Here is a 202,334-nt window from a genome sequence, read left to right as displayed (position 1 = left end):
ACTGCACCTGTCCAAGACTCTTTTTTTTTTTTTTTTTTGAGACAGGGTCTTGCTTTCTGCCCCAGGGTGGAGCACAGTGGTGTGACCTCAGCTCACTGCAGCCTCAACCTCATGTGCTCAAGTGATCCTCCCACCTCAGCCTCTTGAGTAGCTGGGACTATAGGTGCACACCACCACGTCCTGCTAAGTTTTTTTTTTTTTTTTTTTTTAAAGATGGGGTTTTGCTATGCTGCCCATGGCTGGTCTTGAACCCCTGAGCTCAAGTGATCCATCATGTGCACCACTGCCCCAGGTGAACTTTTTACATAAAGTATAAGAAAACAGATTCCTCCTCTCAATGCCTACAGGAATCCCCTCTGATCTTCTAACTGGTAAAGTACTAAGTTAAAAAAACCTCTTAGCCCTCTGTCTCTCCAAGTTGGGTAGTATTAAATATATGAATCCATTTTTAGCCTGGGCAGTATGGTGAGACTCTGTCTCCATACACACACACACACACACACACACACACACACACACACGAAGCTGGATGTGGTGGCACATGCCTATAGTCCTAGCTACTCAGGAGGCTGAGGCTGGAGGATTGCTTGAGTCCAGGAGTTTAAGGTTACAGTGAGCTATGATTGTGCCACTGCACTCCAGCCTGGGAAACGCAGCAAGACCCTGTTTCTTAAACACACACACACACACAACACAATAATTTTTTAAAATCCTGAAAACTCTCAGTTAAGTCATTATTGTTATTATTATTTTAGAGATGGGGGTCTTGCTGTGTTGTCCAGGATGGTCATGAACCCCTAGGCTCAAGTGATCCTCCCACCTCAGCCTCCCAAGTAACTGGGAAGACAGGCATGCGTTACCATGTTTAGCTAAATTGTTTTTATTATGCTGTGGTTATTTAAATTTACAAATATAAAGTAGGAAAAATGTGCTTTTATTTCTAGTTCTTATACAGCTAAAAAAAACCACAACAAATTTACAAATTAAATACAAATGAAACCACAAAATGAATACTATTCAATTAAAAATATTATAGTAATTTAACGTGACAAATGATGTATTTTGCTAAAACTGTCATCCGTCGTATTGTTACTATGGTGTTGCCTGCTATAGCTCAGCTTCTTTTGTGTTCAACATGCCTATGCCACCAAGTGACTCCTGATATCTTAATTTTCTCACCATTTTTCTCTGTTACAACTACCAAATAGTGCAATCTCATGATGCATTTGGCTTTCATTTTGTGCATGAAAGTATCATTGTCATTTTAAAACCACCTCTGTTCTTTTCTCATTATCCCAGAACAATAAAAGCAGCACTAAAACACACATGTAAATGTGGGTGCTGAAATTGTGTGGCAATACTGGGTTGTAAGGTGGTCACCCAAATAATTCAGAATATGCTTATACAAATCTAAAAAATATGAAAATGAAAATAAAATTAAAACCCTAGAGAATACATTCGCAGACATAATTTGAGAAAAACTGTTCAGGTCTGCTGGTTCCCAAACTTTCATTACTATCAAAGGCTCTAGCTACTGTGCTTACTTCCAAGAACCCCATTTATTTATTTATTTATTTATTTATTTATTTATTTATTCATTCATTCATTCATTCATTCAAAGGCTCTATTGTGCTTACTTCCAAGAACCCTATTTATTTATTTATTTATTTATTTTAGAGACGGGGTCTCACTCTGCCGCCCAGATTGGAGTACAGTGGTGCGATCCTGGCTCACTGCAACCTCTGCCTCCCGGGCTCAAGCGATTCTCATGTCAGCCTCCCGAGTAGCTGGGACTACAGGCTCCCGTCACCAGCCCAGCTAATTTTTGTATTTTTTAGTGGAGACAGGGTTTCACCAAGTTGGCCAGGCTGGTCTCGAACTCCTGGACTCAAGTGATCCGCCCGCCTCGGCCTCAGAATCCCATGTTTTAAAGAAGTTTGTCTCCTACACTGCATTTATAGTTTTATTAATCAGGCACATAGAATTACCATTTCGGAGCTTGTGATCACCATATGTAGTTATCACTCCAAGCTGCTTAAATTCCAGTCTAAAACAAACAAAACATTCTAATTATTCTGTGCTACCCTGACAAGGGTAAGTGAAAACTTTCCATTCAGGTTTGTAAGAACGAGCTCCCAGACCTCCACCTCTTCCCCTTGCTGCCTCTGAGGACTCTTGGAGGTCTAGGGAGGCCAGTTTGGGTTTTCTTGCTCAAGCAAAGTAGCCACCCCACCCAATTTGGAAGGATTAAAGCTTGTCCTAGTTTTGCTTCATTGTTGTACTTCTAGCATGCTAAAAAGCTAAAAAATGGGAGGAAGAAAATACAACAGAAGGCACCATTCCAGTACCAAACTGAAAAGAAACACAAAAACAAGAGAGCAGCATGTTTTTAACAGCTTGCGTGGAAAAAATATTGACTGGGGAGTTTGGACAGCACTGTTCATTTTCTCTCACCGCCCGCGTTATTTGTCTTACGGAGCAGGAGCCAGATACCATTCTGGAGAAAGAGCCGCGGGAAGAGGTGGAGGGGTTCTGTGGAAGTTTGAGTCTGAGCGGAGAAATTAGGGCTGGAGATCCAGTGGCTCAGGGCCAGGAAGAAGTCAGGGGAGGTGCTAAAGCCTTTTTCCTCCTGGCCTCGGGCACTCTCTTTGGTCCGCCTGAGTCTTAAGAGGGCACAGCGCAGACCATTCAGGTAGGTTCCTGGCTCCTTCAGACTACAACGAGCTGGATGAATCCCTGTCCCTGTTTCTTTCGGCTGGGGAAAGGACGCAGGGGTTCCATTCGCTTTCTCAGCCCACCCGTCTTCTTGAGTTCAGACCTACAACTCCTGCAGTGGGGGTCGGAAGGGAGCCTTAATCATCGGGACAGAAACTCGGCTCCCCAACTTCGGCTAAACCCGCGTGGCGGCCTTGGTCCCTACTGCCTGGGCGCGGGGCGGGGCCTGGGCGCGGGGCGGGGCCTGGGCGCGGGGCGGGGCCTGGGCGCGGGGCGGGGCCTGGGCGCGGGGCGGGGCCTGGGCGCGGGGCGGGAGGCGGTGACCAGCAGCAGGAGGAGAAAGAACATGGCGGGCGCATCAGAGCTCGGGACCGGCCCAGGAGCAGCGGGTGGAGATGGAGATGATTCGCTATACCCGATCGCGGTTTTAATCGACGAGCTCCGCAATGAAGACGTGCAGGTACTGGACTGAGGCCGGGGAGCCGAGGCGAGACCGGCTGGTCGCGTGGTAGAGAAGGGGGAAGGCCTGCGTCGCGGTGGGGGTGGCCGGGGTACTGAATGAGTCGGACTCGTAGCAGAAACTTGAAGGGGAGGCGGGGAATGCTCCGCGAGGGGCTGTGGTGACACGCCCCGACCCTCCCGGGTACCTCTCTAGTACCCTTGCTTCGGACCCCCTGAGGCGTCCGCCCGGAGCCTTGCCCTTCCCGGGCGGTTGTCGGGGAACCCGCTTCCCGCCTGGGCGCCCCATCCGGGCCGTGAGGTGGCCGCGTCTCGTGGGCGAGGGAGCAGGAGAAGCGCGGTGCCCGGCCGAGACGGGGCTGGAGCGGCTGAGGGGCGCAGGATGCCCAGAAGCCCTTTGAAGTGCCCCTGGATCCCTTCATCTCGGCTTGGAACTGGCTCGGCTTGTTGGGTAGAAAGCGGGGGTGGCATGGCCGATTAACCTGGACGAGTAGTTGTATCCGCTCTGCGGGAACTTTTCTTTGAAACCACAGGTGTTGTATTCAACCGTTTCACCTGCTTCACCACTGCCAAAGTGCTCTCTTTTTAAAATTATCTTACTTCCTAGGTGTTGTATTGTCTTTCATTCATTTCTCTTCCGGTCCCTTCTGAGTGTTTCTCCTGGGAAATCCTCCGCCGGCTAGTGAGGCCGAGTTACACTTCTTTTTCGAAGTCCTTATGAGCTTCCTTAACAGTAAAATCTAAATGAAAGGTTATCTTCATTCTTACCCCTGTGTCATAATTTCACCTGTTAGCACCTTTTGTCTTTTGATCTAAATTCAGCCGTTTCTTTACATTGTTCTTCTTTTTACTTTCTTTTCTGAAGCTCCGACTCAACAGTATTAAGAAGTTATCAACAATTGCCCTAGCACTTGGAGTAGAAAGGACCCGAAGTGAATTGTTGCCATTTCTTACAGGTATGTGAATCTTTGTTTAAAGAAAGGCAGGGACATTCCATTTTCCAGTAGCTTTCAACACTGACTTTTTTAGAGTTTGTTACCCACATTAAAATGAGCCAGGTGTTTTTTGTGCAAAAGAAACAGAACAGAGTATATTGTTAGTTGTGGCTAGATATATTCAAACATCAACCATTTAGCTATTGGGAAAGTAATTGATACGGGAGTATGAATTTCTAATTCGTTGTGCAAAGCAGATACAGGAAGACGGTTGAGAAGAAAGAAAATGCTGTTAGGATTTTGACTGGGTCACCTTCCTGGTCGCATAGTGAATCTGTTCCTAGTTTTGTGTCAGTGTCCACCTGTGGGAGAGCTATCCATGTTGATGAGTCCTGTTGTTGTCACTTCCAGATACAATTTATGATGAAGATGAGGTACTATTAGCTCTTGCTGAGCAGCTGGGAAATTTCACTGGCCTAGTGGGAGGTCCTGACTTTGCCCACTGTCTGCTGGTGAGTATTTATAAGCTGCCTACCCTCCTTCTACAACTTTTGCAGTATAAATGATACGTTGTTTGGTGATAGACACACTGCAGCATTTTTTATGCAGATCTTTTTATGGGCAGATAGTCATAATGTTAGTCATTGAGAGAATAAGTACTGTAGGCACTTTGCACTCAACTCCTTTTTTTTTTTTTCTGTAAATAAGAGAACTTCGTCCTCCTTTTCTGCGTCTGTAGACTTATTAGTTTAGATGTAGGGAGAAAAAGGGTTTGATTGTTTTTATGGTTCCCCCGCGCGATGTTGGAAGTCTTAATTCTCACCTAGCAGCATTTTGTCTTTGTCAGTTTAACTTTTGCTTCTGACTTTGTGAGTTTGATGAATTTAGTTCAATTTAATTGACATTTATTGAGAGTCTACTTTATCAGACACATCATAGTTTACAATGTTAATGTTGAAGACCAATGTGAGGGGGCTTGGTGGCACAAGCCTGTAGTACCAGCTACTCAGGAGGCTGAGACTGGAGGATCACTTGAGCCCAGGAGTTTGAATCCAGCCTGGGCAACATAGTGAGACCCCCATCTCCTAAAAAAAAAAAAAAGCACCAAAATGAATCTAATGAGGTCACTGCCTTTATGTGTCAGCAAATAATTACTGTGCCGTCTTAAATGGAAAGATATAAGTACCCACGAAATACCCACGTAATAGAAGGGAGAAAGGGATTCACTCCGGGTGATCAGGGAAGACCTTGGGAGATGATGTCTGAACTAGGTTTTAAAGGATGACTAGGAATTCAACAGTTGGACAAGGTAGGGGTGTATGTGTCAGAGCTTTGAATACTGGGTATGTAATACTGATTCTTGTGATTTCTGTCTCTAGTTCTGACTTTTCCATGGAACTCCTGAGGTAGATTGATTAATAGATAAGTATGAATATATATATATAGAGAGAGAGAGAGTTTTTTTTCTGTCTATGTATATAGGCCTATGCTTTTTTCTACTTGTATGTCAAACAGGTATTTCAAACTTAACATACCCAAAACAAAACTTAGCTTTATCCCCCAAATACACCTCTCATTTAGTTGTTCCACTTCAGTAAATGGTATCACTATCTTCCCACTTGCACAAGCCAAAACCTAGAATGTATTCTTGAATCCTCTGTGCCTTGTTCCACACATCTAATCCATTAGTAATTCCTATAGAGTCTACGTATATTTCAAATAAGTCCACTTTCTTCCATCCCTCCTATTACCAGCCTAGTCCAGACTGTCATCTTTCCTCTAGATTGCTGTAGTAGCTTCCTAGCAATGCTTTCCACTCTTGCCTCTCACCCGACTCTTACAGTTCACATCACCCAGCAGATGGCTCACTCTCTGCTATAGCTCTTAGAAAATCCAAATTCTGTACCTTAGCTTACAAGGCGTTTTATGACCCGCCTCTGTAGGATTATCATATGCCCAGTGGTACTGCATGAGAAGAGGTCACAGTAGGCAGGGAACAGACTGCAAAAGGCCTTGATAACCTCTTCCATTCACATTGGTCATCTTTCTGTTTTTTGAACTAACCAAGCTCATTATTCCCTTAGGACCTTTGCCCTAGGTCTTCCCTCTAATGAAAAGCTCTTTCAAGCTTTCTGTGGTTGGCTCCTTGTCATTCAGGGATCAACTTCAATGCATCTCCTCAGGGAGGTTTTCCCCAACCACTCAACTGAAAATAGCCTCACAGTCATCCCTTACTACATCATCCTACTCCTTTTTTCTATAGAGTACTCATCACCATCTACTTGTTTTCTTGATTGATTGTTGTCTTACTCCATTAGAATGTAAATGCCACTAGAGTGAGGAACCTTGTCTGCTTTGTTTCTTCTGTGTCCTCAATGCTAGAATACACCAATAATAATGTATTGAAAAAATGAGTTTCAGAGGCTTGGAAGCATGAAACAGGCTGGGTTCAAAACTGCTGGAGTGTGGCTGGGTGTGGTGGCTCACACCTGTAATCCTTGCCTTGGGAGGCCAAAGCAGCAGGAGGATTGCTTGAGGCCAGGAGTTCAAGATCAGCCTGGGCAACATAGACCCCAACACTTAAAAAAAAATAGCTGGGCATGATGTCATGTGTCTGAGTCCTAGCTATTCGGGACGCTGAGGCAGAAGGACGAGGAGTCTGAGGCCGCACTGAGCCATGATTGTGCCACTGCACTTCAGCCTGGGCAACAGAGCAAGACCCTGTCTCTTAAAAAAAAAAAAAAAAAGAACTGCTGGAGTGTGAAGTGTTGAGGCTGGGTAGGCAGAGTGGTCATCAAGGGCCAGGCAGAGTTCAAATCAAGAGACCACTCATAAGCAATTCTCAGGAGCATGGCCTCATCCTGTAGTAATGATAGCTATTATCCAGTGGTACTGCACGAGAGGGGGTTACAGTAGGCAGGGGACAGATCATGAAATGCCTTGGCAAGTGAGAAACAGTATCTTTTCAATGAGTTTCTGAAATACCTTCTAGGAAAGCTGAATGCTGTCTACCTGTGTGTATCAAACAATTTTTAAAATATGTTATTAGACACACTTCTTTTCTTTAACTCATTATGCTTCTGTTTCACTCTTGGTTAGTTCTATATGTGGGTTTTATGCTTTAAAATCTGTAGCTCATGGCATGTGTAGAATCTACCTGGACTACATGCAAACTCAGTAAGGCAGAGGTTCAGAGAGCCAGCCTGTTTACACTTTTTACTAGGCCATGCCATATTCAGTTACTGCTCTTAATCCAGACCATCCACCCCGTTTGGCTTCTTTTGTTTCTAAAGCTGTAAGCAAGGTGTCCTACCATCTCTGTACTTTACCTTTTTTTTTTGAGACAAGAGCCTCACTCTGTCACCCAGGCTCAAGTACAGTGGCACAATCTCGGCTCACTGCAACCTCTGCCTCCCGGGTTCAAGTGATTCTCATGCCTCAGCCTCCTGAGTAAGCTGGGTTTACAGGCGTGTGCCACCATGTCTGGCTAATTTTTGTATTTTTTGTAGAGACACGGTTCCACCATGTTGGCCAGGCTGGTCTCGAGCTCCTGACCTCAAGTGATCTGCCCACCTCGGCCTCCCGAGGGCTGGGATTACAGGTGTGAGCCACCGTGCCTGGCCAGTCTCTGTAGTTTTCACTTGATTGTTCTGTCAGAAACTCCTTTCTGCCCTGTGGCTAATGGAAAGTTGCTGAATGTGTTCTGAAAAAAGCAATTTTGCATTCAGCATTTTATAGGTTGGATAAAAGGATGGGATGGAGATGGTGGATAAGGGTTGCTTGCACCTCTAGGAATGGTGGAATGATACTGAAAAGGCTGTGGACTCAGTGACCTGACAAGCTGTTATCCTGTATTTGTGGTGCCTAACATTGGTCATAGTTTTGTACTTACTCTTGAGGAAATATACATGATCCTGTCTGAATTTGGCTATGTATCTTTTAAACCTAGTGATTCAGCTCACAGTAATATTAATATTGTGTCAAGTCTTTTACACTGTGTCATTTGTAGACACCATCTGGGAATTGCCATCTGGGACACGAGATCTTGGCTTTTCTACAGAAGTCGTGTCTTTGGGTTGGCCGCACCATATATTATCACTGTGTGAGCTGAAAGTAACCATTTGGTATGATGCAGCTAACATTCTGGTTACGTGTACCACCTCCCTTCAGTCACTTTAAAAGGTGATTATCTGTTTCTAACCTGATTCAATAAGTTTTCTTCTCTGGTTTTCCTTTTTAATCCATTCAGCCTCCTTTGGAAAATCTGGCAACTGTGGAAGAGACTGTTGTTCGTGACAAGGCTGTGGAGTCCCTGAGACAGATCTCCCAGGAGCATACTCCTGTTGCTCTGGAAGCTTATTTTGTACCTCTGGTGAAACGCCTAGCAAGTGGGGATTGGTTCACCTCTCGCACATCTGCATGTGGTTTGTTCAGCGTTTGCTATCCCAGGGCATCAAATGCTGTTAAAGCAGAAATCAGACAGTAAGCCATGGTATTTTTTTGCCTTGTTAAAGCAGAAATCAGGCAGTAAGCTATGAGTTATTTGGGATTACTGGGGACTTGTAGCTGACAATTTACATAGTACCTTGTTACCAATGAGTGGCTGATACTAGGATAGTAGGATTTATGACATCTTTTTTTTTTTTTTTTTTTTTAAGAGATAAGGTCTTTCTCTGTTGTCTAGGCTGGAGTGTGGTGGCACAATCATAGCTCACCGCAACCTTGAACTCTTGTGCTTAAGTGATCCTCCAGCCTCAGCCTCCAAGTAGCTAGGACTACTGACATACACTACTGCGCCTGGCTAATTTTTAAAAAAAATTTCTGGCTGGATGCAGTGGCTCATGCTTGTAATCCCAGCACTTTGAGAGGCTGAGGTGGGAGGATTGCTTGAACTCAGGAGTTCAAGACCAGCTTGAGCAACATAGTGAGACCTTGTCTCTACTAAAAAGAAAAAAATTAGCTGGGCATGGTGGGACCCGCCTGTATTTCTAGCTACTCAGAAGGCTGAGGTGGGAGTTCACTTGAGCCCCCCCCAAACAACAACAAAAATATTTTTGGCATATAGATAGGGTCTTGCTATGTTGCCCAGTCTGCTTTCAATTCCTGGCCTCAAGCAGTCCTCCTACCTGGGCCTCCCAAAGTGCTTTGATTACAGGTGTGAGGCACCATGCCTGGCCTATGATGTCATTTTTTATTATCCAGTTGAATATGTTTTATTTTTGTTACTTCTATAAGTAGAAGCTTAGTCACTGATTATTGTAAGATAAAACCTCTAAAAGTCTGTCTGTGTGTATGGGGGCAGGTTTATTCAGTGTTATTTGATGGGAAATACCTTCATTGTTTTATGTTGCAGGCAATTCCGTTCCTTGTGCTCAGATGACACACCAATGGTACGACGTGCTGCTGCTTCCAAATTGGGTGAATTTGCAAAAGTTTTGGAATTAGACAGTGTGAAAAGTGAAATTGTTCCACTGTTCACTAGTCTAGCTTCAGATGAACAGGTAAACTAACTCTTAGTATTTAAGGGACACAGATATGCTCCTTTCCTCTAAATTTTCAGAATTTCTTTGGGGAGTTTTAGTTTTCTTGTTAGGATTCTTTTTACAGAATTAGTGCTGATTCTGGCCTGGTTAAAGTGTAACATGCTCATCTCAATGTTCTTATGTTTCTTTCTTAACCAGACCATGATTTCTGTCTTACATTAGCAGCTGTTAAAAGAGCGGAGAGTCAGAGAGGAAATGGGAGCCATAATTAGAAAGGAAGACCAAAGCTGCATGGAGGGTAACATACCTTTGGGAATTGCTGGCTGTATTGTAATATGAGGGAGTAATGTTTCCTGGAATTTTTGACTTTTCAGATAAATAAGCTTAGAATGTGTTAGGAAAGCTATTTGACTCTCTGCTTCTTCTATAGTAGTGTATGGGATTGCTTCACATAATCGTATTCAATTCTGAAGATCTAGATCTCTTTGGTGTAGAAATAACAATAAAACAAGCAAACATCCAAATGAAGTACTTAATTTTTCTCTGCCTTTAAGTAGTTATGTGTATTAAGTAATTCAGTCCTTATAACAGCCCCATGAGATAGCCCATTTTACACATTACAAACAAAGGCACAGAAAGTTTAAGTAACTTGCTGAAGTTTGCATAGTTAGCAGTAGTGGAGTCAGAATTTGAATCTAGGTGGTTTGGCTCCAGAATTTGTGCCCTTCACAGCTAGGCTGTCCCGCTTCTCTGTAATGGTGCTTAATAGGATCAGCTCCCAGAGTTCCTGGACTCTAGAATAGTCCTTTTGGGCTTTTAATTTGCATGTTGCCTGCCCTAAGATCGCTTCATGTGTACAGGACCACAAGCCCCAGGACACATATTAATGAGTCTCATTTTCAGATCCTAAATCTAAAGATCTAAATCCTACTTTCAAAATAATTTAAAAATTATTAGAATTTTAATTCTAATAATAAATGTACAAAATAAATGTATAACTTAATGAACTATTAGAAGGTAATACCAACTTGTTAACGATCACCTATGATAGGAGACATCACTTTGACAGCCACTATCCCAGAATCCCTCCATGGATTCCCTTTCAAACACAATCTCTCTTTCCTCCTCCACTTGCCACTCCATTTCCTTAAGAGTAACATCCTGACTTTTATGGTAAGCGCAGCCTTCGTTTTCTTTGCACTTTTTCTTTTCTTTTCTTTTTTTTTTTAAAAGGAGTCTCACTCTGTCACCAGGCTGGAGTGCAGTGGTGCAATCTCGGCTTTCTGCAACCTCTGCCTCCCGGGTTCAAGCGATTTCTCCTGCCTCAGCCTCCCAAGAAGCTAGGACTACAGGTGCATGCCACCACGCCAAGCTAACTTTTGTATTTTTAGTAGAGACGGGGTTTCACCATGTTGACCAGGATGGTCTCCATCTCTTGACCTTGTGATCTGCCCACCTTGGCCTCCCAAAGTGCTGGGATTACAGGCGTGAGCCACCGTGCCCGGCCTTCTTTGCACTTTTATTACCTAAACGTTATAGTTTAAAACAGTGCTTTACAACAGAAATATAATGTAAGCTACCTGTTGATTTTAAGTTTTCTCCTGGCCATGTTTTTATAAGTAAAAAGAAATAGGTGAAATTAACAATATTTGTATTCGACCAAAATTTTCCAAAATCTTATTATTTGAGTGTAAATAATGTGTACCAGCCACATTTCAAGTCTCAGCATGAGATGATGATGGTAATAGGGTGGTAGTGAAGATGGAAAGGATTTGGATGTCAGTTTGGAAGTGGGATCAATAGGTTAGTATTATTGGATTGGATGAGTGGGAGAGGAATCAAGATCTCCTAGATTTTTTGCTTGAGCAACTGGGTGGATGATGGTGTCATCGTTAAGATAGAGAAAATTCTGGGAAGAGGAACAGGTGTAGGAGAGAAAATGAAGTTCTGGAAGAGAAGTAATTTTTTTTTTTTTTTTTGAGATGGAGTTTCACTCCTGTCGCCCAGGCTGGAGTACAATGGCGTGATCCCAGCTCACTGCAACCCCTGCCTCCCGGGTTCAAGTGATTCTCCTGCCTCAGCTTCCTGAGTAGATGGAATTACAGGCGCCTGCCACCATGACTGGCTAATTTTTTGTATTTTCAGTACAGATGGGGTTTCACTGTGTTGGGTAGGCTGGTCTCGAACTCCTGACCTTGTGATCTGTCCGCCTTGGCCTCCCAAAGTGCTGGGATTACAGGTGTGAGCCACTGCACCAGACCAGAGAAGTAATTTTTTAACAAATATGTATTAGCTTATATTTCAGTAGTTGATTAGCAGTCCCATGATTTAGCATCATTTTCGAAATCCAAAAATATCTGTGTAGTCACTACCAAGAACTTAGTCCTGTCTTTTTTAGCCTGTGCACCTGCATACAGAGGAATGTGTGTGTCTTTGGCATATAGTCAGTTATTGTTGATATACAGTTTCTAAGATTTGTAATATTTTGGAAGTTGGAGTCACTGTTATGTCTCTCAAGTATGTGTATATGTATATACGTAACTGTTATTGTACACACTTAAAATTTTTTACCTATTTCTCCTGGGTGCTAATGTTTACATGTATTAAGATTCTACCTTATATATGTATAATATACAAATCTACAGTCTCAATTTCTAATTTCTCATTGATGTTTCTTTTTTTTCGGTGGTTTTTTTTTTTGAGTTGGAGTTTTGCTCTGTCACCCAGGCTGGAGTGCAGTGGCGCGATCTCGGCTCACTGCAGCCTCTGCCTCCTGGGTTCAAGCAATTCTGCTGCCTCAGCCACCTGAGTAGCTGGGATTACAGGCACGTGCCACCACGCCTGGCTAATTTTTGTATTGTTAGTAGAGATGGGGTTTCACCATGTTGGCCAGGCTGGTGTTGAACTCCTGACCTCAGGTGATCCGCCTGCCTCGGCCTCCCAAAGTGCTGGGATTACAGGCATGAGCCACTGTGCCTGGCCCCTCACTGATTTGTCTTAATTGTGTATTTTCCACTTGCTCAAAGGACATAGGTGTCACGTTGACATTGGCTGTTTACATTTGGAAAGTTGAGTTCATTAATCCCATACTTTTCTAATTTCTGTGTTTTTCTAGCCACAGCTTCCTCAAAGTTATTCTGTCCTTGATCTTCGACATTTAAATCCAACTGATTTTTGTTTTTGATTTCTAACTTTTAATTGTTCTGTGTATTTCTTTCCAAGTCATTATCTTATGCTGCCTACACTCCTGTTACTGCCACCCTGATCTGAGTTTTTTGAAAACTAAGCTTTCTAAGTGATTTCCTTTACTCTTACTCTTACCTTTGTCCTAATCTGTTATAAATAACTTGTACAAATATTCTTTTCATTTTTATCCCTCAACTTTCTGTTATAGTAAGGCTTTGAAGGCATCATTAAAATGTTTTTTTTTCTTTTTTACTTAATTTTAAAATTTTCATTTCCTTTATAGAAACTCTGCATTCTAGCCAAGGTAATTACTTTGCTGTTTACTCATAGTACAAAGTCATTTCTATCTTTATGACTTTGACATGCCATTCCAGGCAAAGGGAGCAGCTCTTTCTTTTTTTTTTTTTTTCCTTTTTTTTTTTTGAGACAGAGTGTCACTCTGTCGCCCAGACTGGAGTGCAGTGGCGCAGTCTCGGCTCACTGCAAGCTCCGCCTGCTGGGTTCACACCATTCGCCTGCCTCAGCCTCCCAAGTAGCTGGGACTACAGGCACCCGCCACCACGCCTGGCTAATTTTTTTTGTATTTTTAGTAGAGATGGGGTTTCACCGTGTTAGCTAGGATGGTTTCCCTCTCCTGACCTCGTGATCCGCCTGCCGCAGCCTCCCAGAGTGCTGGTATTACAGACGTGAGCCACTGGGCCCGGCCAGGAGCAGCTCTTTCAAGATGTAAATACATGGCCAGGCGCAGTGGCTCACGCTTGTAATCCCAGCACCCAGCACTTTGGGAGGCCGAGGCAGGTGGATCATTTGAGGTCAGGAGTTTGAAACCAGGCTGGCCAACGTGGTGAAACTCTGTCTATACTAAAAATACAAAAATTAGCTGGGCGTGGTGGCTCCTGCCTGTAATCCCAGCTACTCGGGAGGCTGAGGCAGGAGAATCGCTTGAGCCTGGGAGGCGGATGTTGGAATGAGCCGAGATTGTGCCACTGCACTCCAATCTGGGTGACAGAGTGAGACCCTGCCTCAAAAAAAAAAAAAAAAAAGAAAAAGATGTCAAGACGTGAAACTATATAAGGTGTGGCAGTCTTGGTGGTGTTAATTTTTTTAAACACCCGCACCACCCCACAGCAGTTCCCCATGGGTCTCAGTAAATGTCTGAATTACAGAAATTTTGTTCCTTTAGGATTCAGTGCGCCTCCTTGCTGTGGAAGCTTGTGTCAGTATTGCCCAGTTATTGTCTCAGGATGACCTTGAGACTTTGGTGATGCCTACACTTCGACAAGCAGCAGAAGATAAATCTTGGCGCGTTCGCTATATGGTGGCTGACAGATTTTCAGAGGTAAAGTGATCATTTTTAAGTACTAAGGAAATAAACCTGAAAACACATAGATTTGCTGTGGTACCCAAAGTTTCTGAATTAATTCTTTTCAATGGGAAGTGCTGTGGCAAAAATATGTACTTACAGATTGCACAATTTTGTTTTGTTCTTGTTAATTCTTTTGTTAGTATACATTAAAACCCGTTCAAATTCTTTTATAGCTCCAGAAAGCCATGGGTCCTAAAATCACCCTAAATGACCTCATCCCCGCCTTTCAGAACCTACTTAAAGACTGTGAAGCTGAAGTCCGGGCAGCTGCTGCCCACAAAGTAAAAGGTTAAGGAGTTCAATTTATGTTGGAACATGTGTCATTCATTTTGGTGCATTTTTTTTGTTAGTCAATTTTGCATGTTTTTTGTTCTAGAATGTTTTTAAAATACATAGGGATGTTTTTAGTGTGTGGAAATGTTACATTGTCACTTAAAGATAGTCTCTTTATATTTAAAACCAAGAAATCATTTTGTCTTGTTTTTGTAAAAAAAAAAAATGCCTTTCACGTTGGATTGGTGTGATACGCAATGGCATAGAGAGTTCACGAAAAGTTTATTTAGAACAAGAGCTGTTTTCCTTATTTGCTTAAACATATAATTTAATTGAAATTATTGATAAACCTGGTTAAATGTCCTCATTTGGCTCTTTGTAAATGGCCCTGTGAAAGCATTCTTTTTTTCTATTTATCTTTTAGAACTTGGTGAGAACTTGCCCATTGAAGATAGAGAGACCATAATTATGAATCAAATTCTGCCTTATATAAAGGTAAACCTGACTTTATTTTGTTTCACTCTGATTTATATGAAGGTAAACCTTAATCTCATTTTTGTTTGTTTGTTTACCTTAAAGCTCTTTGAGTTTAAAGGTTGACAGGGAATGAATGGGGAAGATGTGTTAATGTGCAACATTGTTATTCATCACTTTTTAGCCCATTGTAATTGTAAACTGCTCTTTGGTGCATAGGTTTATGTTACCTAACAAGTAGTCTGAGGAAACATTATCAACTAATCAATATTGAAATAGTGCTGTCTTTAAATTCCTTGGGGTCAGACATGGTGGTACATGCCTGTAATCCAAGCACTTTGGGACGCTGAGGTGGGAGGATTTCTTGAGCCCAGGAGTTTGAGACCAGCCTGGGCAACATAGTGAGACCCCATTGCTACAAAAAATACAAAAATTAGTTGAGCCTGGTGGCATGCACCTGTAGTACCAGCTACTTGGGAGTCTGAGGTGGGAGGATTGCTTGAGCCCAGGAGGTTGAGATGGCAGTGAGCTATGATCATGCCACTGTACTCCAGCCTAGGTGACAGGGTGAGACACTGTCTCAAAAAAAAAAATTAGGCCAGGCATGGTGGCTCACACCTGTAATCCCAGCGCTTTGAGAGGCCAAGGTAAGAGGATTGCATGAACCCAGGAGTTCAAGACCAGCCCTGGCAATGTAGTAAGAACCTGTCTCTGGAAAAAATGAAAAAAATTAGCCAGGCCTGGTGGTGCATGTCTGTAGACCCAGCTACTCTGGAGGCTGAAGTGCTTGAGCCTGGGAGGGTGAGGCTGCAGTGAGCCAAGGTCACGCCACTGCACTCCAGCCTGGGCAACAGAGCAAGACTCTGTTTCCCAGAATAATGGTATGGAAGTTTCTGTTGTCTTGTAATAAAGGCTTTTAATTTCGATTTTATTTTAGGAATTAGTATCCGATACCAATCAACATGTCAAATCGGCTCTAGCTTCTGTAATTATGGGATTGTCTACTATTTTGGGCAAAGAAAATACCATTGAACATCTTCTACCTCTTTTCTTAGCTCAGTTAAAGGATGAGGTGGGTCTTGCTTTATGTTCTGTTGCCTTTGATAGTAATTTGATTTTATTTGATTTTGGTTTAGGGTTTCATTAAAATAGAACCCCCAAAAAGAAAATGGGTAAAAAAATCATAACTTATTTTAAACCAATGACACCTGTGATTTTGGGTATGGGGTTATAGGTTCCTCAGAAAGTGGGCAAAAGTACCCATTAGAGTAAACCTAGAAATATCTGTTTATCATCTTTACCTGATTTTTGCTTTATACTCCCTGGTTTCTTTAAAGCTAATGTGTCTTTGTTTAAAAAGTTTCATTTATTTAAGTTTAAATATAGTATCAAAAATTATAATGATACCTAATATTTACTGAGTAATTACTACATGGCAAGCATGAGCCTTAGTGCTTTGCATGTATTTTTACATGCAATTCTCACAACAATCCTATGAGGTAGGTCTTATTATTATCCCTTTTTGTTTGTTTGTTTGTTTGTTTTGTTTTTTGAGACGGAGTCTTGCTCTGTCGCCCAGGCTGGAGTGCAGTGGCGCAATCTGCTCACTGCAAGCTCCGCCTCCTGAGTTGATGCCATTCTCTTGCCTCAGCCTCCTGAGTAGCTGGGACTACAGGCGCCTGCCACAGCACCCAGCTAATTTTTTGTATTTCTAGTAGAGACGGGGTTTCACTGTGGTCTCGATCTCCTGACCTCGTGATCTGCCCGTCTCGGCCTCCCAAAGTGCTGGGATTACAGGTGTGAGTCACCGCGCCCGGCCAGTTATCCCATTTTACAGATGAGAAAGCTGAGGCATAGAGGGTTAAAGTAACTTGAGCAAGGTCTTTCAACAATGACAGATCTGAAATTTGAGTGCATCTGATTTAGTTCCAGAGATTATGCTCTTTACCATCTTACGGACTTTTCTTGTAGTCTTTAGTATTACGGACTTTTAATTGAAATTTCTGATTAAGATCATTTATGTTCCTTGAGTTATTTATGTACTCACTATTATTTCTTCAAGATTATCCATTTTTTTTTCACCTGAGTCTTACCTCACCTTTTATCTTACCCTGACAGGAGACTGTTGGGCAGAGTACTTGATTTTTATATGTGGTCTTTTGGGGCTTGTGTACTTGCAGTGTCCTGAAGTTCGTTTGAATATCATCTCCAATTTGGATTGTGTAAATGAAGTGATTGGAATCCGTCAGCTCTCTCAGTCTCTCCTTCCTGCCATAGTGGAGCTGGCAGAAGATGCCAAATGGAGGGTCCGCCTGGCCATCATTGAGTATATGCCGCTGCTGGCAGGCCAGCTGGTGAGTATGTGTTGCTCCATGAACTGCAGGGTAGTGTCAGATAGTGACAATTTACCATGGCAAGTAGGAGGCCTAGTAGCCTGTATGCTTATGTTTGTTTAGATGCATGAAAGTATGGCCTTGTTCTTGTTACCTATAGGATGGTTTTTATGTTTGTTAGTGCATACATTTCTTTTCTTTTAAGATGGAGTTTCACTGTTGTTGCCCAGGCTGGAGTGCAATGATGCAATCTTGGCTCACTGCAACCTCCACTTCCTGGGTTTAAGCGATTCTCCTGTCTCAGCCTCCCAAGTAGCTGGGATTACAGGAATATACCACCACACCCAGCTAATTTTGTATTTTTAATAGAGATGGGGTTTTACCATGTTGGTCAGGCTGGTCTTGAATTCCTGACCTCAGGTGATTCACCCGCCTCAGCCTCCCAAAGTGCTGGGATTCCAGGCGTGAGCCACTGCATCTGGCCTATTAGTGCATACATTTCTAACAAAAAGGTATAGGTTGAGTATCCCTCATCTAAATACGCTTGGGACCAGCATGTTTGGGACCAGAAGTGGATTTTGGAATATTTGCATTATAAATATTTACTGGTTGAGCAGCCCAAATTCAAAAATGCAAAGTCCAGAATGCTCCAATGAGCGTTTCCTTTGAGCATCATATCAGTGCTCAAAAAGTTTTGGATTTTGGAGCATTTCACATTTTGGATTTTTGGATTTGGGATGCTTAATCTGTATTACAGAAACATATTTCACCTCATCACCACCAAAAAACAAAGCCATAGAATAATCAGTTTCTTGGTATATATAATGTAAATTTTATAATATTTAATGCCTTTGTGACTTAAGAAATGTTTAACTGAGAAGAAAAGGGATTATGGTTTTAGGGTAAGTCTGCTGTGATTTTTGCTCAAGGAAACTTCCCTGTTTGCCTTGTATTCTAAGCAAAATGTCCCTAGGTACCACTTGCCCTACATTCTGATTAAAGGGAGTTGAGGAATCACCATATAGAAAAGAAGTATTGAAAGGCCGGGCACAGTGGCTGACACCTGTAAACCCAGCACTTTGGGAGCCAGAGGCAGGCGAATCACTTGAGGCTAGGAGTTCCAGACCAGCCTGGCCAACATGGTGAAACCCCATCTCTACTAAAAATACAAAAATTAGCTGGGCACGGAGGTGCACACCTGTAATACCAGCTACTCGGGAGGCTGAGGCAGGAGAATCGCTTGAACCCAGGAGGCGAAGGCTGCAGTGAGCCAAGATTGCACTACTGCACTGCAGCCTGGGCAACAGAGTAAAACTTTGTGTCAAACAAAACAAAACAAAACAAAAACAAAAACTGAAGCTTGTAATGTTAGTATTTTGGTCAAAGTCCACATTATCACATTATCTGTTACTGTTTGAGTTTCGTGATCAGTGTTACCCTAACTAATACCATGTTAGTTAAAATTTCAAAGCTGGGTTTTATAGCCACATCGTTTCCTTTTTTTGAGTAGGTGGCCTAGACAGTTCTAAGTTTGATGTACCTTCATCCCTGTTGGTAGCACTTATTACAGAGTATTGTAATTGTCTGTTACAGTCTAGTTGGAGAGATGGGTGATCTCTTTTAGGGCAGGGACTGTATTTTATTTCCAGTCCCTACCATAGTGCCCGTCATTAATTAGGCACTTAACATTTTTTATTTTGGGGGCAGGGTCTTGCTGTTGCCCAGGCTGGTCTTGAACTCGTGGCCTCAAATGATCCTTCTGCCTCGGCCTCTTGAGTAGCTGATAATAGGCATGAGCCACTGTGTATAGCCAACATTTGTTGATTGTTGAGTATTTTTTGAGAAAGATGTGTCAGTTTACTATTGACATCGCTACAGTTTGTTTCCCCTTCCTCACTCCCACTTCCATTCCTTTCAGGTCACAACATATGGAATTTATTTTTTCTTGTCTTGAACCCCTGAATTTGTATTTTTAATTTTAGTACATTTAGTTTATGAACATGCAATTTGTGGATGTCTGTGGCATTATATGTTTTATAAAATTGAAAGTGTCCGATTCTTTGAAAAGTATACCAGAGGTATTAGTGCATGGCAAATGGGATCAGGTGAAGTTATTTTGTCATCCTTTTTGTCTGTCACTCCCAAGTGCTATGGGTCATCTTCTCTTCACTGGTGATTGTCATGGATCTACTTTTCAGAGTGGAGAGGAGCAGTGATTAACTGATTTGCTGAAGACCAAAACTATCTGGAAGGGAGGGTGCATTTTAGTACCATTTCTTTTAACCTCTGCTCCTTCTAGACCTGGAAAGTTTCCCAGGGTTGCTAGCTCTATAGAGAGCAGTGTGAAAGCAAGGCAGATGGTGTCTTTGGCTGACTTACACCTGTCTGGCAGGGGTGACATGCCTCAGTCATGAACATTTTGCTTTACAATTTTAACTTCTTGTTAGTATATATATTCTCCTTAATTTCTCTTCATATCTAAATATTTTTATATCAGATAGTCATTTTATAAAATTCTCTCAAGACTTTATGTATGACCTGGCTTGTGGACGATGTTAAGTAAGTGTAAAGTTAAACTACAAAAACTGGAAAATAGGCCAGGCGTAGTGGCTCACGCTTGTAATCCCAGCACTTTGGGAGGCCTAGGTGGGTGGATCACCTGAGGTCAGGAGTTCGAGCCCAGCCTGACCAACATGGTGAAACCCCATCTCTACTATATAAAAAATTTAGCTGGGTGTGGTGGTGGGCGCCTGTTACTTGGGAGGCTTCTTGGGAGGCTGAGGCAGGAGAATTGCTTGAACCCAGGAGGCGGAGGTTGTAGTGAGCTGACATTGCACCACTGTACTCCAGCCTGGGCGACAGAGAGAGATTCCGTCTCAACAACAACAACAACAACAACAACAACAAACTGGAAAATAAAAGTTAATTAAAACTGAAGGAAAATTCTCAACCTGAAATGAAAAAGAAATCTTGGCTGACGTAATCTAAGTGTATGCCAAAATTTGTTCATTATGATCTTTTAGTACAAAGCAATTTTGGGCCAGGTGCGGTGGCTCATGCCTGTAATCCCAGCACTTTGTGAGGCTGAGGCGGACGGATCATCTGAGTCAGGAGTTAAGAGACCAGCCTGGCCAACATGGTGAAACCCTGTCTCTACTAAAAATACAAAATTAGCTGGGCATGTGCTGCATATCTGTAATCCCAGCTACTCGAGAGGCTGAGGCAGGAGAATCACTTGAACCCGGGAGGTGGAGGTTGCAGTGAGCTGAGATTGTGCCACTGTACTCCAGCCTGGGCAATAGAGTGAGACTCCGTCTCAAAAAAAAAAAAAAGCTATTTTGTCTTATTCAATCACTATTTTCAAAGCACTGACACATTATATTACCTCTCTTTTTTTAAAATATAGAATCACCAGTCAGGAACTTCTTAGAGTTCAAAGAAGCAAGACTGTAAATGTGTAGACCCCAGAAGGGAGGCACTAGGAAAGTGTGTCACAGCATTCTCCATGTGGTGTGGAAGCCCCGGGGTTAGAGGACTGTGTAAATCTGCTCCCGGAGCCCATCCCCAGCCTGCACTGAAGTGGCCACCTGTTGACAGTCGGGAGGAACAGGGCTGGGAGAGCAAGCCATGCCTGGGCCATATGCCCTGTAGTCCTGGGCCTGCTTTATTCTCCCTCCAGGGCTTTCTCCTGTTGTCTCGAAAATACTCTCTTTAACTGGGGATATCTCTATGTCTTGAGGTCAGTTGCTTTATCCTTAAGGATTTGTCATAATAGTAACCAAAAAGGGAAGACGATTGAGATTACTGACAGGTGTTTTCCTGGGTAATTCATTTTTACAGGTAATCCAGATTTGCTTGGCAGACCATACACAGTGCATTCTTCCTGCTCTTTTGCAGTGTTGTGGCTGACTTCTGGCCACCCTGTTCTCTTTTACCTAGCAGGGCCTATGCTGGCTCACGTATGCTTTTTTTTTTGTTTATGATTTCCGTCCAATAAATAGATTTATGGTTTGTTTGTAATTCCTGTGGTGTTTCTATCTCTTTTACTTATTTATTTGGAAACAAGTTTTTTTAGCCTTCAGGTAACCTTGGTGTAATGTAAATAGACCATCTTTATTTCTGAATTTTGGCAATGTATGTTAATGGAATCTTCTGTATCTGTAGGGTGTGGAATTCTTTGATGAAAAGCTGAATTCTTTATGTATGGCTTGGCTCGTGGACCATGGTGAGTAGATAAAAACAGATTATTGAAAGCCCATATATCCATGATTTTCATATATTTCCTTTTAGAAAGGAATCTCAGTCTGACCAGATATTTTGCCTTAATATTGTAGGAATGAAGAAAGGCTCTAATTAAAGTTTAATCTTCTGAATATAAATTTGACGTTTCTACCAATTTTTTGTATCTTAGATTTTATTTTCTCCATTAAACAATTTATTTGCATTATTTTCTTACTCAATCTATTACATTATCTTCAGACCATCTCTTTTATATATCTACTTACTCCTCCCTTATCTGAAGATCCTCTTTTTGACCATCCTGTAATTGGTGTCTTCAGCAGCTATATACTAGGTTGGATAGAGATTGGAATCAGATGAAAAGCCTGGGTGGGAGAAATGGCTACTTGGCTTTTTGAGGTGACATAGAAGAGGAGATCTACAGTGAGACAGTAGAGGATTCTTAGGTGTGGGAAACACTAGCTTTGCCATAGGGATAGAGAGGGCCTGGATTTCTGGTTTGGGTGAAAGGAAGGCTTACTGCTTGTACTCTCACTGCTGCTGCTACAATGCTAGGAGAGGGTGAGCTCAGGGCAGGTCAGATAGGACAGCAGGAATGAGCAAGTGACTTCCTGGTGAGGCTTCAGGTAGAGGTATATGTGTGTATCCCCTTGTGTGCCAGGCAGCAGTGGGTGACAGATGTACCGTCTCTGCCAGATCCCAGGTCCAGACTTGACAGCTTCAGTGTTGTCTTAGACCTGTTTCGATGAGTGTGAGTGCCCCTATGGGGTCATGTGACATTGTCCTTGAGCTTTGTTTCCATGTTTTGGTGGATATAATAGATAACCTGAGTCAGTTCCACAGTATCTTTTATATACTTGATATATGTATTTAGTGTATCTCTTTGTTCATCTATGGGTGCTTATGCCTGGAAATTTGGGAGGAATGAGGATATTTGTGTCTGCTTATACGTGTGGGTGGTTTTGTTAAAGGCATATTTGCATCATATGGAGGATCATATGGTTAAGAGTGTGAAGAGGAAGGATGTGAAAAAATATGTGAAAATGTATAAGGGCTTATATATGTGGGTATTTCCAGTGTTTTCAAACTGGATTGTAGACTTCTTTATTTCTCTTTTTCTTCTCTAAAGTTATCTTATTGTGGCCTATTTATTTCTTTTTAAATAAAATTAAAATTTGGCAAATCATAGGAAAGAAATACCACTTTTAAAAAAAATGTTTATGTTATATCTGATAAATATTTGACGTTACTGGGAATGGTGCATCCTAGCAAATCATTCTGTGCTTTTTTAAATTTTATTTTACTTTAAGTTCTAGGATACATGCATAGAACATGCAAGTTTGTTATGTTACATAGATATACATGTGCCATGGTGGTTTGCTGCATCTATCAACCTGTCGTCTAGGTTTTAAGCCCCACATGCATTAGGTATTTGTTCTAATGCTCTCCCTCCCCTCGCCCCTCACCCCCTGATAGGCCTCAGTGTGTGATGTTCCCTTCCCTGTATTCATGTGTTCTGATTGTTCAACTCCCACTTATTAGTGAGAACATGTACTGTTTGGTTTTCTGTTCCCGTGTTAATTTGCTGAGAATGATGGCTTCTAGCTTCATCCATGTCCCTGCAAAGGACATGAACTCATTCCTTTTTTATGGCCGCATAGTATTCCGTGGTGTATATGTGCCACATTTTCTTTATCCAGTCTGTCATTGATGGGCATTTGGGTTGGCCTCAAGTCATTCTATGCTTTCTTTAAAAGTTGGCATTTTAGATTAAGATGGTGTTTTATTTTGAGGAATTTTTAAAGTTCTAATATTCCACAAAGAATTAAATTCCTGGCACCCTTTCTCTGTAAGATTGTCTTCTTTATGCAACTTGATTACTCCTTCCTCTTTTCGGATTTTCTCTTTCAGTTTGGGAGCAGGAGAAACCCTTGTTTATTTCACTGCAGCAGCATGCTGAAGTGGGGACTGCAAGAGTTCCATGAACCAATGAAATAACAGCTCTGAAATTGTTCTGTACTTAATCACAGGAGCTTTTTTGCTTTTGCATTTCAGATAAGTGTTATATAATGATCACTGGATCAGTTAGAGTTTTTGAAACTTTTCCCCTAGTTAGGTAACTACTAAAAGAACATTGTGAAAATTCCAGAGAAGTATAAGGAAGAAAGTATCACTCACCTATATTCCTGTGGTTGAGTAGACAGTTTTGATCAGAGGGAGGAATGTAGAAGGGAAATTTATTTATTTATTATAGGAGAAAGGAGAAGGTATCAGTTATTGAGCATAGATAGACATTCAAAGAAACCTTGCAGGTCAGCCAGGCCTTGAGAGGAGATGGGGAGAGAGAAAGAGACAGAAATAGACAAAAGAAAACAGGCAGAACTCTGGAATGGTTTGCATTCTTCTGAAAACAGTCAGAGGAACCAAGAACATAGTAGGCATCTGGCCAAGTAGAGTTCAGTGCAGTTAAGGTCTTGGTCAAGGCTATGCATGTGTGTTCCCCAGTCTCTGGTTTTTCTGGCAGTAGAGATCCCTTCCTATGGTAATGGCATTATGATAAAAATCTAAAGCGTGTTAAAAAAAATAGTAATTTGCTGAGCATGGTGGCTCATGCCTGTAATCCCAGCACTTTGGGAGGCTGAGGCGGGTGGATGACTTGAAGTTAGGAGTTCGAGACCAGCCTGGCCAACATGGTGAAACCCTGTCTCTACTAAAAACACAAAAATTAGCCAGGTGTGTTGGCGGGCGCCTGTAATCCCAGCTACTCAGGAGGCTGAGGCAGGAGAATTGCTTGAACCCAGGAGGTGGAGGTTGCAGTGAGCCGAGATCTTGCCACTGCACTCCAGCCTGAGAGACAGACTGAGGCTCTGTCTTAAAAAAAAAAAAAAATTAGAGGAGAAGACACAAATACTCTAGCTATCTCCTCTTTAGTGGGGAGGACAGGGAAGGGTTTGGGCCAAAGACAAAGACTATGGATATGAAGGGAAGGAATCTGTATTACAGTAAAACAGTTGACTTGAGTTTGCTCCTTAGTGCATCTGAGTCTTACCGAAAGGTTGCTTCTCCTGTAGACTGTCAGTTTAAGTGTTGATAATCAGTTGTATGGTCACTTGTCTATGCTGTCTTGCTTGTTCTCAACATCATTGCCCAGAAGGATCTATGAATAGAAGAAGTTGCCTATTTCTTGGTTGGAGGCTTCTATAAATTGCCTAGGACTGGGACTGTGGCTTGGATAGCTATTCCTGCCCTTCCTATCATCCCAGGAAGGTTGGGCCCACCTGAGGAGAGAAGTAGAATAAGGAATTAGTACCTACCACCCTCGATTTGTTAATCTGAGCCCAAATTTTGAGTCTTACTGGATCTGTAAAGTGAAGTAACACCAGGCTTGTTTTTGTTCAGTGCTGTATATAGCAACTAATGGTGAGAGGATTGTAGCTGAGACCTTTATTATCTAGCTTTATGTCTTTGATAAATGATCAAAGGATATAGGGAATTATTAGATGTTAAGGCAGGCACATTGATTCAAAGACATTTGACATCTTGTTTCAACCTAAGCATTTTCATGGAGAGGAAGCAAGTCAGTCTGATGTTTGTATTTGCTGTTGTATAGATGACCACAGTGGCCTCTACACCATTTCCTTGATGTCTTTCTCAGTCAACGTCGCTTCTCCGTGATGTTGCTGGAATAATCTTGCTAAAATTCCACATTGGTCATCAGGTCACAAGTTTGCTTTAAAAACCCATCACTGTTTTTCCTAATCAAATCTAAGTCTTTCATAATGCTCTGCAGTCTGGGTCCACCCTAATTGTCTAACTTAGAAGTCTCACAGGTTTCAGTTTTTTCTGTTTGTGTCCTGGATACATGTCTTTACCCTTTCTAGGAATTCCTCCCCGCTTCTCTCCACTTACACAGATCCTCCCAAATCTTCACTGCCCAGTCAAGGCTTCTTTCTGTGCCGAAGCCTTCCTAGACCTTTCCTGTTCACTCTTCTCTGCACTGCTACAACCCTCACAGCCTTTACTACACAATACCACACTTCATTCTAATTGCTCTTACACCATGTGACTTCATGGAGTGTGTTAGCTTTCATTTCTCTGATAAGAGCATATTTCTTGTGAGGGAAAGTATCTTCTGTGTTCTTTTTGTAGCACATAGTAGGCACTTGTATTTGTTAAATAATTGATGATGCATATGGTGAGCTCCTTGCATCCCTTTTCTGTGGATATGCACTCTTGGAAACTGAGTTGGAGCTGAGCATGCTTGTCATTGCAGCTTGATTACATGTGGAGTCTGATTGCAGAGAGGTTTTGCTTTTGGTCCAGATTTGATTTTCATGTAAGTAAACTAGGTTATGCTTAAAAACAATAAGCGATATGAGAACATGTTTTTGACCTCTTCTGCAGTATACGCCATCCGAGAAGCTGCCACCAACAACCTCATGAAACTAGTTCAGAAGTTTGGTACAGAGTGGGCCCAAAATACTATTGTTCCCAAAGTGTTAGTAATGGCAAATGATCCTAATTACTTGCATAGAATGACCACTTTATTCTGCATTAATGTAAGTATAACATAACTGTTATTGCTAAGCTTAGTCATTAAAGCAAAATTATTCATGACTATTTCTGAATTCTCAGTATACTGTCTTCTATTTGGAATATATGTCTTGTATTGATTAATTGGAATAGACAGGAGATGAGAGAAAATGTCAATTTTAAAATTCATGTTAAAATCTACAGTATTGGCTGGGCACGGTGGCTCATGCCTGTAATCCCAGCACTTTGGGAGGCTGAGGCGGGCAGATCACCTGAGGTCAGGAGTTTGAGACTAGCCTGGTCAACATGGCAAGACCTTGTCTCTACTAAAAATACAAAAATTAGCTGGGCATGGTGGTACATGCCTGTAGTCCCAGCTACTTGGGAGGCTGAGGCAGGAGAATCCCTTGAACCTCGGGCAGGGGGCAGAGGGTGCAGAGGTTGCAGTGAGCTGAGATCGCGCCACTACACTCCAGCTTGGGCGACAAGGCAAAACTCCGCCTGAAAAAAAAAAAAACAAAGAACAAAACTACAGTATTTTAAAAGTTCAACTTATTTGTGAATTCTGGTCTAATTCTCTGATCATTTGAATGATTCTTGTGTCCCCCACTCAGCTGCTCAAACTAGAAATATTTTCCTATTGGTCAATTATTTTCTTATTAAATATTAATTTGTTTCATTAGATTTTGGAATTTTTTAAAGTATTTTAAATGTGCCATCTTATTTATTTTTCTAGGCACTGTCTGAGGCCTGTGGTCAGGAAATAACTACTAAGCAAATGCTGCCCATCGTATTAAAAATGGCAGGAGACCAAGTAGCAAATGTTCGCTTCAATGTGGCCAAATCTCTACAAAAAATTGGACCAATTCTAGATACCAAGTAAGATTTTAGTGTTTAGTCTTGTTTTAAAAGTGTACTTTAAATTTTACCTTATAGTGGGGAGTAATTAGCTAAAATTAAGTTCAGGGATTTTCACTTTACTTAAGATCTGGGTTTGCTTAAAGAAAATAATTTAGCAACTATTTTTGAGGATGTCCACTATGACTTTTATATTTAAGCTCTGTAAATGTGTAGATCCTTGTCTGAAGCTGATTTTGCTGAGAATTTCTTTAGACATTATTTTGTGTATTTGTCAAGTTTATAAATGTCTTTAAATTTTTTTTTTTAATTTATTTATTTTTATTGATCATTCTTGGGTGTTTCTCACAGAGGGGGATTTGGCAGGGTCATAGGACAATAGTGGAGGGAGGGTCAGCAGATAAACAAGTGAACAAAGGTCTCTGGTTTTCCTATGCAGAGGACCCTGCGGCCGTAGTGTTTGTGTCCCTGGGTACTTGAGATTAGGGAGTGGTGATGACTCTTAACGAGCATGCTGCCTTCAAGCATCTGTTTAACAAAGCACATCTTGCACCACCCTTAATCCATTTAACCCTGAGTGGACACAGCACATGTTTCAGAGAGCACAGAGTTGGGGGTAAGGTCACCGATCAACAGGATCACAAGGCAGAAGAATTTTTCCTAGTACAGAACAAAATGAAAAGTCTCCCGTGTCTACCTCCCTTTACACAGACATGGCAACCATCCGATCTCTCAATCCCTTCCCCGCCTTTCCCCCGCTTCTATTCCACAAAACCGCCATTGTCATCATGGCCCATTCCCAATGAGCTGCCGGGTACACCTCCCAGACAGGGCGGTGGCCGGGCAGAGGGGCTCCTCACTTCCCAGTAGGGGCGGCCGGGCAGAGGCGCCCCTCATCTCCCGGACCGGGCGGCTGGCCGGGCGGGGGGCTGACCCCCCCACCTCCCTCAGACGGGGCGGCTGGCCAGGCAGAGGGGCTCCTCACTTCCCAGTAGGGGCAGCCGGGCAGAGGCGCCCCTCACCTCTCGGACGGGGCGGCCGGCCGGGCGGGGGGCTGACCCCCCCACCTCCCTCCCGGACAGGGCGGCTGGCCAGGCGGGGGGCTGACCCCCCCACCTCCCTCCCGGATGAGGCGGCTGGCCGGGCAGGGGGGCTGACCCCCCCACCTCCCTCCCGGACGGGGCGGCTGGCCGGGCAGAGGGGCTCCTCGCTTCCCAGTAGGGGCGGCCGGGCAGAGGCGCCCCTCACCTCCTGGACGGGGCGGCTGGCCGGGCGGGGGGCTGACCCCCCCACCTCCCTCCCGGTCGGGGCGGTTGGCCTGGCGGGGGGCTGACGCCCCCACCTCCCTCCCGGACGGGGCGGCTGGCCGGGCAGAGGAGCTCCTCACTTCCCAGTAGGGGCGGCCGGGCAGAGGCGCCCCTCACCTCCCGGACGGGGCGGCTGGCCGGGCGGGGGGCTGACCCCCCCACCTCCCTCCCGGACAGGGCGGCGGGCCAGGCGGGGGGCTGACCCCCCCCCACCTCCCTCCCAGATGGGGCGGCTGGCTGGGCGGGGGGCTGACCCCCCCACCTCCTTCCCGGACGGGGCGGCTGGCCGGGCAGAGGGGCTCCTCACTTCCCAGTAGGGGTGGCCGGGCAGAGGCGCCCCTCACCTCCCGGACGGGGCGGCTGGCCGGGCAGGGGGGCTGACCCCCCCACCTCCCTCCCGGACGGGGCGGCTGGCCGGGCAGAGGGGGTCCTCACTTCCCAGTAGGGGCGGCTGGGCAGAGGCGCCCCTCACCTCCCGGACGGGGCGGCTGGCCGGGCGGGGGGCTGACCCCCCCACCTCCCTCCCAGATGGGGCGGTTGGCCTGGCGGGGGGCTGACGCCCCCACCTCCCTCCCGGACGGGGTGGCTGGCCGGGCAGAGGGGCTCCTCACTTCCCAGTAGGGGTTGCCGGGCAGAGGCGCCCCTCACCTCCCGGACGGGGCGGCCGGCCGGGCGGGGGGCTAACCCCCCCACCTCCCTCCCGGACAGGGTGGCGGGCCAGGCGGGGGGCTGACCCCCCCACCTCCCTCCCGGATGGGGCGGCTGGCCGGGTGGGGGGCTGACCCCCCACCTCCTTCCCGGACGGGGCGGCTGGCCAGGCAGAGGGGCTCCTCACTTCCCAGTAGGGGCGGCCGGGCAGAGGCGCCCCTCACCTCCCGGACGGGGCGGCTGGCCGGGCAGGGGGCTGACCCCCCCACCTCCCTCCCGGATGGGGCGGCTGGCCGGGCAGAGGGGCTCCTCACTTCCCAGTAGGGGCGGCCAGGCAGAGGCGCCCCTCACCTCCCGGACGGGGCGGCTGGCCGGGCAGGGGACTGACCCCCCCACCTCCCTCCTGGACGGGGCGGCTGGCCGGGCGGGGGGGCTGATCCCCCCCACCTCCCTCCCGGACGGGGCGGCTGGCCGGGCGGGGGGCTGACCCCCCCACCTCCCTCCCGGACGGGGCGGCTGGCCTGGTGGGGGCTGACCCCCACCTCCCTCCTGGATGGGGTGGCTGCCGGGCAGAGACGCTCCTCACTTCCCAGACGGGGTGGCTGCCGGGCGGAGGGGCTCCTCACTTCTCATATGGGGTGGTTGCCAGGCGGAGGGTCTCCTCATTTCTCAGATGGGGCGGCTGGGCAGAGACGCTCCTCACCTCCCAGACGGGGTCGCGGCCGGGTAGAGGTGCTCCTCACTTCCCACACGGGGCGGCGGGGCAGAGGCGCTCCCCACATCTCAGACGATGGGCGGCTGGGCAGAGACGCTCCTCACTTCCTAGATGGGATGGTGGCCGGGAAGAGGCGCTCCTCACTTCCTAGATGGGATGGCGGCCGGGCAGAGACGCTCCTCACTTTCCAGACTGGGTAGCCAGGCAGAGGAGCTCCTCACGTCCCAGATGATGGGCGGCCAGGCAGAGACGCTCCTCACTTCCCAGACGGGGTGGCGGCCAGGCAGAGGCTGCAATCTCGGCACTTTGGGAGGCCAAGGCAGGCGGCATGCTTCGCCGGGTGGTCAGAGCTATTCACCCATAGTCCGTAGCCCAGAGTCGGGGCTGCTCGGCTCTCCGTCCCTGGGGGCCGGGGCCGGGCTGGAGGCGTGCGAGCCTCTCATCGCCGCCTCCCAGCGCAGCCACCCGAGCCGCCGCCGCCGCCGCCTCCCTCCATGGCTGCGGCGCCGCCACCCGACAGCTCGTCCGGCTCCAGCCGGGTCTCCGTGTCCAGTCCGCAGATGACAAAGTAGTCGGCGAAGCGACTGGGCGCCGAGCCCCCTCCGCCGCCGCCGCCACTCATGGCGCCGGGGCCGAGACGGGCCGAGCAGTGCGGAGCGGCACCGAGCCCCCGCAACCCGGGCGCCCGCCCCGACATTAAGTACTTTCACATTGTTTAGCAACCATCACCGCCATCGTCTCCGGAACCTAAATATTTTTTTACTTTAAATTTTAACAATTACCATTAACCATATACACCAAAAAGGATTTCTATGGCCCATTAGACTGTCTTTCACAGATAATACTTTTGAATGTCAGTGCTTTACAGGGAGAAGTGAAGCCAGTACTACAGAAGTTAGGTCAAGATGAAGACATGGATGTCAAATACTTTGCACAGGAAGCTATAAGTGGTATGTATTTCCTTCTTTTGCCTTGCAGCTTATGCCTTGGTTAACTGGGATTTATCTCTATTATGTGAGAGGTGTTAAGTGGGTAGGATGATAAGTATTACGGGAAACAGGGAGGGTAGTGAGTTCCTGGAATGCTGGTGTCTCTCTGATTAGAACCCTCTTGGCCCACCGTTTTCTCATAAGTGAGCAGGCTATTTTTCTTAGTTACATGTAGGACTGGGTAGGAAATACGATTCTCACTGGTAAGAATAGTTTTTCGTTTGGAATTTAACCAGTTTTTAAAGTTTCACTTCTGATTAGCCTGGCTGAGTAAAGACAGTAACCACAGTGAGAAGTTGTTAGTTTGATACGTTTGGATCATTGTTATTGTGCTTAATATTCACATAGATCGTTCATGAACTTTCTGTACCACTAACCTGATTTTGTTTGGAATTTTCCAGTTCTTGCATTGGCATAATGAGGAGCAGGAGGGAAAAGGCCTTTACTAGATTCTTGTCACAGATTTCTAGTCAATGTGTTCTTAACTGGGTGGAGAAAGAATGGAAAACCTTCAAGATCTCATCCGAGCAAATGGCAACAACTTAGAAGAAATCATTTAGTGACTTAATTCTTTCTAAAGATGAAATGGGATTGTTTTTTACTCGTCTTCCTTGTTAAATCATTATTTAAGCCGTTCTTATTGATCAATTCCTGACACTTGATTGTCTCCTAATGCTTTATCCATCACCACCTGGGCTCCTGCATCCTCACTGTGGAATCAGGCACCAGCGACATAATGTTCCAGACAAAGCCTGGAAGGATGTGGACCCAGACGTGGAGTGGAGTGATTGTCTTGACGTTTACATATATCTCTGTGTCTCTCCATCATTCCAAAGCTAAATGTACATGTTTAGAATAACTTATTTTATAAACTCTTTGGGAGACATGTTGAGATTTGACCGTAATGAAAGCCACATTTTCATGAATTATGATGGTCTGCATTAGTCTCATGTGAAAGGGGAATGTGGAAGCTCAGGGTTAATGTAGTGGTTGTTTTGGTTTTTATTTGCTCAATTTTGTCTGCAGTCATGTCATTCAGAAACCTGAAGTGTGGCTGCATCTTGCTGCTAATGTGTGATGTTGACGCCTAACTGAATTTGAACAGCTCACCACTGTGCCTACATTTAAAAATACTTCTCTCTCTTTTCTAAAAAGCTTTAACTGTAGTGCCTCCTAATAAGCAGTATGTCTGTTTCATTGTGAGATTGCAGTTCTGTATTTCGAATGAGTCTAAGAACCACAGGGATAATACTGTGCAGATTTTCTGTTCTTTACCTGGCTCTGCTTCCAGCAGTGTTGACACCTAGTCCTTGCTGCACTGTACAGTAGCTTTTCAAACTGCAGTTTTATTGCTAAGTTTTTAGTATGGGTGATATTGGAGTCTTATCATTTGAAGTGTTTGCTTTTCTACTTTTACAGTAAAACCTCATTAATTCTGAAATTTAAGATAATGAGTTAAGCTGAAGAGTTTACTGAAGCAAATTAATAGTGAGGAAGCCTATTTGAACTACTTAAACAGTATTAAAGCCCTTTTTAAAAAGCACCTATTTGGGATCATTTGAGGTCAAGAGTTCGAGATCAGCCTGACCAACATGGTGAAACCCCATCTCTACTAAAAATACAAAAAAGTTAGCTGGGCGTGGTGGCACACACCTGTAGTCCCAGCTACTCAGGAGGCTGAGGCAGGAGAATTGCTTGAACCTGGGAGGTAGAGGTTGCAGTGAGCCGAGATCGCGCCACTGCACTCTAGCCTGGGCCATAGAGCGAGACTCCATCTCAAAAAAAAACAACCATTTTTCACATAATCAAACTCACCTTGTCTCATGACTTTTGGTTAAGGGGGTTTTCCCATAGTTTATTTTTCTCTCAGTGCATCTTGCTATGAGGTTTGCTTGTTACCCTTTTGGTTTTTGAATTGTTGATTTTGTTCACAACCTCTTTTAAATCTAACAAGTCCTGTTCTGTTTAGTGAAGGCCCAAAGACTCCTCTAAGACTTTGTATATTTGTTACATAAAACCAAGTTTTACTAAATACTTTAAAATTTGTCCTACATTCGAAAAATAGAAATTGTAAATCAGAGGTTATCTGTCTGCATTTTAAACTGCCAAATTACCTTATAGTAAGTTTCTATTTTATGACTTTGGGCCAAGAATTAAGTATTTTCCTAAGCACAAATCTTTTTCTATATTCTCATTTTAATATCTTATGCTATTATTCTGTAAACATTTTAATTTTAGTTTCATGGGTCTTTATTTTTTGTTACCTGCAAGTTATGTTCTTCTTCATTGAATTTCATATTTGAGAGACATTTGTCTTCATGAAGCAGATTTGCATTGGAACCATTGCTTTACTCTGGTTGGAAATGCCATTGTTTTGGGGACAGACTTTTAAAATGCCCTTGTGTCTCCTGGTGAGGAGCCCTAAGCATTGACTTCTCTACCCTAAAACTGTTTGAGAGACGGGGAGAGGGCCCTGGCTTTCTCAAGCATGGGTCGGGGGTTCAGTGGGGCCTCTGTCTTTTGTGGTGATCCCTCAGGGGTTTCATTGTTTCCTTCTGACTTAAGCAATAGAGAGAGAATTTGTTTTGGTACTCTTCAGAGGAATTGTGCTTTGGCTCATAACTTGGCCATGTTCTCCATGAATTAGTTCTCCTATTTTTTTTTTTTTTTTAACTACCTTAAACTTAAGGGAAAAGTTCTCCTATCTTGATTTCACTGGAATATAGGCTTTAGGAGCTCTGTAAGGCTGGTATTTTTGTCTGTTTTATCTTCTACTGTATCGCCAGTGCCTGGAACAGTGTCTGGTGCACATAATAGGTGCTCAATAAAAATGTGTTCAATGGATGAATTTCTAAAATATCCTCCAATGTGTGCATGGAACACATCATCAAAAGAACCAGACTGTGTCTTATTCTCCCACTGACAGAAAGATTTTCCTGCTTTCAGGAAACAAGCTTTATGTGGCCCTTTTCTGGTCCCCTGGCTTAGACTACAGTTCTGTGTGGATTTGTCTGATTGCTTCAGACATGTAATGTTGTTTTTCATCCTTGGCAGCTTACATCAGTTGTTTGTTTGATTAGAAAAATGAAGCAGACACACACACACACACACACACACACACACACACACACAAACATATAACCTATGCCAATAAAAATGTCTCAGCAACAGTGGAATTCACCTTGGTGTTTCTCTCTGTAATTTGTGTGGGGTTTACCCCTCACAGGTTTAAGAGACCAGGTCTTGTTTCTCTCTCTCTGTGCTACCAAGAAGATGTGAACCTGAGGATGCATCTTGTTTCATAAGAAGGAAGGCAGGTGAATATGTGGTTTCTAACGAGGTCTTGTTGAAATAACGGGCTGCCCTCAGCTCACAGAAATACCACAGCTCAGCCACTGTGATGCAGAGCCCCAGGGGTCTTTGCCAGACAACTTGTCCTGACTCAACAGAGACGGCAGCCTGACCTTTGAGCTGGCTTGTCCAGGCGTTCAGGTTGCTTGCGTAGACTTCCAGGGAAGCAAGCCTGTCCTTCCTGACCCGGCGGTTAACCTGGTGCACTTTTGTTCCTTTGTTAACTGTTGTGTTGTCACTAAACTGAAAGGCTGGGGCTTGCCCTTAGATGTCACACTGGCTCTGTCCCTGTGGCGATGGCAGGGCAGGGTGGCCAAACAGGTCAGGTGCTTGTTCTGTCCTCTTGCCTTTTACTTAAATTCCTCTGACTTTTAAAAATGGTGACACTCTTATCGTAAAGCTTCTTATTTTTCTCCACTGCCTGGATATGAAACTGTAGAGGGAGAGGCCCTGTTGCCCAGTGTTCTCCTGGTTTAGCAGCTGAGGTGACTGCAGTCTGATGTGATGTAACTGTTTCCCTTTGATTCTCCAGTATTCCTGTTTCCATCCAGTTCCTTACTCTCCTCTTTCCTCTTCCCTCGCATGTCTCCCTGCAGTCCTCTGTACCTAGAATAGTCTCACTGTCCCCCGTTTGCCTCCACGAGCCTGCTGTTTCCAGGAAATTACATAACGTTCAGTTGGGATGGAAATCTTCCGGAGGACGAATAGAGTTTAATTACTCATTGCGTCGAAAAGCCAAGCCATTTCTGTCTCCAGAGTTGTTCTCTTAAACTGATATGAGTTCTGAAAGGAGCCAGGTCTTTCCTGTGGTTGGGGCTCTAGAGACCATCAGTGACCAGGATGTGGGGAACAGCCAGGTGGACACCAAAAGGCCCGATGGGGTGGCGCTTTCCAGGGCCCCGAGGGAAAGACACCTCAGCACGACCCTGGGCTGCCCCAGCTTTCTCTGCCCAGTGCCCCATATACTTGTAGGCTGCTGCTGGACACCCAACTCTGCTGGCACAACTGAGGGCATCCTGGCTGGGAAGCGCAGGTGGGCTTGGGAGGGATGTGCCCTGGTCAGGGACAGTTACAGCGCCACTGTCTGTGTCTCTAGTGGTGGCACAAAGGCTGAGGAAGCTAGATTTTCCTGTGAAGGACAGTGGAGAACCCAGTGTCCCTCGGGCTGACAAGAACCACTTCCCAAGACCCACAGTGCCTGGAGAGGACATGGGGAAGGTAAGTGCCCGGAAGCCTGGGGTCAAGTCCTGCCCTCAGGGCTGCGGGCAGCCAGGGTGGCATGGTGTGCAGGGAGCTGCCACAGGTTAGGCGGAGAAGCAGCACCTCTCACTTTGTCCCCAGGGGAAGAGTCCAATTTTAAGGGCCGGGAGTAGATGGTTAAAGCCTGTTGCTGGCTTACTTCCTTCATTCTGGGAATGCTTTCTGAGAGGTGGGTCGCCGGCCAGAGCTGTCACTCTTGTAGCTTGAGGCCCATCTCCCATCACCTCCCAGTCCAACAGCGAGGCCCATACAGAGGACACCAGTGGGGTTTGGTGAAGAATTGCTTGAAAAAGGGGCTGTTCCCACTTTCCTCACATAATATAGAGGTGACTTGCCATAATTCCTCTCAGTTATTTCCATTCAAGATAAAAATAGTTGCAAGTTTCTCTGTAACAGCTCAGATGTTCTACAAGCCCCATTGGATGCCACTCTGTGTGGAAATGGTGTGAAAAGCCCCAGTTCAGCAGTCAGTGGGTGCCAGCCACTGCCCCAGGGCCATTCATTAGGAGGGCGATTTGTGGCTTACAGATACATTCAGAAAAGGAGAGCAGCAGGGCTTGGCTGCCTCGTGCGGATGCCAGACTGCGTTTAGTTCATGGGGAAAAATCTGACATTCTCACACCCATTCTAGTAGGTTCGCTTAGTGAAAATTCAATGAAGTAACATCAAAAAGGCTGCCTTTTAAGTCACGTGGCTTTTCATTTTATGTGAACTGAAACCATGAAAATGTTTTTTGCCTTTTGTTGAGGTCCAGAATCGCAGTCACTCATCTTAGAACGTTCCTGCCTTCCTGAGGGGCTGCACACTTGTCCGTGGGCAGCTCCAGCCATTCCTGCAGTGGCCGCACAGTGGGAGGAAGGGCTGGGTGACCACTGTCCAGTTGGATTCCAGGGGTGGCCAGCCCTTGGAGTCCATGTCGTCTTCACAGAACTGGGCCTCAGGGAGGAGAGCTTGGCTGAAGGAGTGGGAGTGACAGTTACACATTTTTTAGGCCTAAACCACAGACTTCTTTGGGAAGAAAGGGGTTACGTCTTCCTACAAATTCAGAGCCAGCTGCTCATGCCATGAATGCGTGGTATGACCCGATCTGAGTGTGGATCATTGAGGCGGCCCTCCCATGGCTGACCTGCTCAGCTCTGACAGGGCCCGGGCTGCCTCCGCTAGCCGAGGAGTTACTGAGAATAAGTTGCCGTTACTCGAGCCTTGGTCACTGCAGCACTTTGTCAGGCACTTCAAATCTCATGTCATCCTCACCCACCCTAGGTGGTAGGTGCTATCATTGTTTTTTGGTCCCTCATGAATCTCCCCCAACCCCTGTCATGTTTATTTGGGAATCTTTTTTTCCAGGAAAGGAGGCCCAGTGGTGCTAGGCCTCTGAGGCTTCAGTTCATTTAACTCAGAAAAATCCCCCGCCCCATGACTCAGGGAGCCTTCCATGCATTTGTTTCACTTAAGGAAAATGACCCGAGGGTGAGATGGAAAGGGAATTGGCTGTTGCCAGGCAGAGCCCTGTGTGTCAGGGGCCAGCAGCCAAGTGAGTGATCCAGGAAGTCATCCAATTGCAACCAGAAATTGTTCTTAACCCCTCACTGTCTAGGGTGCGTAGCGGACTTGCCAATCTGTCCGAATGGGGTGAGCGTGAGCGCGTTGCTGTTGAGAGCCCCGGGAACTGTCAGTTCTCAGCCAGCCTCAGGGCCCTCAGGGAGCCATTGGACATCCCTGGGGCTGGGCCCGCCACTTGAAGAGAAAAGGGAAAGGGCGAGAGCCAGTCTCCCTTGGTGAAGGGCGCCTCCTTGGCACTCTTGAAGTCTGTGGAGGTGCCTCTGTGTTGGATGTCACGTGTCCACCCAGGCAGGATCTGCCAGGGAGCAGCGAGGGTCACCTCCCACACCCTGCTGCCCCGGGTCCGGCAGCGGCTCACTCCTAGACGGGACACAGGGTGCCCCCGCTGAAGCTGCTGACGGGGCCTTGTCAGGCAGGGGTTAACGGGATTTGTTTATTGAATCACCAAGTAGCTGTCACATGATTTTAATCAAAACACCATTTCCCTGACAACAGTGATGTCAGTCTTGTTATTGCAGGAAGGAGCAGCTGTGAGGGACATTCAGTCTCCATGCCGAGCCCAGGTTTGGAGACTAAAATCAAGTGAAGCATCCATAAATAATGGCTACAGACACTGCCTGACTGCGCCCACCCTCCTCCTCTTCCTTTTCTCTGCACACAGTCTGTCCTGTACACACACTGACCCGAGACCAGCCCCTGCGCCACGTCCCAGCTAAGACCATCTTCTGCCTTCCATGCCCCTTCTACTCTTGTTTCTGGTTTTTTTCCTGCCTGCCTTATTTTCCCCAAACTCAGAGAGTCCCTTGGGCCCTGAGGGTCTCTGACTTGTGCCTTTCGATGCGGGTCTCTTCTCTGGATTTAATCAGCACCTGCTGGTGAACCAGGCTGTTCTGGGCCTGAGGCTGGAGCCATTCTGCAGCTCAGGAACCTCGCTTGTCCTAGAGCCAGCCTCTAGCATCTAGCTGCGTGTCCTGTTCCTCCCACAGAGTTAGGCTGGCAGGGCCTTCGCGCTGCCCTGGGGGTCTCAAGGGCAGCTCTGAGGAGCTCTGCTGGGAGTGTATGAAGGGGAGGAGCTCCTTAAGGGCCAACCTCTTGGCCAGCGGATTTTGTTCTCTTGAACCCAGAAAGACTACAGGAGATGTGAGTCCAGTCAAACTGAGGACTGATGACAAAGACCAAAGCCCAGGGATGTTCAGTCCCATCCCCAGTGGCCTCCAGCTAAGGCAATTGGACCTTGAAGTCCATGGGGAAGTCAGACGTAGGCTGGTGACAGGGCACACGGGAGCAGGTCCTTAGGCTGACCTCCTGTCAGTGCCCTCTCCACTGTGGGGCCTAGGGGCCGAGCTGTCCGCACAAAAAGACTCCCCCAGGCCTTCCAAGTCTTTTCCACACTGGAGCTTGACCTAACAGTTGGAGATAAAAAAGTCCTCCTACCTGTGACATAGATTCTCAGGGATGTTCTTATGTTTGTGGTACCCATGTCTGATGCCTAGAACTCATTTCCGAAAATTCAGAAATCCTGGGGCAGAGTTCCCAGTTCTTAGCCTGGAGCAGATGCTCAGAACAGCACAACCACCCTTAAGTCAGTGAAGACAGAGCTCACAGGCAAGAAGCAGCCATTTTGTGTACCTAGTGTTGGGGCAGGCAAGAATTAAAGTAAGATAGGCAGAGTGGGACTCTGTGACAGCCCTCCAGGGGAGTGGGGGTCTTCCAGGAGTGCCAGGCCAGGCTGCATTTGCCCCTCGCAGTAAACCCTGGGGTGAAACCAGCCAGCCTGTGCTCCAAGTTACCACTGGAGACACCAGCCTTTACAATGATTTGCCTGGGTTAGTGGCAGGGCTGAGAGGGCGCCAGGGGCTGAGGCCTCTGTCAGAGGTTCTTTGCTGCCTCCCAGACTGTCCCTGCCTGGAGGGGGGCCAGGTGGTGGCTCCCGGGCTGGGTGGGAGCCGGGCCTTGCTCTCCCAGGCTTGCTCTGTGCCTAGCCCTCCTTGCCTGGCCCTCTCATCCCTGGTTCCCTTCCACTGCCTGCCTGCCCTTCAGCCCTCACTTTGCTGGCACAGGGGCGCTGCTAAGCATTTGGGCTCTGTAGCGACTGGAAGGCAGTTCTGGCGGATCCCAGACAGAAGAGACAGGCAAGGCTGTGCGCTCCGGGAGCTGTGTGTGGCGTGCTTGGAGGAAAGGGCTTGGTGGGCTTTTCCTCCATTCCATTGTGTCCCACCCCCAACTATGTGGGTGGCCCTGGGGTGACAATGAACAGTCTCCTCAGGGTCTGATTTGTCAGTCAGCCCCACTCTGGGCATCTCACTTTTGGGGAGTGAGGAGCTGGAGCCAGAACTGTCCCAGCCCACCTGAGGAGAGAGTGACTCAGTTCTCCCTTTGAGAAGCTCAATCCCTAATGCCTCATTTTCCTCTGGGCCCACAATTTTCTGAGCTTTTCTGCTCATCCAGCTTTTGGGGGCTCGGCTCCAGGGGAAGTCCGCTTCCCATGCTGCGGCTCCCTCCTGTCTCCTCCCTCCCAGACACTGCGCTGGCTCGGGGGCTCAGCCCAGCTCATGCTTTCCCTGGGCTTAGAATCTCTCTTTGCCAATTTCAGAGCAGCTCTGAGTCAGTCTGCCCTAGGAAATCCCCCCAGAAACACGGACAAAGGGAGGCAGCAGCAGGAAGGCTTGCTGGAAAGAACAGTGGCCGAGGCGCCTGGCAAGCTCTCTGCCCTGCCTGACCTTGGGTTTGGCCTGAGTGATTTGTGGGCACAGCTTCATACCTGGGGGGAGGCAGGTGTGCCAGTGGCCCCTGTGTCTGAGGGAGGGCCCAGCCCCTTCGCCTCAGTCAGGACCCACATCTGCCTCCTAAGGGTCGTTGTCCAGGATGATTCCTGTGCGATAATCCATCGCTCAAGGGCTGCTCAGCTTTTGAAGTCACGGTGGGGCTGAAATGAGAAGGGCAGAGCAGCCATGTTCTGTGCAGGTGACATTTCCTTTGTAGCCACATAGCACCCAGGATTTAGTGCACAAAGCCCAGAACTTCCTCCCATGGTGCCCACGGGCTGCTGGCAAGCAGGAGGCTCCCTGTCACCTGGATCCACCCAGGGAGGGATGAGAACCCATCAGCAGGGAGGGTCCCTCTGAGCTTTGTTTGTTTGTTTATTTGTTTTTTGAGATGAAGTCTTGCTGTGTCACTCAGGCTGGAGTGCAGTGGTGCGATCTCGGCTCACTGCAACCTCTGCCTACCAGGTTCAAGTGATTCTCCTGCCTCAGTCTCCAGAGTAGCTAGGATTACAGGCGCCCGCCACCACACCTGGCTAATTTTTGTATTTTTAGTGGAGATGGGGTTTCACCATGTTGGCCAGGCTGGTCTTGAACTCCTGACCTCAGGTGATCCACCTGCCTCTGCCTCCCAAGGTGTTGGGATTACAGGTGTGAGCCACAGCACCTGGCCAAGAACTTTTGAGAGAGCAGAGGCTGAGTCAGGGGTTCCTAACTTTGGTCCCTGGTGGGGAGGGGGCCCTCGGGGGCCCAGGAACCAACTCCTGTCCTGAAATTCTGTGTCCGAAGTTCTGGGTCTGTGTACATGCTCTTTGGGAAGAGTCCATAGCTTGCATGTCAAGGGGATCTCTGAGTCCTCGATTTAAGATCTAGTGGGGCAGAAAGCAGCTGCTCGCCAGGAACAGAACCTTGGGCCCTGTTCCCACCTGTCCTGCGTCTTGATGGAGAACTTGGGAAGTGCAGGCACTGCTGTCTGGTTCCATCCACTGGGCAGAGGCCCTGGGTTTGGGGTGCAGGCCTCCCTGCTGCTCTCCTTCCCCACCCTGCTGGAGCCTTCGACTCACAAAGGCTGCAGAACTGAAGGGTGTCCTGGGGAGTGCGGGGTTGGGGCCTGGCTGGCCACTGGTCTGTTATTTTGCCTGCGTCCTGGGGCATTGGAGTTGTTTTTGGCAACACAGAATAAGAATGATGGAGAAATCTGGTGGGAAAGGGAAAACATTGTTACTGAAATTTAGTGCTTTCCTTAAAAAAGAAATGAAACTCAGCAATACCGAAATTTTGGGTAGCCAAGGGGTAACCACCAGTTTAAGGCAGAACTGAGCTATTGTCAGCAGAGTCAGGCAGCAGTGGACGTTGGTGGAGAAGGTTCCGCTCCTTCCAGCCTCTGCCAGTGTGGGCCCTGCCGACTGCACCTTCCCACCGCTACCCAGAGACCAGCGGCTCACCCCGCAGGGAGGGAACTGTCTCTGTTCTATAGCATGGGCTCAATTGGAATGGTTTGAGTGAAACCAAATTTCAGTCGAGATCCTGCTGCCAGCAAGCTGGATATAACAGTGGCCTTTCACTCAGGGCCTGGCACTGAAACAGGTCCAGGATGCAGGAGAGCAGCTTGGCACATGGTGCCTCCAGCACCCTGAGGGCGTGGAGCTGGGCCTCAAAAGGGTGCCCCGCCTGTGTGAGGGAGTGCACTGTGTGCGCGCACGTGCAGTGTCGAGGCCTTTGGCAGACCCCAGAGAAGATGTGACATCGTGACTAAGTAGCAGTGTCTTTTGCCTGGCAGCTCGCAGCACCTCCCCTCCCATTTCCAGCCCCTGCCCTGCAGCTGCCTGTCCTCGGGGCCCCCTGCATCTGCCTCCCCTCCTCCTACCGTGGCATGAGGCCCTTGCCCAGGCTACCTGGGCTGATGCGCTTTGCCCTGGGACTCTGAGAATCAAGGAGCAGTAATTAAGCAGTGCCCAGCGGGGCCCTGTCCTTGTGCAGGCTGCGGTTAGCAGTGCTTCCGTCAGCGATCTGCAGCGGCTAACGTGTACTCGGGCGATTCGGAGCAAGGTATTATTTACCCTGCTGACGTCAATGAGAACATATTATCCACTGTCCTTTTCTGCAGCCTGAAATGAGCACCAGAACTCAGAGAACACAGCCACCTTCCGTACTCTAAAAATTCCACCCAAGGCCCGATGAGGCAAAAACCCTATCGCATTAACCTGACATTCACATCACCCGGGCTCTTAGAAAACAAGTTGTTTTTATTTTAATTCAAGAGGGTTGGAAACATAAAAACAGTACATTTTCCTTGCAGAAAATTACCCCATTTAAATTACTATTTGGTACAAAGATTATTTATTACACTGCATTTTAGGCAATTTTCTAACATTAAGTGACAAGTTATACTTTTGATTTTTTTTCACATTGGAGCTATTATGATTTGCACTCATAATACCAAAGCTACTGAACTCACCAATTTTTTTCTTAGTAATTAAAAAAAAGCACACAGAAAATATAACTACAATTAGATTAACTTTATCAAAAGTAACTCTTTCAGACCAAACATCCAGCAAAACCACCCACCTCCCTTCAGATATAAGCAAATAATCTTGCCCTTTCTACAAAGTGCAGATATCTCTGTATCCCTTTTATTTCTCAAACTGCAGTCCCCGAAGTGAAGCAAACCTTTCTCTCCACTTCTTTCCCCTTCAGAGATTTTGGTGAAGGCAGGTTTCTCTTACCACCCATGGTGGAAAGGTCTCACCACTTGAATTTCCTTGACTGAGCAAATCTTCTGCAGACAGACACCACAGAGCCAGCAGCAGCCCATTATCTGCACTGGGGAATGTGACATTATTCCATCTGGGGTCATATGTTTCCAGGATGTTGTTTTGTACTTCTATTTTTAAAGCTCCCCTCTACCCACCCACTTTGCCTCTGAAAAGACAGAGTATTAAGTCAAAGTCTGTTATTACTTTTTTAATCCTAAAAGTAATAAGCACTTCTATTTGATGGGGCTTGACTGTAAGGAAATGTTACGCCCCTCATTGAGACAAAGGCTGAGTTCATGACCGTTCCTGGGGTGGAATCTGCTGGCCTGCAGTGGTGGCCTGATGCCGTGCAATACGGCCCCTTGGCAATTGAGGAGGGGGGTGTTCTGTAGGAAACTGCTGTATTGTAACTTGGAAAAACTAGACATCTTTGAGGTGAGCCTAAACTTCTGCAGTTAACTGGACGCTGAAAGGCAGGCGGGTCTGCGGGGTTTTTGTCTCCCTCAGCCTGGTTCAGTGCACGGCCACCTGGACAGCTGCACTGTCACCTGAAGGCGGCCTCTTCCCCAAAGCCAGGTGGCTGTTGAGTGGAGAATAAGGTTGTGGGAACAATGTCACATTCACCCTGTGCTTGACCAAAATGGGGGCTTTGTTTATACAGCTGTTTGCTTATGAAAAGAGTCAGATGCTACTGAGGAAAGAGAAGGGAAAGAGAGGGCTTCTTCCAGTGCTAGAAGCCAGAGAACCAAAACCAGAAGCCAGTCAACCCAAGCGCGTGTCCCAGCTCCTTCTATCACCAGCTGTGATCTCAGAGAAGTCACAAACTTCCCAGAGCTTTGGTTTCTTCAGCTGTGAAAAATAAGGACAGTATCTCCCCAGCTAATTTCATAGAATTGTTGTGAGGGTTAGAAGAGAGTACTTGTGAAAGTGCTTGGTAAAACTAATGTACAAATATAAGCTATTGCTCCCTTGTGGGTGGGCGAGCAGAGTATCTGGGCAGAACCCATCACAGCTCTCCCTGGGTGGGTCTGCGGGCACTGCTGCCGCCTGGTTCTCTATCTGTGCCCCAGTGTGTGCCTGAGTCTGCTGATAGGTTGAAATCTGCCTGGAGAAGATGTGGACACAAGGTGGGGGTGCACGTAGGATGGCTGTCAGTCTTCTAGAATCAGCTAGGCTACCTTAATTAGGACAAAAATGGTAAAATAAGAATGGGAGAGGCTACTGGAAGGTGAGAGGCTCCACTGCTTTCGTTCACCTGCCACCAAGGGCCAGACAAGGGCTCTGACATTACAGGTGCTTCAGGCCACACTGTAGAACCTGTCAGAAGGGAGATGATAGAAACTTTAAGAAAATCTCTTTGTCCAGTTTAGAAACAGAGGCAGATGATACTGCTCTTGTCTTTTTTTTTTTTTTTTTGAGGTGGAGTCTTGCTCTGTCGCCCAGGCTGGAGTGCAGTGGCACGATCTTGGCTCACTGCAAGCTCCACCTCCCGGGTTCACGCCATTCTCCTGCCTCAGCCTCCCGAGTAGCTGGAACTACAGGCGCCCGCTACCACGCCCGGCTAATTTTTTGTATTTTTAGTAGAGACGGAGTTTCACTGTGTTAGGATGGTCTCAATCTCCTGACCTCGTGATCCGCCTGCCTTGGCCTCCCAAAGTGTTGGGATTACAGGCGTGAGCCACCGCGCCTGGCCGATACTGCTCTTGTCTTTCATACATTGCTCTGAAGATAAGTTCTATAAAAAAATTCCAGGTCGGGTGTGGTGGCTCACGCCTGTAATCCCAGTACTTTGGGAGGCCAAGGTGGGTGGGTCACCTGAGGTCAGGAGTTCAAGATCAGCCTGGACAACATGGTGAAACCCCATCTCTACTAAAAATACACAAACTAGCTGGATGCGGTAGCACACACCTGTAGTCCCAGCTACTTGGGAGGCTGAGGCAGGAGAATGGCTTGAACCCAGGAGGTGGAGGTTGCAGTGAGCTGAAATCACGCCACTGCATTCCAGCCTGGGTGACAGAGCGAGACTCTGTCTCAAAAAAAAAAAAAATTAAATAAATTCCAGAAGCAACAAAATGATCAAAGATCCCTGCCTGTACAATGACTCCAACTTACGAGCCTCCCTGTTCTCCAATTTTCACCTTTCATGTTTAGGCACAAAGAGACCGAGTGGCTCGGGTGGCTTCCCAGGAGGCAGTTAGAGGCAGCCCAGTTTAGGAGTTCGAGTGTAGCAGGTCAGCCCCGGCACCGGTGTCAGCCACTGTTCACAGGGACTGAGACTGTGAAATGACACACTGCATATTGTCTCTACAGGAGGTCGAATGGGAAAAAGTTATCTGGAGTATGAATTTTCTTTAAACCAATAGGGAGCTTAAATGTGACTGTTGATACAGGTTTTAAAATGTAATACAAACATATTTACGAACCTGGGGCTTGACTAGAGGCTGGAGGACCCCAAAAAGGAGCGCCACTCACTCACTCTGTCCTTGCATCCTCAACTGCCCGCATGTCTCCAGAGGCTGCTTAGTGCCCACACGCCTGGGACCAACTGTGACTCCAGGCTGCTGCTTGTCACCTTGCCTTAGTTTCTGGCTGATCACCTAATCACTCTGGAGCTGAGAATATCCTTCTCCCCACGTCTAACCCGTGGGCAGAATTCTGTGAGCGTTTCCCTGCCTTTAGGACTGATGACACTCAGTGTGTGGGTGGAGGTGGGGGAGTCGGTCAGTCTTATGGTGAGTCCCTTCTGCTGGAGACCGGTCCACGAGAGAGGGTAGGGGGCAGGGGAGAGGCCGATACTCCTACAGGGGGGGTCCTCCCTTGCTCCCCATCAAAATGCAGAGCACCCCATTACTCCAGCACCAGAGTTGGGAAGGGACACAAGAGGCAAGGGCTGGCTTCAGTCTTGGGCTCCTGTCTGTCCCAACCACTGACTCCAGCATACGGTTTAAACACTTGGGAGTTCTTGATATCTGAGGAAGAAAGGGCCACTGACTTTTTCTTTCCTAGGAGGCAAAAGTGGATGGAAGAGAGAAGGGGTTTGCTCAGATGGGCACGAACAGCCCCTGAGCCCCATCCCCACTCCCCTGGTGGGCCCTGATGCTCTCCCACCCAGGGATTCTCAAGGTGGATGGTATAGAGAACCATCAGCCTCCTTCTTTTCCCACGGTGACAGAGGGCAGTGCAGGCAGAGGTGGCGAGGGGGCAGCTGGGGACGGTCAGTGTCACCGGGAATGTGAAAGTGGGCCCCCTCTTCCTGTCGGGCTAACATGCTGTTTGCCTTACAGGGACCAGTGTATCAGTTGCGTGGAGATACTAGAGACACACTTGCCCAGCTGGAAATTGCAGAGCTAGTGCATTTCTCCCAAAGCACAGACTAATACCCCGGATTTAAAAAAAGAACATAAAAAATAAAGTACCACACATATTGCACTTTTTGCCGAACGAAATTTTTACCTCACGTTCATCTCACCAAAGTCTCTTCAGAGGAGCCTGGTTTACAGGGTGATGAAGCTGATGATGATACAGTAGTGTACACACTGCTAACGTGAATCAGACTGGAAAGCAAGTCAGTACTTCAGAGTAGCCCCGCAGAAAAAGAGCGATACTAAGCCTTCTTAGTGTTTTGTTTGTTAGTAGTGATGAAGAGAAAACTGCTTGGAAGCTTCCATGGGTCACTAGTTAGGGACAGAGCAGCACAGGTGATCAGACAGGGCTGAGCAAACACCTGACTGACCAACAGAACCAGTCTCCTCAGCAGCTTACCTTGCAGTCAATACAGAGGGTTATGGAATTTATTGATTTCTGCTTGAAATAAACAAGATAAGCAAATAGGAGCTTACAACACAGGTCCCAGCAGGAGGGGTCACGCTCTGCATCAGGCCGGTGTCCACGCCGCTGCCGTGTGTGACGGCTCCTGATAGGCCTGGCTGCTGTAGGGCACCTCTCGATTTCTCTCTGGGTCCTTAACCTTCCAGTAGCCTCTCTGCAGTCCCTCATCGGCTGGCCTAACCGTCCTGCCATAGCTCCCAGGTCTCCTGGGCTAAGCAGCTCATGGCATTGTTGGGGGGCAGGAGTTTATGTCGATCTGTAACTACACCATTCCTGCAGTTCTGAAATGAGTGGCCCCCATTTTCAATCTGCAGGCATTTTAATATCGCAAATATTGTAGCACTTCTGTAGTATATTTTGGGAAAACGTCTTCCTTCAGTCTAAACAAATCAAGCCCCATTTTATAACTGGCTATTTTGTAAAGACTCAAAACAGATTAGAGATCTTAATGAAATGATCTCTTAAATGAAATGATGTTCTTTATTTCACGAAATCATCAATCTTAAGCACGAGCAGGAATAAACAACTCCCAGAAGAAGCTTAATTCATTCTTCCTGGATTTTCACTGTGTGTTATTAAATCACAAAAATGACAGTCCCTACACTGCCCTTTCCCACTGACACCAAGTCCAACCGTAAGCACAGTGCCTCTGCGAAGCATCCTGGCACCCATGGTGAGCGCTGGCGACCAGGCAGTCTCTGGCCAGCAACAGGGACTGCTCAAGTTACCGACGTTGGTAGGAGCTGGGCTCGCATGGCCAGAATGGAACCCCCTAGACTTTCCACACGTCACCTGCCTGGACGCTAACTACAAAGAGGAAAGGCAACTTAAAGGTGTTTTCTAGATGCAGCATCAGTTAGTCCCTCTCTTTGTGCTTTAAGGAAGATGCTTTGTGCTTAACACATTCATCTGCTGATGGGACAAGCCATTCTAAAGGGCAGAAATGATCATCTTTAGAATTAACACTGACTTTGTAACACCTGGATGTTAACTGTCCAAATGGCAAATTATTCATCATTTCTAGGGATACAGTTAGCTAGCTGTAGCATCTAATTTTTACTTACTTTGATGACTGAATTGTAAGTGTTGGTTAAGTTTTATTAGTAATATAATGTTTGGCAGATGATCTGCTTAAATGGTTAACACATCTGTGGTTCTTTGAATATTGCTGTAATACTTGAACATTTCATTACAAGTCAAAACTTTAAGGAAATTAAGAATGCTGATTCCCACATGGTGGAAAACAAACTCTGAAGTGACTTTGGATTTAGCATTGACATAAATGGAAACTGTTGGTTTCTACAGAAAAGAAAGAATTAAAGCATGATCTGGGGGAAAGGCACCGCACTACCACTTCACATGGGACAGAAAAGTTCATTTATCATGTCCTTAAAATCTCTAAGCCCTATATGAAACTGTCCAAATATACAAAGCTCAATAAACTACTAGCAACATATAGTGTAAGGTCAAAGTAGTTATTACATCGGAAAAGAGACAACAGGTACCCTGGAGACCGACTGCCCCCAAGCCAGCAGTGTCCACGAGAAACTGCAGGAAGAGCCTGTCTTCCCTGGCCCAGGGCTGGTGCTCTTGATGCGTTCTTGAGTTTCTTGCCCCCTGCCTCCACGGTGGCGGGTCTCCTGTCAGTTCCACGTGTGACACCTCTGGAGTCCTGAGTATATTCTGACACTCGGCAACCCAGGGCACCTTCTGAAGGGGTGTGTCACCTGCTTCCGAATGGAGATGAAGGCAGTTTCTGGGGTCAGTACCAGCTGTTATTTAGTGGCCCCTGAAACACAGCTCATGCCCCACTGCTTTGTGATGACCTTGGGGGACAACTTGCATCAGCAGCTAAGAACTTAGGATTCAATGACAAAGCACAGCTTTCCTTTATTTCCTGTGCATCTGATTTCCTGATGTCTTCTTGATTTGCCTTGTAGCAATATGTGGTTGCTCAGCTTCAGTGAAAAATATATTGCCTTTTTTCCCCCATATATATGCAATAGCACACACCCTTTCTGCTTTCACCAAGGTTGCCCTTGATAATAAACGGATGTAATCCTGCATAAGACCTGGGTCTGAATGTCTTCTTAGGAACACATTTGTCAGTGCTGCCCTCGAGAGCTTGCTCCACTCGACCGAAGGGCAGGAGCCTCAGCCTACAACTGTGTTCCAGCACTTGCCACAGAAAACTTTGTGGTGGGGCAGAACCAGGAGGAAGCAACATCCACCCCAGCCAGGCCCTCTGATTCCAGTTGGGTGGCTCGATTTCTCCCCGTTAGGGATAGGGCAAGAAAATAAGCTTTAAATTTAAAAGGCTGGAATAAAAATAGGAACATACACTCTTCCTTCACCTGACCCACCTCAATTCCTGTGCTGAGACTAATTCACCAGGACATACCCATTGTGTTGTGGATCCACAGCGTCTAGCATTTCACAATCAAAGAGTCCAGGTAGCTCAGAGAGGGCTAGTGGGTCGTAGCTGGAGGGGGCCTCTTGCAGTCCTGGGCTTCTGGGACAGTCTGGCCCCGTTAGGTCGCTCTGCTGGGCTCCATCCACAGGATACTGACAGGGAGTGGGATAGTCTGGCGCAGGGGAAGCAGCGCTTGGCAGCTCACAAGTCTGATAGGAGAACTGTAAGGGGGCTGGGGCAGCTCCTGGCTGTCGTGGTGGTGGAGGGGGTGGTGGCGGTGGCGGCTGCTGCTGCTGTAGCTGCGTGGGCAGAGGAGGAGCAGCCCGGGGACCGGAAGTGGAGGGCAGGGGCTGAAGCTGCATCTCTTGGTACTGGCTGAGGAAAGGGCTGTATTGCATCTGCTCGGAGGAAGGCTCCAGGACGGGGCTCAGGGGCTGGGTCAGGCTGAACGGTGGGGCCTGCTGAGAAGGCGGTGGAGTCTCCTGGCGGGGAAGGGGCAGCTGCTGACTTGGCTGTGGGTAGGAGCTCTCTGCTATCTGCATCTGATTAAAATAGGCCTGCAGTTGAGACTGCTTCTGAAGAAAGAGTCGCTTCTGCTGGAGCCTAAATTGGTAATATCAAAGGAAATAATTTTAAATCTTCTCAAGTGATGGCAATTTTAATGTAAATGCAATACCAGTCATTAGCTTCAGTCTTCTACTTAAGTCTCTCTCATGTCAGCAAAAACAAGTGGGAATGGGAACCAATTGTGTTGGGTCTCTTAAACCTAATCTCATGTTTTGCCCCCCAGTTCTGATGATCCTTCAGTACTAACGTGAGCAGGAATGCATTTTCTCTGACTCCGAGTTTTTTCCTTTATACAATGAGAGGATGATTTCCCTTCTGGAGAGGCTAGAAGGGGAGATAATCACACCTTGGCCTCTGCAGGTGTCTGCAGTTGATGGATTGATTAGGGTAGGTCTACCTTGGCCAAGCTGCTTCTACTAGCGAGGCTGTAGGCACACATGATAGTAAGGGAGGACGGAAGGCTCCTGTGCCGCCTACCCCACCTCCATACTTTGGGCCACTGACTGTGAAAGCTTGGAGCTAGTCATACCCCAAAGAGGAAACGCTAGAAGAAAAGGAAAACAAAGTACACTGTGGGGCTGCCAGTGCCTGACAGGACCATCCTCCATGGATACTGAGATATCCTCTTAGTAATCATGCTCAGAGGGCCTGTGACACACGCAGAAAACCTATTTTCCTAGTAGTAGCGAATGTGAGAGGAAAAGGACAACACATTCAGTGTTCTCAAGGCTTCCAGAAAAGGAAGCAACTTCTTTGGCCAAAGTCCCCTTCTCACCTATGTTCCTGCAGCTGCTGCTCAAGGCTCCGCGGTGGTTCTTTGCAATAAAGCTGACAGGTGTTCTGGGCCTTTGACAGAAGGCTGGGCTTCTGTAAGAGCAGAAAAACAACATGAGCGTGACAATGTGCTGTCACCTAGGATGCAGTCATCAGATGTGCTTCTGCCTGCAGGATGAATCCAACTGCATTCTACAGAATACACACGGGGTGAAGGGACTGACATTTACTCCCTGAGACCCTGAAAGAGCATCGGGCCCGCAGGCCTGGGCCATCTCTGACCTCACCTGCTTCCTTTTTCCACTCCATTTCCAAAAGTCCACTAGGACCGTGAGGCTCATGGACATTAAAAAGCAATGAGAAAGGTGGAGTTAGATCTTGAGAGCAAAGGCCCCAGCACCCGCTGAATGAATGATTCATCCTTTACGGGATCTATGCTTTATCACTTTTTAAGATTTTTATGCACCAACATAGAAAGCCCATGTAGAAATTCTGCAGACTTAAGGTTTTCATTTTATTTGTTACTCATTAAGAGGAATACAATTAGAAAGAAAGAAGCCAGGTCTCCCGTTCCCACCCCTCAGTGGCATATCCTTTCGTGGGGCTTGAGGACAAAGCCTTTCCCACCACCAACACACAGCATAAAGCTAAATCTGAACACGTTTCTAGAAACTCCAAGTACAGAGTCAAAGCTACTTGCCTATAAGGAATCAAGCAGCTACCCTAAATAAATGCCAGGCAAAACAGGTTTCTGCTTTGCAGAAGAACAGATTCTGGATGAGCAGAGTGAGGTGGACTCGCAAGGAGAAGGACCCACCTGGAGTCTGTGCTGCAGGTACTGGGTCTCCAGGCTCTGCCGTGGGGACAGCTGGGGATGCACGCTGGCAGGGAGAGTGGAGACGCTTTCCTGCTGCTGAGAAACTTCTTCCTGAGGAGCAAGGGGTGGAAACAATTTTCAATTCCCCATGGGGAAAAACGTCTCAGTTCTTAGCTGAAGCACCTTTGCAATGTCCAAGAGGAATACCAACTCCACTGAGACTTATTAATACTCAAAGCTTTTACAGAGCCAGTAGGCTGAGGGCTCATTACTCTGCAGAACATTTATGCATGTATTATCTCTAGTTAACAATTACCTAGTCAGTACTAGAGCAAAGGCTCTTGGTGTCACCAGGAGGCCATGGCCTTCATGTGGGCCTCGAACTATAATCCTCTTGGATGCACTGAAAATAGGCTCAAAATAAAATCAGGTAAGTAGCAGTATTTATTGTATTTTTAGTATGAATAATCCACTTGTAGTATTTACTAAAGTGATACCACATCAAAAGTAGTGGTGAGAAGCTTCTCATTTGGGTGTAGTTTATTTGTGTATTTTTCATTTGGGTGTGTGTGGCAGGAGAAGGGGAGTTCAAGGGCGACTGTAAGGTCACTCATCTGTACTCTGCCCTGTGAGCCAAAAACAGCTTGAGAGTGTCCAGGCCTCTATCTGGTATTGATCACTTGGAAGCAGCGTGGATGGGTTGAACCCGTCAGTGGCAGGTGGCAGCAACAAGGCAAAGAAGCTGTGGGTTTTCCCAAACAGGCTGTTTGCTCCAGGACTGGAGAAAATCCTCTAAGTGAAAATGACCATCTTCAGGACAAACTCACACCTCATCCTCACAGAGCCATTGAGGGAAGGGCCCAAGGTACCCACCTGAGGGCAGCTGCTAGCAAGGTCCTGGAGCTGAGGAGCCGCCGGCGCCAGGTTAGGGTCTGCCTCCGGTCCTATTTGTTCATACAACAACTGCACTTTGTTCAACTCTAGAATTCCTTTGGTTCTAGCCAGATTCTGAAGATGTTGTCTAAATGCTACAATTCCTGAAAGAAAGCACCAAGACCAAACAGTTTAACTAAAATACAAGGCCTTTCAGTGACCACAGGTGACCACACCAACATGGCAAGAAACCGCTCTCCTACGACGCGAGTTTCAAAAAGCAGAGGAGGAAGTGCTCACCCTGGGTGAGGGAGGTATCTGATGCTCTGCGGCCCTCTCTGAAGCTCACTGGAGACCTGTTGTGGACCTCTCGTTTCTGGGAGCTCAGAGCCTGCATGGCTGGGTTGGTAGGTCTCAGGCTTATGAAGGGAGATGTCATGCGGGGTGAAGGCTGATTGGCTAACATGATGTCCTTAAGGGAAGGGTTGTCTTCCAGAAAGTTCAGGTCCCTCTGAACAGACCCCATATCATACTCAGAGTCCACACTGTCAAGGGAGGGGCTGTCATTCATGGAGAAAATTTTCCCTTTAAGAGAAAACAGAACAGATAAAACGAATAGCAATAGCATCTCCTTGGAACATAGGGTACAAAGCATAACCAGCTTGAGTTTTGACAGCTACCATGTCCTTAATTTCCAATCAAAACATCTTTTCAGAGCCCTTTTACTGGCCAATTTAGTCATCTTCAAGTTTAGTGGGGAAAACACTCCAGAAGTGGCATCTGTAAGATCTCAGCCAGTCCAAAAGAGCCAGAGTCCCTGATCAATCACGTGGCACCCAGATGAATCCTGGGGACTATGGGAGCCAACTCAGAGACATTTCAATTCACCTTTGATAGCTGCTGCCAGGCTGTGTCTGCTATACCTGCTGAATCTAATCCATAAAGGAATAAGCTATCGACTCAATTTTAGGTGTTGGCTGGCATCGTGACCACTTGTTGGCAATTGGAGTATGACATGATGCCATGAAGACTCAAGCTAGTGTCGCTCCTCTACCGTACCTGCCCCAGGCATCACGACCAGTTGATTGGTCACTTCTGACAGAGTGTGCCGTCTCTGCCCGCTGCGTGTGGACTGAAATGCCTCAAAGGCATGAGCGGGGTCTTCCTCGGCCTCTCCTTCTGTCTCCAGCCCTTCGTCAATGGAGGTCTCCATCATGTTGCTGGGCAGTGACTGGCATCCCTTCCGCACCAGGACAGGAGGCACAGGGTCAAGCAGACAGCCATTGACCTAAACGCCAGGGGAGAGAGGAAACTCAGTTTCTGCACTGCTGAGACAGAAAAATCCACAAAGGAAAACGTGTCAAGACTTGTGGCGAACTAGAAATTAAGTAAAATATTTAAACATGCACATATTTATTATGCATGACAACACATAGATTAGAAGTGAAGGCAAGTCAACTGCAGGACTCAGAGAGAGACAGAAGCCCATGATGACCCAAACTGGCACTGCTGCCCAGGTTTCTCTGAGTCATCATTATTACAATAAACAACTTTTTTAGTGGTTTCCAGAAGAACAGGGGTATATTAGTTTGAGGCCTACCAGTTATTTTTTTTTTTAAATAAGGGAAATGAAGAGGGGGAAGATGAGTTGTTTTTTTTTTTTTGTTTTTTTTTTTAACTACATGGCTCATTGCTAAAAAAAAAAAAAGGGGTAGTCACCAAGATTCTTCTATTTTTTCAACCATAAACATAATGGAAGGTTTTAGAAAGACTTTTATGTTCAAAATTTAAGTACCTGCCCATTTGATTTAGTCTTTAATTGGTTCTATATGCCTGGGGAATGGAAAGTAAGAATTCTATATAGACAGACTGATACCAGAAAAAGGATTGAAAAAAATTCAAATGGCAGACAGCCAAAGCCTCCCATTGTAGAATAACAAAGGGCTCACTGGCCCAAAATTCCAGCAGAGGCTAATAAGCCCCAGTGCACTGAATTTTGTCTCCTCCAGCAACATATACGTTATCGATGGTTCCTATCCCACAGGGGTGAGCGCAGCACAGCTCCCCGCAAGCACTGGCCCTTCCCATGCAGTTGCCACGCACACCGCCTAATGGCAGGCAGAACAGCATACTGGCATGGGGGTTGTGGTTGCAAGTTCTGGCTGGTAAAGGCCCCTGTGAGGAGGTAATTATTTACCTCATTACCTTAACTATTCCCCCGTGGAAATCAATCCATTTTCTCCTATGAATAGCTGCTCAGGAACAGCCAGTCATAAGACGCTGAGTTCTAAGCAGTACTTTCACCTGGAAAACACTGGGTAGAGCTACTGTTTCCTTTGGAAGCAGGAGAAGCTCATGTATGTGAGAGGTGGTGTGGGGTTTCCCTTTGCCAGACACACAGGAAACTTTCCTCTTATGGCAGCCAATCTGAAGACGCTGCGAGGCCCTTTATTTGGAGAAGGAGACTAGGGTGACTCAGATCTTTGTTTGCTGCAGGGAGGGGAAGGTTATTCCATAAAATCCATTCTGGGCTATAGCCCTCACTCGGGTAAGGTGGCTAATGCATTACAGGGTTTTAAAGCGATGAGCGGTCATTTAAGAGGAAGAGTGGTAAATGCTTCCTTTCCACACTGGCCAACCTCCCTCCCCATGGCAACAGAAAGCAAAACTCTGAAACCTGGCCAGCAACTCTTGCTCTCTCCTTGGTCCCTCCCCAGATAAACTTTCCTTTTTGACTAAACTTAATAGGTTCCTTGCAAGAAAGAATGGCTGTTTGAGAACTTACATTCATACCTCTAAGCTCCTTAACTCTCTACTAATACAATTTTCTAATACTAGCCAAGAATGGTTTAGAAATGAATAAGCCAACAGAGAAAAGAAGATCATTAATTAATTATCTATTAAGCATCCTTACACTTACGGCCTCCGTCAAAATTTTACCAGACATTTCTTATAGGATAAGCCATATAAGCAGGTTCTTTTTTTTTCTTCAATTTTTAAGTTCCAGGGTACATGTGCAGGATGTGCAGGTTTGTTACATAGGTAAACGTGTGTCATGGTGGTTTGCTGCACCTGTCAACCTATCACCTAGGTATTAAGCCCTGCATGCATCAGCTATTCTTCCTGATGCTCTCCCTCCCATTGCCCCCCCAACAGGCCCCAGTGTGTGTTATTCCCCTCCATGTGTCCATTCAACTCCTACTTATAAGTGAGAACATGTGGTGTTTGGTTTTCTGTTCAGCTGAGGATAATGGCTTCCAGCTCCATTCATGTCCTTGCAAAGGACATGATCTCATTCCTTTCTATGGATGCATGGTATTCCATGGTGTATATGTACCACATTTTCTTTATCCAGTCTATCACTGATGGGCATTTGGGTTGATTCCATGTCTTTGCTGTTGTGAATAGAGCTGCAACGAGCAGACTCGTGCATTTATCTTTATAATAGAATGATTTACATTCCTTTGGGTATATACCCAGTAATGGGATTGCTGGGTCAAATGGTATTTCTGCCTCTAGATCCTTGAGGAATTGCCACACTGTCTTCCACAATGGTTGAACTAATTTACACTCCCACTAACAGTGTAAAAGTGTTCCTTTCTCTCCGCAACCAGGCCAGTATCTGTTGTTGTTGACTTTTTAATAATTGCCATTCTGACTGGCATGAGATAGTATCTCATTGTGGTTTTGATTTGCATTTCTCTAATGATCAGTCATGTTGAGCTTTTTTTTTTTTTTTTTTTTTTTTTTTTGAGACGGAGTCTCGCTCTGTCGCCCAGGCTCTGGAGTGCAGTGGTGAGATCTCAGCTCACTGCAAGCTCTGCCTCCCAGGTTCACGCCATTCTCCTGCCTCAGCCTCCCGAGTAGCTGGAACTACAGGCACCCACCACCACGCCCGGCTAATTTTTTTTGCATTTTTAGTAGAGATGGGGTTTCACCATGTTAGCCAGGATGGTCTCGATCTCCTGACCTCGTGATCCGCCTGCCTCGGCCTCCCAAAGTGCTGGGATTACAGGCGTGAGCCACCACACCCGGCCGCTGTTGAGCTTTTTTTCATATGTTTGTTGGCTGTATGAGGTCTTCTTTTCAGAAGTGTCTGTTCTTGTCCTTTGCCCACTTTTTAATGGGGATTTTTCTTGTAAATTTGTTTAAGTTCCTTATGGACTGGATATTAGACCTTTGTCAGATGGATAGATTGCAAAAATGTTCTCTCATTCTGTGGGTTGTCTGTTCAGTGTTTCTTTTCATGCAGGTTCTTTTTTTATCCTTAATATTTTTACTGAGTCACACAAAATACCCGGCAGTACCCCTGAATTTACGGTTTTACTTAAATTGTCAGTTTATACATTTATTTTCTCATCTAGACTACAAGAGGAATTATGTCTTTTATTACAAAATATTTGCTGAGTTCGATTTTATCCTGGGACAGCTAGAAAACAATGACTTGATTTTTCATTGATCTGATTTTTCTTCTTCTTTTTTCTTTTTTTGGTGAGACAGAGTCTCACTCTGTCGCCCAGGCTGGAGCGCAGTGGTGCAATCTGGGCTCACTGCAACCTCCAACTCCCAGGTTCAAGCGATTCTCCTGCCTCAGCCTCCTCAGTAGCTGGGATTACAGGCGCACACCACCATGCCTGGCTAATTTTTGTATTTTTAGTAGAGTTGGGGTTTTGCCACGTTGGCCAGGCTGTTCTTGAACTCCTGACCTCAGGTGATCCACCCAGCCTCCCAAAGTGCTGGATTACAGGTGTAAGCCACTGCACCTGGCCAGATGTATATCCTTTTCAGACCTTGTGTGTACTACCTTTGTCATAAAAAAAGTTATTAAAAATGTAAGTAGACACGAAACACCTCCACTGTATCTGCATTTTCAGGGTTTACCCTCACAGTTCCCTTCTGCTATCCAGCTATGAAGGGGGTAATTTGGAAAATCCTTTTATTACATTTCAAATAAAAATGCTAAAAATGGGCTGGGCATGGTGGCTCATGCCTGTAATCCCAGTACTTTGGGAGGCCAAGGCGGGCAGATCACCTGAGGACAGGAGTTCGAGACCAGCCTGGCCAACATGGCAAAACCCCATCTCTACTAAAAGTACAGAACTTAGCTGGGTGTGGTGGCAGGCGCCTGTAGTCCCAGCTACTCAGGAGTCTGAGGCAGGAGAATCGCTTGAACCCGGGGGGCGGAGGTTGCAATGAGCTGAGATCGTGTCACTGCACTCCAGCCTGGGTGACAAGAGTGATACTCCATCTCAAAAAAAAAAAAAAAAAAAAAAGCTAAAAATGACTCAAGTGTGTGTGTATATGTATGTATACAAAATTCCTTATTAAAAAGAGATACTTGAAGTAGATTTATTCTACAAGGTTTATGCATCTGCCCTCCCATATGGCCCCCATGTCATCTGTGGATCTCAGTTCCTGTTTGGAACACCTGATCCAACCATTCTTACCTAGAGTTGGGCGACTATCTCAGAAAGGCAATATTTTTTTGAAACTGCAAACCAAAGTTTCCATTCAGACTCCCTAAGGGATTTTACTGACAATTTTAAGCACTGAAGATTTCTGGGAGGGAAGGAGAGCTGAAGTCTCTTTGAGATGCACAATACCTGTCCCCAGTTGAGAGGAGAAATGCAAGTATCAATACATGCAGCTATGAAGCATCAATCAGAAAACAACAAATGGGTGTTACAGTAAATGCACATGAGGCAGTCTCAATAAAAAGGGAACTGTGTCTCTGATAAGTTTTTCTGTGTGTGTGTGTGCACTTATTTATGGGCCCCAAGAAAGAGGTCTTAGGGAGGGAAGAGGGACAAGCGTTTTTGCTGACATAAATAAAACGGTCCACAAAGAAGCCCGGAGGATGTCTATGGCCTGGCTGAGTGCCAGCATGGCACTGCCAGTGTGGGTGACCAGCTCCAGCGTGGCACTGCTCTTCCTACACATGCAAATATACCATCTAGCTCCTGTCTATATCTTTTACAAAATCATTCATTTCCTGCCTGTTTTCTGGTTACAGTAACAATCACAAGCTTTAAAAATAGCTTGCCCTATATAATACAGCAGTCAGTGCCCAATCTGTGTTTTAGGCCTGATGCCCTCACAGACAAGCCTTTAGTCAACTGCATTTTAATTCTTTTGAGGGAATTACATCTTTAAAATAAATGAATGATGCTGCCTTAATTTATGTCTAAATTTCTGAGTGGGACTGTAGTAGCAACCACAGGCAGAGAAGAAAGACTGTCCCCAGGCAGTGGACTCATCCTTAGGGGCCCAGACACTAAATCCTTTCGGTCAACACTGGCTTGTGGCAGCCTCGCACTGAGCTGCCTGTTGTGGGCTACGCTTGGCTGAACTCATGGTCGGCCTTCTTGAATCTGCCCTGCCTTTAGTTCTCCATTTCTGAAAATGGCTCTCACCCTCCATCTAGGCTCAAAATCTTGTTACTAGTTTGGACTTCTCCCTAGACCTTAATATTCTATCAATTTTATCTGCACCATCTCTATCTGCCACTATTCTAGTTCAGGCCTCATCACCTCCCTCCTGGACACGTGCTCTAACCTGTCTTCCTGGTCACCAGTTTCTCCCCTGCACCGGGGCACACACAGTGATATGCAGGCTAACTTTCTGATGTGCAACATGGATCCCAGAGCTTCCTTGCTCAAATATCTTCAGCAGTTTCCTACTCCCCTAACAACTGTTCCTTCAGTTGTTTCAACTGATACCAAACCCTATCCCCATATTGAAAGCACTCGCTTAGGGAAAACATCTAAATTTCTTGGCTTGCCATTTAATGCTAACCTCCTCCATCTTTATTTCACATAGCTTCCCTGCATGTGCCCTTTTCCTCAGACCATCTGAACCCTTCTCTACGGAGATGGACTTAGGCTTCCCTAGTACTTGCTTTTTTAGTCTTGTCTCCACTGTAGACATCACTCCTCACCCCCGGTTTCCAGCCACCTGTCCTGGGTCTACCTGCCTTTCAATCCTCAGTTCTGACAGTTAAACCGGACTTTCCTGATCAAACAGCTAAAAGCAACTTCCCCTGCCTCGTTCTGATTTATACTTCCTTAAAGGACTGATCATATTTTATTTATTTATTTTTTTGAGATGCAGTCTTGCACTGTTGCCTGGGCTGGCATGCAATGGCACGATCTCGGCTCACTGCAACCTCCACCTCCTGGGTTCAAGCAATTCTCTTGCCTCAGCCTCCCAAGTAGCTGGGATTACAGGCGCCTGCAACCTCCCCAAGCTAATTTTTGTATTTTTAATAGAGACGGAGTTTCGCCATGTTGGCCACGCTGGTCTTGAACTCCTGACATCATGATCTGTCCCCCTTGGCCTCCCAAAGTGCTGCGATTACAGGCGTAAGCCACCATGCCCGGCCCATATTTTATCTTTTATCAATTTATTCAGCACCTGGCGGTGTCTTTCAGTATGTATAATGTTTCTTCTGCTAGGCTATAGTGGACTCTGGAGAGGCAGAGTTCATGTCTCACTCATCTTTTTATTATCTAAAGAGGCTAAAAAGACAGGAAACCATTATTTATTATCTATAATCTGTCCCAAACCTCACACACATTATCTCAATTAATCCTCATAATAGTCTCATAAAGTTGGTGTTCTCCTTTTATATAAGAGAAAACTGAGGTTCAAAGAGTTTTGTTACGTGGCCCAAGTTCACACTAAGAGGAGGTCTATTTTGAACACGCTCCAAGACCTGTGTTTTCTATGACACTCTACTACCCATTATTATGATCTTCTATACATCGCTTATGCTAAGTATATATAATACACATTGGAAGTTAAAGAGACATCTATGAATGAGAGAAGCTGTCATCTTCTGTATCCTAAATGCCAACTTCATTCCACATACTTTTATTTTTATTAATTTATTAATTTTTTGAGATGGAGTCTCACTCTGTCACCCAGGCTGGAGTGTGGTGCTGTGATCTCGGCTCACTGCCACCTCGGCCCCCTGGGCTCAAGCCATTCTCATGCCTCAGCCTCCTGAGTAGCTCAGATTACAGGTGTGTACCACCACGCCTGGCTAATTTTTTGTATTTTAGTAGAGATGGAGTTTCACCATGTCGCCCAAGGTGGTCTGGAACTCCTGAGCTCAGGCAATCTGCCCGCCTCGGCCTCCCAAAGTGCTGGGATTACAGGCTTGAGCCACTGTGCCTGGCCCAGCACATTAACTTTTAAACATTTCCAAATTGGACAAAAACACATGTATAACTGATCACAAAAGACGGCCCATCATTTTGTACCTGAGGTACCTATGCAGAAGAGCACCAATAGTAATCAAATAAAGCCCAATTTGGCATGAAAGTTAATTTTTTTGTTTTCAGCATTAATTTGTTAGGGAAAAAACAAACAAACAAACGAAACACTTGTGAGAGATCTGGAAACTTGAAGAGAGAAGGAATTAGTGAGGGAGAAAGACAGGGAGGACTTTTCAGAAGTCCACGAGGTCTGACAAATTACGTAATGGTCATACTGGTCATAATGATAAACACTGACAAGAGTTGAGCCTGGACACTGTTCTAAGGTTTTTCTCCACAAAAGCATCACTCCTGAGTGACTTAACGAAATGATAAAGTTCAATAAAGCCAAAGTACAACACTTGTGGACCAAACTGTAATCTCTCGCCAAACTGCCAGTTCTGAGACTCTCAAACACAGCCGTACCTTTGGAGTGTCCACACACTCTTCTTCCATGAATGCAGCTTCCGCCTGACAGCCAGATGCTGGAAATGAAAAGGCCTCCACGTTGGATGCCTGGGGGAGGAGGGCAGATCGCAGCAGCCTCATGTTCGGTGAATGCATGGTCACTGGGAGCCCCACAGTCTGTGCCTGTAAATATGGCAAGAACAGACAGTTTGGGAACATGAATACCTTCTCTATAAATACACAAAGTTCTAAGAATAAAATAATTCTTCCTGTGGCAATTAAAGAATGAATATTTATTTATTGGAAACTCCAGAAAGATTTAGTGAAATATATACATGGTGCAGGCAGTGATCTGAAGCAGACTCAGCAATTGGTTACTCTGAAAGAGGTCGTACAGGATTTCATTTCTGCCTCATGAGGGGATGCTTGACTTTCACGCAGGTGACGAGAAAGCTAGCTTTTGTGAGGAATCAAGAATGTTGCTCGTTCAATTCAACAAACATATTTGTCTCTTTCTTTAAATATAATACCCAGACAGATAAAGAATAGAAAAATCCTAGGAGCTCAAAATTAAACCAGGGACAGATATATACACACTCACAAGTAACTACAACACAAGGGACGCTGGAGTCAGTGCTGTGTCTCTGCCTGCCCTACCCGCCTTTTTGGTGTAGGTGAGATGGTAAATATTTATTGGTAAGGGTGTATGCGAAGAGGAAGAAAGAGAAGCAGCAGTCACATGGGGTGACAGGAACATCTTCCTTCCTTCAAGGAGATGCACAGCCTGGACTCAGCCTGCTGGCCCAGTGGAAGGAGAGACGCTTACTGCAAGCTACACTTACTGCAAGCTATGTTTTTGAAGTCAGCCCACTATAGAAAGCTCCTGATGGTTTGAAGTCTGTTCTCACGTCTCGTTTGTTAACTACTCTAGGGAAACAAGCATTACAAATGCTTCTTTTAAAAAATCATTTAAGGCCAGGCGTGGTGGCTCATGCCTGTAATCCCAGCACTTTGGGAGGCCGAGGCAGGCGGATCATGAGATCAGGAGATCGAGACCATCCTGGCTAACATGGTGAAACCCCGTCTCTACTAAAAATACAAAAAAAAATTAGCTGGGTATGGTGGCGGGCGCCTGTAGTCCCAGCTACTTGGGAGGCTGAGGCAGGAGAATGGTGTGAACCCGGGAGGCGGAGCTTGCAGTGAGCCGAGATCCCGCCACTGCACTCCAGCCTGGGCAACAGAGCAAGACTCCGTCTCAAAAAAAAAAAAAAAATCATTTAAAAGAGAATTTTTCCTTATGACAATTGGCAAAAATTGATTTTAAAGATGAAGCTGCTGAATGATCCTTTCATCACCATCCCTTCAAAACTACCAGAATAATTTATTAGATGTGTTTTGAATACAACAGGCACTGCACCACATCTGAGAAAACAATCATCATACTAGACTATGAAAGGCAGAAGGACAGCCTGTATTTTTCTGGCTATAGTTATTTCAAGGGATACAGGATGGTGAATTTTAAACTCAAACAAATCAAAGGGACAAAATGGTATGAGATTCTAGCTTCTCCTCTACCAAGACCTGAGTTTGATTCCTGGCTCCATCACGTACAAATTGTGTGACCTTAATCAGGTTTCCTAACCTCTCTGAAACTTATCTTCTTCAACTGTGAGAGCACAATGCCAACTTCACAGTGAAGTCAGGACTGTAAAAGGTAACATGCAATGTCCTTAACTCAGTAACATTAATTCCTCCTTTCCCCTTCTTCCTAAAGCCTTCAAATGATCACAAGAATGTAAGAATTAGTTTGCAAAATGAATGCAGTCTCGTTCTCAAATACTAACGGTTCCTAGTTAGAATCTTGGATTGATGATTTTCAAGGATGGGGGGATATGTTAGAAATATATTTTATATTTGAATATACTCTGAATATATTTTCAACATACTTTATATTTGGTATATTCCAATATTAATATCACTGGCTATACTGTATAAGATAAAGTAGCATTAGCAAAGTGTCAGAATGGTATGGATGCCCCAAAACAAATAAACAAACAAGTAAACAACTGCATACCATTCAGAGTGTGATAAAGAAATAGCTTTCCTTGTGTTGTCATTCCTCAAGCTTACATTCTGTGCCACTTCTGATGTTAAACAACTTTTTCTTTTCAAATATCAGGCTTTTAAATTATCTAGCTACTATGTAAAATTTTTATCTAGTCAATATGTAAAATTTACACTTCCCACTAAAGTATATTTGCTACATTCTTCTTACCCCCATCAATAGTTTTTCAATCAAAGGATAAAACTGAAGAATTGATTTCTACTTCCCAACTTTATTAGACTGCTCCTTCTCTATGAAGGTAGTCTGAATTATTAGGGCAATGCATGACTGGGGGTGCTATATGGAAATGAGATGCCCATGCCCTAACTACGACACACTGCTCCGTCCCTGACTCTCACTAGCTCGGACGCTTTAAATGGCCAGACGGTGCTGTGCCAGACCAAGCGTAGCACATTGTCCTTGACAGTGTTCACATCCGACCTGGACTACTACAACTGACTGTGAACTCGGTTAGAGGAATAACAGACAGGATCAAGGAATAACGCTTTTTGTTGTGACAATCACTTCCTAGGAAATATGGTGGGTTTTAGGAGTCTTGTGATCACTGAGGGGACCAAAGGAGTCTTTTTGGAACAAGAGAGGGTATAAATATACAGACAGCATGCTCAGCATTACACAGTTGATTAGCAAATATTAAATAAATAGATGGTCAATATCCCAAGGAAGCAGATATTATCAAGATATTAAGAGTGTCAATACGCAATGATTATGTCCAACAAATTGTGATCACTCTTTAGACCACATGTTTAGTGCTTTGAATCTCTTCTTTGGACTTTGTGCTCTCCAGAACCATTAAAATGAAAATAATGTTCTTTCCTATGGGAAAATCGTTGCTATTCCAATAGGCAAATACTTGTTATGACCTGAAGTGTGTCCTGCCAAAATTCACAAGTTGAGCCCCTCACCACTAATGTGGCTATATCTGGAGACAGGGCCTTGAAGAAGGTAATTAAGGTTAAATGAGGTCCTGAGGTTGGGGCCCTGATCCCACACAGCGGGTATCCTTATAAGAGGAGGGAGAGACACCAGAGATCTTTCTCTCCACACTTGCGCAGAGAAAAAAGCCAGTGAAAAGACAGCCAGCTACAAGCCAAGAAGATAGGCCTCACCAGGTAGCAACCCTCATGGCACCCTCATCCTGATTTCCAGCCTCCCGAACTGTGAGAAAATAATTTCCGTTGTTTAAGCCACTAGGTCTGCGGTATTTTGTTACGGCAGCCCTAGCAAACAGGCACAACCTGTTGTGAAAGGCAACCTCTAAACAGTAATTAAAGAATTGGAGGTGATTGTTTCATTCTTGTTTGTTTCCAGCTGATGGAAACTTGCAGTGGAAGGGCTGTTAAAAACAAGTGGTTAGGCCAGGTGTGGTGGCTCACTAATTGTGTGACCTTCATCAGGTCCTGCAATCCCGACACTTTGGGAGGTCACGGTAGGAGGATTACTTGAGCCCAGGAGTTTGAGACCAGCCTAGGCAACATTGCAAGACCCTATCTCCACAAAAAAATAAAAAAATAATTAGCTGGGCGTGGTGGCATGCACTTGTGGTCCCAGCTACTTGGGAAGCTGAGATGGGAGAATCGCCTGAGCCCAGGAGGTTGAGGCTAAAGTGAGCTGTGATTGCCACTGTCCTCTGGCCTTGGTGACACAGCGAGACCCCATCTCAAAAACAAAACCTCCCCCAAAAACCCCACCAAAATTAGTGGTTAGAATGTATGAGAAAAAAATATGACGTATTTTTTCTAAATAGTCTCAACTCAATTAGATCTAATACTTCCTGCATGTTATACAGCAAACATAAGCACTCCAAATCTAAGAGGGGAATCCCACTGTTGTCTAAATAATAATAATGAGTACTTTATTTATTTTTTTTAATGTTTTACTTTTTGGGACAGAACCTCACTGTGTCGCCCAGACTGGAATGCAGTGGTGTCATCTCGGCTCACTGCAACCTCTGTCTCCTGGGTTCAAGCGATTTTCCTGCCTCAGCCTCCCACGTAGCTGGGATTATAAGCACGCACTACCATAACCGGCTAATTTTTTTGTTTTTAGTAGAGATGGCATTTCACCATGTTGCCCAGGCTGGTCTCAAACTCCTGGGTTCAAGCAAACCACCTGCCTTGGCCTCCCAAAGCGCCGGGATTACAGGCATGAGCAACTGTGCCCTGTCATAATGGGTATTTTGTAACTAGGCTATGAACTTCTTAAGGGGAGCAACTGTTTCCAGGGTACTTCTGAAGCCACAGTGGCTAGGACTGTGCCTGGCATGTCAGTGCTCTATTTGTTTAACTAAACTCCCGGTACAGGTTAACTAACTGTATCTTGGTAGCAATCTAATGAAGTACGTATTGCTGTTCCCACTCTGTATTTAAGGGCACAGGAACTCAGAGATGCTGACTTGCCCAAAGTCACTCAGCTTGGTGTGGAACCCAAGGTCTGCATGATTCCACAGCTCACGTTATCTTTGTATTGACTGGATCATGTTGTTTCCTCAATTTTTTTGCTACTATATCAAGAAACAAGTGATTTGCCACTTCTTTTAAAAAAATTAGAACATCAAGGAATTAAAGTGAGAAGGCTTTACTAAAACTTTAGGCACATTTATATCCATAAAAACAGAAGTCTATTTTTTAACAAATTCAACACTAAAACTCAAAATGTGAAATCTCTGAGAGGAGGGGGCCTGTTGCTCAGCATCCAGAAGGCTCTCAGGCAAGCATGTGAATGAGCACTGAAGACTCCATTTGAAGTAGAAGCATTTTCAGTTACACTAAGCAGGTTCCATTGAGACTTGGGTCAATGCATAAAGTAAAAAGGACACAGAGTGCTTGGTAATTTAAAAAATTATCGAACATAAGAAGTCACGTTATGTATCTGAACCCTAAGCCAAATTAAATATAATTTGAGATATGCCGGGGAATTTGTTCATAGTCTAGACATGAAAGGATATCATGTACAATAACACATGCACGTGCTCAGGAACAACTGTTTCTATAACCCCTCACCACTCCCTCACTTGCGTAATGTTTAAGAAGAATAAAGAGACTTGGCAGGGAAAGCCTGCTGGCCCTGGGGGCTTTCCAGCTTCCTATCCTTTTGTCTAGTGGCATTTGCAAGAAGGAAAGAGTTCCACTACGTCTTACATGTTTTTCATTTTATCTCCTTCTTTCTCGGTCTTGAAAGCAATACCATTCAACTTTGAAGATTTCCAAGTGCTCAAAGATACCCTAACTCAAGTGTCTGGAACTATATGGACACATTATTTTACTTACATCTGTATCAATACTTTTTTTTTTTTTTTTTTTGAGACGGAGTCCTGCTCTGTCACCCAGGCTGGAGTGCAGTGGCGGGATCTCGGCTCACTGCAACCTCTGCCTCCCAGGTTCAAGCGATTCTCCTGCCTCAGCCTTCTGAGTAGCTGGGACTACAAGTGCTCACTGCCACACTTGGCTAATTTTTGTATTTTTAGTAGAGACGGGGTTTCACCATGTTGGCCAGGATGATCTTGATCTACTGACCTTGTGATCCACCCACCTCGGCCTCCCAAAGTGCTGGGATTACAGGTGTGAGCCACCACGCCCAGCCAATACTCTTATTTTATATATAAAGTACGTATAACAAAATATACCATTTATCTACTAAAATCAAGAAGATTTAATTCCCTTTTTTAAAACATACTCTGTAGCTGCCAATGCAAAATTTTATTATAATCCTGTAAATTTTATAAAACTGCCAAAGAAATACAAAGTCAAAACTCTCCTGCCCTTATTTTTGTTTTGAACAAAGTCAGTTACAGAAGTAGACAGGAAAGTCAATGGAGCATACTAACCAACCATTCATCTCAACCTCTGGATGATTCCCAAATTTCTAGCCTCAGCCTCTCTCCTCGGATCAAGATCCACATCTTCCTCCTGAGCAACTGAGTTAATGCCACCCCTATTTTCTCAGGCTCTGGCTCAAGAACAGAGTCATCTCTAAGTCATATTGTCCCTTCCTCCCCAGCAATTATTTATTACTTTATATAACAAGTACTTACATAGCACTTACTATGTGCCAGGCATATAGTATTTCACAAATATTAACTATTTCACAGATATTAACTAATTTAATTGTCATAGCATTCTATTATTATCCCCATTACACACTTGGGAAACCAAGGCACAAAAAGACCTTAAGAAACTTAAAATGTCACATAGCAGGAAGTGGCAGAATTTGGGATTTGCTCCAGAGTCCCTGCTTCTAACCACCACACTGAGCTGCCTCTCTGAACCATTGCTAACTTCATACAGAGTCTACCTCTAAGATGGTTCTTATACTTGCCCCTTCTTTTCTACTTCCAACAGTGCCATATGAGTTTAAGCCTTCGGTATTTCTCATCTCTACTGTAATACTCTCCTAACTGCTCTCTCCAAATTTCTTCTTTTCTCTATCTGACCCATCCTTCATAATGCTACCAGATTAATTAGCTTAAAGCATCGATAGAATTTTATCATTTTTCAGCTTAGCAGCCTTCAGTAGGTCCTTGTTGCTTCCTGAATTGTAAGTAAACTCTTTACCTTGGCATTCAAAACTCTTCACAATAATGCTTCAACTCACCACTGACCAAGTCCTCCCCATCTGTGAAGATGTGTCTTACATGCCATTCCCCCTGTTCAGATGTGCCCCTCTCTCCCCTGTCCCTGCTCTGCTACAGCTCTCATCTTTCCCTATTTTGAATGATGGTTGTTTATGATCTTGTCTTATTTCATTTTTATAGCGCGATGTCTCTGAGGGCAGTGACTGTAGTTTATATATCCTACCCCCAACAGTGCCTAAGAATAGAAGCTCGCACGTGGTAAATCTGTAATAAAAATTTGTTAAATGGAATTGAATGTAAAGGCTAGTGATAGTAATTCTCAACATTGTGAATGATGAAAACAATTTTAAAAAACTGTTTGAAATAAAGTTAACCCTTAAAAATGAGGAAGTGCTAAAACATTTGAGAATCTAGTGAATGGCAGGCAGAAATTTTACAGAAAAACGGAGTGTAGAGGATGAAATCCTAACCCTGTGTATAAGATGAAAAATGTATCAAACATGTGAACAGGCACATGCACAGATAAGACTCTCAGCTAAGGGGGCATTACCTTGGCAACTGTTTGCTCAGCAATGGTGCTAGGCCGACGCTGGCGGCCATCAAGTCTCTGCTCCACTGGGAAACTGCTCCGATGTGATTTCAGGCGCTCCACCAACAAGAAATAAATGGCAGCAAAGTGGTTATAGCTCTTGTTCTGCAAAGACTGAAATAAAAAACAAGTGGTAAAGGCAAAGAACTGTAAAGACCAATGCAATGATCTACACATGCCTGAAAAAAAAGAGGAAAGAAATTGTGTGCTCTTAAAAATAGGGTGAAAAACAAAGTGTCTCAAGATGAAAGCTGCTCCAAAAATGTGACTGGAAGGCAGAAAACTTCAAGTCTCTAGTATTAATTATATAAAGGATGATCCCTTTAAATGGGTTTACCAGCCCTTTAACATTAACAAGATCCATTTATTTTTCTCCAGTCAGAGAAAATGCCATCATTGTCTCATGTAGACATTCCCCAATGCTGCCATATGGCTCCATCCCATAGCTGTAACAGTGGTGTAAGGTCAGTTAGCAACCTGAGCCCGAGGCTCTAATTCCATGGCTTCAACACAAATCTGAACCACTGAAAACTCTAAAGTGAATGGTTAAAGTATGTGGAGAACTTTCTGTTGATTATTTTGGGCTGGAGAATGGCATCTGGATGCTAAATTGAGAGACACTATGTCTCCGTTCTTAGGTAATTTTTTCCTCTTGTTTTTGCAGTCCCACCCTCTTAAAACCTTGAAAATAAAGTTGCTTCCCAAATGTTCACATCTCTAGCCTGCCAGCTTTCCCAGATATTGAGGGAACAGAGAAACAACTGCTCCTTTGGGTTCTAATTCCACCTGACAGTCGGCATGGGTGCTGTGCAGGGCACCAGGATGCAGAGCACTCTCAGCAAAAATCACAGGTCAGTGGAATCGCACGCCCAGCTACTGCTCAGGATGCACTTCATGGACAAGTACAGAAAAACATCACTGGGCGCAAAGTGAGCAAACCAGGAGAATCAGTTTGGTTTCACTTATGGCTACGTGGCGGGGGAAAGGCAGCACAGCCTGGAGCCTTGGTCTTTCACAGCAAACAAGGCGGCATTTGATATTCTTTCTTGTTATGTTTCTTCCTGAAGAGCACTGTTTGCTTTTTTACTATCGTAAAGGTATTAGAAATACGTATATCCTATAAGTATGCTAACTATTCGAGGACAGAAATAAAAGCCAAGAGGAATTTTCCAGGTTCATGACCCTTCACAGTTCTATGACCCCTAATACTTCCAAATCAGGAGCCCACCTGTTTTTGCCTTCTTAGTTTCTCCAGTTCACAATCTAAATCCCCTGGCTTTCTTAAACCTGATACCTACCCTTCTTGTTTCCTGCTTGGCCCTTTGCCTATCTGCACATTTACATTCCATACAAACTAGTTAAATACCTATGTAAAACTTCATGCTTCATCTTGGAAGAAACTTTCTACCTTGTATTTGTTAAGCTTCCATCTTTGCCTTTTCTGAGTCTTTTATAAATGCCTCCTCTTGAATGTTTTGGCAGATGGGGGCAAAGAAAGGAATTTAAGATGCTGAATAAAAGCAAATATAAATAGAGTCTGATGTCATCTATAGGGAACACTGAACAGTATGCCTAGGCGCTGGAGATACATGTGCTAAAAGACCAGGATGACAGGTGTGAGCATGAAATTTCAAGTAGCTAAGTGCAGTAGAACCCCGAAATCTCTGATCACTTTACCTCAATGGTTTTCTGCTGATCTATTCCAAGGCTGTGCATCAGTCGCAGAACCTGCTCATTAAACTCCCCGATGGATGGCTCATTTTCTTGCTCTTGTGGATAGAGAACAGGTCTCTGGACAGGAACTTCTATGAGCATCCATTTATGCTCCTTGATTTGGGCTATGGTTAGCCGTTTGGATGGGTCTAGGACCAACATCCTTCGGATAAGGTGCTCGCAATCTATAGAAAACACAATGTTACAAAAGTCACAAGAATCACCTTGCACTTCAGGGTTATTTGCTTGACTCATGTGACTTTGTACAAGGGTGTTAATCTTTGTATCCTCTACTGGAAAGCGGAAGGTCAAATGAATAAATGAACACATGCAGGCTACTTATATTTCTCAAGTTCACATGGTGAACAAATACCTAAGAAAAACAGGAGGGTGTAGGTCTATCAGATTCTGGGCTAAAGGAAACTTTCTACTGAATTTCACAACTGAAAATATCTAGAAACAGACTTTGATTTCCACTAAAGGAAAGAAATAAGCCTCATTCCTAGAACAAGCAAATAATAAATCGATCCTCAGTCATATCTAATGCTGATATACTAAGGCTATGTAAGCGAGGCAAAGAGCTCTCCAACGGGCTGCTGCTCTCCTCCACATCACTGTAGCTGAGAAAAGTGTACATAAAATATTACTTACTTCTGACTACACCAAGAAAACCGCACTGCTGCAACTTTGAGCACTAGCATATTCTCTGAGCTGACATGATGCTCTTCACTCACACATAAGGTAACCTCCTGTCACTATATGGCAGGCACTGTGCTAAGTGCTTTACACAGATTATGCCTATTTATTATATTATTATTGGAGACAGGGTCTCAGTCTATTGCCCAGGATGGAGTGCAGTAATGCAATCACAGCTCACTGGAAGCAATCCTTCTGCCTCAGCTTCCTGAGTAGCTAGGACTACAGGTGCATGCCACCACACCCGGCTAATTGAAAAAAAACTTTTTTGTAGAGACAGGGTCTTGCAATATTGTCCAGGCTGGTCTCCAACTCCTGGCCTTAAGAGATCCTCCCGCCTCAGCCTCCCAGACCACTGGACTTACAGGTATAAACCACTGCACCTGACTGACAGATTAATTTAATTAAACCTTACAACACCCGTGCGGTAGGTGCTATTGTTATTTCCACTTTATAGATGGGGAAATTGAAGCAGATAGAGAGGAGATAAAACTTGTGAAAGTCATATGGCCAGTAACCAGTGGACTCAGGATTAAAACCAGGCAGTCTGGTAGTCTGCCTTCACAGTCCATGCTCTTAACTATGAAGAGTTATTATTTCTACTCTTAGTAGAAAGAACAGAGTTAAGAATGATAACCAAAATGAAACTAAGGGGTAAACTTAACTGCTGTCTAGGTAACAGCTCAATACACGACAGGCAGGGATTATGGCATATCATCTGAATTTAGCAGAGTTTTGCCAGTTTGGCTTTTTATTTAATTAAAAAAATTTTAATTTTATAAAGTTCATTTCATATTGGAGTAAAATGGTTGTGAATCTGTATCTACAAAGGGCTTCGTTAAATCTAAAATAAACCTGGGACATTTATAGACCCAGAATAAATGAGAAGACATGCTGCTCTTAATCTGGGAAATGCTGTGTGTTTAGTTACAAGTAGAAGGCTGGAACCTGTCTCGCCTACATAAAGGAGGTTGCTTCTTTCTATAGCTTTTAACCTACAGCTCAGTCACTTTATTTGGCACCCAAACTCTTAGAAAAAAAGAAGCTTTTACCTAGGCATTTCACTTGGAGCACTAACACTGTAAAACACCATTAATAAGATGAAAAGTTGATTACCTTCTGACATGAAATACGGAATCCGGAATCTTCCTTCCAGAACCCTCTGCCTCAAAATTGGAAGAGTCGGTCCATCAAAGGGCAGAGCTCCACAGACAAGGACATAAAGAACAACTCCCATACTCTAGGGAAGAAAACAATGCAGAGACTTTTCTACCAAGAACGTCAAACACTCTTTGTTTTCCTGAACATCCCCAGGGCTCTTGAAATCATATGGACTGAAAAATTCCTGTCTGGATTTATTATTTTCTCAGAATTTGAAAAAAATCCAAAACCCTGACTACTACAATAAGTATCTTATCATAAATACCAAAGAATTTGAATCTGATCATTTTGATTACTACTTAACTTTAAATTACTGCTGATATTAGGATGACAACACCTATCCTTAGAAATTCTTTCCTAGGGATCCATTTCAAGATGCTCTGAGTAATTATAGTCCAGTGGATGGGGAAAATATGAAATACTGCTTATGTGTTAAGTACCAGGAGCTTCTAAGATGGGCCAGAACACCAAGTATTATCAGTATAGATGCATTTAACAACACAGCAAAGCAAAGCAGTACCCAGATGTCCAGCTGTGGTCCTTCATACTGCTGCCCTTCAAAGACTTCTGGGGCTGCATAAGGGGGGCTGCCACACCATGTTGCCAGCAGTTCACCACTTTCAAAGAAATTTCCAAAACCGAAATCTATTAGGATGGAAATAAATGTTACTTTCATCTATGCTCTCAAACTATACTGCATTTCTCTGTAATAAATTTTATAATATGCTATATTAACAATATCACTACTATTTACTGTGAGGACTGGGATGGCATCTTATCTTGTGATGTTTCCCTGGCATTAGCACAATGACTAGCAAATAGTACTCAATGAATGTTGCTGAATGAATGTGTAAATGAATCAAGTTTTCTTCCCAAAGAGAGTAAGTGAGAGACTGGAAAAATACTTTATATCATGTGAAAGAAAATCAGCCTTAAAGTGGACAACCCAACTAGTATTTGATAATCTTAGAATTTCAATTACCTGATGACTGCTAAAGAGCTCTTTATCTTAAATGGTCTATAAGGAAAGAAACAAATGAGTAAAGCTCTAAGACATTCACCTAAACACAACTGAGTGACTGGCTGCCATTACCCCAGATATATAACCCTTGAAGGCAACTGAGTGCAGTGTTTCCTAAGTAACAACCCTCTAAGTGTTGGTCCACATATCCTGTTTTAGGCAGATAACCATCTGAATAGCTCATTAACATATGATGGCCACATAGCCCAGCCACAAGCCACCTATCACCATCACTTATTTACTAATTTATGGATCGCAGTGGCATTATAGTTCAAAACAGTTAATGGCCTTCTCCTTATGATCTTAGCCATACTGACTCTACAGTTTTGATACAGAGAATGCACTCTGGAAACACTACTTAGATGCCTTCAACATGCATTAAAAAATTAAGTAAGTATTGTTACAAATGCAAGTTCATACCCTTTTGCTAAGCCTTTATAGTCTCATATTCTTACCGAAGAAACAAATACCTATTATCTTGTTAAGTTATACTCATGCTGTCTTATGTTGCTACATACTCCTGACTGAAGAGCCTGTCTCAGTGACAGGAACTGGCTCTCCACCCAGCTGGAGCACAGCATTGCATGCACAGTGAGCTTTAAGAGATGGCTCAAGAAAGACTGGATCAAGTCTCTACTGCCAGACAGATTGACTGGCTTTGTGACTTTGGATCAGTCTTTGTGAGCCTTAGTTTCCCCATCTGTAAAGTGAAAATGATAAATACGCTTAGTCAGCAGGTTGCTGTAAAGGCCCAATGTGTTAAAATAAGCTCACTCCATTCATACCTTGAGACCATACATACATGTGCACCTTAGGCAAAGCATTCTCTTAGCTTGCTAACATAAAAACTAGAGGCAAGCAGTAGTAACAGTAATAACAGTAACAATCCCCATTATTACAGCTTCATGGAAGAGTACAACCTATGAAGTTATGAGAACTACAGCTAATTACCAGTTTTATCACTTTCAAGCTTCAAGTCCTCTAGGAAAGTTATTTTTTCCATATCTATAAATGTAGTGATAATCCACCTACCCAGATAGGATGCTGTGAGGATTAAATGAGAATAAGAATGTAAAATGCCAGAGCATACTAGACGTGAAAGGTCAGCTCTCCTCCTCCTGTGAAACCATTACCACCAACTGTTGCCTTTCAGAGAAAAAGGTCCCAAAAAAGTAGATAGGAGGGGTAGAAAAAGTTTAGAGGGAGCTTCAAGGTTTAGGAGAGAAAAGAGGGTACATCTGGGGAAAGAGCTTCAGATACAGTCTAAACCTGGTGAACAACACTGTGGTCTGCCTTTGGTATCCAGGAGTGTGAGGCAAAGGTGGTGCCAGGGAGAAGTTCTCTCTTTACAATGTAACCTCAGCTCAGCTCCACAGTCCACTTTCCAAAATGACTGTCAGAAAGGCCTTATCTTCACAGTACCACCTCTATGACTAACCACTCCTAGAACATCATATCTCATATGGACACATACAGATATATATATTTCTAATTTTCTAGAAAAACTATACTCTCAAATGAGTCAAGGACTAGATGTTCCCATGAGTCGAAAACTAGATGTTCTCATGAGTCAAGGACTAGATGTTAAATGAGTCAAGGACTATGTTCAAATGTTAATTTCACTCACAGGATAAAGCAGCACAAGAAGCTCTCGGATGTGTGTTCAGAGATCCTGAAATACATACAATAATTGCTGCACTTTAAACCATAATCACAGGATGAGTTTTAGTGCCTGTAAATTGAGGATACTCTCCAAATAGCATTGGTAAGGTTGTTTTTCTTTCTTTCTTTCTTTTCTTTTTTGAGATAGGGTCTTGCTCTGTTGCCCAGGCTAGAGTGCAATGGCACGATCTCAGCTCACTGCAGTCCTCGCACCTCAACCTCCTGAGTAGCACAGGTGTGCTCCACCACACCAGGCTAATTTTTGTATTTTTAGTAGAGACAGGGATTTGCCATGTTTCCCAGGCTGGTCTCCAACTCCTGGGCTGACGCAATCCACCCGCTGTGGCCTCCCAAAGTGCTGGGATTACAGGTGTGAGCCACCACCTGGCCCATTGGTAAGTTTTAATGTCTCCAGGAGCCCTTATAGAGCCACTTCATTCTGAACTTCCCCACAGCTGGTGAAATAAACTCAAAGGAGTGAATGGGACAGAGGCCTGTCAAGAAGGTGGCCTGGCCTCTTTATTGCCTTAGGCTCTCATAGTACACTTCACAGGCAAGAGAACAAGAGCTGGGAACGCTTCTCTGGACCCGTGGTAGCCCCGTTTCAACCTCTGCTTTACAAATCTAGCACAAAGAAAGCTTCCTGTTTGCTTACAGGAGGAGTGGTACTAAGCAGTTATTTCTATTTTCTGTAGGTAATATGAATATAGAAACTTGGGTCTATAGGGATATTAAAAGAAACACTGAAAGACAGGCTCACTAAGCTGTTACAATATTACATGTGCTGAGGTCTTCTATAACCTTGTCAAAGCACTTCAAATGTTATATTTATATATTCTTTTGAGACTGGTCTTGCTCTGTTGCCCAGGCTGGAGGGCAGTGGTGTGAATCACAGCTCACTGTAGCCTTCATCTCCCAGGCTCAAGTGATCTTTTTGCCTCAGCCTTCCAAGCAGCTGGGACCATAGACTCACGCCACCATGCCTGGCTAATTTTTTTTCCCTTTTTTCTTTTTTTTTTTTTTTTTTTGGGTAGAGACAAGGTCTCACTATGTTGTGTAGGCTGGTCTTAAACTCCTCGGCTCAAGTGACCCTCCTGCCTCAGCCCCCAAAGTGCTGGGACTACAGGTGTGAGCCACTGCCCTCTGCCAAACACTGTATTTGTAATCATCTGAAGAATGGGTTAAGGAAGACTTTGGTGTTAGGCAGATTGGGGATCAAATCCTGGGTTTTCTATTAGCTATGCAATCTTGGACAAATTACTTAACTTCTTAGAGCCTTGGTTTCCTCATTTGAAAAATAGGGACAATACTTACATTTCATGAAGTAGTTGAATTAATAGAAATAGATATTATATTGCGGTTGAAACATAGTAGGTAGTCAATAAACAGAAGCTATCATTGCTATTATTATTTATTATTTTACTTATCTGTCTATCCCATCAGACTAAGTTCTTCGGGAGCAGGGAATGGGGGACAACAGTCTGTACTCCCAGCTCTCAGCATATCATCTGCAGACAACAGCTGCTCGATAAAGATCTGCTAGATGAATATGTTGTTTCCACCTCTTAAAAGTGCTTTACTATGTGACAGGAGCTGATTTAAACTCTCTGAAGATAATTTCTTCTTAGTTCTATGAAGTATCCTTATTTTAGGAGAAAGTGAGGGTATAAAGTTAAGTATTTTGCCAGAGGTTATACAGCTAGCTACTAAGTTGCAGCAGTGGAATAGAAACCAAGTTTAACTACTTCGAGCCTTCATTGTTAACCACCACCTTTATGTCTCTCACTGGCATGTCAAAAATAGTTATTTTTGAAGAAGTTAATAATTGTCAGGGTTAAAAAGTGGCAGCAAAAGACACTTAAAAATAAGAGCCTTTTAATTTCTTCACAGGAATCTGGATAACTTGCTTCATCCAGTCTGCAGCTTTCTGCCTAAATGCATATAGTGAAGTGGGAGGTGAGTAGGGGGGGGAATGAAATGTGAAAATGCAGGATTTATTTCTTACTGCCATTTATTCAAATGAAATGGACTATACTCATGCTTCATCATACTAACCACATTCATTCATTCCTTCATTAAACATCAGCATTCCATACACATGTCAACCACTGTACAAACACAGAAGTCTTGCAACAACACAAAATAATAAGACTCCACATCATCATCTGACTTTTGGAAAACATTATGAAAACAATCACTTGGGCATTCGTCTCTCTCTCTACCAGACTCAGATCCAGCCTAGCCCTGCTAGAAAGCAAACATCTTTCTAGTTTAATGTCTTCTCTAATTGTGATATGCAGGTTAATACCTAAAACTATGGCTATGTTCCTCAGACATTCTGCTTGCTATTATAAACAAAACATTTGTGCCATGCCACATGGCTTCATTTTGACTTTTTTAAACTTTTAATTTTGAAATACTTTTAGATTTACAGAAGAGTTGCAACAGTAAATTCAGAATTCCCCATACCCTTCACCCAGCTTCCTCTAATGTTAACATTTTACATACCTACAGTATAATTATCAAAACTAAGCTTCAATTATCAAAACACTGATTCACTACTATTAATTAAACTACAGACTTAACATTTCATGAGTTTTGTCACATGTTCCTTTTCAGTTCAGGGATTCCACATTGCATTTAGCCTCATGATTCCTTAGTCTTCTCCAATTTGTATTCATATTCTCTCACCTGGGTTCTATATGGCCTGAAATATTTATAGAAGAGGATTAGGGGTAGAGTCTTTAATTACAGATCAGTTATCGACTCTCATGAAAATCAACTAGGCCTCAAAAGCTGAGTCCTCTGTCTCTTACTTAATTAACCAGCCGCAGCAGACCAAGGATATATCTGAACACAGCCCTAGAGCTGCTATTGTTGTTTTCTGCTCTGTATTTTGAAAGTTGACTGACTGACCTATATGGTCCTAACAAAAACCATTATCACTGTCATCACTAAATTATATAAATTATCAGTGCCCAAACATCATTAGCAAAGGCACAATGTTTTAGGAATAAGAGGGTCTTGCATAGAGTAAATAAGCTAACTCTGATGATTGTTGTCTAATGGGAACCAAATACAAAATGGAGAATTCTGTTTGTTGGAATGAAATAATGAAATAAATCAAATACTAACATGCATATAAATCACCTGGGGAAACTGCTAAAGTGCGGATTCTGACTCAGTACGTTTAGGGATGGGCCTCAGATTCTGCATTTGTAACAAGCTCTGATGTGATGCTCATGCTGCTGGTCTCCAGACCACTTTTTGACTAGCCAGAAAACAGAATGAAACAGAGGCGGTGAAAAATATACATAAGATTTAAACAGTTTGTCAATGTTTACTGTTGCAAAAGATTACACTTGCTAAATACTTTTAGGTTTTTTATTTAAATAGGAGACTAAATAAGAAAATCGTTAGGTTAAACTAAGTCCTTTTTTTTTAAAAAGGAAAAAAGCACACAAAACATTGAAAACCAATCTTCAAGCTAAGGAAAAGTAAATGATTTCTAGGAATCAACACCACTGAGGCAATTTTTAATCTCCAGCAGTGTGTTATAATGTCTAATTTATAATTTAAAAAATCCTCCTACAGAGCAGCAGATGGCTTTAGGGTTAAATTTATCCTTGTTTCTAAAATTACCAGCAGAATTCAGCTACCCAGCCTCGATGAAGAGTTACACATCCTTTGTAATTATAATAGGAGTGAAGAAGACAATTATGAGGAAATGAAAGCTGACAAATGAGAGGTGGAGAGTGATAGAGATGAAGCTGACCCATTGCACAAACTGAATGTGGATCGGCCAACACTGACGTCAATGCATACTTTGTTGCCCACCAGCACGAAAAGGTCAGTTGCACAGTTCATTTCCAAACATCAGTCACTCTCCCATCTGACAGGAGGGAAGGGAACAATCATCACAGTTGAGATGAAATGTGATCCTGCTGACCAATGTAAGACATCTATTTGTCCAGTCAGAGAGTTCAATGAGCTAAGAAGCAAATAAATAATCTTCCTTAGCTTAAATGAAGGGGAAGAGAAATGAAGAGGGAAAAAAAATCAAATCAAACCAAACCCTTTGAGCCATCTTCCATATTCCCAGCTTACTGTGGAATGCTAAGTAGGACTTAAGGATACAAAGTTTCATGGTGCTTTTTGATGTAAAGCTCTTTTTACTTTTTACGTAATGCTAGTGGCAGAAGGATAACAAATGGAAGACTTACAATAAATATTTTCCCAATAAAAATAAAATACTTAAAAATTTTTTAAAAATATTTTTCCTATCTTTGCCTCTCCTACCCTTTTTCAGTTCTAGGGGACAAATCTGAAATCATATATACAGAAACCTTGACTCAAGGTCATCTAGTAAGTAGGAAGGTTGCTAGAAGCAATGATGGGCCACTGCCTCAAATCAGAAAGGAAGCATTCCTCTTGGGCTAAAGACAAGTGACTCGTGAAGTACAGGTCAGATTAATCAGGCTAATTATACAATACTAATTACATTTAAGGTCTCTCTCAGCAAAAAATTAAGTTGCATCAACCAGAGACAATTGAGAATATGTGAAAAACTTTCCTTGGTCCTAAAAGGTTTGTATTAATAAGGCTTTAAAGCCTTAGTTAATTAAAAAAACATGCCGAGAGGGTTATATGGCTATTAAAATTTTAAGGCTTTGTTTTCACAGGGAATCAATTATACATTGAATACAAATAATAGCTACCTTGTATTGAGTGTTTACATGGTGCCAAGAGCTTTATCTAACAATTTATTTAACAAACAGTTAACTAGCACTGTGTGCCGGGCACTGTTCTAAGTACCCTACAAATATCAACTCAAGTAATAATCACTATGAGATATGAACTTTTATCACTCTCCCTTTACAGATAAGGAAACTGAGAAGAGAGAAGTCAGGAAACGTGGTCAAGGTCACAAAGCTAGTAAGTGGCAGATTCAAACTCAGGTATCCTGACTATACAGCCCATACTCTGACCTATTACCCTACATCGCCTCCCTGTCTCCAATATTATCACCAATCCCTATAATCTGTTCCTGAAAAACAGATTTGTATTTAATAGATATGGAAACCCAGGCCTAGAAAGGGTAAATAATCGGCCCAAGGTTATAGCTACTAAGTGGCACAGACAGAATTTGCACCAGCACTGCTACTCAACTCAGTACTCTACATGAAGCCCTGTTTGACGTGTGATTAATTCATAGATTTTTATCCTTATTTAAGTATTTATTATAAACATTTTAGATTGGGAAAGTTGGAGAATAAAACTAAAGATTCCTCATCTATTTTATTCTCAACTTAATGCCTGAACAGCCAGGGCCAAAACAGGTGGAAATAGTACTGCAATTACTAAAACTACTGAAAGCCAGTATTTGCATTCAGCCTCCTACTGTGAATGTCCTCACACTCACTTTTTACAAAGGTCGCAGGTCTCATGGTTGAGGCAATGAGTACACACTGGTGTGGGTGAATCCATGGCTCATTAGTGTCTCAAGTTTTTTTTTTTTTTTTTTTGAGACGGAGTCTCCTCTGTCACCAGGCTGGAGGGCAGTGGCACAATCTCGGCTCACTGCAACCTCTGACTCCCTGGTTCAAGTGATTCTCCTGCCTCAGCCTCCTGAGTAGCTGGGATTACAGGCATGCACCACCATGCCCAGCTAATTTTTGTATTTTTAGTAGAGACGGGGTTTCACCATGTTGGCCAGGATGGTCTCGAAATCCTGCCCTCGTGATCTGCCCGCCTTGGCCCCCCAAAGTGCTGGGATTACAGGCGTGAGCCACTGCGCCCGGCCTGTCTCAAGTTTTTACCCACGAGGAAAACATAACCTGGAAACTGATCTCAAAGCCATGTTTCTGTTATTTATTAAAATGAACCATGTTTGATACTTCTATTCCATTTTGTTTTATAAACACAAAAATATTTTAATTTTGTGCTTCTCTTCAATTTCAATATACAAGATGGCTAAAGCAGTTCATTTATTCAGCTTATTTTGCAATTAAAGAGATTTTCATAAGCCAAAAAAAAAAAAAACCCAGAAAAAAGTATAATTTGAGGGAATAACTTTGTAAGGGTTCTTGTAATTTCTTCCCATGGAGCCCTATTTTTCCCATGTGTTAGATTCCATTAAGATTTAAGAGTTCTCAGAGATAAGAAGATGATCCTTAAAGAAAATCAGGGCCATCAAGAAGTTATAAAATTTACAGATAAAAATAAATATCCTAGAGAAATTCTTTAAAGACATTGGAATCCATCTAAACACTTTATAGCATGTGAATGATCTGGCCCATGCCCGCCTCTCCTGGCTTTTTTCCTATCATTCTCACTGGCTAATACCTGCAGTTTCCTTACCACTCCAATTCGCTCTGGCCTCTCAGCCTTTGCATGTGTGGATCCATCTGCTTGAGGCAGATACCCCAGCCTCGATCTCTATCTCTCTCTCTCCCTCTCTCCTTTTTGTGTGTGTGTTTTTTTTTTTTTTGAGACTGAGTCTCGCTCTGTTGCCTAGGCTGGAGTGCAGTGGCAGGGTCTCAGCTCACTGCAACCTCCACCTCCTGGGTTCAAGCAATTCTCTTGCCTCAGCCTCCCGAGTAGCTGGGACTACAGGCGCATGCTGCCATTCCTGGCTAATTTTTTGTATTTTAGTAGAGACGAGGTTTCACCATGTTGCCCAGGCTGGTCTCGAACTCCCGAGCTCAGGCAATCTGCCCGTCTTGGCCTCCCAAAGTGCTAGGATTACAGGCATAAGCCACCGAGCCTGGCCTCTCCCTCTTTCTTTCTCTGTCTCCCCGATCCCCAATCCTGCCACAAATACCTTCTTGTTAATCAAGTGTTAGCTAATAATTTCCCTGATTCTTCCAGACAGAGTTAGTCTTTCTCCTAGCCTCATGTCCCTGAAAACAATGATCTTTTTGTGTTATATTAACTTAAAGGTCTGGTTCTTATTTGATTAACTCCTTGAGGTAAGAGCAGAGTTAAGCTTTTTGTCACTGCTGCTGTTTTTATCTTGAAATGTATGAATATCCAGGACTTAGTCCAAGAGCAGAGTAGAAGCTTAATAAACATTTACTAAAATTTTTGAGGATAGTGGAGATGATAGAGAATTAAATGTGGGCAAGAAAATTTGAGTGCTTAGATATACTCTGTGCACACGTGTGTGTGTGTCTGCTTGTAATGAATGGAAGCAGGGACACTAAATGTACAACCATAGAATGATGGACCCCAAAATTCAATTAGTGAGTACCCCTTTAGGAAGAAGTGACACAGAATGCTTGGAAATGACAAAATGGTGTAGTGGGAGAAGGACAGATACTGTGGTCAGAGAGACCTAGGTTTGAATTCCAGGTCTGCTACTTATTATCTGTGTCAGCTCGGCCAATTTTTTAATCTCTTTGCATCTCAGCTTTCTCATCTAGTAACTGGCAATAGCTAAGCGGCTCCCAAGATTGCTGTGAAGATGAAGTAAGTATCTAGCAGAATACCTGAAAACAGTGAGGGCTCAATTAAATGTGAGTCATCACACTGTCTTCACCAGAGAGAACTTCACCAATCTGAATTTTTATCTGACTTCTATATAATTAGAAGGGCTTGAAGATTAGATACTAAAAAACAAAAACCAAAAAGACAAAACAAAAACCTAAGATATCACACAATGACATCAGAAACACTGATTTGACCTACCTATATTTTATGCCAGAATTATAATAGACATACTATAGCCAGGCAAAACTTGGTTATAACGTCAAAGCAATATTCTGTTTTTTGTTCGCAAGTTTCTTTGGTGTCTTACTTTGACATTTTGAGATGTTAGTGACAGCACTTTGTAATTCCTACAGCATATGATTTACACACCTATAACCTTTCTCTGCCTTAAAAAACTCCTAGAACACATGTGCACGTATGTTTCTTGTAGCACTATTTACAATAGCAAAGACTTGGAACCAACCCAAATGCCTGTCAATGATAGACTGGATACAGCAAATGTGGCACATATACACAATGGAATACTACGCAGACATAAAAAAAGAATGAGTTCATGTCCTTTGCAGGGACATGGATGAAGCTGGAAACCATCATCCTCAGCAAACTAAAGGAATAGAAAACCAAACACCACATGTTCTCACTCATAAGTGGGAGTTGAACAATGAGAATACATGGACACAGGGAGGGGAACATCACACATGGGGGCCTCTTTGGGGGTGAGGGGAGGCGGGGAGGGAGAGCCTTAGGACAAATACCTAATCCATGCAGGGCTTAAAACCTAGATGACGAGTTGATAGGTGCAACAAACCACCATGGCACATGTATACCTACGTAACAAAGCTGCACATTCAGCACATGTATCCCAGAACTTAAAGTAAAATAAATAAATAAATAAATAAAAAATAAATAAAATAGTTCTCTTGGAAAAAAAAACAACTCCTAGAACTCCTTTGTGCTATTGTTTTGGTAAATATTTCGTTTGGGTAATAAGGGAATGTAAAGGTGTAGCAGGAGTTTTCCCCCTTCTTTCTACAGAGCTAAGGACTTAAAAAAAAAAAAGACCTTCTCTGAAAAAGACAATTTTAGGGCAGCCGATGCTTTCAAGGAGCATTAAACAAAATATCCCAGTGAAGTTCCTCACAGAAGGTTGGCAAAAAAGAGTGAAATAAATGACACCAAATGGAAGGGCCAAAAGCAGAGGAAGGGAAAAAAACAAATGGAAGTGAACAGACATAAACTATGAAAGTATTCTAATTCTGTGCATCACATTTTCACAACAAAAATGACAAATTGATATAAATCTTTATATATACGTGTATATGTGTGATATATATATATACACATACACACACACACAAATGAATATAACAAATTAACTTAAAAACATTTTGTCTTATTCAGGCAATCCCATTAGAAAAAAAAAATCACAGACTATAGAATGGAAAATCCATTACATATCCTGTAACATATGTAATATTGACATTTAAAATGAGTAAAAATAATTTGCCTTCCCCTAATTGCCTAAGACAAAAACTAATGGGAAATGGCACAGAAACAAATCAGTTCAATGTACAAACATGAGGGTTTTACCTTATATTTTACACCATATACAGCAAACCGAGGAAGCTACTTTGTCCCTAAACTTACTAAGTTCAATGAGTATCCAACCTAACAGGTCAATTAATAATTTCTTGGTTAGTCCCTGTCATCTGGATGTCTCCCTGCTCTTCTTTAACAATCTTAGAACAAAACACCACCATGTGTAACTTTGCTAAGCTTTTAACCCACACTCTTTCTCTTCAAAACCCAAGTCAAACAAAATCTCCCTTACATACCTTCAACCTCTACTGCTGCCGCTCTAGTTCAGACTCATGTTTTCTTAAATGGACTATTGCACTAGATTCCTTATTAGTCTTCCTGTCTTCCACCTCACCCACATCTCCCACCTATCTTAACTCTGCTGCCAGAGACATATTTCTGACATGCAAATCTAATCATGTTATCCCAATTCCACTTTACCCCTACCCATGCCCTATAATTTTCAGTAGGCTAGACTCCCCATTACCTACAGAATAAACTATAAAATCTTTGACATGGCATTCAAGATGTTTCATATTCTGGTCTTTACTTATCTGCTCCCCCTGTATCAATCCTGCATGCCTACAGATTTTACATGTAACCAGTTTTGAATTTACAGTTCCCCAACATTCCAATCTCTGTCTACCTGCCTGCAACATTCTGCTTCTGTTTATCTTCCTGGCAAGCTTCTCTAACTTCTCTCTCAAGTCTAAGTTCAAATAATTCCTTCTTTGTGAAGCTTCCCTGACTCTTCAGGTAGACTGCTTATTCCCTCACCTATACTCCCATGCAGTTTGTATATACTTTTAAAATTGCAACTATCATACTGTATTTTTTCAGTTTTATTAAAATGTAATTGACAAAAATTGTGTATATTCAAGGTGTACATGTTATTTTTATATATGGATATGTTGTGAAATGATTTCCACATATCATATTGTACTTAACATAGCACAGTACCTGATACATATTTATTGAGTGAATGAGAGTTTTGACTATGTAAATAAAGAGACTGAGAATATAAAATAAAACATTTTACAACTGTGAAAAGGCAAGGAGAAAAACAGGCAAACTAATCTCTACCCAACTTAATTTTCATGTTATAAATCAAAACCCTATCGTATCAGAGCAAGGAAAGGTGCTTTTCTGTCTCAACTATTTCTCATTCTACCTCCATCACTTCTTTTGCCTTTTCTCTGCTTCTGGCTGTAGCCATCAGTCATAATTAGAAGAGCAGGCCAGAGTACCAGCAACCAGCATTGCTCCTCCAGCCCTGTCTTTTCTCCAGTCACTCTGACACTCAGATAAATGTACCTCTTCCAGCAGAGCACCCCCAAACCCTGCCAATGGAATCTGGACATATCAGACCCCAGATGTAGCTCTGACCTGTGTATATTAATAATGAACTCATTCCCTTACTTTTAATTACACACAGAACTAAGGAAATGAATAAAATGGACTTTGAGATAGCCTGATGTCATCAGGTAGAAATGCTGCTGAATCTGCGCCTGCAGGTCTGTTTCCACACACTGAGTGCAGTGGCTCACTTCGGATCTTATTAGAGCCAGTTGTGTCCCAGTTACCTGCTATTTTGATATTCATGTTGTTATCCAGCAGGAGATTTTCAGCTTTGAGGTCACGGTGCACAATCTTCCGACCATGACAATAATCAACAGCAGACAGGATTTGCCAGAATTTTCGCCTGGCTTCAGACTCATTTAACCGGCCATGATTAGCAAGATAGTCTGTAAATGAAGAGAGGATTAAGAATTAGTCACCAAAATAAAATAACTCCACTATTAGTAGTCAGGAAATTTTTTTCCTCAAAAAGTTTTTTTTCTGGCCAGGAGCAGTGGCTCATGCCTGTAGTCCCAGCACTTTGGGAGGCTGAGGTGGGCAGATCACGAGGTCAGGAGATTGAGACCATCCTGGATAACATGGTGAAACCCCGTCTCTACTAAAAATACAAAAAATTAGCCAGGCATGGTGGCGGGTGCCTGTAGTCCTAGCTACTGGAGAGGCTGAGGCAGGAGAATGGTGTGAACCCAGGAGGCGGAGCTTGCAGTGAGCCGAGATCACACCACTGCCCTCCAGCCTGGACGACAGAGTGAGACTCTGTCTCAAAAAAAAAAGTTTTTTTTTTTTTAAAAAAAACTATAATTAGTGATAAAGTAATATGGTGTTTTCCAAGTTTCTTGACTTTGAAGAAGTATTTCTTTTTCTTTTTTTTTTTTTTGAGATGGAGTCTTGCTCTGTTGCCCAGGCTGGAGTGTAGTGGCGTGATCTCAGCTCACTGCAACCTCCACCTCCCAGGTTCAAATGATTCTTCTGCCTCAGCCTCCCGAGTAGCTGGGATTGCAGGTACCTGCCACCATGCCCAGCTAATTTTTGTATTTTTAGTATAGATGGGGTTTCACCACGTTGGCCAGGCTGGTCTCGAACTCCTGACCTCGTGATCCTCCTGCCTCAGCCTCCCAAAGTACTGGAATTACAGGTGTGAGCCACCGTGCCCAGCCTGGAGAAATATTTCTAATCATATTTCACTGGAGTCCAAATAAATGGTGACAGCCCAAGACCAGTCAGCAGCAAGCAGCATAATATTCACAGTACAACTCAACATGATTTTTTTAATGTCTAGGTACTCTCTCTATTTGTTGAAAAGCTTATTATTTCACACTTAAAAAAAATAAAATTTATGTAAAACAGAGGAAATAAATGAATTCTCTGACATCTTGTCACACAGAAAGACATCTTTTCTGAAACACTGTTTTCATGCAATTATTATACAAACCACCTGTAACATGAGATATGGTGATACCTGGAAGTAGCTTAAATAATTCACACCCTGTGCTGTTCGAAAGAATTCTCGTCTACCCAAGAACATGCAGACTTGTGCTCTAAACCAAACATTGTCATGACAACCATATTCTCTCAACTATAAGACAAATATATTTTGCAAGATATACTATCTTTATGCAATGTTATAAGCTTTAATAAAGAAGCTTACCTGAAAATTAATTCTATGTAACTATGTACATCAATTCAATAAAACTAAACATTACCACTCATTAACATTTCACCCAAAGACCTGAAAGTCCTCTGAAATTATCTTTTGATCAACACAAATCTTGAAAGACTTTTAAATTTAACATAATTGTCCTAACTAGGGAACTGTATGAGTGACTCAATATTCCCAGTCACCTGCACACATTTTCTGCTCTAGTGTTTATTAGCTTACTGGTTTTTAAATTCCCTGCCTTTGGCTCATGTCCTTCTCAATATTTACTATGTATTTTTTTCTTTAGTTTTTCGAGACAGAGTCTTGTCTGTCGCCTAGGCTGGAGTGCAGTGGTGTAATCTTGGCTCACTGCAACCTCTGCTCCCCAGGTTCAAGCAATTCTCATGCCTCAGCCTCCCGAATAACTGGGACTACAGGTGCACACCACCACGCCTGGCTAATTTTTGTATTTGTAGTAGAGACGGGGTTTCACCATGTTGTCCAGGCTGGTGTCAAACTCCTGACCTCAGGTGATCTGCCCGCCTTGGCCTCCCAAAGTGCTGGGATTACAGGTGTGAGCCACCATGCCTGGCCTACTTACTATAAAATTTACTAACATTTATACAATACTTTATACTTTACAAAGCATGTTCATATCACAGTGTCTCATTTCATCTTCCTAAAACCTTCTATGATAACTATTACTCAATTCCCATTTTATAGATGAGAAAGCTGACAATCAGAGGGATTAAGTAATCTGGCTGAATTTGTACAACTGGTGACTGAACAGTCAATCTGGGGCTGTAATATTTGACATAATTTTTTTATTATATTAAGCATCTTTACTAGACTCCTGTTGAAATCCTAACCATCCTTTTATTTTATTTGTTTATTTATTTTTTAGTCAGGGCCTCACTCTTTTGTTGCCCAGGGTGCAGTACAGTGTGCGATTATAGCTCACCTCAACCTCAACCTCCTGGATTCAATCAATCCTTCCACCTCAGCCTCCTGAGCAGCTGGGACTACAGATGCATGTCACCACATCTGGCTAATTATTAATATTTTATTTTTTGTAGAGATGGGGTCTCACTCTGTTGTTCAGGCTGGGCTCAAACTCCTGGACTCAAGCAATCCTCCTGCCTTGGCCTCCCAAAGTGCTGGGATTACAGGTGTGAGCCATCACACCAGACCCTAACCATCCTTTCGAAACTCTAATTAAATGCCACCTTGACCTTAAATAGTCCCTCTTCACTTCAAACAGAAATAACCTGTTCTCTCAACACCTTGTCACTTATCATACACTGCCTCACACTGTATGTAATAATCTGCATGTGTATCACAAATATCCCAAGGAACACACACATGTGTATACACACAGCCCTTACTTTAAAAGAGGGGTCCTCAACCCCTGGGTCATGGACCAGCACTGGTCCATGGCCTGTTAGGAACCCGGCCCCCTGCCATAGGAATGTGAACCCTATTGTGAACTGCACATGTGAGGGATCTAAGTTGAATGCTCCTTTTGAGAATCTAACTAATGCCTGATGATCTGAGGTGGAACAGTTTCATCCCCAAATCATCCTCCCCAACCTGGGAAAAATTGTCCTCCACTTATTTGGTCCCTGGTGCCATTTAAAAGGTTGGGGACTGTGGCTCTAACACATAGTGTTTTGAAGTATTAAAGACAACTTCATTTAAGCTTCCTGAAGACAGGAACCATATTATTCTCTTTTGTACTCTGCAATGCTTAGCACTAAGCATAAGCACAAAGCATCCCACGTATAATTCTTAGTACTTAGCTATTAGCCATATTCTAAATATTACAGGCTTTAAATGTAAGTGGGCATTTTATTCTTTTTTATGGGTTGGCATCAGAAACTGAGATGGTCAGCTCATTACGTCTTCCTCTTGCCTATGCAGAACCTGCATAGTAGCTATCCATAATTCTAAGGGAGAACAGATCACTTAAGAACAAGTATGCATAATTTTTAGTCAAAATGTCCAAACTGCCAACAGAGACAGATTATGTTTAAGAACTGGCAAGTAGACAATGTGCCTTCTCTGCATAAGAGCGAACCAGAGGCTCACTTCTACACTGGATGAGCTGGGAAGTCCACTATAAATACGGACCTTTGGGCAAATATAACCTACTGAGGGGAATGCCAATATGCTTTCTATAAGAGAATATCTTTTGAGTAGTTAATAATATCTCTCCTAAGATTCCACACAAAATGCTATTTAAGCTGTACCGCTAAATGAGACCATTTTTTTCATGGACAAATGACTGACTTGTCCAAATAGACAACTTCTTTTTTTCCCTGAAGAAAGTGCTGAGTCAATGGAGGTTAGTGGGAAAGATTTTTGAGATTTTTGGCAACACAGAGAAATCTAACAGATTTAATGTGAATGAGTGGAAGTTTACATATATAGAAAGAGACCCCAAACTACTGACTACAAAATGAGTCCCAGGAAGCACAATGGAATCTATAGTTATTGTTTTTTGAAGCTATCAGTCCAAATTGGGAGTACCACAGGCAAGGGGAAAGAAAAAGTTTGAAACGTGGCATCAGGAAGGCACTGTCTGAAAAACAAAGGCATTGTATATCTGAATCTAAAGTTACCATGTAAAGACAGAATCATCACCTATCAGTAAATGTAATCTCACACACAGTGTGAGAAAAATGGTCTAAATTCCGGAGACAAACTATTTAGAGAAGTGGCACTTTCACTCTTCAGGTGAAAATCTCGGCAGGCATTCCAGTGTATCTATTATCTTCCCCATGCTTTATGATTTCTGCTGTGTAGGCATCCTTGAAAACTGTAACATCTGCTGAGAAATCAGTAATAGAAGTAAGTGAGCCAGAAACATGTGGCTGCAAATAAAATTTGTTTAGGCATACATCAACCCCTTTGAGGAACACAATCCAAGCTCAAGTTAACACACATGGTCTTGAAGTTAACATACAAAAAGCACATTTATGTTTCACATTAAAAACCTTATTGATGGCCTGGTGTGGCAGCTCACACTTGTAATCCCAGCACTTTGGGAGGCTGAGGCGGGCGGATCACCTGAGGTCAGGAGTTCGAAACCAGCCTGGCCAACCTGGTGAAACCCCATCTCAACTAAGTATACAAAAATTAGTCAGGCATGGTGGCGGCCGCCTGTTATCCCAGCTACTCAGGAGGCTGAGGCAGGAGAATCGCTTGAACCTGGGAGGTGGAGGTTGCAGTGAGCTGAGATCGCGCCACTGCATGCCAGCCTGGGAGACAGAGCAAGACTCTGTCTCAAAAATAAATAAATAAATAAATATATTAAATAAATAATAAAAATAAAAAATAAAAACCTTATTTACAGAACAAACTTATGAATGTAATAGCAACTGTCTATACTAACTGCTTATGTGTGTATTCTTGAGAGCTTGTTTGGAGGTTCTGGCAGAGGAGTGCAGCTACTCATATACCCTCGACCAAAGACTGGTCCTCCTCTATTGGGGATGGTTGTCCTCTTCGAACGAGCATGCAGTTTTGGGAGGGACACACATGGAGGGGTGAGGGAGGAAGGGGACAGCCGTCTAGCCAGCCAGATCAGCCGAATCAACCCTGGCGATCAGTGGGGTGACAGATGTCACAGCCAGATAGCTCTCATATCTGCTTATGTATTTTTGATGAATAAATACAGTTTTTAGAAAATTCTTGTTTCCTATGTTTATTTTGGTTCTAATTGTTAAGTGAAATATAATTTTATGTTTGTTAACTTTAATAACGAAAACTTCTAAGGTTATATTTTGTATGTCAACACCCCCTCCAGTTTTGCTTTTCTGGTCATTATTTTTTATGGCCATTTTACAAAAATCATGGTCTGCAACAGACTGGCTAATTTAAACTCAATATTGACAGTTTGATAGTCTGAGAAATACTAGCACAGGCAAGGTAAACAGGCCATTACAATACACTGTGATGAAGGTTAGCATAGGTAGAAATGTCCTAATAAATACATTATTTCACAGGTATCTTTAAAAATTTTCTATTATGAAAGTTTTGTACATACATAAAATCATATTAAATAGTATAATGAATCACCCAAATTTGAGTTATCAACATTTTGTCATACTTGTTTCATTTATCCTTTTTTTCCTCATGTAACATAAAGCAATTTTTGACATCAATTTGTTTCACTCTAAATACTTTTCTATGTATCTCTTAAAAAATGACATTTTCTTACATAAGTGCAATATCATTATCAAACCTAACATAATTAACAATTCCTTATTATCATCTAATACCCAATCTGAATTCAAATCTCCATAGTTGGCTTGTTTGAATCAGGATACAAACCAAGATGAACATTTTATATTTGTTTATTTTGTTTCTGGAGCCCTTTTACGCTGGAACAGTACCCTTACTCTCACCCTCCCCCTTTTTCCTATGCCACTGTCATGAAGAAACTGGGTCGGTCATCCTATATTCTGGATTTGTCCTTTGCTTCCTCACATTACTGTTTAACTTATTCTTCCATCTCCTATAGTTTCTATAAAGGACTGAATAGATTCAGGCTTAATATCTTTTGGGAGTGCCAATAATACATCACAGGTGCCTCTACTAGGAGGAATATAACACCTGATTCTTCTTTTAGGAGTGCTAAGATTGGTCAGTAAGTACTGGGAGTGACAGCCTGATCCTTCAATTAAAGATTCTTAGCAATCTTTCTCCTAATATCATGGTTCTCAAACTCCAGTGATTGTCAGAACCCTCAGAGGGCTTGTTAACACACGGCTTACTGGGACTTACCCTTAGAGTTTCTGACATAGTTGGTTTTGGAAAGAGCCTGAGATTTCATATTTCTTAAAGAAGTATCCAAGTGATATTTAAGATGCTGGAACAGGGGCCTGACTTTGAGAACCACAGCACTAACAGTTTTAGTATTCATTACTGGCTGTTACATGAATCAATGATTTCATTAGGGGTTGCAAAATTGTGATTTTTTAATTGATTCCTGCCACATTTATTAGGTGAAATTCTTCTGTAGAGAAGTATTTTTTCTTGTCAACTAGAGTTATTATTCTGAAAAAAACTTCAATAGGTTGGAAGAATGAATGCTTAATTCTTCCTCTTTAAGTACCACTTTTCAAAGTAAGGAGTTGGCATGCTAGCCACTTCCAATGATGACCATTAAGATTGTGTGTTTATTTCCCAGCTTTCTTTTTTCTTTCTTTCACCATTCAAGCACCATAATAAATGACTACAAAGGAGTCTGAGACCAGCATAGGCAACATATTGAAATATCATTTCTAAAAAAAATAAACTATCACCTTCATGTGGCTAACCTTTGATCTGCTTTATTCTTAGCTGAATGATGTTGGTTCTTTTTCATAATCTTCTCATTTAGTGCCTGTCTCAGGGTGCCTTTCATTACCCCAGTCAAGAGATACCTTAACACTCTGGCCTTGGGCCTTCTGCTCACAGACCCTACTGAAAGTCTAATAAAAATGATACATAGATACACATGCACATATACAATTTAGTATATAATTTCAAGGAGGTCTATAAAATCTTAGGTTTAATACCAGGTTAAGAAACTCTGCCCTGGGAGATTTCATTCATTCCTTAGAATTTTTGTAAGAATAATCTCCAAATTTGCCAATGATATTTGACATTTCAACAGCTACCTAATTATATATTTATACAGATTTTCTTTCTGCCACTGCAATGTTATCAAGACAGAGCTCATCTTTCTTTTTATAAACTTCATTACCACCTTCTAAGTCACTATAACTATCATCTTACAGTCAGTCAACCTCAAAAATTCAAGAGTCATCTTCTATCAACCCTGAAGGCTGATGCCCCAACAAGCAGATTTCAAATTATACAGATTAAAGTTATGTATATAGTATAATTAATCAATGCTTTCAGTCTGCACTTATAGATAAGTACATTTCATAGCATAGTGCCTGATACATAATAAATGCTCAATAAATGTTAGTTGCTATCATCATCGTCGTCACTGCTTAGTGGTATCCCTTCTCTTCCCCCAGGGATAAGAGGCAGCCTTCCCAGCATCTTATCAAAGAAGTGGAGGAAACCCAGACAGCTGAGTTCCCTCATGTCTCAGGGGTGTGAGAATCTTTGCATGACTATCTTTAAGCCTCATGTTCTTCAGTCAGAAATTACTAGCATTCCTCAAAGATGGAGCTGAATAACAGCACAAAAGATTAATAATTTATGGAATTAAATATTTAATATTATGTTAAAAGGATTTAATTTGTAATTTCATCGGTTTGTAATTTTGGAGTAAAGTAAAAAGGTTGATGCCAATTTAATATTTTATGCTTAAAGAATCTTTTTAAAAAAAAACTCAATTAAATCCTGGCAAGAGGTCCTAACCCACAAATCTGCAGACTTCACAATTCTAGTTACTAAATTTGAAGAGAAACAGTGTTTTCAGGAATATGACCACCATGAATGATGAAGCTCCAATAAGGTAATCAAAACTGGCTAATTTGCTCTCTTTAAAATATTTTGAAGAGCTATTATTTTCAATCCTCACATCTAAATCTATACTCATCTTTTCCTCTAACAGTTTTTTCTTCTAATCAGTACAAAAATGTTACTATGAAACGCCCCCCACCGCTTTTTTTTTTTGAGATGGAGTCTCGCCCTGTCACCCAGGCTGGAGTGCAATGGTGCGATCTCGGCTCACTGCAACCTCCGCCTCCCGGGTTCAAATGATTCTCCTACCTCAGCCTCCCAAGTAGCTGGGATTACAGGTGCCTGCTACCATGCCCAGCTAATTTTTTATTTTTAGTAGAGAGGGGGTTTCACCATGTTGGCCAGGCTGCTCTTGAACTCCTGACCTCGTGATCCGCCCACCTCGGCCTCCCAAAGTGCTGGGATTATAGGCGTGAGCCACCGTGCCCAGCCAAAAAAAACCCTTTTTATTGTAGATCAAGACTTCAATCTTGACAGCTCAGCTTGCGCTGGTTCTTGCCAATCAATCTTGGAATATTACTGAGAAAGGAAGTCCCATTAGATGAAATAATTTGAACTGTTTTTAGCACACTGATATATGTACCACCCGACATGTGAACACTAGCAGAAAATGGATTAGATGTCTGATTCTGTATTAATTAGGATAACGTGGGTTACCCTAATTTTAAATATTAGGTTATAATACTATTTATAATATTAAACTTTTAACCTTGAGATATATTTATGAATATAAAACTACAGATTGTAAAACACTTTGCTTTTCTCTGTTTGTTTTTGTAAGCACATAATCATTTCAAATTGTGTGTTCGACAAAAATTAAGGAAATTGTTGCTTGTGTATACTCTGGCAATTTAATTGTGCTTTCAGCAATTTCCCTACATTAGGCTGTTCGCATCTGTTAGATTCTGAATCAGTTCTTCAAGCTATGTGCAACTACTGAAGCAAACCATGGTCTTCTGAGAATCTTTAGTTACATAGTTGAAAGTTTTCAAGGTTATTTACAATTGACTTTCATGACTATATGTTCAAGTTTCTGGTTTAATTAAAGGCAAATATAGTCAAACTTTCCTAAAATTATTTATAATTCCCACACAGAAGCTACTAGATTGTAATATATGATGACAGTAACAGATATCAAACAGATGACTTCAAACATTTTCCACATCTTTAATAAAACATGTAAGTAAAATACATTTCTAGATTTCTTTCTACTTAGGAAGATTTCAAAATGTAGTAGGAAATAAATTCTAGAGTCAGACAAGCCTGATTTTGAACTGAGGCTCTATTCTTCACTGCTGTGTCATGTTGGGCAAGTTATTCAGGCCTTGGGTTACTCTGATTTGTCAGTAAAAAACCCCAAATTTTGTTTTTGCTGGGAGAGTCATACCTTAAATTGCTCTGCACATGAACTGGCACTTCATGGCAAAGAACCCTTAAAGGGGGTTTTATTTCACATCTATCCTACTGGCTTCTGCCCACACATAGCAATTTTTTTATCCTGTCACGTAAGAATATCATGCTGTCTGCAGCATCAAATAAGAGCCTAGTACTTACAACATAAAATGTACATTAGCAAGAAATTTATAATTCTAACTCTGAAATATTTAATAGGGCAAATCAAGGCTGATAAACATGTACAGAAAATCATAATTTTTTTTTGCCAGTTTTCATACATATGTAAAGATCTTAAAAAGCACCCTAAATATCTCAGTCAATGAGAATAAAATCAGTTACTTAAGAGTGATGAGCACAGTAGCACAGAACTCACGGCCCTCAACTGTCCTGACTTTTTTTCAGGTCAATCTCAAAGCACAGTGCTTTCTCCCTCATGGAATCAAATTAAGAAAGAAAGTTACACTACTTGAGTTTGAAGAATAAACTCCATTTGACAAATATTTGAGTGACTTATTTGTGTCTCTCACGATGCTTGGCACTTTGGCCTCATGAAACTTCTATTTGAGTGGAGAAAAAGACAATGAATAAGCAGACAAACATTACAATTTCAGGGGGCAATAAATGTTAGAGGTACAGGGATGATCAACTGGAAAGTATCTGGGTGAGGCCACTGTAGACAGGGTGATCATGAAAGGCTTCTTTTTGAAGGTACTATTTCAACTGGGAGAAAAGCATTCTAAAAAAAGGTGCAGCACGTTCACAAAACTGAAAGGAGACCAATGAGGCTAACACATAAAGAACAGGGAAGGAGGAAGGCGTACGATGAAACTGAAGAAGTCAAAGTCAAACTAAGCGAGGATTTCTAGGCCTAACAAGGGGGTCTGTATCTTAAAATATTGATAGCCACTTAAGGACTTTAAGTAGATGAGAGACTTGATCTAATTTACATTTGTAAAAAGCACTGAAAAATAATGTGAAACTGTAAACTCAGGTTAATAATCTGTACAGTCCCATTAAGCAGAAATTAAAACAAAAAATTTAAGCACCTCTATGACAATGGTCCTAAATGCTAATGTGGGAACCACAAGGAAATAAAATTCAGTCCCCAATGCAAACAAGTACATATAAGAAAAGAAGATTAAATAATAAAAACTTTAGGCTGGGTGTGGTGGCTCAAGCCTGTAATCCCAGCACTTTGGGAGGCTGAGGTGGGCAGAACACCGGAGGTCAGGGGTTCGAGACTAGCCTGGCGAAACCCTGTCTCTACCAAAAATACCAAAAAAAAAAAAAAATTTTAGCTGGGCATTGTGGCACACGCCTGTAATCTCAGCTACTCAGGAGGCAGAAGTAGGAGAATCGCATGAACCTGGGAGGCGGAGGTTGCAGTGAGCTGAGACCATGCCACTGCACTCCAGCCTGGGTGGCAGAGTAAGACTCCATCTCAAAAAAAAACAAAAAACAAAAAACAACTTTAATCAGTACTTCAAGACAATAATAGAAGAGATGTCATGAGGCAATACTGGCTTACAGACAAGATGAGATACTGTCTGAAACATCAGAACTCTCTTAATATAATTCCAGAACAATAGCTGGGTTTTCTTACTGATTTCAATATATGTAGTAACATTTCATTAACTGTCCCAGAGCTGTTTTTTTAGGCAATAATTAAAAAAAAAAACAACTGAATAGCCTGGGAAAGTGCCAGAGTCACATTTAATACTACCAGGTTATGATGATGTCATCTGGATGGTATTCAACATTCCAGACAATTCCCCAAATAGGTACTTTCATCCCACCTATTTTTATCATCGCTCCAGGACCTCAAAGTCTGTTGTGAATTATTTCTAAGTGATGACTATGACTGGACTGACAAATGAGTCACTCTAAGCTGAACTACTGATATTGTGTGCTATTTACTCTATTTATGGTAGTGTTATAATAATATTTATAAATGCAATCTGGTTACACTTCTAACACATTCTTTACACAGATAAATACATCCAGATAGCTATATTGATATGCAATTATTTCTTAAGAAGGAAAGAAATGTAGTCTAAAGAACAGACTATGATTTACCAAAACATTCAATTTTTAGGAATTAGGATTCAAATGTCAAAACTTGGAGAATGAGATACTAATGAAGGAAGCAGATTTGTTAATTTTAATATTTTGGTTTCTGTATAGAAGTACTCTAAAGGTATCTACATTTTTAGCAAATATTTGAGATCTAAGACATCATCATTCATTCATAAATCAAAGGGCAAATATATCTCTTTTACTTCTTTCTTTAAGTTCTTCAGGTGAAACAATAAAAAAACAATGAAGCCAAGCTGGATGGTTCATTCAGAAATGTGCTCAACATCACTAATCCTTAGAGAAATGCAAATCAAAACCACAATGAGAGACCATCTCACAACAGTCAGAGTGGTTGTTATTAGAAAGTCCATAAAGAAGAGATGCTGGCAAGGCTGTGGAGAAACGGGAATGCTTATATACTGCTGGTGGGAATAAAAACTAGTTCAGCTGCGGTGGGAAGCAGTTTGGAGATTTCTCAAAGAAGATAAAACAGAATTACTGTTCAGCCCAGCAATCCCATGACTGGGTATATGCCCAAAGGAATGTAAATCATTCTACCAGAAAGACACATGCATGTGTATGTTCATTACACACTAATCAAAATAGCAGAAGTGTGGAATCAACCTAGACGCCCATAAATGGTGGTCTGAATAAAGACAACATAATACATATACATGATGGAATACTACACTGCCATAAAAAGGAGGAAATACTATCCTTTGCAGCAACATGGATGCAGCTGGAAGCCATTATCCTAAGTGAATTAAAGCAGAAACAGAAAACCAAAAACTGCATGTTCTCACTTCTAAGTAGGAGCTAAACATTGAGTAACATTGAGTACACAGGGACACAAAGAAGGCAAGAAAGACAATGGGGTCTACTTGAGGGTGGAGGGTGGGACGAGGGTGAGGGTTGAAAGATGGCCTAACAGGTACATGCTTACTAGCTGACTGACAAAATAATTTGTATATCCAAACCCCAGGAACATACAATTTACCCATGTAACAAACCTGAACATGTACTCGCTTGAACCTAACATAAAAATTGGAAGAAAGAAAAAAATTGGCACTGGGAACCCAAGAATACAGATGAAGCTGTGCTGAGCAGGAATAATTTTTCAATGAAGCTTTTTCAATACAGTTAGCTAACTAGTAAATCAAAGTTCTTGGGAAAACAAGTTCATGAAAAGTCAAGCCCTAGTTTATTAGCTAGTGGCTTGACTATGATGTGTTTACTGAGGTCCTACACAGTAAGTAATAATGACATCGTGAAGTCACTTGTCAGAGAAAAGAAAGAAAACAGTGAAAGGGAAGGGCCAGCTGCAAAAACCAAAACTATCTGCTCACCTAGAAATCAAAGAGGATGGTGAATTCAGTGATGAATTGACAGGGTTGAAATACTGCTGTAGTACATTACTTTTCCCATTTCTTCACTCCCTGCCTGTAAGAGATTTATCCATACCCTTTGTCACGTGACTTTGCAATGCCTCCCAGTAGAATAGGTGGTGCATATCCCTGCCTTGTTGCTTCTGGTTTTGGTCATGGAGAATGTGTGTGCTTTGATTTCATCTCCTATGTTTCTATCATCTACCATGAGAAAAGCATATGTAGAATGAGGGACATGAGGAGTAGATCTGAACCCAATTATATAGCCTGAAATGGAGTCACCCTAAATGACTCATAGACAAAGAATATCTGTTGATGTAAGCCACTAAATTTTAGAAGCTGTTTGTTATGTAACATTATCACAGTAGAGGCTGGGTGTGGTGGCTCACACCTGTAGTCCCAGCACTTTGGGAGGCTGAGGTGGGTGGATGATGACCTGAGGTCAGGAGTTCAAGATCAGCCTGGCTAACATGGTGAAAACCCATCTCAGCTAAAAATACAAAAATTAGCTGGGTGAAGTGGCACGCGCCTGTGATCCCAGCTACTTGGGAGGCTGAGGCAGAAGAATCGCTTGAACCTGGGAGGTGGAGGTTGCAGTGAGCCGAGACTGCACCACTGCATTCCAGCCTGGGTGACAGAACGAGACTCCGTCTCAAAAAAAAAAAAAAAATTATCACAGTAGAAATATGACTGGTATACAATTTCCAATATTGGAAACAAGTTTACTCAGCTATAAAACTCACAATTGTACAAAGACATCTTTTGAACATTTTCACTACACAATTTACGATTGTGGTATTTTGTGTTCCTTAACTATTATACATGCATTATTTTTACACATCTGGATGACATCTTTAGATATTAAGACCAACCTGATTGGCTTTGAAAAACATTTGGTTGGGAACTATTCATGCGGACTACATTAATTATTAGTCCCATTAAGTAAGATGATGTAGAAAAGACTAGTCTCAAGTTTCCTCTCAGAAAGAAGTCACTTGAGCACTTTTTCCAAGCCAGTTCACCCACCAGACTTACCCACTGCCTCCTATCTCCAAGTTCAATACTGGGAAAGGGGGACAACTGTGTAGGCATGGTTCTGAAGAATCATATGATCCAATACCAGAAATATAGGGAGATAAAAGAGACAGAGGGGTTAGTTGTGGCTAACTCCTAAATCAAGGGAGCAATAAAGAAAGATGATAGCTCCACAACAACATGGACTAACGTTAAAAACACTGGGCTCTGTTCTCAGCTCCTGGGCCATCACCTTAGTCTTTGTAGGCCTGTTTCTAAATATAACTACATAACCTCTAAGCTTTTTTTTTCCTTTTTTTTTTTAATGGAGTCTTGCTCTGTCGCCCAGTTTGGAGTGCAGTGGTGCGATCTCAGCTCACTGCAACCTCCGTCTCGCGGGTTCAAGTGATTCTCCTGCCTCAGCCTCCCGAGTAGCTGGGATTACAGGTGCGTGCCACCACGCCTGGCTAATTTTTGTATTTTTAGTAGAGATGGGTTTCCACAATGTTGGCCAGGCTTGTCTCGAAATCCTGACCTCAGGTGATCCACCTGCCTCGGCCTCCCAAATGCTAGGATTACAGGTGTGAACCACCGCGCCCAGCCTCTCTGAGGATGCTTTTTAATTCAACATTAATATTTCAAAGGTTATCAGTTTTATATAAAAATGTGACTTCAAATATTCTTTTGGCTTATTTTTATCTAATCTCTTACCCTATAATTTCTAGTACAAAAATTCTGAGGGCACTTGTTTTAGGACTGGAGAGAAGTTAGATGTATGGAATGGCAGCTCTGAAATTGCTTCTCATTCAGCAGTGAGGCTGAAAGGACAACATCCTAAGTAGAAAATATCTGATTGCTAGACGCCAGAACAGAACAAATCCAAGAGGCCCACAGGAAAGTCAAAGGTAAACAGCTCCAGTTTGGGCAGTATTCAGGGATCTAACAAGGCAGGAGAGCCTGGATCTCCACCTGTGGTAGTTTCAGAAAACAAGACCTGACATTTCACAAAGCTAGCAGTAATGTGCCAAAACAGGAGTACTCAGAGTTGCAGAAATACAATCAAATGACAGAATGGATATCAAACCTTGTGACCATGTAGCTATTTAATAAATGTTTCTTTCAACAACAGCAAAAGAAACTGACAATGGTTCTAAAACTTGCTGGTTCTAAGAACTTAGTGATAATGACTCTGGCTAACAGAGGAACAGGTAGTCTTGAGCAAGGTTTTCTTCTGTGGCCTTTAAAAGATTCATATTCAGCAAAAAGACATGATTTCATAGAGTTGGGTTTGCAGATTCAATATTTACATTTAATGATGTCTCCAGGTGGTTTAAGTGGTTAGTCTTGAACCACAAGTGTAGTTAACCAGTTAAGAGATTAGCATGGGTTTCCAATCATTATTCGTAGGGAAACCAAACACTCCATGTAATGCTGACGCACAAAGTTTAAAATAAAGGCAAGTTTAAAATATAGTACTCAAAAATACAGTTTGGTATCTTTCTCACTAACCCTTAAGTTTTGTTAAAGCCAGATTTTAAACGAATAGTGGTCCAATCAAGAGAGTTTAGAAAGTGTCTTACTCTGCGTCCTTCGCTCAAAGGTCTGGACCTACCAAAGTTAAAACATCATTCTAGGACTTGAAAGACATTAAAAGTCCTTGTATCCTCTTGAAGGTGTTGTTTCTACAGATTTCAGAGTAAGAGTTTTCTGACTACCTTGTAGGTGTTTAGTCAGCAGCTTCTTGACAGTCTCTGACCTACCTTTTAATCAATCTTTTCCACCATCTTCCTTCCTCTTCTAGTGGAAGGAAAAAAAAAATAATTTAATGGTAAATTCATTTTGCTTTCTAGGAATTAAGACATGCTTAATCTAATTGCTATTGAACTATCCAATTATTATGAGGTGTTAATCAAAAGTAAATTATAATCTAGAAGTAGCTTCTCTGCTCCTCCTCAAATCTCTGTCTGGTTTGGCCACTCCTGCCTCCACTGTGTCCATCAGGGTGACCCAGAAGTCCTACAAGGTGCCCACCTCTGGCCCCTGGGCCTTCAGCAGCTGCTCCTCCATGAGCAGGCCTGGTGCCTGCATCAGCTCCTTGAGCTTCTCCTGGTGGGCAACAGCAGCAGCTTCCTGGGTGGCCTAAGTGCCAGCATAGGTCTGAGTGGAGGCTATGCTGAGGCCAGTGGTATGGGGGGACATCACAGCCATTATGGTAAACCAGAGCCTGCTAAGCTCTTTTAAGCTGGAAGTGGACCCCAACATCCAGGCCGTGTGTAACCAGGAGAAGGGGCAGATCAAGACCCTTGACAAGAAGTTTGCCTCCTTCATCAACAAGTTGTGGTTCCTGGAGCAGCAGAACAAGGCACTTGAGACCAAGTGGAGCCTCCTGCAGCAGCAGAAGATGGCTGGGAGCAACATGGATGAGATGTTCGAGAGCCACATCAACACCCTTTGGTGGCAGCTGGACACTCTGGGTCAGAGAAGCTGAAGCTGGAGGTGGAGCTTGGTGATACGCAGGGGCAGCTTGAGGACTTCAAGAAAAAGTAGGAGGATGAGATCAACAAGCATACAGAGAAGGAAAACGAATTTGTCTTCATCAAGAAGGATGTGGATGAAGCTTACATGAACAAAGCAGAGCTGGAGTCTCGCCTGGAAGGGTTGACTGATGAGATCAACTTCCTCAAGCAGCTGTATGAAGGAGATCCAGGAGCTGCTGTCCCAGATCTTGGACACATCTGTGGTTCTGTCCATGGACAACAGCTGCTCCCTGGACATGGACAGCATCATCACCAAGGTCTGTGCCCAGTATGAGGACATCTCCAATCACAGCCAGGCCAAGGCTGAGAGCATGTACCAGATCAAGTATGAGGAGTTGCAGAAGCTATCTGGAAACCACTGAGATGACTTGCATTGCACAAAGACAGAGATCTCAGAGATGACCCAGAACATCAGCAAAGGGCCTCAGAGACCGAGGGCTTCCCTGGAGGCTGCCATCAGATGCTGAGCAGTATGTGGGGAGCTGGCCATTAAGCACACCAATGCCAAGATGGTGGAGCTGGAGGCCACCCTGCAATGGGCCAATCAGGACATGGTGTGGGAGCTGCATGAGTACCAGGAGCCCATGAACATCAATTTAGCCCTGGACATCGAGATCACTACCTACTGCAAGCTGCTGTAGGGCAAGGAAAGCTGGCTGGAGTCTGGGATGCAGAATATGAGTATCCATAGGAAGACCACCAGTGGCTACTCAGGTGGGCTGAGCTGGGCCTATAGGGGTCTCACAAGCTCTGGTCTCAACTATGGCCTGGGCTCTAGCTTTGGTTCTGGTGGGGGTTCTGGCTCCTTCAGCTGCCCCAGCTCCTCCAGGGACCTGATTGTGAAGAAGATCAAGATCCATGATGGGAAGCTGATGTCTGAGTCCTCTGATGTCCCGTCCAAGTGAGCAGCCATGGCAGCCCCTCCCTGCCTACCCCCTTCTGTGGCTGTCCCAGAGCCTGTCGGGGAGGCAGCTGTGCAGGGGAGCATAAGGAAAAGGAAACCCACCTGAGGCTCAGCCCTAGCCTTCAGCCCCCTTGGAGGAGTTTATTGCCTGGGGTACCCACTCTTGCCCATGCCACCAACTAAAAACCAGTTCAATTATTTTTTTCCAAAACAAAGCCCCAGCTAGCTCTGCCAACCATCAAAAAAGAAAAAATTATGATTCTTTTATAATTTTGATTGTATACTTAGTCCTGTTAGAACTGCATAAATCCAAGAGGAGCTCAAGCCTTGCAGAAATTCTGAACTTTCTCTACTTTAAATTTAAAGTTCATCACGCACTAATATTCCCAACAGTTCAAACAGATTACCTCATGTGCTATTCAAATATTTTCTGGACCATTAAACTTTTATATAAATAAGGGTGTCTATTAACCAGACAAGCTGGAAAAACCCAGTGATCTGTCAATCCCTTTGGATTTGATTCTTTGAAATATGCAGGATTAAGCTATCAGTGCTACCACGGATTTATAACTCACATGCACTGAGTTTCTGGCTTTACGTTTCACGAAGAAAATTTAATCATGCAGATGTATGACAAATATTTCATTCACAGTATTTTAAACTACTATAATTAGGTTGCAGCTTGTGCCATGAATGGGACAGAGTTTTATCAAATATGGACATCCCCATAACACATAGATTAAAGGCGCAAAAGTGGCAGCAGGGAGGAGGGATGAAGAGAGGCTGATTAATGAGCACAAACCCACCGTTTGAGAGATGAAATGAGACCTAGTGTTGGATAGATCAGTGGGGTGACTATAATTTACAATAATCCAATGTACAGTTCAAAATAGTCGGAGGAGAATAATTATAATAGGATGTTTTCAGCATAAAGAAAAGACAAATATTTAAGGTGACAGATATCCCAATTACACAAATGTGATCTTTACAATTTATATGAATATATTATTACATGTACCCTGAAAGTATGTACATCTATCATGTATCAATTAAAAAAGTATTTAAAAAGGTAGAAAAGATACTTTAGGAGCTGAAAATATGGAGCAGGGTTTGGAAAGATAGACTATGGCCAGCGAGAAAGGGAGCCAAGATCAGAGAGGATGGGAGGGGGTTAAGGAAATGATGCATTCGAAAGGCAAACCAAGTCAGGGTCTAAAGGCCAAAAAGTCTAAATACTGGGTAAATTGCCATAGCCAGAAGACAGCTAAGGAGTAACAACCTAATTGCTTATTTACCAAGTTTTCCAACTCAGTCTATTAGTATTTTTTTGGTGTGGGAAAACTTTTCTTTCTTTCTTTCTTTTTTTCCCTTTTTAAAAGAGATGGAGGCGGGGCGGGACGGGGGGTGTCTCATTATGTTGCCCAGGCTGGATTAGAACTCCTGGGCTCAAGCGATTCTCCTGCCTTAGCCTACAGAGTAGCTGGGACTACAGGCATGCACCACCATGCCTGATTTTGGGAAAACATTTCTAATTTTATATGGAAGTTAAAATGAAGAAGTTTTAAAAATAATAATTTTAATTAAACACAATTCCATAAAGTTGTAATATCTCTACATAGATTAGTAGCAACAATTTTTCTGACGTCAAGTCTTAGATTCTGAGAGACAGACACTTAGATTCTGAGAGAAATAAATATACACATACAAATGTATTTCCTCTAGCACGCTCACACACACTCTCTCTCTCACCCTGTCCAAACTCTTAACCAGTTTAGTTGTATTCTAGTCAAAATGAGATCTGCTTGGAAGCATAGAGAAAAGGACCATGTGAGTCATAGTAAAGGAGTTAACTGTAATTCTTGTTCTCTTTAAAACTTTCATTTTATACATTTCCTTCTTGAATTATCTATCAGCTATTCATTCATTAATAAAGTATTGGGCACCCTGATGTGTAGCCTCAACTATCAGTTGTCTATTCACCAACTCCACATGGATATCTATGATGCCACTCTAATCTTAGAGCTAATCTCCACACCCTGCCCTCTCTCCACATCCAATCCATCAACAAATCCTTTCAACTCTTAACTATGACATGTCCAGAATCCCACCATTTTTCTTGAACTGCATCAATCCTCCTCTAGTGCAAGTCACGATTATTCCTTGCCTGAACTATTAGAATAGTTTCTTAACTGGTTTTCCTTTTATCTTTGCATCTCTGTCTTCCATTCTTGACAGAGTAGCCAGAGCAATCTTTAGAAACAGTTCTATCAGTCCTCTGCCATAATCCTCCAATGGCTTCCCACGTCACTCGGACTACAAGCCAAAGTTGTTACCATGGCACAATAAGCTCCCATATGACCGGAAACTGAAGACATCTTTAATTTGATCAAAATAGATGAGGACTCAAAAATTATAAAACATAATGAAGTGTGACTGGTCATAGCTCAGACCTAAGGTGTGTACTCAAATTTATCAATGGTGACTACCAAAACCAAACCTTAACCCTTGACACAGAATTACAGTCACAAGTTTGCAAGAACACATGTGCAAGTTTGTTCAGTGCAACATTATTTGAAATAGCCCAAACCAGAAAACAAATATCTATCAAAAGAGGAATGGTTAAATAAATTATGGCATATAATCATACTATATGGAATACTATGAAGCTGCAAAAATGTGATGAATCCTTAAGCATTTACACGGAAGTGTCTCTCTTTCCCTTGTGCATGTGGATGGACATGCATGCGTGTGCACAAACACACACCTCCCCCCCCTTACTTTAGTTATTCCATACTGAGAGAAGCTTCCTACATAGAGCCCTTACCATTCCCTCTGAATATCTCCACCCTCCTCACTGTAAGAATTCCTGCTCATCCTTCAAGACGAATTTCAGAGTATCATCTCACTAAGAAAGCCTTTCCTGACTCCTGTCTGGGTAGGACTTGCACTTAATGTTTGCTGAATAGAATAAAGAAAAAAATCTACATTTTCTATATTCTAAAAATTAGCTTGAAATGTCATTCTCGAATTAATTCTTATCTATTCTCTTTCTCTCAAATTCAATATAATTTATTTATATGCCACAAGATCTACCACTGACATACAACTATGGCCTTACCCCAGTGATCTTAAACATTACATAGAAATGTGTTGCAGTGGCCTGGTGTGGTGGCTCACATCTATAATCCCAGCACTTTGGGAGGCCAAGATGGGCAGATCACTTGAGGTCAGGAGTTCAACACCAGCCTGGCCAACATGGTGAAACCTCATCTCTACTAAAAATACAAAAATAAGCCGGATGTGGTGGGCACATGCCTGTAATCCCAACTACATGGGAGGGTGAGGCAGGAGAATTGCTTGAGCCCAGGAGGTGGAGGTTGCAGTGAGCTGAGATTGTGCCACCGCACTCCAGCCTGGGCGACAGAGTGAGACCCTGACTCAAAAAAAAAAAAAAAAAAAGATAACCAACAATAACTATTGATCAGTATCATTTAAAAATCTTACATATTTCTCACTGATCCCTACTATTGTTATCCATAGCTAAATCATCTCCAAAATCTAATTGAAATGCTAATGTAATGCTGGAGACTGCCTTTTCATCACACACCTTTTAGGATCGGTATTCATTTCTGGCACTGCAAATCAGTTGGCTACTTAGGAATTTTACTGTAATGCTCCTGTTCTCTCAAATAGTATAAAAAGATAATGACTACGGCCGGGCATGGTCTTCCAGCACTTTGGGAGGCCGGGATGGGTGGATCACCAGAGGACAGCAGTTTGAGACCAGCCTGGCCAACATGTCGAAACCCCATCTCTACTAAAAATACAAAAATTAGCCAGTAATCCCAGCTACTCGGGAGGCTGAGGCATGAGGATTGCTTGAACCTGGGAGGCGGAGGTTGCGATGAGCCAAGATCGTGTCACTGCACTCCAGCCTGGGCGACAGAAAAAGACTCTGTCTCAATAAATAAATAAATAAATAAATAAATAAAATAAAATAAAAAAAGATAATGACTACATCTTGGAACTGTAACACAGAGTGTAAATATGTCATGACTATTTATCTGCAAAAAATTCTATTTTCATATAATTTTCTGCTCTCTGCTATTATTATGCCCAGGATTTGCTAGTTAGGTGTTTCCTAATATTTACACTCAAGTTCCTATTTTTAGCCTGATATGACATCATAAATGCAGATGGTTAAACATTTTTAAAAACAGTATGATGAAATTTTAATCAAAGCATCAGAAATTTAGTAATCTGATGTGAAAACCATGATTTTTCCTAAAACTGAAGAAAAAGAGATTGTAACAATGAAAATTTAAGTGTCTAGATTTATTTTAGTGCCACAAAACAAAACAAGATTACTGAAATTAGAGGTGGTAAAAAGCAGAGATAGCCTTAACTTAATTATACTGCAAAAGTCTGTTATGGCTAGCAACAGCCTAAACTTACCTTCAGCTTTTACAAACTATCTGTATAACATACAGTATCTTTTTTTAATCTTTCTGTTATAAATATAAGCACTTACCAGAAAACGACAAGGGTAGATTTAGGCAAACTCACTCTTCCAACCCTACAAAGATTCCAATTAATTTTATAACAGGTCAGGAAATAACAGAGAAGCAATACCATACCCTTAGAAAAGACCTCAGGAGAAAGCACAGAACCTGAAAGGAACTCCAACACCCCTCTACAACATCAAAATTTAACAGAAACCCTACGGTAACTATGCTGACTTCATGCCTCTTTCACAAGATGGACTGAAATATTTCACTGCACCAACATCTCCTTGAGGTTGCGGGGAGGTAGAGGTGGCAGCCTTTTAAACTTGGAGATTTCAACAGAAAGCACATGAGAGGTCTGCTTCAGCATCATTTATACTAGCTTCATCCTGTCCATTTCATGCTAGTGCAGTAGTCACACACATTGTAAAGCGTCTACTGCCTGGAACTCTCCAAGGTTCTGACCCTTAACGGTGGTCTAGTAACTTAGAGAGCAATGCATGGAGAACCAAAGTCCATGGAAAACAGAACCATAGGTTTAGTGCTTTTCCAATATTTCTTTTCTTTTTTTTTTTCTTTTTCTTTCTTTCTTTTTTTCTTTTTTTGAGATGGAGTTTTGCTTTTGTTGCCCAGGCTGGAGTGCAATAGCACAATCTCAGCTCACCACAACCTCTGCTTCCAGGGTTCAAGTGATTCTCCTGCCTCAGCCTCGCGAGTAGCTGGGATTATAGGCATGTGCCACCACATCCCGCTAATTTTTTTGTATTTTTAGTATAGATGGGGTTTCTCCATGTTGGTCAGGCTGGTCTCAAACTCCCCACCTCAGGCAATCTGCCCGCCTTGGCATCCCAAAGTGATGGGATTACAGGCGTGAGCCACCACACCCAGCCCCGATATTTTCCTTTTTTTTTCTTTTTTTGAGACAGGGTCTTGCTCTGTCACCCTGGCTGGAGTGCAGTGATGCAATCACGGTCACTGCAGCCTTGATCTCCTGAGCTCAAGGTTTAGTAGAGACAGGGTTTCGCTGTCTCTACTTTCCTCCAACCTCAGAAGCACCCCCACCACACACCTCCTACCCCAGTAGCTGGGACTGCAGCAGGCACACACCACCACACCCGGCTAGTGTGTGTGTATTTTTTTTTTTGTAAACATGGGGTTTCGCCATGTTGCCCAGGCTGGTCTTGAACTTCTGACATTTCTAAATGTTGATTCTAATATCTCCTACCCACTCTGGCCTTACTGTGATCATTCCATCCCATCCCTCGTCTACACTTGCCCCATAGTATCCCTGGTACATCACCAAATCCTACCAAATTCCTACAGCATCTGGATCCATTCCTTTCTTACTTCAACCATTCTCCAAGTCCACTATTTTAGAAGCAGAGTTCAGTAGACTGTAGGATTGTGGGAGATATTTAATTTAACCTTGATTTACTTGGTTAGCTTAGAGCCACTGTAAATGGAAAAAAATATTTCAAATGTGTAAATTCTTAGAATTGTCTTCTCCCTTCCTGAAAGTGCTCTAAAGTCCCCCAGCTCCCAAGCTAATAGGGGAAAAGGAAAAGAAAGGGTGATACGATCAGCAGTACTAAGGGTTCTGCTGTTCCAACTAAACCCATCAGAATCAAAGTAGTTAGGCCATCTTAGGCAGAGAAACAAAAGACAGTGTACAATGCCTTGATTGCTATCCCATTTCTCTAATGGGAGGGGTGTAGAGGTGTGTGTGTGTGGGGGGGGTGGTGATGGGGGGGAATAGAATGTTTCAAAAAACTGTCAGAATTAACCCTGAAAGAATACCTGGTTTCTTTTTCTTTGAGATGGAGTCTCGCTCTGTCGCCCACGCTGCAGTGCAGTGGCGCGATCTTGGCTCACTGCAACCTTCGCCTCCCAGGTTCAAGCTATTCTCTTGCCTCAGCCTCCCTAGTAGCTGGGACTACAGGCGTGTGCCACCATGCCCAGCTAATTTTTGTATTTTGAGTAGAGACAGGCTTTCACTATGTAGGCCAGGCTGGTCACCAACTCCTGACCTCAAGTGGTCCGCCCGCTTCGGCCTCCCAAAGATTACAGGCGTGAGCCACCGTGCCTGGCCGAATACCTGGTTCTTATTTCATGCTCTCCCACACTCCAGTCTGTCCACTACCAGTTTACCCTGCCCCAATCTTTCCCTTTGGTGAAAAATAGAAGACACGATTTGCCCCCCAAAACTCTGAAAGTCTTCCAAAAATTGTTCCATAGAAAAATACAGGAAAGGACAAGGTTATGCAGAACTAGGTCAACACTTTAAAAGCTGATTAAAGAGGAGAAATTTTGATTTCATTTCTTAGGAATTTTGCACTTACTGGCTGGAAGGTGGAAGGCAGAGGCATTATGTGCTATTTGGCCCTGGCCCAGGGTTTCCTTCTACTTCCTCCCTGGAGGGTGGGGAGTGGGGGAGGGTGTAGCATAATGATTAGAGCACAGGATCTGAAGCTTCAAATCCAGTGCCACCACTTACTGGCTGTATGATCTCAGGCAAGCTACTTTTCTGTGCTTTAGTCTCCTCAAATGTAAAACAGTGATAATAACTCTATCCATTCCCAAAGGTTTTTATAAGGATCAAATAATTAGGCTTAAGCACTTAAAATCTGGAGCATGGTGTCATCCATTTCTGTCAACTCCTACCTTGAAAACGTACCCCGAAGCTCTTGCTTCCTACCACCTGCAACATGACCCCCTAAGACCAAGACACCATCGTCTCATGCCTGGACTGTGGCAATGCTCCTAACCAGTCTCCTCTCTCTACTCCAGCTCCACTCCAGTCTGTTCTCCACACAGAAGTCAGAGTAACCACTGAAAAAATGAGTCTTTCCATGACACGGCTCTGCTCAAAATGCTCCACTGGCTTCCAGTCTCACTCAGTACAAAATTCCAAGTCTCTACCATGGTCTATTAGACCCCATGTTATCTCAACCATATCCTGTCCCTTCCCATGCCTCACCACGCCTCCCTGCATCTCCCACCACCCTCTACCACCCTCTAGTCTTGGGTTCTGACCTCAAGGCCTTCGTCTGGCTGTTCTCTGTGTTTAGATATCCACATTGCTTTCTTCCTAACTTAATTCCTAACTTTTCTGCTTAAATGACCACTCATCAGAAAGGTCTCCCTCTAACCACCACCTCAGAGACTCTACCTTTACCCTGCTATTTTTTTTTTTTTTGAAATAGGGTCTCACTCTGTTGCCCAGGCTGGAGTGCAGTGGTGTGATCACGACTCACTGCAGCCTAGACTACCGGACTCAGGTGATCCTCCCACCTCAGCCTCCTGGGTAGCTGAGACTATAGACGCATACCACCACACCTGGCTAATTTTTTGTATTTTTTGTAGAGATGGGGTTTTGCCATGTTGCCCAGGCTGGTCTTGAACTCCTGGGCTCAAGAAATCCACGTGCCTCAGCCTCCCAAAGTGTTGAGATTACAGGTATGAGCCACTGTGCCTGGCCCCTTTACCTTATTTCTCTTTTTAGTACTCTTCACCACTTGCTATTTTAAAAATATTTTGTTTTATTGTATTTTTGAGACAAGGTCTCGCTCCATCTCCCAGGCTGGAGTGCAATGGCATGATCACGGCTCACTGCAGCCTTGATCTCCTGGGCTCAAGCAATCTGCCTGCCTCAGTCCCCCAAGTAACTGGGACTACATGCACACACCACCATGCCCAGCTACTATTTTGTATCTTTTGTAGAGACAGGGTACTGCCATGTTGCCCAGGCTGGTCTCAAACTACCGAGCTCAAGAGATCTGCCTGCTTCGGCCTCCCAAAGTGCTGGGATTACAGGCGTGAGCCACTGTGCTGGGCCTAATTTTTTGTAGAGATGACATTTTGCCACATTGCCCAGGCTGGTCTCAAACTCTTCGGCTCAAGCGATCCACCCACCTCAGCCTTCCAACGTGCTGGGATTATAGGTGTGAGCCACCGCACCTGGCCCCTTTACCCTGCTCTGTTTCTCTTTTTGGTACTCTTCACCACTTGCCATTTTATATATGTGTCTGTTTTACTGTTTTTTTCCCTCTCTTAGGATGTGAATGTGGACAAGGATTTTGAACTGTTTTCTCTCTGTATCCCCTGGATCTGGAACAATGCTTGTCATATAGTTAGTGCTTAATAAATATTTGCTGAATTGATGAATGAATATTTGCTATTATTATCCATCTGTGACATCTTCTTTATCCCAAAATATTCCAATAGCTTCCAAACAGGATCTTACGTTTCCAATCTCTTCTGTCTCCAATCATCCTATATACATTACTTTGACTAAAACACTGCTTTCATAATGTCATTCCTCTGCTCAAGAACACTCCTCTCTGACCTTAGCAGTTCCCAGTGTGCCCTGCAAGATGTTAAAAGATGTATGTGAAAAGAGACATTTGGTGACTAAGAAAGTTTGGAAAATATAGGATTAAAGAAATTTGAGTTATTTATTATAGACTGATATGGTTTGGCTGTGTCCCCACCCAAATCTCATCTTGAATTGTGGCTCCCATAATCCCAACATGTCATGGGAGGGACCTGGTGGGAGGTAAACTGAATCATGTGGGCAGGGTTTTCCCATGCTGTTCTCATGATAGTAAGTTTCACGAGATCCGATGGTTTTATAAAGGGCAGTTCCTCTGCACATGCACTCTTGCCTGCTGCCATGTAAGATGTGCCTTTGCTCCTCCTTCGCCTTCTGCCATGATTGTAAGGCCTCCCTGGCCATGTGGAACTGTGAGTCCATTAAACCTCTTTTTCTTTATAAATTACCCAGTCTCAGGTATTTCCTAATAGCAGTATGAGAATCAACTAATACACAGTCTCAGTCTTTTAATTTACTAACATGCAGTGTAAATACCCAGAAGAAGAATTTAATATTTTCCACTATGGTATTTGTGACTACAGAATCCTTTTTAAAGGAGCTGGTCAGGGACTGGCTTCTGTAGAACATGTAGGAAATATTGGCTTATAGAAGTATCTAAAACCATTTTCAAAAGTAGGCATCAGGGCTCTTGGTAAAACTGAAAAGAAGACAGCTGTCTTTAGTGCTCTTCCTGCTTCCTTTTCTTTTCCCTCTTCCCCATTCTGTGGCTTCTCTCTGTTAGCAATAAGGCTTATAAAAAATCAATCAGTCAATCAATCTCAAACTGCTGGTATGGGTATTGACATACATCTTTAAAAAGAAGAACTTTCTGGGCTTCTAACCTAGTGCAGTATATTCCTTGTGATGCATAAATAGTCTTATTCTTCAATGATGTATTTGAATCTTCTGCTTGCATGCTGTACCAAGCAAAGAGAAAGAGTATATACTCAGTATTTTTAGATTCATCTCGACTGGTATGCACAAACTCAGCAAGATACCATGCAAAGTGTGACACTCCTTACTAGGAATCCTGAAAGTCATATTAGATAACACAGCTCAGCTGGGTACGGTGGTGTGTGCCTTAATCCCAGCTACTCAAGAGGTTGAGGCAGGAGGATCACTTGAGGCCAGGAGTTCAAATCCAGCCTGGGAAACTACAGTGTGACCTCATCTCTTAAACAAAACAAGAACTAAAAAAAAAAAAAAAAAAAGCCAACTTCACAGCTTGGATATTAAATCCATTAGGTTCAAGTTTTGGAAAGTATGTCTTTACTGGTACTATAATCTCACATGGTACAGTCATTGTGGCCAAGCAACTTTTCCCTAAAAGATATTCCAAACTTTGTAAAAATTTCATGTGACTGACTGCTAAATATTTTTTATGACAAAATTGAAGCAGTGTTTAACTGAAATCAATATAATTCATTATGGAAAATCTGAGGAAGGACTGTATCTATAAGATTTCAGAAGACTGATCTCAAAGAGGTATATACCAGATATATTTCAGGGTACCTGTCTGCCATGCCCTTTTGGGGAGTCCTCACTCATAGCACAAAGTGGCCTGGTTTTACACCATGCATAGTATAAACACTAAGTATGTAATATATACTACACAGGTACACACCTGACCCAAAGATAGTTGCAGTAAACTCAATTTTCTTCAGGTAAAATTCTCACAGTAATTTTCATTTTAGAAGAAGAGCTTATACACGGTGCATATGGACCTAAGGGCTTTTCTGGGACCCCATCAGTAGACTGCCATTCCCTTCCACCCTCCAGATACAAGGCTTCATTAACCACCGAGGAAAATGACCTCAATCCCAACTTCACAAATGGGCCTGATTTCGTCTCAGGGCAATCCTTCCCCCTTGCCAGTGATGGGTATAGAAATGGTATATTTTGGTGGTTTCTCTTTCTCACCAACAGAGCTTATTAATCCAAACAGGTCTCTAACTGCAAATCCAGCCAATGAAACATGAGGCTCATTTTCAGGGCAGATTTTAGGAAAATGTTTTCTCACGCCTAAGAAAAAGCCACAGGAAGAAATGGCCATTTGGTTTTCTGAATATCTGGATGTGACACCTGAAATTGCTGTAGCCATTTTACTAAAGATAAAGCTGAGGCTGGCAGAGTGAGGAGATGCAAAGAACCTGTGTCTCCTTGACACGGTTGAGTCTCCAATCAACTCTAAAAGTTGCCCCTCCTTTGGATTTCCTGTTACAGGAGATAATACATTTCCTCATTTCTTAGCCAATTGGAATCAGGTTTTTATTACTTTTAGCTGAAAGGCTAATGGCTCAGGAAGGATACTGTGACTTGGACTGAAAAGTGAGGTGGGTGAATTAGATTCCCTTTCTTGGGAAAACGAGAGACAAAGACGGAAGCTGCCAGTGAGCTGTGTGGAACTGAGCTGAAAGAGCATATAAAAATGGAGAATGCGTTTGAGCCATTGTAAAAGGAATAAGCGACGGAGGAAGCCAGCTGGGACAGTGAGGAGGCATAGACAGATGTGTCTCAAGAAGCAGAGAGGCCAATAAAAAGAACAACACTACTCCTTTAAGAAAAAAGGTATCTTTTAGCTTTCTGGTTCCCACGATGCCTGCCTAAGCTGCACTTCCTATCCTTGAATTACCATAAGACATCTTTGTAACCTTACACTGTATTTCCCTTCACAAGAGTTGGGTTGCGTGTGTGTTCTCCTACTTAACAAGCCATGTCTAGAACATGGGAGGTAGATGAAAAGGCAAAAGTCAAATCAGACTAATATTGCAAATTAAAAGGGGCCAACAATAACAGATGAGAGACAAAAAATGTCTCCAATGACAGTAAGATTGCAAAATTAAAAGGCACCGACAATAACAGATAAGAGACTAAAGAATGGCTCCAATGATAGTAAAACTTAATAAAGAAGATTATGAAAGTAAATAAAAATGAAAAAATGATCATGTAATCAGTATCACACAAACTGGCCATTAAAAGACAGCAAATCATGTAACTGGCAAAGATGTTCTATAGATAGTATTAATAGAAAGGTATCTGGATCAAGCATTTGATTTTCAAATCCTTCTCTGACACATGTTAATCTTTCATTTATTCTTATGTTTTTGGAAAAGAATGCCGGGCTCTGCATTTTCTTTCTGGAATCTCTCTCCCATCTGGCTCATTCCCCTACCACCTCTTCCCCAAATGAGTTCTGTTGCTATTACCTCATATTAGTACTGACCCATTTCATTTGGTTACTGTAGTACTTCTTAAAATAATCACTATGGCTCTAGTATCTCCTAATTCTTCTTCTTTTTTTTGTGTGTGTGACAAGGCCTCACTCTGTCACCCAAGCTGGAGTGCAGTGGTGTGGTCATGGCTCACTGCATCCTTGATCACCGGGCTCAGGTGATTCTCCTACCTCAGCCTCTGAGTAGCTAGGACTACAGGCATATGCCACTGTGCCTGGCTAATTTTTGTGTTTTTTGTAGAGATGGAGTTTTGCCATGTTGCCCAGGCTGGTCTCGAACTCCTAGGCTCAAGTGATTTGCCTGCCTCGGCCTCCCAAAGTGCTGGGATTATAGGTGTGAACCACTGCACTCGGCCGAATCTCTCGATTCTAATACAAATTAATCTTTCCAGGCCCAATGCAGTGGCTCATGCCTGTAATCCCAGCACTTTGGTGGGAGGCCAAGACGGGTGGATCACGAGGTCAGGAGTTTGAGACCAGCCTGGCCAATATGGTGAAACCCTGTCTCTACTAAAAATACAAAAATTAACCGGGCGTGGTGGTGCGTACCTGTAGTCCTAGCTACTAGGGAGGCTGAGGCAGAAGAATCACTTGAACCCAGGAGCCGGAGGTTGCAGTGAGCCGAGCTCACGCTACTGCACTCCAGCCTGGGTGACAGAGCAAGACTCTGTCTCAAAAATAAATAAATAAATAAATAAATAAAATAAAAATGAAAAAATAAATAAGTAAATAAAAATCATCTTTCTAAAGCAGAACTTCAAGAAGGTCATTTTTTATTTAAATATTCTTAATAGCTCTTCCACGCCTATGGAATTAATTAAGCCCATGTTACTCCTTAGCCTAGTCAGAATACTGAACCTGCATGATGTATAGTTGCAGCCCATTTTATTCCCTTACTCTCTGTTCTTATTACATCTCCTCCTCCTATCTACCTTTCCTCTTCCATTTGCTCTAGCCAACCTGAACTGCTTTGTTCTCATATAAACCTCATAACTTTCTGTACTCTGGAGCTCATGCTGTTACTTTCATCTGACACTTACTCCCCACCTCCCCCCACCAATTCTCTTCCATCCTTGTAGAAATAAAAATCTATTACTTCTACTCTGGCCAGGCATGGTGGCTCATGCCTGTAATCCCAGCACTTTGGGAGGCCAGGGCAGGCGGATCGCTTGAGGCCAGGACCTCAAGGCCAGCCTGGGCAACATAATGAGACCCAGCTCTACAAAAAATAAAAAAATTAGCCAGGCATAGTGGCATGTGTCTGTAGTCCCAGCTACTCTGGAGGCTGGGGTGGGAGGATCGCTTGAGGCTGGGAGGTTGAGGCTGCAGTGAGCCATGGCTGCACCACTGCACTTCAGCCTGGGCAACAGAGTGAGACCCTGTCTCAAAAACAAAACAAAACAAAACCCAAAAAGACCCCCAGTATATTCTAATTAATAAAATCTGCATATGAATGAATCAGAGTAAACATATGCAAAATCACCTCAAAGACTACAAAATCAGCAATACTTACCAAAACGGAAAAAACATGCACCCAAAATGAGAGTTTATCAGCAAAGGCAGTGATAATTCAAGATCTATCCAAAAATACCAGTCAGGCAGACTACATATTTTCAATAGTCCTTCAAGTTCCAATTCAAATGCCATCTCATTTTTAAAAATCCTGCCTTGCTCTTTAAGCTTTGTTATGTAAATATGTCTCATTTATTCAAAATAATTGAAAGTAAAAAAACACATCTTATACCAGTTGTAGTCCATGGCACTAAGAATAAGGACTTATAAGTAACAGATGCTCAATAAGTATTTGCATAAATTTATTCTTAGGCTATTGGAAAACAAAGAGCACACTGAGGTTTCTTTCCATTTCTATCTTCAGATTAAAATAATAGAAAAGTCCTTTTTTAAAGTTTCTATTTATCTCTCAAGGGAAATTTAAGTTAGCTAAACATCTAGAGTATAAGAACATAAAATGGGTCTGAGAAAAGATTAAGTCAGAAAATTAAATGAGAATTGGGCAACTAGCTTACGAGTAACTCAGGTAAGAATTCCATAGCATAATTTTAAAATTTTATTTGAAATGCCAAAATCACCAGTAATAAATAAGGCACAATGTGAAACAAAATTTCAGAACAGACATTTCAGAAACATTAAGAAATGCAGTTCAGAAACAAACTGAATTTTGCATTTTGAATGACTTGTCCCTGTTTCTTTCCATTAACCTTAATGAGTTTCTCTAAAAACATTTAAAAAATGGCGACAACTACTATGTTAGTTATCCTCATGGAATGTTAAAACTGGTGAGTTGTACAGAGGGAGAGTAGGTAAAAAAAGTAGCTTGAATTCATATAATAACCAAAACATAAATATTCCTGAACAAAATTATGTGCATATAAATACATTTAGAATGTTGAACCTTCTTGGTAAATTGAAAAACAACACATTCCTTAGTAAATGAACAACTAGAGCCATTATTAACAGAGAAATAGTTAAAAGTAATATAAATATGTTCTTGGCCAACTCTATCTTGGTCCACTGTTTTGATAATTCAAAACAGTAATTGTCAATGTCAGAGTGTTAATTCTCTCAATCTCTCTCTCTTTTTGTTGGATACAGTATCGCTCAGTCACCCAGGCTGGAGTGCAGTGGTGCAATCTTGGCTCATTGCAACCTCTGCCCCCAAGGCTCAAGTGATCGTCTCACCTCAGCCTCCTGAGTAGCTAGGACCACAGGTACGCAGCACCAAACCAGGCTATTTTTTTTTTTTTTTTGCATTTTTAGTATAGACAGGGTCTTGCTGTGTTGCCCAGGCTGGTCTCGAACTCCTAAGCTTAAGCAATCCTCCTGCCTTGGCCTCCCAAAGTGCTGGGATTACAGGTGTGAGCCACTGCACCTGGTCTTCTCAATCTCTTAATAAACATTGATAGAGTATTTACAATATGCTGTGGGGTATGCATTCTGCCATGTACTAGAGATACAAATATAAATAAGAAACATTCTTTGCCCCCACAGAGTTCAGTCTAGTACATGACACAGACCTATAGTTTATAGAATTGTAAAATAGCAAGAAAGCACTGGGAGATATGCACAGGCCATTCTAGGAAGGACCATAACAAGAGACCTCCACCTAGGTAGCTATAAAGCCAAGTCAGTCTTCTCAGGCCACTGTCTTCCAAGAAAATCTATCACCGCCATCATTACCATTGTCAAAGCCTCTGTATAAACACCCCAAAATGCAGCAGATTATCCCCACAGATTTTAAGCAGCAGTTAATATAAAACACTAAAATAAAAATTACTGATATTGCCTGACCTATAGAAGTAGTTTGGGATTTCAGATTTTATTGGTAAATAAGGCAAACAAAGGAAGAGAAACATATTTTTTTTCTTTTCTTTTTTGAGACAGAGTCTCGCTCTGTTGCTCAGGCTGGAGTGCAGTGGCGCAATCTTGGCTCACTGCAACCTCCGCCTCCTGGTTTCAAGCAATTCTCTCGCCTCTCAGCCTCTTGAGTAGCTGGGATTACAGGCATGCAGCACCATGCCCGGCTAATTTTTGTATTTTTAGTAGAGAAGAGGTTTCACCATGTTGGCCAGGCTGGTCTTGAACTCCTGACCTCAAGTGATCTGCGTGCCTTGGCCTCCCAAAGTGCTGGGATCACAGGCATGAGCCACTGTGCCCAGCCAGAGAAAAACATTTTTTTGAAAAATTTTAAAATTTATATATTTATTTGAAGAATCTACTGATAAAACTGACAAATTGCTGCATTGTAGAACAATGCTTTAAATATTCTGATTAAATTTTCTGTCAAGAGAATGATTGTAATGTATTCTGAAATCAGATTTCATACTCATAATAATCTTCTGAAGTGTCTCCATTTCAAGTGAGAAACAAAACTAGTCCCTACCTGGGGAGGAAAATTTCACCGCATTTAAAACATAGTCACATTCTCCATGAAGCTTTTGTACAATACTCCAAAAGTGTGAAGCTGATGGTGTACAGATTCTTAATAAGACACAACAGATGGGCATGGTTAGTGAAACATGGTTAAGACTGAGGAGAAGAGGCAGTTGATGACAAGCAGAAAAATGTACAATTCTCACTTGTATTTAGGTGTGGGGAACTAATTTAAAAGCTACTTGAGATGCTTATCTCAGAACTGTAGAACAACACTTTGAAAAGTTGTTTTATACTGATTAAACAAAGCATAATATTAAAGAATTTACCTTTAAGTAACTCATAATTTGGTTTTTACACAGATAGAACTATAAACAGGGTACAAGTGACAATATTACACAACTGAGTCAAGAAATAAGAAAAAGAATTAGGCAAACAGGATCTCTTTTGGCCAAATGATCTGACAATGGCCAAATACTCTTGTCATTACTGAATAATAATAACTCAGATCTTGAAGTAGTCTACATTCCAAAGATTAAAAATCTACAGCATAGGAGATAATATAACAATCAGAGACTTCAACAGGCAAATAAAATATCTGGCAGAGAAAAGGAAATCAGATACTCTAACTCTGACAGCCGGGTTTTTTCTTTTTATGATTTTTCCATAAGGATTCACCCAATCATTGGAGCTTTTAAGAGTTCTTTCTCCCCTTCAGATGCACTTATTTTGTATTAAAAATTGAAAAAACATAAAGAAATTCCCTTAGGAAGGAATAGTAAGACCACTGCTATAGAGCAGAAAAATATTTACTAACATATACTTTATTACAATCATGTTTTCCCTAAGAAATTTCTATATTTGCTTTCCTCACAGTCTTTTGCTTCAAATTCTTAACAATGGAAACCATCTCGAAATTGACTTTAGAATTCAAAACACACATGGCAAGTGTCAAAGAATGGTCAATAAAATAGAACAAAGCAAAGTAAAACAAAAGAGGTGTTTAAACTGTATAGATAACTTATGAAATGTAGATAACATGGAAGGGAAAGGAAGACAGATCTGAGAAGGGAAAAAGCTAATTTACACCACAGACACCTCCCAGCTTGCCCCAGGGCAATCCTAAAATTATGGGTGGAACATTTTGGTGCTGGCACTGAAAATGGATGGCATCTACTTCCAATAAGATTCTTTGGCATAAATCTCCGTCCTGGTGCCACAACTGACCATTTCTCACTGTTTAATGTTCTTAGAAAGCTTCTTTGCAAGGCAATATGCATGTTCATATCTGTATCCAATCTGATCTCCACCCTGTGAGGAAGACAAGCCTTCATTACACCTCAATTTTAGGAACCTCTCTCTGAAGTAGTCCTCTTTCCTATGAAAATGCCAATTCCCTTTCTCACTGTCCATCTTCTTGGATCTTCTCTTTTCTTGCCTTCTGTTGGAAGAATTCTTCTGGTGCAAGGAAAGGGAAGTTGGTGCCAAAGCTGAAGGTCAAGTTACTGAGCATTTCTGAGCTTAGGAGGAAGGATACAACGTTGTTTTTCTCAATCTATGGTTCCGAGAACAGTTCCATAAATGACAGCAATCAAATTCGAGTCTGAAGTTATTTCTATAATGTATACTATGACTAAAGAATCTCCAACTAAACTGTCTTTTCATAATCAAAGTAATAACGTCTTTTCCCATTACCTTTACTGTTGGATGGCTTCCTCTCAGACCTACTCTCAGGGTGGCCCTTCTGGTTGAGGGGAAGGGTAGTTGGCCTAACTTGACCCTCAGCCCTGGTAGTGCAGTGGTTCTCACACTTTAGCGTCCGTAAGAATCGCCTTGAAAAGCTTGTTAAAAATTCAGAGCCCTGGATCCCATACCCAAGGAATCTGATTCAGAAGGTCTGGTATGGGACCTAGGAACCTTTTAATATAGTTACCTAATATAATTTCAATGTTTGTGGTCTACAAAACATACTTTGAGAAACACCATTATAATGGTTAAGAACATGGGTTTTTAAAACCAAGACTCACCTGCCTCTGATTTAATCAAGACTACTTCTTCTAATTATTAACTGTGTCACTATGAGCAAATTTATTTTATCAATTTGAGTCTCCCTTTCCTCATCTATATGAAGATAATGATAACACATCCACCTATGTGAGGGTTAAATGAGAAAAGACATACAAGATGATTGGTAGAGTACTTGCCACATGGTAATTATTAATAAAAGTTTTAGTCAAGTTATTGTATTTAGCATTATTAACAATAGTTTCAAAAGCACCTTTTCTAATCAAGGCCTTCTGAATCTAGTTGGTTTTGTTTCTTCAAGAACTTATATTAATTAGATGCCCAGTTACATTATTCAAGTTACTCTCATTCACATCTAAGTGATCCATGTTTTTCATGATAACTTGCTCAAAATTGGAGTGGTATATCAAAAGGAAGCCCCAAGATGAAATTAATGACATACGATCTCTCACCGCAATTCTTGGCAAAAGTGCAAACTGGGAGACTAGATTTCGCTACTCTACCAATTTCTGTCATTCCTTACATTCCATAATCCTCACATATGAATGTCCCAACTGACTGAAAAAAATGGCTAAAAACTCAGAAGTAATTCATTTTGGTCATAACTTTTTCATTGCCAATTTCCCACAGATTTAGTGTATCTAATGACAAGACTTGAAGTTCTATGTGTTTTTTGTTATCTCAGGATTGATTACATTGTTTCACATATGTATGTGTGTATATATGTATGTATATATGTAATATTTATCTTTTTTATTTCTGTATTTTTACACAGCGGATACTCAATAATTTTGACAGGTTTGTAAAGAAATTGTGTTTAGGTGGGATCTTAGAAGCACCGATGTATTATCTTCAATCATATAAAGTTATGTGAGATAAATATTTGTACAAAGAATTGACTCCTTGTTACAGCTTCTAATTATTCCTATGCAGCATTCATGCAAAGCTTTTGGAGTAGCAAATGACTTCCATTAAAATTATCAGCTCACCAAGAAAAAAGCTATAGAGCTTGCAAAGTCCTCCTGGCTGGAATAATGTATTTGCCACTGACAAAGCCAAATAGCAACTTACGCTGTAGCAAAATAATTAAAATGGAGTTCTTGCCATAGTGTAGGTGTTCAATGCATATCTGTTAAATGAATGAATGAATGTACAAACAATGGCTACCTATATACACATCAAGTGTAAGCATATTATTAAGTTCTGGGATACATGTGCAGGATGTGCAGGTTTGTTACACAGGTAAACGTGTGCCATGGTGGTTTGCCACACCTACCAACTCATCACCTAGGTATTAAGCCCTGCATGCATTAGCTATTTATCCTGATGTTCTCCCTCCCATCACCTCCCCTGACAGGCACCAGGGTGTGTGGTTCCCCGCCCTGTGTCTATGTGTTCTCATTGTTCAGCTCCCACTTATAAGTGAGAACATGTGGTGTTTGGCTTTTTGTTCCGGCATTAGTTTGCTGAGGATAATGGCTTCCAGCTTCACCCATGTCCCTGCAAAGGACATGATCTCATTCTTGTTATGGCTGCAAAGTATTCCATGTACCATATTTTCTTTATCCAGTCTATCATAGATGGGTATTTGGGTTGATTCCATGTCTTTGTAAGCACATTATTTTACCTTAAAAAAACACAACTAAATACAAGCAAGTTTCCAATTCAAACTCAGAGTCTACCTAATTCCTACAGATTGCTACACTAATAACTGAAATTTAAATTACTTTTGGTTAATTTTACCTTAGTAAATTAAAGAACAATCTTCCTTTTATATGATATGTGAAATATTAAGCATCTCAGTAAAGAATATGTAGCTTGAGAAAACTTAATATATAACTCTAACGTGAAGTCAGATGTGCTCCTAAAAGACAGAGGTCCATTAAAAGTGGTAAAAATCATTTTTATTTTCATGTATAAAATCAAAAGATATAAAACATTACTTTTCCTCTATGCCAAAATTCAACAAAATAGTACTCTTTCTAGAAAACTCATGCCTACTAAGACCAACCGTATTTTTAGGACTTTGATTAAACATTAAAGTAGAGCTCACTTTGGTTTTAGCTCTATTGAATACAACTTTGCTTCACAAGTCTATTACTTTCATCTACCTTATATAACTTTATGAAAGTTATATATTTTTCCTATTTTCAACATAGAGTAACTTGAAAAAAACAAGCAACATAATCAATTCAAAGGATTTATATTTTGCTGTTTGAATTATGAGAGGTATGAATAGAAAAAATGGAAGAGGTTGAGAATGACTGTTTAAGATCAAAAAATGTTTATAATATTTGTAGATATTGATACCTAGCCTTTACTTTCTCCAAACTAATAATTACGTCAAAGATTTTATAACTCTACTAGAGCATCATATCATTACAATTTCTGCATTGAGTGCACAATAAATATTTTTTAAATGACAGGCAAAGAAGCATTTGTGCTTTTTAGGGGAAAGTTATTGTCGTAAGAGCTTTTTCTTACTGACTTTTAATGTAGAGGTTGAAATTCTCCCTAAAGCTTTCAAAAAAAGCAAGTAGAATATATACCTACCAGTAATTAAATTTATGTTTTCCTATGAAAAATCAGAGATTTTCTTCCATTTTTTCAGAAAGTTCAAAATGGAGATGGCTTAATCAAGTCATGAGTTGAAATCTAGTTGCCCAGAGAAGCCAAAGGAAAAGATAATTGCTAAAGTTAAGATTTAAAATGTATCTAAATTAAGGATATTAAGCTGTATTTTAGTTGTTTAGCATATATGTACACCTACTAATCCAGTGTTTTATGGGAGAAAGATCTACACAATCACAATCAAACAATAAAGCTTTCAGGACAAATGAACTGTCTATAGTTAATGCTGAGAAGATACTACTGAGTTTGGATATAACTCAAATTTGTGTTAATTAGTAAGCCACTAAACTATTTTTCTGCCTCTTTTTATTCCCTAGGTCAACTTCTGGATATGCAAATACTTATGAGAGCTCCTAGCACAATTAATTTTTTTTAAAAAATAGAGCTATTCTGGAGAAAAGATCTTGTTAGTTATGAGAAAGTGATGTTGAAAAAAGTATTTGCAGTATCTTCCTTCTGGACTCCCACCACCATCATGACATCACTGCCACCTATGCCATCACAGAGACTCTGTATTAGCACAGTAACAGAAGTACAGACTTACATCTGCATTGTATGTTACCATTTATAGAATACTCTCACATACATTATCTTGCTTAATCCTCATGAATGAACAAATGAATGAATGTTCATTCCTTGTTAGGTTACCACAGCAAGCATTATTAGCCCCAAGTAGATAATGTAACTACCCAAGTACATAATAGAGCTGCATAATTACACAAGTCTCCTGGTACCTAATAAGTGACTTTTCCCTTATTAGGGAAAAAAGTATAAAAGTATTACTTTTATACTTTATAGTATAAAGTAAAAACTTTATACTATATTCAAGTACTGTAAGTAATATATTCAAATACCTTCATGTGGTTACCTTCATTTATAGTGAGATGTTACCTGATTCGGAGAAAATAATTTATCATGTATTTACAGTAACAATATATTATTTTAGGACACAGTGGTCACCAACTAAAGTGTACAGTGTTTGATTAGCAGATTCAAAGTCAGAGTATAGAGAGATACATGGAATATGTGCAAGGATCAACACAACGCTGTACTCACAGATGGAGAGACAAATGCACAGAAAAAAGAATGAAACTATGTGACACTATCTTAACCAGCTACAGTATGCTGAAATATAAGGGGCACTAGAACACTGGAATGACAAGCTACATATCAATTATAAAATATGTGTAGCCTGACAGAATTTAGGAAAGAGTAAAAAGTATTCATTTTGCTGACTAACAATTCAAGAACACATTGAGCAGGAGACCATAATTGGTAGGGAGACATATACTGCAGCAATAAGACACACTTGCCTTAGTTTCCTCTCTCGTTGGAGCTTCTCCAAAAGATCTACATGCTAACATGTCTCTAAGTTGAACTGTAGAGCTGTCTCATTTTTGTTCCAGATGAAAATACAGTACCTATTTTTTCCAGTAGGAAAAGCAGTGTATACTCATTGTGAAAAAATTTAAAACACAAGAACAAACATACAATGTACAAATGAAAGTTCCCCATAATCCCAACTCCATAGATACAACCACTGTACAGCTTGATTCATATTTTCTAAACTTTTTCACCAGTCTGTGAAAATATATATATATACATGAAATATATATATATTTCATGTATAAATATATTTACAGTATATATCAATAGGAGCCCATATTATATGCTATGGTCTTGTTTGTGTTTCCCCAAAATTAATATGTTGAAATCTAATCCCTGATGTGATATATTAGGAGGTGTGGCCTTTGGGAGATGATTAGGTCATGAGGGCACTGTTCAGGATTAGTGCCCATTAAAAGAGACCCAAGAGAGCTAACTTGTCCCTTCACCGTGTGAGGATGCAGTGAGAAGGTGCCATCTGAGAAAGTGGGTCCTTACCAGACACCATTGGCACCTTGATCTAGGATTTCCAAGCCTCCAGAACTGCGAGAAATAAATTTCTGTTGTTTATGTTACCCAGTTTAAGGTATTTTGTTATAGCAGCTCAAGAGAACTAAGGCATTAAAATAAACTGCTTTAAATAGTAAATAGTAATAATATATTTAAAAACCCAAATGAAATCATACCATGCATAGTATTCTACAACTATGTTTTAAAATCTCTTAATTACTTATTTTTATTTTTTCTTTATTTTTTTCTTTGACTGCAAGCTCATCCTTAAACAACTTATTTTTTAACATTACAGATTCCCTAATTCCAAGGGTAATTCTTTTTCCAGCTGCATTTGATTTAGAAAGAGAAATTTCATTTACTATATGATAAAAATGGAATACTCCATTTTTGAGACTGCAGACTTACTTTCATCTATAAATAGAAAAAAAGTAAAAAAACCAACTTCATGACAAAAAAGGAGGTTTTTCTTTTTCTTTTTTTTTGAGACAGAGTCTCGCACTGTCACCCAGGCTGGAGTGCAGTGGCACGATCTCAGCTCACTGCAAGCTCCGCCTCCCAGGTTCATGCCATTCTCCTGCCTCAGCCTCCCAAGTAGCTGGGACTACAGGTGCCCGCCACCACGCCCAGCTAATAATGTTTTGTATTTTTAGTAGAGATGGGGTTTCACCGTGTTAGCCAGGATGGTCTCGATCTCCTGACCTCGTGATCTACCCGCCTCAGCCTCCCAAAGTGCTGGGATTACAGGCTGTGAGCCACCGTGTTCAGCCTTTTTTTTTTTTTTTTTGAGATGGGGTCTCCCTCTGCCACCCAGGCTAGAGTGCAGTGATGTGACCATGGCCACTGCAGTCTCAATGCCAACATGCCTGGCGTATTTTTTGTATTTTTTGTAGATGTGGGATTTCGCCATGTTGCCCAGTCTGGAAAAAAGGGGTATTTTGACTAACTGTATCTAAATCTAGTACTCAAATAAAAAAATCTGATTGATGATTTAATCTGTCATATGTCTGGAGGGAAATCTGTAACAAAACTTTGGCCAGGCAATCTCATTTCTAGTAATTTATCTTAAAGAAATAATTAAGAACATGTTCAAAGATTTAGTTTCAAGGATATTCATGGTAATGCTGTTTATAATAGTGAAAAAACTGGAAGTAATCTAAATGCCCATCAACAAAGAATTGGTTAAATACATTATGGCATGTTTAATTGATGGACTACTATAACAGTTAAAAAATAATTTTATAGGAATGTATTTATTGACTTGAAAATATTTTCATATTAACTGAAGATACAGGGTTACAAAACTATACTTATATTTTTAAAGTAGTTAAACATGTATCTATCATATGATCCAGCCATTTTATTCCCAAGTATTCAACCAAGAGAAATGAAATCATATGTTTATAAATGGATTTGTATGTGAATATTTACAGCAACTTTATTTGTAATAGCCAGAAACTGAAAACTACCAAAATATTCATCAACAGGTGAATGGATAAACAAATTGTGGCAAATGTACACAAGAGACAACAACTCAGCAATAAAAAGGAATGAATCACAGATACAAGCATCACCATGGATGAATCTCGAAAAGTTATGCTGAGTGAAAGAAACCAGACAAAATTAAGAATATACATTATGTGATTCTATTTCTATTAAATTCTAGAATATACAAGCTAATCTATGTACAGCTGTAGTGACAGAAAACAGATCAGTGGTTGCCCGGGGGTGAGGGGATAAGAAGGAGCAGGCAGGAGGGAAAGATTAAAAAGGGACATTGAGGAAACTTAGGGGTGGTGGACACATTCACTGTCTTGATTGTGGTGATGGCTTCATGGGTTAATACATATGCCATAAGTGTTCAAGTTGAATATTTTATTTATTTATTTATTTAGAAAGGAGTTTCACTCTTGTTGCCCAGGCTGGAGTGCAATGGTGCAATCTCAACTCACTGCAACCTCTGCCTCCTGGGTTCAAGCGATTCTCCTGCTTCAGCCTCCCAAGTAGCTGGGATTACAAGCATGCGCCACCACACCTAGCTAATTTTGTATTTTTAGTAGAGATGCGGTTTCACTATATTGGTCAGGCTGGTCTCAAACTCCTGACCTGAGGAGATCCACCCACCTTGGCCTCCCAAAATGCTGGGATTACAGGCATGAGCCACCATGCCCGGCCAAGCTGAGTACTTTAAATGCATAGTTTATTGTATGTCAATCATACCTCAATAAAGCTGTAAAATATACACATACACTCATGTGCACGCACATGCACTAAAACTATACTTAATGCTATCATCGCACTGCTTTTGTTTGAAATATAAAACACAAATGAAAGTGTCTAAAACATAAATGTGCAGTTTAGTGAATTATTATAAATACCTACATAACCACCATGAAGGTCAAGAAATAAAAAATTACCAGAACTCCAGAAGCACCTCCCCCATACTTCCCTTTCTAATCACAACTTCCTCCCTCTCGCCCCCACAGGGAGTCCTATTCTGATTTTACGGTAGTTGCTTCTTTGTCTTTTTTTTTTTTCTTGCTCTTGTTGCCCAGGCTAGGGCGCAATGGCATCATCTCGGCTCATTGCAACCTCCGCCTCCTGGGTTCAAGTGATTCTCCTCCCTTAGCCTCTCAAGTAGCTGGGATTACAGGCATGCGCCACCATGCCTGGCTAATTTTTTTAGTAGAGATTGGGTTTCTCCATGTTGGTCAGGCTGGTCTTGAACTCCCAACCTCAGGTGATCCACCCACCTTGGCCTCCCAAAGTGCTGGGATTACAGGCATAAGCCACTGTGCCTGGCCTGTTTTTTGTTTTTTAAAAGTAATTTTACTACACACATAGTCCTAAACTACATACCTTAGTTTTGGATTTTACATACATAGAAGGTATTCTTCTGTGTCTGCTTTCCTTCCCTCAACAATATGTTTTTACGAGTCATTCACATTGAGTGTAGTACACTGGCTTTTGTTGCTGTATTGTATGACTATACTACAAAGTATTGATCCATTCTACTGTTGATGGACATTTTGTTGTTTCCAGTTTTGAACTATTGAAAATAACACTGCTATGAATGTTCTTTTAGGTGCATCTGGCTTATATGTACATGAAATAGGGTAAAACTTCAGGGTCATAGGATATATTTGCTTTTCATTTTACTTAATAATTTATATGTCACCAGTAGTACGTAAGAGTACCTGTTGGTCCATATCCATGTGTTATCTCCACAGCACTTGTTGCTACCTGAAATTTTCTTGCTTATGTTTACTTGTTTAACATCTTCCCTCAGTCTCGATTATACCTCCATGAGAGCTGGGAGTTGGCCTGACTTGTCCCCTGCTCTACTCTTTGCACATGAACAGTGACTGAAACAATGCTTGACACTCGACAGGCTCTGAACAAGTATTTGTTGAATTACTAAAAGAATAAATGAAAATCCCAGCCCATTAGTAACTTCAGCCAGGAGTTTAGCAGAAGGACAACTGCGTTACTCAGTGACTCAAAAAATGCTTATGTTATGTATAAAAAATGGATACATAATAACTTATATATGAGATTCCAACTATGGAAACCTATGTATATATATGTGAAGAACAAAGAGCTTTTAAGTGTGTTAGTTTAAAAACTTGCAAATCAAATTCCTCATACAACGTGGCAGCAAAACTTCATAACAGTTTCTGAGCTTTTTAGTTTTCCTCTTCTTCAGATTCCTTTGTTTTGCAGTATTAGACATACTGTATGTTTAGAATATAAGATGAGAAATAAACTAACAGGTAACTGTAGCAGTTACATTACAAGCAAATTTAAATTTTCCAAAACTAGTAATGATAATAAAGCTTAAGCAGTTGAAAGGTGGGATGCAGTCACTCAGAAAACGAGATACGTGCCTGTGGCCGTATTTTACGGCCACAATTTTTTCAAATTTTACATTTGAAAAAAACCTTTTTTTTTAAATGTAGAAAAAGTTTCCTTTGGCTTTACTCCTTTCAGGAAAATAAGGATTTCGGATTTCTCTTTCTTTTCTTTTTTCTTTCTTTCTTTTTTTTTTTTTTTTTGAGATGGAGTCTCACTCTGTCGCCAGGCTGGAGTGCAGTGGCGTGATCTCGGCTCACCACAACCTCCGCCTCCTGGGTTCAAGTGATTCTCCTGCCTCAGCCTCCCAAGTAGCTGGGACTACTGGCACAAGTCACCATGCCCGGCTAATTTTTTTTGTATTTTTAGTAGAGATGGGGTTTCACTATGTTGGCCAGGCTGTTCTCGGACTCCTGACCTCATGATCCGCTCGCCTCAGCCTTCCAAAATGCTGGGATTACAGGCGTGAGCCACCACGCCTGGCCTCTTTTCTTTCTTTCTTTTTTTTGAGATAGGGTCTCACTCTGTCACCCCAACTGGAGTGCAGTGGCACAATCACAGCTCACTGTAGCCTCGACCTCTTGGGCTCAAGTGATCCTCCCACCTAAGCCTCATGAGTAGCTGGGGCTACAGCTGCACAGCACCATGCCTAGCTAATTCTAAAACTCCCAATGAACAGTTCTTTTTTTTTTTTTTTTTTTGAGATGGAGTCTCACTCTGTCACCCAGGCTTGAGTGCAATGGTGTGATCTTGGCTCACTGCAACCTCTGCCTCCCAGGTCCAAGGGATTCTCCTGCCTCTCAGCCTCCTGAGTAGCTGGGACTACAGGCACGCACCACCATGCCCAGCTAATTTTTGTATTTTTAGTAGAGACGGGGTTTCACCATGTTGGCCAGGCTGGTCTTGAACTCTTAACCTCAGGTGATCTGCCAGTCTCGGCCTCCCAAAATGTTGGGATTACAGGCGTGAGCCACCGTGCCCGGCCTATACATTTGCAATGATTGCCTGTCTACTCTACATTTTCAAATATAATTAACTTTTTTTTTTTAAGTTCTGGGATACAATGGCAGAACGTGCAGGTTTGTTACATAGGTATACGTGTGCCATGGTGGTTTGCTGCATTTATCAACCCATCATCTAGGTTTTAAGCCCTGCATGCATTAGCTATTTGTCCTGATTCTCTCCCTCCCCTCGCCCCCAACCTTCCGACAGGCCCTGGTGTGTGTTGTTCCCTTCCCTAAAATATAATAAATTTTTAAAGCAAAACAAATCCTACTCATCATTTAGTTACTTAATGCCTAGGATGTGCAAAAGCACTTTACTAGGGGTTGAAGATATAGTAAATGAATAAGAAATAGATCCTGCCCTCAAGAAAATCACAGTGGGTTGAAGAAAGATACATAAACCAATAATAATAGTACTTTACAATAGACAAAACCATGAGAAGAAAGAAAGGCCTCTTTTAACTAGCGGACAGATGAGAAGGTTTCACAAATAAAGTGAAATCTGAACTGAGCTATAAAAAAAACAAAGAAATTTTGCCTGGTGAAAATAAGGGTGAGGGAATTACAGAGTTGCAACAATAAGAATATATATTTGGTCTTTGTCTCCACTTCCAAACAGAGAGCTTCTAAAACCTATGGTATTCCTAAGTGACAGGAATATCTTTTGTTACTTGTAACAAGCCTATTCCCAAGTGACAGGAATATCTTTTGTTACTTGTAACAAGCCCCTTTCAACCACACTAGAGTTTATGCTAATGAGGTGACTAGTGGTGAGTCCCTAGACACTTCTGGATGGACACTGGTTGCTAGAGGAACCAACCATGTGACTAGCGGGTTGGTACCTTCAGTTCCACCTCTGGGAATCTAGAGAGGGGATGGGGGTTGGAGATTGAGTTAATCATCAAAGGCCAATGATGTACTCAATCATGCCTATGTAATGAGACCTCCATAAATACCCCACAGACAGGTTTTGGAGAGGTTCCAAGTTGTTGAACACACTGAGGTGCTGGGAGGGTGGCATCCCAGAGGCATGGAAGCTCTGCCCTCCCCCTATACCTTGCTCTATGTATTTCTTCCGTTTGGCTGTTTCTGAGTTGTATTCTTTATAATAAACCAGTGCATGTAAGTAAACTGTTTTCCTAGGTTCTGTGAGCCGTGCTAGCAAATTATAGAACCTGAGTAGAGAGTCATGGGAATTCCCAACTTTGTAGTCAAGTGGGATGGAAGGTGTGGGTAACCTGGAAACCTGCTACTTGCAACTGGCCTCTGATGTGAGGGCAGTCTTGTGGGAATGAGCCCTTAAACCTGTCACATCTGAGGCTAGCTCTGCGTAGTTAGTATCAGAATTGAAATGAATTCTAGGACACTCAGTTGGTACTGGAAAATTGGTTGGTGTGGAAGGAACCCCTCCGCCCTCCGCATTTGGTGTCAGAAGTGCTGGGAGTGAAAAACCGTTCAGAAGGGTGATGGCAAAAGTGTAGGAAAACATGGAGCATTCCAAGAACAGGGCAACCAAACTGACCTGAGGAAAGTGAAAGAAGAGATTAACATTTACTAAGTCTGGTACTGTAGTACCAGAAATTTTAGTTTACCTTATTCATACATCAACTATTTTACAAATGAGAACCTGAGACTCAGAAAAGGTAAGCGACTCTTCCAAAGTTACTTATGCACACAGTTAAATAATGGCTGAGCTGGGACAAGAATCCCAGTCTGTGATTCCAAAGCCCATTGTCTCTCATACAGTACACACAGGGAATAACAGGAAATGAAATTGGAAAAAAGAGCTAGGTCTACACTATAAAAGGTCTTAAGTGCCAAAGAAGTTGGTAGGCAAGGAGGAACTGCAGAAGATTTTTAAGAAATAAAGTGAAAATCTGTGCACAGGAAAGACTGATAAGGGAAATAAAGAGGCAAGAAACCACTTGGGATCCTAATCATGAGCTGAAAATGAATTAATGAGGGACTAAATTAGGGTTAAGGCAATGAAAATATAAAGTAAACAAAAGCAGAAAATATAAAGTAAACAAAAGCAGAAAATAAGATATTTCAAAGAAAAATTTGTAAGACTAAGCAACTAATTAGATATAAAGAAGAATGAGTCCAGGGTAATTCAGGGGCAGAAGAAGAATGAATGGTCAAACTGCTAACAGAATTTTGAATATGGGAAGAGCTTATTTAGGAGGAGAAGAAGGTAATGTGCCCAGTTTGTAATTTTCTTTTCAACAAGTCAGAAAGTAGGGACCTGGAATTTAGGGAAACGTAAAGGCTCAGGTTATGGATTTGAGGTTCATCTGCCTAGAGGCCTGAAGCCTTGGGAATACAGAGCTCAGTGAGGGAATGCATAGAACTCCTTCTCTTACAGGACAGGAAAATGAGATAGACAATGGTCTTAAAAGTAGGAAAAGAAAACAGTCACAAAAGGCAATTTCCAAGAAAAAAAGAGAATGCATGCTAAGAGTCAAGTTGCTGCAGTGAAGTTAAAGAGGGTCAGGACTGAAAAGGAGGTAAATTTCGCCATTAGTTCACTGAGGCCTTTACCAGATGCTATACTGGCACCGAGTTTGTAACTTTATGCCTACAAATACTATATTTGCAGACCATCCTGTCTAACATGGTGAAACCCCGTCTCTACTAAAAATACAAAAAATTAGCCGAGGGTGGTAGCGGCGGCCTGTAGTCCCAGCTACTCGGAAGGCTGAGGCAGAAGAATGGCGTGAACCCGGGAGGCGGAGCTTGCAGTGAGCTGATATCGCGCCACTGCACTCAAGCCTGGGCTACAAAGTGAGACTCCATCTCAAAAAAAAAAAAAAAAAATTGCCTGTTTCTTCTGACTTTCTAAAGAACTTTTCTCATAGTTTCCTGTAGCACTTATAGTATAGCATAGTTCTAAGTGTTTTTGATTCTCCCTTAGATAGTACCCTCCTCCTCAAATACCAAGACAGGAAACCCAGTCATTATTTCTTGAATGAAGGGCCAAATAAATGGTTCATAATGGGATAAAGAAACAAAGAGAAAATGTTATACTATTTAATGTTTAACATTTAAACATTAAATGTTATTTTATGTTTACATTTTAAGAACAAAGCTGGATATTTACATTTTAAGAACCCCCAATATTTAATGAAAAGCAAATCTATCTTAAAATGATTGTGCATAGGCAGGGCAAAAGAGATTATTCTGCCTGTTTCAAGATAGCAGACTGGGAACCAGCTAGTTTTCTCTCCTACATCAATTCCTGGAAATGAAAGAAAATTAATTAACAGTCACACAAGAACAAAAGGAACTGATGGACTAGCAACTGGGAATATTTTGTGATTTACAACAGACTAGATCAAACTAAAGAGGAAAATCACAAGCTAAGATATACAGACACAAAAAACAGCAAGAGAGTTCTATGCCCAAAGTGTTCCATGCCCAATGGTGGAGTATTGGAACAGGAAAGGGCTGAGGGACAGTCAACAGTCTTATTAGTTGGAATACCACAAGGGATGCAGTCAAGTCAGATCAATCCATGTTCACATCCTGTGCCACACACCCTGCGCAGTAACAGAGAGTATACAACTCCTGAAGAGAGTATTAAATATTAGAGATTTAATCTTAAATCTTAGAGACAGGGCAGTGTCCAAGGTGGCTGGGGAAAAAAAGGAAGCATTCATTCCTAATAGAGCAGTCTCCAGGATATCCAGCCCAGAAATACTTTCTACACACTCCTCTACTTTCACTGAAAATCCTGAGTCAAAACTCCCATGGCAAGTCTTAGTCCCCTTCCCAAGCAGACTGCGTAAACAGAAGCAGGAGAGAGTATAACAATGAATTTCAACGAGAAAGATGCATATACAATCAAAGGATGGGCAGACTCTTGAGGAATGTGAATCTCATTTAAGGCAGAAAACAACTTCAGCAAATGAGGTACACATCTAAAGAAACAGGGTTAACAAATAATTGGAATAGGATTTTAAAATAAGCATGTTTGACTTATGCTTCTGGCCATGATGTTGTAACATGAATCGGATTTAACCTTCTTTTAAAACAACCAGAAAACTGGCAAAAATAAAATCAGGTGAGGCTTATGATCTCCTGGCTTTCTGCCTGAAGGCAAATTCTGGATTTCTGAGCAGGCACAGGCATCCCAAGCATGCCATGGCTGTTTTCCTGAGTAAAGGAGACAGAAATTAGAATTCCAGAAGTCTAAGGTTTCCAGAAGATGTGGAGCAAATTTCTGGAGAAGAGGGACTATGCAGAAAAAAAAATAATAATAAAGGCTCAGAAATCTGCATAGAGGTGCTATTAAGTCTTTGCTAGATACTAAGAAATATATGCCTAGGATGAAGTTCTATAAGGTTTGGCAAAGAATGACAAGGTGTTGTGAGCTGAATGGTTCCCAGAGCTCATATAGGTCTGAGGACCATTTAAACTTCTTTCAGCCAAACTGGAGACTGTTTACTGATCATTCAAGGCATTCAGTAGAAACCTTAGAAGGACCACAACTAGCATAGGGCTACTGCAACCCCAACACTAACAAAACTTGAAAAGATCAAACCAAACTATAAGTAACTTAACTGCTGCCCACTAAAGCTCAACACTGTTTCAGGAAGATAACAAAATCCAGAAACTTGGCAATGTAAAGCTCACAATGACTAGCATCCAAAACAAAACAAAACAAAACAAAAACAACAACAAAAAATTAAACATACCAAGAAGCAGGAAAATATTACCTATAAGCAGGAGAAGGACAACAGAAATAGACCTAGAATTTATAGATTATGGAATTATAAGATGATGTTAAAATAGTTATTACAACTATGTTCAAGTATTTAAAGAAAAACATAAGAAAAAAGGAACATCTAGAGATAAATATATATGTTTACTATCTTCCCAGAGATAAGAGACTATATCACATATATTTTACAGAATAGAATAGGAAACAGGAAAAAGAACAAACTAAAGAACTTGGAAACAAAAAAAATCTCACTGTTGAAATACCAGCTCAACTGACTTGAGAAACTTGAAGCCTCAGCAATGGAAAATGCCTTGAATCAATATAATTTACATAGTAGAATGCCCCAAAGACTCAGGAACTGATGGCACAAGAAACTGGAAGTTGGTGTAAAATGAAGCTAAAATAAGGATGATCAGGTGAAGATGGTTTAAAAAATAATTCAATCCCCAAATCTCCTCTCTTCATTTTATGGACTGGGTGAGTGCCCTGATTTCTACCCCAGTAGAAATCTAGAGGCTTATCCTCTCAAGGAGAGACTAAAATGAAGGGTCTCCAGACCTAAGAACCCTAGGTGCAGTTGAAAACAGAAAGCTTAAGTAAACATGCATACCGGATACTGACATGCGTTAGCATTCCTCATCCATAAGGCCAAAACTATGGCAACCAGGCTTTACCTTATGGGTAGAAGACAAAGAATCTTCTCTTGGTAATCCATCAACTCAAGTGTAAAGATACAAACATTGGAAATCCCCAATATAAGAACACAGTCAGATCACCCTAGCAGTGAAAAAAATCCCTTCTACTGGCTCAGTTTCCAATTAGCTTCTTGGTTCCCTGCTCTTAAATAGGAATTGACAAACAAATATACGTAGTAATCACCTAAATAAACTCTAACACATAATATATACACTAAAACAAACACACCAACAGGAAAAAACAAATCACAGAGAAGAAAGACTACACGAAGAAATGAAATACAAATGAAAGAAAAAGAGTATACAAAGAAATGAAAATTTAACAAAATTATTGTTGTTCTGAGAGAGATTTAATAAAGATATTATAGGCCGGGTGCAGTGGCTCATGCCTGTAATCCCAGCACTTTGGGAGGCTGAGGTGAGCGGATTGCTTGAGACCAGGAGTTTGAGACCAGCCTGGTCAACATGGTGAAGCCCTGTCTTTACTGAAAGTACAAAAAAATCAGCCAGGCGTGGTGGTGGGCACCTGTAAACCCAGCTACTGGGGAGGCTGAGGCAGGAGAATCACTTGAACCTGGGAGGCAGAGGTTGCAATGAGCCAAGATTGCGCCACCGCACTCCAGCCTGGGTGACCGAGGGAGACTCCTTCTCAAAAAAAAAAAAAAAAAAAAAAGATATTACAAAATGATCAGATAAGATAAGGGTGTTATTCCATGGCACACGTTTACCTATGTAACAAATCTGCACATCCTGCACATGTATCCAAGAACTTAAAGGCTTTAGGCAATAAATTTTAGACTAAAAAAATAAAAATAAAAAAAGTAAAATGCTTAAGAAGTTGAAAAAAGAGTGTTATTTTAAAAGAAATAACTAGGGAACAAAATAAACTCATAGATATTAAAATGTGATAGCAAAACAAAGGTTAAAAGATAAAGTTTATGAAATCCCTCAGGAAGCAGAACAACAAGACAAAGACATGGTAAATAGGAGAACAAAAAAAGAAAAAAGAAAAAAAGAAAATTAGAAAGCCAGTTCAGAAAGCCTAATATCTGAAAAAAAGGCATTCTGAAAGAGAATACAGAGAAAAGTAGGGAAATAAATCATCTACTAAATAATTCAAGGCAATTTCCCAGATAGCCTAGCACCACAAATTGAAATAGACCCACACCAAAGCACATCATTGGAAAATTACAGAACACTGAGGACAAAAAGAAGATCTTATAAACTTACAGACAGAAAACAGTAACTCACAACAAAGGATCAGGAATTGAATCGCTTTAAGTTTTTCAAAAGCAACCCTGGAAATTCCAAGACAATGGAACAATATCCTCATTATTCTGAAAGAAAATTATTTCCAAGTTAAAATTCTATTCCCAGACAAACTACTCTGTATTATGGTAGAGAAACAGCATCTTAAGACGTGTAAGATCTCACAATATTTATGTATCCTTTCTTCAGGTTTTTGCTGAAGTATGTATAAGAGAGGCTTTCCCTGATCATCTTTGATAAAAGAACACATCTTTACCCTCCCCTGGCCTTCCTATCCATCTTACCTTCCTTATTTGTCTTTGAAACACTGACATCACATATTTTCTTTTAATCCCACAACTTAAAACACTCTCACTAAAGTATAAACTCAAAGAAGGCAGAGACTTTGTTAACTGATGATTTCTTAGCACCTAGTACCATGTGTGACACATAACGGGCCCTCAAAAAATAATGTATTGCTCTGATAGAAATAAAAGAATACTTTTACAAAAGTGGGTAATGGAGCAGTAGCAATAATTAGACTATTCACATATGAGAATAAAACAAAGGCATTTTCAGAAATACAAGAAAATAAATACAACAGAAATAAAAGGTCTTCAGCTATCTCACTTGGAGACCTCTTTCTGAAAGCAGAAAGACATTCACCAAAGCGAGAAGAAAAGATCCTCCCTATGTGGACTATGGTTTTTCCCATTTTATTTTAAGTAGGAAATCTACCTCTTTTATCACCATAATTAGCAGACAAAATCTACCTCTGGTTATCCCCTTTCACAAACAAAGAATTAGCTTTTTCTGAATTAATTTAATCTTACTGAAATTCCTTAATACAATGATTCACTTAATAGAAATTCATCCTGAAAGAAACAGAAAACTAGGGAACAAATGAAACACAGACTGCCAAAATCCTCACATTAATAGAATTCAGTTGGGTATGGTTATGGCCAAGATCAGAATAGCTGATGCTTCTCTCTCTCCCTTCACTGTAGCCTAGCTACAACTGCAGCTGCCAGACATGGGAGCAGCTCACTGCTCACAGTACAGAATGTCAGCTTTGAACCATAACTAACGGCAGGCTGCCAATAATCAGCAGGAGATAGCTGAAATCTAAAATGGAGGTTACCAGGAAAAATGGACTGCATTTCAGAAACTTGTCTATTTTATTAAGGCTTCTTATGCTTGTATTTCCAAACATATGAAGTTTAAAAACAATTTATTTAATCATCTCTGACAGATCCATTCCATTCTTCAAATCCATGTTGAAAAACTTAACTTTATTTCCTTCGATTTACAGACAACTATTTAGGCGTAGAAAGTTGACTGTGAACTCCACTAGAGCAGTGGTCAAGTTACTCATTTCCCTCCCTCCCTCCCTCCCTCTGCCCTCTCTCCCTCCTTACTCATTTCCCTCCCTCCCTCCCTCCCTTCCTTCCTCCCCCCTCCCTCCCTCCTTCCTTCCTTTCTCCCTTTCTTCCCTCCCTTCCCTTCTCTTCTCTTTTCTCTTTCTCTTTCTTTCTTTTTTCCCCAGCACATAAATCACTTACTAAACTCATATACCCCCTTTCATTTTTAGAACACACTGAGGTTCAGAAACATTATGTGGCTTACTCAAGGATGTTTATAGTAGAAGTCAATGGCGGAACTAGGACTACCACACACAGCTTACTCCTGACTTTTCTTTTAATGTCCGACCCAATTTAAACAAAGGTGGGAGGGAGAACAATAACAATTTTCTGAATCATGAATCATGCTGGCTCTTTCATGTGGTTACTAGTCTCTCTACAAGTTAACTAGAAAGATTTATAAATAATCCAATTAGATCTGACCTCTTCAAAGATAACCATTATACATATCTAATAAAAATTCAAAAGGAAAGATCCTAAATTTTACAGCCAAGGATAGTCTAATTTCATCTGCATGCATTCAACATTTGCATAACCCTTCTGAAGTACACACCAATTTAATATCTTTCTATGTTAACATCTACCATCCTCACACATGTGAAGCAAAGTTTGTCTGTAAATCTGCATAGCAGATCATGTTCAGTCCATAAAACCCATACAACATGTGCCCGGAATGTGATTGGAAAGGAAGACGGGGCAGATCATTATACCAATTCCACACTAACTTGATTTTATAATGAGGGCAATGGGAAGACACAGAAATATTTTAAGCAGAAAAATGACAAGAATCAGATCTGTATTACAGAAAGATCAATTTGATAGTAATATGGAGGATGGATTAGAAGAGGGACAAGTCTGGAGGCAAAAAGGACTTAGGTGTTGAAGTGATTCAAGTGAGAAATGATGGCAATCTGAATTAAAGCCATGATAGAAGATGTTGGAGAAGTAAGGACAGATTTAAGCAATACTGACGTGGGACCCTGGTTAATAATAAGTGGGAAAAAAAAAGAATTAAAACTTCGGTTCATACTGGCAAAATAAAGTGCAAAAAACCTTCAAAATTTATTTAAACTTGTAGTAGAAAACAAACGAACTACTTTCCTAGTACTACCTTCAGGCTGTGAAGATATTAACCAAAGACCACAAAAACTGTCCCTCAGGTTCTCTAAGTAACCAGTGTCCAAAGGTATTTTGGCTAAAACAAAGCCCTTTTTCAATTACCACAGCTGGCATCCTAGTATGTTACCACTGAAAGAGAAAGACAGGAAATGAATCAATAAACCCCAGGCATATGCTCAGCCTAGAAAGACACAGCATATCAAGGAGCAGAAATCTGTAAACAAAGACCCTGGGTAATTTAATTACCAGGCCAGAATCTGCTGACTGCCGGTTTAATTGTTTGAACAGTGCCCAAATTGTCTGACGAGGTGATCACCCTAAGATCTTTGTGCCATTTACTGCACATGACCACATGGATGAATATAAGAAATAGTTCTAAAGAATGTAGGAATAGTGAATAACTTTCATTAATCACACCTGTGATTCCAGAGGAAAAAATGTAGTTAAGGCCTTATTGTACTCATAAATAACCCAAGGACTCTTAAGCAAATTCATTTGCCATTCCATATTCCATGCTGCCAGACCAAGAAAATATTATCCTTCAGAGATGAGCACCAAATGCCATATAAGTCCTGGAGAACAAGTTACCCAGGTTAAATGCATATGTTCTTATTTACCATTATATTCTGAAAAGGTTACGTGAAGGGAGGTGTGGGAGTTAGAAGAAAAAGTAATTGTATGGTGGTAACTACCAGTAAGCACTCAAAAACTGCTCAGTATACTGGAGGAAGCCAATTTTCTCCCTTGATTCAGTTAGTATTTCCTCGTTCATGTTTATCTCGTGAAGAGTAAACCAACAGAAAACTCCTTTCAAAAACTGAACAAAGAAGTACCTCAGACTACTTAACCTGGCAGTGTTCTCCTGTTGGCTTCACTCGGTAAATAAGGTCTACAAGGCCAAAACAGACTATTACACCATTCATTCAACAGGTATTTGTAAAACACTTTGTATTGTGCTAAAGTCCTCAACAGAAGCTTACAATCTATTAAGAGATAAAAGATACACATGCAGACTTTAAATAACAGTGAAAGGCAGTGTGTAGATAAATTCTAAAATGAGTTGTGCAGGAAAGAGAACTACAGTGTTCTAATAAGAAATCAGTGTGGATAGAATTAATTGAGAAAAACTTGACTGAAGAGCTGGAACTTCAGTTAGAACTTTTAAACAGGCAGTATTTCAATAGGCAGAGAGCAAAGGGCTTTAGGGCTCCAGATCAACATGAGCACAGAGTTTGAATCAGAGATTTACATGTTCTATTTTGAGAATATGGAGATTAGCTTAGCTATGGGTTTTGTGGGAGTTAATTAGATTTGGTCATTAGATCTGGTAAGCAGTTCATTGGCCAGTTTCCAAAAGTACAGAAGACAGGAGCCCAAATGCTTCCTACTTCCATTATAGATAAGGAGGGAATACAGGACCAAAGCCACATATTAAATTAAGAGGAACAGTTATATTCACTGTACTTGACAAAACCATTAAATGCTTTCCCTGTTTCTATTCTTTACTGTTAATATATTAAATTAATAATATCCATCAAGATTCAATTCAATTAAATGACATGCTTAAGGAGATGAGGGGCGGGGCAGAAGAAACAGAAATGTGCAAAATCAGCAGACAGAAGCTTGTGAAGTTCAAAGAACTCTAAGGTGGCATATAATCAGTTAGTACATGAAGTCAGAATATGGCTTCAAGTCTTGGTTATGCCACCTACTTGCTTACTTGCTCTGTGACCCTGGGCAAATTGTGTAAGGTCTCTGTCCCTCAGTTTCTTCAATTGTAAAACCCATCTTATAAGGTTTCTGAGAGGATGAAATGACATAGTTTATGTACAGGACTGAACACAATGCCTGATACATGGTAAGAGTTCAAGAAATGATAATCTTTCTTGCTATTATTTTTAAGGGTAGGGTATATAGAGTGCAATGATCCTTGATGACCTTGTTAAGGATCCTGGACTTTACCCCAAAAGCAAGGGAAGTCCCTGAAAATTTTTAACAGGATCAAATTTTTATTTTAACAAGATGACTTACTTAGTACCTCTTATTAGAAATGCCAAAGGAAAATTTTATTCTAGAATTTACTACTAAGAAAAGTTTTGCTTTCTTCGAGGAAGAGGTACCGTTCTTTCTCTTAGATAAAATTCAGTAAATGCCTGCATCTTCTATTCACTTTGACAGCCACAAAGCTTGAAGCCAAATGTGAAGTTCTTAGGCCCTTATGTCCTGCATATTTGTGTTCCTTTTTCCTCCTGACAATTGTTTTCTACTTTTATATCTATTTTCTGATTCAATTCTTTCTTCTTATTTATATTCTAGAATTTTGGGGGTATTATTCTCCTTTGAAACTACTTCAACTCTTTGTGGAATGAGGTACAATATAATTAACTGAACAAAAATAAAGGATAACCATCAGAGCCTCATAATGCATGAATCACACACCGTAGATGCATTCCCAGCATGCCACCATAATTGCTCTTTTGGCGTAAGCCTAGTCAGATGGAGCAAGAAAACCAGATGGCACAAGAAGCCTCTCTATTCAAGAAGTAGAAGAGAAAAGTGCAAAGACCTAAGGCCTTCCTGGAATTAGTAGGGCACGGTTAAGGCAACTGTGCTAAGAGTAGAAGAGAAATTGAAAGTGGCAAGCTGCTGGGAGTTATGCACAGACTCAAGGCTAGAGTTTTAAATATTTTTAATATATAAATGTTGTTCCCTTAAAGTACTTGAACCTCTTCAGTCTCTCCACTGTTCTATTATTCCAGCTCATAAGGCCCTTTTGTTGCTTCACTTATCTCTCTCCTGAACTTGGATCTCACAATCAGCCTTTTCAACAATGACCTCTCTGACCACAGCAACTCTTACATGCATTTCATCTTCCACCATTCTAATCCTCAACCTGGGCCATTCATTCATATTGTCTACTTTTTCTCCTCTTGGATTGAAAAGCACTGCTGATGTGAGTCTACCATAAACTCCCTCACTGCTAATTATTGATCCTTTTATTCATCCCCTGACAATCATATGAGCACTGCTAGCTGTTCTAAACCTTTCTCTCACTACAGTGTCTAATGTACTGCCTTTCTCTGATGTCTCATCAGCTACACTACAGAATGAAATACCTCTATCTTGAATCAACAAACTCATCTTCCTTCTATTCTACCACAAAGAGCCTTTGTAGGCCAGATCCTTGGCACGATCTCTAATTATCATTGTAACTGCACCAATGCACACCTTTTCAGAGAAGGAGGAATTCCTCTCTTCTAAACTAATCATTCCCTCTGTGCCCTTAATCCCATTGTCTCTTGTCTACTCTGGGACCTTATTTCACCATCTCTTTCTTCCTGTCTACATTCTTTTCTTTTCTAGCTGTTTCAAACACCAAGACCACAACCAAAACCATTACATAATACTGAATCCTATGTAGACCCTATTACCTCTCAATTCTTTCCTTCCCTTCTTTCCACCTTGAGAACTTCAAAAGGTAGTTTTATAATATCTTTCTCCCTTTATCACCCATGCATCCTTAACCTCTTGAAATCTGGTTGTAGCTTCCAGTTTACTGAAAAGTACTTTCTTTGAAGTGACTGGTGATCTCTTAGTGACCAAATACCCCCACTTCATTCCAAGCTCCTTTGGCTAATCAGGAAAGAAACTGTCCATATTTCCCAAGCCACTCTTCTACTCCATCAATTCCTTTCTTCCACCTGCTTCTAATAAAAGGCATAACCAACTCACTTCTTAGCCTTCTTAATTCTGAAATCTCATTATTACAGCTTCATTGATCACTTCTATTCAGGTAATCCTCAAATCTATACTTCTATTACTAAACTCTCCTTTTTTTTTGAGAGAGACAAGGATTTACTGAAGTATGATTTATATACAATAAGATGCAAACTCTTAGATGGTTAACTATATGAGGTAATTGTATATTCTGTATAACCACCATTCAAAACAAAAATAAAACATTTCCATTTCCATCACCCAAGATAGTTCTCTCTTGTCCCTCTCCAGTCAGTTCTCCCCTCTCCCTGGAGGCAACTTTCCAGCTTTCATTACTATCCATTAGTGTTGACTGTTATAGAATTTCACGTAAATAGAACCATATATAATCTGTACTCTTTTGTGTCCAGCTTCTTTTACTTAGCACATGTCTGTAAGATGTATGCATGCTGTTGCATGCATAAATAGTTCATTTCCTTTTTGAATCATCTGCCTTTGTATTACTATACTACGATTTGTTCTGGATACATTTTCCCACTGATGGACATTTGGGTTGAGCCGACTTTGCGTGACTGTGAAAAAAGGCTGCTATAAAAATTTGCATTCTTCTCAAAATCGTTTTATGGACACTTGTTTTCATTTTTCTTGGGTAAATACCTAGGAATTGAATTGTTGTGTGATGGGGTATATGCATGTTTAACTTCATAAGAAACTGCCAAACAGTTCTCCCAACTGGTTGTACCATTTTACATTCCTACCAGCAATGTATGAGAGTTCTAGTTGCTTCACAGCCTAAAATTTATTGTTGTCAGTTTTTTCAATTTTAATCAGTCTAACTGATGTGAAATGATATCTCCCTGTGGTTTTTAATTTGCATTTCTCTGATGACTAAAAACATTGAGTAATTTTTCATGTGCTTTTTGGCCATTTGTATATCTTTTGTCTGGTTCCAGTCTTTTGTCCATTGTTAAATTGGGTTGTCTTTTTATTGTTGAATTTAATTATCTGTTGAATTTCATTTGCTCCCATATTTTCAACTATCAATTGTCCGTAGCAAACTAACTGTCCTGATATTATCTCCAAACCATACTTAAAATCTAATTTGTCATTTTTTACTCTGAAAACAGACTTAGGCACTACTGTCAACCACACCACAGTATTCTTCAATCATGTTTACACTTTAAATCCTAACTTGGTGTTTGCTTCTTGACACTCAGCAGGAATTCTTGACAGGTGCTAAAGTATAATTACTAACAGTACAGGCTCTAGGATTGCCTGGTTCAAATCCAGAGTCTGTTGCTTATTTGCTGTGTGACTTTGGACAAATTACTGAATCTTTCAGTACCTACCTTGTAAGTTTTTTGTAAGGTTTTTAAAAATAAATCAAGTACTTTAGACAGTACCCAACAAAAAGATAGTGCTCAATAAATAACAGTAGTTGTTATTTTTAGAATTAGAAATGCCTCTTGCTTAAAACCTTTTCTCATGATTCTGACAACTAACATCTTAACCCAAACATTCAGCCTCTCACATCTAAACAATTAAAGTAGTCTCCTAAATGGCTTCTTTTCTCCTCCTCTAATTCAGCTGACACACCACTGCTGGATTTATCTTCCTAAAAAACTCCCTTATAGGCATCATCACTTCCTGGCTCTCAGATGGCCATTCTAATAAAGATCCTAACCCCTTCTCCTACTCCTAATACTTAAGGTTTCCCACAACTGATCTTTATACGACTCTCTAAAATATGCCTCTTACATATAGGGATAGGGGAAGAATCCAAGAGATTCAAAAGATTGTGTCTAAAATAGAAAAAAAAATCCAGAAATACCAGTACAAGCACATTATTTAGGGAAATGAAGGTAGGTTTAAATTAGTCAGCTAAAATAAATGAAAGTAGGCCAGTTGCAGTGGCTCACACCTGTAATCCCAGTGCTTTGGGAGGCTGAGGCATGTGGATTACTTGAACCCAGGAGCTGGAGACCAGCCTGGGCATCATGGCAAGATCCCATCTCTACAAAAAAATTTAAAAATTAGCCTGGCATGGTGGCACACACTTGTAGTCCCAGCTACTTAGGAGGCTGAGGCAGGAGGATTGCTTGAGCCCAGGAGGTCGAGGCTGCAGTGAACTGTGATTGCGCCACTGCACTCCAGAATGGGTGACAGAGTGAGATCCTGTCTCAAAAAAGAAAGAAAGAAAGAAAGATATGAAAGCGGTTGCCTCTAAAGAGGAGAAAATGGGGGAGGAGTGGCAGGAGCATGGGGACTGTATCATCCGTAACAAACTTTGCACAATTATTTGACTCCTTAAACTAATACTAGTAAATGTTTAACTTTTGCAAAAATAAAAACTTGGAAGATAGATAAGCCCAAGAGACACAAACAGAAAGAAAGGAAGGTTGGTTTATAATGAAGCAGACACTATACTCGGCAATTTGGTTGTCCATACCTACGGATAATATTAAATAAATAGACCTATGCAAGGAATAGTTGGACACATCCATTCACTTAGGGCAGCTACCCTATTTGCAAACTGAGGAGTTTGGATTTTATCCAATGAGCAATAGGAAGGTGAGTGAAAGTTACTGAACACAGTTGTAATATAATAAAAATAATACTTTAGGAAGATTAAACAGGAATTATATAAAATGTATTTGACTAGAGAAGAAAGAGGGAATGGTAAAACATGAAGGATTCGCTAATTAAGACATGAAGTGATGAAAGCTTAGGGCAGGGTGATGACTGGGGAAACAGAAGGATTTAATTTCAAGTCATTTTGCAAGAACAGAGTATGATCTGCTGGCCAACTAAATACAAAACTAAGAATGAAAAAAACATTGGGAACATAACACCCTCCCAGCACAGAGTAAGCAATAAAGGAATACTTGTAAAGTTAAATAAAGACTGACTCTGAAGTTATAAACCTGAAATCTTAATATACAGTTCAAAGTACAAAGTTAACTACTGTTTATCTATGGTTTTTTTTCCATCTAAGTCTCCAATTGGTTTAAAACATTTTGGGCTTAATTCACTTAAAATCTTATACAGCAGTCCCCGCTTATCTGCAGGGGCTGTGTTCTAAGACCTCCAGTGGATGCCTGAAACTGCAGACAGTACCAAACCTTATATGTACTATGTTTTCTCCTGGATAAACATACCTATGATAAAGCTAATTTGTAAATTAGGCACAGTAAGAGGTTAACAACAACAATACTAAAATAGAACAATTATAACAATATACTGTAATAAAAGGTATATGAATGTGGTCTCTCACAAAATATCTTAATATTTTCAGGCCATAGTTGACCTCAGGTAAGTGAAACCGCTGAAAGTCCCCTCTGATAGGGGGGACTAATGTACATATTTTTCACTACTTGATTAATGTTATTTGGATGGAATCTTCTCATTTCTATTTTAGTATCTTCATGGGCTCCATGTCAGAAACGGGCTGGCTACCAGACCATTCCGTGCTTGTGCCTACCTGAATCTACAGTTTACTATGCTTTTTCTTCCCTATATATTTCATATATAGGCAACAATTTTTTGCCCATTTACATCTTAGTTTCTCCTAGGCTCCCTGTGCCTCCCGCCTTCTTAGTTGGATTCCTTATCCTTACCCTTCTTGGGCACCAATCTCTTTTTCTTCTACCTTCAACTCTTGGCATAATGCCCAACTCTTTCAACTGACCACATGGAAAAATTAAAACAGGGTTGCTGTGTAACATTAAAACAGCTCTGAAGCATGGAGCAGTATAAGGAATCTTCCTTATAAAGAGTAATTAAGAGCAAGGCATGTTTAAGGGCCCATGGTAATAAAGTACATGATAACAGAGTACAGTACACTGAGCATTAATCCTTCTACTGAAAACTGTTTGCAGGCCATTACCTTGTTTTCAAAATTACTTTTTTTTTTTTTGGTAATTAATGGTCATTACTAGAAAACTCAGAAAATAAATAAAAGCAACATGATTACGTTTGTGATTCAGAAAGACAATTCTGAAGAAAATGAAAAATAGAACAGTTAGGAGATAATGACACAACATACAGAGAAGGAAGAGTGAGGACCCTAACCTGAGGCATTAACAGTGGTTATAGAGATGGGGACCTCCTAGAGAAATACTTAGGAAGTAGAATAGGCAGGATTCAAAACCTCATTCAGGTAGGAAGGAAAAGGAATCAATACTGACATCAAGGTTTCCAGTTTAAGCCAAGTAAGGGAAAAGAGAAATAGTTTTGTAAAAAAAAAAAAAAAAGATCATGAGTTCTGCTGGGCTTCAAGCTGTATGACAAAGTCAAGGCAAATAAAAACAAATTGAACTAAATGATCTCCACATCTCCTTTAAATTCAGCTTCTTCCCTTCCAAACTAGTGAAGACTATCCAAAGATTTCATGATCTTTTTAAATTAATTCTATTACTCATTATCTTCAATGGTCAAGAAATTAACTGTACCCAAGAGTGGAAAATAAGATAATAGCATTCAGCAAGAAAGAACAATTTAGACTATCCTATTTTCATAGAAATGATGCCTAACATGTAACAGCTATTTCTACTTTACTTGTAAAACTACAGTCCAAAGCTTTAAAAATGTTCCAATGGGCAAAGGCTTAAAAATCCTTCTCTTGACTCATTGCCTCTACCTACTACCTCATTTCTTTTTTCCCTTTTTGCAGCAGAACTCCTTGAAAGGGTTGTCTATTTTGCTCTCTCCATTTTTCTTCTCTCATTTGCTCTGTAAGCCCCTTCAATCTAGCTTTTGGCCCAGTCACTCCACCAAAACTGCTCTTACCAAACTGCAGTATACAATAGTCAACTGTCATTCCTCATCATTTTTGATCTATCGGCATCATTTGTCACAGATGTTCACTTGATCCTTCTGAGAATACTTTGGTCACTTGGTTTCTAGGATACCACATTCTCTTGGTTTTCTTCCTCCTCTGTCTCTTCTGCTAGTTTCTCCTCTTTTCTAAATCTTTTAATGTTTAAATGCCTCAGGGATCAGATCTTGGCCTCTTCCATAATTATACCTATTACTTAGGTAGTCTCCACCTGTCGAGAAGTCCTACTGATTGTACTTCAAAATATATTCTGAGTTTGACCACTTAGGACTACCTGTACTGCTACTCCCCGGTCTGGGCTGTCAACACCCCTCACTGGAACTACTCCAACAGCTTCCTACCTGGTTTCCCTGTCTCCACCCTTTCCCATTCTCAACACAGCAGCCAGAGTGATGCTTTTAAAATGATACATTAGATGCAGTCACTTCTGTGCTGAAATCCAGCCGAAAATGGTTCCCTAATTTTATTCATGTAAGAGTCAAAATCCTTCTAATGGCCTACACAATGCCCCCAAATCTGCCCTACTCCTGCCTCTCATTTACCCTCTGACCTCCTCTTCTACTGTTCTTCCTCCTTGCTCTTCTCTCTTGCTTGCTCCTCTTGAGCCATACTGGCCTCCCTGTTACCCCTTCGACACACCAAGCACGCTGCTGCCTCAGGGATTTGCATTTATTCTTCCCTCTCCCTGGGTAATCTCTGTTCTACCATATCGACATGACTGTGCTTTAAAGTCTGTGCTCAAATGCCAGCGAGGCCTTCTCTGACACTCTATTTAATGTTGCAATCAACTCCCATGCCTCCCAACCAACCAGCCTCTGACCACTCTATTTAATGTTGCAATCAACTCCCATGCCTCCCAACCAACCAGCCTTGCTTTATTATTTACATAGCACTCATCACTATCTAATCTACTACATAATTCAGCTATTTTGTTTCTCTCTCCCAAACTAGAATGTAAAAGAGTAGAGATTTTTGTCTATTTTCTTCATTGCAGTTTTCTTACCACATAACAGTATGTGACAAGTAGTTGGTTTTCAATAAGGATTTCTTGAAAGACTGAATAAATGAATGAATGAATAAGTGAATGTAAGAAATAGGAAAGAAAGGCAAGAAAAATAAAATGAATAAAGAGGAAAAAGGGAAGAAAAGGAAAGAAACCTGCCCAAAGTAATGTTAACAATTAATATGGTATAGCCGGCATTGTAAATCAGATTTGCTTAGCTTCAAAGCCCATAACAGTCTATTATAGCATCAGTCAAGATGCTGCTAGCTAAAACAAATATTTTAAGAATTAAAATAAGCTTATTAAGTAGTAGCATAAAAAAGAAAAAATTAAGCAAAAGAGGGAAACAGACATCTTTTCTGAAATACAATGAGTTTAGTCAGAACTATTTATTTAGAATCCAACTGCAAATAGTGTATTTTTCAAAACTATAGAAGTGCATATGGTTCTTTCTCTTTAAAATATCTTAAATTAATAACACATTTGAAAGGACTAAATAATTCTGCTTTTGGCTAAGATAGATTTGTCCTCCAGCCTGAAACAACCTTCCCATCTCCAACAACAAAAATACAAAATACATGAGAGAATGCTTTATAAGACACTGGACATCAGGCAAAGGAAAGTGAACTCTGAGCAACAGGTGACAAATGAGGCGAGACCCATGAATGTTCCAACTAATGCCTTGAGAGAATCTCTACACCACAGCACAGGGAGGGGAAACCCAGGTGTGGCCCAGCAATGTCTTTGAGTTGAGTAGACAATGCTGAGAGTCCCAGATAAGAGTGAGCTACACACAGAAAGAAGTCCAAAGGTCTGCAGAGGGATCCGTCCCTTGAGCACTCAGGAGAGTCCTGATTGGCTCACGTGTGAGGGAAAACCACCAGAGGCCAGAGAAAAAACCATCTGAGAGGCTGAGAGAGAACACTGCCTGGTGCTTACACAAAGCCAGGAATGGTGCCTGTTCCTACTTGTCAGGCCAAAAAACCTCAGCATTCATGGGGCATTGAGTAGAGTACTCAGAAGTGGGAAGTAACTAGACCCAGACTGAGCACTGTTTCAATTATGAAGGCAAGACCCAAGTGGATCAAACTGTTTCCAAGTAGCTTAACTGCATCCCAGAACAAAGTTCAAGAAAACCTAAAGTAACACAAAAATATGTGGTGCTCAAGGTAAAATTGGCAATGTCTAGCATCCAATCAAAGACTACCAGACATGTAATGAAATAGGAAAATGTAACCAAAACTGAAGAGAAACATCAACCAATCAAAACCAACCTAGAACTGACAGAGATGCTGGAAATCAGCAGACATGGACATTAAAAATTATCATAACTGGATTCTAGATGTTCAGAAAGCTCAGTAAAGACATGGAAGGCATTAAAAAACAGTCCTAGTCAAGTTTATAGAAAAGAATACTACAATGTCTGAGATGACAAATACACTGGATGGGATTAATGGCAGAAGAAAAGATTCGTGAATTTAAAGACAGAAATAGCAACTACTCAACATGAAATAGAAAAAAAGGAATTTTTTAAAAATGGAAAAGAGCATCAGTGAGCTGTGGGGCAATTTCAAACAGTTTAATATACATTTGACTGGAATATCTGAAGGAGAAGAGAGGGGGTGGAAGAGAAAAATTAGTTAGAAAATAATGGCTGAAAAATATCCAAATTTGATGAAAAGAGTATAGTCACAGATCCAAAAAGCTCAATGAACACCAAACATAAGAATCATGAAGAAAACCACACAAAGGCTCATCATAATGAAATTGTTGAAACCAGTGGTAAATAGAAAGCCTTAAAAGCAGCCAGAGAAAAAAGGCACATTATATACACAGGAATAAAGAAAAAGATAACAGTGGTTTTTTTGTCAGAAACAGTGCAAATGGGAAGACAGTGAAGCAACATATTTAAAGTACTGAAAGAAAAAAAGTCCATTTAGAATTCTATACCTAGTACAAATATCTTTCAAAAACAAAGACAAAAATAAAGACTACTTTAGACATATAAAAGCTGAAATATTTCATCACCAGCAGATCTGTGCTACAAGAAACACTAAAGAAAATCCTTCAGATGCCAGGTGCAGTGGCTCACGCCTGTAATCCCAGCACTTTGGGAGGCTGAGGTGGGCGGATCACGACGTCAGGTGATCGAGACCATCCTGGCTAACATGGTGAAACCCCGTCTCTACTAAAATACAAAAAATTAGCCGGGTGTGGTGGTGGGCGCCTGTAGGACCAGTTATTTGGGAGGCTGAGGCAGGAGAATGGCGTGAACCCGGGAGGCGGAGCTTGCAGTGAGCTGAGATCGCGCCACTGCACTCCAGCCTGGGCGACAGAGCAAGACTCTGCCTCAAAAAAAAAAAAGAAAAGAAAAGAAAATCCTTCAGACAAAAGAAAAATGACATTAGATAAAAATATATACATACATATGAATGCAGAAATGGTAGCTGCATTGATAAATAGATGCAATTTTCAAAAAATATGGAAATCTCTTGAAAAGATAATTGTTTAAAGAAAAAGGTAGCTACACTGATAGATAATTTTCAAAAAATGTGGAAATCTCTTTAAAAGATAATTGTTTAAAGAAAAATAGCACTGTATTATGTTTTATAAAATACGTTTAAGTAAAATATGACAACAAGAACATAAAGGCCAGGAGGGGCAAAAGAGAAGTACACTGATGTAAGGTTTTTTTTTTTAATTGAGATGAAATCTCACTCTGTCGCCCAGGCTAAAGTACAGTGGTGTGGTCGTGGCTCACTGCAGCCTCCGCCTCCGAGTTCAAGTGACTCTCCTGCCTCAGCCTGCCTAGTAGCTGGGATTACAGGCATGCACTACCACACCTAGCTAATTTTTGTATTTTTAGTAGGGAGGGGTTTCACCATGTTGGCCAGGCTGGTCTTGAACTCCTGACCTCAGGTGATCCACCCACCTTGACCTCCTAAAAGTGCTGGGATTACAGGTGTGAGCCACTGTGCCCAGCCAAGGTTCTTATATTATATGCGAAGTGGTAAGTATTACCTGAAGGTAGACTGTGTAGACCTGTATACGAATGTACATAGTAACTTATGTATAATAGCCAAAAACTGAAACCAACCCAAATGTCTATCAATAGATAGATGAATGAATAAGCAAACTGGGGTATATTCATATAATATAATACTACTTGCAATAAAAAGAAATTATATGTTGATATATACAATAAAATGGGATGAATCTCAAAATAATTATAGTAAAGGAAAGAAGCTAGACCAAAAAAAGAATATATCCTGTATGATTACATTTGAGTATATCCTGTATAATTCCATTTATATAAAACTCCAAAAGATACAAACTGATCCATAATGACAAAAAACAGGTCAGTGGTTTTTTGGGTGTCAGATGGGGCAAAAAAGTTACAAAGAGGGCACAAAGAAACTTCTGGAAGTGATGGATATTTTGACTGTGCTGACTGTTTCACAAACGTGTATCAAAACATTAAATTGTACGCATTAAATACGTGTAATTTACTACATATGAATTATTCTTCAATAAAGCTGCTTAAAAAACAATTTTGGACTTTAAGTTAAGAACAAAAAAGATTTAGATACCTACAGTGCTCTGGTTCCACACAGTAAAAATAAATAGATATTTTAGGTGAAAGCCAGAATAAAATATTTAAATTTTTTTTAAAGTTCGAATGAATCATAAACACCAATCAAATACTTTCTTACTAGAGATAAAGGAATCAAGTCCCAGAGAGGTTTAGTGATTTGCCTGAGGTCTTACACCTATAGTGAATACTTTACTAAACTGTAAGATCCACAATAACAGAGATTGTGCTATTTAGGTCACTAGAGTATCCCCATTACCTAGTACAATGCCTGGGACATAGTAGAAGCTTAATAAATATTTGCTGACTAATCTTTCCATAGAAAAGAAAGGTAAAAAGGAAGATAAAAAGAAAGAAAATATCCTTTGCAATATGACTAAAAGTTCCTCCATATGTTTGATTCTCCAGTCTCTAATAGAGATGACAGAAGTAGTACCTTTAATATAATAAATACAAGGAAATAAGTTATATTTCATATTTTAGGTTACTGAATATTTTCTAACACTTAATTTTTTTTCACTTATATTACCAACACTTAAATAAGCAGAAAATTAACAGAAAATATCCCATTCATGCAGATTAGTGAATTTTTCAAATTAATAGAAAATTTAAAGGAAAAAGCTTACCAAAAATTTCTCCATTTTTGGCATATTCTGTCACAAGGTACAACATACTTTTGGTCTCCATTACCTATTGATAAATAATTCCATATTAGTAGACAGAAATGTACTGGAATTTTCCACAATATTCTATCGAGTTACCTAAATTGAAACTACTAATAAAAGAATCACAGTTATGAACAATTCCGAAGATGGCTAAGTTCATAAGCCTGACAATATCCTTCTGATTAATGTGTTTGTGAAAAATTGAGATCCTTGCTCTTCTAAGTGTGGTCCTTGGACCAGCAGTAGTAGCACTATTCAACCACCTGTAAGAAATGCAGAATTCCAGGCCCCATCCCAGACATACTGAATTGGAATTTACATTTTAACAAAACTGCCAAGTGATTTTTATGTACATTAAAGTTTGAGAAGTAGTAGTATAGATAATATAAGTTTTGAAGATCTACTTTTCAACATCTCCTCACTGACGTTTCTAGTCCTATGTTATCATGGTAGATTCCGATTAAAAGAATAAAAAAATAGAGTACTTTAGTTTACCTGGTTGGTAGCCTAGCTAATCTGGCACAATGTGATATTCCTTGTACTATACTTTAATATTGTTACAAAGTACTCTAATTGTTTAAAAGTTTCATATTCATAGCTCTACTGTGAAATACTTTTATTTAAATGCATTTTTCTAGATTCGGAATGAAGTGTGTCATCGTCATAAATCTGATTTTTCAAACTACACTAAATAGAAGTCTATTTAGAAAGAAAATGAGGCTGGGTGTGGTGGCTCACACCTGTAATCCCAGCTCTTTGGGAGGTCAAGGTGGGCAGATCACTTGAGGTCAGGAGTTCGACACCAGCCTGGCCAACATGGCAAAACCCCGTCTCTACTAAAAAATACAAAAATTAGCCAGGTGTGGTGGTGTGCACCTGTGATCCCAGCTACTTGGGAGGCTGAGGTGGGAGAGCTGCTTGTATCTGGGCGACAGATGAAAACTATGTCTCAAAAAAAATAAATATATAAAAATAAATACAAATAGAATAAAAAGAAAATGAGTGTTTAGATTCAAGATGAACAATTTTTAGAGTGTTTCTCTGTAATACTCTTAACTGCTATCTACTGAAAGGAAGAAAATTAATTTTGTTCTAAGATGTAGGTTTAAGACTATTCTCCACGAGGTCAGAAAACTAAAAGCTACCTATAGTTTGGGCCTAAACAAATCAGTAAATCAACTGTAACCAATTATTTACCTCAAATAGATAGAATTAATATGCAAATTATGTTAGTTTTATCCTCGGTCTAGTTTATGGTTAATCAGAGACTTTGAAGAATATAATTAGTTTCTTAGAAGTATCTTCTTCAGGAATTAAAAAAACAATGGCTAGGCATGGGTGGCTCATTCCTGTAATCCCAGCACTTTGAGAGGCCAACGTGGGAGGCTCACTTGAGCCCAGAAGTTTGAGAACAGCCTGGGCAACATAGTGAGATCCTGTCTCTGCAAAAAATATTAAAAAATGAGCCAGGTATAGTGGCATGTGCTTGTAGTCCCAGCTACTTGGGGAGGGGTTGAGGCAGGAAGATCACTTGAGTCCATGAGTTTGAAGCTGCAGTGAGCTATGATTGTGCCATTGCACCCCACGCTGGGTGACAGAGCAAGACGTTTTCTTTAAAAAAAAAAATTAATAATTTTTTTTAAGTTTAAAGGGAGAAGTAATCTGAATTAATTAATTATTTATTTATTTTTAGAGATGGGATCTCTGTGTTACCCAGGCTAAAGTACAGTGGCTATTCACAGGTGCAATTAAGGTGTACTACAGCCTGGAACTCCTTGGCTCAAGAGACCCTCCTGCTTCAGCCTCCCCAGTAGCTGGGACTACATGTCACTGCACTGGGCTAATCTGATATAAATTTGACCTAAGAGGCCTCTGTAGTTTTAGTATTTTTAGGAAATGCTTTGAGTGACACATCATAGTCTCTCATTCTCAGGAGGCATATCATAAACCAATGGTCTTCACATTTTTTAAATTGAAAATCTCTATCAATAAAAGTTGTTTAAAGCAGAGGTTCCTAACCGCCGGGTCACAGACTGGTACAGTCCGTGGCCTGTTAGGAAACGGGCCACACCGTGAAGCTTCATCTGTATTTACAGCGGCTCCCCATTGCTCCCATTACCACCTGAGCTCCACCTCCCATCAGATCAGCAGTGGCATTAAATTCTCATAGGAGTGGGAACCCTATTGTGAACTGTACATGTGAGGGATCTAGGATTCACACTCCTTATGAGAATCTAATGCTGAGGTAGAATAATTGCCTTCCACGAAACTGGTCCCTGGTGCCAAAAAAGTTGGGCACCACTGGTTTAGAGCCAAACACACTGTCATGCACTTGTAGTCCTAGCTGAAGCGGGAGGATCCTTTGAGCCCAGGAGTTCAAGGCCAGTCTGGGCAACAACAGTGAGACCCTCTCTCTAAAAAAAATAAAATACAATAAACATGATTCCTATGGGAATCCATTAAAAATAAAGTTGCCAAATATATGTGTGTGTGTATATATATATACACACACACACATACACAAACACACATGGCACATATGGTGACATGTATATATACACACACATTGCATACATGTGCCATTGTATAAATATTATGTACATTATAAAATATACACAACAAAACAAATATAAAAAATAAACATAACTAGAGGTTCTGATATTTTCTTCTTATACTCCCAAGCACATTTGTGCTAATCTATTTGAATGCACATACTGGTGTGCCAGTAAACCAGCTTTCTGACAAAAAATAAAAAGGTCCTGATTTGTAAGCCAGTTTCTGTGATGTAAATCTTCCTACCAATGCAGATTTTGAGCTACTAACATCATGTTAATTGGCTTGCAAAGCTTCTGAAAGTTTAACAACCAGCTCTCAACAAGCCGGTACAGGCGGAGTCCAGCATACCATGGGCATACACATCACACTCTGGAGATCAAAGTCATGGGCCAGGATAATGGAACATTTCAGTTTAAAAAGAGCTTTTCAACAGAAAAATTCTACATGTTAAGAAATAATTGTTTTCAATATTTTGTACTATATTATCCTTCTTAAACATGAATTACTCGTTAAAAATTTGAGAAAAACACTCCTTTTAAAAACCATGGCTGGTTGGTGGGTGCACTAAAAGCCCAGACTTCACCACTATGCAATATAGCCAGGTAACAAAACTGCACCTGTACCCCCTAAAGCTATAAAAAACAATGAAAAACAATGACAACAAACCCCATGGCTTACACTTAAAATGAGTTCAATTTATTTTACAAAAATTATTATAACAAAGTTGATTTTTTAAAAAAAGCAAATTTATTTTATCTACTAAAATAAGCCAAATAATTAAATAAATACAGTCCTATGTATGACAAAGTATGTCACTGAATAATATACTAGTTTAGTGGTTGTATTTTCATAAAACATACAGTATCCTTTTTAAATGAGCAAAACTGCCACATCCTTATTAGGCAGTAGCACCAAAACTCTGCAGTTAAAAAGCAGAGTATCATACATTGTAAACTTCTTTTTTTTTTTTTTTTTTTAAGAGACAGTGTCTCACTTTGTCACCCAGGCTAAAGTGTAGTGGTATGATATAGCTCACCGCAACCTCAAGCAATCCTCCTGCCTCAACCTCCCAAGTAGCTGGGACTACAGATGTGCACCACCACGCCAGGCTAATATTTGTATATATATATTTTTTGGTAGAGATGGGGTTTCACCATGTTGCCCAGGCTGGACTCAAGTAATCTTCCCTGCTCAGCCTCCCAAACTGTTGGGATTACAAGTGTGAGCCCACACTGCAAACTTTTAAAACAACTTGCAGTCTGAGAGATGACTTAAGATTTCTGATTTTTAAGTTTAAAGACAATATAGAAAAATGGTGTACTTAGTAACAAATAGCATACATTTATTTTCTTTCATTGATTAGAAAAACAAATATAAGAAGAAAAATCATGACACGAAATAGAGAACTATCTTGTGGATTGAATGGAGATAGTGTTAGGCTGAGTCATACCTGATAAAGTTTGATTATGTGAGGGTGGTCTAACATTTTCATTATTTGTACTTCTCGGTAGATTTTCTCAAGGTTCACTGCATCCAGCTGAGACTTATCGATTATTTTTATTGCCACCTGCATCCCAGAACACAAATAAATACAATTAGTATACAATAGTTAACATTTTCTAGTTAAGAATCCTGTCAATAAATGACATGAGACTTCACCTGTAGGTTCCTGACACTGATGATAGCAGTTTAAATTCAATGTTCATTCATTCAACAAATATTTCTTAAACTAATACCATGTGTAAGGCAGTAGATGTTGTTTGGCAGTGTCTTTAGTGTGCTATGAAGAATAATTCAAAAACATGTTTCTCTTTCAGTACAATGGTAATGTCTTTTTTCTCCTGTACAAACTGAAAAAATAAAATCTTTATTTGATTAAATTAGTAGCTATATCAACTAGTTATCCTGCTGTGAAGTACCTATAAACAAATGATCAGCAAAGTAGAAGACAGTTTGGAAGATAGTTTCTGTTGCACTGAAATACTATTTTCCTAGAAAAGCAAGTGATAAGTTTCAAATAATACAGACAAAAAGCTGAATATAAAATATTAAAACTCATTACATGAGAAAATACAATTGGACTTTCTTTTAAAAATTGAAGTGCAAAAACTAAAATGTTAGTAACTGCACTAAAATTTAACTTTGTAAAAGGAATTTTATTTCAGAAACTGTGACTTCATTCTGTTATAACTAGAGAGGAGCCCAAACAATTCCAAGGTTAATAATTTGAAGGGATTACATATGAAGGTGAATGACTAGGTAGGCAGAAATCAATGATTACACACATTTTTTTCATGCAATTAAAAAGAACTAATTTATTAAAATTAGTAGATATTTGGTTGGAAAATAAAGCATTCTGATTTAAATAAATTTTTCAGATAATTGGGAATCACCCCAATTTAATTATCAGTTTTGAAAAAACTCTAAAATGTACTTCAAGTTATATCAAAGGGTATTCTAAACATAATTTAGCCTTATGTTATTGTTTCAGGGTAACTTTTCTTGTTTTTTTTTTTTTTTAATGCAGATGGGGTCTCATTATGTTGACCAGGCTGGCCTTGAATTCCTGGCCTCAAGCAATCCTCCCTTTTCAGCCTCCCAAAGTGCTGGGATTACAGGTGTGAGCCACCATGCCTGGCCTCAGGAAAACTTTTATTTATTTATTTATTTATTGATACAGAGTCTCCCTCTGTGGCCTAGGCTACAGTGCAGTGGCACGATCTTGGCTCACTGCAACCTCCGCCTCCTGGGTTCAAGTGATTCTCCTGCCTCAGCTTCCCAAGTAGCTGGGATTACAGGTGTGTGCCACCACGTCTGGCTAATTTTTGTATTTTTGGTAGAGATGGGGTTTCACCACATTGGCCAGGCTGGTCTTGAACTCCTCACTTCAGGTGATCCGCCCACCTCGACCTCCCAAAGTGCTGGGATTTCAGGCGTGAGCCACTGTGCCCAGCCGAGGATAACTTTTAATATCAGCAATTGCACATGCTATGACAGCTCAATGCTTCCAAAAGGTATCCAATAAAATAGGACTCAGCTTGCCATTTCACATAATTCCCACAGTCTCCTGTTCATACAATTACAGTTAACCCTGAACAACATGGGTTTTAACTGTGTGGGTTCACTGATACACAAATTTTCTTCCACCACTAAGACAGCAAGACCAACTTCTCTTCTTTCTCCTCCTCCTCAGCCCACTCAATGTGAAGATAATGAGGATGGAGACCTTTATGATCCACTTCACTTAATGAGTAATAAATGTATTTTCCTTGTGATTTTCTTAACATTTTCTTTTCCCTAGTTTACTTTATTATAAGAATAAAGTATATAATGCATGTAACATACAAAACATGTGTTAATGGACTGTTTCTGTTATTGGTAAGGCTTCCAGTGAACAGAAGGCTATTAGTTAAATTTTGGGGGAGTCAGGCTGGGCGCTGTGGCTCATGCCTGTAATCCCAACACTTTGGAAGGCCGAGGCAGGCTGATCATTTGAGGTCAGGAGTTTCAGACCAGCCTGGCCAACATGGTGAAACGCTGTCTCTACTAAAAACATAAAAATTAGCTAGGCATGGTGGTGGGTGCCTGTAATCCCAGGTTGACCTGGGAGACTGAGGCAGGAGAATCGCTTGAACCTGGGAGGCAGAGGTTGCAATGAGCCAAGATCGTGCCACTGCGCTCCAGTCTGGGCGACAGAGCGAGACTCTGTCAAAAAAAAAAAAAAATGGGGGGAGAGTCAAAAAGTTATACTTTCAACTGACCCCCGAGGGGGTCAGTTCCCCTAACCTCTGCCTTGTTCAAGGGTCAAATGTAATGTTTTTCTTCTTTCTTTATGGCTGCTCTATCCTTTGCTGTTATGTCCTAAAGCTCTACTGTAAGTTTTACTTCTTACCTTTCTCTATTTCTAACTTGCTGTCCACAGGTTGTTTCCTGATTTGAATTAATTGTAGAACTCTGCAAGCTTCCCAGGGGAAATCCGATTACTAAACATAATGTATAAAATTAAATTTATTGCCTAAGAATAAAAGCTTCTTTTCTAGGGAGTAAAGTACATAGGTTCTGTGATAGCTCTTTTCATTATGTTTGGTGGTGTTTTAATTATTACCGTAATGAAAATATTCTAGAAAGTAAAACTTTGACTGCTAGGCAAGTAGAACGATTAATATTATATACTCGCTATTAGAAATATTATTGGACCACCTCAAACCTAAATACATTTAAAGAAACCCCCCTCAATGAAGAGTATGATACAATCCATTATTATCCATTATTTTGGGTAACTTTGGGTAACAGCTGCCAGATAAAAGGATAAGTGTATAATTGAATATCCTCAATATTCCTTAGGAAGATCACATCAAGTTTCACAGACATGCATATTTTGAAGAAAATGTCTTACCCTACAATTTCAGGAGTGAGTCTAGATATCAGCACCCCCTGCCCCCAAGAAAAAGCTTTTATAATGAGATGGGTCACAACCATCTAATAGAAGAAGATGGAAAGAAGGGATTATGGTTTTTAAAAACCCAGCATGATTCCTATCATGAGACAATTTTATAATGCAAATATCTTGAGTGTCATATTTAATGGGATGAAAGAGTTTAGATATTAAATATCAATTAAAGCAAGGTATTACCCAGAGAAAGCTCCTTTTTTATACCCTTTTGGAACGTTGGCCTCAACAATGAAAAAGTGAAAAATATATGACATATATTAAAAAGTTTAAAATGTTATCTAATTAAACTTTAATAAAAATTATAAATCTCATTTAACTTTTCTTAACAAAATAACTCAAATGATATAATTCTCCCTTCAATTTTATCTTGGGTCACAGACTTTATCCATCTATGATCCTATGATCATATATATATATATATATATATATTTATCCCATTGCTATCCCTTGTTTCTAAGGCTATTACAGGAGAGGATTATGCTTCTCTAAAGAAAAAGCAGAGCATGAGTTAACATGTTCCTTGTAACATGGGAACTCTAACTGCTTTACCAAATACACCCCAAAACTTATGATTCAAACTCAACAGAAGTTTATTTCTTGCTCACGTAGCAGAACTAGATGAATGCAGACTTTTGAAATTCAAAGAGGCTTTAATATCTTTAATGTGTGGCTTCCAAGGTTAACCTGAAGGCGGTCTCCATTCCAGCTAGATAGAAGGAAAAAAGAACTCTGAGGGATCTTCACGGGTGATTTTATGGGCCAGGGCTGGAAGTGGTGCCTATTACTTCTGTTCATTCCATTAGTTAGAACTCCGCATATGACCACACCTAAATGCAAGGGTGGCATAGAAACAGTCCAGCTGTAGGCCCAGAAAGAAGAGGAAACAGTAGAGTTTTCAATGATCAGCTAGCAGTCTGCCAAACTCATCCAAGTAATTTCTTAACAATGGAGCTCTCTATCAAGTACTTCCCAGAAATATGTATAATACTAACAATGGTGATGACTTTCACAACTGCACAGCATTTTTAAAGATACTTCAGCATATTTTATCTCATTTATTTCCCAATTCTGTGAAGTAAATGAAACAAGCAGTACATTCATGAGTTGAAACTGAGGTTCAAATAATGTCACATAATCAACAAAGGTCTTAAAGCTCTAATGAATTAAGGAAGAAAAACCCTAGGCCTTCTAACTCCAACTTTAATCTTTTCACTATTTCAAAGGGTCTTGTAGTAACACATTACACCGCATCTGTTGTGTGCCAGGAATTATGCCTGGGATATAAAAATGAATGAGATTTGATTCCTACCCTAAACAATTTAATAGGTCTGTAAGAAGAAGATGAACACATTTTATCAACAAAAAAACTTGTATTTGGGGATCTCCCCAAAGGTGCACTGAAAGTCCTTAATTTGCAAAAGGGTTGTGTTCCAATAGTTCCTTTTAAGGATTAGAATGAACTTAGATTTCTGGGAACTTCCTCTCTATATCCCTTCTCTTATTTAGTTCTCAACATAGTATAAGAGACAAAATCTGCATGGTAACAAGAAAGTAGGTCAAGAAAGGAACTCCACGAATGGAAAGATCCCCTTTTTTGGTGGTGTTCATCTATTCAACTCTCTAATCATTATATATACATTATCTTAAAAAAACTTCAATAAATTTATATGATAGAAAAATGAATACTCCTTCTACTAAAGGACTGAATAAAGGTTTCCTGTATAAACTGAAGAACATTAGGACAAACTAGAATGATTACTATCAAACTAAATCCCACATAAAGTAGCAACATTGAATACTCAACTTCAAAATACTCAGGGAAATATGAATTAAAAACAAAATACCATTTTCACTTATTATATTTATAAAGATTAAAAAATAAATAACCTGGTCAGCTAAAGTTCAGTGAGATGTTTGTTTCAGATATTGTTAGTAGGAATATAAAATAGATTATAATTTTTCTGGGAAGCAATTTAGTAGTCTTTATTATGAACCTTAAAAATCATCCATTCCATGTAGCTTAAGGACTCTTCTGAGAAGTTATTTGAAGGAAATAATCTGAAATGAGGACAAAGATTTATGTGTAGTTTTGTTTTTTTTTTGAGACAGGGTCTCACTCTGTTGCCTGGGCTGGAGTGCAGTGGCGCGATCTCAGCTCACTGCAACCTCTGCCTCCCAGGCTCAAATGATCCTCCCACCTCAGCCTCCCAAGAAGCTGGGACTACAGGTGTGCACACACTGCACTAATTTGTGTGTGTGTGTGTGTGTGTATACACACACACACACACACATATTTGGTCGAGAGTGGGTTTCACCATGTTGCCCAGGCTGGTCTCAAACTCCTAGGCTCAAGTAATCCTCTTGCCTTGGCCTCCAAAAAGTATGGGATTACTGGTGTGAGCCACCTCACCCAGCCTTATGTGTACATATAATCAATAGAGTATTAGAAAACTGAGATATCAGTGCAGTCTCAGCATAAGGTATGAGTAGAAAAAGATGACAAAAAACTGCTTTGTACTTTTCTGTGCAATTTTTCTTCAGTGAACATGTATTATTTTTCTAATAAGAAAAAACCCAGAACAATGACAGTTATTTATCATATACTAATTCTCCAAGATATATTAGTTTTCATTTTCTCATTTTCAAAATTCTTTAGAAAATGGCTATATTATTTTATGATTTAAATATTAAGAAGACCATATATACAGAAATGTTTCTAACAATGTGAAATTTTTAAAAACACTATGAAAGTAACAACTATGTAAAATACAAATTTTATACAGGAGGACAAAGAATTAAATGTAAGAGCAGAAATGTAAAAAGTGTTAAACTGATGAATAAATGGAATTTTTTCATTTTCAAACTGTTATCTTTTTTTTTTTTTCCAGACAGAGTCTTGCTCTGTCACTGCTGGAGTGCAGTGGTGCGATCTCAGCTCAGTGCAACCTCTGCCTCCAGGGTTCAAGTGATTCTCCTGCCTCAGCCTCCCAAGTAGCTGGGATTACAGGCATGCACCACCAGGCCAGGCTAATTTCTGTATTTTTAGTAGAGATGGGGTTTCACCATGTTGGCCAGGCTGGTCTCTAACTCGTCACCTCAAGCAATCCACCCGCCTCGGCCCCCCAAAGTGCTGGGATTACAGGCGTAAGCTACCATGCCTGGCCTATCCTGTCCCTTTGATTTTAGAAAAACAAATTAACTTCTCATAAAAGAAATACTAATCTCATTTAAAGAAACCACATATACAAAAGTTGCTTTTGGGTTCTATAAATCCACAGATTAAAGCCAAAAAAAGTAGCTTTTGGAGATTTTATAAAGAAGTTACAAATAAGAGCTATTCTTCTAATAACAAATTACAAGGGATTAACATGTGTTTCTTGTCTTAGATAATATTTACTCCAGTCCTATTACTAATATACTAATTCTACACTGTCCTTCTGAAGTACCAAGTAACATTAGCTCTATCATACCATACATTAGACCTTTGAAATTAAAAAATAAATACAACTTTCAGCTTATACAACAAATCATTGGTGGAATTACAACCTATTAGCCTATCATTTGATTGAAAAGCAAGTGTGATTGAGTGGTCTATAATGAAAGACTTTCTGAAAGCAGTAAAAGTCAGTAGTAAAATAGAGAATTCTCTAGTTACCCTCTCAGAATAAATAAAAAGGAGACTTTTTTTCCAATGTAAATTTGGCTTTTAAAATTATTCAAATAATAAATTCTCATTAGGATTTAATTTGAAGGCTGGGTATGGTGGCTTATGCCTGTAATCCCAGCACTTTGGGAGGCCAAGCTGGGAGGGCTGTTTGAGCCAAGGAGTTCAAGAACAGCTTGGGCAACATGGCAAAACCTTGTCTTTACAAAAAATTTAAAAATTAGCCAGGCATGGTGGTGTGCACCTGTAGTTCCAGCTACTTGGAAGGCTGAAGTGGGAAGATCACTTGAGCCTGGGAGGTGGAGGCTGCAGTGAGCTGTAATCTCGCAACTGTACTCCAGCCTGGGTGACAGAGTGAGACCCTGTCCCCCGACCCAAAAAAAAATTGATTTGACTTTTATAATAGTGGGTAGGAAAAACAGATTGGGGGAAAAGGTAAATGGTCCGATAGTTATATACTCACAAAAATTAAACTGAGAATTTTTAAGATTATTAAAGAAGTGATTAAAAATAATCCCCTATCTTAAAAAGTATTTAAACAAATCAACAAAAAAGACAATGCAATTAAATGGGTCAAAGGACAAAAAAATTTATAAAAGGAATGCAAATCATCATCATATAAAACTGTACAAAGTAATTAAAGAAATGCAAATTGAAGTAACAAAATGTAAACATGTTATTTGTTAATTAAAAATAAAAATAGAAAAAAATTTAAAAGTAGTGAAGAATATTACTTTCTGCTATCAAGTTGGCAGAGATTTAGAAAATAATATTCCTGCAAAATATGAGTTCTTCCTGGTGAAAATTAATGGGTACTCCTTTTCTGGAGGGTAATTTGGCATCCTACACCGTAAGATAGGTAATGTACATACTCCTTGACCCAAGAATTCCATTGCTAGTCAATTACACTGAGGAAATAATTAGATACATGCACAAAGATGTATGTAGAGGGATGCCCTCTGAAACATTATTTTAGAAAGAGAGACAGGAAGATGGAAATAGACTAAATGTTCAGTAATAGGAAATTGATTAAATAAAATATGGATAGTCAAATGCACAAATACTATTTAACTATGCTTTACATAGTTTTCAAACTTACGGAAATGTTAACAACATGTTAAGTAAAAAACACAGATTATATGCATACATGACATCAATTTTATTACATACATATAAAATATATGTGAATAACTAGAAGAAGATGAACCAAATATTAACAGGCATTATCTCTGGGTCTGAAGAGTGGAAGTAAGGATGTTAATCTTCTTCTTTGGGCTTTTCAACAATGTTTACAATGAAGATGCACTGACTTCTATAACTGGGGGAAACCATATCAATACTATGTTTACTTTCAAGAAGAACTTAAAATAAATTTTAGTATTGTTTCTCAGTTTAACTCATCCAATATTCATCTCTTAATCTGTTTAAAGTATTTAAAAATTTTTTTAAAATGAAGTTTCTGATGGAATTTCCAAGTTTATCTTTCGATCTTCTAATATCTCAAAATGGATATATAGGCTATTTCTCTGTGAAGGATGGGAAAGTATTCTACACCAATGTTCTGAATAAAGAAAGTTTTATGTAATTTATTTTGAAAAGATGGAGGTGGAAGGTAGAAGAGGTACTAGGTACATTAAAGCGGAAAGAACGATATCCTAATGAATTCTGGAACCCATTTGCCTCCAAGGAAATGAATCTGCCATCAGCAGTGGGTCATAAATCAAATGTCATCATGTGAATCCAAGAAGATAGGCCAGTTTCAGTTATTTCCAAATAATTGTTTTCTTAATTGACTGGTACTGAGATAGTATTTCCCAGAGGGTTTAAAATCAGAACACATTAAACTCTGTTAAAGTTAAAATTTCTACAGAATATAAACATTTACACAACTCTTATTTTGCATGTTTGTTCCCACTCCCAAAAAAGAGCAGATCATTTTGAACAATAGTTAGCAGAATACTTTGACAAATACTATTTGTCTGGGGTGCCAAAAACTACAGAAAAATTCTATGAAAGTATATATATTCCATGACAAATACAATTTTATTTCAATACAAAATTAAAGATCATACATAAGACTAGATACAAATATTAGCGATTGAGTTATTTGGTAACAAGTCCTTCTGTTGCACATAGTACAGTTGCTTCTTGAAATCTGGAATATTTCACAGTACAAGATTATACCAAGACTACTGAAAGGAGTCTTAAAATTTTAAAGCAAAATAGAAAATTCAAATGTATTTTTAAAATGAGTTCTCTTCAAGAAACATCATAATCAGGGTGTAATATGCCTTTCTCTTGTTTCTGACTTTGCTATAAAAATGCAATTTTAATACCTTAACAATTTTGAAAACCTTTTAAAAATCTTTCATTTTAAGGTGGTAAAGAATTAGGCCTAACTATAAAATCCCCAAAATGCACATGGAAAGCTTTTTAGCAAACAAATACAGTTTTCAAAATGTCCTTGTTATCAGTTTTGCATTCCAAGTTCTCTTAAGGGTAAGTAAGCAGCCTGACACCCACATGCCATTTTAATAAGGTCATTTTTAGAACCTCTATGAAATATCTTTATGATTCCACAGACTATACATTTACATGCTCTTTAGCTAAGCAATATGAAAGGTATACGGTGTTGAGGAAAACTCAAATTATCTATTATAGAAAAGGTCTGAAAATAACTAGTTATGGTTATCTTTGGGGTTGTGATTTTATGGGGAATTCTTTTCATTTATTTATAAGTTTTTTTTTTTTTTTCTTTTTAATGAGACTGGGTCTTGCTATATTGACCAGGCTGGTCTCCAACTCCTGGCCTCAAGCAACCCATCTGCATTGGCCTCCCACTGTGCTGGGATTACAGGTGTCAGCCATCTAGCCTGGCCTCCTATTTATACTTTTAAATTTCTCAATAATAAACACGACAGATTTGGTAATAAAAATACACTACTCTTTAATGTAAAAATAATACCTTGTTACTTAGGAAATTTCCTTTTAGGACTTTACCAGCAATTCCTCCTCCCTAAAAAAAATGTAAAATGCACACTCAGTTATAGACACAAAAACATTCACTGCGTATTATTTACTATAAACAAAAACTGAAAATTACATAATATTCATTAATAAGGGAATTGTTAGGTAAAACGATATTCATCCACAAGGTAGAACACCATGCAGCTAACAAAAATGTTTTTATAAAGTTATATATAATAAACAAAATGCCTAGGTTATAATATTAAGTAGAAAAAAGAACATAATTTATATATATGTACCATGTGCTCTCATCTATGGAAAAAATGCATTTAAATAAAAAGACTAGTGCCATAATGTTAAGAATGGGTTATTCCCATTAGTGGAGGAATTATATGTATACTTTTTTGTTCACTATACTCTTATTTTTTATATTATAGTAAGACACTAATTCTTTATTTTTCTTTCTTTTGTCCTGAAAGCAACAAGAAAGAAACTGTTTCTTAAATAGAATACAAAAACATTTAAGGATACAATTGGCTTTTCTAGAATTTTACTTAAGAGACAAAAAACTAGCTATACCACTAACTAGAAGGAAAAAGTTATTTCCTAGTACTGTATAGTATTGATAAAATAAACTACTCAAGGACACTCACTGAACAGCAAACAAGCAACCACTATTGCCTCAAAGTTTAACAGCTTACATGCTATTATTCTTTTCCCATTATGCTAATTTTATAAAATTAGCATCTCTAATTCATAAACCACAAACTAATACTACAAAGCCTTTACAAAGCGTATTAGGAAGCTGGATTCTACCACCACCTGTCTTCCCCTTTGGATGCAAAATTCACATCGAGATCTAACACAATACCACTTCAGATGATGATGTAATTATATTTCATAAACAATGTTAAACTGTTTGATAGATTCGACCAAAACGAATATCTCTTTTGTCCACTATTTTTTCCTAAAAGGGAAACAGACTTGAATCTCCCAAGTTCTGTAGAAATACATCATTTGTGAGTGATATAGAACAAGAGACAGAGAAGAACCAGTTAAAAATAAAAGGGTCCTAATTGCTCATTACATAGATGATTAAGCCCTAAAATTTGCCTCAGAGTCAAACTTGGGAAAAAAGACCTCTAAGTTTTAAAACACACAAACTTGTATCGATGTTAAAGCATAGTACATGAAGAAACTTTTATCGTCAATAAGTATAATTGTGATATTTTGCTGATATTATTTTTATACCATATTCATTGTTCCACTATAACTACTGTAGTATGTTCTGCAATGAAAACTGAATTTAAAACAAAAGTTTTAATTAAACATCTTATAGTTTTTAAGGTAGTTGTATTTATCAAAAACACACAAACATTTATCCAGTGAATGAACGAATAAGGATACATAACTGCTGTAAAAAACATCATTAACAATGGAATTGTTACTCCCATGGAATACTTTAAGAAACAATTGGGCCAGGCGCGGTGGCTCATGCCTGTAATCCCAGCACTTTGGGGGGCCAAGGCGTGTGGATCACTTGAGGTCAGGAGTTCGAAACCAGCCTGGCCAACACTGTGAAACCCCGTCTCTACTAAAAACACACAAATTAGCCGGGCATGGTGGTGAGCGCCTGTAATCCCAGCTACTTGGGAGGGTGAGTCAGGAGAATCGCTCGAACCCAGGAGGCAGAGGTTGCAGTGAGCCGAGATCGCACCACTGCACTCCAGCCAGCCTGGGCAACAAGAGCGAGGCTCCGTCTCAAAAAAAAAAAAAAAAAAAAAAAAAATTCAGAGCAACTTTACAACCTAGAGATCCAGAGAACTTTTCTGTTCAAAGATTGCTTTGACATTTCACTTATCCCTCTCTACCTTAATATCTCCAATCACACCCACCAAATTACCACAGATACCCTCACCCATCTCAAATTCACACTATTTCTTTTTATATGTTAATAACAGCTTCTTTAGAAAAGCACAGGGAAATGGGTTCTGCGGACTAAACATTTAGCTTTTAACGTAAATCATTTTACACATATATACTACACACACGATTTAGGATCTAAGTCCTCTTTCACGATCTGACCAGTGCTTGTTCCAATTACAAATGAATGCATTGATCTCACTCTGATAGCCAAACCACGGTATTACTCCATAGTGCCCCCTAGCTCTTTAAGATATATTAGTTTAAAACGGACACCATTTGAATTGTCAACCTCAAAGTGTCAATCACTCCACTTAAGCAGCTCTTACTGTATTAACTAAATTTGACCTGATAAATAATAGATGACTTAATTAAATCTTGCTACTAATCCCAGTAAGAGCTGATGAGAAAAAAATATTAAGAACTGATGGATTTGGAATTCAACCACACGATATACTACAGTTCAAAAGTTTTGTAGAACCTCTCTATAACTCACAATTTGTTTTTAGAAAGTCATTAAGCAAGGACTCATAAAACATGCATTTAAAATGCCTTCTTTTATGTAACTTAAAGGGAAATGGCATGGCATAGGCCATGGCTCTTCAGAGGAATGGAACCAATTTCTTCATTTTAAAAAATGCTGGGATCAGATTAAGATTTAACAATATCACTATAGTCAAGTTATCATTATCATTACAAACAATCTAAATTGCTAACTGGTAAATCTGTGAGAAGAAAATATCTGACCTTGGTCCTGATTCTAAAAGATAAGTCAGATTTGGACTGGTTCAGGACCAGCAGGGGAAGGCAAAAAGTAAAGAAGACAGAATGACATATACCCCTTCCTTTTGGAAACGGGATTAAGCAAAACTTCTAAGTACAACTGCAACTCCAAAAATCACTCACGTTTGCAAGTGCCCTTCGCCTTACATAAGTCATTCTGAAAAGAAGTCCTACTTTATTCTACACTCAAACTCTAGTACATTCGTACTAACAAGGGAAAAAGCAGAATAGGACCAAAACTGGAGGGCAAACAAACAGGAAAAGGATGAAACTCCAGGAGGAACTACAATAAGGCAGAGTAGAGTACGTCAAAACCACTAGGTTTTATTCTAAAGAATGGTTTTGTTTCTACCGTTCTTCTAAGGTATTTAATTTGCACGTCTTAAAATAGAGACCCTGAGGAGAGCAGCTTGAGGCAGTGGAAGGAAGGGGGGCGGGTTAGGTAAGAACAGAGACTTGTGAGAGAGTATGTGCGGTGCATTAGAATGTGCAATGAAGAGGGTGCAGGATTCACCGTCAGGAAGCAGTTGAGGGCTTTATGAGTAGAGGCAGAATCTGATATGGTTTAAAGAATGCGTATTACAGCCAGAATGCACACCTGGTACAGTGACAACCCTAGACAAGTAGAAGACCAATCCACCCACTGTGCAAATGCAGAGATGACCATTTTAACCAGTTCTATTGTCTGGGGCATTAAATGGAAATGCCCCAGGCAAGAGATCAAGCTAGCCAGACACCAAATCAGAGACACCCTGGGCCAAAAGGAAGGAGAGGAGATGGACAGTGGCCGTGGGGGTATTCCCAGCCATGGGGCCCTTCCTCGTCGGGCAGGGGAGGGGCGCCGGGGTCACGGGGGCCGCACGATCCCCCATCCGCGGAGCCCAAGCGCAGGCGGTCCCCTCCTCGGGCCGGCGACGTCTCTCACGGCGCAGTCTGGGAACACCGAGACTTCCCCTCCCACCCCACCCCCAGCCGAAAGCAGGGAAGACGCGGAACTTGGGCTCCGGAGCGGAGGCCACAGACCAGGTCACGGCCCGGGTGGGGGGCTCTGGGCGAAATTCCGGGTGGCCACCGGGGGTGGCGTAGGGGAAAGCAAAGCCCCGGCTGGTTGCGTTTCCAGTCGGACGACACTCGGGTCCGGGTGCCCGGGCCCGATCCCTTCGCTGCTCACCGACCCCCTGCACCTCCTGGGTCCTCACAGTCCCAGGCCCGCTCGCCTCCGCCAGTGAGGCGGCCTCTCGGGTCTCCCCGGTCCCACCACTGCGGCCGCCCCTCTCGGTAAGCAGCTCCTCTCCCGAACCCTCGCCTCGGACGCTCCCGCCGAGCCCCGGGCCGCACCTCCGTCTTGGTGATCCGGTGCCGCCCCAGCTTCACCACAGCGAAGTTGCCCTTGCCCAGCGTGCCCTCGATGTCGTAGAACCCCACCCGGACCGGCCCGCGCTGCAAGTGCCTCGGGCCATCCGCCATGACCATGCTGGGCCCCGCTGCTAGACACGGCGGACAGGAGCGCGGGCGGGCGGGCGGGAGGGTTGGCAGCGCGGCTTGGCTTGGGCGACGGCCGCTCCGCTTGCTCCTTCGCTCCTTCGCTCCTTCCCTCCCGCTCCGCAGGGCCCAGCCAGGCGCGCGCCGCCGCTGACGTGCGCCGACGTCAGGGGGCCGGGGCAGGGGGGCGGGGGCGGGCCCGAGCCTGGATTGGTCACCATGGCGACCGAAGCACCGCCGACGTCGGCTGCTGGAGAGTGGGGGACAGCGCACGGGGAGGGGCGCGAGCCTGGCCGGCGCGCTCCTTCCGGGCTCAGACGCCCTCCCCTCGCCCCTCCGCCTCACCGCTGTCAGGGGCGGGGTCGCTGCTCGGCCCGCTCCGTTCCTCGGCCTTCCAGGCGAAGGGCAAGAGCGAGCCCTGGCGGACCGTGCGGAGGGGTGCAGAGACCTGGATGCGGCCTGCGATCTCCTTCCCCGCCCCGGCGTTCTCCGCCCACCCGGGGTCCTTCCCGCCAAAACCTCTCACCTACAAGTACAGCGCGTCCTAAATTTGGCACCGGCAAAGAACTGTGGCTGAGCAATGCGTTGCTCACGGGCTCCTTTCTTTGTGTCCTTTTCTCTTCTCGTTGCTATATATAATAAAACCCTCCACGTTTTGATGTCTCCGAGGAGTCATTCTGACAGCAGTGCAGTCGCTTATAGACTCACAGAATGTCAATGTTAGCGCTGAAGAGACCTTGGAGATCACTTAATCCAGAGATTTGGAGCCTCATGTGAGCTTCGGAGTTTGGAACCCCCTAAAACACAGGCCAGTTTTTGCTTATGTGAGCATGTCTCTGGGGAGATGGACCGTAGCTTCTGTCAGATTCCCAAACGTGTTGGTGACTCTGAAAAAGTTTAAAAATATTTCTCGAATCCAATTTTTTTCCCCAAAGGACGAAGAAGACCTCAAGGAATAAAGGGAATTGCCTAGGTCACACAGGCAATAGTCGAGGTAGGATTATAAATCACACCACGCTTCCAAATGTGACTCAAGGAAACAGGGACAGTGACACCTCACTATTTTGAGATGTATCATATGCCTTTATATCTTGGTTTCTAAATACCATTCTCCACCTAAAGGAGCCAGACTCCGTGGCGAGATGGCTCATTCGAGGGCAGAGACAGGGAAAGTATAAAATGCCCTTGAAAGATCCTGCTGCTTAAAGCAAGGAGATTTCTTGGCTATGTCAAGGAAGATATGTCAAAAGAAAGCAGATGGCTCGAAGGTGCTCCCCCCTTACCAAATCTGAGACAGTTTGAGTATCAGGAATAAATAATGGGCCGGGCTTAGTGGCTTACGCCTGTAATCCCAGCACTTTGGGAGGCTGAGGCGGGTGGATCACCTGAGGTCAGGAGTTCAAGACTAGCCTGTGTGAAACCCCATCTCTACTAAAAATGCAAAAATTAGCCGGGCGTGGTAGTGGGCGCCTATAATCCCAGCTACTCGGGAGGCTGAGGCAGGGAGAATTGCTTGAACCAGGGAAGCAGAGGTTGCAGTGAGCCGAGATCGTGCCACTGCACTCCAGCCTGGGCGACAGAGCGAGACTCTGTCTCAGTAAATAAATAAATAAATAAATAAATAAAGATAGAAATTGATTCTAACACATTGAATTTTTTAAAAGAATCGTAGAGCATACTTACTTTTAAACTTTTAAATAGAAAAATAAAGAGGGGAGAAGTGAAATGACGGTGGAATGCCAACTAATATATGTTAGAAGAAATGACAATTAGCAAATCATTTGGCAGCCATTACAGTAATAATGGATTCAGACAATTATCAATAGATGTTAAAATCATTGAATAAAATTTGGCTGGGGAACAAGATATTTGCACAGTCTTTGGATTTCTTATTCATGATAAAGGGTTAACAGGGGTACCTCTACAGTGGAGAAATCTGACCGACACTACCCTAACCAAATGATCAAAGTTAATGTCACCAATTATGTGATAAAATGACATGATGTGCCTCCAGATGTGAGGCACTGAGGTTACAATATCTCTTAAGTAGTATTCCTGTCAAAAATGCATATTATGATCTAGAAACATCAGAAAGATGCAAACTAAGAAACATTCTACTCAACAACTGACCTGTATCCTTAAAAAACATCAGTGTCATGAAAGTCAAAGAAAGGCTGAGGAACCATTCTAGATTTAAGGGATTTAAAAAGGCATGGCTCTAAAGGCAACATGTGATCTTGAAAAAACATGCTATAAAGGAATATTTCAGAACAACTACTGAAATTTGAATATGGATTACATATTAGATAAGATACTGTTTCAGTGTTAAACTTCTTGAATTTTATAATTGTACTGTGATTATAAGAGAGAGTATCCGTTATTAGGCGATACACACTAAACAATTAGGTATAAAATTTTTGGCCGGGCGTGGTGGCTCACACCTGTAATCCCAACACTTTGGCAGGCCGAGGTGGGCATATCACTTGAGGTCAGGAGTTCAAGACCAGCCTGGGTGGTGGTGCGCCTGTAATCCTAGCTACTCTGGAGGCTGAGGTGGGAGAATCGCTTGAACCTGGGAGGCGGAGGTTGCAGTGAGCCAAGATCATACCACTGCACTCTAGCCTGGGTGACAGAGTGAGACTCTAACAACAACAACAACAAAAAACCTTTTGATATATGCAACTTACTGTCAAGTAGTTTAGCACAGATAAGGCAAATGTGGCAAAGTTTTAAATTGATAAAATAGGTAAAAGGTAGGTAAAAGGGTATGTGGTAGATCGTTGTACTGTTCTTGCAACTTTTCTGTAGTTTTAATTTTTTAATGAAAATTAATATATTGTGTATTATTTTATTTTAAAATTTACATATATATATTTTTTTAGTGCAAGATGGCTTTTGGGCCCTCCACGGCTCCCTGTGCTTCTGCTTTTCACTCTCCCCAAGCAATACCTTATTCTACCATGAGGTATGTTGTTTGCAAAAGTGAGGGGAGAAATGGGGGAAAGCTGTAAGGCTGATCAGATTTCTGAATTGATGGGAGTGGTGTATGAGTGGTCCTCTAACTAGTGAGAGGTATTCTAATTAGGCTAGGAACCTACATATGTATACCAGTTCAAAAATAGTTCCCATGTGCATTTTGCCACTTAGATGATTGTATTTTTTTTTTTTTTGAGGTGGAGTCTTGCTCTGTCGCCAGGCTGGAGTGCAGTGGCATGATCTCAGCTCACTGCAACCTCTGCCTCCTGGGTTCAAGCGATTCCCCTGCCTCAGCCTCCCAAGTAGCTGGGATTACAGGCACGTAGCACCACGCCTGGCTAATTTTTTGCATTTTACTAGAGACGGGGTTTCACCATGTTGGCCAAGATGGTCTCGATCTCCTGACCTTGTGATCTGCCCGCCTTGGCCTCCCAAAGTGGTGAGATTACAGGCGTGAGCCACCGCGCCCAGCCAGATGATTGTATTTTAATTGTTCTGGGGGTGGGTTCCTTTGGGAATCTGATGAAAAGCCACTTAACCAAGAATCAGAAAATACGCAGGGAGACCCACTACAGTGAACAACCTCATCCTTTAAAGTATACCTGTTGAATGGAAATGGATTCATTTGAGTATTTAAATTAGATAACCAGGCCAAACACCTACTTGCACAGTCTGGGAATAAGAATTGATTTGGGGCTGGAAAGAAGAAAAAGGGAGGACAGAGAGTACCAAAAGGTTTTGGAAAGCTGGAGTTAGTGTGAGCATGCTGGGTGTCTACAAGTTAGAGAACAGGAGGCCAGAAAGAGGGAAGAGACAGAAGGGGCTGTGCCAAAAATCAGCCTTACTCATGTGGAAATGCAGTGGGCGTGCTACTCAGCGTTACTGGTAGGCTGTAAATGAAACCCTGAAGAAATACATATATGTGGACTAATTTAGAATACTGCAATCTTGGATTCTGTGATTCAACTCTTTCCTTAATCCAAAAGACCTACTCATCCCTGTCCTATTTCAACCCTGCCTGTCTCTTATGTACTTTTGTTTCCAATTAAATGATAGCTGTATACATTTTAGCAATTATTAATATTATCCAACTCCTGCTTTCCTTTTCTCTTCCTCTCTCCTGCTTTCTCCTCTTCTTTCTCTTTCCCTACACACACACACACACACACACACACACACACACACCATCCGCAGGAAAAAAGAATAAAAGATAAGAGGGAGAAGGAGAAGAAAGAGAGCTTCATATAATCCCCATCTTTCTTTTCCATCTCTGGTTTTAGTATCAGTGAGGGAAAGCACTCTAGTCACCAAATTCCTTTTTGCTTGAGCTTTCAGATGCAGCATTCCCAGCTGATGCTGTGAGTCTATGATATTTAGCATTGAGTTGGTTAAAAAATGTTAACAGAACACTTTAAAAGGTAAAAAGGTGTACACAGAGAAAGAATTAAGTAAGATAGTGAGAGACTTAAGAATTAATTCTATAACCTACTTAGAATAAAGTGGATTATAAATAAATATGTGGAATGAGGAGACGAGTTAGCAAAGAGGTAATGAAAAAGTGATCTGAAATGTGAGGAAAGAAGACTTCATGGCTCACAATTCTGTATATTATTTTGCTGAAGCAGACAGCCTGTGAACTTGAAAAAAAGATATGTACCATTTGTCTCCCAGCTACTGGGGAGGCTGAGGTGGGAGAATGGTGTGAACCCAGGAGGCGGAGCTTGCAGTGAGCCAAGATCGCGCCACTGCACTCCAGCCTGGGCTACAGAGTGAGACTCCATCTCAAAAACGAAACAAAACAAAACAAAACAAAACAAAAAACTAGGCTTAGGCCTGGATTTAGATTTAGTTCAAATAAAAAACTGATGAAATCTTTATTAGACAACTTTGCTTAGAAAAAGTAGATTACAAAGCTAGAATGAATACTTTGCCTCTTATATTAACAAAGACAGAAGTACACAAGAAAATCCAAATCACTGACCTGTGCTCATTCCAAGGGCTTCTTATTAGTATAAAGTACAGCTATTCATGAAACAAACATCAATCAGTCAGGTTAATCAACATGTGGATGCCACTACATGTAAGGTACCATTATGGAAATAAACTAGAGGATTGAAGTTATTTAAAGAAAACTTTCTTTAGTACTTTTATTTTTAAAATAGCTTTATTGAGGTGTACTTAATATATAATGAGATGCACACATTTAATATATACCATTTGATGAGTTTGAACATGTGCATACACCTGTCAAACCATCACTACAATCAAAGTAATAAATATATCCGTTACCTCCAAAAGCTCCCCGCTGCTCCCATGTTTGTGTGCCAGGAGCGGGGGGCTGGGTGGGGGTTGGTAAGAACACTTGAGATCTACTCTCTTAAATTTTTTAGTGTACAATACAATATTATTAACTATAGGCACTTTGTTGTTCAGATCACTAGAACTTATTCATCTTGAATTACTGAAGCTTTATACCCATTGAACAACTTGCTATTTCTCCCTTCCCCCCAGCCCCAGGCAACATCATTCTATTCTGTTTCTATTAGTTTGACTATTTTAGGTAGCTCATGTGAGTGGGATCATGCAGTATTTGTCCTTCTGTGACTGGCTTATTTTATTTAGCATAATGTCTTTCAGGTCCATCCATGTTGTTTCATATGGCAGGATTCCCTTCTTTTTTAAGGCTGAATAATATTCTGGTGTGTGTGTGTGTGTGTGTGTGTGTGTGTGTGTATGTATGTATATTTCTTTCCATTCATCTATTGATAGACATTTAGGTTGTTTCTATATCTTGGTTATTGTGAATAATGCTGTAATGAACATGGGAGTGCAGATACCTCTCCAAGATCCTGATTTCAACTCCTTTGGATAAATACCCAGAAGTGGGATTGATGGATCATATGGTAGTTCTATTTTTAATTTTTTGAGGAACCTCCATACTGATTTCCATAATGCTGTACTGATTTACATTCCTACTAACAGTATACAAGAGTTCTGATTTCTCTATATCCTTGCCAACACTCATTATCTTTTTTTTTTTATAATAGCTGCACTAACAGGTGTGAGATGCTATCTCATTTTGGTTTTGATTTGCATTTCCCTGGTGATTAGTGATGTTGAGCACTTTTTCATATACCTAGTGGCCAATTGTGTATCTTCTTTGAAGAAATATCTATTCAAGTCCTTTGCTCATTTTAAAATCAGGTTATTTGTTGTTTTTTTTTCAGTTGAGTTGTAGGAGTTCTTTATATATTTTGGATATTAGGCTCTTATCACATATATGGCTTGCACTTCTTTTTCTCTAATTCCATAGTTGCTTTTTCACTCTGTTGATTGTTTGCTGTGCAGAAGCTTTTTAGTTTAATGTAGTCCCACTTGTCTATTTTTGCTTTCATTGCCTGTACTTTTGATTCCATATCCAAGAAATCATTGCCAAGACCAATATCAAGAAGATTTTCCCCTACATTTTTTTCTAGGTGTTTTATAATTTAAAGCCTTTCATCCATTTAAGTCTTTAATCCATTTTGAATTGATTTTCTATATACTAGTTTCATTACACTAGTTTCATTCTTTTGCATGTGAATATCCAGTTTTCACAGCACTATTTGTTGAAGAGACTATCCCTTCTTCATTTTGTATGGTTGGCACTCTTGTTGAAGATCAGTTGACCATATATGTGGAAGTTTATTTCTGGGCTTTCTATTTCTTTTCATTGGTCCGTATTTCTGTCTTTATGCCAGTACTATACTGTTTTAATTACTGTAGCTTTGTAATATATTTTGAAATTAGGAAGTGTGAGGCTCCCAGCTTTTTTCTTCTTGCTCAAGATTGGTTTGGCTATTCAGAGTCTTTTATGGTTACATATAAATATGCATTTTTTTCAAGCACACATGGAGGATTCTCTAGGATAGATCACATGTTAGGTAACAAAACGAGTCTTAAAAATTTTAGGATGACTGAAATCATGCCAAATATTTTTTCTGACCACAAAGGAATGAAACTAGAAATCAGCAGAAGGAAAATTTAAAAATTCACAAATACACGGAAATTAAATAACACACTTCTGAACAATCAATGGGTCAAAGAAGAAATCAAAAGGGAAACCAGAGCCAGGTGTGGTATGTGCCTGTAATCCTTGCTACTTGGGAGGCCAAGGTGGAAGGATTGCTTGAGCTCAGGAATTCAAGGTCAGTCTGGGCAACATAGTGAGACCTCATCTCAAAAAAGGCAGGTGGGGAGGGGAATAAAAAATATCCTGAGACAAATGAAAATGAAAATACAACATGCCGGAACTTATGGGATGCAGCAAAACCAGTACTAAGAGGGAGGTCTTTAGCTAACCATGCCCTAGTTTGGTTTTAGCTGTGATGGATCTTCTCTAAATGAAAAATGTGTGACTCTCTAATTTTTTAAAAATAATTTCAAAATTTTTGTATCTTCTCCCAGATGACAACTTTTCTTAGGACCTTAAGTTTGAAAGGGATCTTAGAGAGTATCATATGAGTCCATCTTCCTATCTGAAACATAAATTTCTAAATATTTGATGGGTGACATTAAGCCTTGGTTTACTGCTTCATGCAGGAACCCAATCTATTGTGAGACAGTTGGCATCAATGGAAAGCACTTCCTTATTATTGGTTTCATATCTGCTTCTAACTTCTGCCTATAGATTTTAGTTCTTTTCTCTAGAGCAAGACATTACATACACACACACACACACACACTCACACACATTCTCTCATATTCTTTCTTCAGTTTTCCAGGCAAAAGATTCCCAACTTCACTGTCTAGCTGACTATTTTTACCCTTATTTTTGTGCTTCTCTAGACACTAGTTTGTCAATGTCTCTCTTAAAATACTGTTCAAAAAACTGAACATAGTAGCCCAGGTGTAGTCTAAGCAGTACAAAATACTGGCCACTGACAAGTCGCTCCTTTGATCTGGACTCCATGTTCATATTAATTCAACCAAAAATTGGGCTAGTTGTCGTTTTAGTAGCCACATCCCACAGTTAAGACCAAGGCGAACTAAAACCCTTGGGTCTTTAAAAATAACAATTATTATTGTATTAAGTCACCCTTATAGTTTTCTTAGGCAATTGATTTTTTAAAAATATAAATGGAAATTCTGATAGTTAAAATGTCATCTTGTTGATTTTGCTCCTTGTTCCAGATAAAATAATCATTTTGATTCTTTGCTCGCCACCTATCATATTACCTAATTGTTAGTTTTCTAAGCTGTCCACAGATTCCACCAACATGTTTTCTATATTTTTATTGGAGTCATTGTACTTGGAGTCACTCCTAGTACAAATGTATGGCTCATAGTAGGTTCATGACTGTGGATTGGTAAACTGGTAAATAGGGCAAAGTCTGGGCCGCAGTCCTAGACCTGGCCACTAAACATCTTCCAGTTTAACTTCCATAATTTATTGGTCCACCTTCATTTGATTTTTTTTCTTTTTGTTGTTGTTGTTTTTACTTTTATTTTTTGAGACAAGGTCTTGCTATGTTGTCCAGGCTGGTCTCAAACTCTTAGGCTCAAGTAGTTCACCTGGCTCAGCCTCCTGAGTAGTTGGGACTACAGGCATGAGCCACTGTGTCTGATTTGGTTTTTCATATAACTCTGAGTTACAGGAAGATTCTATATTCATGCTTCTGGAAAAAGATTTTAAAGAAGGGTCAGGTGTGGTGGCTCACGCCTGTAATCCCAGCACCTTGGGAGGCTGAGGCAGGTTGTTCACTTGAGGTCAGGAGTTTGAGAGCAGCCTGGCCAACATGGTGTCTCTACTAAAAATACAAAAATTAGCCAGATGTGGTGGTGTGCACCTGTCGCCCCAGCTACTCTGGAGGCTGAGGCAGGAGGATCACCTGAGCCTGGGAGGCAGAGGTTGGAGTAAGCTGAAATCGCACCACTGCAATCCAGTCTGGGCGACCTAGCAAGACACTGTCTCAAAAAAAAAAAAAAAAAAAAAAAGATTTTAAAGAGGCATCTTGACCTTCTAATACCAATAATTCAATGTGTAAGCTACTTAACTCTCACTTACTTTCCCCTTAGTTCATTCCTGTCTATTATTGGAGTATTTTACTAATCTTCCCATCTCTATTAGATCATGAATTTCTTTTAGGGTAAGGATCATATCTTAGTAATTTTTGAAATTCCAAAACTTTTTAGCAGAATTCAGCAAGTGCTGTTTAGTTTGACATTTATTGCATTCATGTGCTAGCCACCATGGTAGACACATACAAACATAAGTCAGACACAGTCCTTGCCCTTGAGAATTTTTTGGTTTAGAGAGGGAGTTGTAAAATCCAACTGCTTAAGTGTGAACTTTGGCTCTGCTTCTTACTAGCTGGTGACCTTGGGGAAATTACTTAACCTCTCTTTGCTTGAATTGCTGTTAAATAGTGCTAAATAATAGTGCCTACCTCAGAGGATTGTTGTGAAGAGGGTAGACACACAAACAATTTTAATGTAATGTGGTGAGAGCTAAGATGAGAGATTTGGACAGAGAGCTCAAAGGAGACACACACAGCTCAATTTAAGGGTCTTCAGGGGAGGCTTCCAAAAGATGAAAGCTGAAAAGAATTATAAAGGCCTAGTAAGAGCCAGATGAAAAAAAATTGGATGAGCATTTGAAGAGAAAGAAACAGAATGAGCAATGGTCCCAAAAGTAGGAAGAGACATGGTATGTTCAGGTAACTATCATCAGTTGTGAACATCTAAACTCAGTGATGACAGTGTCCATAGATAAAACAGGAAGACACCTGAGACCAGGTCATGGGAGGCCTTCTCTGTCCCTTCAGCCAGATGGCTGCTCCTAAACCCCTCTGTAGAGAAATTCTGAAGTTGCAGCTGGGTAGGAAACTGCTGAAGTGATAAATTCCAATTGTGCCAGTGATAAGATGTGAGGAATGGAAGGGAGGGAGATGTTGAAGATTGCTCCCAGGTTGATGACTGGAGTGAACAGATGCAATCAGTTACTGAGAGTTTACCACATGCCATTCACTCTGCTGGGCACTGAACATACAAAGGTAGATAAAATATGGTCCCAGCCCTCAGGGAGCATATAATCCATTTCATTTAGATATTTAGCCCTTATTCCTCTAATTATTACAGCCTAATATATATAAGGATGTAATAAAAGACTGTTAAATAACTTGCAGAAATCAATACATATTATGTCTGTATGCTGGAGCCAAATGAATTGTGGTAGGAGTCAAATGTTTGCATTGCCATTTATGGGCTCTGGATACATAATTCTGGGGCTCAGAGGAGAAATCTAGGGTGAAAATAGAGAGATTGGTAGTACTGATAGTTGAAGTCAAGGATGTGAGTGGTGTCATTCAATGGGAGTATAAAGAGTGAAGGAGTCTGGGCTTGGTGGCGCATATCTGTAGTTCCAGCTACTCGGGAGGCTGAGGTGGGAGGGTCACTTGAGACGAGGAGTTCAAGGCAGCAATGGTCTATGATCATGCTACTGCACTCCAGTCTAGGTGACGTAGCGAGACCTCATCTCTTAAAGAAAATTTTAAAAAAAGGAGAAGGCAAAATCCTACAGTATTTATTCAGCACCACAGGAGTGGGCAAATAAAGAGAAGCATTCCCTCCCCACCAAAGAGTAGAGACCAGAGAAACAAGGAGAATGGATAAAGAGGGAAAAATACCTTAAAATCTAGGGAAAAGAGACCTTAAATGAGAATTTCAAGGTGGAAGGAGTACTTTCAGTCTCTGAAAAGATGTCAAGCAAGATGAAGATTGAAAGGAATTCACTGGATTTACTGACAAAGAGATAATTGATGATCTTTGCAGAGGGTTTCAGAGTACTGGGGGCGGAAGCCAAGCTAGAGTGGGAAGTGATGAAGAAAAATGAGTGTAGATCGTTCTTTCAAAAAATGTGTCTGTGAAGGAATGAAGATAGAAGAGGATGTAGAGTCAAGAGAAGTTTGGTGGTGAGTGTGTATGTGTGAGTGTGTGTGTGTGTGTGTGTTTTAACTGGTAGAGTTAAGCATTTCTGGAAAGAGCCAGAAGAGAGAAAGTTTGAAATAAAGGTGATTAGAGATAACCTATAGAGGACAAGGGAATCTACAACAGAAGAGACTCTTTAGTCAGGGGTAGACCCCTCCTTTACTCTGATATGGGTGGGAGAAGGAAGCAAGGGTAGCTTTGCTTGCTGGTAAGTGGGTAGTGCACAGTGCCGGAAGTTTAACCTTGGCATCTATTTCCTCTGTGAGGTAGGAAGCAGATATCTGCAGGGAGTGTGAGGATGGAGGAAGAGGATGCTTTAGATGAGGGTGGAGGGATGGTAGGCTCAAAGGTCTGGAGTGAGCCAAGCATGTTGGTGCATGCCTGTAGTCCTAGCTGCTCAAGAAGCTGAGGCAGGAGGATCACTTGAGCCCAGGAGTTCGAGGCTATAGTAAGCTAGGATTATGCCACTATACTACAGCCTGGGTAACAGCGTGAGACCCTGTCTCTAAAAGAAAAAAAAAAGAGTCTGGAGCTTAAATTAGATGAGAGTGAGGGGGCATGAAGGACCTTGAGAAGGGATGTCCTATGCTGGCATATTTGTATTAGATATTGTTCTAGATGGTGATAAGACTCAGGAGATATCCTCAAGAAAGGGTGATTAAAGTGAGATGAAGGGGTCTGCCTCTTTCTCCACAATATTCCTAGTATCTAATACAATACCTGGTACATAGTAAGTCCTCAATATGTATTTGTTCAAAAACAAAAATTCATTATTTTCTACTTTCCAGTGTATTACTCCAATTTCACTCTTTTACATATTCATAATTGTAGTAAATGCTCTAAAAGAAAAGAACTTCTTCGGAGTCCTGATCTAGTCTGGGGTTGGGGGTCAATAAGTTTTCCTCAGGAAACAAAATTTAAGGGGAGATGGGAAGAATCAGCAGGAGACAGTGAGGAGATGAGATATGGAGGGAGCCTTACCAGGGACAAAATTTCTGAGTATCTTGAGGTGAGAAAAAGCTGCAAGTGTTCCAGCTGGGTAGTGATGGGGGAGGAGAGGGATGGGGCTGAAGGGGAGGGGGACCATATTATGTGAGGTCCGGTATGTGCTCATTCATGATGCGTGTTGTGACCCATGAGACTTGAAATGGGAAAAATTGACATAATTGTTGTTAGCTTATAAGCATTACTAGGAATTAATATTATGGAGATGTGATTCTACATAGTGAGATTTGAAAGCTGAAAGATTATATTTGCTAAAATATCTCCTCCAGCACACTGCTACTTCCCTTCTACATAGCCTTATTCCTTTGGATTAAACAAAGCAAATGTGGCAGTCTTCCAGAAGCCACTACTAAATTGTACTTAGTTTACCTGGAGAAAAAGCCTCTCCTTCGTCTCTGCTATTTCTGATTTTTTTCCATTAGCTTCATGGTTGGTGTCTTAGTTTGTTCTGGCTGCCATAACACAGTACCTTAGACTGAGTAATTTATAAGTAATAGAAATTTATTTCTCACAGCTGTGGAGGCTAAGTCCAAGGTCCAGGAGTCGGCAGATTCAGTGTCTGGTGAGGGCTTGCTCTCTGCCTCATAGACGTGCCTCTTGCTGCATCCTCATGGGGTGGAAGAAGGAGAGGGGTCTCTCTACAGCCTCTTTAATAAAGGCACTAACCTCATTCATGAGGGCTCCGCCCTCACCACCTCATCACCTCCCAAAGGCCCCATCTCTTAATATCATCACCTTGGGAGTTAGGTTTCAACACATGAATTTTGAGAGGACACATACATTCAGACCATAACAATTGGGTTAATTATGTATTTGCATAGGGAAGAGATAAGCTTCAATGAGTGGAATGTGAAGAAAGCAAAGAACAGAGCAGTAACCTTTGGGGCATGATAGGGATGGGAGGCTCAGATAGGTAAGCATTGTGAAGGAGATTTTAAATCTTGGGTTGTCTTAGTACAGCTAAGGTCCCAGGGCATACTCGTTTCACAATTTTGTCCAGTATGTAAACCCTAAACCCCCAATTATTTTTTTGGCCAAGATAAAGAATTAGCTGCATACCCCAAGATCAATCTTGGAGGAACTGTTTTGAATTGGTATTGTGTATTTCCATGTGTGTACTGTGTATATGTGGGGATGTGTGTGTATATCTGGATGTATATCTGTTGCCTGGGGCAGGAGACTTATGTGGAAATTAAAAGCAGAGGCTCAGACTGCTGATATAAGTGTCCACAAGGATAATGATCAGGACAGAACAGAAGCCAGAGTTTAGAAATAGAAAACTGGTGGGGATTGGATGACCTTGAGCATTTATTCTCCCACTGCACCACACCCTCCATCCCCTAGGGCTGGTGAATTACAATCCAGAAATGCCGTCTCTTCAGGCTGCTTCTCCTTGAGGGATAGAGGATAGTGTGAGTCTAAAGATAGGGCCCTGACCTGAAGAGTTGCTTGGTGGCGTGATACCCAGCCTAAGCAATTAATTATGATAGTCTGGTGCTTGGTGCCTGGATCTCTCCACCGTAGTGCTTGTCTCTTCCTCTCTCCTTGAGCTCACTGGATGTTGACACAGACTGTTTTTTTCCATTTTGAATGCTCAAACAGAATAGCTGATACCATCAGAGAAATATATACTCACAGGCCAAAGTAATGAGACATCTCAGGAGTACAGTTACTTCAAAATAAAGCAACAACTTGGATTATAGATGCCACCAGAAGCAAATATGTTAGATCAGATGGTTAACAAAATTAACAAATATAAAACAAGCATAATAAACAATGTTTATTGATCTAGTTTTGTTTTACTAATAACAGGATTTACTTTGAAAATCATATTTGGAAATAGTGCTATAGGATATAAAAATAGTGTGGGATTTGTTCAGAAATAAATATACGAAACTTTAAATTCAGAAACCAGACCCATGCATATATGTTTTTTTTTTCTTTTTCTTTTCTTTCTTTCTTTTTTTTTTTTTGAGATGGAGTCTCACTCTATTATCCAGGCTGGAGTGCTGCTGCACAATCTCGGCTTACTGCAACCTCCGCCTCCCAGGTTCAAGTGATTCTTCTGCCTCAGTTTCCTGAGTAGCTAGGACTACAGGTGTGTGCCACCATGCCCAGCTAATTTTTGTATTTTTAGTAGAGATGGAGTTTCGCCATGTTGGCCAGGCTGGTCTCAAACTCCTGAGCTCAGGTGATCTACCAGCCTTGGCCTCCCAAAGTGCTGGGATTATAGACATGAGCCACTGCGCCTGACCATATATGGAATTTTGATATATGATAGAAGTGGTATGGCAGATCAATGGGGAAAGGAGGGACTATTCAATAAATGGACTTGTAAAAAATAGTTACCTAGGCCAGGTGCAGTGCCTCACACCTGCAATCCCAGCCCTTTGGGAGGATGAGATGGGTGGATCACTTGAGCCCAGGAATTCCAGACTAGCCTGGGCAACATAGTGAAACCCCATCTCTACAAAAAAATTAGCTGGGCATGGTGGCATGTGCCTGTGGTCCCAGCTACTTGGAAGGCTAAGGTGGGAGGATTGCTTGAGCCTGGGAGGTCAAGGCTGCAGTGAGCTGCGATCGCACCACTGCTCTCCAGCCTGAGCAACAAAGCAAGATCCAGTCTCAAAAAAAAAAATCTATATGGAAAAAATGACACTGATCCCTACCGCATACCATATATAAAAATAAACACATAAATTAAATACTTAAATGTTAAAAGTAAAATTTTATAAATTTTATTAGCAAATATATGTCTTTCTGACTTTGAGCTAGGGAAGTATTAAGGACACAAAAAAGCCTCCAACCATAAAAGAAAATATTAATGAATCTGATTATATTAAAATTAATAACTTCTGAAAATCAAATATGAGATCCATAAATGTGAGATTCAAGGAAGGGAAGGTAGAGAAATGAATTGAGGGGAAGCTCATAGGTGGTTGTATGATTGTTAATATTCTAATTCTTACATTGGGTGGTTGGCTTACAAGTATTCATATTTTTATTCATAATAAGCAAATATATAAATAAGTACATAAGTATATATAAATAAAAACAAAAGAGTGGCCAGGCACGGTGGCTCATGCCTGTAATCCCAGCACTTTGGGAGGCCGAGGCGGATGGATCACGAGGTCAGGAGATCAAGACCATCCTGGCTAACATGGTGAAACCCCGTCTCTACTAAAAATACAAAAAAATTAGCCGGGCATGCTTATAAGCTTATAATGCTTATAAGCGAACAACAATTATAAGTTGGAGGCGGAGCTTGCAGTGAGCCAGATTGCGCCACTGCACTCCAGCCTGGGCGACAGAGTGAGACTACATCTCAAAACAAACAAACAAACAAACAAACAAAAAGGGGGCTAAGCTTGTACCAGTGAAAAACAGTGTTTCATGAATCAAAGATAATCTGTGCACTTGAGCAGAAAAACATCAACTATCCCAACCATATTTTGTTTTTACTATTAGTTATCATTAATCTACACAACAATCCTATTTTTGATTACTACTATAATCCCCTTTTTACAGATGGATCAAAGCTTAGTGAGTTAATGTAACTTGCTCAAGTCCATGAAGCTAGTATATGACAGAATCAAGAATTTGAAGTCTCATCTGTTTGACTCTAGGTCCTGGGTCTCAACAATTAGGTTTAGGCCCCCAGGCACTTAAGACCATTTTACTCACAAAGGTACCCACTAAGAGCAATTATTGCTGAGGATAACAATCTCTAGATATGTGAAGGTAAAAGTTGACCTAACATTTGAATGTTTTGCCACACAAAGTGTGCCTTAGCAACTTGAGGAATTTACATGTGTGTCATAATGGAAAAAACTGTGTTAAAATGAAGTCACACATATACCATTGAGTAATAAGAATCTGAATGCAAGAGAGCTCAAGTAAGAAATGTCATGCACTGTTGGATCAAGAGTGATTCACTCCTGGAGTCTGCACAATGTTCCTCTTCCATATGCCCACACAGGAATGTAAAGATATAAAGAGAACGTTCACAAACTTTTCTAGCAGTTGTAAATTTGCTACACACCTAATGAATTCTGCTTTGTGACCTCACTAAAGCACCTTTGTTTCTTAGTGCTTTAAAGAACATCAAATGTAAGTCCCATGCCCCCTCTACTGGTCAGCCTCATTTTGTCATAAATGTTTTTCTAAATAGGCATCCATCCATCCATCCATCCCTGTGAACAAAGATACTTATTTCTAGTGTCCTGAGTCTTTCTGGAGAGGAGAGTTGGCAGTGGGAAAGAGAGAGGAGTATATATATATTTTTTTGTGTGAAGAAGATAAAATGTCACCAAAAATCTGGCTTGTGGGCAGGTGCCATATAACTGAACTTATACCATAACTTTGGAGGAATAAGATTGGAGGTGTGGAGATCAGTTTTAGAGGCAGCATCTGTAGCCTTTGCTTTATACCCAAAAGTAAAAATTAAAAATAATCTGTTAATTTTCTTCAATTCATCATCCAATTAAACTTATTAGGTACTCTCACAGAGGTCTGTCTTATTGTGTATCTCTCTATCCACTTCCCCTAAAAGTGGTGCTCTCCTCTCCTTCCTGTGTTTACATGTCAGATCTATTCATCAGAGTAAAATGAGGACTTTTGAGGGCAGAAATCACATTTAATTTTCTGTCAGGTTCAGCCCCCAACTCCCAAATAGTGCATACCACATGGTAAATAACAATTATGCTACTTAGCTACCCCTCTCAAATTGCCACATAAGAACAGAAAACATCCCCATTCAGTAGCCCAAGGAAATCCAAATCAAAAGGATAAAAGAAGATGCTGACCATGCACCAGAAGACTAAATACAGTAATTTTATTGTTGTGCCCATAATCACTATTTGACCAGAAACATTTCAGGATATGTTGATTCTCAGATGTTGGAGTTCAATGATCAGGTTCAGAAAACATCTATTAAAATGACTTCCCTTTTCCTCCACCTCTGAACCTCCAGATCCCTAAACACTGAAGAGGGCTAAACAATATGGTTCTTTTATTCTTTTCAACTCACATACTACTTGACCACAAAACCCTTACGGTAATATAGAAGCAACTTTGAGCATCAGGAAGTGAGACACGGGGCAGCCAGCTTCTATGGGCAAGGAGCCAGGAGCCCTGAGTTCTGCTCTTGGATCCACCATGTTGTAGCTAGCTAACCAGCGGAGAGTCACTTCATTTTAGTTTGTGTCTCAGTTTCTGATATGGTCATGCTTTGTGTTCCCCCCCAAATCTTATCTTTGCAAATTATAATCTCCATCATCCCCATGTGTCAAGGGAGAGACCAAGTGGAGATAATTGGATGATGGGGGTGGTATCCCCCATGCTGTTCTTGTGATAGTGAGTGAGTTCTCAGGAGATCTGATGGGTTTTTTGTTGTTGTTGTTGTTGTTGTTTTGTTTTGTTTTATGAGATAGAGTCTCGCTCTGTCACCCTGGGCTGAAGCACAGTGGTGCAATCTCAGCTCACTGCAACCTCCACCTCCCAGGTTCAAGTGATTCTCCTGCCTCAGCCTCCCGAGTAGCTGGGACTGCATTTCACCATGTTGGCTATGCTGGTCTCGAACTCCTGACCTCAGGTGATCCGCCCACCTCAGCCTCCCAAAGTGCAGGGATTAGAGGTGTGAGCCACCGCACCTGACTGAGATCTGATGGTTTTATAAAGGGCTCTTCCCCCTTCGCTTGCTGTAAATTAGTCTCGGGCAGTTCTTAATAGCAGTATGAAATGGACTAATACAGTTTCCTTATTTGTAAAGTAGTAATAATCGTATCTGCTTTATATACTAACTTCACTGGGTAGGCAGGTAATATCTTGTAAACTCTGTATGCTCTCTGGAGCGGTAAGGGGTGGGGCTGGGGTGTCAAACCACTTTCCCTTTTCCATGATGCATTCGTATTCTGAAGACTTCAGACTGTCCTCAGACTGGGACAAGTGAAAACTGCCTGGGTTTAGAAGGCCCTGCATATCACAAACCACCCACAACACCCCCACCCACACACACATTATTAAAGAGCACATGACCCCTCTCTCAGTTTGGCATTCAGCACTGACACAGCATGGCCATAAGCCTAAATGTCCACTCTTACCACTAACACTGGTTAGGCCCCAGGAAAACATTCTCCATATCTCTTGCCTTATGTCCTCAAAACAGCAGGTGGCTGCATCTGAATGCCATAAAGACTTGCAGGTTGGGCCTGGTGCGGTGGCTCATGCCTGTAATCCCAGCACTTTGGGAGGCTGAGGCAGTCAGATCACCTGAGGTCAGGAGTTCAAGACGAGCCTGGCCAACATGGTGAAACCCTGTCTCTACTAAAAATGGAAAAATTAGCTGGGCATGGCAGCACGTGCCTGTAATCCTCGCCACTCGGGAGGCTGAGGCAGGAGAATTGCTTGAACCCAGGAGGCGGAGGCTGCAGTGAGCCGAGATTGTGCCACTGCACTCCAGCCTTTTAAATAAATAAATATTAATAAACATTTATTATTAATAAACAGTAATAAATAAATAAAAATAAAGGCTTGCAGTCTGTGGTATCCCTATTTTAAAATTACAAATTTTAATGTATATTTTGCCTTTTAATTTTAATAGATGGTTTTGAATATTTTAGAAAAGATAACTTTTTAACAATATATGAAAAACAATTTCATATTAAAATTTTTAATATTTATATTATACTTTTGATAAAAATATAAAAATTTATACAGCTTGAATAGATGTATATTTTAATTTTAATCTTTTTTATCACTACTGTTGATAAAACACAAATTATTTGAAAATCTTGATTATTACAACTTAACTGGGCCAGGCATGGTGGCTCACACCTGTAATCCCAGCACTTTGGGAGGCTGAGTTGGGAGGATTGCTTGAGGCCAGGAATTCAAGACCAGCCTGGGAAACATAGCAAGACCTGATTTCTACAAAGAAATGTAAAAATAGCTGGGTGTAGTGGCACAAACCTGTGGTCCTAGCTACTCGGGAGGCTGAGGTGAGAGGATTGCTCGAGCCCAGGAGTTCAAGGCTACAGTGAGCTGTGATTGCACCACTGCACTCCAGCATGGGTGACAAAGTAAGACACTATCTCTTAAAAAAAAAAACCCAAACAACTAGTGATTTTGCTAAAATGAGAACAAAAAAAAATAGATGCTTCATAAGTAGATAGAATGCAGATTTCTTTTAAAAAGGCAAACTACTTTTAAGAGTATGAATTCTACCTCAGAGCAATAGAAATCTATTATATAAGTGATTTCTCAATCTGGGTTTCTTAAATGCGGTTACAAGACGTATATCATGATTTGGGAGGGGAAGGGATTTCTCAAAGCCCTTGTTAAACATACTGCATGTTCTGGAATATCAATTGCCCTTTTAAACTTCTGTTTCTTTAAGAAGAACAGAGTAGGTTGTGGGACTTGAACGAATATTTAAGATAAACACAGGAACTTTGGAAAAATTTTGCATTTCCCAATAATTTTGCTTTGGGTCACTTTCCCAGGGCTTTGAGTACACACCGGGGGGTGTGTGTGTGTGTGCGTGTGTGTGTGTGCGTGTGTGTGTGTGTGTGTGTGTGTTGTGTAGCTTTCATTCTTCTCTGTCAGTACTTCAGTGGAAAAGTTTAGGAAGCACTGGAAGAAATAATAAACAACTTACTAAGACAAGAGTTCAGATTAGTATGCCTACGAAAGAATTGAAAGAAGACAGTTCCTAATGGCCAGGCGCAGCGGCTCATACCTATTTGTAATCCCAGCACTTTGGGAGGTTGAGGTGGGCTTGATCCCAAGAGTTTGAAACCAGCCTGTGCAACATGGCAAAACCCCATCTCTACAAAAAAATACATAAATTAGCAGGACGTGGTGATGCATGCCTGTGGTCCCAGCTACTTGGGAGACTGAGGGAGGAGGATCTTTTGAGCCCAGGAGGTTGAGGTTGAGGCTGCAGTGAGGTGTGATCACACCAGTCACTGCACTCCAGCCTGAGCAACAGAGCAAGACCCTGACTAAAAAAAAAAAAGAGGGTTACCTTCATTTGAAAAGGCATTACACCATGTTGCCAGCTTAATTGATTGTTTTTGTGTATGCTACTAATGAGACCAAATCAATCATTCTGTCCCTGCATGGACTGGTTAATTGAGCTCTTTTTCTTTGCTAAGACGTCCCAACCTTGGCCAGCCTTGCTGGTGTGTAACTGCTTGGTCATTAGCAAGAGTGCAGGAGAGAATGTGAAGGCACAGCACAATCTAACAGTGCTTTGGAAAAACAACCAAACAGATGTTTCCAGTAACAGTGGATAAGAAGCACTTCCTTCCTACAGATCTGTGCTCAGTTCTCTGCATACAGATCTGAGTTCTCAGTTCCACCAAGGTATACTGTGAAAAAGGAGTGAGTTTCATCTCCTTTTCTGTCCCTCTTTTCTCTATTTTCTTCTGCAGCATGGGAGAGTTAATACTAGAGAGAAGAGTCAGAGTGCTGAGGCAGGAAAAAAGAAACAAATATGAGGGGTTAGTGTCCTGATGCTGGTCCTGGTTAGGGCACTAAGTAGCTATGGACCTTAGATTAAGTCTGCTGAACTTTTCTAGGCCTCCTTTTCCTCATTTGTAAAATCAGAGTTTTGGTTTAGATGATCTCTTAGGTTCCTTCTAATTCCAATATTCTGGATTATTTTGAACATTTTCCTGCAAAGTTTTCCTTTACTTTTGTAACCCCCTAATATGCAAACTTAATGACATTCAAAAATGGTTTACTGAGGTGGCTCTCAGGAAACTTCTTAGGGTCAACAAGTTCCAAGCTTCTCAAAATAGAAGGACTATACCTTCTAAATAGAAGGATTATGTCAGAGTCCTGATTTTGAATTAGAAATATTGATATAATGAATGATGTGTATTAAAAAGATAATTTCCTAGTTCTCTCCCCTGAATAGGCCTAGAAATAGAGATCAAACTGGAGGCAACAAGCACTCCTAGCTCCCAGACAGAGATCTCTATTTACTAGTTTTCTCTAAAAGTAATCAAGACATGTAGCGGATGCTGTGGTTTGCCACCCAGATTCTCCATTCAGAACTGAGGCCTGGGATGCTGGGAACAGTGGTGGCTGTTGGCTGTCCCTGAATCACTCTCTGAGCATTGTCTTAAACCAAGGTTTCTTAGTCTCAGCACTATTGACATTTTGGACTGGATAATTCTTTGTTGTTGGGGACTGTTCTGTGCATTAGAAGATGTTTAGTAGAATCCCTGGCTTCTACCCACTAGACACCAGTAGCACCCTACCCATGGCTGTGACAACCAAAAATGTCTCCAGGCATTGCCAAATGTCTCTGGGGGACAAAGTGCCTTGATTGAGAACCACTGCCCTAACATGAAGAGAGTCACCTCACCCAGGGTTATACCATTCTCCCCAGAGGCAGCCCATATCTAATGACTGGTTAATGTGGATTATAAAGGTCAGGCTCTCTTGCCTCAAAGCAGGACATCTTACAGGGCTAGACCATCTCCAGTGTTCTGTGTGGAATTGGCTGTGACTGTACTGTGGTTCCACTGCTTTCTCTGCCCAGTCCTACTTTTGCCCCTCCCCCATAGGTGTTAATTCTAAGGGCAGTCCCTTAAATGCATGTAAATATTCAACTCAGAGTCAATTTCCCGGAAGAACCCAACTTGAGACAGGTCTTCTTAGAGAAATGGCTGATTCCAGGTTTGAAGCAGAGGATATGCCAGATAAACTTGGAACATCTTGTGATACCAGAAAGCAAGGAAGCAAGCTATGAAAGATTACTAGGATCATGTCAAAAGGACAGGAGTTAATTTACATACTCTTTTCTTGGCCACAGGTGTTCAAAGATGAACATCTGTAATGATTGATGCTTAAATTCATGACATAAAGATTTTTAAAAAGTCATTGGTCACTTTGAAGAATGCAAGGAACTACCTCTTAATTTTAAAAACTGGTAAATAAAATAAGCATTTTTTCCTGTCTTTCCTATATTGCCTATATCAGATAACCAAACAACTGATGAAGGGGAAGGCTCAAGTTAATAAAAAAGAAAGGATAGAAGTAGAATATCACCATTTTGCAGTCTTCAAAGAGGTAATGACCTCTTTCAAAGAAGCAATGATCATCAGTGGCTAAGAACAGCAGAAAAAGAAACAACTGGATATCATGGACCTCCTGCTAGACACCACCATAGTGCAGTGCTCTTGTGGGGAGTGTTGGGAGCAGTTCACAAGGCTGCCCTTGCTTCTGGCATCAACTGCAAGTTTGGGGATTCTCAAAACCACACTTAGTTTTGATAATTTGCTAGAAGGACTTGAAGTCACTAAAAGTTGTTATACTAATGGGTATGGTTTATCACAGCTAAAGGATACAGATTAAAGGTAGTCCGGGAAAAAAATCACATAAGGCAAAGTCTAGAAAAGTTCCAAATATGGATGTTCCAGTTATCTTCTCCCTGTGGAGTTGTATACACCATTACTTTCCCATTATCAATGTATGACAATATGCACAAATTATTGCCAAGCAGGGAAATTCACCTGAGCCTTCCTGTCCAGAGATTTATCTGGTTGGCTACCCACATGACTTCTCCATCTCCAGCCCCTCCAGAGCTGATTGCCGAGTATGTGTGACCCAAACCTCCCACTCTGTATCACACCATTACACTATCCAGTTTAACCAAGGCCTGCACACGAACAAAACCACTCCTATCATGAAATTCCAAGGGTTTAGAAATTACCTCCCCAAATACAGGGCAAAGGCCAGACCCCGTTTTGGACAAGATTAGAGTCTTTTCTACACATCTTGCAAAACAAACAAACAAAAAAGATTGAGCCTGAATCTAATTAAGCCTTTAGATTCAACTAACAATTTACAGGAAACAGGGATAAAGAACATTTTAAGTTACACCATAGCAAATTCAGGCCAATTGACCTGGTATCTTCAACAAAAAGTTGCAAGAGGAAAAAGGGGATGGAAGAGAAACCTATAAATTAAAGTAGAATTAAAATACATATTGCTCAGTTGCAATGTATTGAACCTTATTTGGATCCTGATTTAAATAATGAAGTTGAAAATGCTCAGAATTAGGGTAATGTGAACTCTGGTTGAATATTTTATGATGTTAAGGAATTAATTTTTGCATTAGATAATTGTTATGATCATGTTTAAAGATCAAAAAAGAATCTTTATCTTTTAGAGATTCTTATTGAAATATTTACAGATGAAATGAGATAATGTTTGGGATTTGCTTCAAAATAACCTGGGGATGAGTTGGTAGTGGGTGGGGTTTTGGATGGAATGAGACTGGCCATGTGCTGTAAGAAAACAAAAAAATTGGGTTGTATGTTAGTTCACATGTTCATGCTTTCCATTTTGAAAAATGTGAAATATATATGTGCTAGAGCCTGTGGGACTCAGGAGGCCTTCACTGAGCCTTGCTTTTCTGCTAAGGTACTTGTGTGCAATAGACTGTTCTTAGTTGCTCACCTCTCCATTTTCTCTGGGCCTTTGAGGGAGCAGATGTTGATTATTTCGGTTGAAAGCTGGAACTAGTATGCATAGTGGTTGAGGCCATACAGTTGTTGCAAAGAGATACAGATGCATACACAAGATAATGGATATGTTTTGTCTATTGATTTTTCTTAAATTTTTTTTTTTTATAGAGATGGGGCCTATGTTGCCCAGGCTGGTCTCGAACTCATGGACTCAGTCCATCTGCTCATCTTGGCCTACCCAAAGTGCTGAGATCACTGGTGTGAGCCATTGCACCTGGCCCCATTTATATTTCAAAAGCAGCATTATAGTTCTACTAAGATGGTAAATTTAATGTGGATAAACATTACCTTGTAATATTCTGGTAAGATCAATATATTTTGAAGTTAAAATTTAAAGCCTCATGTTTGCCATTTAAGGATGTATATTTATTTTTGTATGTTTAACTGCATTTTGTATGTCTAAATAATGGAATATTAAATTTATTGAGAAAAGGGAACTTTAAGTGATAAGGAGGAGAAAGTCAAGTATTTCAGAAGAACATTGAGCTTTGAGTATACGACCTCAACTTGTTAATACTAACAAGTGTATTAGTCCACTTTCACACTGTTATAAAGAAATGCCTATGAGGCTGGGCGTGGTGGCTTACACCTGTAATCCCAGCACTTTGGGAGGCCAAGGCAGGTGGATCACCTGAGCTCAGGAGTTCAAGACCAGCCTGGGCAACATGGCGAAACCCCATCTCTACAAAAAATACATAAATTAGTCAGGCATGGTAGCATGCGCCTGTAGTCCCAGCTACTCAGGAGGCTGACCAGGAGAATCACTTGAACCCGGGAGGTGGACATTGCGGTGAGCTGAGATTGCGCCACTGTACTCCAGCCTGGGTGACAGAGCGAGACCCTGTCTTGGAAAACAAAACAAAACAAAAAACAAAAACAAAAGAAAGAAAAAGAAATGGAAATGCCTGAGACTGGGTAATTTATAAAGGAAAGAGGTTTAATTGACTAACAGTTCCATGTGGTCGTGGAGGCCTCAGGAAACTCACAATCCGGGCAGAAGGGGAAGCAGGCACCTTCTTTACAAGGTGGTAGGAGGGAGAGAAGTGCTGCAAAGGGGGAACTTCCAAACACCTATAAAACCATCAGCTCTCATGAGAACTCTCTCACTATCACGAGAACACCATGGGGGAACCACCCCCGTGATCCAATCACCTCCCAGCAGGTCCTTCCCTCAACGCAAGAGGATTACAATTTGAGATGAGATTTGGGTGGGGACATAGAACCAAACCATATCACAAGAAATAACAAAAAGTTTTTCTGTGTGCAACTAGCAGAGATTCCAGGTATCACTAAAATATACTTATTTGAAGCCTGATAACATTTTGTCTGATTTTTAAATCATTCGCTGAAATAATTTTTAAACAAACTCTACTTCTGAAAAGACTACAATTCCTAATATTGTTACACACTACTGTGTATTTTCACCATAACAAAGATTGTAACCATTTCGCATGTTTAGGCACTTATGATTTATACTCCCATCTTGTCTCCTTTGACAATTTTTTTTTTCCTCGAGATTGAGTCTCACTCTGTTGCCCAGGCTGAAGTGCAATGGCGTGATCTCAGCTCACTGCAACCTCTGCCTCCCAGGTTTAAGAGATTCTCCTGCCTCAGCCTCCTGAGTAGCTGGGATTACAGGCGCCTGCCACCACACCCAGCTAATTTTTGTATTTTTAGTAGAGACGGGGTTTCGCCATGTTGGCCAGGCTCGTCTCAAACTCCTGACCTCGTGATCTGCCCGCCTCAGCCTCCCAAAGTGTTGGGATTACAGGCGTGAGCCACCGCGCCTGGCCGACAACTTTTTAGACTGGCTTTTCTCATATTCTGAATAGTAGAACTGTTAATATATGTTTTACAACCAAACTGTCTTTGAGGTTTCTTTCTTAGACAACACCAAAGTTTATTTTCTCATTTTGTAAAAGGAGGGGTGCCGGAAGTCATTGAATATACTTGGAATTCTCTGTATTTGTGACGGCATTTGCCAAGCCCATAGTATAGGAACAGTTGGCAAACCAACTTCCCTAGGTCAATTATATACAAAAATATACAAAGCATGTTATTAATATTTGGTCAATTATATACAAAGCATGTTATTAATATTAAAATGAACATGTTTCAGCAATTGTAGTCTTTCAGGACAGATAGAGCATACTCAAGGTAATGTGTGAAGACTGGCACAATAACTGTCGGCAAGACTTATTCAACGTTTCTGTTTTAAAATACTTGTGTCAATTGGTTACCAAAAAATACACATTGGGATAAGTTAAAAAGTCCTGGAGATCTGTCAATGCCTTTGTTGTCTATAGGATGTTACTACTTTTGGAGCAATTGTTGATTAAATCCTTTAAAAATACTTGTACATTATGTCTCATTTTTCTTATTGTAGATACTGTTAATTATTATAGTAAATTAACCCAAGCCATTCAGTCTTGTCGTCAACAGGTAGTTTCTTCTTTTCCTTTGCAATTATCTAAACACCCTTGATATTAATCAATAAATCAATAATGGAGTCTCTGGAAGAAACATCAAAGGGATCATAACCTCAGCAATGGCCTCAAATAGGTTCTTTTAACTATTGACACTAAATGGAACAGATTCATGGACACAGGCTTTCCAGTATAAGCTGACACTGTCACCTGAAGCCCATGGTTGGACTGTGTGACTGAGCATTTCTAGGACCTTTTATTTAGTCTAAAAGCAGATGACTTTGTGATAGTAGGGCTACTTAAACCAAGATCAGAAAACAAGAATTAATGATGCAGGATGGAAAGAAATTAAGATGAAAATTCACTTGGGGCTAATCTATATTCTGTTTGGCAAATGAGAACAACACCCCTTTTCTTTCTTCTTGATCTATCACTAATTCTCGATTTAATAAACCCTGTACAAAGTGGAACAAAACATTGTTTAAATGGTATCTCATTACAACTGATGTCTCAGAATTCAGAAAAAAAATCTATAAAATATCTTAGGGTATAGATTATAAGTGAATAAATAAGACAAAAGTCTAAGAAAAATGATTCTGAGAAAGAGGGACACACATTGATTGGCTTGTCTATAAAACTGCATGTAACAGTGGTTATTATTGAAGTGCCATTTGTTGCTTCACTTTATTTTTTATGACCATGTCATTATTTACATAGGGTCAGTACACCTCTGTCTTGGGATATGGTTAGATAAAGAAAATTTGTCACAGTTACCATGTAAGAAATGTCACATTTTAAAACAAGTCTGACTTAATGAGGCATGACAAGCTGACTTTAAGAAACAGGGACTGGGCCGGGCGCGGTGGCTCACGCATGTAATCTCAGCACTTGGAGAGGCTGAGGCAGGAGAATGGCTTGAACCCAGGAGGTAGAGGTTGCAGTGAGCCAAAATTGCACCATTGCACTCCAGCCTCAAGAGCAAAACTCCATCCCCCCTCACCTCCCCCCCCCCAAAAAAAAAGACACAGGGACTGTACTTGATATGTGGAAATGATGCCCACAACATCCTCCCAGGAAACTTACCTTGTACCTGCTCTCTGGCTAGTGAAATCTCAGCCTTACAATTAGTAAAGAATGCCACTTGCTGACATAGCAGGAACATTGACAGACTTGGGGACCTCAGAGAAGGAAGGACGTCCTAGTTATGTAGTTCTTGAGGAAAAGCTTGGTCCAGGCAAACTGGATGCCTTTTTTCTCCTAGACCTAGAAAGGACAAGCTGATTGAGAACAGCAATTCAAAATCATCTGCGAAACTGATGTGATCAAAATCTGACTAGGGGCTTTGTGAAGCCTCTAGACAGAATTTAATTCTCCAATCCTTCGTATTTTAAGGCTTTAATTTTTAAAACCATACAGCAAAGAAATCTCCTAGTGTTAATCCACACCTTTTGTAGCAACTATATAAATTTAATTGGTCAAAGAGAAAAACCCATCAAGTTAATAATATGGATCAGAACATTTCTGAACAAACCCGTGTAGTCAAATTATCTACACTTCTGGCAGCCCCTGGCCAGAGGGAGGGGCTAAGGAAGCATGAATGATATCTTGCCTTGCTGCCATCTTCACTTAGCACATTATATAGCAGTCACACACAAAACAAAAAACCCATCCCTGCCCCCTCAAAACCCCAAACACTTGACTTTCTTAAAAATACTAAAACAGGCAGAAACACCCTAACACTTTTCTCTAAATGAAGACCATGCCCTTTTTGTAATCTGCTACCCTAATGCAAACAATTTAATTCCTGATTGAATGGCGTGAACCCAGGAAGCAGAGGTTGCAGTGAGCCGAGACTGCACCACTGCACTCCAGCCTGGGCGACAGAGCGACTCTGTCTCAAAAAAAATAAAAAAAAAATTAATTCCTGATTTTGCAATATTAATATCAACATATAGGTGATAACCTTTGCAGATAGTGTAGTCATGTGAGGAACAGACTAACTGTACACGTGGTAACCTCTTGTGTTTTTCTCTAAAAGCCTGCTGTGTTCTTTGTTTAGATAGCCCAGTTGTTCTGAAGTATGATCTGCCTTACAGAATAGTGAAAGTAGAAATTATTTTCTTAATAGTTTTGTGTCTGAGTTCTCCTTTCACAATTGATAGTTGTCAAAGCTGGGTGAACGGTACTTCAGATCCTTTTAATCTTCTCTATAATTTTGTATATATTCTTAAATTTCCACAATAAAAAATTAAAATTGTATATCAGGGCTATGCTATGTATCAAAGAGATATTGTCAGTGCTTTCCTATAAAGACACAAGACTTAGTCTAATTTTAACTAGTTTCCTAACTTAAAGGCTGTATTGAGGCTGTATTCAGTTTTAAAGCACGTGCAGCTAGTAGACATGACGAACCATCCCAAAGATAGTACTGCAGTTGGCAGCCTAGGAGCAAGGAAAGGTATCTTGTGTGGTTGTGTAGCTGGTGTTTTCTGACCTCACTAGTGAGGTTAGAGTCCTCAATGTTAAGCAGCAATGAAGGGAGCCAGAGTTTCCATGTTATTTGCTGCATTCAGCGTGCATGTCAAAAATAGATCCAAAAGCTATGGCAACTGAAAAATATTTGTTTTAATCAGTGTTTGGGAAACAAATGCTGGTATTTGGCTTCAGGGTTGGCTTCTTCAGCACCGATATTGGCAGATCCAATTCACAATAAAGTCCTACAGCACTTCTGTTTTTTTTTTAAATCCCATATGGACTTAATCTGTAAAACCTCCTGGCACATTTGCACGTTTTGGTTTCCTGGGAGGTTCCCGTGGATTTGTTTAACTCTGGTATCATGATTCTTTACTGTATGTTCCCTTGAAGTATAGGAAGAAAGAACACACTTGTTACATTTTTGTCATTTATATATTTAACAAATATTTATTGATCTCCTATTGTGTGCAAGGCACTATTCTAGGCATTCTGGAAAGATACAAAAATGAATCAGGCAAATATGGTGATTTCAATTTACTTTCAACCCAATAAGGAAGACAAATTGTGGGCCAGGCATTGAATTAGGTGCTGGGGGTGCAGAGGTGAACAAAGTTCCTGACTTCACGTTGCTCCTTGAAATTAAGACAGATAAATACAGGGGTTAGAGAAGGGCTAATGGAGAAAATAACCTTGAAGCCAAGCTGTAAAAGGCAAATCAGAGTTCAGACAAAGCAGAATGGGGCAGAAGGTATACTGTAAGAAAGGGAGCAGCAGATACACATAGGGGTCCTGGGATGGAAAATAGCCTGTATCCAGTTTATTTGAAGATCCAGTTTCTTTGCAGAGTCTTAGAATGGACTGGACTTTGGAGATAGAGTTATAGGAACCAAACTCATAATAGTGGGGGTTTTTTTTGTTTTGTTTTGTTTTTGAGACGGGAGTTTTGCTCTTGTTGCCCAGGCTGGAGTGCAGCAGTGCAATCTCAGTTCACTACAACCTCCGCCTCCCTGGTTCAAGTGATTCTTCTGCCTCAGCCTCCCAAGTAGCTGGGATTAGAGGCACCCACCACCAAGCCCAGCTAATTTTTGTATTTTAGTAGAGACAGGTTTCACCATGTTGGCCAGGCTGGTCTCTAACTCCTGACCTCAGGTGATCCACCCGCCTTGGCCTCCAAAAGTGCTGGGATTACAGATGTGAGTCACTGCGCCTGGGCTCATAGTGGTGTCTATAATGAAATAAGTATCATGCAGACCAAAGCACCTATGTCCTATATCCTTTTGTATTGTTAGATCTATGCAAGAAGCTTATTTATGTTTATAACATTGCCTTTGCAATCTTGCATCAGAATTGGGGGCTAGTTGCATGATTCAGAGGTTCCTGGTCTGTGATTGCTGATGCATGCATCTCTGCAATACACAGGGCGCTACCATTGGGAATAGATTGGCTAAAATTTGAGGGCCTTGTCCCTTAAGTAGTGTTGGAGGTACACATTGATTGCCATATTTTTTGTTTTTTTGTGACTCCCTACACTTGAATGTCTCCTTATAACTTTCAGGATTGTATCAGTTAGGGTCTTGTCAGAAAACGGAATTCATTTCGGATGGTTCAGAGGAAGAGAAGAGACTTTAATGAAAGTACCACTTGCAGATATATGGATAGGGTTAAGGAAGCAAACTATGGATGAGTTTGTTAGCAGCAGTAGGAAGCTGTTACCACACTAGAAGGGGACAAGAAGAAAAAGTAGAGTTACTGGATTATAGTGAGAGCTAGAGAAAGGGCCAACTGGTGGAGACTGAACTGCAGAGGGTGCAACTACTGCTATTGATATGAAAGGAAAGCAGAAGCAATACCATAACCTTTCTTTCACTCCTCCTTCCCACAGCGGACCTGCTGGAGCCTCTCTTGCCCAAATCGTACAGGAAACCATCTGGCAAGGGAGCTGGGTGATGCAGTCTGCAGGGGTCATCCTGCTAGGGCACAGAGCAGGTCAGAGTAGGATAGAAAATGGATGTGGGCAGGGATTTGGTGAGAGACGGCAAATAACGAATAATCAGCCTGGGCTGAAGTCCAAATTCCTCAGCAAGGCTTATGAATCATTTACTATCAAGCTCCTTGTAGCCCCTTCCGTCTTGTCCCCCTCACCCTTTGCCACTCACCCACCCAACACTCCCAGCTCAATCATGCTGAACTGTTTGAAATTCTGCATAGGTGCCACATTCTCACTTTGGGTATCCCCTCCTCCAGGAAGTATCTGCATCCTGGGCTCGCCCATATCCCTATCACAGCCCTATCATCATGTAAGTCATTGATGTTAATCTGGGTTTTTACTATATAACTGCCATGAGGGTAGAAGCTGTATCTTATTCACCATTGCACATACCCACTGTCAAGCACAGTAACTGTCATTTAGCAGGTGCTCAGTACGTATTTGTTGATTCACTGAATAGACACATGAATACCATTTACTCTGCAGCAACTACAGACCTAAGCCAAGATTCACCTGAGGGTCATGCTCAGATGTCTTGGAGACACTTTTTCAGTTGCAAGTCATTGTCCATGTACAAATGGATTTCCATGGTTAAATTCTCATATGGCCCCTTTATTTCTAGGTCCTAGGGTATTTTCTGCTGTTGTTTCATACCCTTCCTATAAACAAAACATACTGAGAACCACGAGAAAGGCAGGAACAAGCCAAGATCTAAAGGACTTTGGAAGAGGAAAGAGGCTTTAAGGAGGATGTGGCACTTAATTGAGTCTTCACAGATGGGTAGGATGTGTCACATAAAGAAGTGAGGAAAGGACACTCCAGGCTGAGGAAAGAGGACAAGCGGAGACAGCAATGGGAAAATGCATGCTGAGTTTGTGGGAGAGCGAGTCTTGACTGGCATTACAGGAGTGGTAGTAAGGTTAGGTAGTTGGACCAGATCATCGAGGCCACTGGATGCTGGATTAAGGAGTTTGAACTGAATTCTGTAGACAGCAAGGAGTCACTGATGGTTTTAGATCAGCAGGAAGATGCTGGGACATCTGTCCATTTAGGAGATGCATTATAACCTTATAAATGGCCACCTTGTACCTATTACTAAAGTGATTGCCTATAAATCCAAAGGGCAGATGGGGCTGGCTTCATGTCTCATGCTCTCTCCTTCGCCTGGTTTCTCTGCTCATTCCCTTGGCAGCACATAATGGATGACACATCTTTGTATCTAGGAGCAGATTCTTAAAATTTATGAGGTGATAAGGATTTGTTGTTTTCGTGGGCATCTATCAACATAGGAAACATTCACCATTACGTTTAGTAGAAAAGCAGGAAATTATGAAGTTAGCTTGGCTTGGGCAGCAGTGGGGGGACGGGGGCGGGACACAGAGAAAAGACAGATTGGTAGAAAAAAAGAGCTGATCCCAAGATGCTGAGAACTTATTGGTTGTTCAATGGCTCACTGACCCTGAAAAAGCCATTTGGAGCAAGCTCCTTTCTAGAAATAAAGAGGTGGGAAAACGTAATCTCTTCCAAAAGGGAGGCCAGTTTCTTTCTCGAAAACAAAACAGAACAGAACAGTCTTTCAAAAACATGGGCTGGCTAGTTGTTTTCTAGAGCAGAGCAACTTCGTAGAATGTAAATATTTATGTTGGATCTCTCTGTATGGGACTTCATGAAATAAACAATATTTGATAGAAAGTGACTCAATCTTTGCATTTTCCTTTATGTCTGATTATTTTGTAGACACTTTTAAGAAGCACTGATTTCTGTGAAGAGATTCTAGACTGAATATTTCTAGTAGTAAAATAAGGAAAAGAAATCGAAAGGCAGTTAGGAGGGTGGAAAATTAATGCTGGTGGCACTTGCCAGGAAAGGTTTTTGTCTCAATTTAATGCAATTATTGATTGCCAGTTAAGTGCAAGCCACTGCCCTAAGAGCTGGGGGTCACAACAATGAATAGGAGGTGGTTCCTGCATTTGGGTGGCCCAGAGGAAAGAAGTGAATTCTAAGGTGCGTTCGACTGTGAAGGATCCCATGGTAAAGTGTATGCTGCAGGCTGTGGGAGAAAACAAGAGTGGGCAAGTTTTGTCCAGGGGCTTGGGGAACCTTCCATGGGCTGCTGGGACTTTCAAAAAGCTCTTGGCCGGGCAAAGTGGA

At 41.2% G+C, this 202,334-nt stretch overlaps 2 protein-coding genes and 1 pseudogene across 10 annotated transcripts; 2 read left to right on the top strand and 1 right to left on the bottom strand.

Annotated features, from left to right (window-relative positions):
- The first annotated feature begins 3,000 nt into the window (after positions 1 to 3,000).
- PPP2R1B (protein phosphatase 2 scaffold subunit Abeta) lies at positions 3,001 to 45,634 on the top strand. Of its 8 annotated transcripts, XM_016919871.4 has the most exons (17): positions 3,002 to 3,175; positions 4,040 to 4,130; positions 4,521 to 4,621; positions 8,359 to 8,591; positions 9,463 to 9,610; positions 13,962 to 14,117; positions 14,318 to 14,432; positions 14,842 to 14,912; positions 15,829 to 15,963; positions 17,072 to 17,245; positions 21,389 to 21,449; positions 25,868 to 26,022; positions 26,733 to 26,875; positions 30,383 to 30,474; positions 34,961 to 35,082; positions 44,357 to 44,436; positions 45,490 to 45,634. In XM_016919871.4, the coding sequence occupies exons 1-16, from the start codon at positions 3,062 to 3,064 to the stop codon at positions 44,417 to 44,419; spliced, it is 1,974 nt and encodes a 657-aa protein (XP_016775360.2). In that variant the 5' UTR covers positions 3,002 to 3,061; the 3' UTR covers positions 44,420 to 44,436; positions 45,490 to 45,634.
- A 2,036-nt stretch (positions 45,635 to 47,670) lies between these two features.
- Positions 47,671 to 169,966, bottom strand: SIK2 (salt inducible kinase 2). 2 transcript variants are annotated; one of them, XM_016921975.4, is made up of 16 exons: positions 169,660 to 169,965; positions 155,982 to 156,098; positions 151,937 to 152,000; positions 84,336 to 84,497; positions 71,521 to 71,645; positions 70,956 to 71,079; positions 69,108 to 69,328; positions 67,392 to 67,544; positions 60,162 to 60,326; positions 52,537 to 52,765; positions 51,778 to 52,062; positions 51,478 to 51,641; positions 50,605 to 50,715; positions 49,789 to 49,880; positions 48,435 to 49,049; positions 47,671 to 47,760 (listed from the first exon to the last, which is right to left on the bottom strand). In XM_016921975.4, exons 1-16 carry the CDS (start codon positions 169,792 to 169,794, stop codon positions 47,757 to 47,759), a joined length of 2,766 nt encoding a protein of 921 aa, XP_016777464.1. In that variant the 5' UTR covers positions 169,795 to 169,965; the 3' UTR covers positions 47,671 to 47,756. The 2 variants fall into 2 exon arrangements, with proteins under 2 accessions (XP_016777464.1, XP_016777463.1); XM_016921974.3 differs by lacking the exon at positions 47,671 to 47,760 and having other exon boundaries at positions 47,902 to 49,049; positions 169,660 to 169,966.
- On the top strand, positions 99,251 to 101,605 carry LOC134807314 (keratin, type II cytoskeletal 8-like; annotated as a pseudogene).
- Positions 169,967 to 202,334: the final 32,368 nt, after the last annotated feature.

Source organism: Pan troglodytes, chromosome 9 (genome assembly GCF_028858775.2).
Source record: "Pan troglodytes isolate AG18354 chromosome 9, NHGRI_mPanTro3-v2.0_pri, whole genome shotgun sequence".
Classification (NCBI taxonomy): Eukaryota; Metazoa; Chordata; class Mammalia; order Primates; family Hominidae; genus Pan; species Pan troglodytes.
This window is presented reverse-complemented; position numbering and strand designations above follow the sequence as displayed.

Bases quoted from the DNA above. Each gene is read 5' to 3' on its own strand.
- PPP2R1B (XM_024346826.3), top strand. From the start codon at position 3,062: ATGGCGGGCGCATCAGAGCTCGGGACCGGCCCAGGAGCAGCGGGTGGA. The intron at 17,246-21,388 runs GTGAGTATGTGT...CTGTATCTGTAG, and splicing joins CGCTGCTGGCAGGCCAGCTG to GGTGTGGAATTCTTTGATGA. The intron at 26,023-26,732 runs GTAAGTATAACA...TTATTTTTCTAG, and splicing joins CCACTTTATTCTGCATTAAT to GCACTGTCTGAGGCCTGTGG.
- SIK2 (XM_016921974.3), bottom strand. From the start codon at position 169,794: ATGGTCATGGCGGATGGCCCGAGGCACTTGCAGCGCGGGCCGGTCCGG. The intron at 156,099-169,659 runs GTGCGGCCCGGG...TCTGGGATGCAG, and splicing joins ACCGGATCACCAAGACGGAG to GTGGCAATAAAAATAATCGA. The intron at 71,080-71,520 runs GTACTGCTTTGC...TTTCTTCCCTAG, and splicing joins GACCACAGCTGGACATCTGG to AGTATGGGAGTTGTTCTTTA.